We start from the raw sequence: 238,254 nt of genomic DNA on the forward strand, positions 1-238,254 counted from the left end.
CAGGCTGGAGTGCAGTGGTACAATCTGGGCTCGCTGCAACCTCCACCTCCCAGGCTCAAGTGGTCCTCCCATCTCAGCTTCCCCAGTAGCTGGGACCACAGGCACACACCACCGCGTCCATCTAATTTTTGTATTTTTTGTAGAGATAGGGTCTCACCATGTTGCTCAGGATGGTCTCAAACTCCTGAGTTCAAGTGATCCGCCCGCCTTGGCTTCCTGAAGTGCTGGGATTACAGGCGTGACCCACCGCACCCGGCCTTCTAGGGCTTTTTGTTCCTTGCTTGGATGGGGGCCTTGGCTTGCCTGGCGAGATTGACCCTTGTCCCCAGGGACTTCTGCACCATTTACCCTCTCCTCTGGCCTTCGCTGCCCTGGGCCTGGCAGTGTTTAGAGGTCTTCAGGCCGGGCGCGGTGGCTCACGCCTGTAATCCCAGCACTTTGGGAGGCCGAGGCGGGTGGATCACGAGGTCAGGAGATCGAGACCATCCTGGCTAACACGGTGAAACCCCGTCTCTACTAAAAAATACAAAAAAACTAGCCGGGTGCGGTGGCGGGCGCCTGTAGTCCCAGCTACTCGGGAGGCTGAGGCAGGAGAATGGGGTGAACCCAGGAGGCGGAGCTTGCAGTGAGCCGAGATCCGGCCACTGTGCTCCAGCCCGGGCGACAGAGCAAGACTCCGCCTCAAAAAAAAAAAAAAAAAAGAGGTCTTCCAAGCAGTCTGCCCAGTCACTCAGGCGTTCGTTATCTTCATGCACCCTGCACGGTGGAGGTGGGCCCTCGCCTTCCGGGAAACCTTCCTGTGATACGGTCTGTAAGTGCTGATCTTCGTGAAGTTCCTTGAGGTTTCTCATGGGATGCTGGTAGCACTACCACCTGTTGACACCATCTGTGCGATGACTGACGCCCTAACTTTAGTTTTCCATGGAGCACTGAGAGTGCAGATCTCACAGCCCATGATGCACCAGGAAGCCCATTGCTGGAGAAGCCCTGAGTGCTCACTGGCGTCTACTCCGTCCCTTCACATCAGTGAGTGGCACCGTTGCTAGGGGTGGAGATTTTCTTTACCCAGCCTGACTGACATAAAGGGAGCTCGTAATGACTCTCGGAGGGAAAACACCTCCCGGGTGTATTCATAGACAAGACAAGCCAATAAAACGGGGCTTCCCCATTCTGAGGATGTGGCAACGTGTTGCTTATGTTTGGAAATAACTAGACCCATTCACAAAACTCATCTTCCTTTTCTTGTAAATGGAAACCACTTTTTGACTTTCTTTTCTCAATAGTGTTATCTTCAGAAAATCTTTCTGATCTTAAAGGATATGTATACACACATATATTTTTGTTTTGAAAAATTTCAAGCATACACAAAAATAATCTGACGAATACTCATCACCCAGAGTCAGCTATTATCAACATTTGGCCTGTCTTGCTCCGTCTGTCCCTACAGTTTTTGCTTTGTTTTGGTTTGCTGGACCAAATCCTGATATGGTTTGATTTGCTAATACAGGCATACCTCATTTTATTGTACTTTGCCTTATTGTATTTTTCAAATATTGACTTTTTCACTAAATTGAAGTTTTGTGGCAACTCTGCATTGAGCGAGTCTATCGGCGCCATTTTTTCAACAGCCTGTACTTACTTTGTGTCTCTGTGTTAGCATCTTCTAGCAATAAAGTATTTTAAGATTGAGATATGTGCATTTTTTACACACAATGCGATTGCGCACTTAATAGACTATAGTAGACCGGGCACAGTGGTTCACGCCTATAATCCCAGCACTTTGGGAGGCCAAGGCGGGCTGATCACAAGGTCAGGAGTTCGAGACCAGCCAGACCAACATGCTGAAACCCCGTCTCTCCTAAAAATACAAAATTAGCAAGGCGTGGCAGCGTGCGCCTGTAGTCCCAGCTACTCAGGAGGCTGAGGCAGGAGAATCCCTTGAACCTGGGAAGCGGAGTTGCAGTGAGCTGAGATGGAACCACTGCACTCCTGCCAGGGCAATAGAGCAAGACTCTGTCTCAAAATAATAATAATAATAGACCATAGTATAAACATAACTTTTGTTGTTGTTGTTGTTTTGAGACAGAGTTTCACTGTTTCGCCCAGGCTGGAATGTAGTGGTGTGATCTCGAGAGGCTCACTACAACCTCTGCCTCCCGGGTTCAAGGGATTCTCCTGCCTCAGCCTCCTGAGTAGCTGGGACTACAGGCATGCGTCACCACGCCTGGCTAAGTTTTATATTTTTAGTAGAGACGGGGTTTCACCATTTTGGCCAGGTTGGTCTCGAACTCCTGACCTCAGATGATCCACTTGTCTCGGCCTCCCAAAGTGCTAGGATTATAGGCGTGAGCCAATGTGCCCGGCCTAAACGTGACTTTTATATACACTGGGAAACCAAAAAACTTGTGTGACTCACTTTATTACGATACTCACTTTATTGTGATGGTCTGGAACCAAACACAAAGTATCTCCCAGGCATGCCTGTAATTCATGGTGTGGATTTTAAAGTAAAGACTCTTATGACCACAATACCAGTATTGCAGCAAACAAAACTCATAATACCTTAATAGTATCTAACACTCACTTCCTATTCCTACTTCCTCGATTGTCTCAAAAATATCTTTTTACAGCTTGTTGGTTGAAATCAGTGTACAAACAGCATCTACACATGGCTAGTATGTTTCTAAGACTTGTAAAATATGTAATCCATGAGAACATTCACAACTTCCCCATGCCATTCGCTCTCCCATCTTGGGATGGTCTGAGGGTAGCAAGCGTCTTTACAGCCTGCAAACCATGTGTAACTGTGCTCCCACGAACATCCATTTCCTGCCTGGCGGGGAGCAGGCACTGAGACCGTGTGGGTACCACGTGCTGCAGGAAAAGCAGCAGCCCAGGGCCCACAGCCCAGAGTGGCAGGAGATGTGAAGACAAGGGAGGGACAGGCAAAAGTACCAGTGCACGGTGAAGACAAAGGAGGGACGGGCAAAAGTGCCAGTGCACGCAAGAGGCGGCTGCAGGGTGGGGACAGTCCTGGCCCCATAGTTGGGCTGGCCAGGGCCGAGCCTTGACTCGCTGCAGCTTCGAGCCTCTGGCATTCTCCTCTTCCATCAGACGGAGGCAGCCGGCACTCCCATACACTGCTGGGGAGAGTATCCATGGATACAACTTTTTTTTTTTTTTTTTCAGACGGAGTCTTTCTGTCATCCAGCCTGGAGTGCGGTGGCGCGATCTCAGCTCACTGCAACCTCCGCCTCCCAGGCTCGAGAGATTCTCAAGCTGGGATTACAGGCATGCACCACCATGCCTGACTAATTTTTGTATTTTTAGTAGAGACAGAGTTTCACTATGTTGACCAAGCTGGTCTCGAACTCCTGGCCTCAAGTGATCCTCCCACCTCGGCCTCCCAAAGTGCTGGGAGTACAACTTTCTAGAGAGAAATTTGGCAGTATGTATGAAAGACCTTAAAATGTCTATTTTTTGACACATGTTCTAATGGGATAATGAACAACCGGGCAAAAAATATTCAAGATGTTCGCCTGGTGCTGTTTATACTTAGCGAACATTGAAGATAACCCACATCCATCAATAGGGACGGGTTATGTGAAGAATGGAACATGCCCAGGAGGAAATGTCACACAGCCCTGAGACTCAGACACAGGCCGTATTACTAAACAGAAAAAGAGGGCTACAGCAACGCTGTTGTATTGCATAGTCCTCATTGTGTTTTTGTTTTATTTTGAGCAGCTTTATTGAGATAGAATTCACATACATACAATTCACCCACTTAAAGTGTACAAAATAGGGAGTGCTGGTGAGAGGGTACGGTTTTGTTAGAGGGGGAAATGTGTGCTGGAGACCTCAGGTACAGCGTGTGTATACTGGAAAATTGCTAATGCTTTCACCACAAAAACAAAGCAAAACACCACAAACCCCAATAACAATGTGTAGTGATGGAGATGTTGGTTGGTTGGTGGTGGTCATCTCACAATATCTATCTGTACAATAACAATGTGTAGTGATGGAGATGTTGGTTGGTTGGTGTTGGTCATCTCACAATGTCTATCTGTACAATAACGATGTGAAGTGATGGATGTGTTGGTTGGTTGGTGGTGGTCATCTCACAATGTCTATCTGTACAATAACGATGTGAAGTGATGGATGTGTTGGTTGGTTGGTGGTGGTCATCTCACAATGTCTATCTGTACAATAACGATGTGAAGTGATGGATGTGTTGGTTGGTTGGTGGTGGTCATCTCACAATGTCTATCTGTACAATAACGATGTGAAGTGATGGATGTGTTGGTTGGTTGGTGTTGGTCATCTCACAATGTCTATCTGTACAATAACGATGTGTAGTGATGGAGATGTTGGTTGGTTGGTGTTGGTCATCTCACAATATCTATCTGTACAATAACGATGTGTAGTGATGGAGATGTTGGTTGGTTGGTGGTGGTCATCTCACAATGTCTATCTGTACAATAACGATGTGAAGTGATGGAGATGTTGGTTGGTTGGTGGTGGTCATCTCACAATGTCTATCTGTACAATAACGATGTGTAGTGATGGAGATGTTGGTTGGTTGGTGGTGGTCATCTCACAACGTCTATCTGTACAATAACGATGTGTAGTGATGGAGATGTTGGTTGGTTGGGGTTGGTCATCTCACAACGTCTATCTGTACAATAACGATGTGTAGTGATGGAGATGTTGGTTGGTTGGTGGTGGTCATCTCACAATGTCTATCTGTAGCAAAACATCACACTGTACACCACAAATATGCACAATTTTCATTTGTCAATTATGCCACAGTAAAACTGGGGAGAAAATAAAGCATACAATTCAGTGTCATCTAGTATATGACCAGAGTTGTGCAACCATCACCACCATCAATTCCAGAAACATTTTCATCATCCTTCAACCAAAAAAAATTGGGAACCTCTGAATCTGGAGGAAAGGCTTCTTGACCGTGGTGCTCCTGGAAGCGGAAAGGCTGGCCCCTTGCCTGCGAGAAGCAGCGTGGTTTTCCTGTCCTGCCTGCAGAGTGGCGAGTGGCAGGCCTGTAAGCAGGGCCAGGGGAATGCTGTGAGTCCAGGGGGCCGTGGAGGCATGTGCCAGGCCTTTGTCCTGGAGCCCTGACAGGCTGGACAGGACCACACCTACAGAAGTGTAATGAGCTGGACCTCCCCTCCCACCACCAGCTCCTCTCAGGGGTCCCTGGTGCTTCCCCCATCTGCCCAGCCTGCTGAGTTGGGGTCACGGGCCTCCTGACCATGGCACCAGCCTGTCTGGCTAGTCGCTCCTTGGCAGAGAAGTCAGAGCAGGGAGAACAAGAGGCTCTGTGTCCTCTAGGGGTGCAAACTGCCCCACATCACGATCTCAATCAGTGGAGTGAAATGATTTGGACTTTCTCATGAGGCTGCAGATGTTGGTGAGCAAAAATAACTGAAAACAAGCCAGCATCCAGACTCCTAGCCTTCCAGCCTGGCACGTCCAAGTGGTCCCAGTGCAAGGATGGAGTCACAGCAGAGATCCTGATGGCAGGGGCCACTTTCCTGAAAGGGACTCGCCAACCCTGTCTTGGCTCCCACTGACCCTAAACGTAGGCAGGTCACAGTGACTGCCCACGCGGGGGTCCTAGATCCTGACTGTCATGAGACTTCGTGCCAGGTATCTCTGCACCTGCTGCCTGGAAAACCATTTGAGGTGCCACACTGTTCTCTCATTGGCCAACAAGAAGATCCCTGGCCGGGCACCGTCGCTCATGCCTGTAATCCCAGCTCTTTGGGCGGCCAAGGCAGGCAGATCACGAGGTCAGGAGATGAGACCATCCTGGCTAACACAGTGAAACCCCGTCTCTACTAAAACTACAAAAAAATTAGCCGGGTGAGGTGGCGGGCGCCTGTGGTCCCAGCTACTCGGGAGGCTGAGGCAGGAGAATGGCGTGAACCCAGGAGGCGGAGGTTGCAGTGAGCCAAGATGGCGCCACTGCCCTCCAGCCTGGGCGACAGAGTGAAAAAAAAAAGAAAATCCTTGTAGTGTGTGACTGCGGTGCCTCGATGGATCACAGTGATGGACCCCGAGATCCCCACTGAGCACAAGGCTTTCCTGGCCCGTTCCTGCCTTCTCCTCCCGGCTTCTGTCCCCTGACTCTGAGTGTAGCCTGAAGTCCCTCCCAGCACAGGCCTCAAGCCTGTGGAGCAGAGCTCACCCCAAATCAGCTGAAGCCAAAAAGAAAGGAAATGTCCTGTTCCCGAGACTGGGTCCAGGGCTCAGGTCGCTCTTCCTGGTGCCAGCCACCGTGCCTAGGAGTAGAGGGTCACTGGAGCCAGTCTACTCCTGGCTTGATGCTGTGCAACTGGGAGAAAAACTCAAAGTGGTGCAAGTCCAAAGGGGACTTAATTAGTTCACATAACGGAAAAATTCATGGGGCAGGTGCAGGCGCGGCTGGATCCAGGCACTCAGATACTGAAGGCTCCACTTCCCTCCGTCTCTCAGCTCTGCTTTTCTCTGTGCTGCTTTAGGTCAGCTTTCTTTGCCTGGTGGCCCTGGAAGTTCCAGGCTTGTATCCTACTGACTTAGCAACCCCAGTGGACAGCGAGCACCTGTCTCCAAAGGTTCAGAGGAAGGACTGGGATTTCCTTAGGTTGTGCGGGAAATCATGCATCCCTGAGCCAATCTCTGTATGGTCACTACAGGTCTGGGCTTCAGACCCATCGTGGGGTGGGGTGGGGTGGACTGGACATCTCCAAGACAAATCTGAGATGCTGTTAACAGACCAAGGCATGGACGATGGGCTGTAAACACTTTTTTTTTTTTTGAGACGGAGTCTTGCACTGTTGCCCAGGCTGGAGTGCAATGGTGCAATCTCAGCTCACTGCAGCCTCCACCTCCCGTGTTCAAACGGCTCTCCTGCCTCACCATCCTGAGTAGCTGGGATTATAGGTGCCCGCCACCACACTCGGCTAATTTTTTGTATTTTTAGTAGAGACGGGATTTCACTATGTAGGCCAGGCTGGTCTCAAACTCCTGACCTCATGATCCGTCCACCTGAGCCTCCCAAAATGCTGGGATTACAGGCATGAGACACTACGCCAGGCCTTGAGCCACCGCACCCAGCCTATAAAAAACCTTTTGTCCATAACAAATGTGTAAGAGTCTGCCTGGGCCAGGGGGAGGGACGTCAGAGCAGGCAGGGCCAGGCGGAAGGGAAGTGTGTGGGGAGGGGAGCCCCATGGGTTGAAGCAGGAACCTCAGGGGGTGCTGCGGGTGGAGCCCGGGAGCCTAGGGTGTGGGGCCCACAGACAGGGCGGGCTGGGCGGTGCCTCCCCATGCTCTCCGTTGTGGGAGGCTCAGCGGAGGGCCTTAGACAGAAGTGACCTGGAGGAACCTGCACTTTAGGAAGATCCCTGGGGCAGTGGGAGCCTGGGTGAGTGGGAGGCCTCGGGAGAGCACAAACAGGGTCCTAGAGCTGCTGGTGAGGGGAGGGAGGGAAGGAAGTGTGGCGTGCCCCATGGATCCAGCCCTGGAGGGCACCAGGAGCGCTGAGGCTGGCTTTCAGAACAAAGGCAGCAGCAGGCTGGGGAGGTGAGGAACATGGTTGTGCCTGGTTGAATAGGTGCCAGTGGACACCCCATTCTGCAGTGGAGAGGTACATGGGCAGTCGGATAGGTATCTGGGGCTTAAAGAGGGAGCTGGGCTGGAGGCTGGTCAGAGTCGGGGCACCTGGACGGGAAGAGGTGGAGGGTGGGGATAAGGGGAGGATGCAGAGGAACCCAGGCCCGGAGGCCTGATCTGCACTCGGGTGCCTGCTCCTGCTGGCCTGTGACTTTGGGCAAGCCTCCTCATCTCCTGGTGCCTTGATTTCCTCATCTGTAAAATGGGGCTTGGAAAGCCTAACTCCCGGGCAGTCATGAGGACAGAAGAGAACAGGCTCTGCAAACCGCGTGGCACAGCGTGCATGCTCAGAGGACAGTGAGGAAGCCTACAGGCAGGGCAGGGGCCAGGCCAGAGAGGGTCCCAGAGCCACAGCTTAGGGAGGGGTGGGCTGTCCATAGGGAGAGGCGGCTCCTACTGCTTCCCTGTGAGCTAAACTCAAGCGTCCCTGGGGGAGTCCGACGGGTGCGGCCGAAGCTGGGAAGGGCGCTCCATCAGTGGGGGTTCTGCGGCAGGGTCACTGCCAAGAACAGCTGCAAAGCCACCCTTTGCGGCGACATGCGGAGCCTTCATTATTTTCTTCAGAACACACAGCTGGGAAATAAATGATCCCTGGCTGCAAGGATGGGTGTTGGCCAGATGGCCTTTCTGTCACCCCTCCCAGCTGAAAGGGATTTTGGGAAATTGTCTTGTCATCAGAGGAGGAAAAGGAGCTGTGTGCTGGCGGTTTTCGGAGCGCGAGTGAGTCAGACAGTGGCTACAGAGAGTCTCAGACCTTTGGACCAATCCACCCACTGGACAGATGGGAGAGGGGCCCAAGAGGCTTGGCACCTCGTGTGGCTCATCCGGCAGGTCGAGGGTCCTGGAAGTGGCCACCAGCTGGTGCAGACTCTTGCCCTGCAGGTGTGGCTGCACTCCGGGGTCTGGCATGAGCTCCAGCACCCCCTAAACTTGCCCAGGGCCCACTTAGTTAGGGATGCGTCCAGAGGGGCCCAGCGTGTCCTGGGCAGTCGTGGTGTGAGAGGTTTTCTGTGTGTGTCTGCATGTGTGCACACGCAAAGGGCGAGCTGGAGGCCGGGCAGGGGCGATCTCCAGGGCCACGAGCGGTACGTGAGCTCCATTCTCTACGGCAGGGAGAGTGGATGGCACAAGAAACCGCTGCTCCTCTTCCAGGCCTTGGCCCTTGCTGTTTCCCCAGACTGAAGGCTTCCTCCCATCCCACGAGGCTCTTGTACCCGGTCCAGAGAAGCCTTCCTGACTGTCCATTGAAAGCAGCCACCTACAGAGCGAGACTCCGTCTCCAAAAAAAAAAAAAAAAAAAAAAAAAAAAAGAAAGCAATCATCTAATTCAACCTGGCTGCTTGTCTGACGCCCAGACCCTGCCTGGTGCCCCTGGAGTGCCCTTGCAAGCCAAGCCACAGCTTCCATCACCAGGTCTTAGCCAAGCTTCCACCCTGTTTCCGGCTCCTTCTGGGAGGACCCCGGCTGGGTGAGCAGGGCCTTACTAACCTCCCTCCTAGAGGAAGGGACAAGCAGGGCAGGGGGGCCAGGGGCTGCCCCTGGGATCTGAGGAGTGGGGTTGGGCAGAGGCAATCAGGTGACTTACCAGGCCTGACAGGGCAACTGCACATCCCTGACTGCACAGCCTCGTTCCTCTGCTACCAACCACTGAGACGGTGCAAAACTCAGGCCAGGGCTGAGAAGCAGCCGCTCAGGGGGCGCTTCCCCCAGAGAACTCCATTTCTGTGGACTCCCAGGCATGGCCTCCATACCTGGAACCCTCTCATGGCAGGGAACAGGACTGCTCTGAGCCTGCCGGGTTAGGGTTTGGCTCTCTGTTCTGACCCCAAGGCTTTTCATTGCTACCTCTCCCCAGATATGTTGACTCACATGTGAAATGGGAATTATACTCTAGCTTAATAACTTATGAGGATAACATAAGAGAAGGTAACAGGAATGTTCATAAAATTGTATAATAAATTTAAGTATTTTCAAAAAAAAATAGAAACCAAGCAAAAATACTTTTCTGGTTACAATAATAGGATAGTTTAAAAAAAAAAATCTTGGCCGGGCGCGGTGGCTCAAGCCTGTAATCCCAGCACTTTGGGAGGCTGAGACGGGTGGATCACGAGGTCAGGAGATCGAGACCATCCTGGCTAACACGGTAAAACCCCGTCTCTACTAAAAAATATAAAAATCTAGCCGGGTGAGGTGGCGGGCGCCTGTAGTCCCAGCTGCTCGGGAGGCTGAGGCAGGAGAATGGCGTAAACCCGGGAGGCGGAGCTTGCAGTGAGCTGAGATCCGGCCACTGCAGTCCAGCCTGGGCAACAGAGCAAGACTCCGTCTCAAAAAAAAAAAAAAAAAAAAAAAAAAAAAAAAATCTTGGCTGGGGGCAGTGGCTCATGCCTGTAATCCCAGCACTTTGGGAGGCCGAGGTGGGTGGATCACGAGGTCAGGAGATGTAGACCATCCTGGCTAACATGGTGAAACCCCGTCTCTACTAAAAATACAAAATTAGCTGGGTGTGGTGGCGGGTACCTGGTATAGTCCCAGTTACTCAGGAGGCTGAGGCAGGAGAATAACTTGAACCTGGGAGACGGAGTTTGCAGTGAACAGAGATCACGCCATTGTACTCCAGCCTGGGCAACAAGAGCGAAACTCAGTCTCAAAAAAAAAAAAAAAGGAAAAGAGAAAAAACATTATCCTAGAGCAGAAGAGGACATTAGAACTGAAACTGTGGGCCGGGCGCGGTGGCTCACGCCTGTAATCCCAGCACTTTGGGAGGCCGAGGCGGGTGGATCACGATGTCAGGAGATCGAGACCATCCTGGCTAACACAGTGAAACCCCGTCTTTACCAAAAATACAAAAAGTAAGCCAGGCATGGTGGCGGGCGCCTGCAGTCCCAGCTACTTGGGAGACTGAGGGAGCAGAATGGCGTGAACCCGGGAGGCAGAGCTTGCAGTGAGCCGAGATCACACCACTGCGCTCCTGCCTGGGCGACAGAGCAAGACTCCGTCTCTGAAAAAAAAAAAAAAACAAAAGAACTGAAACTGTGTAAGAAGATACATATTAAAACCTGTACGATGCGGGATGCATACACAGTGGTATTCAGAGGGAAGTTCACAGCCTAGAAACATCTTTTAGAAAATATAAAAGAAGAAAACTCCTTGCAAGCAGGGTTTTATTTTATTTTTTTTCTTTTCTGTCTTGTTCACTGATACATGCCAAGTGCCTGGAGCTGAGGAGGCAGAAGAAGTTGAGGAGGACAGAATGGGGCAGGCTCTGTGGTCAGGAGAGGAGGAGGCTGCTGGAAACTCTGAGGACTGAAAACTCAGGGCCTGACTACATAAGGGCCAGTGTGGCTGGTGCCAGCTGGATATGATGAACAGAGAACAAGATCGTCCCCCCAGAACAACCTAGCACTTTCTACATATGGTCACCGCATAATTTACTGTCCAAACCAGGGACTCTGAGAGTAAAGAGGGGTGTTGTTTCTAACTGTGCCAAGACAACAGAAGTAAGCTGGGGCTGTACCCCACAGATCAGTTGTGGGGTCACTCTAGAGAGGGCAGGGGCAGATGGGTGTGACGCATGTGTGCGTGAAACCCTGAACTAATGGAGATAACCAGAAAACTGAAATTGAACTCCATCCTGGTGGAATGGGGCACAAAATTCAAATTAAACTTAGTTGTAGGCTTAGTTATGGTGACTCATGCCTGTAATCTCAGCACACTGGGAGGCCGAGGCAGGAGAATTACTTGAGCCTAGGAGTTTGAGATCAACCTGGGCAACATAGCAAGATCCCATCTCTACAAAAATAAAAAAAAGTGAGCTGGGCATGGTGGCACATGCCTGTAGTCCCAGCTACTTAGGAGACTGAGGCAGGAGAATTGCTTCAGTCAGGAGTTTGAGGTTGCAGTGAGTTATGATTAAGTCACTGCACTCGAGCCTGGGCAACAGAGTGAGACTTTTATCTCTGGAAAAAAAAATAGTTACAGAAAAAAATAAGCAGAGTTACATTTTATATCCTGCAGGATACAGGTGGCACCCTCAAAATAGGTAGTTTGAGAAGATTTTAGTAGAAGATCCTTTGTGAAGGTGTGGACAGGGTGTGGGGAGAACACAGGCAGTACTCTGGTGCTAGTAACAGCAGGGAACCATTACTGTTTCTAGGTCAGAAGGAACCATGGGAGAGAGAAGTTTCTGGAACTCTGAGGCTGAAAGGGCTGTCTGAAGTTTGTCTGACAGAAGCTGTGACCTTCGGCTGTGGGATGCAGGAGGCCCAGAAGGAAGGATTTTCTTCTCTCTCCCTTCAGTCTTCTGCTAAATACCTCCCTTGGGCTGAACCCCACTCGAAGTGAGAGGCATAGAGAACCTTCCATGTGGCCCATAACCAGCCTCCTGGAATACAGAACAGGATGGAGAAAGGCGGAGGGTGGGTGGGGAAGAGTAGATGGAAGAGTGCCAAAACAGCTCACCCCTTTTCTCCTCAGCACCCAGTTTGTTCAGGTAAAACTTTATGTCCCCAAAGAGGGGCACAATTCCTGATAGCTACGGCAGGGGTTGGGCGACTTTTTCCAGAAAGTATCGGATGGTAAATATTGAAGTTTTGTGAGCCATGTCGTCTTTGTTGCAACTCAACTTGGCTGTGGCCTTGGACAGTCCATACGCGAATGAGTGTGGCTGTGTCTCAATAAACCTTTATTTACAACATCAGGTGGCAGAGAAAATTGGGTTCACAGTTTGCTAAACCCTGAGCCGTGGTGTCATTGTGGGGTGGGTTTGGCTCCTTGGTTTGGTCCTACTGGAAACCAAAAATGTTAGCCACCACCCATGTTTTTCACATATGATAGCAGGGAAAAAAAGTGAGTGGTGGCACAGGACAGAAAGAACAGGTTAAAACATGGCTGCCCAAGCCGTTGCTTTGCTGGGAGACCTGGGGTGAAAATCTCACTACAAATACCCAGCCTGGGCAGTGGCAAACAGCTTGACTGCCTGGGCAGGATCTGGAAGGGATGAGACTGGAAATGTGGGGAACAGGTGGCCTGGAGGCAAGTTGTGTGGGTGAGTCACTTGAAGTGGGCATGGCATGATGATATTGGCGGCTTCTGTGAATACCCACCCAAGGGCATCCACAGTGGAGGAAGTCCCCCAAATGCCTACGTTCCTAGGCCTCCAGACTCCTTAGTGTCCCAGGACATTCCAACATTTCGGCCATGTTCCTTCAAAGCTTCCATCAGCCAACCCACAGACCGACAGCATCGCTCCCTCCTCTCCGGCAGGCACGTCAAATCCAGCAGGACCATAGGATGCATCCATGTCAATGACTGTGGGCTGACTGAATCTCACATTTCATCCCCTTGGCCAAATGCGTTGGAATCCATCCTCCCTCCCCCATCCACTCGCCATAGCCTCTGGGCTCCTGATGGTCTGGATTGGCAAGGTCATAGAACTCCTTTGGGGTCCCAGCTCTGTCCTCTGCAGTCAGGGACTCTGCCTCTCTGTCTGGCTGTGGCACGATGTAATTCGCACTGTGAGCACAACGGCTCTGGGCGGGGGCAGGTATGCACAGGCAGAATCACGGAATCACGGAGAGGCTCTTCCGTCGGGGAGGCCAGGTCCCGGGGCTGGAGGACTGCCTCTGTCCAGAGAGACTCAGGGAGTCAGGATTCAGGGTTCTCCGTCTCATTTGTGCCTATCTGACTTGTCCCTCTCCAAGTCTCAGGGTCCCATGTCTTCCTTGTGTGCAAGGGACCCCAGCAACACTGAGCATTCAGTTGTCACCGCAGCTCTGCACCTTTGCAGTCAGGCCCTGGGTGTGGTGTTCAGCCACATCTGCCCTGCTGCCCGGAGATGAAACCACCATCAAGCCTGCAGTGGCGCTTTCCCGTCCTCCCCCGTGTGTGCACCTGGATGTGCTCAGCTGTCAGTTTCTCCCTATTCCTGGGGACACTCTAGCATGGTGCTGCTCAGGCTTTCTGTGGGGAAAGGTCATTTAAAAAAAAGTCTGGCTGGGTGCGGTGGCTCACGCCTGTAATCCCAGCACTTTGGGAGGCCGAGGCAGACTGATCACGAGGTCAGGAGATCAAGACCATCCTGGCTAACACGGTGAAACCCCGTCTCTACTAAAAGTTCAAAAAATTAGCCGGGCCTGGTGGCGGCGCCTATCGTCCCAGCTACTCAGGAGGCTGAGGCAGGAGAATGGTGTGAACCCGGGTGGCAGAGCTTGCAGTGAGCCAAGATCGGGCCACTGCACTCCAGCCTGGGTGACAGAGCAAGACTCCGTCTCAAGAAAAAAAAAAAAAATTCTAGGCTGGGCACAGTGGCTCACATCTGTAATCCCAACACTTTGGGAGGCTGAGGCGGGCAGATCACGAGGTCAGAAGTTTGAGACCAGCCTGGCCAACATGGTGAAACCCCGTCTCTACTAAAAATACAAAAATTAGCCGGGCGTGGTGGCGGTACCTGTAATCCCAGCTACTCCGGAGGCTGAGGTAGGAGAATCGTTTGAACTCAGGAGGCGGAGCTTACAGTGAGCCGAGATTTACGCTGCTGCACTCCAGTCTGGGGAACAGAGTAAGACTCCGTCTCAAAAAAAAAAAAAAAAATGAACTACTAAAAAAATTTTAATACAAGACAGACAAAATATTAGATTGGACATATATAAAATTACTTTTCCATAAATATAACTAGAACAAACAGCATATTAAAAAAATGGTTAAAAATCACAAAAATGATATATTCACTGAAAGTGTACATTAGGTGATTAATATAAATAATCATATTTGTATTAGTAACTTTTTGTTATTTTGCAACTGTAAACAAAAAGTTAGGAGTCCAACAGTGATTCCCATTTCTGGTGACTGTAAGAGATGATGCTATGAGTTTGCTCCTTGCATGTTAACTTCTCTAACCTAGCCTGAATCGGCACAGCACTACCCTCGGGGATAATACACATCTCCGTTTTCCTATTCTTGTTTTAGTAATTTTAATGGTGCAGAAGCCACACAGAAATGTGTTGACAGAAATGACTGCAGAGATTTTAAAGCTAACTCGGCAACCTCAGGAATTCATTTTAAATTTGTATCCAGAATGGAGCAAGTGATGCTGTCTTTTCACAATTCATCTCTCATGCTTCATTGGTAGCCTCTCCAACAATTTATTCCGTAAGTCAGTGTTAAGCTTAAATTATCTTTCAAAGAAAGAAATGGATTCTGTATTGTAAATACTGTGGGGTCACAGTAAAGACTGACCTTAAGACCTCAGAGGTAGTAACACCACAGTCCCGTTGTGTGTGACGAGGGCTGGCCTGCACCGCGGGAGACTCCCTGTGTGAGCCCGACAAAGCCCAAACAGGTCTGTGTGTCACGCAATAAGATGAGAACACTGGTGATGAGAACACTGGTGATGAGAACACTGGTGATGAGGACTGGTGAGGACACTGGCGGTGAGGACACTGGTGGTGAGGACACTGGCGGTGAGGACACTGGCGGTGAGGACACTGGCAATGAGGACACTGGCGGTGAGGACACTGGTGATGAGGACACTGGCGGTGAGCACACTGGGGATGAGGACACTGGCGGTGAGGACACTGGCGGTGAGGACACTGGCGGTGAGGACACTGGCGATGACACTGGCGATGAGGACACTGGCGATGACACTGGTGATGAGGACACTGGCGGTGAGGACACTGGCGGTGAGGACACTGGCGGTGAGGACACTGGCGATGAGGACACTGGCGATGACACTGGTGATGAGGACACTGGCGGTGAGGACACTGGCGGTGAGGACACTGGCGATGAAGACACTGGCGGTGAGGACACTGGCGGTGAGGACACTGGCGATGAGGACACTGGCGATGACACTGGCGGTGAGGACACTGGCGATGAGGACACTGGTGGTGAGGACACTGGCGATGAGCACACTGGCGGTGAGGACACTGGTGGTGAGGACACTGGTGGTGAGGACACTGGTGACGCTCTTCGATGCACTGAGATGTTGCAGCTGTACCAAAATACTACAGATGTTTCCAAACTGAATCAATTTCTGCACTTGCCTCATTTCTGACCAACTTAAGCAGTGGAGGACACTGGCCTGTGAATGGGGCCACGTTTAGAAAAATGATGCTGTCGGGTTGATACTATTCCCTGGGCCGTGGTTGCCATAGCAACTAGGGTGACAGCCACTTGCTGTTCCAAAGGCTTGGCCTCCTTATCTCTTGCTATTACCAGCCATCCTTTGAGTCATCACGATGCCACCGCAGGCCAGATGTCCCATGTCCCATTTCTCTCTGGCAAAGAGGTGTGATCTGTGTGTTCCTCCAATACGCGGGCAAACAAATCCCAGAGACTGTTTTGAGGATCTGTTTCCTGGGGCACATTCAAACATGGTAAGTGGAGGAGAGTTTGGTTTGTGTTAAAGCTTTGTTGAGGTATTACTGATATACAAAAATTGCACACATTCGACATACTCATCTTGGTGAGTTTGAAGATATAAACACACTTGGGATACCATCACAGCCAAGGTACTAAACACATCCATCACCTCTGAAAATTTCCTTGCGTTCTTTTATTTTTATTTTTGTAAGAACCCAACATGAGAGCCACCCTCCTAACATATTTATTTATTTATTTATTTATTGAGAGGGAGTCTCACTCTGTCGCCCAGGCTGGAGTGCAGTGGTGCGATCTCGGCTCACTGTGATCTCCGCCTCCCGGGTTCAAGCGATTCTCCTGCCCCAGCTTCCCGAGTAGCTGGGACTACAGGCACGTGCTACCACACCTGGCTGATTTTTTTGACTAACATGTTTTAAAGAGTATAATTCTGAATCATGAGCTCTGGGCCCTACGTCATAGTGATCTCTAGATCTTACCCATCTTGCATAACAGAACTTTGTAAGCCACTGAGAAACAATTCCCCAGTTTCCGCAGGCCCCAGTCACTGGCAACCACTGTTCTTTTCTCTACTTGTGTGAGTTTGACTATTTTAGACACCTTACGTGAGTGGGATCCGGCAATATCTGTCCTTCTGAGTGGCTTATTTCACTTAGCATAATGCCCTCCGGCTTCATCCGTGTTCTCAGATGTTGCAGATTTTCCTTCTTCGGTGGAGAGTTGAATAGAACACTCTGCCAAGGTGTGGGGAGAGTGCAGAAAAGCCCCAAGGGAGAGTGCAGGGCTCCAGGGCCGTCCCGCCGGGGTTGGGAAGGAGCCACCACCCAGGATCTGTGACCCTTAGCAAAGGAACAAGGCCAGCCCAAGGTGACCCTGCAGGGCCCTCCCTCTCAGGAAGGCCTGCCGGTCCACCCGAGTGTCAGGCTCCCGGGGCGGGTGTGGACTGCATCTGCATGGCACACCAAAGTCGTCTGGCACGCATTTCTTGCACTTCTGAATTCCTGGCTTGAAATTTGGGCCTCCTACAATTTCACGCTGCTTTGATGTAAGGAAGCTTGTGTCTGAACCAGACAGGTATTTACGTGCTGCCCTGTGTCACTCCTTTGCACGGGCCCTGGAGCCCAGCCACAGGAATCTCTCTGAGGCTCAGTGCTTTTTTGGCTCTGTGGATTGAGAAATTCAAGTCAGAGTTAGTGCATGTGACTTATAAACCGTGCAGGGCCAAATCAGTCTGTGACTAAATATTTGTGCACTTCACTTTCTCTCTCAGTGTTTTTTTTTTTTTTTTTTCCTGAGACGGAGTCTGGCTCTGTCGCCCAGGCTGGAGTGCAGTGGCCGGATCTCAGCTCACTGCAAGCTCCGCCTCCCGGGTTTACACCATTCTCCTGCCTCAGCCTCCCGAGTAGCTGGGACTACAGGCGCCCGCCACCTCGCCTGGCTAGTTTTTTGTATTTTTTAGTGGAGACGGGGTTTCACCGTGTTAGCCAGGATGGTCTCAATCTCCTGACCTCGTGATCCGCCCGTCTTGGCCTCCCAAAGTGCTGGGATTACAGGCTTGAGCCACCGCGCCCGGCCTCTCTCTCAGTGTTTAAAACTACCAAACACACTGGGCTCATCACAGGACGGTCTCCACTGTCCTAACGGAAAGCTCACACCAGTTTCAACCATTTCTTCACAGGGGTCAGCCCTGGGTCCCAGCTTGGCTCCTGTGGCTTCCCCCACCCCGAGCCCCCAAGTTCCCTGACACAAGGCAGCCAGCCGCCTTCTTCCAACCTCCCTAGGACAGCAAATGTCTCCCAGACCCCACCTCATCCCATCATGAAAACTCTATCCCCACGCCTCAGTCTGAACTTTGCTGGATTTACAGCACCAACGCCACTCTACGTGTGCTGGTGTCATGCAGGGCTACTCTGGCTGGGCCAGCCAGCGCTTGGGGACATCAGCCTTGAGGGCTGTGCTGTCTAGGTGTGGGCCCTGCAAAGTGGGAGCGATGCTGACCTTAGGGGTATGGGGCGTGGAGTTAAATGGCAGGAGAAGCTCCCTCTGATGCCAGTTTGCCATTGACACCTCCCTGACACTAGCCCTGTTTTATGTTTTAGACTCAGAGGAGGCCACAGACCCAGAAACCTTGGCAGGCAGCAGGACATGGCATTAGACTGGAGTGAGTTTTGTTTTCGTTGAATTAGTGTTCATGATTCCCTTCTCTTTATGGGAAATGAATCTAGTTTTATATTTAACTTAGTGATGTAATGCTGCATTTTAAAATAAGTTTATTTAAATGAAAACAGGGAGACACATTTTTTTTAAAAAATCCAGGTGGTGAGTAAACATAGCAAATGCCGACCACGGCAGGCCTGATGAACGTGGGAGTCAGCTGGGTGGCCGTGTCTTCAGTGCACCCCCCGTGCTGGTTTCCCCACCTACACCCTCACCCCTTGCAGTGGGTGTTAATTTCCAGTGGCTGCCGTAACAAGCTGCTTCAGATGGGTGACTCAGTGGCCACACCCATTTATCTTCGCACTGTTCTGCAAGCCAGAAGTCCCAACTCAAGGCGTCAGTGAGGGCCTAGGGAGAATCCTTCCTTGTTTCCCCATTTCTGGCAGCTCCAGGTGCTCCTTGACTTGTGGATACATAACTTCCGTCGTTACCTCGGTGGTCTGTGAGGTTCTCCCTTCTCCCTGAGTCTCTCCTCTGTGTCTCCTATAAGGACGCATGCTTGCATTTAGGGCCTGCCTGGATCACCCAGGATGCTCTCATCTTGAGATTACTAAATTAGCTACAGCTGCACAGGCTCTTTTTTCAAACAAGGTCACATTCACAGGTTCTGAGACGTGGACGTATCTTTTTTGGGGGTGAGTGGGTCACAATTCAACCCACTCCAAGAGTGTTCTCCGCATGCAGACTTGGACTCCAGGTGTTGTCCGGCGTCTGCTCAGAGCTGCACGCTCAGTGCCCCCCTCCCTCCTGTTCAGTGGCTTCACTGCAGCTGCGCAGAACGGCTGGCCCCTGCGTGTTTCTGCTCCATGCCAGGCTTCTCCCCACTCGGCCTGGAGCTCTCTTTCCGCCCCTCGGATCCTGCAGGCTTCTCCGTCACTGCTTCAGGTCTTTGCTCCCGTGTTACCTTCTCAGGGAGACTTTCCCCAAACACTGAAGACTGTACATCCTGCAGCCCCGACCCGGGGTCGTCACACCTCCCTCCTTCCCGCGCCCGTGGCACACGGTGGGTGCTTATATCTGCCCCCTCACTGGAGCCTCAGCTCTCCCAGGGTGGGACGTTTTGTCCGTTCTATCCACTGCTATAGTCCCAGATGCTAGACCAGTGCCGGGCCCACAGTGGGTGCTCAGTAAGCAATGTCGACTGAGGAATGTGTGGGGCTGGGAAGGAGGGTAGAGGCGGGGGTCAGGGGGTACCTGGCTCCAACCAAGCCCCATGACTCTCAGTGGAGCTTCAAACCCTGGACCTGTGGGGGCTGGCGGGCTGCCAAGTCTGCAAAGGAGAGATCGGTCTGTTTATACAGAGAGATACTTTGGAACGGTTTCTCTGCTCTCTCTTTCAGGTAAAATTCCAAATAACACCACCTGAAACTTATCTTTTTAAATTGCTTTTTTATTGCGTATATATGAAATATATATACACAATATATACACAAAATATATATATACACTATATATACTATATATAATATATACACTATACTGTATATGTAATATATATACACACCATATATGTACTCTCTCTCTCTCTATATATATATATATATTTTTTTTTTTTTTGAGACGGAGTCTCGCTCTGTCGCCCAGGCTGGAGTGAGTGGCGCGATCTCGGCTCACTGCAAGCTCCACCTCCCGGGTTCCCGCCATTCTCCTGCCTCAGCCTCCCGAGTAGCTGGGACTACAGGCGCCGCCACCGCGCCCGGCTAATTTTTTTGCATTTTTAGTAGAGACGGGGTTTCACCGTGTTAGCCGGGATGGTCTCGATCTCCTGACCTCGTGATCCGCCCGCCTCAGCCTCCCAAAGTGCTGGGATTACAGGTGTGAGCCACGGCGCCCGGCCTTATTGTATCTTTTTTAATGGCAGCGTGATGTTTCTGTCCCCAGGGTGGTACCTGTGAGCCGAGGAGGTGGCTCAAGAGCCTTGGAGCCGTCTTGGTGACATGCGGGAAGCTTCCCACCCTGGAAACCGGAAGCCAGTTCTTGCCAAAATGTTGAAGATGAACACAGAGACCAGTTCAAAACTTGGAACTTGTAGGCCCTGAAACAGAGAAGGCCCCGGTCTGAGAACGCTTTGCTTTCTTCCGGTGGAGCCGCCGGCTGGGCCAAGCCCCTCCTTCCCTGGTGGGGAGTCCACGGTCTGGCCCTCACTCCCTCACTCTTACCCCGGAGGAAGAAAAGAAACTTTGTTGAGTGGTTCCAGCACCTGGTCCTTCCAGCTGCAAGCCCGTGCCCCGACCTTAAATGAGCAGGCGCCAGGAAAGGTCCCCCTGCGGGGCGGGAACAAGATACCGACCCCGAGAATGAGCCAGCGGGGAGGGAGATGGATGGGACGGGGCTTCCTACAGGGTGAAGGCCCTGCAGGCTGGCCTGGCCCCTTCCTGCTCATTCTCAGGAACACACCTGACTGCTGCCCCTCCCATTTATCCGGCCCTGAGGGAGCCTGAGGGCCCAGGTGGCTGCAGTCCTCAGATTGTGACTCTGCATAGGTGACTTTGTTTCTGAGCCAGTCTTCTATCTGTAAAATGGGCTAATGCTACCCCAGGTGGTGGTGACAATTCAGTAAGCCGTGGGTACAAGGCACCTGCCTCGACTGGCCCCCCAAGCAACGCCAGAGCCTGACTCCCACCCCATCTCTGCTTATTCCTGTAGACCCGAGTTCAGTCTGACAACCAGAACCCTCAGATGTCTTGGGTAATGAGGGAGTCCAAGCAGCGCTGGTTCTCAGAGCAGTAAGAGGATCTGAGATGTACCCCCAGCCTCCACCCACCCTGGGCCAGGCCTCCACATTCCCCCTTGTCTTCAGCAGGGTGCTGCTTCTGTAGCTGCCTCTCCACTCCAGCCTTGGGGGGTCACCTCTCCCAGTGCCCCCGTGTTACCATAGTGGCCAGAGGAGGGTCCCAGAAAGCCCGGGGGAACCCTGCATTATCCCCATCAAGGCCTCCCGAGGTGCCCTTTCACCTCTCTAAGCCCCGTGTCCTCCTCTGTGAGGACAGAGCTGTGGCCACGGTGACCTGCTGGCACCTTTGTCACTGCTGCCTCCTATCACTTGCCTGCTGAGCCCAGTGCAGGTCCCTTTCTCCTCTGCAAAGATACCACAGCCCCCAAATCTGCACGTCTTCTCAGTTCCCTGCCCAAAGTGTGCGTCTCACAGCCCCTGCCCCTCTTTGCCTTTCCCAGCTGTCTCCTCGGGACCAAGACCGGGGACCCTTTCATGTCCCCCCACCCCCAGCTCTGTTTGCTTTCCTGGCTGGGTGCAGACAGCAGGAGGCCCCCACTGTCTGCTAATGACTTCCAGACATGGTCTGGAGCACAGCCGAGCAGCTGGACCAGTCCGGGGCAGTGGGAGCAGGGCTGGCGGGAGCAGGGCTGGCAGGGCTGGAGGGAGAGACGGGGTCCCTTGGGAGGAAGGAGAAGCTGCAGCAAAGGCCACGTGGTCAGGACACAGCCTGCCGTGAGAAAGATCCAGGTGTGCTTGCTGAAGCTGGGGCTTGTGAGCACCTCCCTGCTGACACCGTCTGGTTCCTGGTGGTCCCCCCATGGGCCCTGCCCTGTCCTTCCTGGCAGCAGTGTCTCTGTAGCTTGTCCCTGCATCCCACCTTGTGTCTCACTCCCCCACGTCTTTGCTTAGGTCGCGCCCTCATAGGAAACACTGTTTCACCCTTCGCCGCTCCGTTAAGGCCTACTCCGGGAAACTCTGGGCCTGAGGTCCTCTGGCCTGCAGGTCCTACCCCTTACTGTGCCTTCCACGGCCTCCTCTCCTGGCGCAGGGCTCCTGTAGGCCAGTTTGGTCCCAGGCTGGGGCCCTCAGCGGGGGTGGGGAGGTGCTCGTGAGTGGAGCCCTCACCTCTGCAGTTTGTGAGGTCGGCCTGTTTTGAACCACAGGGGAGAGGACCGTTTCCCAAAGGAAAACCAGGAGGACGCTGTCAGTACGGAAGGAAGAGCAGAGAGAAAAGCGCTGGGTTCTCCGTGGTAATTGTCAGAGCAGCTGGAACAGGCCTCACCTGAAGTCTCCCCGGGGCTTTTCAGGTACGCGATCGAATACGTGATCGAATACGCGATCGAACACATTCCTTCTGCTATTTAAGTCAGTGTGATGTGATTTTATACCACTGCCATCCCAGAGATTCCTGAGGGACCCTTGCCTCCCAAACGTGGGCCATGGCAGGAAGCAGGGCGTGCAGGAAGCTGGATGAAGCAGAAGCTGTCACTGAGAAGTGAAGGGTAGGGTCAGCACTGCTGGGAAACACCTGGCAAGAGAGAAGAAACTTTCTTGGTGAGGGTCAACGCCACAACTAGAAGGGGGCAGCATCTCTGTGCGGGTGCAGAATGGAATGATCGTCCAACGAAAGGTGTCCGTGCGGCACGTAGGGCTGGGAAGGAGACAGCAGCCGTAGCCACTCAGGCTTCAGTGGAAAGGCGTCTCTGTCTGGTGGTTTTGAACACTGAAAGTAAGACATAGGAAGCTGGAAGAGCACACGTAGGGCAGTCCCCATTCTGCCAGGGCCGAGATTCCTGGCCCCAGCAGATCTGGCTGCAGATGGCCAAGCCTGCTGTCCTGGGCCTCAGGGCTGGACCTACAGTCAACTGTTCCCCTGCTGGGAATGCCAGTCACACCGAAATGAGTCTGGGATTTGGGGAGGGAGGGGCCCACTGCAGAGCTAGAGGCACTGATCTTGGTTCAGAGGCTGACTGGCCAGAATCTGGGCACAGTAGGGTCTTGATTTGAAGACACCTGTGGCCTTTAGGTCCCAAGAAGGTTAGGTTTCCGATGTCTGGGGCAACCCCCTAAAGATGACAGGTGTCTTGGACAGCCTGAGGGTGCCCAAAACGGCATGGCTGATGCTGCATGCATCCTCATGGGGGTTACGTGGCTGGTTACGTGGGCCCCGGCCTCTTGTGCAGCCCTCTTCTTCTCTCCTCGGGTTGGCCCGCAGCAGGCAGTGCGTGCTGGGCAAGTGGCATGTAGTGCAAAAGACTCCACAGAACCATCCTATCCGTGCAGTGGGGTGAGCTGGCGCCTTTGTTACTCTTCCCAGCTGAAAATTATATTCAGGAAATGACAGTAGCTTAAACAAGACAAGTGCATTTGGACCTCATGTAAGTGCAGTCTGGGTTCAGGCAGGCCACAGGCAGGGTGGTGGCTATGTGTCGTCAGGCTCCTTCTACCTTCCTACTCCACCATGCTCAGCAGGTGGCATCCATCCTCAAGGTCCCAAGGCAGCTGCTGGGCCTCCAGCCATCACGTCCAGTGTCTAGATAGAAAGAGGAAGGAGGCCAGGCGCGGTGGCTCACGCCTGTAATCCCAGCACTTTGGGAGGCCAAGGCGGGCGGATCACGAGGTCAGAAGATTGAGACCATCCTGGCTAACACGGTGAAACCCCATCTCTACTAAAATACAAAAAATTAGCCTGGTATGGTGGCGGGCACCTGTAGTCCCAGCTACTTGGGAAGCTGAGGCAGGAAAATTGCTTGAACTGGGTAGGCTGAGGTTGCAGTGAGCTGAGATGGTGCCACTGCACTCCAGCCTGGCGAGAGAGCAAGACTCCGTCTCAAAAAAAAAAAGAAAAAAAAAAAGAAAGAGGAAGGAAAGGTAAGCAAAAATGTGGAAGAGCAGGCTTTCTCAAAAGGCCCCCACAGACTTCCACCTATAACGCATAGGCCACCTCCACATACAAGCCAAGCTGGGATCCAACCCCCATACGTACACCGCCTTTCTGAGGCAGTGGTGTATAATTAGAATTTAATACTTTCATTTTGTTTTTGTTTTTATGATTACATTTGATTTATGGCAAGTTGTTAGAAAATTAAAGCCAGTAATATAAAAAAAAAAAAAAAATTACACACAAACATCATGACCAAATAGGGCTTGTTCCAAAAATAAGAAGTCAGTGGGCCAGGTGGCTCACGCCCGTAATCCCAGCATGGTAGGAGGCCAAGGTGGGCCAGGTGGCTCACGCCTGCAATCCCAGCACGGTAGGAGGCCAAGGTGGGCAGACCGCCTAAGCCCAGGAATTCGAGACCAGCTAGGGAAACATGGCCAGATCCCCTCTCTACAAAAAAGTAAAAAAATCAGTCGGGCTTGGTGGTGCGCGCCTGGAGTCCCAGCTATTCCAGAGAGTGAGCGGCAGGATTGCTTGAACTGGGAAGCTGAAGCTGCTGTGAGCCAAGATTGTGCTCCTGTACTCCAGCCTGGGCCATAGAGTGGGACGTGGTCTCAAAAAATATATAAGAAAATAAAAAATAGGTCGGAAGCGGTGGCTCACGCCTGTAATCCCAGCATTTTTTGGAGGCCAAGGCAGGTGGATCACCTGAGGTCAGGAGTTCGAGACTAGCCTGACCAACATGGTGAAATCCCGTCTCTACTAAAAATACAAAAATTAGCCAGGAATGGTGGCAGGCACCTGTAATCCCTACTACTTGGGAGGCTGAGGCATGAGAATCACTTGAACCCGGGAGGCAGAAGTTGCAGTGAGCCAAGATCATGCCATTGCACTCCAGCCTGGGTAACAAGAGCTAAACTCCGTCAAAAAGAGAGAGAGAAAAAAGAAAAGAGCGGAGGGGCCTGGCATGGTGCATCAGGCCTGTAATCCTAGCACTTTGGGAGGCCGAGGCAGGTGGACCACAAGGTCAGGAGATCGAGACCATCCTGGGTAACACAGTGAAACCCCATTTCTACTAAAAGAAAAATAAAAAAAATTAGCTGGGTGTGGTGGCGGGCGCCTGTAGTCTCAGCTACTCAGGAGAATGTCTTGAACCCGGGAGCGGAGGTTGCAGTGAGCCGAGATCTCACCGCTATACTCCAGCCTGGTGACAGAGCGAGACTCTGTCCCCCACCCCCTGCCCCCCAAAAAAGAGTGGAGGGAGGACGGTGGGGGAGAAGACAGTGGGGGAGAAGACAGTGGGGGAGAAGAGGGTACAGAAGAAGAGGGTCAGGAAGAAGATGATCAGGGGAGGCTGGGGAGACAGAGTGGGGAGAACACGGTAGGGATGAAGATGGTAGGGAAGAAGAAGGTTGGACGGGGTGAGGGAGTCGGGGGAACGATGGTGGAGAGATGAGGTGGAGAAGACGGGGAAGAAGACGGTGGAGGGAGGAAGTGAGGGGAAGGTGGGGAAGAAGGTGGTGCGGAAGACTACAGGGAGTGGAGGTGGAAAGATGACGTTGGGGGAGAACACAGTGAGGAGAAGCCTTTGGGGAGGCAGAGTGGAGAGAAGACGGTGGGGAGGGGCTGGTGGGGTGAGGGGCAGGGAGAAGGCCGCGGGGAAGAAGACGGTGGAGTTGGGGAGAAGATGGTGGGGAGGGAGAGCAGTTGTTGGGCAGAACAGAGTTAGGGGAAGAAGGGGAAGGAAGTGGGAAGGGAAGAAGAAGATGGTGGAGGGAAGAGAAAGGAGAGGCTGAGAAGAGTTTGGGGAGAGGGAGTGAGAGAGGACACTGTGGGGAGAAGATTCTGGGAGAACATGGTGGGGAAAAGTCTTTGGAGAAAGAGAGTAGGAGTTAAGGAGAGGAAATAAGAAGGGAGTGGGGAAAAAGATGATTGGGAGAAAATGCTTAACAAATTAAGTATAGAGGAGCTGTATCAACACAAAAAGGTCATATATAACTAACCCTTAGCAAACATTCTCTACAAAAAATTATAGCTTCTTTTTTTTTTTTCTAAAATCAAGGACAAAAAAAAAGGGGGTGCTCACTCTCATCACTTCTTTTCAACCTAGCAGTGGAATTCCTAGCAGAACAATTAGGCAAGAAAACTGTTAGAACAGATGCACAAATTCAGCAAAGTTGCAGGTACAAAATCAACTTAGAAAAATCCGTAGTGTTTGTACATATCAATAAAGTAGCTGTGTAAATCTTTAAAAATCTCATGTAGAATACCAATAAAAATTTAAATACTTAGGTGTAAATTTAACTCAAATGGCAAAAGGCATGTATATACTAAAAACTAAAAAACACCAATGACTGGCTGGGCAAGGTGGCTCACGCCTGTAATCCCAGCACTTTGGGAGGCCGAGGCAGGCGGATCACAAGGTCAGGAGATTGAGACCATCCTGGCTAACATGGTGAAACCCCGTCTCTACTAAAAATACAAAAAATTAGCTGGGCGAGGTGGCGGTGCCTGTAGTCCCAGCTACTCGGGAGGCTGAGGCAGGAGAATGGCGTGAATCTGGGAGGTGGAGCTTGCAGTGAGCCAAGATCGCACCACTGCACTCCAGCCTGGGTGACAGAGCGAGACCCCATCTCAAAAAAAAAAAAAAAAAAAAAAAAAATTAGCTGGGTGTGATGGCGTGAATCTGTAGTCCCAGCTACTCGGGAGACTGAGGCAGGAGAATCACTTGAACCTGGGAGGTGGAGGTTGCAGTGAGCCGAGCTCTCACCACTGCACTGCAGCCTGGGTGACAGAGAGAGACTCCCTCTAGAAAAAAAAAAAAGAAAAGAAAAGAAAAGAAAAAGAAAAATGAAAGTAAGGAAACCATAGACTGGGGGAAAATATTTATAGAACATATATCTGACAAGGGACTAGTATCTAGACTATTAAAAGGACTCCTACACATCAAAAAGAAAATGGCAAAGCAAATGAAAAAAAAAAACCTTTAGTAATCGGAAAAATACAAATTAAAGTCACAACAGAATATACCACCATATACCTACCAGTGTGGCTAAATTTAGGAGACTGACAATACGAAGTGTCCGTAAAGTCACGGAGCAACTGGAACTCGCATGCATTGCTGGTGGGAGTATAAAATGGTACAACTCGGGCCAGGCACAGTGCTCACGCCTGCAATCCCAGCACTTTGGGAGGCCGAGGCAGGTGGATCACAAGGTCAGGAGTTCAAGAGCAGCCTAGCCAACATGGTAAAACCTCATCTCTACTAAAAATACAAAATTAGCCAGACACAGTGGCAGGCGCCTGTAATCCCAGCTACTCAGGAGGTTGAGGCAGGAGAATTGCTTGAACTCAGAGGGTGGAGGTTGCAGTGAGCCGAGATTGCACCACTGCACTCCAGCCTGGGTGACAGAGTGAGACTCTATCTCAAAAAAAAGACGGTACAACTCTTTTGGAAAAGTGTTTTGTAGTTTCTTGCAAACATATAGCTACTCTGTGGTCCGGCAATCTTACTCTAGGTATTTACCTAACAGAAATGAACCAGGGCTGGGAGAGGTGGCTCACACCTGTAATCCCAGCACTTTGGGAGGCTGAGGAGGGTGGATCACCTGAGTTCAGGAGTTCAAGACCAGCCTGGCTAACATGGTGAAACCCTGTCTCTACTAAAAATACAAAATTAGCTGTATCCCTGTAATCCCAGCTATTCGGGAGGCTGAGGCAGGAGAATTGCTTGAACCTGGGAGGCGGAGGTTGCAGTAAGCCAGGATTGCTCCACTGCACTCCAGCCTGGGTAACAGAGTGAGACTCGGTCTCCGAAAAAAAAAAAAAGAAACCGTAAGTGCACGTGGAGTGGTACAAGAAGGTTCATATGGGATGATTCAATTTATATGAAGTTCAAGAACTGTCAAGACTAATGTATAATGATAGAAATCAGAATAGTAGTTGCCTCTGGGGGAATATGTGTATGGATTGGCTGGTTTGGGGTATAGGAGAGCTTGTTATTTACATTGATTTAGGTTGAAGTTACATGGATATACTCATAGATTAAAATTCACCACCTGTAGGCCAGGCACGGTGGCTCACACCTGTAATCCCAGCACTTTGGTTGGCCAAGGCGGGTGGATCACTTAAGGTCAGGAGACCAGCCTGGCCAATATGGTGAAACCCTGTCTCTACTAAATATACAAGAATTGTCTGGGTGCAGTGGCTCACGCCTGTAATCCCAGCACTTTGGGAGGCTGAGGTGGGCGGATCACGAGGTCAGGAGATCAAGACCATCCTGGCTAACATGGTGAAACCCTGTCTCTATGAAAAATACAAAAAATTAGCTGGGCGTGGTGGTGGCGCCTGTAGTCCCAGCTTCTTGGGAGGTTGAGGCAGAAGAATTGCTTGAACACAAGAGGTGGAAGTTGCAGTGAGCCGAGATCGCACCACTGCACTCCAGCCTGGGTGACAGAGTGAGACTCCATCTCAAAAAGAAAAAACAAGACAAGAAAAGACAAGAAAAGAAAATTCACCACCTGTGTACTTAAGATTTATTCAGGGATCTTGCCGGGCGCGGTGGCTCACGCCTGTAATCCCAGCACTTTGGGAGGCCGAGGCGGGTGGATCACAAGGTCAGGAGATCGAGACCACGGTGAAACCCTGTCTCTACTAAAAATACAAAAAATTAACCAGGCGCAGTGGCGGGTGCCTGTAGTCCCAGCAACTCGGGAGGCTGAGGCAGGAGAATGGCGGGAACCTGGGAGGCGGAGCTTGCAGGGAGCCGAGATCGCACCACTGCACTCCAGCCAGGGGGACAGAGCGAGACTCCGCCTCAGAAAAAAAAAAAAAAAAAAAAAAGATTTATTCAGGGATCAGACACAGTGGCTCATGCCTATAATTCTAGCACTCTGGGATGACAATGCAGGCAGATTGTGTGAGTTCAGGAGTTCAAGGCCAGCCTGGGCAACATGCCAAAACCTTGTCTCTACAAAAAAATACAAAAAATTAGCTGACGTGGTGGCATGCACCTGTAGTCCCAGCTACTTGGGAGGCTGAGGTGAGAGGATGGCGTGAGCCCAGGAGATGGAGGTTGCAGTGAGCCGAGATCCCAGCACTGCACTCCAGCCTGGGCAAGTAGAGCCAGACCTTGTCTCAAAAAAAAAAAAAAAAAAAAAAAAAGAAGATTTGTGCATTTTACTGTTTGTAAACTTTATCTAAAAAATAAAAAAGAAAGAAAGAAATCAAGAGCCAGAGAATAGCTAGAATTCCCTATGCTATCTTTGCAGTAAATGTCTATTTTTTTTTTTTTTTTTGAGACAGTCTCGGTCTGTTGCCCAGGCTGGAGTGCAGTGGCGCGATCTTGGCTCACTGCAGGCTCTGCCTCCCGGGTTCACACCATTCTCCTGCCTCAGCCTCCTGAGAAGCTGGGACTACAGACACGCCCCACCACATCCGGCTAATTTTTTGTATTTTTTTTTTAGTAGAGACGGGGTTTCACCTTGTTGGCCAGGATGGTCTCAATCTCTTGACCTCGTGATCCGCCCGCCTCGGCCTCCCAAAGTGCTGGGATTACAGGCGTGAGCCACCGCGCCTGGTAAATGTCTTCTTTTTTAACATGGCCTGGCTTAGTCTCTGACCCTGGCAGACAAAAGAGCTCGTTCTTGAGGTGTGAGGACCTGTCAGACTTTTTGCCAGGAACCACAGAGTGGCTGTGCCTGCACCAAAAGGGACAGCGTGGTGCCTTTGTGCTGCCGGCTGCCTGCCTGGCCATCTCCTGGGCCTCAGACTCGAGTTCCAGCAGGTCGAAGGAGTCAGGACTCCACTTGGTTGCAAATGGCAGAACCCAGGGGAAAGGAGTAGAACTGGGCTCCCTCCCACTTTCATCGGAAAATTCCAGGGCCCTCTCGCTCCACCCCATCCCTGTGCTGACACCTGCCAGCCGGCCCTTCTCCAACCTGGGCCATGGGAGGGGTCTCCCCAGCCCCCCACTGCTGCCCTGCGTCTAGGTTCATGGCCCTCCCACCCTCTCTCTGAGGCCTCTCTGGCACTCATTCCTTGGGACCCCCTTCCCTGGGCCCTCTGGGCCCTTCTCTGAGAGGCCCATGAGCAGTAAGGGCGGGGTAGGGCCACCAGGGCTGGCCATCCCTACTCTGTCTCTCCGGCCATTTCCTTTTGGGAGCGCCCTGGGGTGGGCTGTCCACAAGTCTGTCCCGGTCCCGCAGAGACGCTGAGCTGCAGTGGGGCAGACAGCTGCTGGGAGGGTCTCTCAGCCTCAGGCCAAAGTCCTTCCCCGACACTCCTGATTGCAAATTACAAACAGCTCTGACCCCATGTCCCAGGAGAAATGGGCGTCCAGAGCAACGGTGTAGGAAGCCAGTGAGTAAGTCAGAGGCTGGCTGAGCCGGGAGGAGGGCTGTGCAGCCCAGGAGGGAGGAAATGACGGTGCTGTGTCAGAGCCTCGTAAACAAGCATGACCTCACACTCGTCCCGCACACACCCCTCTGAGGTCAGGCAGACCCCTCCTGTCCCCTGGGCCCGCTGCACATGGGCCCTGACGCCACAGGGCCTCACTCCTGGGGGTGGGCCTGCAGCTTGCGCAAGGAGCACAGGGACATGGGCGGCTCAGGGAGGACATGCCGGCCCCGCCCCGTGAGCCGTGGATGAGAAGTACTCGACACTTCTGTGTGCCAGGCCCAGGCGTAGGTTCTGGGGACACAGTGGGTGGCCCTTGCCTCCGGGATCCCTGGTGAGGACATGGTCACGTGAACATTTTATCACAATACAGAGCAGCCAGCCGGCAGCAGAGCGGGGCATGTCCAAGGATCCAAGGCACAGGGCACCCAGAAGAAAGGGAAGCTTCTGGGAGGAGAAAATGTGTCCACTGTGTCTTGAAGGAGCATGCCAAAGAAAGATAAGGGAAGGGATTCCAGGCAGGGATACCAAGACAGGCTGTCTGGGAAAGGCCAAGTTCAAAGGCCAAAGGACTGGGGCCCTGGCCGTGCTGACCCATCTGCCCCGGCTTCTGTTTCTCCTCCCAGAGGGGCCCCAGAGCCGCACAGATTCGGTGCAGCTGAGCACTCCACATTCTGGGTCCCCAGTGCCCAAAGATGACAGGTGAGGCCCCACCCTGCCAGCTTTCTGATGGGGACCCCTCCCCCCCAGGGAGGTCCCTGAGGCCACCCGGCTCTGACAGTGAGGAAGGCTCCTTCCTGCCCATCCCTGGCCCACCTGTCCCCCTGTGTCTGTCATTTCCAAGTGCTCACCACTCTGGCTACAAACCCCAGGCCAAGAGGCAGGCTGCCAACCTCTCCCAGGTTGCCTTGGGGGCTCTATTATCCCCACCCTGGGCATGAAGGAGAAAGGTGAGGACCTGGCGGTGTGGCCCCACTCAGGGCGTCTGCAGTCACCCCCTCCCAACCCCCACCCATTCTGCACATGTCCACAGATGGATGGTGGGAGGGGGACTTGCCTTGTGCATGATCAGGGCACGGTTGGGACTTGGTGGAGCCTTGACTGGAGCTGGGGAGGCTTGGGTGCGACCTGGCTCTTCTGACTCCCGTGGGGAGAATCACCATGGTGGCCTGTGCTGGAGAATCAGTAGCCGCTGGGGCTGTGGCCAACTGGGAAAGGAGGAGCTTATCTGCAGGGGTGGGTGCTGCCCAGCACCACCCACCTGTGGCCTTGTGGAACATGTGGCCAGACCACAGAGCCAGCCCCACCCCATCTTTAAAGAGAGGCTGGAGATTCAGGTATTAAGTAAATGCCTTCTGATGTTAAAATGTGGCAACCAGTTCAAAATGTGAGCATGCTCCATGAGGGCCAGTTAACACAAGCCTGTGGGCTGATGTGGCCTCCACTGGCCGTCTGCATCCTCTGCTTTTCACTGAAACATGGCCCCAGTTTACAAATGAGGTTACTGAGGCCCAGAGACCCACAGTGACCACCCACGGGAGGCAGAGCCAGGTGTAGACACCCCCACTCCCTCTGCCTGAGTCGAGCTGCCCCTCTGCGGGCTGGATGGTGGCACCAACCTGGCTGCTCAGTGAACTGCCACCCCTTCTGGGTGAGCCATGCAGAGGATCTCACTGCAGTCCTGCCCCCAATAAACACCTGGGGACACACTTCCAAAGCCCAGGCCCGGGCCTTAGAACAGTTTGCAGGCCCTGAGAACTGATTCCCCTCTGGGCATAGAAGAACAGACCAATGGGGGCCCAGGGTTCCCCAGGCCCAGACACCCCATATGCACAGGCTGAGCCCTTCAAGCTGCTCTTCCCCCTACCAAGCCTCCCTTCCTTGTGGACCCCATCAGAGCTGACGTGCCAACAAGCCAGGACCCACGCCTGGACCTGTCTCAGGGCGGCTGCCACGATTACCTCTCCAGGCCCCACCTGCTGTTCCCGACCTGTCTCAGGGCAGCTGCCACGATCACCTCTCCAGCCTCATCTGCTGTTCCCGACCTGTCTCAGGGCGGCTGCCATGATCACCTCTCCAGGCCTCACCTGCTGTTCCCGACATAGTGGGGAGGGGCTCTGGGGGCTGGAAGGCCAGGCTGCTCCAAGCTGAGCTGGGGCAGTCCCCTTGGAGTGAAGGTGCACATCTTGCCACCTCACCAGAGCATAAAAGATGCTCTGGTGAGCAATTTCACCTCCTCACTCCTTTCTCCTTATCACATCACCATCGCCACAATCCTGATAGCTCATATGCATGCGTCACTCACACACAGTGTGCTATGTACTGCACTAAGCACCTCTACTGCACCCTTCATCCCTCCCTCCCTCCCTCCCTCCCTCCCTCCCTTCTTCCTTCTTTCTTTTTTTTGATGGAGTCTTGCTCTGTCACCCAGGCTGGAGTGCAGTGGCGCCATCTTGGTTCACTGCAACCTCCGCCTCCCAGGTTCAAGTGATTCTCCTCCCTCAGCCTCCTGAGTAACTGGGATTATAGACACACACCACCACGCCGGGCAAATATTTTTGTATTTTTAGTGTAGATGGGGTTTCCCCATGTTGACCTCAGGTGATCTGCCCGCCTCGGCCTCCCAAAGTGCTGGGATTACAGGCGTGAACCACCGCACCCGGCCTCACTGAACTGTTTCACGCATTTCTAGTAACAGTCCTCTGAGATAAGTATTACTATTTTTGTTTTTGTTATACAGACAAGCTGAAATTGCCTGTGGCAATAGTGGGATTCAGAGCAGCACCCACACCAGGAACAGACTTCTCTGTCCTCCAGGTCTGTGCTCTTAGCTGTTACGCGCCCTCCCCTCCGGCCCTAGGTTCAAGTCACACCTGTCACTTTGTTTTATTTGTTTCTTTCTGAGGCGGAGTCTCGCGCTGTCACCCAGGCTGGAGTCAGTGGCGCGATCTCAGCTCACTGCAAGCTCTGCCTCCCGGGTTCATGCCATTCTCCTGCCTCAGCCTCCCGAGTAGCTGGGACTACAGGTGCCCGCCACCTTGACCGGCTAGTTTTTTGTATTTTTAGTAGAGACGGGGTTTCACCGTGTTAGCCAGGATGGTCTCGATCTCCTGACCTTGTGATCCTCCCGCCTCGGCCTCCCAAAGTGCTGGGATTACAGGCGTGAGCCACCGCGCCCGGCCTCTTAGGGTTTTTTGTTCGTTTGTTTTTGAGACGGATTCTCGCTCTTGCCGAGGCTGGAGTGCAGTGGCCGGATCTCAGCTCACTGCAAGCTCTGCCTCCCGGGTTCATGCCATTCTCCTGCCTCAGCCTCCCGAGTAGCTGGGACTACAGGTGCCCGCCACCTTGACCGGCTAGTTTTTTGTATTTTTAGTAGAGACGGGGTTTCACCATGTTAGCCAGGATGGTCTCGATCTCCTGACCTTGTGATCCGCCCGCCTCGGCCTCCCAAAGTGCTAGGATTACAGGCGTGAGCCACCGCGCCCGGCCTCTTAGGGTTTTTTGTTCGTTTGTTTTTGAGACGGATTCTCGCTCTTGCCGAGGCTGGAGTGCAGTGGCCGGATCTCAGCTCACTGCAAGCTCTGCCTCCCGGGTTCATGCCATTCTCCTGCCTCAGCCTCCCGAGTAGCTGGGACTACAGGTGCCCGCCACCTTGACCGGCTAGTTTTTTGTATTTTTAGTAGAGACGGGGTTTCACCATGTTAGCCAGGATGGTCTCGATCTCCTGACCTCGTGATCCGCCCGCCTCAGCCTCCCAAAGTGCTGGGATTACAGGTGTGAGCCACTGCATCCAGCCACACCTGTCACTTTGTGTTCCTGAGCCTCAATTTCCTCATCTGTAAATAGACCAATACTCTTCCTAGCGAGCTTGTTGTGATGCTGTGAGGAAGGGCTTAACACAGCACGTGGGGTTGCTCAACCCTTGTGTGCTTCCATGGGGGCCTGGAGCTAAGATTGACCCTGGGACAACCTTGGGTATGTGGCCCTCCAAATTCGATGCTTTTGGGGATGTCCAGATCGGTGGACATGGCTGAATGGTATCAGTTTGTCAGCACGTCAGGATTTTTTTTTTTTTTTTAGACAGAGCCTCGCGCTGTCATTCAGGCTGGAGTGCAGTGGCACGATCTTGGCTCACTGCAACCTCCGCCTCCCGGGTTCATGCCATTCTCCTACCTCAGCCTCCCGAGTAGCTGGGACTATAGGCGCCCACCACCATGACTGGCTAATTTTTTTTGTATTTTTTTAGTAGAGACAGGGTTTCACCATGTTAGCCAGGATGGTCTTGATCTCCTGACCTCGTGATCCACCTGCCTCGGCCTCCCAAAGTGCTGGGATTACAGGCATGAGCCACCGTGCCCGGCCATCAGGATTGTTTCATGCAAACACCAAGAAAGCAGATGTATCTGGCCTCACCTCAGGGGTCCTGAGTTTTGGTTGCCACAGCAGGAGGAGCCTATGTGCAGAGCCCACTGTGGGAGCCTGGGATCCTTAGACCTGCGTGGGCTTCCCTGGGCAGAGACATTTTTCCTGTGTCCCTCCAGCAATCTGCTGTGGAGAAAAGTGTGTCCCGTGTGACCTCAAGGGAGGAAAGGCTGGCGAGCCTGTGCTGGCCTTTCTGGACTTCCCGGGCGTATCTTTTCACTGTCACCTTGACTTTGTGTCCTTTTCTGTCATAAAGGTTGGCTGTGAATATAGCCTGCTATTGAGTCTTGTGAGCTCTTCTAGTGAAATATCAGACTCGAGGGTGGTCTTGAGACCCCTGAAACAGAGGCTTGTGGGGGCATTTATAAACATCTGCCAGGTGGGTACAGTGGCTTACACCTGAAATCCCAGCACTTTGGGAGGCTGAGGCGGGTGGATTGCTTGAGTCCAGGAGTTTGAGACCAGCCTGGCCAACATGGCAAAACTCTGTCTGTATTAAAAAAGAAAAAAAAAAGAAAGAAAAAGAAAAAGGCCTGGCGTGGTGGCTCACGCCTGTAATCCCAGCACTTTGGGAGGCCAAGGCGGGCGGATCACGAAGTCAGGAGTTTGAGACCAGCCTGGCCAACATGGTGAAACCTCATCTCTATTAAAAATACAAAAATCAGCCAGGTGTGGTGGCGTGTGCCTGTAATCCCAGCTACTTGGGAGGCTGAGACAGGAGAATCACTGGAAATGGAGTTGGACTCTGGGAGGTGGAGGCTGCGTTGAGCCAAGACAGTGCCATTGCACTCCAGCCTGGGCAACAAGAACAAAACTCTGTCAAAAAGAAAGAAAGGAAAAGAGGCCGGGTGCGGTGGCTCACGCCTGTAATCCCAGCACTTTGGGAGGCTGAGGCGGGTGGATCATGAGGTCAGGAGTTTGAGACCAGCCTGGCCAAGATGGTGAAACCTCATCTCTACTAAAAATACCAAAATTCACCGGACGTGGTGGCGAGTGTCTCTAATCCCACCTACTCAGAAGAATTGCTTGAACCCGGGAGGCGGAGGTTTCAGTGAGCTGAGATCGCGCCACTGCCCTCCAGCCTGGGCAACAAGAGTGAGACTCCATCTAAAAAAAAAAAAGAAAGAAAAGAAGTGAAGCAGGGCGGGGCATGATGGGGCGGGGCGGGGCGGGACAGGGCAGAGCGAGGCGAGGCCAAAAAAAAGAAAAAGAGAATAAAGCATCTGCCCATGGCGGGCACAGGGGGTGGCCTCAGCCACGATGTCCAGAGTGACCTGTGGGGCTTCAGCTTGTTCCTGCTTTTCCCATTGATCCTGTCCTCTCTTCTGATCAGGGATGGGTTTTGACCTCCACCCTCAGTTCTGCATTTTGCTTCCCTGAGTTTAGCATTCTTTTCCCATGACTTCTTCAGAGCTGACCTCCCACCAGCACATCCCTGATCAGGGCTGGGCCCGGTCCCTCACTGGGGACACGAGTGAAGAGGCTGACCTCGGCCCAGCAGCTGAGGTCGGTCAATTCCCCAGTCCAGCCTACCCTGAGAGTGGGCAGGTGTGCCCCTCAGACAGGGGTGCGTACCCAGAAGGCTGCCAATTCCGACTGGGCACTCCTCCCTTTGCACGTGCTGAGGTCGGGCCTTCGGAAGCTGCCCCTCTGGCCAGTGCTAAGACAGTGCTTTTCCATCCCGGGAGGTCTGTGTGTCTAGGCTAGTCCTATGGGGCTGAGTGCTGGAAATGGAGTTGGACCCTGGGAGGGGCAGCTTGAAGCCTTGGGAAGAAAGGAAGAAGTGTGGGTCAGACTGAAAGTCGCTGAGTGAAGACTGTATGAACACATGTTGCCCCAGCAGAGGACCACCAGGACCATTCCCTCATGTAAGCTTGGCTGCCACTAAGGAGCGCACCCAGACGAAGGGCTGAGTTGGGAGAGGCCTCTAGGATGTGGGCTCATGCTGGGTGAGCCGAGGAGGGTTTTCAGGAGTGTAAGTGGGTTCTGAACTGGGTGCCATCAGGAAGCAGGGAAGTTTGGTGATTCTTCATATCGTTTACTAAGGAGATGGGAAGAACAAGGGTTAATGTTGTCATTGGGTTGAGAAGCAGTCGTGGGCTGGGTGAAGTGGCTCATGCCTGTAATCCCAGCACTTCAGGAGGCCAAGGTGGGCAGATCACTTGAGGTCAGGAGTTCAACACCAGCCTGGCCAACATGGTGAAACCCCGTCTCTACTAAAAATACAAATTAGCCAGGATTGATAGTACACACCTCTAATCCCAGCTACGCAGGAGGCTGAGGCAGAATCGCTTGAGCCGAGGAGGTGGAGGTTGCAGTGAGCCAAGATTGCGACACTACTCCAGCCTGGGCAACAGACGGAGACTCTTGTCAAAACAAAAAGAAGGCCGAGCACAGTGGCTCACGCCTGTAATCTCAGCACTTCGGGAGGCCAAGGTGGGCAGATCACGAGGTCAGGAGTTCGAGACCAGCCTGGCCAATATGATGAAACCCCGTCTCTACTAATTATACAAAAATTAGCTGGGCATGGTGACACGCACGTATAATCCCAGCTACTCAGGAGGCTGAGGCAGGAGAATCACTTGAACCGGGAGGTGGAGCTTGCAGTGAGCCGAGATTGTGACACTGCACTCCAGCCTGGGCGACAGCGCGAAACTCTGTCAAACAAAACAAAACAGCAATTGTGTCCCAGGGGAGCCAGAGAGGGACTCTTTGGAGTTGGTGTGGTTGTGTGCTTGCCTTGCCCACTTATTGTGATATTATGCAAAAGCGGTTTATATTCATTTGGGAATATTATAGCCCCTGTGGCAGCTTCCAGACCACTTTTCACCTTCTCAATGTGTAATCCAAGTAGCTCCATGTATTCCTGTTCTCTGGGGTCAGCTTCTCCCCCTTCTTTTAATTTTCAAGTGAGAAAATCCAGAATGTTCCCCACTAGCATATCTGTAAGTGTTCCTGGGAAGCAAGGACACATTTTGCAACCTTGATTGTCCCCAGTGAGTCATGCCTCTCGGCATTCACACCCTCGCGTAGTCCTCTCTTCTACAACATGCGCTGAGCCTGTGTTGCCTGCTTTAACCGACAGAATGAGTCAGAAGTGACACGGGGCCAGTTGCAGTCCTAAGCCTTGAGAAGGCCTGGCAGTTTCCACTTTTGCACCCTCGAGAACTGTCAGGTCAGAAGATGTAAGAAGTCTGACTCCCTGCTGGAAAGATGACCCACAAAGGCCCCTGGGAGAGGGAAGACGTCCTGAGACTATGAGGAGGAGAACCAAAGAACTCAACCAACAGCAGGAACCGAAGCTTCAGCTGAGCCACCCCTGGCAATTGGAGCAATCCTAGCCAAAGCACCAAACAGATGAATGAAGACACCACCCTGGGCATTCCAGCCTCAGCAGACATCTCATGGAGCAGAGATGAGCCATCCCGCTGGGCTCTGTCTGGACTTCGGCCTCTCTCAGTCTTCACTGTCCTTTGATGGAGGCGTGGTAACAGTGTTTCGCTGTATCTTAACATTCTTTTAACTCTATCATAAGAAGTGGTGGAAATGCAGTACCTTGCAGCTGGCATTTGGCCTCTGCACAATAAGGAGCAGTGTTTTTTGTTCTGTTTTGTTTTGGTTTGGTTTTTGAGATGGAGTCACATTCTGTCGCCTAGGCTGCAGTTCCATGGTGCAATCTCGGCTCACTGCAACTTCCACCTCCTGGCTCCAAGCAATTCTCCTGCCTCAGTCGCCTGAGTAGCTGGGATTACAGGCGTCCGCCACCACGCCTGGCTAATTTTTGTATTTTTAGTAGAAACAAGGTTTCACCATATTGGCCAGGCTGGTCTCGAACTCCTGACCTCAGGTGATCCGCCTGCCTCAGCCTCCCAGAGTGCTGGGATTACAGGCGTGAGCCGCTGTGCCTGGCCCGGAGCAGTGTGTTTTGTGACAAACGGGGAGCGCCTGCCCGAATTCAGCACAGCACAATCAACCTCCGCTGGTAGCTGCCCTGCAGGAATGAGGATCGCAGCTGCCCAGCTTCCAGCTTGTTAAGGGAGGCCAGCAATCTCAGTGTGCATGTGATTCTCCTAGTTCTAAATGCTGGTGCAAAATGTTTTGAAATACTGGGCTGGGCGCGGTGGCTCACGCCTGTAATCCCAGCACTTTGGGAGGCCGAGGCGGGTGGGTCACGAGGTCAGGAGATCGAGACCATCCTGGCTAACATGGTGAAACCCCGTCTCTACTAAAAAATACAAAAATTTAGCTCAGCGTAGTGGCAGGCACCTGTAGTCCCAGCTACTCGGGAGACTGAGGCAGGAGAATGGCGTGAACCCGGGAGGCGGAGCTTGCAGTGAGCCTGAGATTGTGCCACTGCACTCCAACCTGGGCGACAGAACAAGACTCCCTCTCGAAAAAAAGAAACACTTTGTCGTCCATCCCATGTCCACGGAGGGGACACGCTGTGTCGGCCATCCCACGTCCGTGGAGGGGAAACCCACAGCAAACCCACCTGCAGGTTGATTTTGGCTTGTGATTGATCACTTGGTCCCCTCTCGTCTAGAGCGCATCTTCTCAACACGTAATATTTAAAAGTATTTTCATTTCAGGAAAAACCACACAAGCTTTTCGTACTCCCCGAGGTCGTCTTAGCTATCTCCTGCTGTGTAACAAATGATCCCAAGGCTCGGTGGCTCAACTGGGGAGGGATCTGCTTCCAGGCCCACTCACATGGTTGTTCCAGGCCCACTCACATGGTTGTTGGCAAAACTTACAGACCGTCAGACTGAGAAGCTCAGTTCCTTGCTGGTTGTTGGCCACAGGCCATGCTCAGTTTCTTTGCACATCAGCCTCTCCGCAGGGTAGCTCACAGCATGGCTGCTGGCTTCATCCGAGTGAGCCAGCGAAGTGGGGAAGAGGGGGACAGTGGGTAAGACAGGGACAGTGGGTAAGACCGGGAGCCAGTGAGGTGGAGCCACTGCCTTACAGCCTCATCTCAGAGCCACACCCATGGCTTTTGCCTTGTTCTGTTTTTCTGGGTTTTTTGTTGTTGCTGTTGTTGTTGTTGTTTTGTTTTAATTTTGAGACGGAGTCTTGCTCTGTCGCCCAGGCTGGAGTGCAGTGGCACGATCTCGGCTCACTGCAAGCTCCGCCTCCTGGGTTCACGCCATTCTCCTGCCTCAGCCTCCCAAGTAGCTGGGACTATAGGCACCCGCCACCACGCCCGGCTAATTGTTTTTGGTATTTTTAGTAGAGACGGGGTTTCATTGTGTTAGCCAGGATGGTCTCGATCTCCTGACCTCGTGATCCACCCGCCTCGGACTCCCAAACTGCTGGGATTACAGGTGTGAGCCACCGCGTCCGGCCCTCAGTTACTTCTTTATTGAAATGCAAAATCGACTAATACACATTCCCCAGTGATTAGTGATGCTGAGCATCCTATCATGTGATTGTTCACCACCTGCATGTCTTTGGAAAAATGTCCTTTGCTAATTTTTTTTTTTTGAAGTAGAGTTTCACTCTTGTCGCCCAGGCTGGAGTGCAGTGGCGCGATCTCAGCTCACTGCAACCTCCGCCTCCCGAGTTCAAGTGATTCTTCTGCCTCAGCCTTCTGAGTAGCTGGGATTACAGGCACCCAGCTAATTTTTGTATTTTTAGTAGAGATGGGGTTTTGCCATATTGGCCAGGCTGGTCTCGAATTCCTGACTTCAGGTGATCCACCTGCCTCAGCTTCCCAAAGTGCTGGGATTACAGGCGTGAGCCACCGCGCCCAGCCTGTGTATGAGTTTTATAATCGGTTTCTGTAAGCTGTGAAAATACATGTTCCTCTAAGGGCATCGAGCACATTATGGCAAGTCTTGGATCTGTCTAGAGTCTGTGTTATGAAAATAATTCTTGAATATTCTCACTAAATTAGATTTTAATGGATATTGGCGCCTGGAAGTTACTAGGGAATAATTTAAATAAAGCCAAAGTTGCTCGGGGCCCTTTTGCCAGCCCGACCCTGCAGAGGTGCTCAGTGTGTGTGCTGGCCCTGACGGGGTTAAGGGGGAGGCCAGAAGCATCACCTGGGGACTAGTGGTCAGCGTTATTTCTGCTCACCCAACAGCCATTCCCCTCTCTGGGAAAGGCGCCCTGATTTTCCCGCAGGGGTGCAGCCGTCCCCCACGGGCAGCTCATGCAGTCTGATGGGGCTGAGCCACTCCCTGGACTTTAGGGGTGAGCAGGAAGACCAGGTCTGGTCAATAAGAGCAAGGACCTCCTGGTCTCAGTGATTAGCTCAGGGAGCGCCATGTGGCCTACAGCAAGATACAACACGAGGGGCTTCCCAAGCCACGTGCTTCTCCCCCGAGCCAGCTCTGGCCCATGGAATATGGGCAGAAGGGACTCATGCCACTTTCCGGCCTGCACCTCGTGATATCTCCCAGGTGTGACACTGTCTCCTTTGCCTTTCTGGGATAACCTCGAGACCTGGCACCGAAGATGTTAGGGTCACAAAATGGGAGAAGCCCAGACATGTTAGTCACTACTTGAAGGAGGGCTCCCATCCTCCTGACACTGGACTATGACGTGAGCGGTAACATTTTATAATGTTAAGTCACTGAGATCTCAGGATTTATGTGTTACCATAACAAAGTCTAGCCTACGCTGACAAATATATGAGCCAAACCGAAGCCAGACTAATCGGAGTGGGCCCTAAGGACTTGGGTTTGGAAAGTTTCTCTCTTTTCCCTGAAGTTGCTAAGCCATTAGGATATAAACCTGGAGTGCTGGGGGCCGTCATTTACTGCACATGTGTTTCATTTATTATACGAGCATTTATTGAACCCTTTCTATGCTCTAGGCAGAGGCCTGGACTCACAGGTCACGGCTTCCAAGTGGGGAGGAGCCAGTCTGAGGATGAGGCTAACAGAGAAGAAAGCCAAATCGAGAAGCGGAGCACGGCTTCAGACCCTCGATCCGACCGCACCTGGAACCACCTGCATTCTTCCTTGTAAACTGTTTTGAGACTTGCGTGAAACAAGTCAAAGCTAATTCAAGGATAAAACCAAAATAAAAGCAAGGTCACAGGCCTTGTGTCATCCACAGGGGCTGGTTAGAGGCAGGATGTAGATACTGGCTCAGACAGAACTTTCCAGAACACAGCAAGTGAATGCAATGGTGTGCAGGACGAGGCATGCCCTGGTTCACCGGGATTCAGCTGCAGTGGTGCCCGTACCTTTAGCAAGGGCAGGGGAGAGAAGCGCAGCCCTGGCACCCAACCTAGCACTGTGGTGTCCCCTGACACCCAGGCTCGTCTGTGGGCACCCAGGCCAACCCTGTGATCTGACCGCTCAGGTTGGCTCTACGAGTGCCAACCGCACACCTGACCCCAGGCTTTGCAGGCATGACCAAAAACAAGGCAAAACCAGGAGACAAATGAAAGTCAACTCAGTTGTGTTCAGCACATGTTTATGGGACATCTGCTGTGTTCCATTGTCAGTGCTGCTTTGGAAAACCACCTCCAACACTTTTTACATGTCAAAACCTTTTTTCTCCCTCCCCCCATTCGTCCCTCTCTTCCTTCCTTCTTGCTGCTCAGCAGTAGCTGAACATAACGTCAGCAAGGCCCATGCTGGACAGTGATCATGAAAAGATCAGTGGGACCTAGGGCTTCAGACGCACAGAGGGTGTGCTGTCTGTCATTAAGCTGTTTATAAAATATGTATATACAGGGTCTCACTCTGTTGCCCAGGCTGGAGTCCAGTGGCACAGTAATGGCTCACAGGAGCCTGGAACTCCTGGGCTCAGGTGATTCTCCTGCTTTAACCTCCCAAAAGTAGCCGGCACCACAGGCATGCACCACCATGCCTGGCTAATTTTTATATTTTTTGTAGATACGGGGTTTTGCCATGTTGCCCAGGCTGGTCTCAAACTCCTGGGCTCAAGCAATCCTCCTACCTCAGCCTCCCAAAGTGCTGAGATTATAGGTGTGAGCTATGGCACCCTGCCTTACCAAATATTTTTAGCTCTTCATCCTCTGAACACATGATAGGCTCACACTTCCCAGCCACCGTGTTTGGGTGGGGTTGGACGACTAATGAGTCAGACAAATGAGCTGAAGCATTTAATTGCTTAGGCAAGACCTGCCAAAGCTCTCGGTTTCCCTCTGCCATGGCGACAACTGAAATGACTGTTGAAATGGTGGCTGCTTTTTTAGCCTGAGTCCTGGATAAATAAGACATGGAGCAGAAGCCACGGATGACCTATTGCAAACACGTAACATGAGGAAGAAGTCAAGCTTTGCTACTATACCTTGTTAAGAGTTGAGGGTTCTTTGTTATTGAAGCATGGCTTTGCTTATCCTGACTGATGCACAGATTTGCCAAAGGATGTAACGTTGAGTAACACACACAACGGAGAAGCTTCTGCAGCACAGCTCCACAGCTCTTCCGAGAGCCCCGCTCAGAGGACACCGTGCTCCTCCTTGGCTGAGGTCTTGGTTTCCTGCTCAGGCCCCTGCCTTTACACTTCTGCTCTCACCTCAGATGGAAACGACTTTTCATCAGTCTGTCTGGGGTCTGACTTCTGGACTGAGCTGGCCTGGGCAGGATGCCCTACCAATGGTCTTGCCTCTCTGAAGCTATACTAGCTTCCTGCTGTTGCTGTAACAAACTGCCACAAACTTGGTGTCTTAAAACAACAGAAATTTATTCTCTCACAATTCTGAAGGCCATAAGTCCAAAATCAACGTGCGTCAGCAAGGTGCCTCAAGGTTCTAGAGAATAATCCATTCTTTGCCTCTTCTTTTTTTCTTTTCTTTTCTTTTTTTCTTTTTTTTTTTTTTTTGAGATGGAATCTCACTCTGTTGCCCAGGCTGGAGTGCAGTGGCACAATCTCAGCTCACTGCAACCACCATCTCCTGGGCTCACGTGATTCTCCTGCTTCAGCCTCCTGAGTAGCTGGGACTACAGGCGTCTGCCACCACACCAGGCTAATTTTTGTATTTTTAGTACAGACAGGGTTTCATCATGTTGGCCAGGCTGGTCTTGAACTTTAGACCCACTTCGGCCTCCTAAAGTGTTGGGATTACAGTCATGAGCCACTACACCCAGCCCAGGCTGGTCTTGAACTTCAGACTCACCTCTGCCTCCCAAAGTGTTGGGATTACAGGCGTGAGCCACCACATCCGGCCCATTCTTTGCCTCTTCTAACTTGTGGTGGTTGGGGCTTCCTTGGCTTGTGGCCACATCACTCCAATATCTGCCTGCGTCTTCACACCCCCTTCTCCTCCATGTGTGTATTCCCTTATATGTCTCTGATAAGGGCACTTATTGGATTTGGGGTCTACCTGGACAATCCAGGATGACCTCCTCATTTCATGATCCTTAACTTAATTTCATCTGCAAAGATCCTTTTTTTTTTTTTTTTGACAGAGTTTAGCTCTTGTCACCCAGGCAGGAGTGCAATGGCATGATCTTGGCTCACTGCAACCTCTGCCTCTGGGGTTCAAGTGATTCTCCTGCCTTAGCCTCCTGAGTACTGGGATTACAAGCGCCCACCACCACACCAGGCTAATTTTTGTATTTTTAGTAGAGACAGGGTTTCTCCATATTAGCCAGGCTTGTCTTGAACTCCTGACCTCAGGTGATCCGCCTGCCTTGGCCTCCCAAAGTGCTGGGATTACAGGCGTGAGCCACCAAGCCTGGCCTGCAAAGACCCTTTTTCTAAATAAGATAACATTGACAGGTCTCAGGGATTAGGACATGGACATATCTTTTTGGAAGCTACCACTCAGCCAATATATGTGTCCCCAAGGCCAACTAATGAGGTGGGGGTATGGAACCCTTTGTAAGGGCCCATAGCAATGACTAATGTATTCAATTTTTATATTTCTCAGTTAATGGAATATTTAGGCAATATAAAATAGACAATGAAAAGTAAAATAAAGCCTCAAGTCCCCATTGCTTTGTTGTGTAGGGACCAGCATCTGTGCTGGTTCTCTTCCTTCTACCTGAGCTGATAAGATGTCCGAGGCTGGGATGAGAATGTTCACACCATTTGGGTGCTGCCTTTCCCTCTAAGAGTAATTCATGGGAACTCTCCATCTGTCCAAATAGTCTGCAACTTAAGTCTTCAAAATTTTTCTGACTGCTGAATATGGGGTCACCACTCTTAAGTGTTATTTTATGAGTGTTTAATGATTTTTTTAGAGATTTCTTCTTGGTTTGGATCCATTGCTGGTGAGCTGGTGTGATCTTTTAGGGGTGTTAAAGAAACTTGCTTTGTCATATTACCAGAATTACACTTCTAATTCCTTCTCATTTGGGTAGACTATGTCAGAGGGAAGATCTGGGGCTCAAGGTCTGCTGTTCGGATTCTTTTGTTCCTTGGGGTGCTCCCTTGATGTAGTGCTCTCCCCCTTCCCCTAGGGAAGGCATACTAAAAGGCAAAAAATAGTTTAAAGAGATAGACCAAGTGTCAAACCCACATTCAGAGGTGGCAGGGATGTTGAAATTATGACTGAATTTTAAACAATTATGATTAAATGCTAAGCACTCTTGGACAGGAGTGGTGGCTCACGCCTGTAATCCCAGCACTTTGGGAGGCCAAGGGGGCACGGATCACCTGAGGTCAGGAGTTTGAGACCAGCCTGACCAACATGGCAAAACCCCGTCTCTACTAAATATGCAAAACATTTAGCTAGGTGTGGTGGCGTACGCCTGTAATCCAAGCTACTCAGGAGGCTGAGGCACAAGAATCGCTTGAACCCGGGAGGTGGAGGTTGCAGTGAGCCGAGACCACGCCATTGCACTCCAGCCTGGTGACAGGGAGAGATTCTGTCTTAAAAAAAAAAAATTGCTGAGAACTCTAATGGGAAAAGTAGACTGCACGCAAGAAGAGATGGGCAATGTAAACAGAAAGACAGAATTCTAATAAAGAATAAAAGGAGTGTTAGAGATGGAAGCTATTGTAAAAGGAATGAGGAATGCCTTTGATGGGACCATTAGTAGATTACACATAACTGAGGGAAAAAAATCTCTGAGCTTGTAGATAGGTCGATAAAAACTTCCCAAACAGAAATGCAAGGAGAAAAGAGAACACACACAAAAAAGAAAAAAAAAAATGGAGCCGGGTGCGGTGGCTCACACCTGTAATCCCAACACTTTGGGAGGCCGAGGCAGGCAGATCACGAGGTCAAGAGATCGAGACCATCCTGGCCAACACAGTGCAACCCCATCTCTACCAAAAATACAAAAATTAGCTGGGCGTGGTGGTGCGCGCCTCTAATCCCAGTTACTTGGGAGGCCGAGACTGGAGAACCACTTGAACCCAGGAGGTGGAGGTTGCAGTGAGATCACACCACTGAACTCCAGCCTGGGCAACAGAGCGAGACTCCGAGACTCATCTCAGAAAAAAAGAAAAGGAACATAATATCCAAGAACTGTGGAATAACTATGAAAGTTGTAACATATGCATAAAGGGAACACCAGAAAGGGAAGAAACAAAGAAACAGAAATATTTGAAGCAATAATAACCGAGAATTTTCCCCAATTAATGTCAGACACCAAAACACAGGCAAAGACACTCAGGGAACACCAATCAGGATAAATCCCTCCAAAACCCAAAAACGACCCCTCAGCGTATCACACTCAAACTGTAGAAATCCAAGATAACAACAAGCTTCAAAGAAGCCAGAGGGAGCAAACGCCTCATCTACAAAGCAGCAAAGGTAAGAATCACATCTGACTTCTCAGAAACCACAAAAGCAAGAAGGGTAAAGTGAAATATTTTAAGTGTTAAGGGAAAAAAAAACAACAACCCACCAACTTAAAATTCCATATTCTGTGAAACTATCTTTCAAACGTAAAGGGGAAAGAAACACTTTCTCAGACAAAAAAAAATTGAGAGAGTTTGGTAACAGTAGACTTTTCTTGCAAGAAATGTTAAACAAGTTTTTCAGAGAGAAGATAAAACAAAATCAGATCTACATAAAAAGGGAAGGGTAGTATAGAAGAAATAAGTGAGGGTAAAAGAAAAATTTTTATTTTTCTTATTCTTAATTGATCTAACAGATAACTGTTCCAATAACCACAGCAACAATGTATTCAGTGATTATAGCATATGTATAAATGAAATGAACTACAACAATGATACAAGAGTCAGGAGGGGGGATTAAGAATATTTCATCATTATAAGGTACTTGCACTACCTGTGAAATGGTGTTGAGTTATTCTGAAAGTGAATTTGGATGAGTTGTGAATGCATATTGCAAACTCTAGGATGACCACTGAAACAAAGTTTTTAAAAAAGTATAATTGAGTAGACTGGGTGTGGTGTCTCACGTCTGTAATCCCAGAACTTTGGGAGGCTGAGGCAGGTGGATTGCTTGAGCTCAGGAGTTCGAGAAGAGCCTGGGCAACATAGCAAAACCTTGTTTCTACCTAAAATACAAAAATTAGTCTGGCATGGTGGCCCACACCTGTGGTCTCTGCTACTCAGGAGGCTGAGGTAGGAGAATTGCTGGAGCCCACGAGTTCGAGGGTACAACAAGCCATGATCACGCCACTGCACACCAGCCTGGGTATAATTGATATCTTAAGAAAGAAGGAAAACTGGGATCATATAAAATGCTTAGTAAAAAACACAAATGGCAGAAAAAGAGTAGAAGAAAAGAGGAACAAATAGCAAGAGCCATTAACAGCAAACAGTAACAAATGTGGTAGATATTAATTCAGTTATGTAATCACTTTAAACATCAATGGTCTAAATATACAGATTAAAAGACAGATTGTCAGAGTGGATCAAGAAACAGATCGAACTATATGTTGTCTACAATAAATCTGATTTAAATATATAGACACATGTAGATTAAACATAATGAGATAGAGAAAAATATACCATGCTAACTAATCAAAAGAAAGCTAGATGCTGTTATCAAATGCATTCTTATCTTAGAGACTTGAAAAACAGATAGGAAATAATTAGTAGTTGGCATAGAGTAGTGATAATGATAATGAGTGATGGTACAGAGAAAAGGGAACCCTTGTACATTGTTGGTGGGAATGCAAATGAGTATAACCATCAGAGAACAGTATGGACTTAAAAAATTTAAAATAGAGCTATTATATGACCCAGCAATCCCATTTCTAGATATATATCCAAAGTACATGAAGTCAGTATGTTGAAGAGGTATCTACACTGCCACGCTCATTGCAGCGTTATTCACAAGAGCCAAGATACAGAAACAATCTAAGTGCCATTAATGGATGAATAAATGTGAAACATATGAATTCTGTAAAGAAAATACAACACATACACACATACAGTGGAATATTAATCAGCCATAAAGAGGAAAGAAATCCTGTCATTTGCAACAACGTGAATGAACCTGGAGGACATTGTGCTAAGTGAAATAAGCCAGGTACAGAAAGACAAATATTGCGGCTGGGCACAGTGACTCACGCCTGTAATCCCAGCACTTTGGGAGGTGGAGGCAGGCGGATCACGAGGTCAAGAGATTGAGACCATCCTGGCCAACACGGTGTAACCCTGTCTCTACTGAAAATACAAAAATTAGCTGGGTGCGGTGGCGTGTGCCTGTAGTCTCAGCTACTTGGGAGGCTGAGGCAGGAGAATCACTTGAACCCAGGAGGCGGAGGTTGCAGTAAGCTGAGATCGCGCCACTGCACTCCAGCCTGGCAACAGAGCAAGACTCTGTCTCAAAAAAAAAAAAAAAAGGACAAGTATTGCCAAATATTGCATGATTTCACCCATATGTGGAATCTTAAAAAGTCAAACTCAGAGAAGTAGAGAGTAGAACAGTGGTTGCCAGGGGCTGGGAGCGGGGTAAGTGGGGAAAATATCAAGGGCATAAACTTTCAGTCATAAGTAAGTTCTGAGACTCTAAGGTACAACATAATAGCTATAGTTAATAATACTGTATTGTGGCTGGGTGCGGTGGCTCACGCCTGTAATCCCAGCACTTTGGGAGGCCGAGGTGGGCGGATCATGAGGTCAGGAGATCGAGACCATCCTGGCTAACACTGTGAAACCCCATCTCTACTAAAAATACAAAAAATTAGCCAGGCGTGGTGATGGGAGCCTGTAGTCCCAGCTACTCGGGAGGCTGAGGCAGGAGAATGGCGTGAACCTGGGAGGCAGAGCTTGCAGTGAGCTGAGATCCGGCCACTGCACTCCAGCCTGGGCGACAGAGCGAGACTCCATCTCAAAAAAAAAAAAAACAAAACTGTATTGTATACTTGAAATTTGCGAAAAGAGTAGATATTAAGTGTTCTTGACACACACACACACAAACACACACTCACAAAATAGTAACTATGTGACTACTTGACCCATGTATTATTTAGAAGTGAGTTACTCATGTGAGTAACCATGTGTTAACTAACTTGATTATGGTAATTATCTCACAGTGCATACATATATCAAATCATTACACAGTACGTTTTAAGTGTATACAATCTTTATTTGTCAATTATACGTCAATAAAGCTGGGTGGAGGAGAAACGTGGAGCGGCTATACTAACTTCAGACGGCACAAACCTCAGAGCAAAAAAAACTATCAGGGATAAAAGGGGCCATTCTATAATGATAATGAAGCCAGTTCAGAAGACACAACAACGCTTAATGTGTAACCACAACGCGTAGATAAATCTACTATTGTAGCTGGAGACTTCAACACCCCTCTATCGGAAATAGATCTAGTGGACAGAAAAAAATTAAGGACATAGTTGAACTGAACAGCACATCAAACAACTGGGTATAATTAACGTCTATAGACAACTTTAACCAACAATAGCAGAATATTCTTCCCAAGTTCACGTGGAACGTTCATTAAATAGACTACATTCTGGGCCATAAAACATACCTTAACACACTTAAAAGAATAGAAATCATACAATGTATGCTCCCAGACCACAGTGTAATTTTTTCTTTTTTTTTTTGAGACGGGATCTCGCTCTGTCGCCCAGGCTGGAGTGCAGTGGTGTGATCTTGGCTCACTGCAACCTCCACCTCCTGGGTTCTAGCGATTATCCTGCCTCAGCCTCCCAAGTAGCTGGGACTACAGGCGCACACCACCACGCCCAGCTAATTTTTGTATTTTTAGTAGAGACAGGGTTTCACCATGTTGGCCAGGTTGGTCTCAATCTCTTGACCTCGTGATCCCCCCTCAACCTCCCAAAGTGCTGGGATTACAGGCGTGAGCCACCACACTCGGCCCACGATGTAATTAACCTAGAAATCAATAACAGACAGATAGCCAGAAAATCCCAGAATATATAGAGATTAACTCACTTCTAAATAATACATGAGTCAAAATAGGAATCTCAAGAGAAATTTAGGAATATTTTGAGCTAAATGAAACTAAAATATGCAACTTAACACTTGTGGGATGCAGTGAAAGCAGTACTTAGAGGGAAATTTATGGCATTGTATGCAAATATTAGGAAATAAGAAAGATATGAAATCAATAATCTAAGCTTCTACCACAGGAAAATAGAAAAAGAAGAGCAAATGAAATCCAAGGTGAACATAAGAAAATAAATAATAAGAATTAGAGCAGAAATCAATGAAAGTGAAAATAAGAAATCTGCCAGGTATGGTGGCTCATCCCAGCACTTTGGGAGGCTGAGTCAGGAGGATGGCTTGAGCTCACAAGTTTGAGACCAGCCTAGGCAACACAGCAAAACCTGTCTCTACCAAAAATATAAAAATTAGCCTGTCATGGTGGTGTGTGCCTGTAGTCCCAGCTACTCAGGAAGCTGAGGTGGGAAGATGCTTTGCACCTGGGAAGTAGAGGTTGCAGTGAACCAAGATCACGCCATTGCACTCCAGCCTGCGTGCCAGAGCCAGACCTTGTCTCCAAAAAGAGAGAGAGAGAAAAACAAAACACAACAAAACAAAACAAAAAAAAAACAAGAAAACAGAAAATCAATAGAGAAAATGAACTGGTTCTTTGAGGAGATCAGTAAAATTTATACAGATCTTACCATTAAGGAAAAAAGAAAGAAGACACAAATTACTAATATTAGAAATGAGGCCAGGCACGGGGGCTCACGCCTGGAATCCCAGCACTGTGGGAGGCCAAGGCGGGTGGATCACAAGGTCAGGAGATCAAGACCATCTTGGCTAACATGGTGAAACCCCATCTTTACTAAAAATAAAAAAAATTAGCTGGGCGTGGTGGCAGGTGCCTGTAGTCCCAGTTACTCTGGAAGCTGAGGCAGGAGAATGGCGTGAACCCGGGAGGCAGAGCTTGCAGTGAGCCAAGATCGCACCACTGCACTCCAGCCTGGGCGACAGAGCGAGACTCTGTCTCAAAAAAAAAAAAAAAAAAAGAAAGAAAGAAATGAAAGAGTGGCTGGGCATGGTGGCTCATGCCTGTAATCTCAGCACTTTGGGAGGCCGAGGTTGGGGGATCACCTGAGGTCAGTAGTTTGAGACCAGCCTGGCCAACATGGTGAAATTCTGTCTCTACGAAAAATACAAAAACTAGCTAGGTGTGGTGGACTGTGCCTGTTAATTCCAGCTACCCAGGAGACTGAGGCAGAAGAATAGCTTGAACCCAGGAGGCGGAAGTTGCAGTGAGCCGAGATCACACCACTGCACTCCAGAAATGAAAGAGGGACATCACCATAGTCCCCACAGGCATTAAAAGGATACTACAGGAATACTATAAACAATTCTATGCCCACAAATAGCCTAGATGACATGGACCAATTCCTTGAAAGACACGATCTGCCAAAACTCACACAAGAAAAAACAGACTATCTGAATAGCCCTATATCAGTTAAAGAAATTGATTCACACTTGAACCCAGGAGGCAGAGGCTGCAGTAAGCCGAGATTGCGCCACTGCACTCCACCTGGCAACAGAGCCAGACCATCTCAAAAAAAAAAAGAAGAAAGAAAGAAATTGATTCAATAATTAATAACCTTGCAAAATAGAAAGCACCATGTGAGGCTGAATGTGGTGGCTCACGTCTGTAATCCCAGCACTTTGGGAGGCCAAGGCAGGTGGATCACTTGAGGTCAGGAGTTCGAGACCAGCCTGGCCAACATGGTGAAACCCCATCTCTACTAAAAGTACAAAAATTAGCCAGGTGTGGTAGCACATGCCTGTAGTCCCAGCTACCTGGGAGGCCAAGGCAAGAGCATCTCTTGAAGCTGGGAGGCAGAGGTTTCAGTGAGCCAAGATTGCACCACTGTACTCCAGCCTGGGCGACAGAACAAGACTCCAACTCAAAAAAAAAAAGAAAAAGAGGCCGGGCGCGGTGGCTCAAGCCTGTAATCCCAGCACTTTGGGAGGCCGAGACGGGCGGATCACGAGGTCAGGAGATCGAGACCATCCTGGCTAACCCGGTGAAACTCCGTCTCTACTAAAAAATACAAAAAAAAAACTAGCCAGGCCTGGTGGCGGGGCCTGTAGTCCCAGCTACTCGGGAGGTTGAGGCAGGAGAATGGCGTAAACCCGGGAGGCGGAGCTTGCAGTGAGCTGAGATCCGGCCACTGCACTCCAGCCTGGGCAACAGAGCGAGACTCTGTCTCAAAAAAAAAAAAAGAAAAAGAGAAAAAAAAAAAAAGGACTGTGCTAGATGGGTTCACTGGTGAATTCTACCAAATATTTAGAGAAGAAATTAAAATTCTCTACAATCTCTTCCAGAAGTTAGAAGCAGAGGGAATACTTCTGAACTCACTCTGTGAGGTCAGCATTATCGTAATCCCAAAAGTAGACAAAGGCATTATAAGATAATAAAATGGCAGACCAGTATCTCTCATAAACATGTATGCAAAAATCCTCAAAGAAAAACTAGCAAATAGAATCCCACAACGTCTAAAAAACTTTATGCACATTGACCAAGTATGTGAGACTAATTGAATATTCAAAAACCAATTAATGTAATGTAATTCATTACATCAAAAGACAAAAGAAGAAAAATCATATGATAATCTCAGGAACTGCAATAAAAAGCATCTTCCTCAACTTGATGAAGAACATCTACCAAAAACCTACAGCTAACATCATCCTTATGGTAAGAAGCTACCAGTTTTCCCATTAAGACCAGGATCAAGGGCTGGGCACGTGGCTCATGCCTATAACCCCAACACTTTGGGAAGCCAAGGTGGGTGGATCACCTGAAGCCAGGAGTTTGAGACCAGCGTGGCCAACATGAGGAAAACCTGTCTCTACTAAAAATATAAAAATTAGCCAGTCTAGGTGGTGCACACCTGTAATCCCAGCTACTGAGGCACAAAGCTGAGGCACAAGGATAACTTGAACCCAGGAGGTTGCAGTCAGCCAAGTTCATGCCACTGCACTGCTGCCTGGGCAACAAAGTGAGACCGTCTCTCAAAAAAAAAAAAAAAAAAAAAAAAAAAAGAAAGAAAGAAAGAGAGAAAGAAAAAGACTGGGAACAAGGCAAAGATGTCCCCTCTCACCTTTTCTTTTCAATATCATACTGGAAGTTCTTGTTAATGCAATAAGACAATCACAGGAACTGAAAGGAATATGGATTGGGAAGGAAGATAAAACTATCCTTGTTCACAGATGACATGACTTTCTATGTAGAAAGTCTAAAAGAACCAGCAACAAAAAAACCTCCTGGAAATCATAAGTGATTAGAGCAAGGCTTCAGGATACAAGGCAAATATACAAAAGTTCCTTCCTTATGTGTGAGCAATGAACAAGTGGAATTTGAAAGGAAAAACATACTACTTTAATTAGCACCCAAAAGAGTGTAATACTTAGATATAAATCTAACAAAACATGTACAGGATCTGTATGAGGAAAACTGCGAAACTCTAAGGAAAGAAATAAAAGAACTAAATAAATGGAGAGATATTCCATGTTCATGGATAGAAAGATTCAATACTGTCCAGATGTCAGTTGCCTTAGTCTGTTCAGGCTACTATAACAAAAATAACTTAAACTGGGTATTTTATAAATAGCAAAATTTATTGCTGACAGTTCTGGAAACTGGGAAATCCAAGATCAAGGCACCAGCAGATTTGGTGTTTGGTGAGGGTCTGTTCGTCACAGATGGCACCTTCTCATATGGCAGAATGGGCAAACAAGCCTTATAGAAAGAGCTACAACCTCTTCTATAAGGATATTAATCCCATTCATAAGGGCAGAGCCCTCATGACTTAATCACCGTCCAAAGGCTACACATTTTAGTATGATTGCATTGAGGATTAGGTATCAATATATGAATTTTGTGGGGACACAAACATTTAAACCATAACATCAGTTCTTCTCAACTTGAGCTATAGGTTAAATGCAATCATAATGAAATTCCCAGCAAGTTATTTTGTGAATATCTATGAATTTATTCTAAAGTTTATATAGAGAGGCAAGAAGACCCAGATCCATCAATACAATATTGAAGGAGAAGAATAAAGTTGGAGGACTGACAGTACCAGATTTCACTATTACTTAAAGCTACAGCCATCAAGACAGTATGGTGTTGGTGACAGAACAAACAGATCGATGGAACAGAATAGAGAGCCCAGACAGGAATAGACCCACACAAATACAGTCAACTAATATTTGACAAAGGAGCAAAGGCAATCCTATGGAGCAAAGATAGCCTTCATCAAACGGTGATGGGCATCTATATTAGTTTGTTCTCACACTGCGGAAAGACATACCTGACACTGGGTAATTTATAAAGGAAAGAGATTTAATTGACTCACAGTTCAGCATGGCTGGGGAGGCCTCAGGAAACTTACAATCATGGAGGAAGAGGAAGCAAACACTTCCTTCTTAACATGATGTCAGCAAGAAGTGCCAAGCAAAAGGGGAAAAGTCCCCTTATAAAACCATTAGATCTTGTGAGAACTCACTCATTATCATGAGAACAGCATGACAGTAACCACCCCTATGATTACCTCCTACCGGGTCCCTCCCATAGCACTCGGGGATTATGAGAACTGCAATTCAAGATGAGATCTGGGTGGGGACACAGCCAAACCATATCAGCATCTATGTTGGGGGCAGGGGAAATAATCTAGAGACAATCCTTCCATCCTTCACAGAAATTAACTCAAAATAGGTCACAGTCTTAAATAAAATGCAGAACTATAAAACTCCTAGAAGATAACATAGGAAAAAACCTAGATGACTTTTTAGATGCAAAATACAAAAGGCATGATCTGTGAAGGAAAAAATCGGTAAGCTGGACTTCATTAAAAATAAAAACATGTTCTGAAAAAGACGCTGTCAAAAGAATGAGAAGACAACCCATAGACTGGAAGAAAACATTTGCAAAAGAAAAAATATGTGATAAAGGACTGTTATCCAAAATGCAACAAAAAACTCTGTAAGAGAAAGAACAACCCAATTTTAAAAATGGGCAAAACCAGGCGCGGTGGCTCACACCTGTAATCCCGGCACTTTGGGAGGCTGAGGCAGGCGGATCACGAGGTCAGGAGATCGAGACCATCCTGGCTAACACAGTGAAACACAGTCTCTACTAAAAATACAAAAAATTGGCTGGGCGTGGTGGCGGCGCCTGTAGTCCCAGCTACTCAGGAGGCTGAGGCAGGAGAATGGCGTGAACCCAGGAAGCGGAGCTTGCAGTGAGCCAAGATCGCACCACCACACTCCGGTCTGGGTGACAGAATGAGACTCTGTCTCAAAAAAAAAAAAAAAAGAAAAGAAAAAAATGATGTTAATAGCAGAGGGGTTATGCAGAGGGGTGAGTGGCAATGGTGCAGGGGATATACAGGAATTCTCTGTACTTTCCACTCAGTTTTGCTGTGAGCCTAAAACTTCTCTTTAAAAATAGTCTATTTTTGGCCAGGTGCCGTGGCTTACACCTGTATTCCTAGCACTTTGGGAGGCCGAGGCAGGTGGATCACCTGAGGTCAAGGAGTTCAAGATTAGCCTGGCCAACATGGTGAAACCCCATTGCTACCAAATCAACAAAAATTAGCTGGGCATGATGGTGGGTGCCTGTAATTCCAGCTACTCAGGAGTCTGAGATGGGAGAATCACTTGAACCCGGGAGACAGTGGTTGCAGTGAGCCGAGATGGCGCCACTGTAGTCCAGCCTGGGCGGCTGAGCAAGACTCCATCTCAAACAAACAAAACAAAGTTTATTTTTTAAAAATTATAAGAATTGGGCAGAAAACAGATCCCTAATACCGCTGAGCCAGCCTGAGTCCCCTCTCGCCTTTTGTTTCCCTTTGGTATTGCCTGGCCTAGACCCACAGGCTGCCTGAAACCCAGATGCAAGTGCTGGGTGTGAACAGAAAGACCTCTAAGAGAAGCCCTTGATGCAAAGAGTGGGGACAGAGGCCCGTAGGTATAAGAGAGTGGGGGAAATCTGCTTGCTTCCATCTCTTCCACCCTGCCCTCCAGGTGGTCTCACAGTGTTGCAGCAACAGTAGCTCTGGAAGGTCCCTGAAACTCTGAGGGAGGAAAACCCTTCCTGACTGTGGGCCCAGGAGGATCGGGGAATCCCCACAGCGTTTGATTTCTGTGTTCTCACACCGCCTGGCTCCACAGGCAGATACAGCAGGAGGAAGTACATGACCGAGCAGGAAAACTACAGTCCCAGCACTCTAGTTAGAAACTCAGGAAGTTTGGGGTGGGTGGGGCGACTGGAGGTAAAAAAGTGTTGGAGAGATTGCATAGAGGAAGAAGCTTTAAAAAGTCTATCTGATATGTATATAATTTCGTCTGAACTCTTGCACTCACCTCTTAGCTGGCCATGTGCATGCATGAGTCTGACCCTAAACATCAAATTGATGGCTCTGAGATCTAAACTATAGGGTAGACCACCATTCAGGTCCCAGATTAGCCACTGGGTGCCGCACACACAGGACAAATATAAATACCACTGCGAAGGCTTTGCAAAGTGAACTGAGATTGGAATCACAGTTCTCAGAAGGCAGGTAAGCACTTGGCTGCTAAAATATGGAAACGAAAACTCAACGTTCTCCATTACAGCTATACAAGACTTAGAGTTCCATAATGTGATATTCAAAATGCCCAGGACCCAAGAGTGCTCAATATATGAAGAACTGGGGAAATCTTGACAACTCTCAAGGGAAAAGACAGTCAACAGATGACAACCCAGAGATGACACAGAAGCTGTTAGAAGATTTTAAAGCAATGATCACAGTCATGTTCCGGGAAGTCAGGGCAAATAGCTCTTTGAAAGGAGTGGAAAGATAGACATTTTTAGCAGAGAAATAGAAGATATTAAAAATAACCCATTGGCAATTTTAAAACTTAAAAGAACAATAAGCAGGTCTGATGTGGTGGCTCACACTTGTAATCCCAGTGCTTTGGGAGACCGAAGCGGGAGGATCTCTCAAGGCCAGGAATTTGAGACCAGCCTGGGCAACATAGTAAGACCTCATGTCTACAAAAAATTTAAAAATTAGCCTGACGTGATGGTGTGCACCTGTAGTCCTAGCCACTTGGGAGGCTGAGGTGGGAGGCTCACTCCAGCCCAGGAGTTCAAGGCTGCAGTGAGCTATGATTGGGCCACTGTACTCAGCTTGGGTGACAGAGGAAGACCCTGTCTGTAGTAATAATAATAGACTGGGGAAGAAATTACTGAACTTGGAGATAGAGCAAAGTAAATTACTTACAATGACTGGATGACTACAGAGAAGAACAATGTAGAAAAAAATGAACACAGCCTCAAGCCTGTGAGACATATCAAAGGGCCTAACATTCATGTCATCATAATTCCAAAAGAAAAGGTGAAATAGTGAAAAGGAGTGTGAAAACATTTTTGAAAAAGAATGACTGAAAACTCCCCAAATTTGGCAAAAAAAAAAAAAAAAAAAAAAAAAAAAAAAAAAAAACCCAACCAAAAAAACCCAAAAAACAAAAAAACTACACAGGAACTTACAAATTTAAGAAGCTAAGCAAAACACAAACAGGATAAACTTAAAGAAATCCATGCCCACACACATCATGTACTGAAACTAATGATAAAGAAGTATATCTTTAAAGTAGTCAGAAAAAAAGGACACAGTATAAATATGGAAACATCCATTCAAATAACTGTGGATTTCGCATCAGAAGCCATGGCACACAGAAGAGAATGGAAGACTATTGTTAAACTGTGGAAAGGAAAGAATGGTTCAATATGGAATTTCAGATCTAGTAAAAATATCCTCCAGGAATGAGGTGAAATAAAGACATTCTCAGAGGAAGAGAAACTAAGATAATTTGTCACTGGTACACTAGCTTTCAAATATTTTAGAGGAATTTTTTTTGAGACAGAAGGGGAATTACATAAAAAGGAAAGTTGGAACAGCAGAAATAAAGGAAGAAGAACCCAAACTGTAAATAGGTGGGTAAATACATAGGCTGTTCTTCTATTAGGTTCTTTAAAATACTTTAAAACATGTTTGATGTTAGGCTGGGTGTAGTGGCTCACGCCTGTAATCCCAGCACTTTGGGAGGCTGAGGCAGACAAATCATGAGGTCAGGAGATCGACACCATCCTGGCTAACATGGTGAAACCCCGTCTCTACTAAAAATACAAAAATTAGCTGGGCGTGGTGGCGGGCACCTGTAGTCCCAGCTACTGAGGAGGCTGAAGCAGGAGAATGGCGTGAACCTGGGAGGCGGAGCTTGCAGTGAGCCGAGATCACGCCAATGCACTCCAGTCTGGGCAACAGAGTAAGACTCCGTCTCAAAAAAAAAAGAAAAGAAAAGAAAAAGAAAAAAAACAAAACATGTTTGATGTTAAAAATAAAAAACTGGCCAGGCACGGTACCTCACACCTGTAATCCCAGCACTTTCTGAGGTGGGCGGATCACCTGAGGTCGGGAGTTCAAGACCAGCCTGACAAACATGGAGAAACCCCATCTCTACTAAAAATACAAAATCAGCTGGGCGTGGTGGGCATGCCTGTAATCCCGGTTACTCAGGAGGCTGAGGCAGGAGAATCACTTGAACCTGGGAGGCGGAGGTTGTGGTGAGCCGAGATGGCACCACTGCACTCCAGCCTGGATGACAAGAGAGAAACTCCATCTCACAAAAAAAAAAAATTAAAAAGAAATATGAAAAAATTCTCAAATAACTCAAAAGATGGCATCTTCAGGCTGATAACCACACTATCTTGATCACTGTAACTTTAAAAATTCTGAAATCTGGTATGAGTTAGTCCTTTATTGTTCTCAAAAGTTATCTTGGCTGTTGTCGGTCCTTCGCATTTCCGTAAGAGTTTTAGAATCACCTAGTCAATGCTCACAAAACAGCTTCCTGGGATTGTGACTGAGATCGTACTGAATCTGTAGGTTAACTGTGGTAGCACAAACATATTAGCAATATCTCCCCGTTTATTTAGATATTCTTTAATGTTTCTCAGATATGGTTTGCAGTGTGAATACACAGGCCTTTCACATATTTTCAAAGATTTGTCATATTTTAATGCTATTTTAAATGATATTTATTTTTAACTTCAATATCTCATTTTTCAATCCTGATGTATAGAAATATAATTAATTTTGTATATTTATTTTGAACTCTGCAATCTTGCTAAACCCAGTTATGAATTCTAGTAGGGTTGTTTTTTTTTTTTTTTTTGTAGATTTCATCATAGTTTCTCCATAGGGGATCATGCCATCTGTGAATAAAACCATTGTTTTTTTCTTCTTTCCCAATTTGGATGACTTTTATTTCTTTTTTATGCCTGACTGCACTGGCTAGAGCCTCCAGTACAATCCTGAGTGGAGGTGGTGACAGTGAATATTTTTGCCACATTCCTGGTTGTAGGAAAAGGTATTTAGCCTTTCAGTATTAATATTAGGTTAGCTGGAGGTTTTCCATATGCTCTTTACCAGGTGGAGGAAGTTCCCTAGTTTGCTGAAAGTTGTTTTTATCAGGAGTAGATGTTGGATTTTGTCAAATGCTTTTTCTTTATTGACTGAGGTGATTATATGATTTTTATTTTTTAGTTTCTTCATATGGTGTACTAGTTTCCTATGGTAACAGATTACCACAAACTTGGTCTCTTTAAAACACAAAAATTGATTCCGTCATGGTTATGGAGGCTAGAAATCTGGAATCAAGGTGTCAGCCGTGCCATGCTCACTCAAAGCTCCAGGGAAGAACCTTCCTGCCGTTTCCAGCGTCTGCAGGCCCCAGACCTTCCTTGGGCAGTGGTGACGTCACGCTGGTCTCTGTCTGCCTCCACCTCACACGGCCTTGTTTGTCTCTGTGACCACTTCTCTCCTTACAAGGATACCAGTCACTGGACCCAGGGACCACCCTAAGTTCAGGACAGTTTCATTTAAGATCCTTAACTAATCACATCTAAAAAGACTATTTCCAAATAAGGTCACATTCTGAGGTTCTGGGTGGACATGACTTTTTTTTTTTTTTTTTTTTTTTTTTTTTGGGACATGGCCTCACTCTGTTGTCTAGGCTGAAGGGCAGTGGCACGATCACGTCTCACTGCAGCCTCAAAGACCTGGACTCAGGCAATCCACCTGCCTCAGCCTCCCAGGTAGCCAAGGCCACAGGTGCATGCCACTACACACAGCTAATTTTTTAATTTTTTATAGAGACAGTGTCTTACTATGTTACCCAGGCTTATCTCAAACTCCTGGGCTTAAGCAATCCTCCCACCTCAGCCTCCCAAAGTGCTGGAATTACAGACATGAGCCACTGTGCCCGGCCAATATACAATTTTTTTTTTTTTTTTTTGAGACAGAGTCTCATTCTTACTGCCCAGGCTGGAGTGCAATGGCGCAATCTCTGCCCACCGCAACCTGCACCTCCCGGGTTCAAGCGTTTCTCCTGCCTCAGCCTCCTGAGTAGCTGGGATTACAGGCATGCACTCCCACACCCGGCTAATTTTGTATTTTTAGTAGAGATAGGGTTTCTCCGTGTTGGTCAGGCTGGTCTTGAACTCCCGACCTCGGGTGATCTGCCTGCCTCGTCTCCCAAAGTGCTGGGATTACAGGTGTGAGCCACTGCACCCAGCCAACATACATTTTTGAGGGACATTATTCAACCCACTAAACATGACATATTTTATTGTTTGATTTTTGAATGCTAAGCCAAACTTGTCTTCTTGAGATAAACCCCTATTGCTCATAATGTATTAATCTTTATATATATTGAAGAATGTGATTTGTTAAACTTTTCTTTAAAAAATTCATCTATATTCATTAGAGATTTTAGTCTGTAATTTTCTTTTCTTGTAATATCTTTGGATTATTATTATTATTATTATTTTGAGATGGATTCTCACTCCATCACCCAGGCTGGAGTGCAGTGGCAGTATCTTGGCTCACTGCAAGCTCTGCCTCCTGGGGTCAAGCGATTCTCCTGTCTCAGCCTCCCAAGTAGCTGGGATTACTGGTGCCCACCACCACATCTGGCCTTGTCTTTGGTTTTGATATTAACATAATAGCAGCCTTATAGAAATAGTTGGGAAATATTCTCTTCACTTCAATTTTATGGATTTGAGTAAAATTGTTATTGTTTCTTCTTTAAATGTTTGGTAGAATTCTCCAGTGAAAGCACCAGGGTCTGTAGCTTTCTTTGTGGGTGAGTTTGTAACTACGAATTTAATTTATTTAATAAACAAAGTGCTATTTAAGTAATCTGTTTCTTCTTGAGTCATTTTTAATGTTTGTGGCTTCCAAGGAATTTACAAATTTTATCTAGGCTTTCAAATTTATAGAAAAGATTTCCCCTTCCTTCCTTCCTTCCTTTCTCTCTTTCTTTCTTCTCCTTCTTTCCTTCCTTCTTCCTTTCCTTTCCCTTCTTTTTCTTTTCTTTTCTTTTTTTTGATGGAGTCTCGCTCTGTTGCCCAGGCTGGAGTATAGTGGTGCTATCTCGGCTCACTGCAACCTCCCCTGCCTGGGTTCAAGCAATTCTCCTGTCTCAGCCTCCCAAGTAGCTGGGATTACAGGCACACACCACCATGCCTGGATAATTTTTTTATTTTTAGTAGAGACGGGGTTTTGCCATGTTGCCCAGGCTGGTCTTGAACTCCTGGGCTCAGGCAATCCACCCACTTTGACCTCCAAAAGTGCTAGGATTACAGGTGTGAGCCACTGCATCTGGCCTCTGTTGTTCAATGCCACCCAGGCTGGAGTGCAGTGGTGCAATCATAGCTCACTGCAGCCTCAAACTCCTGGGCTCAAGGGATCCTCCTGCTTTAGCCTCCTGAGTAGCTAGGACTATAGGTGTGCACCAGCATGCTTGGCTAATTTTTAAAATCTTCTTTGTAGAGATAAGATCTTGCTATGTTGCCCAGGCTGGTCTTGAACCCCTGACCTCAAAAGATCCTCCCACCTTCACCTCCAAAGTGTTGGGTTTACAGTTGTGAGCCACCATGCCTGCCCATCACTTTTATTTTTGAAAAATATTTTCACTATTCCAATGTCTTCTCCAGACAAGAAATCTAGTGTCATCCTCATCTTTGTTCCTCTGTATATAAGTTTTTTTTTTGCTGGTTGCTTTCAAGTTTTTCTCTTTATTACTGTTTTTTGTTTGTTTGTTTTGTTTTGAGACGAAGTCTCGCTCTGTCGTCCAGGCTGGAGTGCAGTGGCATGATCTCTGCTCACTGCAAGCTCCGCCTCCCAGGTTCACACCATTCTCCTGCCTCAGCCTCCCAAGTAGCTGGGACTACAGGTGCGCACCACCACGTCCAGCTAATTTTTTGTATTTTCAGTAGAGATGGGGTTTCACCGTGTTAGCCAGGATGGTCTCGATCTCCTGACCTCGTGATCCACCCACCTCGACCTCCCAAAGTGCTGGGATTACAGGCGTGAGCCACTGCACCTGGCCCAGCCTATTACTGGTGTTAAGCATTGTGATTATGATGTGATTTTCTTCTGGTTTCTTTTGCTTGGGCTTTGTTGAGCTTCCTGCATCTGTGGATTTATTTTTAATTAACTTTGGGAAACTTGGGACCATTATTTCTTCAAGTATTTTTTCTGTTCCTTTTCTTCTCTCTCTTCTCCTTTGGTGATTCCAAATTACACATGTATTACGTTGTTTGAAGCCTTCCTACAAATCATTTATGCTCTTTTCATTTCTAAATTTATATTTTTTCTCCTTGTCTTTCAAATTCACTACCCTTTTCCCCCTAAAATGTTTGATCTGCCCTTAATCCCACTCAGTGTATTTTTCATATTAGGCATCATAATTTTCATCTCTGGAAGTTCTGTGTTCATAATTAACGTACTGAATGTTGTAATCTGGGCACAGTAACTGTCTTAATGTTCTTATCTGCTAATTCTAACACATAAATCAGTTCTGGGAAGTCGTGATTTGATGATTCTTCCCATTATGAGTCATGCTTTCTGGCTTCTTTGTATGCCAGGTGATCTTTGACTGGATGCTAGATCCTGTGAATTTTATCTTGTTGGGTGCTGAATATTTCTGTATTCTATAGGAATTCTTGAACTTTGTTCTAAGATGCAGTTAAGTTACTTGGAAACTACTTGATCCTTTCAGGTCTTGCTTTCACTACTTGTTATGCAGGTCCAAAGCAGGGCTGTCTAGGGGTAATTATTCCGTATTATTAAGACAAGACTTCCCTGAACACTGTACCCAATAGCCCGTGAGTGATGAGTTTTTCCTGTAAGCCGGTGAGAACAGTGTTCCCAGCCCTGTTTGAGTTTCAGGCTGTGTCCAGGCTGTGCGCCCTGTCACCCTTCCATGAGGTTCTTGCCCTGGCCGTGGGTAGTTTCCACATGTGATGCGCTCTTGTGCTCTGGTGACTACTCAGGAGGGCCCTGTACAAATCTCCCCAGTTCTCTCTCTGCACAGCTCTCTCCTCCCTGGAATTCTGTCCTGTGACCTTCAGTGGCCTTGTTCTCTCACCCTCAACCACATCTCCTCAACTCAGGGAGGCTGCTGAGTCTGCCTCAGTGTCCTCTTGTGCTCCACGGCCTGGAACCTTCTCAAGGCAAACGAGGATAATTGTAGGGAGCATCTTGTTTGCTTCTCCTGTCAGGGATTACTGTCCCACATTGTCCTGTGTCTTGAAAACCATTGTTTTACAAAATTTTTCCTGGTTTTGTTTATTTGTTGCTGCTGTTTTAGGAAGGAGGGTCAGTCTGGTCCCTGCTTATCGATCTTGGCCAAAAGTGGAACTCCATGCTTTTCGATTTTTTTTTTTTTTTTTTTTTTTGAGACGGAGTCTCGCTCTGTCGTCCAGGCTGGAGTGCAGTGGTGCAATCTCGGCTCACTGCAAGCTCCGCCTCCCGGGTTCACACCATTCTCCTGCCTCAGCCTCCTGAGTAGCTGGGACTACAGCCGCCCGCCACCTCGCCCGGCTAATTTTTTGTATTTTTAGTAGAGACGGGGTTTCACCATGGTCTCCATCTCCTGACCTCGTGATCTGCCCGCCTCGGCCTCCCAAAGTGCTAGGATTACAGGCGTGAGCCACCGCGCCCAGCTGCTTTTTGATTTTAAGACATTATAAAGTTATGGTAATCAAGACAGTGTGGTGCTGGAGAGGTGGCAGACACACAGACGAATTTGAAGGAATAGAAAGTCTAGAAATTGACCCATACAATTACGGCCAATTGATCTTTTAGAAAGGTACAAAGACGATTTGACAAAGAATGGATAATATTTTCAACAATTTTGTTGCAATAATAATGAACCTCAATCCAAACCTCACATTATACAAAAATTAAGTCAAAATGGATCATATATGTAAATATAAAATGAAAACTTAGAAAACTTAAAAAGTGTAGGAGAAAACCTTCATGATCTTAGCTTAGGCAAAGATTTCTTAGATACGATACCAAAAGCATGACCCATAAAAGTAAAACTTAATAGAGCCAGGTGTGGTGGCTCATGTCTGTAATCTCAGCTGGGGCGGGTGGATCACATGAGGTCAGGAGTTCAAGGCCAGCCTGGCCAACACGGTGAAATCCCGTCTCTACTAAAAATACAAAAATTAGCCAGTTGTGGTGGCGGGTGCCTGTAGTCCCAGCTACTTGGGAGGCTGAAGCGGGAGCATTGCTTGAACCAGGGAGGCAGAGGTTGCAGTGAGCCAAGATCGTGCCACTGCACTCCAGCCTGGGCGACAGAGACTCTGTCACAAAGGAAAAAAAAAAAAAAAAAGTAAAACTTGATAAATATGACTTCACCAAACTGGAAACGTTTTGCTCTGCAAATTAAAACCAAAATGAGATACCATCACATACCTTTGAGAATGACTAGAATTAAGCAAACCCTCAAATAAACTCTATCAATATCAAGTGCTGGATACAAAGTACCTGGAACTCACATCCATTGCTGGTGGGAGTGTAAACACGGTGCAGCCACTCTGGGTAAGTTTAGCAGCTTCTTACAGAGTCAAACTTGTGCTTATAGATGACTAGGGAGTCCCACTCTTAGGTGTTTCTGAGAGAAATGAAAACATATATTCACACAAAAATCTTACACAAATATTTACAGCAGCTCAATTCATAATTGCCAAAAAATCAGAAATAACACAAACAAGTGAAGGATAAATAAACTGTGGTTCATTCATAACGTGAAAGACTACTCAGCAATAAGAACAATGAGTTATTGATGCATGCGGTAACATGCATGAATGTCAGAGGCCCTCTGCTGGAGTCAGACTCAATAAGAAGTTATAGGACATACCCAAAAAGATAAATCTATCAGTGGTAACCAGGAGTTAAGTATAGGGGTTGAGTTTTCCTTTTATTTTTTTTGAGACAGAGTCTCACTCCATCGCCCAGGCTAGGGTGCAATGGCACCATCTCGTCTGACTACAACCTCCATCTCCCAGGTTCAAGTGATTCTCATGCCTCTGCCTCCCGAGTAGCTCAGGCTGAAGGCACATGCCACCATGCCCAGCTGAATTTTTGTATTTTTAGTAGACATGGGTTTTACCAGTTGGCCAGGCTGGTCTCAAACTCCTGACTTCAGGTGATCCATCCGCCTCAGCCTCCCAAAGTGCTGGGATTATAGGTGTGAATCACCTCACCCTGTCAAGCGGCTGGGTTTTCTACAAAGGGGTGGCATGAGGGAGTTTCGGGGGGTGGCTAAACTATTTTTTTTTTTTTGAGATGGAGTCTCGCTCTGTCATCAGACTGGAGTGCAGTGGCGCAATCTCGGCTCACTACAACCTCCGCCTCCCGGGTTCAAGCGATTATCCTGCCTCAGCCTCCTGAGTAGCTGGGACTACAGGTGTGTACTACCACACCTGGCTACTTTTGTTTGTTTTTTGAGACGGAGTCTCGCTCTGTCGCCCAGGCTGGAGTGAGTGGCACGATCTCAGCTCACTGCAAGCTCCGCCTCCCGGGTTCACACCATTCTCCTGCCTCAGCCTCCCGAGTAGCTGGGACTACAGGCCCCGCCACCATGCCCGGCTAATTTTTTTGTATTTTCAGTAGAGACGGGGTTTCACCGTGTTAGCCAGGATGGTCTCGATCTCCTGACCTCGTGATCTGCCCGCCTCGGCCTCCCAAAGTGCTGGGACTACAGGCGTGAGCCACCGCGCCCGGCCAATATTTTGTATTCTAGTTGTGATTGTGGCCAGCCTTCTCCGAGGCTAGATGCTGGACACTCTTCTCCAGTTACATAGCCATTCCATAAGTCCTTATTTGGCTCCTGTAATGTGCACAACACTGGGCAGGACACAACACTGGGGAATAAGTCAAACCTGGACGTTGCCAGCTGTGGAGCTCCAGATGTTCCAAATGTGAGCAAGTGGCAAGGCAGGGCACGAGCCCCACAGTCCTCAAGCCAGATGCTCAAAAGCCATGACTCCACGGTCTCCGGCCCAAGATCTGTGCTGCAGAATCCTTGCTGAGCCACTCTCGGTAAGTCCTGTCCAGTTTTATGATTTCTCAACTATGTTGTGTTTAGAAATCAGTCCTGTCACAGTTCTTCTCCCAGGGTGGTGTCTGAGTTCCAGGCGCTCAGAGGTGAGAGGGGCTGGGGAGGGACCCGGATGGAAGGCTAGCGCTGCAGCAGCTCCGCAGGGCCCGGATGGAGGGCTCGCGCTGCAGCAGTTCCCGTAGGGCCCGGATGGAAGGCGCGCGCTGCAGCAGCTCCGCAGGGCCCGGATGGCGGGCTCGCGCTGCAGCAGCTCCGCAGGGCCCGGATGGAAGGGCCCGGATGGCGGGCTCGCGCTGCAGCAGCTCCGCAGGGCCCGGATGGAAGGGCCCGGATGGCGGGCTCGCGCTGCAGCAGCTCCGCAGGGCCCGGATGGAAGGGCCCGGATGGCGGGCTCGCGCTGCAGCAGCTCCGCAGGGCCCGGATGGAAGGGCCCGGATGGCGGGCTCGCGCTGCAGCAGCTCCGCAGGGTCCGGATGGAGGGCTCGCGCTGCAGCAGCTCTGTAGGTGGCTCCCCAGCCTTGGTGCCTCCTGCAGCTGCTGGGATGCCCACACTCCCACCGTCCCGGCCACATCCCACCTCACTGCGCCTCGGGGGTTCCTTCAGCCCGCTTGCCCCGTCTCCCTCATGAGCTCTGGGTGACAGCCCATGTGTCTCTCTAGAGGCTGCACTCAGGTCCACCCTCCTTGGATGGGCCCGGGGATTTGCTGCACTTTAGCCTGTGGTGCTAGACCTGGTCTTCCTAGTGGAGTCCTGGCTCCTGGGGCTACCTGGGAAGATACTCTCTATTCTGGGTCCCTTGAGCCTTTCTGGATCCTGGCCCTGCCTCACCCTCAAGAGGTGGGAGGAGTTAGTTGAAAGCAGGGTCCTTTCTCAGCGGCTCAGACAGGCTCGTCTCAGCTGTACTTGCCCAGCCCTGGGAGGCCCCACACCTGCCCGGGGAACCTGGCTGTCCCAGCATCGTGCCAACCAAAAGCTCACTCTCTCCTTTGGAATTCAACACACCCTGTCTCTTGTACCTAAAAGCTTCTCCTGTAAGAGCGATGGATGATCCAAGCCATGGATCTCTAAGGCCTCCCGGCAAGCACCCAGCTCTGCTCTGTGCCTTCCTCCAGGCGTTTCTCCAGGAAGCACCTTCCTCCAAGGGACGTGAGGATAGAAAGCTTCCTGGACAGGGGATAGGCAGGGAGCAGGAAGTACAGAGAAAGAGATCCACTATTCTGCCAAAGTGGCTTGGGTGTGGGTTTGAATAACACCTTCCCTACTTCCTACCTGTGTGGTCCTGGCAGCTTTCTCTTTTCTTTTCCTTCTCTTTTCTTTTCTTTCTTTTCTCTTCTCTTTTCTTTTCCCCTTCCTTCCTTCCTTCCTTCCTTCCTTCCTTCCTTCCCTCCCTCCCTCCTTTCTTTCCTTTCCTTTCCTTTCCTTTCCCTTCCTTCCTTCCTTCCTTCCTTCCTTCCTTCCTTCCTTCCTTCCTTCCTTCCTTCCTTCCTTCCTTCTCTTTCTGTCTGTCTGTATGTCTGTCTTTCTTGACAGAGTCTCACTCTGTTGCCCACATGGAGTACAGTGCTGTGATCTCGGCTCGCCACAACCTCCGCCTCCCAGATTCAAGCAATTCTTCTGCCTCAGCCTCCCGAGTAGCTGGGACTACAGGCACACGCCACCACGCCTGGCTAATTTTTGTATTTTTAGTAGAGATGGGGTTTCACCATGTTGGCCAGGCTGGTCTCGAACTCCTGACCTCGTGATCAGCCCACCTCGGCCTCCCGAAGTGCTGGGATTACAGGCATGAGCCACCGTGCCCGGCCAAATCCTGGCAGCTTTCTAACCCTCAGCCACTGTTCCCCAGACCGTTGATGGAGAATGCAGGCAGGGCTGGCTCCAGGGCTGCTGGGAGGAGCCAGGGAGAATGTGGGTGACATGCTTAGCACAGGGTGGCACCAGGAGGGGCATGTTACATTGGCAGTCTCAAGTGGTGAGGCCCCATGGGGTGACACACAGCACAGCAAGCACTGGGGAAGTCAGTATGGTGGGGAAATCAGGACAGTGGAAGAGGTGGTGTGGTGGGGAAGGCAGCATGGTGGGGAAATCAGGACTCTGCCAGTTTCCCCCATGCGGTGAGCCTGAGCCCGAGCCTGAGCCTGAGCGAGCTTGTTTTAGACTGGGAGCAGGTGGTGTGGCCGTAACCCTAGGAGCTGCGACACCCGTGATGGGGAGCGTGGTTCTTCCCTCTTGGTGGCCAGGGCCAGACACTGCTCCGGACTCCTAGGTCACCTGAATGCCCCATCTTGCCTCAAACCAGCCCTCTCCGTGGTCCCCCAGTCCCTGTCTTGGCACGCCTGGAAAGCTAGCAGATGAGCTCTTGGACATCATCAGGCCCGTCTGCCATGAGAGGTGGCAGCCTGGGGCCGTGAGGCCATTCCAGGTGCAGCAGAGAAGAAGGACTCCACACCAGAGGGAATGCCCAGGTCTACAACCCACGGGGTCAGAGACCCTTCCATGGAGCCAGGTGACCTTGCCCTGCCCCCAGCATGAGCCTCAGTTTCTTAATCTGTAATACAGAAATAGCAACACATAAGTCATAGGGTCACTGTGCAGATCAAAAGAGATTAGGCGAGCAGATGCCTGCAGCATCATCAGCATCGTTATTGCCCCTGCCCTGATCATGGCGATGACAACAGGATGACAATCATGATGAAGATGATGATGATGGTGGTGATGATGTCACTGAAGTCAATGATGACAAAGGGATTTGATGCGCTGGGGTTGAGCCATAGGGATCCCACCTCCTTACATATGGTTGCCCTGATGGGTACCCCAGGCAGCACAGCCTTGGGACTCTCTGGGGAAAGGGAGGCAAGCAGCCCCCATTGTCTGCTGGAACTGAGCTGCGTGACCAGCTGGGGCCCCATGACCAGGATGGCCTGGGCTCCCTCCTTGGGCTTGTCCAGAGCACCACCAGTCCTGCGTCTGAGCGCCGGAGCACTGCCAGTGCTGTGTCTGAGCACCGATGTGGGGAGGAGGGACTGGGCAGATCATGGGGGCCAGTGGGAGGACCTCTGGCTCTGCATTAGGCAGTCTGGATCAGATCCCTAAAATGACAGGAAACTAATTAAAAATTTTTTTTGTACAATATGTTCATTGACACATTTATAGAGACATTATTTTAAATTAGAATTCTCTACACTTTACTAGATATATTTATATATAAGCGAATAGAAAGGGTGTGCGTGTGGCCTGGATCTGTCTTGAGGCCCCTCCCTCACCTATGCAGTCCTGGAAAGGATCTGAAGCAGCTGCTCACCTGTCCCACCTGGGCTGTGGGGCAGGGCCCCTGCACAGCTACGGGTCCTGGCTGAGCCACTCGCGGTCCATGGAGGCATTGTACCGAGGTAGGCTATTGTTCCTCAAAGACTCCTGGCTCCTGCTCTTATTTTTTCTCTCCCTCCTCCCTCTTCTCCCTCCTGCTCCAGGCATCTATTTCTTTCCTTTTTTTTTTTTTTTTTCTGAGAGAGTCTCGCTCTGTCGCCAGGCTGGAGTGCAGTGGTGCCATCTCGGCTCACTGTAAACTCTGCCTCCCAGGTTCCCGCCATTCTCCTGCCTCAGCCTCCCGAGTAGCTGGGACTACAGGCACCTGCCACCAGGCCCGGCTAATTTTTTTTATTTTTAGTAGAGATGGGGTTTGACTGTGTTAGCCAGGATGGTCTCGATCTCCTGACCTCGTGATCCGCCTGCCTCGGCTTCCCAAAGTGCTGGGATTACAGGCATGGGCACCGTGCACGGTCAATTTTGGTATTTTTAGTAGAGACGGGGTTTCACCATGTTAGCCAGGCTGGTCTCGAACTCCTGAGCTCATGATCCACCCGCCTCAGCCTCCCAAAGTGCCGGGATTACAGGTATGAGCCACCGTGCCCGGCCCTTCCAGGCATCTATTTCTAACCTCGTGCTGTATAACCTTCCCTACCTTGCTCTCCACATTCATTAACCATTCACACGCGCATGGAGTTCTTGTTGGTTTTGTTTTGGGGTATTCTGGTTACTTCTCTGCATCCTGGTTAGAAGTTCACTGTGGAATTCCTCCCAGTGAGTTTGTTCGCATTTAGTCCCTTCTTCCAGGCTGCCTAGTCTTCCATGACATGGCCGTCCCACAAATTACTTGGTTATCCCCTATTGAGGCAATCTCTTTTCTCCATGATTTTCCCACCTCTTGTGTTGCATTAATGGATGGGTGGGGACCTGGGGGTGCTGGAGGGAGCAGGTAGAGTCGTTGGAGAAGTGGCTGTTGATGGCAGTCATGTGTCCAGCAACTTCCATGTGCCCCTCTGTGTTGTTCAATTGTGCACCTCGTGGGTCATCTAGGATGAGCCCAGACCAGGACGCAGCCGAACTGCTGAGTCAGTAGCCCTGACCCCGTGCACTGACTTGTGTGGGTTCCTGTCTTATTATTATTATTTTTTTTGGAGACAGAGTCTCGCTCTGTCGCCCAGGCTGGAGTGCAGTAGCGTGATCTCGGTTCACTGCAACTTCCACCTACCGGGTTCACACCATTCTCCTGTTTCAGCCTTCCGAGTAGCTGGGACTACAGGCTAATTTTTTTTTTTTTTTTTGTATTTTAGTAGAGACAGGGTTTCACCATGTTGCCCAGGCTGGTCTCAAACTCCTGAGCTCAGGCAATCCATCTGCCTCAGACTCCCAAAGTGCTAGGATTACAGGTGTGAGCCACCGTGCCCAGCCCTTATTTGCATTTTTTTTTTTTTTGTGGTTGCTGTGAGGGTAGATGCTTGGAGTGGGAGGATAGAAATGAAGGGGGTGGAGGATGCAGGGGTGCAGGGAACCCCACTTGGGGCTGGTTTCTGGGTCCCTGTGGGGAGAGGCAGAGGCCGAGCCACTGTCTACAAAACATGCTCTGGGTAAAGTGCGTGCTTCCCATGTTTCAGGTACCTAGTGAAGGCACCGGAAATGGAAATGGGGGTTGCAACATGGCACTGGCCCCCACTGGCAGGAGACAAGGGTGCCACACACGTTACATCAGACACATGAAAGATGCTCCTGGAGACCCCTAGAAATGCAGAGAGCTGGGGAGAGAGGAAGTGGGGACCAGGATTTGTTTCCGTCCACAGGAGCCTGGCTTGCTTGCATGGACCGGGTGATGGAAGGCCAAGGGGCAGCCTTTGGAATGGGCAGGAAGGCTTGAGACCAGGGCCGGGCAGAGCAGAAGCCAGACCTGCTGCAGTGGGGGCTGAGAGGTGAGCAGGGGGGCACCATGGGCAGCCACACCAGGGCACGGAGCCGTCTGTCTGTCCTCACTGCCCGTCTTGCAGGGCTCATAGCCCAGGTGGGCTGCCCTAGTTGGGCCTTGCTCCTCTGGGCCTAGGGAGGCCTGGGCACCAGGATGGAAAGTGCCACTAAAACTGAGCATGGGGCATGGCGAGTCCCCCAGATGAGTGGGGTGCTGTGCCCTGAAGCAGGAGGCATTGGCACTTGGGCATCAGCCCTCATGATTATCCCCCCTTTACAGATGGGGATACTGAGGCACAAATGGGGATGTTGCTTGCCTGAGGTTGCTGTCTCAGTTGGGATCCCCAGAAACAGACTCTGAAATGAGGATGTATGTGCAAGTAGTTAACAGGGTGCTGAAAGTAGGTTATTTGGGTGCAAGTTCCCTGGAAACACTGTGGGGGCTTGGGGAAGGGAGGCAGGGAAGCGGGGGGAAGGCCATGAGAATGTGTCGAGTTACCCTGGAGCAACTGAGGCTCTGTCCCCTGGAATCTTGTAGAGAATTGGAGGCTCACACCTCGAGGGGTCCCTCTGAGTGGAAGAAGACGGGGTATTTCCTCACCCACTTCTACCGGGGGCATCCATTCCCCAGCACCCCAGGCCTGGCCTGCCCTGCAGAGAGAGATGAGGAGTGTCGTGTGACCTTAGGGCAGGCCTCGGCTCTGGGTAGGGCGTCCACCACAGTGTCCACACAGCTTCACAGCCAGGGAGGCAGGCCAGGGGCCCAAGTCAGGGCATTTGACCTTTTCCCAAGATCGCATCCTCCTCGCCCTCTCATCAAGGGTTTTGGACAGAGCCCTCTCCAGGAAAGGCTGCAGGAGGCGGCACACTGGCACGCTGCTGGCAGGGTTTCAGTTTGTACTGCTTCTCCGCAGGGCAATTTCGCTGTGAGGAACAGAATGCCCACCCTACATGCTAAACAGCAGCAGTGAGTGGAACAGGATTTCAGTATCAGGCTGCCCAGCTGCCCGGCGATGTGAGTGGAACAGGATTTCAGTATCGGGCTGCTCAGCTGCCCGGCAACGTGCTGAGGACCTGGGCTCTCTTTTCTCTTCTGCTTTTCAGCTGTGTCTGGTTAGTCGGCCTCGCCCTGGCCCTCCAGAGCCCGGGGTCCAGAGCACAAAGCAGGAGCAAAGAGGCCTCTTGGGCGTTTCTCCATCTTTTGAGGGAAGAAAGTTTTCCCCAGGCTCTACCCCCAGCAAAGGCCCTTCCGTCCGCTTGGCCAGGTCTGAGCGTTCTGACGAAGGTGATGGTGCTGCGTTAAGGACGGTAGCACCTCCTCTCCCTCCAGCCTTGACCTTGAGGGGCTTTGGAGCTGGGGGAGTGACCACAGACCAGGCCTGGATGAGCAAGACTTCCGGGGAAGCCAACGGCCAGGCACCACCAGCCCGGGGCAGCCAACGGCCGGGCACCACCAGCCCGGGGCAGCCTCAGGCCCGCACCACCAGCCAGGGGCAGCCTCAGGCCCAGGACTTCAAGGCTCCACAGAACAGGGTTGAATCGTCAGCACACAGCTAGCTGGAGTCTGACCCCCAGGGTCCCAGCTGGTCCCCACCCCCATCAGTCACAGGAAAACCAGAGAGGCCGGGCCGGGTGGCTCACACCTGTAATCCCAGCACTTTGGGGAACCAAGGTGGGAGGATCACTTAAAGCCCAGGAGTTCAAGACCAGCCTAGGCAACATGGCAAGATCCCATTTCTAAACAAAAAATTAAAATAAAATAAACAAAGGCAGGCCAGGGAGAGACTGCCCAGGACGGTGGCCCCAGCCACTGTGCGTAAGGGCCCACTGTGGGCCTGGCCTGGTGCTGGGAGCTACGCACGTGTCTCCTCCTGTATTCTTCCGTGCCTGGATGATAGCCATGACCTGGCTCCCAGAGGCCTGTCTGTGCTGCCTTCCTTCTGTGCCTGGAAGTGTCCCTGAGCTTTGGCAGCTTCCACGTAGCCTCAGAACCACTTTCCATTTGTATTGTTAGATTAGTTTTAAATATCCAAGTAATCCATGAATTCATTTTTCTTACATATATGAACAATTAACTGCCCCCCGCCCCCTGCCCAAATCCTAGGCCCCAGGTAACAGCGGTTTCAGCTTGCTCCCTCTCCTTGCAGGCCTTTCCTGTGTTGACGCCCACCTGCAGCATGGATAAAGAGTTTCTGGCCGGGTGCGGTGGTTCACGCCTGTAATCCCAGCACTTTGGGAGGCTGAGGTGGGTGGGTCACCTGAGGTCAGGAGTTCCAGACCAGACTGGCCAACATGGTGAAACCCCGTCTCTACTAAAAATACAAAAAATTAGCCAAGGGTGGTGGCGGGCGCCTGTAGTCCCAGCTTCTCAGGAAGCTGAGGCAGGAGAATGGTGTGAACCCAGGAGGCAGAGCTTGCCGTGAGCCGAGATCGTGCCACTGCACTCCAGCCTGGTGACAGAGCAAGACTCCGTCTCAAAAAAAAAAAAAAAAAAAAAAGAGTTTCTATTGGCTGGGCATGGTGGCTCACGCCTGTAATCCCAGCACTTCGGGAGGCTGATGCGGGAGGTTCACCTGAGGTCAGGAGTTCCAGACCAGTCTGGCCAACATGGTGAAACCCTGTTTCTACTAAAAATACAAAAATTAGCTGGGTGTGGCGGTGCACACCTGTAATCCCAGCTACTCGGGAAGCTGAGGCAGGAGACTCACTTGAACCCGGGAGGCAGAGGTTGCAGTGAGCCAGGATCACGCCACTGCACTCCAGCCTGGGTGACAAGAGCGAGATTCTGTCTTAAGAAAAAAAAAAAAAAAATTCCTATGAGTATGTCACAAAGCGCACGATGTGTCCACATGGCTCTCTGCCCCTTTGACTTTTTCACTGTTCGCCTGTCTTGCTGAGTGAAACCTCCACCAGTGTGTGGCCCCTGTTGTTCTTTTGATGGCTGCGTGTTCCCCGTGTGAAGAGACAGCTGGTGCTCTCTCCCTCCCGCTGATGATGTGGAGGTTCTGGGTAAGATTCTGCAGCTCCCGTCTGCTGTAGACTGAATGTTTGTCCCCAACCCCGTCAATTCATATATGGAGGCATAAGCCCCAAAGTGAGGGTGTTAGGAGGGCCTCTGTGAGGTTATTAGGTCACAGGATGAAGCCCTCATGAATGGAATTTATTGCCCTTATAAAAGGGGGCCCTTGCCCCTTCTGCCATGGGAGGACACAGCTAGAGAACCAGAAAGCAGGCCCTTGCCAGACACCAAACCTACTGGTGCCCTGACCTTGGATTTCCCAGCCTCCAGAACTGTGAGAAATCACTTTCTTTTTCTTTTTTTGAGACGGAGTCTCGCTCTGTCGCCCAGGCTGGAGTGCAGTGGCGCGATCTCGGCTCACTGCAACCTCCGCCTCCTGGGTTCACGTCATTCTCCTGCCTCAGCCTCCCGAGTAGCTGGGACTACAGGCGCCGCCACCACGCCCAGCTCATTTTTCGTATTTTTAGTAGAGACGGGGTTTCACCGTGTTAGCCAGGATGGTCTCGATCTCCTGAACTCGTGATCTGCCCACCTCAGCCTCCCAAAGTGCTGGGATTACAGGCGTGAGCCACCACGCCCGGCCAAGAAATCAGTTTCTGTTGTTGATAAACCCTCCAATCTGTGACATTTTGCGGTGGCAGAGCCTGAACGAACTAAGACACCTTCCTAGGAGTTAGATGATTCCTCCTCCGTTATTCTGGGCTGCCTGGAAGCTCCGTGGCCACTCACCCTCTACACAGCCTGGTCGTCTCCTGCACTGCCTGGCCCCAGCCCCATCTCCACGCCAGTGTCCCCCACAGCTCCATCTCCAGGTGAGCCTCCCTGGCCACCTCCGAGGGACAGCCCATGGACTCCCGGACTGGCCTCAACGTTGCACAGGGACTCTGAAGAGCAGGGACCGGGGCGAATAAACATCTGCTGAACCAAGGACACTGTTGGTCATGCTCGTGTCTTTGTAGCAGACAGTTCTAAAGGCAGCGTTAGGTGGGCCTGTGTACACACAGACCCCGTCTGGGTTGGCACTACCTGAGGGCAGTCAGCACTGAGGCGGGCCGTGAGCCCACCGCTGCCCGTGCAGACAGGAGGTTGGCTGCAGAAGGGAAGAAACCTGTCTAGCCGTCCCGCCTTCTGCTGGCTCTGTGCCCTGGGCCTGTCAGTACTGGATCCCAGCCTTGCTCTCTTTGCTGGTAAATCAGGGAGCTAACACACAGTCTGCCACGAGGGTGGGATTGAAGAGATGAGGCAGCCCGTGTTATCGGCTGTGATTTCTGTCGTGATCCTATCCATTTTCTTTTTCGCCCTGCTGTTCTGAAGATTAAATATAACAGCCAGGTGCACTGGCTCACGCCTGGAATCCCAGCACTTTAGGAGGCCGAGGCAGGCAGATTACCTGAGGTCAGGAGTTCGAGACCAGCCTGGCCAACGTGGTGAAACCCCCGTCTCCACAAAAAACACAAAACTTAGCTGGGCGTGGTGGCTCATGCCTGTAATCCCAGCTACTCGGGAGGCAAGAGAATCATTTGAACCCAGGAGGGGAAGTTTGCAGTGAGCTGAGATCACGCCATTGCACTCCAGCCTGGGCAACAGCGAGACTCTGTCTAAAATAAACAAATAAAACAAATAAATTAAATAGGTAAATAAAACAGTACAGCACAGCATCAGACACCGAGCCAGCACATTAGAAGGTGCACCATGAACGCCAGCTTCCTTCCTCTTTCCAGATTTATTTTCAACTGGAAAGTCAATGAATAGCGAATGATGGAATCATAGCCCCCCAGAGCACTGAGCTGAGGAGTAGATCCTTGCTGACTGCTGAGCCATAGGCACTGATAAACACCTAGAATGTCAATGGGGACAGGTACCTTGGAGGGGCCGTTGACTGTATCCCCAAGACAGGAGCAGCCAGATGCCCCGTGCCTCCAAAAGGAATGTGTGAGAATGCTCCCAGCCCGCCTCTGAGACTTTCTGCCAAAAAAGCTGAGTGTGAATCCTACGCACTCGCTTTACAGCTGACTTCCAGTTTCAAGGAGGAGGGGGATGGAGGGTGCCAGTAAACGACACTAAAGGCAGCCCAGATTGGGAGGGAGGGTCCCTCTGCGGGACAGCTAAACCAGCTCGTGCCACAAGCCAATGGTGAGAAGGGAGGAGGGGGCGCTCTAGGTTAAAAGATAATTGAGAAGCACAACACCCAAATATGGGTGACCTTTGTTTGGATTCTATTTGAACAAAAGACATGAAAAGAGACTTTATTTTTCAAGCAATGGGGAAGTGCGACTATGGCCAGGGTATTAGATGACATCGAAGACTTCCTGGCCACTAAGTGTCACAATATCATTACAATCGTGCAGGAAAACGTCCGTACGAAGTACACAGGGATAACATGGGATTTGCTTTTTAGGAAGAGCTATGATGGCAGACCAAAAACGTATGGTTATTTGGTGTAACATATCTGTTTGCCAGAGGCCTTCCTATTTGTCTATAGTGTAAGAACATTTTGACAAGCAGTTTTTATTTATAGAAACAAAAATAAAGGTATTTGCAATCCCAAATACTCAGGAGGCTAAGGCAGGAGGTTTACCTGAGTCCAGGAGGTCAAGGCTGCAGGGTGTTATGACTGTGCAACTGCATTCCAGTCTGGGTGACAGAGTGAGACCGTGTCACACACACACAAAAAGCTATTTGCAAAATTTTTGAAAAGTTAATGATAAGAATCAATGAGGCCAGGTGCAGTGGCTCATGTCTGTAATCTCAGGACTTCGAAAAACTGAGGAGTGGTGATCACTTGAGGTCAGGAGTTCAAGACCACCCTGACAGCATTGTGAAACCCCATCTCTACTAAAAATATAAAAATTCGCCAGCATGGTGGCCGCACGCCTGTGATCCCAGCTACTTGGGAGGCTGAGGCAGGAGGATTGTTTGAACCCAGGAGGTGGAGGTTGCTGTGAGCTGAGATCACGTCACTGTACTCCAGCCTGGGTGACGGAGTGAGATTCTGTCTCAGAAAAAAGAAAAGAAAAAGAATCAATGGCAGTAATGCTATAGTAAAACCAGTCTATTCATTTATTCACGGCAAAAGCATACAAGCCTGTGGGAAAATAATTTGGCAATAAGCAGAGAGAACCATACGCATATTCATGTTCTCTAGCTCGAGACTCTGACTGCTGGGAGTTGCCCTAATGAAATAACCCGAAAGAAGGGAAAGCCACTCACAGCAAGGGTGTGGCTCTGGAGTTACGTGCTTTGGCTTGATGGCACTGGAAAGCAAAGTTCCGAGGGCTGTGTCGCAACTTGGAAGCCTGCGCAAGCAGCTGGAAAGGTGCTGTGATTACAGCTGTGTGAAGGCATGTGCGCTGGGGCCTGGCCAGCGGGGAGCCTGGAGAGGTGAGTGTGGTGGCTGGATCGGGAGAGAGGCAGGTCCGCTAGGAAGCAGGGGGCGGGGTCAGGGTGTGTTTGCAAGCTGGCACCGTGCTGCCGTGGCCACGCGTACAACTTCAGTGCAAATGGATTGTGACCTGGAGTGACCCCTGAACACCTGGTGGAAACCCAGCCAGGCTGACACTGGGCAAAGCCGGTTGTCGGGGGCCCTGGGGAGACCCTGTCTTCCCCCCATTCCTCTCTGCCAGTCTTGGGGCCCTGGGCTTGCACACAGGCCGGCTTTCTGCATAGGATAGGGTTATCAGACCCTTTCCTGAAATCGCGGGCGGGAAAGAGGTGAGGTCATGAAGGCAGCGTGGGAGGGAAGAAGGGAAGGGATGCGGCGGGAGAGGGAACACAGCAAAGGAGGTTTACTGGTCCAGGTCCTCTGCATACATCATCTCGCTGCCTCAAAATGTTTGGGGAATGCAGCGCAGTATAAAATATTTCTTCACTTTTCCTTCACTATAGTCTTCTGTAGGTATTACTGTCCTCATTTTACAGACGACAAAGCTGAGGCTCCAAGGGAGTGGTAACTTTACAAAGGTTTACTAAGGTTTTAGGTGTAAAACTGAGATACTAACCCAGATCTGTGTCTCTGGGGCTAGGCTGCCGGGGGAAATCAGCCCAGGTCATCTCTCTCTCTCTCTCTCTCTCTCTCTCTCTCCAGTATCAACTGTGGCTTCTTAGATAGGAAACTGAGGCTGAACACTTACAGGTTTGCGCAAGTCACTGCACCGCCCACTGCCAGCCTCCTCAATTATCGACCCAGGATCTGATGTCAAGCCCCACCCTCAGGGTGCTGGGCCCTCATGTCCCATTTAAGTGTGGCCCTAAAGGCTGACAGAGTTTTCTTTTCCCAACAGGTACATGGTCCATCCCTCCAGGCCCCTTAGAGAGGGACTCAGCGAAGAGACTGAGGGAGATGGGATGTGCCAGGGTTTCCTGCTAGGAGCCTCATCTTTCCACCCCTTCTCTGTTTCCTGTGAGAACACAGTGCTCCTCCCCTCCAGAAGATGAAGGAACAGGGCACCATCCTGGAAGCAAAGGGAGCAGCCCCCGCCAGACCCCAAGTCTGCTGGAGCCTTCATCTTGGACTCCCCAACCTCCAGAGTTCTGAGAAAATAAAGTTCTGTTGTTTACAAATTACCCAGTCCACAGAGTCGTGTTCCAGCAGCATAAGGGACTAAGACACTGTCAACACTTGTTAATTTCTGTTGTCACGCCATCGTGGTGGTTGTAAACTGGTATCACATTGTGATTTTGATTTGCGTTTCCCTGATGATTAGTGATGCTGAGCATCTTTTCACGTGCTTGTCGGCTCTTTGTGTGTCTTCTTTGAATAAATGTCTACTCAAATTCTGTCCATTTTTAAGTTGGGTTGTATGTCTTTATTGTGGTTAGGTTGTAACCGTGCTTTATACGACCAAATGCGGTGGCTCACGCCTGTAGTCCCAGCACTTTGGGAGGCCCAGGCGGGCGGATCTCCTGAGGTTGGGACTTCGAGACCAGCCTGACCAACATGGAAAACCCCATCTCTACTAAAAATACAAAAAAAAAAATTGGCCGGGCGTGCTGGCACATGCCTGTAATCCCAGTTACTCGGGAGGCTGAGGCAGGAGAAGCCCTTGAACCCGAGAGGCAGAGGTTGTGGTAAGCCGAGATCGCACCATCGCACTCCAGCCTGGGCAACAACAGTGAAGCTCCCTCTCAAAATACTACTACTCAAAATACAAAATACTACTACTACTACTACTACTACTACTACTAATAGTAATAATAGTGCTTTATATATTCTGGATAGTAGATTTTTTATCAGATATGTGATTTGCAATTTCTCCCATTCTGAGGGTTGTCTTTTCACATTTTCTCTCTCTCTGTCTCTCTCTCACTCTCACTCTCTCTCCCTCTCTCTCTCTAAGAAACAGGGTCTTGCTGGGCGCGGTGGCTCACGCCTGTAATCCCAGAACTTTGGGAGACCGAGGTGGGCGGATCACAAGGTCAGGAGATTGAGACCATCCTGGCTAACACAGTGAAACCTCATCTCTACTAAAAATACAAAAAATTCGCTGGGCATGGTGGCAGCGCCTGTAGTCCCAGCTACTCGGGAGGCTGAGGCAGGAGAATGGCGTGAACCCGGGAGGTGGAGCTTGCAGTGAGTGCAGATCGTGCCATGCACTCCAGCCTGGGCAACAGAGCGAAACTCCATCCCCCCCGCAAAAAAAGAAACAGGGTCTCATTCTGTCTCCCAGGCTAAAGTGCAATGACATAATCATAGCTCACTACAGCCTCAAACCCCTGGGCTCAAGTGATCCTCCCACTTTAGCCTCCCAAGTAGCTGGGACTATTGGTGTGCACCACCACACCTGGCTAATTTATTATTATTATTATTATTTTTTTTTGAGAAGGAGTCTTGCTCTGTCGACCAGGCTAGAGTGCAGTGGCGTGATCTCAGCTCACTGCAACCTCCACCTCCTGGGTTCAAGCGATTCTTGTGCCTCGGCTTCCCGAGTAACCGGGATTACAGGCACGCATCACCATGCCTGGCTAATTTTTGTATTTTTAGTAGAGATAGAGTTTCACCATGTTGGCCAGGCTGGTCTCAAACTCCTGACTTCAAGTGATCCACCCGCCTCGGCCTTCCAAAAGCGTTGGGATTACAGGCGTGAGCCACCATACCTGGCCGACAGTGTTCTTTGATGCACAAAAGTTTTTAATCTTGATAAAGTATAAATTTATCTATTGTTATTGTCGCATCGCATGTGACTTTGGTGACATCTGAGCACCCATTGCCAAATCCAAGGCATTAAGATTTGCCCCAGTGTTTTCTCTAAGAGTTTTATACCTTTAACTGTTATACTTAGGTCTTTGGTCCCTTTTGATTATAGTGTGAGGAAAGACCTCAGCTTTATTTTTTTGCATTAGGATATCTGGCTAGCCCAGCATCATTTATTGAAGAGATTGTTCTCTGTGAAATGGCTTTGAAATATTATTGGTTGAAGAATTGTTTTTCTGAGTTCCCTTGCTTCAGTAGCAAATATACTAAAAACTGGAATGATACAGAGAAGATTAGGATGGCCCCTGGGCAAGGATGACATGCAAATTTGTGAAGTGTTCATTTTATTAGAAATAAAAATTAAATTACAAATTTTTTAAGGAATTGTTTTTTGGATATACAATTCTTGGTTGACAGTTTTTTTCTTTCATCATTTTAAATATGCCAACCTTCTGGCCTCCACGGTTTCTGACGAGAAATCAGCTGTTAATTTTATTGAGGATCCCTTATATGTGACAAGTTTACTTCTCTTGTGATGCTTTGAAGATTCTCTCTTTTGCTGGATAGGAGTGAAGCAAGACGGCAAAATAGGACTTTACAGTGATTGTCCCGCCACAGAAACATCAATTTGAACAACTATTCATGCTTGAAAATATCTTCACGCGAGCTCAGGAAACCAGGTGAGAGATCGCAGTACCTGGCTGTAGCATAATGAGAAATTATACACTGGCGAGGGTAGGATAGGCGGTTTTAAATTACCCACATCATCCTTCCCCAGCCCCAGGCAGCACAGAATTGAGAGACATGCCATCCTCTGGGGACGAAGAGAGGGAAGTGAACAAAGGACTTTTCCTTAGACCCCAATACCAGGCCCAGCACCAGGAAAACCCCCACATCCCATATTCCAGGCCAGTAATCATGGACTGAGACTCTAAACCCACCCTCAGATCACACCATATACAAAAATTAACTCAAAATGAATTAATGACTTAAATGTAAGTACCAAATTATGAAACTACTAAAAGAAAACGTAGGGGAAAATCTCCATGGCACTGGCCTGGGTAAGGAGTTTTTGAGAAAACCCCCAAAGCATAGGCAACAGAAGCAAAAATAGATAACTGGGATTACATCAAGCTATAAAGTTTCTTTTTTCTTTTTTATTTTTTTGAGACAGGGTCTCACTCTGTTGCCCAGGCTGGAGTGCAGTAGTGTGATCACAGCTCACTGCCACCTTGACCTCCAGGCTCAGGTGATTTTTTAAAATTTACTTTTATTTTTGTATGTATCTAAAATATTTCAAAAGCATATAAAATGTATATTCAGACACACTGTTACATTTCTTCCCTCAGCCTTACTATGACCATACCGTGTAGTTAACCATATAGTATGGTAAATTCACATTTCTTCCCTCAGCCTATGACCATACCGTGTAGTTAACCATATAGTATGGTAAATTCACATTTCTTCCCTCAGCCTATGACCATACCGTGTAGTTAACCATATAGTATGGTAAATTCACATTTCTTCCCTCAGCCTATGACCATACCGTGTAGTTAACCATATAGTATGGCAAATTCACATTTCTTCCCTCAGCCTTACTATGACCATACCATGTAGTTAACCATATAGTATGGTAAATTCACATTTCTTCCCTCAGCCTTACTATGACCATACCGTGTAGTTAACCATATGGTATGGTAAATTCACATTTCTTCCCTCAGCCTTACTATGACCATACCGTGTAGTTAACCATATGGTATGGTAAATTCACATTTCTTCCCTCAGCCTTACTATGACCATACCGTGTAGTTAACCATATAGTATGGTAAATTCACATTTCTTCCCTCAGCCTTACTATGACCATACCGTGTAGTTAACCATATAGTATGGTAAATTCACATTTCTTCCCTCAGCCTTACTATGACCATACCGTGTAGTTAACCATATAGTATGGTAAATTCACATTTCTTCCCTCAGCCTTACTATGACCATACCGTGTAGTTAACCATATAGTATGGTAAATTCACATTTCTTCCCTCAGCCTATGACCATACCATGTAGTTAACCATATAGTATGGTAAATTCTATATTTTTTGTTCTTCCTGGGTGTCTTTTCTTTTTATTATACTTAAGTTCTGGGATACATGTGCAGAACGTGCAGGTTTGTTACACAGGTATACAAGTGCCATGGTGGTTTGCTGTACCCATCAACCCATCATCTACATTAGGTATTTCTTCTAATGTATCCCTTCCCTTGCCCCTCATCCCCAACAGGTCCCAGTGTGTGATGTTCCCCTCCCTGTGCCCATATGTTCTCATGGTTCAACTCCCACTTATGAGTGAGAACATGTCGTGTTGGGTTTTCTGTGTTAGTTTGCTGAGAATGATGGTTTCCAGCTTCATCCATGTCCCTGCAAAGGACACGGACTCATTCTTTTTTATGGCTGCATAGTATTCCATGGTGTATATGTGCCACATTTCTTTTATCCAGTCTATCCTTGATGGGCATTTGGGTTGGTTCCAAGTCTTTGCTATTGTGAACAGTGCTGCAATAAACATATGTGTACATGTGTCTTTATAGCAGAATGATTTATAATCCTTTGGGTATATACCCAGTAATGGGATTGCTGGTCAAATGGTATTTCTAGTTCTAGGTCCTTGAGGAATCGCCATACTGTTTTCCACAATGGTTGAACTAATTTACATTCCCACCAACAGTGTAAAAGCGTTCTTATTTCTCCACATCCTCTCCAGCATCTGTTGTTTCCTGACTTTTTAATGATAGCCATTCTAATTGGTGTGAGACGGTATCTCATTGTGGTTTTGATTTGCACGTCTCTAATGACCGGTGATAATGAACTTTTTTTCAAATGTTTGTTGGTTGCATAAATGTCTTCTTTTGAAAAGTGTCTGTTCATATCCTTTGCCCACTTTTTGATGGTTTTTTTTTTTCCTGTAAATTTGTTTAAGTTCTTTGTAGATTCTGGATATTAGCCCTTTGTCAGATGGATCGATTGCAAAAGTTTTCTCCCATTCTGTAGGTTTGTCTGTTTACTCTGATCATAGCTTCTTTTGCTATGCAGAAGCTCTTTAATTTAATTAGATCCCATTTGTGAATTTTGGCTTTTGCTGCCATTGCTTTTGGTATTTTAGTCATGAAGTCTTTGCCCATGCCTGTGTCCTAAATGGCATTGCCTAGGTTTTCTTCTAGGGTTTTTACAGTTTTAGTTCTTATGCTTAGATCTTTAATCCAGCTTGAGTTAATTTTTGTATAAGGTGTAAGGAAGGTGTCCAGTTTCAGTTTTCTGCATATGACTAGCCAGCTTTCTCAACACCATTTATTAAATAGGGAATCCTTTCCCCATTGCTTGTTTTTGTCAGGTTTGTCAAAGATCAGATGGTTGTAGATGTGTGGTGTTATTTGGGAAGGCTCTGTTCTGTTCCATTGTTCTATATATCTGTTTTGGTGCCAGAACCAAGCTGTTTTGGTTACTGTAGACTTGTAGTATAGTTTAAAGTCAAGATAGTGTGATGCCTCCAGCTTTGTTCTTCTTGCTTAGGATTGTCTTGGCTAAATGGGCTCTTTTTTGGTTCCATATGAAATTTAAAGTAGTTTTTTTCTAATTCTGTGAAGAAGGTCAATGGTAGCTTGATGGGAATAGCATTGAATCTATAAATTACTTTGGGCAGTGTGGCCATTTTCACGATACTGATTCTTCCTATCCATGAGCATGGAATGTTTTTCCATTTGTTTGTGTCCGCTCTTATTTCCTTAAGCAGTGGTTTGTAGTTCTCCTTGAAGAGGTCCTTTGTATCCCTTGTAAGTTGTATTCCTAGATATTTTATTCTCTTCATAGCAATTGTGAATGGGCGTTCACTCATTATTTGGCTCTCTGTCTATTATTGGTGTTTAGGAATGCTTGTGATTTTTGCACATTGATTTTGTATCCTGAGACTTTGCTGAAGTTGCTTATCAGCTTAAGGAGTTTTTGCACTGAGACAATGGGGTTTTCTAAATGTACAATCATGTCATCTGCAAACAGAGATAATTTGGCTTCCTCTCTTCCTATCTGAATACCCTTTATTTCTTGCTCTTGCCTGATTGCCCTGGCCAGAACTTCCAATACTATGTTGAATAGGAGTGGTGAGAGAGGGCATCCTTGTCTTGTGCTTGTTTTCAAAGGGAGTGCTTCCAGTGTTGGCCCATTCAGCATGATATTGGCTGTGGGTTTGTCATAAATAGCTTTCATTATTTTGAGATACATTCCATCAATACCTAGGTTATCGAGTGTTTTTAGCATCAAAGGCTGTTGAATTTTATTGAGGGCCTTTTCTGCATCTATTGAGATAATCATGTGGTTTTTGTCATTGGTTCTGTTTATGTGATGGATTACATTTATTGAATTGCATATGTTGAACCAGCCATCCCAGGGATGAAGCTGACTTGATTGTGGTTAATAAGCTTTTTGATGTGCTGCTGGATTTGGTTTACCAGTATTTATTGAGGATTTTTGCATCAATTTTCATCAGGGATATTGGCCTAAAATTTTTTTGTGTGTGTCTCTGCCAGGTTTTGGTAGCAGGATAATGCTGGCCTCATAAAATGAGTTAGGGAGGATTGCCTCTTTTTCTATTGCTTGGAATAATTTTGGAAGGAATGGTACCAGTTCCTCTTTGTACCTCTGGTAGAATTCGGCTGTGAATCCATCTGGTCCTGGGCTTTTTTTGGTTGGTAGGCTCTTAATTACTGCCTCAATTTCAGAACTTGTTATGGTTCTTTTCGGGGATTGGACTTCTTCCTGGTTTAGTCTTGAGAGGGTGTATGTATCCGGGAATTTATCCATTTCTTCTATCTTTTTTTTTTTTTTTTTTTTTTTTTTTGAGACGGAGTCTGGCTCTGTCGCCCAGGCTGGAGTGCACTGGCTCCATCTCGGCTCACTGCAAGCTCCACCTCCTGGGTTCGCACCATTCTCCTGCCTCAGCCTCCCGTGTAGCTAGGACTACAGGCGCCCGCCAACATGCCCAGCTAATTTTTTGTATTTTTAGTAGAGACAGGGTTTCACTGTGTTAGCCAGGGTGGTCTTGATCTCCTGACCTCGTGATCTGCCCTTCTCAGTCTCCCAAAGTGCTGGGATTACAGGCGTGAGCCACCGCACCCGGCCTTCTTCTAGATTTTCAAGTTTATTTGTGTAGAGGTGTTTATAGTATTATCTGATGGTAGTTTGTATTTCTATGGGGTCAGTGGTGATATCCCCTTTATCATTTTTTTTGTGTCTATTTGATTCTTCTCTTTTCTTCTTTCTTAGTCGGCTCAGGTGATTTTTCCACCACAGCCTCCCAAGTAACTGGGAGGACAGGTGCATGCCATTATGCCCAGCTGAGTTTTGTTTTTTGAATTTCTTTTTGGTACAGACAGAGTTTTGCCATGTTACCCAGGCTGGTCTTGAGCTCCTGGGCTCAAGCAGGCTGCTCACCTCAGCCTCCCAAAGTGCTGGGATTACAGGTGTGAGCCACTGCGCCCAGCTCTAAAACGCTTCTGCACAGCGAGGGAAAAAATCAGCAGAGTGAAGAGACAATCTTCAGAATGAGAGAGAACACTTGCAAACTACTCATCTGCTACAAAGTCGGCATCTAAAATATACAAGGAACTCAAACAGCTCAACAGCAAGACAATAACCCAGTTTTTTAAATGGGCAGAGGACCTGAATAGATATTTCCTAAAAGAAGTAATTTATATATATTCTGGATAGTAGGTTTTTATGAGATATGTGATTTGCAATTTCTTTCTCCCATTTTGTGGGTTGTCTTTTCACTTTCTGTCTTTTTTTTTTTTTTTTTTTTTTTTGATGGAGTCTCACTCTGTCACCCAGGCTGGAGTGCCGTGGCGCAATCTGGGCTCACTGCAACCTCTGCCTCCCAGGTTCAAACGTTTCTCCTCCCTCAGCCTCCCGAGTAGCTGGGATTACAGGCACACGCCACCATGCCCGGCTAATTTTTGTATTTTTAGTAGAGATGGGGTTTCAACGTGTTGGCCAGGCTGATCTTGAACTCCTAGCCTCAGGTGATCCACCTGCCTCAGCCTCCCAAAGTGCTGGGATTACAGGCTTGAGCCACCGCGCCCGGCCAGTATATTGTAATCTTAAAAATGCTAACATAATGGATGTATTCTCACCACAGAAAATCACTGTGAGATTATGCATATGTTAATTATCTAGGTTCAGTCACTCCACAATGTATATATACTTTAGAACATATCTGGTGGAATCTCCAAAAAAGCTACTGAAACTAATAAATGAATTTAGCAAGACTGCAGGATACAACCAGATCAAGGTGATAAAGTCAATTTTATTCCCATATATTAACAATGAATTGCAAATTAACATATTAATTCTCCCCAAATTGATCCATAGATTTAATGCAGTTCCAATTAAAATCCAGTAGGTTTTCTTAAATATAGAAATTGAAAAGTTGTTTCTAAAAGTCACAACATGGCACATGTATACATATGTAACAAACCTGCACATTGTGCACATGTACCCTAGAACTTAAAGTATAATAAAAATAAATAAATAAATACAAATTAAAAATTAAAAATTTTAAAAAGAAAAGAAAATTAAAAGCACCTACGAGAGATTAGAGGCTTCTCAGGAAAAAAGAAAGAAAGAAAAAAAATGAAAATTAAAAGCAACTAGAAGAGCCAAAGTCATTCTGAAAAACATGAACAAAGTTAGAAGGGTAACACTACCTAAATTCAATACTTATCACAAAGCGATATAATCAGACTTGTGTGGGATTGGCATAATAAAGAATTGATTAATGGAAAACAGAGTGCAGAAATAGACGCATATATACTGGGAGAACTAATTTTTGACAAATATTTGAAGGCAACTCATTAAACAACGGACAATCGGGCACTGTTTCTCTTCATACTGAAAAATTATTTAATATTTCTTGTAATGTAGATTTTCTGTTAGTAAATTATTTCAGCTTTTGTTCATTTAAAATATCTTTATTTCACCTTCATTTCTGATGGCATTTTCAATAGATGTGTAATTCTGATTAATAGATTGTTTTTTCTTTCAGAACTTCAAAGGAGCTGTTTCATTTTCTATGAGTTCTGTTATTTCTGGTGAGAATAACACGGTCATTCCTACTGTTGTTTTCCTATATGTACTGCATCCTTTTCTTCTGACTTCTTTCAAGATATTCTATTTTTTTTTTTTTACTCAGCAATTCTACTTTAATGTGGCTGGGGTGTCTGTTCATACTGCTTGGAGTTTACTGAGCTTCTCGGATATATGGATTGCAATTCTTATCAAAATTAGAAAAAATTTGGAACCATTTTTTCAAATATTTTTCTGCCCCGATATATCTCCTTCTAAGGCTCTGATTACATTTGCTTAGAGTGCTTGATATGTCCCTGCAGACCACCAAAGCTCTATTCTTTTTGTATTTCTCTGTGGGCTTTAAATTGGATAGTTTTTATTGACCTGCCTTCAGATTTGCTAATCCTTTCTTTGCACTATTGATTTTCCTAAGTCCATCCTGTGAAGTTTTAATTTCCGATATTGTATCTGTTAGTTCTAGAATTTCTAATTTTTCTTTTTCACACTTTCATGTCTGTGCTGAGTCCCCATCTGTTTACTATTTCTACGCTTTTCTTTAAATCCTTGAATTTCTTGTGACAGCTGGTCAAAAAACATTAGCTGCCAATTCTATAATCTTTGTCATCTTTGGATTTGTTTCTATTAACCCTTTCTTTTTTTCTTCTTTTTGTTTTTTTTTTGTTTTTTTTTTTTTTGAGATGGAGTCTCGCTCTGTCCCCCAGGCTGGAGTACAATGGTGCAATCTCGGCTCACTGCAAGCTCTGCCTCCCAGGTTCAAGCGATTCTCCTGCCTCAGCCTCCTGAGTAGCTGGGATTACAGGTGCATGCCACCACTCCCGGCTAAATTTTGGCTTACTGTTTGGAAAGTTCTCCCGGGCAAAAAGCTAGGATTAATAAGGAACTTAGCACATGTATTTCTCTTCTTTCAAAGTCACATTTCTGCAGTTTTACTCCGTCTATTTTCTACAATATTATTGCTGTCTAAAACACAAAGCTGAATCCAAATCTTGTTTCTCTGTCATGGCTAGAGCTGCAAATCCTCCATCCTATTTTTCTCCATTGTTGAATGTGAATGGAGTGTTAAAGATTACCACACATTTGAGGAAAGCTTCTTATATCAAGTCTAGAGAACAAAACTAACAGGCAAACAAACAAACAAGAGCTTGAATGAGGCAGAAACCACACATGGAAAGAAAGGCTTTAAAAATAAGCCTCTTATGGCCAGGCGCGGTGGCTCATGCCTGTAATACCAGCACCTTGGGAGGCCGAGGCAGGCGGATCACGAGGTCAGGAGATCGAGACCATTCTGGTTAACACAGTGAAATCCCATCTCTATTAAAAATACAAAAATTAGCCGGGCGTAGTGGAAGGCGCCTGTAGTCTCAGCTACTCAGGAGGCCGAGGCAGGAGAATAGCGTGAACCCAGGAGGCAGAGGTTGCCGTGAGCGGAGATCATACCACTGCACTTCAGCCTGGGCAATAGAGCGAGACTCCATTAAAAAAAAAAATCCTCTTATTAATATACCCAGGGAGGTAGTGCATCCATGATTCAAGAACAGAATTTTATATTTTAATAAAAGAGTGAGACCATGTGCGGTGGCTTACACCTGTAATCCCAGCACTTTGGGAGGCAACGCAGGCAGATCATGAGGTCTGAAGTTTGAGACTAGTCTGGCCAACATGGTGAAATCCCATCTCTACTAAAAATACAAAAATTAGCCGGGCGTGGTGGTCCATGCCTGTAATCCCAGCTGCTCAGGAGACTGAGGCATGAGAATCATTTGAAGCTGAGGTGGAGGTTGCAGTGAGCTGAGACTGTACCACTGTACTCCAGTGTGACACAGTAAAACTCGGTCTCTAAATAAGTAGATAAGTAAATAAAAATAAAAGAGTGAGAAACTACAGAGAAAAAAACCTGTTTTTAGAAAATAAATACGTGGGCCAGGTGTGGTGACTCACACCTGTAATCCCAGCACTTTGGGAAGCCAAGTTGGGTGATCATCTGAGGTCAGGAGTGCGAGACTAGCCTGGCCAACATGATGAAACCCCCTGTCTACTAAAAATACAAAAATTAGCTGGGCGTGGTGGTGCATGCCTATAATCCCAGCTGCTCAGGAGGCTGAGGCAAGAGAATCACTTGAACCTGGGAGGTGGAGTTGCAGTGAGCTGAGATCACACCATTGCACTCCAACTCCATCTCAAAAATAAATAAATAAATAAATAAAATACAAAATTAGCTGGGTGTGGTGGCACACATCTGTAGTCTCAGCTACTAGGGAGGCTGAGACAGGAGAACTGCTTGAACCTGGTGAGAGGTGAAGCCAGCTGGACTTCCTGGGTGGAGTGGGGACTTGGAGAACTTTTCTGTCTTACAAGAGTGTTGTAAAATGCACCAATCAGCATTCTGTAGCCAAGATTGTAAAACACACCAATCAGCACTCTGTAGCTAGCAAGAGGATTGTAAAATGCAACAATTAGTGCTCTGTAAAAACGCACGAATCAGCACGCTGTAGCTAGCAAAAGGACTGTAAAATGCACCAATCAGCACTCTGTAAAAACGTACCAATCAGTACTCTGTAGCCAGCAAGAGGATTGTAAAATGTGTCAATCAGCACTCTGTAAAATGCACCAATCAGTGCTCTGTAAAACGCACCAATCAGCAGGATCCTAAAAGTAGCCAATTGCAGCTGGGTGCGGTGGCTCACGCCTGTATTCCCAGCACTTTGGGTGGCTGAGTAGGGCAGATCACGAGGTCAGGAGATTGAGACCATCCTGGCTAACACAGTGAAACCTCCTCTCTACCGAAAATACAAAAAATTAGCCAGGCATGGTGGTGAGCGCCTGTAGTCCCAGCTACTCGGGAGGCTGAGGCAGGAGAATGGCGTGGACCTGGGAGGCGGAGCTTGCAGTGAGCTGAGATCGTGCCACTGCACTCCACCCTGGGTGACAGAGTGACACTCCGTGTCAAAAAAGAAAAGAAAAAAGTAGCCAATCGCAGGGAGGATTGAAAAAAGGGCACTCTGATAGGACAAAAACGGAACATGGGAGGGGACAAATAAGGGAATAAAAGCTGGCCATCCCCCAGCCAGCCCTGGCAACCCTTCAGGTCTCCTTCCACCTCTGGAAGCTTTGTTCTTTCACTCTTCACAATAAACCTTGCTACCACTCACTCTTTGGGTCCATGCCATCTTTAAGAGCTGTAACACTCACCGCGAAGGTCCACCGCTTCATTCTTGAACTCAGCCACACCAGGAACCCACCAGAAGGAACCAACTCCGGACACACCAGGTGGCAGAGGCTGCAATGAGCTGAGACTGTGCCACTGCACTCCAGCCTAGGTGAAACAGCGAAATTCCATCTCAAAAAAAGAAAAGAAAAACATCACAAAAATATAAAGTTCAACAGACAGATGGAAAATATGAGGGGCAGAAAAGATTTTTAAATTGCTAATCCAGCCCAAGAAGTCTAATATCTGAATAACAGGAGTTTCAGAGAAAACAGAGGAGACAGAGATACCAAATAAATAGTCAAGAAACTACCAGAAGCATACGTCTCCAGAATGAAAAAAAAGCACTGCCCAGAACAAGTGCTCTGCACAATTGATGAAAATACACCAACATTAAAGTACATCACTATGAAATGTTAGCACATTGAATGAAAAGCACATATTTTATATGCTCCCAGATAAAAAGGGGGGGGAAATAAAATAGTTTCCATAAAAGAAAGATCAATCAGAATGCTTCAGATGTCTTCACAGCAGCTCTGGAAGGAAGCAAGCATCTTCAGAATTATGGGGAAAAATAACACTTGCAACTTAGATGTATATATCCTGGAAAGCCACCAATCATGTATAAGGGTAGATTAAAGACATTTGCAGACATACAGGTTCTCAAAATAATTATCTCCTATGCTTCTGGTTTCTAGAAGCTACTATAGAATGTGTTAATAATACAGGGGGAAAAAAACAGAAAAGAGGAGTCATAGAGTCCAAGAAAGAGACTCGAGCTCAGGAGTGAGGCAAAGGAGAGGCCCTGAGGGAGGGTGACAGGAGGTGCCTGGGTGAAAGCTAGTACCGAGCACGAGGGTCACCTATCCAGACACGAGCAGAGCAGGAGGCCTCACGAGAGAGTTCAAGAAGTTAAATCTGCAAAGGAAGCTAATGTGTTTTTATGCAACTGAAAGTAGATTTATCTAACCAGGGAAATGTTCGGGGATAAAATTAGTGATAAGTGGCCCGATGCGGTGGCTCACACCTGCAATCCCAGCACTTTGTGAGGCTGAGGCAGGTGGATCTCCTGAGGTCAGGAGTTTGAGACCAGCCTGGCCAACAGGGTGAAACCGTGTCTCTATTAAAAATATAAAAATTAGCCAGGTGTCATGGCGAGTACTGGTAATACCAGCTACTGAGAAGGCTGAGGCAGGAGAATCACTTGAACCCGGGAGGTGGAGGCTGCAGTGAGCCCAGATGGCACCACTGCCCTCCAGCCTGGGCAACAGAGAGAGACTCCATCTCAAAAAAAAAAAAAAAATTAGTGATAAATACAGAGAGAAATAGATGACAGTCATTGCCTCTAGTACAAACAAAAGCTGTTCTAGGACATGGAAAGTAATTACAGTACCACATGGTTCAGCTGTGAATAGCATTTACATATTCACAATGCCATTACAATCTAGCCAAAATGCCATTAAAACTGCATATTCTTGGGAAGATGAGAGATTAAAAGTGGGTGTGGGGGTTAGGGACAGAGAGGGAAGGAAAGAGCCTAATTTTCATCTTGGATTGTGGAAACACAATAAATGCAGCTTAAAATGAAACAATCAAGAACGAGAATAGAAGCTGCTATTTAGAGATATGGAAGTTAATGCCTAAAGAATCAAACAGAAGAACAGGAAATGAAGAGACTGCTGTTCTTGGTATAATTCTTCAACATTTTGTTTTAATTTTTAAGGATTACTTCCAAAGGGTAGGTTCTAAAAAGTGAAAGTATTGGACCAATTATGTACCCTTTTTGTTGTTGCTGTTGTTTTTTGAGACGGAGTCTCGCTCTGTCGTCCATGCTGCAGTGCAGTGGCACAATCTCAGCTCACTGCAAGCTCCACCTCCGGGGTTCACGTCATTCTCCTGCCTCAGCCTCTGGAGTAGCTGGGACTACAGGCGCCCGCCACTATGCCCGGCTAATTTTTTGTATTTTTAGTAGAGATGGGGTTTCACCGTGTTAGCCAGGATGGTCTCGATCTTCTGACCTCGTGATCCACCCGCCTTTGCCTCCCAAAGAGCTGGGATTACAGGCGTGAGACCCCGCGCTCGACATTTTTGTTTGTTTTTAGAGACAGGGTATCACTCTGTCACCTAGATCGGAGTCCAGTGGTGGAATCACAGCTCACTGCACTCTCAAACTCCTGGGCTCAAGCAATCCTCCTGCCTCAGCCTCCCAAATAGGTGGGGCTACAGGCGTGCATCACCATACCTGGCTAATTTTTTTGTACTTTTTTGTAGAGACAGGGTCTCCCTGAGGCAGGGAACCTAAGGCCAATTAGTGCTGACTTCCTAGAATTGAATCAAAATGAAAACCCCAACTTTCCACACCCAAGTAACAAAAGGATCAGAGGCTACTCCCTTTGCAACTGCCTCCACCTTTCTGTGAGGCAGATGAAAAATGGAAAGTGCCTCTGATTGATCCCTTTCTGCAACCAATCAGACTGGTCATGGGCCAGGTCTTCAATTGCATAGGGTAAAACTTTGTAACTTAACTTCAGCCTCTCATTGGTCCCCTCCTGTAACCAATCAGACGTTTGCACAGGGTATAACTCTGTAACTGCACTTCAGCCTGGGTTGCCTTCTGCAATCAGTCAGACTGGTCAGGGGCCACTCCTTCATTTACATAAGGTATAACCAAGTAACCAATGGGAAACCTCTAGAGGGTATTTAAACCCCAGAAAATTCTGTCACCAGGACTCTTGAGCCACTTACTGGAACCCACTCCCACTCTGTGGAGTGTACTTTCGTTTCAATAAATCTGTGCTTAATTCTTTCATTGCTTTGTGCATTTTGTCCAATTTCACGTTGAAAACACCAAGAACCTGGACAACTCGTAGTCAAGACCCTCCACCGGTAACATCACTATATTGCCCAGGCTGGTCTTGAGCCCCTCCTGAAGCAATCCTCCAGCACTGGCCTCCCAAAGTGTTGGGCTTACAGATGGCAGTCACTGCACCCGGCTGGTGTACTGTTTAAACGTTTTTGCCACATTTCAACCTATCCTCCTTTACAGAGTTGTATCAGCTCTGTTCCATGGGTGATCTGCTCTAATTTGGACTTCCATCCTACTTCCTGACTGTTAAATTAGGCTCTAGCCAGGCACTGAGCATCTCTGATACAAAGGCCTGATATTTGACTGTGGGTTGCAGGACCCCAGGGAAGAGAGGGGGCCCTTTCAGAGGCCACCGGGGTAGGTTTCTGGGGAAGGTGACATTAAAACTAGAGCTTAAAGAAGGAAGAGTTTTACACGTGCGGAGGGAAGGGAAGGGCTTTCTGGTAGGAAAGGAGAGAAAACTGTTCTGTGGTTTTGTTTGTTTTTGTTTTGAAATACAGACAAGGTCTCACCTGTTGCCCAGGGCAGAGTGCAGTGGCATTCATAGGTGACAAAGTGCTAGCAGCCCTCACTCTCAGCGCCTCCTCAGCCTCAGCGTCCACTCTGGCAGCGCTTGAGGGGCCCTTCAGCCCGCCACGGCACCGTGGGAGCCCCTCTCTGGAGCCAGCCGGCCGGCACCACCGGCCCAGGGCAGTGAGGGGCTTAGCACCTGGACCAGCAGCTGCGGCGGTTGTGCGGGTCCCCCAGCAGTGCTGGCCTGCCGGCGCTGCACTCAAATTCTCGCGCGGTTTGGCTGCCTCCAGGTGGGGCAGGGTTCAGGACCTGCAGCCCACCATGTCCGAGCTCCTACCCCTGCGGTGTGCTCCCGCGAGGCCTGAGCCTCCCCGATGGGCGCTGCCCCCTGCTCCGTGGCACCCGGTCCCATCCACAGCCCAAGGGCTGAGGAGTGCAGGCAGGGCTGGGGACTGGCGGGCAGCTCCACCTGCAGCCCCAGTACAGAATCCACTGGGTGAAGCCAGCTGGGCTCCTGAACTGGATGGGGACTTGGAGAACTTTTGTATCTAGCCGGAGGATCATATGTGCACCAATCAGCACTCTGTGTCTAGCTAACCTAGTGGAGACTTGGAGGACTAGCACTCTGTGACTCTGTCTCTAGCTCAAGGATTGTAAACGCACCAATCAGCACTCTGTCAAAACGGACCAATCAGCTCTCTGTAAAGTGGATCAATCAGCTCTCTGTAAAATGGACCAATCAGCAGGATGTGGGTGGGGCCAGATAAGGGAATAAAAGCAGGCCGCCCTAGCAAGGAGTGGCAACCTGCTGGGGTCTGCTTACTGCATGTGGTTTTCGCTGTTTGCAGTAAATCTTCCTGCTGCTCACTCTGCGTCCGTGTCATATTTATGAGCTGTAACACTCGTGAAGGTCTGCAGCTTCACTCCTGAAGTTAGTGAGACCATGAAGTCACCAGAAGGAAGAAGCTCCAGACACGTCTGAGCATCAGAAGAAACAAACTCCGGACACACCATCTTTAAGAACTGTGACACCGCGAGGGTACGCGGCTTCATTATTGAAGTCAGCAAGGCCAAGAACCCACCAATTCCGGACACAATGGGACTTCAAGTCCCAACCCCCCACGGGGAAGCTCTTTCCCCTTTCTCCACCATCCCCAGGAGAGAAGCTAGTGGGGCCCTGGGGAAGACATGTGGTCAGTAAAGAGAAGCACCTATGGGAGGCGATGGATGGCCACCAAGCTGGCCCCCAGCAGGAGTCGGTGGTGAAGCACAAGGACGTTCAGCCCCATGCTGTGTCTCAGGCCTGCCTCTCTCATGGGCAGGGAACCGCTGCTTGTGACCTGACTGGATAAGAGATCATAGCGGGGAGACATTCCCTTAGGACTTGGAGCGGCCAAGATGGAGAATCCTGAGGTGAGGCAGGCGAGCCCTGAGCACCTGGGGGAGCAGAGGCCACCTGGGTCTGCAGAGCGGGGGTGGCAGCCACAGCAGACCAGTGACATTGTTCTTCGTTCTCTGCCCCTCTTGCTCCTGGCAGTGAGCTGGGCTTTCACCTCTGCTCTTCTGATGAGGGTGCGGAGGGGATCAGTCCTCCCTGACCCATCCTCAGGTGCTCAGCTCCTTGGTGACGTGGTTTTTGTCCCTTATTCACAGTGGTGTCCTGCACACGCACTGCTGCCCACTCAGGCTGGAGAGAGGCTGTGGGCCTCACCCGTCTGTTCCCCGGACTCACAGGGCCTCAGGGCCAGACCTTCAGAGGAAGGAATTGCTCCGAATGTAAACAGCCCCCAGGAGAGTGATTCTCAGAGGGACCCTAAGCTTGCCAGCAGAGAATGGCCCCCCAGTGGTGCCCAGGCCTCAATAGCACCCAAGTGCCAAGGAACCTTCTGGAAGTCCCAGGTTCCTGGGCCTGGTAATGTGCATCCCCAGCCATCCCCTCCTGCTTTGGGAGAGTGGGATCATGTTTTTCCAGGCGCAGCATCATGGGGAGCCACAGCCACTCTCCGGGAGCCACATAGCCCCTGCTGCCCCAGCGGTGGTTCACCAAGCTCCTGGGCTCCGCAGGCCACGTGGGGGGGGGGGGCCTGCTCAGCCCTGGAGGCTGCATATTCTGAGAGCAGTCTTTTCCCAGGAGCCCAACCATGAGTGTCTGTGGAAACAAAGGACGCTCCAGGTGAGGCTGGGTCTCCCCAGGGAGGGACAGTGGTCAGCTGAACAGTGGTCCCACAGACATCAGTTCTAATCCCTGCAGCATGCAAACCTTGCCTTATATGGCATAAAGGAGCTCTGCAGGTGTGATCAAGGTAAGGATTTTTTTTTTTTTTTTTTTTTTTGAGACGGAGTCTCGCTCTGTCACCCAGGCTGGAGTGCAGTGGTGCAATCTCGGCTCACTGCAAGCTCTGCCTCCCAGGTTCAAGCGATTGTCCTGCCTCAGCCTCCCAAGTAGCTGGGACTACAGCCACCCGCCACCACGCCCTGCTAAATATTTTTTGGTATTTTTAGTAGAGACGGGGTTTCACCGTGTTAGCCAGGATGGTCGATGGTCTTGATCTCCTGACCTCATGATCTGCCTGCCTCAGCCTCCCAAAGTGCTGGGATTACAGGCCCTGCCAGGATTTTTTTGAGATGGAGTCTTACTCCCTTGCCCAGGTTGGAGTGCAGTAGCACGATCTCGGCTCACTGCAAACTCCACCTCCTGGATTCAAGGGATTCTCCAGCTTCACCTTCCCGAGAAGCTGAGATTACAGGCACCACCATGACTGGCCAATTTTTGTATTTTTTAGTAGAGATGGGATTTCACCATGTTGGCCAGTCTGATCTCAAACTCCTGGCCTCAGCCTCCCAAAGTGCTGGGATTACAGGTGTGAGCCACCGCACCTGGCCAAGTTAAGGAACTTGGGATGGAAAGGTTGTCCTGGGTTAGCCAGGTGGGCCCTAAATGTAATCACAAGTGTCCTTATGAGAGGGAGGAAGAGAGACTACACACAGAAGAGAAAGTGGAAGAGAGATTACACAGAAGAGAACTCGATGTGACCAGGGAGGCAGAGACTGGAGGATGTGGCCATAAGCCAAGGAATGCTGGCAGCCCTTAGGAGCTGGCAGAGGCCAGGAGCAGATTCTCCTCTGGAGCCTCCAGAGGGAACCAGCCCTGCTGACACCTTGACTTTACCCCGTACAACTGACTTTAGACTTGTGGCCTCCAGAACTGTAGAGAATAAACTTGTGTTAGCCACCAAGTTGTGGTAACTTGTCGCATCAGCCATGGGGCATCTCCTCCCCGTGGAAGCCGCAGCCTGGTGGAGAGGCTTAGCAGGGCCTGTAGGAGTCATCTGGGGTTTGAGCACAAAGTCAGTAGCCTTGGAAGCTGCTCTTCTCTCTCTACACGGGTTGCAGCCACGTCTGCTCAGTGTGGTTTCAGTTCTCTGACAAGCCAGGGCTTCCCAGCCTGCCCCAGAGCAGGCCTTGCCTGCTGATGCAGCTGGGGCCCCGTCTGCAGCCCAGTCCAGCCCAGCCTGAGGGATTACTGAGAAGTCCAGGTGAGCTGGAGATGTGAGGTGGGGCTCACAGCTGGTGCCCAGCTTCCTCCAGCTCCTCCCACCCAGGCCCATCCTGCTGCTGCACCTTTCAGGGTCTCCACATCTGTCCCTAGACAGACTCTGTCCTTTCTGCAGGAGAGGGTAGAAACAGACCCTCACTGCGGGGTGGTCAGTCCCAGCACAGCCTGGGCAGAGCAGGCTTCGAAGCCTTTGGCAGGATGCTGGGCGCCTGGTGTGAGGACCAGGCCTGCCTCCCCTTATCCTCGTGGGGTCTGGAGGGCAAGATCAGACCTGGGTCTAACCCAGGTCCCACGCCCCCCACCTCACAGGGGTGGGCACGGGTCTGAGGTTGGTTGAACAAATGACTCACGCAGCCCCCGACAAAGCTGGCTTCCTCAGAAAAGTATCAGAGCCCTCCTCCCAGGCCCCCTCCTGTCTCCAGCCCACTCCCAGCTGCAAATCTCAGCATTGGGTGTGAGGTGGAGGCTCTGGGATCTTGACTCTGGAAGACTCCCTGGCCCTTCCCAGCACCTGTCTTCTGTGCCTCAGGTCCCATCAACAACGTGGTCTTGGCTCAGGCCCCCGACTCTCCCTGCCCCTGCCCCATGCATCTCCGAGGCCACCCTCTGTCCACCCTCCTCCACCTGGAGGCCCCCATGGCCTCCTGCTGCTGCACTCCATCAGGACATCATGCTCCAGCCTCAGACTGCTGGGCTCTGAGCCTCGCTGGACTCTACTTGGTGGGGATGGAAACCCAGTGAAAATGGGATCTGAGACAAAGGACCCCATGTGTAGACGCTGGGCATCCCTGGCCAGGGCCCCGTCCCCGACCCCAGGCCTGTGCCTCCCCTGCTCCGCCACCTCCCCCAGCTCAGCTGCAGTTCGTGTTGGCCTCACCCTCGCAGGCCCCAGCACTGCTGACTTCCATGCACCCAGCTCAATAAACCCGAAGAAAACAGTCCCTCCAAAAGTCCCTGAGTGGTGTCTGTCATCCTGGGTTGAACTCGTGCCCACCTCAGCAGTAGGAATTTTGTCAGGGAATGGAATGCTATGGGTCAGCCTTCAGGCCTCGGCCCCAGGCCTGGTGTGGGGCATAGAAAGGGCCATCTCGCTGGAACCCCATCTACTGAGTGGGACAGGAGAGAACCCTAAGGGAGCCGCCATAAGAGGGAGTGGCTACTCACCAAAGATGCCCACATCTGCCGTGTCTCCTGCAGGTGCCCCTAGTGAGAGGTGAAGCCAGCCGGACTTCCTGGGTCGAGTGGGGACTTGGAGAACTTTTCTGTCTTACAAGAGGATTGTAAAATGCACCAATCAGCACTCTGTAGCTAGGATTGTAAAACACACCAATCAGTGCTCTGTGGCTAGCTAGAGGTTTGTAAAATGTGCCAATCAGCACTCTGTAAAAATGCACCAATCAGCGCTTTGTGGCTGGCTAGAGGTTTGTAAAACGGACCAATCAGCACTCTGTAAAATGGACCAATCAGCGCTCTGTAAAATGGACCAATCAGCAGGACTTGGGCAGGGACAAATAAGGAAATAAAAATGCTGGCCACCCACCCCACCCCTGGCCAGTAGCAGCAATTCCCTAGGGCCCCGTTCCATGCTGTGGAAGTTTTGTTTCACTCTTCACAATAAATCTTGCTGTTGCTCAGTCTTTGGGTCTGTGCCACCTTTGAGAGCTGTAACACTTAGTGCGAAGGTCCACAGCTTCATTCTTGAAGTCAATGAGACTAGGGAACTCCGGACACACCACCTTTAAGAGCTTTAACACTCAACACGAAGGTCCACAGCTTCATTCCTGAAGTCAGCGAGACTACGAACCCACCGGAAGGGACAAACTCTGGACACACCTCCCTGCTGCTGACAGGCTGCTCGCCCTGGCACTGGTGCTTCTGGCCACTGAGCGTGCCGTGTGGTCCTCTCTGCCCTAGGGAGCCTGCTGGCCGGCATCTGCCTCAGCCCCAGCATCATGGCCTCAGCCCTTTGTAGGGACCAGACTGATTCCTGCCAGGAAACCCCCCTCACCTTCCCCACCCAGAAACGACAGGGACAGGCAGCAGGGGAGTGAAGACACGTCTGCCACATAACACCCTGGAGAATCGTGTGTCAACCTCTGTAACCTCAGTTTCCTCATCTGCAAACTGACCTGCCTGGGCTAGGGGGAGGCTAAAAGGCCCTGTCCAAACGCGAGCCGGCCCACAGTCCAGGCAGTTGCTGTACGTGGCTGAGTCAAGAGAAGGTGCCTTGGACTGGAGTGTGTCCCCAGTTCAGTAGCTCCAGGCTGGACTTGTCCATGCTAACCCGATGGCCACCTGGTAACGTTCAGCGAGGTTCACGCCCTCCAGGAAAGCTATCAGCACAGGGCACTCTGGGGACTGTGGATTGGGGCTCCGGGGTCAGGGGAGACCTGTCCAAAAGTGGCTCAGGCTAGGAGCTGCAGGTCTGGCAGGCACAGCACCTTCCCCCACGGCTACTGGCTCCCTCTCCCCAGACAACACCCGTCCAGAGCCCTGTGGCTGCGGACAGGCTGCACAGACGCCACTACGCAGAGTCCTCTCTGCCTTGCCTCGTTCCCCAGGCAGAGTAGGGATGCAGCATTTTCCATGGCTGCCCAGTACTCAGCTCAAGCTTCTGTATTCTGAGCTTCAGGCCTAACGCGCTTCCACGGTTCCCAGACCTGTCCCTCAGTCACGCCACAGGCCCGTGTGGTTGTTCCCAGGTACGCCTGCCTGACCCTGTCCAGAAAATGAGCGGTCGAGCGCTCAGCCAGGCTTCCCTTCTGTGCACAGGGAGCAGAGGAGGGGTTCACGGGTTCACGGCAGTCCCCAAGCACTGGGCACTCGGCCAGAAACAAAGGGGAGACCCTAACGCTCAGCAAAGCATGAATCTATAAAAGTCTGAGGCTGGGTGCGGTGGCTCACGTCTGTAATCTCAACACTTTGGGAGGCCAGGAGTCCAAGACCAGCCTGGCCAATATGGCAAACCCCGTCTCTACTAAAAATACAAAAATTAGCTGGGTTTAGTGGCGTGCATCTGTAATCCCAGCTACTTGGGAGGCTGAGGTGGGAGGATAGTTTGAGCCTGCGAGGCAGAGGTTGCAGTGAGCTGAGATTGTGCCACTGCACTCCAGCCTGGGTGACAAGAGCAAGATTCTGTCTCAAAAATAAAATTTTAGAAGTTCTGCAATTCTGCATAAAGATCAACGCTCCTCATTCCTGGGGGCTGGGGTCACCAGGGAGGCTTCCTGGAGGAGGAAGCAGGGCTGAGGAATGGGTGGCAACAGACAGTGTTTGTGGGTGAGGCTATGGTGCTGCTGGGGAGGCAGGTGCGGCAGCTTGGGCTGGGGCTTTCCAGAAGCCAGAAGGCCGGGCGGAGTGGGTTGTTCCTCGTCTTGTCCTCCTGCCCTGGCCACAGCCGGGAAGCCCTGGGCAGGTGCCCGTGGACAGCTAGCACGCTCAGCCTTTGGTGGAGCATTGAGATGAGCTGGGAGGACTAATGGGAGGGAGGAGAGGTGTCCTGGGGCCCCAGGGCGAGGCCCTGCTTTGCACTCAAGATAAGAACCCAGGGCTCTAAGGGGAGGTGGTGAGGAAGGGAGCCGCCCGTCCCGCTGTATTCAAGGAGAGACACATCTGGGGTCAAATTGGAGCTGATGGGGACTGTGTTTTGGTCCTGAGTCAGCCCCAGGAGGTCCCCTCTTCCCCCCGGTCCAGAAGGTCTGAAGCAGGAAGGTGGAAAAACATTTCACATGCTCAGGGAGGAAATGCCTTCACCCCAGTTTACAGATGAGGAAACGGGCTCAGAGCATGGCTAAAGCGTCCCAAGGGCCAGGCAGGCAGGCCAGGGTGCCCAGAGTTGCTGGCTGCTGATTCTGGGCTGGGTGGAGGAGGGGCTGATGGCCCGTGATGGGACAGGGACAGTTGTGATTACTGGCCTGGAGAATGGGGGGCTTGAAAGTCAGGAAGGCCACAGGAGTCGGGACAGAGAAGCCGTGGCTTAAAAGTGTCCCCTAGAGTTCCTGTACTGGCAGCTTAGTCCCCAGTGCAATAGCACTGAGAGGCGGGACCGTTAAGAGGTGATGAGTTGACAGGGCTGGGCCCTCCTGGGTCCATCAATGCCATCATCATGGGAGTAGGTTTGTTATCAAAGTGAGTTCAGTCCCTTCGTGCTCTCTGTGTCTGGAGCACACACACCCCGTCCTTCCACTTACTGCCATAGGATGACACGTCAGCAGGGCCCTCACCAGATGCTGGCCCCTTGAGCTCAGACTTCCTGGCCTCCTGCGCTGCTAGCCTAATACATTTCTCTTCGTTGTAAATTACTCAGTCTGTGATATTCTATGTAGCAACAGAAAACTGACGAAGATGCAAGCCGAAGTGAGGTCAGATGGGAATGGGGCCCAGTGTGAGTCAGGATATGGGCTGGCCCAGGGCGCAGAGGTCAGGAGCAGGACATCGGGGCCAGAGCTCAGGGTTACCTGGACTCTGTCAGAGGCCTCTGGGGTCTGCTGGATCTAGCCTCGCCACGCTGGTGTTTGAGGCCCTCTGCACTCCCATCCTGACCCCTGCTGTCATCCCACAGCCCCCTGCAGCCAGGTTGGTCTCTTTCATCTCCTGTGCACATGCTTCAGTCTCATCTCTCACCCTCGACTCTGCCCAAAATAGTCTGTACTTACAAAGAGCCTGCCCCTCTTTCCAGCTTTATCTCAGGAAGCTTTTCCCAACCCCTTCAGCCCCAGGGACCTGAGAGATTTCTCTGGATTATGGAATGCACTGGCCGGCCACTCAACACCAGAGTGAACATGCGTGTCTGGTCCCGCTGTCCTCACTGCAGGAAGCTGATAGTTGTGGGGAGAGACGGACAGTAACCAGGGCAATGAGCCGATGCATCGCTGCAGCGCAGGTCCCTTGTGGGGGATGGTGCTGAGAATGGAAATGATGCACAAGGCCTCCCTGAGGTGGGGAGGAAGGGAAGGAGCCCACTACGGAGATCTGGGGGCGCACAGGAAGTCCCGGGGCTGAAAAGAGCCGGCCTGGCTGGAGGCAGAAGGTCACGGGGGAGGCTGGTGCCAGAGCCACGGGGAGAGACCCAGGCAGAGCTGGAGAGGTTGTGGCAGCAACATTGTCCTGGTGACAAGTCTGGGCTTTGTTCTGAGAGCAATGGGAAGCCACCGGAGATGCCCACACGGAAGTACGTGGGAGTGGATTAGCATTTTGGGACAGTCCCTCTGACTGCGGTGGTTAGAGGAGATTGTAGAGGTCAGCGCTGGGTCCTGGGACAGCCCTTTGTGTCATCTGATTCAAGATGATGTACTTGGACCAGGGTGGTGGCAGTGGAATGAAGAGAAGTGGATGGATTTGGGGCACAGAATCAATGAGGCTTGGGGATAAGGCTGACCGCCCAGGATTCTGGCAGAAGCGAGCAGGTGTGGTGTGCCGTTCCCTGGCGGGGACGCCTCAGACAGCAACGACTTAGGTTGCAGGAGGAAGGCCAGGAGTGCCGCTGGGGACTGCAAGCCAGTGAAGCACTGTGTGGAGGTGTCAAGTGGACAAGTTGTCACAAGGGCCAGGCAACTCTGAGGAGGGCCCTGGGCAGACCACACTAACCATGGAGTCAAGGAACTGAGCTCACATCCACTCCATCCATATCACTGGCCATCTGGGCACTGTCACTGCTACCCCACTTCCCAGAGAGATTTCATCTGCACTCAGGACTCCAGCCATCACAGGTGTGCCCCCAGCTCCCACTCCTGCACCTCCTGCAAGGCCCTACCCTCCCCTAGCTTCAGGCACATGCCCAGCTCCTCCCAAACACTGCACCTGGTCACCTCAGGCTCCCTCCAACTCTGGAGACTCCAGTGGAACTCAGATACCTCCCCTCCCCACCGCCCCTGGCCTTCTCCTGCTGCTCCTCCTCCTCCATCCTCTGCCATGGGTGATGTCACTGTTGCCCACTCATAACAGCCAGCATCTTAGTTGGTACTCTAGACCAGGGCTTTGCACACTCTAGACCAGGGCTTTTGCACACTTCAAGCCACGTGCAAATCACTTGGAGGTCTTGTTAAAATGCAGGTTCTCATTCAGCAAACCTGGGAGGCCCGAGATTCTGGATTTCTTTCTCGTTTCTTCTCTATTTTTCTCTTCTTTCCTTCCTTTCTTCTTTCTTCCTTGCTTCCTTCCCTCACTTCCTTCCTTCCTTCCCCCCTTCTTTCTTCCTTGCTTCCTTCACTCACTGCCTTCCTTCCTTCCCTGCTCCCTCCCTTCTTCCTCCCTCCCTCCCTCTTTCTTTTTCTCTTTCTTTCTCCTCCCTCTTTCCCTCCCTTCCTTTCTTTTCTTTTAGAGACAGGGTCTCACTGTTACCCAGGCTGAACACAAACTCCTGGGATCAAGTGATCCTCCTGCTTCAGCCTCCTGTGTAGTTGGGGCTACACACTGGATTTTGCATTTGTAAGAAGCCCGGCTACTGCTGCTGCTGGCCCTGAACCACAGTTGGAGGAGTGAGGCTTTTCCAGACCCATCCCTCTCCTCCCCGCCCCACACATCCTGAAAGCTTCTTGAGTCTTCCTCTCCTCCCTTCCTTCTACCACCTGAGCTCAGGTCCCTTCATCTCTGACCTGGACTGTGGCACCTCCTGGCACGCCTTCCTTTGCTTTCTGCTGCTGAGGGGTGTTCCGCGGTAGGAGTCACTTATCCAGTGGCGTTTCCCCGCAGGCTGCAGGGTCCAGGCCTCTCCTCACCGCAGATGCTGTGCATGGATGGGGCTGGAGGATGTGCACAGAAGCGTCATGGAGGGACAGCCAAGATTAAAGCCAGGACGTGGGCTCCATCAGGGGCCATCCTATCAATCCTGGGGGCTCATTCACTCATGGAGGTCCAGTGCCAAAGCCAGGGAGAGCCAAGGGCAAGAACCCATGACTCCAGAGAGCCCCCTTGCCTGGTGCTCTAGATCAGCCTGTCTCAAGAGGCCGGGCACGGTGGTTCATGCCGGTAATCCCAGCACTTGGGAGGCCAAGGTGGGAGGATCATTTGAGGTCAGGCGTTCAAGACCAGCCTCAGCAACACAGCAAGACCCACATCTCTATAAAAAACAGTGGATCATAGATTTTCATAGTGTGGACTAAAACCACTTGCTAAAACACACGTTTTAGTCCCAACCCTGGAAATTCTGATTCTGTGTTCCTGGGGGAGCCATCATTTTAAAAGAAAAAACAACACAAGCAAAAGCTAAGTAGGAGATGCAGACGCCACCCAAGTCTGAGCCTGGCTGCGCTTCCTCACCGATGCTGATGGCACCACCTGGTGGCCATCATGTATATGACACCAGCTTCCTGGAGGGGCGTTCTTGCACTTGGGTAGGGTCGCTGCACACAGCATCTAATCTTCCCAACTCTGCAAGAGATCCTCATCCCCATTTCACTGATGGAGAAGCTGAGACTCAAAGACTAGAGGTGACGTCTCTAAAACCCCACTTGTGGGAAGTGGAAGAGTCTGAACCCTAGCCCTGTTGTCTGTCCTATGGCTTGCAAATCTGGCTGGTAGTCAAAATCATCCAGGGAGCCTTTTTAAACTGGAGGTGAAGCCTTCAGGATCACCCATATGCACGCAGCTCCTTCCCTTCCCACGTGAGGAAAAGCTCGAAATCGCCAACGGCAGGAAGACACTCGCCACCCAGGACAAAGTGTAGGGGGCTGGGGTCTCAGGGAAAAGGCTGGGGCTATGGGGCACCTGAAGCTCAGGGAAGCTTCTGTTTACTAACCAGATATTTCAGCATTTTAACAACCGGTATGTGTGTGTGTGTGTATGACTGTGTGTATATACATACACACACACAAAATCTTACAAGTGTGGGAATAGAATAGGGAATAACAGCAACACAACCTTGGAAAATCTTGGAAGCTGAAACGCAGATACTTTTTTTTTTTTCCTTTGAGACGGAGTTTTTTTGCTCTTGTTGCCCAGGCTGGAGTGCAATGGTGCGATCTCAGCTCAATGCAACCTCCATCTCCCAGGTTCAAGCGATTCTCCTGCCTCAGCCTTCCCAAGTAGCTGGGATTATAGGCGTGCGCCACCAAACCTGGCTAATTTTGTATTTTTAGTAGAGACAGGGTTTCTCCATGTGGGCCAGGCTGGTCTCGAACTCCTGACCTCAGGTGATCCGCCCACCTCGGCCTCCCAAAGTGCTGAGATTACAGGCGTGAGCCACTGCGCCCGGCCGAAAAGCAGAAACTTGAGTGGCAACTGACTTAGCAGTGTGCCTTGGTTGAGCGCCTATGGTTTTCTCAAAATACTGTTCAAATGACAGCAAAGGAATACAGGCCCTATGGGCTCCTAACACAAAGGAGGGGACACTGATAGTTCACCGATAAAGGTTTCTGCAAAGAAGCAGAAAGTGGGTGTATCGTAGCTGGCAGCACCCCCTGGGGTCCTTAAGGCCACCCAGCCAGGGGCAGTTCAGGCGCCCTCCCAGCTGCCTGGTGGGGCCCAGCAGTGCCAGGCTGGCTAAGGCCAGGAGAAGTGTGTCTGCCCAGTACACTCCTGGTCTTGAGGGACAGAGTCAGCACTGTGGTGATGGCTGTCAGTCAACAAGTCCTGCCCCCAATATCCCAGTAGTTTCTTTCACATAAATGCGACCGGAAGCACGAGAGCCACTCGACACTCGAGGAAACACAGTTTCCTGAAAGGAAAAGACCACGAAAAAGAGATCCAAACCATGGCTCCCACAAACGCAAGGAAAATTCTGGGAATGGAAAGGAAATTGCAAAGGGAAACTGAAATTAGAATTACCAGATATTTCAGGTGAGATTGCATATTTTCTCCTCATCTGAAAGATAGCTACAACTTGCTTTTTTCTCTCTCAATGTTGCTTCTGAGATTTCTTCATCAAACACAAATCAAATCAACCAGTGAATCTGCCCTATGTTCCTTTGCATGTATGTACCGCAATTCATCGAATGACATGTGAGGTGATTCCGGGGTCTGAGTTTTCTGGTTTTGTCTGCAATTACAAATGGTGCTTAATAGCACTGTGACCTTGGAAAATTACTTTTTTTTTTTTTTTTTTGAGACAGCGTCTCGCTCTGTCGCCCGGGCTGGAGTGCAGTGGCGCGACCTTGGCTCACTGCAAGCTCCGCCTCCCGGGTTCACACCATTCTCCTGCCTCAGCCTCCCGAGTAGCTGGGACTACAGGCACCGCCACCGCGCCCGGCTAATTTTTTGTATTTTTAGTAGAGATGGGGTTTCACTGTGTTAGCCAGGATAGTCTTGATCTCCTGACCTTGTGATCTGCCCGCCTCGGCCTTCCAAAGTGCTGGGATTACAGGCATAAGCCACCACAACCGGCCCGGAAAATTACTTTTAACTTCACCCAGCTTCTGTTTACAGATGCTTATTTGGAAAATGAGGATAACAGTAGGAGAACCTACCACACAGGTTTGTGATGATTAAATGGATTCATAAATGCAAGCCTTCAGAATAGTGCAGTGGTTCTCAGTTGGGCCTGATTTTACACCCAGAGGACAGCTGGCAATGTCTGGAGACATTTTTGTTGAAATGACTGGTGGAGATGCTACCGGTGTCCAGTGGGGCAGAAGCCAGGGACGCTGCTAAGCCTCCTGCAATGCACAGGACATCCCCCCAGAGAACTGCCCAGCCCAAATGTCAATAGGCCATGGTTGAGAAACCCCGAACAGTGCATGGCACAAAATATGAACTCAACCAATATTCGTTATTTTTTAAGAGCTGCAATGAAAACTATTTTCCTTATCTTCGATGTACAAGTGTGAGAGTCTCACAGAAACTATCACTCCCTTCAAATACTCATGGAACATTTACCAAAATTGTTTTATTCAGCCGTAAAGAACATCTGAGTAAATTCTAAAATGTAGAAATCATATAGAATATTTTCTCACCATGAAGCAATAACTGAGAAATTAACTACCAAGGGGAGCTTCTTCCTGCTCCACCCCACCCTCCCTTCACCTATCCAGAATTCCAAAGCTATCTGGAAGGTTTACAATTTCATAAGTAACTATTTGTTAGAGAAGAAACACAAAGTGAAATATTAATTTATAAAGTAATATAAATAAGAACGTTATATGTTAAGAGCTACTGAGTACAAGGGAAAACTCAGGAAAATAGTCCTATGAAATTTTATAAAATAAAGAAAATTGAAAACAAATCAGCTAAGCACTTACTTTTAGAAAGTAAATGAATAATAAAATAAATACCAAGAGAGTGGGAGGAAATTCATAAAAATAAAAAAGAAATTAATGAAATAGAAAAGTAGGCTGGGCGGGTGGCTCACGCTTGTAATCCTAGCACTTTGGGAGGCCGAAGCAGGCATATCACCTGAGGTCAGAGGTTCAAGACCAGCCTGGCCTACATGGCGAAACGCTGTCTCTACTAAAAATACAAAAATTAGCCAGGCATGGTAACGGGTGCCTGTAATCCAGCTACTTGGGAAGCTGAGGCAGAGAATTGCTTGGACCCGGGAGGAAGAGTTTGCAGTGAGTCGAGATTGTGCTACTGCATTCCAGCTTGGGTGACAGAGTGAGACTCTGTCTCAAAATAATAAATAAATAAATTTAAAACTTAGCTGCGTGTGGTGGTGCACACCTGTAGTCCCAGTGATTCAGGAGGCTGAGGTGGGAGGGCCACTTGAGCCTGGGAGGTCAAGGCTACAGTGAGCCATGACTGCAGCCACTGTACTCCAGTCTGGGTGTGAGCCCCTGAAAAAAAAAGGAAAGAAAGAAAGAAACACAAAAGTAGCATCCATAAATGAGTGCTTTCTAAAATGCCAACAAAATACACCAGCAAAATACTCATGTTAAGGAAAGCTCTGGCTGGGCACGGTGGCGCACACCTGTAATCCTGGCACTTTGGGAGGCTGAGGAGGGAGGATTACTTGAGGCCAGGAGTTCAGGACCAACCTGGCCAACACAGCGAGACCTCGTCTCCATTAAAAAAAAAATTTAAGAGATAAGAATTTTTTAAAGCTAATTAAAAGGATATAGTAACATAGACAAAACTCTGCCAAGTCTAACTTTAAGGGGGAAAAATAAGCAACAGATATGGGTAATGTTAGGAATGAGGAAAGAGATATAACCACAGGTATGCAGGAAATTAAAAACTGTAAGAAAGAACTGTTTAATATGACATATTATCTACAGCCTCTCATCCCCAAAACTCCACGAAAACTACAGTAAAGGAGGGGATGCGCAAAGAAACCCACAAAACAAACTTGGGAGAACAGAGAGGAGGAATGACAATAAAGTTTTGGAAGATGAAAAGTAGGTATTTGAGTCATAACTGACTTAGAGTTCAGACAACGTAAATTAATCCAGAAGAGAGGAAAGCTGAGAAACAGGATGAAAATCTCAAAACCCAGCCCCTGCCCCACAGCGGGGCCCTATAATCCATCAGGATCAGCAAAGCAGCAGTCCTGGCCACCCAGCCCTCACTCCACACACAGTCCTGGCCACCCCAGCCCTCACTCCACACACAGTCCTGGCCACCCCAGCCCTCACTCCACACACAGTCCTGGCCACCCCAGCCCTCACTCCACACACAGTCCTGGACACCCCAGCCCTCACTCCACACACAGTCCTGGCCACCCCAGCCCTCACTCCACACACAGTCTTGGCCACCCCAGCCCTCACTCCACACACAGGCCCTGGCCACCCCAGCCCTCACTCCACACAGTCTTGGCCACCCCAGCCCTCACTCCACACACAGGCCCTGGCCACCCCAGCCCTCACTCCACACACAGGCCCTGGCCACCCCAGCCCTCACTCCACACACAGTCCTGGCCACCCCAGCCCTCACTGCACAGACAGTCCTGGCCACCCCAGCCCTCACTGCACACACAGTCCTGGCCACCCAGCTCTCACTCCACACACCCTAGCACGGTGCCACCTGCCCTCAGCAGCAGCAAAGCCTGGGAGTGTCCCACACCCTGCTTTACCACCAAAGCTCTGGTGGGCTCTGCAGTGGCAGCATCTGCAAAGCCTCATGTGTCCCTGCCCCTACCCAGTGGCGTCTGCCCCTTTTTCCCATGCAAGTCATCTAGCAACACCAGGCCAACCAGCAGGGACCGAAAGGGTACCCCAGTGGCACCAGAACAAAGCACAGGAGACTAACATTGCGAGGGCTCAGAAAACTAAACTGCCATCAGAACTGAAGCCCACAAGTAGACAGAACCTACATGCTAACCCGGGCAACTGCCCGCTGAAACAGAAGACTGAAACAGGATTGAGGATCCCAGATCCCGCACAGTGGCTCAGGCCTGTAGTCCCAGCACTTTAGAAGGCCAAGGTGGGCAGATCATGTGAGCTCAGGAATTTGAGACCAGCTTGGGTCACATAGCAAAAACCCCATCTCTACAAAAAAATACAAAAACAGGCTGGGCATTGTGGCGTGCGCCTGTAGTCCCAGCTACTTGGGAGGCTGAGGTGGGAGAATCCCTTGAGCTTGGGAGGCAAAGGTTGCAGTGAGCCAAGATCATGCCACTGCACTCCAGCCTGGGCAAGAGAGCCAGACCCTGTCTCAAAAACAAAAACGAAAACAAACAAACAAGAAAACGAACAAACAAAAAAACCGGCCATGCGCAGTGGCTCACTCCTGCAATCCCAGCACTTTGGGAGGCCAAGGCGGGTGGATTACAAGGTCAGAAATTCGAGACCAGCCTGGCCAACATGGTGAAACCCTGTCTCTACTCAAGATACAAAAATTAGCTGGGCATGGTGGGGTGCACCTGTATTCCAGCTACTCAGGAGTCTGAGGCAGGAGAATCGCTTGAACCCAGAGGTGGAGGTTGCAGTGAGCCAAGATCGCACCACTGCACTCCAGCCTGGCGACAGTGAGGCTCCGTCTCAAAAAAAAAAAAACGTATTCAAAGAAATCGTGGCTGAAAATTTTTCGTACCTGGCAAAAGACATAAACCTACAGATTCCAAAATTGGGGCGACCACAAAGATATTATTATTTTATTAATTGTTATTACTATATTATTATAGTTTCCAGAAGTTTAGTTATGATGTGTCTTGGCGTGGATTTCTTTGGAGAAAGGATCCCAGAGTGCTGGGATTACAGATGTGAGCCACCATGCCCAGCTGGGTTTTTGTTGTTGTTGTCTGTTTTTGAGATGGATTCTCACCTTGTCGCCCAGGCTGGAGTGCAGTGGTGCGATCTCAGCTCACTGCAATCTCCACCTCCTGCGATTCTCCTTCCTCAGCCTCCTGAGTAACTGAGATTACAGGCGTGTGCCACTATGCCTGGCTAATTTTTTGTATCTTTAGTAGAGACAGGGTTTCAACATGTTGGCCAGGCTGGTCTCGAACTCCTGACCTCGCGATCCACCTGCTTTGGCCTCCCAGAGTGCTGGGATCACAGGCGTGAGCCACCGCACCTGGCCGCTTGTATCTTTTTGAGAGTGGCTCAGCATAATGTTCTTGCAGTTCGTCCCCGTTGCTGCGCGTCTTGATAGCTCCTTTCTCTTTACTTGCTGAGTGTGCTTCACGGTTTGGATGCATCAGTCTGTTTCAGCATTTGTCTGTTGAAAGATATCTGAGTAGTTTCTAGTTTAGGGATATTATGAATGAAACTGCTATAAACATTCATGTACAATTTTCTCCACAAAAATAAGTTTTCATTTCTCTGTGACAAAGGCCAAAGAATATAATTACTGAGTTTTATGGTAACTCCATTCTTAGTTTTGAAAGCAATTGCCAACCTGTTTTCCAGATTGGCTGTATCCTTTTACATTCTCACTGGCAATGTATGAGTTAAACTGTTTCTTTGCATCCTTGCCAGCATTTGGTGTCATCGCTATTGTTTATTTTGGTCATCCTAATAGGTATATAGTGATACCTCATTGTGGTTTTAATTGGTATTTTTCTACTGACTAATGATGCTGAACTTTTTTTTTTTTTGAGACGGAATCTCGCTCTGTTGCCCAGGCTGGAGTGCAGTGGCACGATCTTGGCTCACTGTAAGCTCCACCTTCCGGGTTCACGCCATTCTCCTGCCTCAGCCTCCCAAGTAGCTGGGACTACAGGTGCCCGCCACCACGCCCGGCTAGCTTTTTGTATTTTTAGTAGAGATGGGGTTTCACCAGGTTAGCCAGGATGATCTCCTGACCTTGTGATCCGCCTGCCTTGGCCTCCCAAAGTGCTGGGATTACAGACGTGAACCACTGTGCCCGGCTGATGCTGAATTTCTTTTCTTTATTCTTTTTTTTTTCTTTGAGAGAGTCACCAACCTCCGTCTCCCAGGTTCAAGCAATTCTCCTGTCTCAGCCTCCCAAGTAGCTGGGACTACAGGCGCGTGCCAAAAAAAAAAAATTTTTTTGTGTGTGTTTTTAGTAAAGACGGGGTTCCACCATGTTGGCCAGGATGGTCTCCATCTCTTGACCTCATGATCCGCCTGCCTCGGCCTCCCAAAGTGCTGGGATTACAGGCGTGAGCCACTGTGCCCAGCCAACATCGAAATTTTTTTAGGTGTTTATTTGGCATCTGTATGCCCTCTTTGATGAAATTCCTGTACATACCTTTTGCATATTTTCTGATTAGATTGTTGGTGTTTTTAATGCTGAGGTCTGAGAGTTCTTTATTTATTTGAAATGGAGTCTCGCTCTGTTGCCCAGGCTGGAATGCAGTGGCACGATCTTGGTTCTCTGCAACCTCCGCCTCCTGGGTTCAAGCAATTCTCCCTCCTCAGCCTCCTGAGTAGCTGGGATGATAGGCATGCACCACTATACCTGGCGAATTTTTGTATTTTTAGTAGAGATGGGGTTTCGCCATGTTGGCCAGGCTGGTGTTAAACTCCCGACCTCACGCGATCCGCTCGCCACGGCTTCACAAAGCGTTGGGATTACAGAGTCCTTTATATATTTTAGATACAATTCCTTTGTCAGATATGTGACTTGGAAATATCAACTCCCAGTCTATAATTTGTCTTTTCAGACTCCTAACAGTCTTTCATTGAGCAAAAGTTAATTTTGATGAAGTCCAATTAATTGACGTTTCCTTTTATGGATGGTGCTTCTGGTGTCAAGTCTAAGAACTCTGCCTAGACTGGGTCCTTAAGATTTTCTCCTATTTTTTTTTTTCTAGATGTCCTGTAATTTTACATTTAAGTCCAAGGTCCATTATAAGTTAAAAACTGTAGAAGATGGGAAGATTAGTTCAGGATTTTTTTTGTGGGATTTTTGCAAGATGAATGTATAATTGCTCCAGCACCATCTATCGAAAAGGTGACCCCTTTCTCCATTGAATTACTTTCTCCCTTCATCAAAAATTAATTGAGTAGGCCGGGTGAGGTGGGTTACGCCTGTAATCCGAGCACTTTGGGAGGTTGAGGCAAGACAATTGCTTGAGGCCACGAGTTTGAGACCAGCCTGGCCCACATGGCAAAACTCCATCCCTACTAAAAATACAAATTAGCTGGGCATGGTGGCACGCGCTGGTAGTCCCAGCTACTGCGGCTGGGGAAGGGAGGCTGAGGTGGGAGGATCGCTTGAGCTTCCCCAGAAGGTGGAGGTTGTAGTGAGCCAAGACTGCACTCCAGCCTGGGCAACAGAGTGATATCCTGTCTCAACAACAACAAAAAATGAATTGGGTATATTTGTATAAATCTGTTTCTGGGTTCTCTGCCTCACTGATCAATGTGACGCATCTCTCCTCCAGTACCACACTGTTTTAATTACCGCGGCTAAGAGTAAAGACTTGGCATCTGCAAGAGTGATGACTCCCACTTTATTCTGTTTAAATATTGTTTGGCTATTCTAGAGCCTTGCCTTTCCCATAGAAATTTTGGAACAAGCTTTTATCTATTTAGAAAATCTTGCTGAGATTTTAATAGAAATTTTGGTACACCTATAGACCAATTTTGGGGAGAATTTACGTCTTTACTATGTTAAGTGTTTAGTCTTTCAAATTTTGTTGCTGTTGTTGTTGAGACGAGGTCTCCCTATGTTGCTCAGGCTGGCCTCGAACTCCTGGGCTCAGGCAATCATTCTGCCTTAGCCTCCTGAGTAGCAGGGATACAGGTGCGCACCACCTTGCCCCAAATCTTTGCTTAAGCCCAATAGTTTGGGACCAGCCTGGGCAACATAGCAAGACTTCACCTCTACAAAAAAATAAAAATAGGCTGGGCGCAGTGGCTCATGCCCATAATCCCAGCACTTTGGGAAGCTGAGGCGGGCGGATCATGAGGTCAGCAGTTCGAGACCAGCCTGACCAATATGGTGAAACCCTGTCTTTACTAAAATACAAACATTAGCTGGGAGTGGTGGCATATGCCTGTAGACCCAGCTACTTGGGAGGCTGAGGTGGGAGAATCGCTTGAACCCAGGAGGCAGAGGTTGCAGTGAGCCAAGATCGCACCACTGCGCTCCAGACTGGGCGACAGAGGGAGACTCTGTCTAAAAATAAGTAAATAAAAATATAAAAATAAATTAGGTGGATGTGGTGGTGTACACCTTTAGTCCCAGCTACTTAGGAGGCTGAGGTGGGAAGATCGCTTGAACCTGGGAGGTGGAGGCTGCAGTAAGCCATAATTGCACCACTGCATTCCAGCCAAGGCAACAGAGCGAGACCCTGTCTCAAACAAACAAACAAAAAAAACCGTTATGTTGTTAAACAAATAAAGTTTAATGAAAAAAATAAATGAAAGAAATTTAAAGAGCAATTGACCAGAGCTAGAGATGGGCGGGGGAGGGGTGGGTGTGGCTATAAACGTTGGGGTGATGACACAGGTATCTTTTCTTTCTTTTTGAGGCAGTGTCTCGCTCTGTCACCCAGGCTGGAGTGCAGTGGCGTGATCATGGGTCACTGCAGCCTCAACCTCATGGGCTCAAGTGATTCTCCCACCTCAGCCTCCCGAGTGACTGGAACTGTTGGTGCTACCGCGCTCAGCTAGTCAGCTAGTATTTTTTATAGTGATAGGGTCTCACTGTGATGCCCAGGTTGGTCTTCAACTCCTAGGCTCAAGTGATCCTCCTGTCTCCGCCTCCAAAGTGTTGGAATTACAGGTGTGAGTCACTGTGTCCGGCCCAGGGAAGTATCTTTTTTTTTTGAGATGGAGTCTCGCTCTGTCACCCAGGCTGGAGTGCGGTGGCGCAATCTCGGCTCACTGCAAGCTCCACCTCCTGAGTTCACGTCATTCTCCTGCCTCAGCCTCCCGAGTAGCTGGGATTACAGGCACCCGCCACCATGCCCGGCTAATTTTTTTTTTGTATTTTTACAAATACAAACAATTTGGCCTCCACCAAATTTGTATTTTTAGTAGAGACAGGGTTTCACCGCGTTAGCCAGGATGGTCTCAATCTCCTAACCTTGTGATCCACCCGCCTCGGCCTCCCAAAATGCTGGGATTACAGGCATGAGCCACTGCGCCCGGCCCCAGGGAAGTATCTTGATTGTGGTGGTGGACACCTGAAGCTACATGTAACAAAGTTGCACAGAGAGCCCCTCTCCCCCACACACATGAATGAGTACATGTGTAACTGGTAAAATCTGAATAAACTCTGTGACTTGAACCAATGTCAACTTTCTGGGTTCGAGATTGTATTATAGTGGCCAAGTGCAGTGGTTCATGCCTGTAATCCCAGCACCTTTGGGGGCTGAGGCTGGTGGATCACTTGAGCTCGGGAGTTCAAGACTAGCCTGGGCAACACAGTGAAATCCCACCTATACAAAAAAAAGAAAAACGAAAAGAGGCCGGGCATGGTGGCTCACACTTGTAATCCCAACACTTTGGCAGGCCAAGGCCAGTGGATCACCTAAGGTCAGGAGTTTGAGACCAGTTTGGCCAACATGGTGAAACCCTGTCTGTACTAAAAATACAAAAATTAGCTGGGTGTAGTGGTGTGCGCCTGTAGACCCAGCAACTCAGGAGGTTGAGGCAGGAGAAAGCTTGAACCTGGGAGGCAAACGTTGCAGTGAGCCAAGATCGCGCTACTGCACTCCAGCCCGGGCGGCAGAGCAAGACTTTGTCTCAAAAAGAAAAAAAAAAGAGAGAGAGAGATTGTATTATAGCTATATAAGATGTTAATTTTGAGCGAGGCACACCCTTTTTTCATATATTATCCCATTCTCACACTTTCTCCAAGGGGGTGACCCGAAGGCCTACATCCCAGTATGGCTTCTGTGGTCTAGAGCTTATGAACTAAAAGACTATGATTCGCGTGAGGAATAGAACAGTTGCAGCAAACAAATAAGCAGCGTAACTCAGAAGGCAGGAGGATGGTGGAGTCACAGCGGGGCTGCTCCCTGCCCGTCTGCTTTTCCTCTCCTCAGCAGTCCCTCTGCTCTGGAGGTAGAGTGAGTTTCAGCTCAGCTCATCTGGGAACCCTCTGCCCACTGACTGAAAATGATCTTGTCTCTGCTTTCTAGGTTTATTTTCTTTCATGGTTACGCTGGACTTGGGAATTTCAGCACCTGCTTCCTGCTGGTGTAGGCTTGGGGGGTTGGGCGTTGCCTTTGAGGTTAATTATGTAATTGCAGGCCATATTTGTGGTTTCTTTGGCAATACCTTTCCCTCCTAAACCTAGTAGGCATCTGGTCTGTTCTCAACCTATTAGTTCCATGTGAAAGTACTCATTGCTGTCTGGGTGCGGTGGCTCACGCCTGTAATCCCAGCACTTTGGGAGGCTGAGGTGGGTGAATCACCTGAGGTCGGGAGTTCAAGACCAGCCTAACCAACATGGAGAAACTCTGTCTCTACTAAAAATACAAAATTAGCCGGGGGTGGTGCCGCGCGCCTGTAATACCAGCTACTCCGAAGGCTGAGGCAGGACAATCGCTTGAACCCGGGAGGTGGAGGTTGTGGTGAGCCAAGATCGTACCATTGCACTCCAGCCTGGGTAACAAGAGCGAAACTCCTATGCAACAACAAAAAAGAAAGCACTCATTGCCAAAGATCTTGTCTGGACACAGCTTTTAAACATTAAGACTCAAGTCCTTTACCTATTTGCTTTCGTGTTCTGCTTGTTATCCAGTTTCACAATTTAACGAATCTGAGGCCATTTTTGAAATCATCCGCTTGGTTTAGAAGCCAACACCCTCAGTCCACTTTTGGCCAGCAGGCTCTGTCCGGGTCTCTGCACGGCAGAGCATCAGCCTTGTCTTCCGTCACACATCCACCACTGGATTCTGGTGGCATCAGCCTACAGCTACTGTGCCGTCCCTGCCTCACAAGACGCTCAGGACCCCACCAGCCTTCCTGCAGCTCCCGTTCTTACTCTGACCTCGTGGCCCTCATTCTCATGGTCCCAGATGCCAGCTCCCCGCTCCAGGCAGCAGGGTGGAAGACAGGCTCAGGAGGAGGCGGCGATAGGTGTGGCCTCCCTTGGGTATGGGAAGAGTAGGTTCCACTCATCGGAAGAGGTGTGAACGTGGATACCTGGCGATCAGGTATTTGGACCGTGTCAGAAATGTTTGTCTGTTCAACAAAATTCATGCCCTTTCTTCCACTGTACAGATTTATTGCCGGAAGCAGGTGCTCAGACAGAATTGAGCACGTGATTTCCAGGCTTGTGGAAATCTTCCCAAGTCTTTGCTTTTGGCGGGGAGGTATGACTGGTTTTTGCGAAAGGGCCGGGAGACGAAGTGATGTGGGTGGCTTCGGGCTGAGCTGGTTAGGAAGCACTTCGGCTTTCTTTCTTTTTTTTTTGAGACGGAGTCTCCCCGTCACCCAGGCTGGAGTGCAGTGGTGGGATCTTGGCTTACTCCAAGCTCTGCCTCCTGGGTTTATGCCATTCTTCCCGCCTCAGCCTCTCTAGTAGCTGGGAATACAGGTGCCCGCCACCACGTCCGGCTAATTTCTTTGTATATATAGCAGAGATGGGGTTTCACCGTGTTAGTGAGGATGGTCTCGATCTCCTGACCTCGTGATCCACCTGCCTCGGCCTCCCAAAGTGCTGCGATTTCAGGAGTGAGCCACTGCACCTGGCCCATATTTCAGGATACCCCAACATTTTTTTTTTTTTTGATACGGGTCTCGCTCTGTCACCCAGACTGGAGTGCAGTGGCGCGATCTCAGCTCACTGCAAGCTCTGCCTCCAGGGTTCACGCCATTCTCCTGCCTCAGCCTCCCGAGTAGCTGGGACTACAGGCGCCCGCCACCACGCCAGGCTAATGTTTTGTATTTTTAGTAGAGATGGGGTTTCACCGTGTTAACCAGGATCGTCTCGATCTCCTGACCTCGTGATCCACTCGCCTCGGCCTCCCAAAGTGCTGGGATTACAGGCGTGAGCCACTGCGCCCGGCCCCCAACATTTTTTTAGGGTGATGAAAATGTTTTAGAGCTAGAGAGAGGTGGTGGTTGCACGCCATTGTGAGTGTACTAAATAGTACTGAATAGTATACTTTACAATGGTTCATTTTATTTATTTTTTATTTATTTATTTATTTTTGAGACGGAGTCTAGCTCTGTTGCCCAGGCTGGAGTGCAATGGCCGGATCTCAGCTCACTGCAAGCCCCGCCTCCCGGGTTCACGCCATTCTCCTGCCTCAGCCTCCCGAGTAGCTGGGAGTACAGGCGCCCGCCACCTCGCCCGGCTAATTTTTTTTTGTATTTTAGTAGAGACGGGGTTTCACCGTGTTAGCCAGGATGGTCTCGATCTCCTGAACTCGTGATCCGCCCGTCTCGGCCTCCCAAAGTGCTGGGATTACAGGCTTGAGCCACTGCGCCCGGCCACAATGGTTCATTTTATATAATGTGAATTTCATCTCAAAAAAAGGAACTGGGGGTGGGGAGATCTTCCCACAACTGTGATAGGGTACGGAAGTATCTGGCTGGGGCTTCTACTAGTGATAGACAAGGGGACTGCTCATCCCACTGGGATCTGTTACCTATACTCAAAATGACAGTGCTAAATTTCTTCTCAATTGAGTTCACAGGTCCCTTTGCCTGAATTCTATCCACAGATTCCTTGGTGGTACACAGACCCCAGAGTAAGAATCTCTGCCTTAGGGGATGACAGGACCGTAAGAGGAAGGGATCTGGGTCCCTGAATCACACAGGGGAAGTCACCTGTGGAATCGGAACGCCTCAATGGCTAGCTAGCCCAGAAATAAACTGAGAGTGTAGCAACCCACAGATTTTGTTTGTATCTGTTTATTAGAGCAGCTAGCATTACCCTGAGCCAATAAATTCTCATTTCTGCTTAAATCACTTTAAATCAGTTTCTACTATAGAAACTGAGTGAGTCCTAATAAATTCAGACAGTGGCCTATGAATCAAGTTCTGCATGAAGAAACCTGGAACTCCTGTCCCTGGGCTCCCAGATAAAACCCTGTGGCCCCCTCCATCTCTGGGGGGACCCACATCCTCTGCATCTCTTCAGATTTTTGCCTTCGGCTCCGCTGATGTTCCTCTTGGAGACCCCGCACAGGGGTTCTAGACTAACCCACTGCCTGCAGAGGCAGGGGAGCAGATGTGGGGCCACCGTTCAGTGCACAATACCCCTTTGGGTATCCTTAAGACAAACACCATTCCTCAGCTGGCATGTTGTGGCGTCCTGGGGACAGTCAGGTCAGTTTTGGGAAACTTTGTGTTAACTTTTGGAAGCCTTGTATTAACCTGCCAGGAACAAAAGTCAAGTCACCATGCCCTCAACTTTCCAAGGGCAATATCCATAATAAATGCCTGTCCAGGCCAGGTGCAGTGGTGCACATCTGTAATCCCAGCACTTTGGGAGGCCAAGGCGGGCAAATCATCTGAGGTCAGGAGTTCAAGAGCAGCCTGGCCAACATGGCAAAACCAAAAAACACAAAAAATTTATCTGGGCATGGTAATCCCAGCTACTTGGGAGGCTGAGGTGGGAGAATCGCTTGAACCCAGGCAGCAGAGGTTGCAATGAGCTGAGATTGCACCACTGCACTCCAGCCTGGGTGACAGAGCAAAACTCCATCTAAAATAAATAAATGATAAAAAACAAACAAAAAAGGCCAGGCATGGTGGCTCATGCCTGTGATCCCAGCACTTTGGGAGGCTGAGGCGGGCGGATCACGAGGTCACGGAGATCAAGACCATCCTGGCTAACACGGTGAAACGGTCTCTACTAAAAATACAAAAAATTAGCCGGGCGTGGTGGCGGCGCCTGTAGTCCCAGCTACTCGGGAGGCTGAGGCAGGAGAATGGCGTCAACCTGGGAGGCGGAGCTTGCAGTGAGCCAAGTTCGTGCCACTGCACTCCAGCCTGGGTGACAGAGCGAGACTCTGTCTCAAAAAAAAAAAAAAAAGCCTGTCCTAGGTCAGGCTTCTGCTCTCAGGCCAATACATCATATCCCATAATAAGTAGCAGGGCAACTTAAAATGTTTTTCTCCCAGGGGAGTATCAGTGATTAATCTGCCGGCAGGCGTTGGCATCTTGGGACATCTCCCTGGAACTCCACCCTGGCCAGGCGCTGCAGCCAAACAGACCCACCCTCCAGCCCTCAGGCCCAAGCCCGGTGCTGCCCAACGCCCCCTGCCTCTCACACCACACACCCGACCACCAGAAACTCCTGTGGGGAGTACAATCAATACAATACAGACTGTCTAAACCGCCTAGAGTTTTGTTTGGTTCTTTTTTTTTTCCCCAATTGACAATCGAACCCACTGGTTTAAATTTAGAGGTTAATTCATCTGAAACAGTGTCCAACAGTTGAAGAAAAACATAGAGCGTATTATTTGAAATGTGCTCAACATGCTGTTTAAAAATAAATTTGTCCTATTTCTAGGCCTTTTAGTCACCCATATCAAGCCTCAAGTCAAACAGCCCTAAAGGCTGCCTGTATCTGGAGTTCTCATCACAGGAGTCAGTAAGTGCAACGGGTTTGTTTTTCAAGAGGCCAGCGCATGGTAATCAATTCAAATGCTTGTCTCTGGGGAGTGTGGCTGGAATAGGGATAGGGATGAGATATCCACTTCCTTTTTCATGCCTTTCTGCTTTTTAAGTTTTACTATTTTTTATTTTATTATTTGAGACGGAGTCTCACTCTGTCGCCCAGGCTAGGGTGCAGTGGCCACACGTGGTGGGTCACGCCTGTAATCCCAGCACTTTGGAAGGCCAAGGCAGGCGGATTCTACCGCATTCCAGCCCGGGTGGCAGAGTAAGACCCCATCTCTTAAAAAAACAAAAAGCGTCAGTTTAGTTATGATGCTGTGTTAAAGAATGAGGAAAAAGAAGTTAAGAGAGAGAAAACAAAAAGCAAAACCAGAAACAAAACCAGATGGGCCACCTCTTCCCCTTCCCATCAATTCTCTAAGGTAAGTTTGGGGAGTGCATCTGAGCTCTGCATGGGAAGCCCATCTCCCACATTCTGAGGCCTCAAGGCATCTTCTCAGGTCCACATACTGAGTGTGAGGCCAGGAAGACAGGTGCCCAAGGAAGCAGCAGGCAGGAGGCCTGTGCCATGAAGGTGGACGCTTGGCAGAACGTGGACCGCAGGCCTCTGCCTCTTTCTTCCTTGCTGCTTCTATTCCTCTTTCTTCCAGCAACAGCATCCCTGATTTTCCTGACTACCCCACATCATTTTTTTTTTTTTTTTTTTTGAGAGTTTTGCTCTTGTCGCCCAGGCTGGAGTGCAACGGCGTGATCTTGGCTCACTGCAACCTCTGCCTCCCAGGTTCAACAATTCTCCTGCTTCAGCCTCCCAAGTAGCTGAGATTACAAGCATGTGCTACCACGCCTGGCTAATTTTTGTATTTTTAGTAGAGACAGGGTTTTACCACGTGGGCCAGGCTGATCTCGAACTCCTGGCGTCAAGTGATCTGCCTGCCACAGCCTCCCAAAGTGCTGGGATTACAGGCATGAGCCACTGCACCCAGCCCCCATCAACTCTTTCCACATATGCTCGAGTGCAGCTGAAGACGACCTGCCTCCACAAGTAGGGCCTGTGACTTCTTCCTGACTGGTGTATGACACACCCCAGAACACGGTGTTCGATTCAGAGTTGGAAATGAGTCAGGCCTAGGACCTCTGTTCGACCATTCTGGGGACGTTCTCTTTCCTGCCAGGCTTGAACCTTGAAGGAGCTGGTATCCCCTTTTCTTGAATATGGCACCTGATGATAAAGTCACCATGGAGGTGAACAGAACTGAGTGGCGTTAGCTCCCAGATCAAGCCACACCTGCAGCCAGTGGACTCTTCCTGGTCTTCCAATGCTATCTGAGCCAACTCATTCCTTTGTCTCCCTCTTAAAGCTGTTTGAGTTAGGTTTTCAACCAATTGCGGGCTAATACAATGGACTCAGGGACAAAAGATAATATGGGTAAGATATGATTGGGATCCGAAACTTCATCTACGATACCAAGCCCTATCTAAGGAGAACTGTGGCCTGCAAGCCTCAAGTCCACAGAAGGGGAGACAGATGTCCAGGGTGTGTCCATGTCTCTGGCACTGCATGGCAGTGGGAAATTTTTGTCACCAGTGCTGATCTTTGGCCAGCAAGCCTGCAACCCTAGAGAGGAGGTGTCAGGCTGTTAAGAGCTGAATGGCTCCACAGGACTGTATTTCAGACTCACCAAACAACCTCTGAATGGCTTTGCTTCCCTCTAGAATGTGCTTTCCTACTAGAAGAGGGTTTGTCACACAGCTGTTCAAGTTTTTGTTGCAAATAAACCTTGGGACCTGCTTCATTCATCAGTCTCCTGTGAATTTTGGTTCTTGTGGTCAGTCTGTAATCAACACTGCGTTTCTCTGGGGGCCCTGGCAAATCCAATTGCTGGACTCATATAGTTATGGTGCACACTTGTCTTCATTTGTTTTCTTTTGCCTGTAACAGAATATCTTAAATTGGGTAATTTACATAGAAAAGGAATTTATGTCTTACAGTTCTGGAGGCTGAGAAGTCCAAGGTCAAGGGGCCACATCTGGTGGGGACTTCCTGCTGGTGGGGACTCCCTACAGTCCCAAAGCAGCACAGGGCATCACACAGCAACAGGGCTGGGTGTGCGAAGATGTTAGCTCGGGTCTGTCTCCTCTTCCTACAAAGCCACCAGTTCCTCTCCCATGATAGCCCATTAATTAATCCATGAATGAATTCATTCATTCATGTGGGTTGAACTTTACCTCAGTTAAAGAAAATAGGGTAACCTACCCTTGAGAACATCATCAAAGAAGCTTTGAGGAGTTATTTAGCTTCACATATACATACTGTGAAATTCAAATACTTATTTCCCTTAGACTCTTATTCATGTCAGAGACAGAGAGAAACAGAGTCAGAGACAGAGTTTTAGTTGACTTGAAAAACAGACCTTTATACACTGTTGGTGGAAACATAAACTGGTACAGCCTTTTCAATGAGCCATTTGGCAATATCTACCAAAACCCGGCGCACTTTTTTGTATTTATTGTAGAGATGCGGTTTTGCTATGTTGCTCAGGCTGGCCTCAACCTCCTGAGCGTAAGTGATCTGCCAGCCTGGGAGAGTCCCGATGGCCCGATTACCTCTTAAAGACCCCACCTCCCAATACTGGGCCATCCCCTGAAACCATTCTGCCCTCTAGGCCTCAGAGCCTGTGACAGCAATGGCGGCCTCAAAGACCTCCAAAATGCCCTAGAGGTCTTTCTTCCATTCTTTTTTTTTTTTTTTTTGAGACGAAGTTTCACTCTTGTTGCCCAGGCTGGAGTACAATGGCATGATCTTGGCTCACTGCAACCTCTGCCTTCCGGGTTCAAGCGATTCTCCTGCCTCAGCCTCCCGAGTAGCTGGGATTACAGGCGACTGCCATCATGCCTGACTAATTTTTTGTATTTTTAGTAGAGATGGTGTTTCACTGTGTTGGCCAGGCTGGTCGTGAACTCCTGACCTCAGGGGATCCACCCACCTCGGCCTCCCAAAGTGTTGGGATTACAGGTGTGAGCCACCACACCCGGCTCCGTTCTCTTTGATGATCCTTTTCTCTGTACTTATCTTAGTGAAAGACTATTGGGCCACTCTTGGTTTCTGCTTTTGAACACGCTTTTTCACTCTACATGGCCAGGCTGAGTTTTCCAAATTTGTCTGCTTTGCTTCTCTTTTGATTATTAATTCTGTCTTCATGAGTGCTGGAGGAGACAAATATTCAAACCACAGAACGTTCTCCACCAGTCCCAGGTTGGAATTCCAATGCTCCAGTCATGTTTGAGTGACAGACACCACAGCAACATCAACCACCATGGCCATCACCTAGGTGTCCGTTTTCATTATTCAATCACCCACCTGAGGCCCCCCTCTGAGAGTTAACAGGAATCCTGGACAGAAATACAGTTATAATTAAGCATTGATCAGGTGGCACTTAGACCCACTTCCTTGTAACAGAAAGTCATGTAGCTCCCAGACACTGACCATTGTGCACCCCCGCTGTTACTACAGACGGGATTTCTGACATTAGAGTCCTAAGGCTTTTGTTTAAAAATTACTTAAGCAGCTTGGCACAGTCGTGCACGCCTGTAATCCGAGCACTTTGGGAAGCCGAGGTGGGTAGATTGCTTGAGGGCAGGAGCTGGAGACCAGCCTGGGCAACATGGTGAAATCCCATCTCAACAACAACAACAACAATTAACTGGGTGTGGTGTGTGCCTGCAGTCCCAGCCACTCCAGAGGCTGAGGTGGGAGGATCACCTGAGCCCAAGAAGGTTGAGACTGCAGTGAGCTGTGATCACGCCACTGCACTGCAGTCTGGGTGACAGAGTGAGACCCTGTCTCAAAAATACAGTAAAATAAATAAATATAGGCTGGGTGCAGTGGCTCACGCCTGTAATCCCAGCACTTTGGGAAGCCGAGGCGGGTGAATCACAAAGTCAGGAGTTTGAGGCCAGCCTGGCCAACATAGTGAAACTCCGTCTCTACTTAAAAATACAAAAGTCAGCCGGGTGTGGTGGTGTGCCTCTGTAATCCCAGCTACTTGGGAAACTGAGGCAGGAGAATTGCTTGAACCTGGGAGGCAGAGCTTGCACCAAGCAGAGATTGTGCTACTGCACTCCAGCCTGGGCGACAGAGCAAGACTCTGTCTCAGAGATAAAAATAAAAAAATAAATATAAGTAAATAAATATAAAAGAAGTGCTCAAGCAGATCCTGAATTCCAGTCGAACAGCCGATGCCAACCAGTCTGAAGACCCCCCTAACCCTCATCCAAAGGAACCAAATCAGCATGAGAACACAGCTTCATCCTGCTCTCCTTGACAAACCAACAAGCTCCACTCTGTAGCCCACTCCAAAACCCTTGAAATTCCTAGCCCCAGACTCATCAGGGAGGCAGATGTGGTTTCTCCCTGTCTCCACATCCCGTGGGCCTAGCATTAAAACTGTTCCTGTGCTGCAGCCTGGGGTCTTGGCGCGCTGACTTGCTGTGTACGTCGGATGAGGACCCTATTCTGGTGACGCATCCATCTGTGCAACGCATTTACTGGTCAAATTAGAATTATTTTGGTTGTAAGCTACAGAAGCCAAACTCAAACTAACTTAAGCAAAAAAAAAAAAAGTATTGTATACCTGAAATAGGTTCTGGTATAGGTCACAGGCTAAAGGAAAAAACCACTGAAATCAAACTGTCAGGCCCTTGCTGAGACTCCACATCTTCATCACTGTCTCATCTCTCCACATGGTGGGAAGATGGTGCTGGTTGCCACCAATTCATGCTGTCCTAGCTTCACACATAACAATCCCAGATTGGTCCTGCTTTGGTACTGCCTGGCTGCAGCAGAAACAGGGCCCAGGCCAGGCCAGTGAGAGCCCGCCCTGGGTCTTTGGCCATTAGGAAAGAAGCACCTTCTCTAAGTGGAGAAGCTGGTAGAATCTAAGCCTGCAGGTGTTGGTGGCATCTTTCCCACCTGTGTGAGGCCAGCAGAGAGGAGAGTAGGGTGGAAGGTAGGAGGTGAGATTGATTCTTGATGCCACCTTACAATGCTTGAATGGGTCCACATTCCCTCTTTCAATTCAATTCCCTCTTTCTTGCAAAGAAATACTGAGTTGTGAGTTTTATAACTTGCAACAGGAGGTCTGGCCTAACGTGAGCGGCACTTTGATCTGGATCTGAAAGGTGAGTAGGTGTTTTCCGGGGGTTCTCTTCAGATATGCAGAAAGAACAGGGCACGCACAGCAGAGCCACTATTGTACCCTCCTGGCGGTAGCAAGTCTCCCCAGAGGGCTCCAATAAGTCCACCCCGCCCTGTATGTGTGCGCAGCTCCTCTACAGCTTATGTCCTCTCCTCTTGAATCTGGCTTGGGCTTGTGACTGCTTTAATTAATAGAATATTGAGGAAGTGGCCTTCTTCAGAAGGCCTGGCGGCTTTGCTTTCCTCTTGGAGCCCCTGGTTGCCATGTAAGAAGTGCAGGATCACCTCCGGCTGGAGAGAGGGGCCACACACAAAGGCTGAAGGATGAGACACTGCAGAGGGAGGCCTCGTTAGGGGGCACCAAGGTGCCAGATATTCAACACCCAGCTGCCACCTTTGGCAGAGGCATGCGGCCCCAAGGGCGAGCATCAGAATCACGAGATACAGTAAAACTGTTGCTTTATGCTACCAAGATTTTGTGCAACGAGACCTCCCCACCTCCGTACGATCCTGCCAGTCACGAGGGGATTGCTACCTCTGGGTTTTGTTTGTTTTTTGAGACAGTCTCGCTCTGTCGCCCAGGCTGGAGTGCCATGGCGCAACCTTAGCTCACTGCAACCTCTGCCTCCTGGATTCAAGCAATTCTCACGCCTCAGCCTCCCAAGTAGCTGGGATTACAGGCGCCCGCCACCATACCCAGCTGATTTTTTTTGGGTATTTTTAGTAGAGATGGGGTTTTGCCACGTTGGCCAGGCGGGTCTCGAACTCCTGGCTTCAAGTGATCTGCCTGCCTCAGCCTCCCAAAGTGCTGGGATTACAGGCGCGAGTCCTTGCACCGGGCTGAGAGTAGCTGCCTCTGGCCATACAAATTACAAAAAGGCACCCAGGCTAGAGCACAGATGGCCAGGGCACTCACACAGGGAGGAGAGGCCTTGCAGGGTGTCTGTGCCATTGGCCTCTCAGCCTGGGATGCTCTGTACAACACAGGGCTGCACGACTCCCTGCCTGGGGCGGAAGGAGGTTGTGGAGGGATGGCCACAGGCAGCCTGCTGGTCGGTCTGCATGTGTTCTTCCTGACTCCTGGGCTTTTGCACTGTCATCGTTGCCCAGTGTCCTATGGCCCTAGAGGCCTGGGCTGTCACTACTGATGCCATGGCAGTGCTAAGCAATGACCATCCCAAGGCCATGCTGGGGAGAGGGAGATCATCTTGATCTCTGAACAGCTTTTCCCTCATCCTTTCCTTGCCCTTCCAGCCAGGTCTCCTCCACCCCAGGCAACAGCAACCCATTTCCCACATTCCCAGCTCTCAACAGCCTTCAGTGACGCAGAAGCCTTGGTTTGCTGCTACGGTTGGTTCCTGGAACCTGTCTCACTCCCATTTCTTCAGGGTTGATTTTCCAGGAAGCAGTTAGCAGCCTATCCTACTTTGCCACATAGGTGGGCAGGCAGCTATTCCTTTTCCTTGACGCCATACCCTTCAGCATATACTTCAAATTTTTTTTTTTTGAGATAGAGTTTCGCTCTTGTTGCCCAGGCCTGAGTGCCACGGTGTGATCTCGGCTCACCACAACCTTTGCCTCCCAGGTTCAAGCGACTCTCCTGCCTCAGCCTCCCCAGTAGCTGGGATTACAGGTGCCCGCCACCACACCTGGCTAATTTTTTGTATTTTCAGTAGCGAGGGGGTTTTGCCATGTTGGTCAGACTGTTTTCAAACTCCCGACCTCAGCTGATCTGCCCCCCTCGGCCTGTGCTGGGATTACAGGCGTGAACCACCGCGCCAGACCAATATACCTCCAATATTAAGTCTGTTGAGTGTTCTTCTTGCCCCTAGACTGTGAGCTTACTCAGGGCTGGGTGGGGTCTGATTCATCTCTGTGCCCTGACCATCAGTCAACTAATATTTCCTGATGTAAGCATCATGAATCAGCCCAATCATTTCTCTGCTCACCTTCAACCACCAGAGTTTGCCCCGAACACCTTTCGATCTTGGCGCACAGCAGCTGTTGTCCGTTACTCAGGCTAGGAGCCCAGCACCATACTGTCCATTAATGTACTGGAATGAATTACCATTCATGGACTGAAACGGTATGTTAACTTACTCTTTTTCTGCGTCATTGAGGAAGGAATAACATTCGCCTGCTCACGACTGATTGTCTTGTCTTTAGGCAGATCAAGATACTGGCTCCGGGCAAATACCTGTGTTTCGACGTGAATGACAGGCGAAGGCTTAAGGAAAAGGAAAAGGAGAAAAAAAGGGGAGGAGGATCAAGGAAGAGGGAAGAGAAGAGATAAAAGCGGACAACCCGGCCGGGCGCGGTGGCTCACGCCTGTAATCCCTGCATCTGGGAGGCCGAGGCGGGCGGATCACGAGGTCAGGAGATCGAGACCATCCTGGCTAACACGGTGAAACCCCGTCTCCACTAAAAATACAAAAAAAAATTAGCCGGGCGAGGTGGCAGCGCCTGTAGTCCCAGCTACTCGGGAGGCTGAGGCAGGAGAATGGCGTGAACCCGGGAGGCGGAGCTTGCAGTGAGCCGAGATCGCGCCCCTGCAATGCAGCCTGGGCGACAGAGCGAGACTCCGTCTCAAAAAAAAAAAAAAAAAAAAAAAAAGTGGACCACCCGAGGCAGAAAAAGTAGATGAAAAATGGAGGAGCGCTACAGAGAGGAGAAAACAGAAGTGCCAAGGCAGGAACGGAGCGGGGAGAGCGGGAACAGAAGGAGACCAAGGATGGACGGAAAGAGGACGGGGGAGGCCGGGAGCAGGGCCCGCAGCACGCCGGGCCGGACCACAGTTCCTCAGCGCGGGGGTGAGGGGCGGGGCCTAGGCCGCGGCGGGCCGCAGCGACCCCCGCGCCGAAGGCCGGATGGTTGCGCCCAGCGACGGCGGCCAATGAGCGGCCGGGATGTTGGCGTGCCGGCGGCGGTCCGGGCGCTCGCTGGCTGAGGGACGGCGCCCGCCGCCATGATGCTTGTTTGCTTTCAATGAAAACGAGGGGGGCGCGGAGGAGGAGGCGTCGGCGTCGGTGTCGGCGGCGTCGGCGGCGCGGAGGCGAAGGCAGCGGCGGGCGCAGCGAGGAGGGCGAGGCCGGGGGCCGAGAGGGCGGGAGGGCGTAGTGGCGGCCCGCCGGGGCGGCTGAGGCGGGCGGCTGAAGCGGCGGCTCTCGGAGGGGGAACAAAGAGCAGCGACTGAGGCGGAGAGGAGCGGCGGCGGCGGCGGCGCTGCAGCAGCGGGCGGGACTGGTATGGTGGTTCCACAGGTCAGACCCCGCTGCGCTCACAGGGAGGAGGCGGCGGCAGCGGCGGAGGAAGGCGGCGCACCCCGAGAGGTGAGCGAGGCAGGCCCGAGGCCCGGCCGGGGCGCCGCTTCTCTCTGCGGCCGCGCACGGACCGCCCCGTCGGCCGGCCTCGGTCGCGGCAACTTGAGTTTCGTGGGCGGCGGGCTCGCCGCTCCCCGGCTGGCGGCTGTGGGGGGCCCTCGACGCGCCGCGATCCCGCCCCGCCCCGGGCCGCGCCCCCGAGCCGAGTCCCTGCCGGGGGGCGTTGATTGACGGCGGCGGGCGGAGGGGAGGGGAGGGGCCGGCGCCGGGCTCTGGGGTCCCGGCCGGTCCCGGCTGCCGTCGCCGGAGGAGCGAGTCCGTGTCCCGGGACTCGGGGCCAAGACGGTGGCAACTTCGGAGGAGCGGCTCGGTGGGTGGTTCGCGTGTGGAACTTCGCACTCCGCGGCCGCAGTTACTGTCGAGCGGGAAACCCGCTGCTTACCCCCCCTAAAATGTTCTTAAAATGCAGTTTAACGCAGATTTTTGGGGGAGAGGACGGGGTGGATTACAGGTTAAAGAAGCACTTAGCATGCAGTGAAGAGATTTGTTTTATAGTATTGCTAAGGACTCGGAGATCGCGCTGGTTTCTAGAAGCAGTTTTCTCTGGGAACCCAAATTGCACCCCTCCTTTTTGTTTTTCAACACTAATCGTTATTTTCTTTGGAAACTTCCTTTGACTCTTTACCTCCTTCGCCTTCCGCGAGGAGCCTGCTAACCAACACCTGTAGCCTTCTGTTTTTAACTGTTACTGCCATTGACAACATCGTGAATGGTCATCTCGCTTGACCTTCTTGGATTTGTTGTTACTGTGTTAAGCTGATGTGTTTTAGATAATCTGCTTGAATTTGAGTTCCCATACTTACCTGTTTTCCAGGTGGATTGTCTCATTGTTAGTGCTGAATCTTCTTGCCTACTTGTATCTGGGAATTTAACTTTGAAGAGGAAGAGAGTGAATGTGAATAACTGAAAAAATAAAATAGTGTGTAGTAGCACTTTGTATTTTTTTACAATATACTAGACTTTCCCACTCCAGAACAGATTTGTAGGCTGTAGGAGTAGATGTGGGCCATTGATCAAAAGGGTGGCTTTTTTGGATAATTGCTGTTAAGACATTTATCACAGTCTTTAATTTATTTATTGTTTTTGAGACAGGATCTCACTCTGTCACCCAGGCTGGAGTGCAATGGCACAGTTCTTGGCTCACTGCAGCCTTTGCCTCCTGGGTTCAAGCGATCCTTCTGCCTCACCCTCCTGACTAGCTGGGACTACCGGCAGACACCACCACGGCTGATTTCTAAAGTTTTTGTAGAGTCTTGATTTGTTGCCCAGGCAGGTCTCCAACTCCAGAACTCAAGCGATCTTCCTTCCTTGGCCTCCCAAAGTGCTGCAATTACAGGCATGAGCCAACATGCCTGGCCATCACAGTCTTTAGAATGTTGTGACTTTTAGAGTAAAATTAGAATAAAAATGGCTTAATATCTTTAGATCTGTGATCTACTCCAGGTGTTTTGTTTTAAACAAAATATTTGAACAGCTGCTAATGAGAAAACAGACCTAGAAAGGTGGAGGTGACTTGCCCATGATACTGTAATTACGAGGGGAAGGACTGGGTTTGTGTGCATGTGAGAGCACACGAGTGTGTGACCTCATTGCTAGAGGTTTGTTCTTTTGGGAGGGTAGAGGGTATTTTAATGGTTAGAAGTTATTTCAGGTCACTTCTCAGTAGGTGAACGAGATGCTTAATGAAATGGTCAAAAAAGATTATGTAATTGCCAAGCATGATGGCTCACCATGTAATCCCAGCACTTTGGGAGGCTGAGGAAGGAGGATGGCTTGAGCCCAGGTGTTTGAGACCAGCAAGACCCTGTCTCAGAAAAATATGAAATATTTAAAGCCTGTGATAACTGTCACAACGTAGTGAGACCCTGTCTTGATCAGTTTTTAAAAATGGTGACAAAAGACATAGATATTCTTGTGAGACTGAAGATTTTCTCTGAAAGCCAATCATTAATTTCCATAGTGTCTTGATAGTGGTGATGCAGCCTAGGCAGCTCCTTTTGAATATGCCTGTTCAATTTGTAGGTATTTTCAGGTTTCTTAAATGTTGTTGGCAAAGTAAAACTACAATTATTGGGAAATTTCAAACTGTTTTCTTTTGAGCAGACATAAGGTTGGTTTATAGAATTTGGTCCTAACTACAAATGTGTAAAGGCATTGTAGGAATTTGCCCACTGTACCTGTAGTTTAAAAGTATGCATTTTATGCCAGGTGCGGTGACTCACACCTGTAATCCCAGCACTTTCGGAGGCCGAGATGGGTGTATCACCTGAGGTCAGGAGTTCGAGACCAGCCTGGCCAATACGGTGAAACCCTGTCTCTACTAAAAATACAAAATTAGCCAGGTGTGGTGGCGCATGCCTGTAATCCCAGCTATTCAGTAGGCTGAGGCAGGAGAATTGCTTGAACCCGGGAGGCAGAGATTGCCACTGCACTCCACCCTGGGTGACAAGAGTGAAACTCAGTCTCAAAAAAAAAAAAATGCATTTTGGTTAATGCTTAGACATTCCAGTACCCATATTTGCCTTCTTATATTCTTTAAAGCATAAACCTTTTTCGTGGTGCAACAGAAAAGGATAATATATGTAAGACATACTGAAATAAATGTTAAGGCAGCTCACAGCTATATTCGTTGGGCCATTAGGGGTGAGGGATCAATATGTTCAGCACATTTAGAACCCATTCCCATATGTAAGTAAGGTCCACTGGTTTGGGAAGCTCTGCTTTAAAGCAGTTATCACTTTGGAAAAGTCCTAATAGGCTCAGCTAAAAATGTATGTTTTACTGGGAAAACCAGAGTTGGATTTGTAGATATCTTTATACCCATTACTCAAGGTAGTCATTTTACAACAAAGTGTGATTAATAAAACACTATGTATCTGAAATTAAGAATGGCTGAGGCTGGGTGTGGTGGCTCATGCCTTTAATCCCAGCACTTTGGGGAGGCCAAGACAGGCGGATCACCTGAGGTTAGGAGTTCAAGACTAGCCTGACCAACATGGAGAAACCCTATCTCTACTAAAAATACAAAATTAGCTGGACGTGGTGGCACCTGCCTGTGATCCCAGCTACTCGGGAGGCTGAGGCAGGAGAATTGCTTGAATATGAGAGGCAGAGCCGAGAGCACACCATTGCACTCCAACCTGGGCAAAAAGAGTGAAACTCCGTCTCAAAAAAAAAAAAATTGTGAATAAACTGTAAACATATACTGTATGCATAGCTGGGGTGCATTAGAGTATAATGGAATGTACTGTATTTTGGTACTTGAATAAGTAGCGAGGTTGGGGGTTATTTGATCCAAGATGGGGACTCATTTAGGCTGTCTTCACTTTACCCTTCTCTGGTCTTTATCTCTCCTTCGTCCATTTATATTTTCTTGGTAACTTAAGTTACATGTTAAGGTATGTACTGGTCACAGTGTTTGTTGTTGTTGTTGTTGTTGTTGAGACGGAGTCTCGCTCTGTCGCCCAGGCTGGAGTGCAGTGGCGCCACCTCCACTCACTGCAAGCTCCGCCTCCCAGGTTCAAGCCACTCTCCTGCCTCAGCCTCCCGTATAGCTGGGACTACAGGCGCCCGCCACCGCAACCGGCTAATTTTTCTATTTGTTTAGTAGAGACGGGGTTTCACCGTGTTAGCCAGGATGGTCTCGTCTCCTGACCTTGTGATCCGCCCGTCTCGGCCTCCCAAAGTGCTGGGATTACAGGCGTGAGCCACCGCGCCCGGTCAGTCACAGTGTTTTAACACTGAGAATTCAAAGACAAATAATACTCTGATTTTGCCCTCTCATAGCGTATAGGCTTAATAGGTGCACAGAGTGCTGTGGGAGAACGCAATAGAGAATGGTTAAACTTGCGGAGGGTGTGGGGGCAGTTTACGAAAAATAACACTGAATAGGATTTGCCAAACTGGGGAGAGGGAGTCGTGTTAAACAGAAGAAACTGTGGGTACACTGAGGTGTCAAGTGTTAGGGTAAGACTAGTGATAAGGTGTTATTGGAACAGTGGGCATGACTCGAGATGAGCCTGCAAAGGTGTGTCTGGTCTAGATTTTGAAGGACCATGCTTGCTAAGCTAAAAGTGAAGTTTCTACCTGTATCTTACAGCAGAAGAGAGAGCCAAAATATTTTTAGCAGGGGAGCAAGGTGATTTAGAGATCACTTTGGCATCCCTGTGGAGAATAGAGTGGAAGCCGTACAAGTATATATTTGAGGTATTATGGAGTTAGTGACTTTGGATCTATTTTTTCTTTTGGTTTTTCTTTCTTTTTTTTTTTTTTTTTTTGAGATGAAGGCTCTCTCTGTCACCCAGGCTGGAGTGCAGTGGCATGATCTCGGCCCACTGCAACCTCCGCCTCCTGGGTTCAAGCCATTCTCTTGCCTCAGCCTCCCGAGTAGGTGGGATTACAGGCTCCTGCCACCATGCTGACTAATTTTTTTGTATTTTTAGTAAAGACAGGGTTTCACCATATTGGCCAGGCTGGTTTCAAACTCCTGACCTCAAGTGATCTGCCCGCCTTGGCCTCCCAAAGTGCTAGGATTACAGGCGTGAGCCACCGTGCTCGGCTTGGATCTATTTTTAACTTGGATATGGTGTCTCCTGAGTCTGTGGTCCCTTAAGGGACTTTAGGGCTATGCCCAGTTGCTGTATAATACAGGGTCATTTAAAATCAAAATGTCAGTATGTTTTGGAAGAAGTTAAAAACAGGCAAAGCAATGAAAATCATAAAATAGTACTCATGAAAGTTCAGGTGTTGAGAACACTTGTCTTCTGAGTTAGGCTTAGGCAGGCTATAAACCTTAAGCTGGAAGATTCAACCCTATGCCCAGTTGAAATCAAAGCCACCAAGCTTAAAAAGTTATCAGTATCCTGATGGTTTGCTAGGATATGCATTGTAAACATTTTGTGAAATTTTGGGATGACAGTTTCCTCTTTAGTAAATTATTGGAATAGTGAGACTAACTTAAGGTCTAAGAAGTTCTCATACAACTGTTAATTTATACAGTCAGTTTGCTGTAAAGCAACATACAGGTTCCTAAAAAATCACTCCTTTGCATAATTGTACAGTAGAAATGACTGACAAATGGGGTTGTCAGTGACACATTTAAAAAAGGAAGCTTTATCAGTGACACATTTAAAAAAGGAACCTGGTAAAAATGATAGAACAGTTTTACACGTGTTGAATGGTTAAGAAATATATAGATACTGTAATAAATGTGGCATTTTGCCTTGAAAAGGCCTGGTTTGCTTGTGGAAAGGGATGTCAGAAAGGTTGCTGCTTGTGAGTTACTGTGAAGTGGTAGAAGAATTACCTATAATCAGATGGAAGGTTGTAACACCAGAAGCGAATAGGTGTGGCCCTTAACACGTAGTGAACTGACTTAGCTGGTAGGTGTTTGAAGTGTGTTTCAGGTATTTCTACACAGTTCAGTTCGACTGGGTGCAAACTCTCCTTTCATCTAGTGTTTACGTGACAAAATAGCACATAAATAAACAGGAGGTACGGCTTGTGCTCAAATTGTTCTCTAATTTGTGTTATCAGTTACACTGGAACAAGTTCACCTTTTCCTTTCTTTTTTTTCCCTTTTTCTTTCTTTTCCTTTTCCTTTTCTTTATTGACAGGGTCTCACTCTGTCACCCAAGCTGGAGTGATGATGACTTGCTGCAGCTTTGACCTCCCAGGTTCATGCGAGCCTCCTGAGTACCTGGTATCACAGGTGTGTGCCACCATACCTGGCTGATTTTTCTTATTTTTAGTAGAGATGAGGTCTCTCTACGTTGCCCAGTTTGGTCTCACACTCTTGGGCTCAAGCAGTCCTCCCGCCTTGGCCTCCCAAAGTGCTAGGATTATAGGTGTGAGCTCCTGTACCTGGCCAAATTCACGTTTTGTTTTTCTTTCTTTCTTTTTCTTTTTCTTTTTTTTTTTTTTTGAGACAGAGTCTCGCACTGTGGCCCAGGCTGGAGTGCAGTGGCACCATCTAGGCTCACTGCAAGCCTCACCTCCTGGGTTGACACCGTTCTCCTGCCTCAGCCTCCCTAGTAACTGGGACTACAGGCACCCGCCATCATGCCCAGCTAATTCAAGTTCACGTTTTCAAAGCAAGTTTTATAGTTGATTATACTTGTTTAATACCATTTTTAAATAGTACTAAAACTCAGTTTCAAAAATCCTTGTTGAACAACCTATGTGTCAGGTCCCATGCTACCTTTGTGGGGCTTACAGTCTTTTGTCCCAAGGAGGTTTATAGTGTTGTGGAGAAAGACAAACGAACCAATAGAATACTCATCGGATTATATAGTAATTAAGAAAGCACAAAACATTTTGGGCATGCTAAGGAAAGAGAAACTCATTCTGCTTGGAAAACCCAGGGAGTCATCTCAGAGGTCTTTAAGCTGGGTTTTAAAGGATGAATAGGGATTTGTTAGGTTGAGTAGGACAGGGAGAAGGAACAGCTTGTTGGGAACAACTTGGGCGGTGGAGCATAGGACACAGGGATGAGAGGGACAGGAAGAGTGGTCAGAAACAGCTTGTGAATAGTTGTAGGCTTTTTCATAAAGTGTTGGGATTTCCTGTATAGATAGAAATCCAATGAGAGTTTAGGTGGATATGGGTGAGCAAATGGTTTATGTAACATACTTTTTCAGGAGGCACATAATGAAAATGTAGAAGCTGGATTAAAGGAGTCAGAGTTCATTTACATCCTGTGAGAGCTCAAGTACATCGGCATAGGGGATAGAAAAGCACAGGATACCAGAATTAGGGACAGAGAAGCCATAAGCTATAAAAAAGATAGGAAAGAGTTGAGTATGATTCAGAACTTGTTTAGCTTGGAGAACTGTTGGTATGATTTAACTTGGGAAATAGAAGAACAGATTTGGGGCTGGGCACAGTGGCTCAAGCCTGTAATTCCAGCACTTTGGGAGGCCGAGACAGGCGGATCACGAGGTCAGGAGATCGAGACCATCCTGGCTAACACGGTGAAACCCTGTCTCTACTAAAAAATACAAAAAACTAGCCGGGCAAGGTGGCGGTGCCTATAGTCCCAGCTACTTGGGAGGCTGAGGCAGGAGAATGGCGTAAACCTGGGAGGCGGAGCTTGCAGTGAGCTGAGATCCGGCCACTGCACTCCAGCCTGGGAGACAGAGACTCTGTCTCAAAAAAAAAAAAAAAAAGAAGTACAGATTTGGACAAGGAAAGTAGAATAGTTTGATTTTTGATCCGGTTAAGTTTGACATACCTTCTGGATACTTAGGGGATATGTCTAACGGGTATCTGGACCAGACAGCGGTTGGGGGTTTGATAGATTTGGTCATTGTATAGTTGGCATTGGAAGTTAGGGGATTACTCAGAAGAATGTGTGAACAAATGTTTTTCACCTTTTTGGCAGAGGTAAGATCCCCATTTGAGAATCAGTTAAGAATTATGGACTGTGCTGAACAAAATGAAAGTATGCACATATGCAAGTGTGAAACTTAACTCATGGACCACAAGAGGAGAGGACTAAGGGAACCCTAAGGAACAACTGATATTTTGTTTTGGACAGGACTGAAATGGTTAAAGAGATCGGGGCAGAACAGGAGAGAGTAATGCTGCAGATGCCAAGAGAGGTCATAGTGCCAAGAAAGGGAGTTTTCAGTAGTGATCATTGTGCCTAGGTTTAGGGTGGGATGAGGAGATCTGGAAATGGGTTGATAGGATTTGGCAGGTGGGGGAATGAAAGCAGGGAAAATCTTTATGGGACCAGGGGATATGTAAGTCAGATAGTAGATTCGGCGGAGGAGCAAATGGCAGGTTAAGATGAAGAAGGTTATAGACTACTATTTGGAAAAATTTAAACTAGAAGAGAAGGAAAGAAGGATAATAGTTTAAAGAGGAGACAGGGTCGAGACAAGGTAGGCACCTGTGTTAGTCACCAGCTTTGTTTCCTTAAGTCCAAAACTTAGGAATTAACTTTATAATACATATTGCATGTATGTTTTTCAAACGTTCCCCTGATCTGTTGGTTGAAATGATTGCATTTTTATTTGGTCACACAAAATTGTTTTGCCTGTGGAATTTTGTGTGATTTCAAAAACAATAAATTTTTTTCCTCATTAGAGGTAGAGATTATCTGATGTAAAATCGTAATTACAATTTTCAGCCTTCAGTTACTAGAAGAATAAGATTTGCTTTCCTATGCCTTGTGCTAGGTTTGCACTTATGTTGTGCTCCATTGCCTAAACTTTGGTTAAATATTTGATGCAGTTTTAAGTGTAAAATAGTAGCAAAGAGGAAATCATTAGACACGGTCATTTTCTTTCCAAGTTATTGCTATGAACACATAGAGACTTAATAAAACAAATTAGCCAGTGGCTCTGTATATCCAAATACAGAGCATTACTGGTGATTCTCTGGGTGCATTGAGTGACTGTATATAGTTTTATTAGGCAGATTTTGATTATAGGGAGATAGATGTATTAGCAATCTCTCCTAATTAAAGACCAAACAGCGATGAAGATATGACTTGACTACATTAAATCAAAAATTGTATTACACTCAGCCTTTTGGGAGGCAAGTATTTTTGCTCTGTAAGATTATGTATTGTTGCTAAGTAAACACTTCAGCATCATAAAAGAATGTTTGATGAAGCTAACTGCCATGTTTTAGACCAGTAGTTTCCTTTGTTAATCTAAAATTATGACAATGATAACTATAGTTTATTTGAGACTTAAAAAATTGTCATTTGGTTTTTAGTTTTGTGGAAACTATAGAAACTCAAAAGATACAGGGGTTCGTAACCACTGAAGAAAAAAAATAGTGTTGAATGCCAGTGGTGCAGTGGGCTCTGCTGCTTTACATGTATCTCATTTAATCCTCACACCAAAATTGTGACATAGATATCACCAATTTATAAGTGAGGAAATTTAGGCAATAAGATGATTGTAAGCCCATCATTTCAAGCCAGTACTTGATACAGGTCTGACTCCAGTTTTTTTTTTTTTTTTTTTTTTTTTGAGATGGAGTTTTCACTCTTGTCACCCAGGCTGGAATGCAGTGGAACAATCTCGGCTCACTGCAACCTCTGCCTCCTGGGTTCAAGTGATTCTCCAGCCTCAGGTTCCCGAGTAGCTGGGATTAGAGGTGTGCGCCACCATGCCTGGCTAATTTTTTTTATTTTTAGTAGAGACGGGGGTTTGCCATGTTGGCCAGGCTGGTCTCGAACTCCTGACCTGAAGTGATCTGCCCAATTTGGCACCCCAAAGTGCTGGGATTACAGGTGTGAACTACTGCGCCCGGCCCCAGTTTGTATTCTTACTAACACTGTGCCCTCCTTTTTCTTTTTTTTTTTTTTCTTTTTGAGACAGAGTTTCACTCTGTCACCCAGACTGGAGTGCAGTGGTGTGATCTTAGCTCACTGTAACCTCCGCATCCTGGGTTCAAGCGATTCCCCTGCGTCTGCCTCCCGAGTAGCTGGGACTACAGGTGTGCGCCACCACACCCGGCTAATTTTTTGTGTTTTAGTAGAGACAGAGTTTCACCATGTTGGTCAGGATGGTTTTGATCTCTTGGACCTTGTGGTCTGCCCGCCTCAGCCTCCCAAAGTGCTGGGATTACAGGCATGAGCCACCGCACCTGGCCCCTTTTTCCTCTTAACACACTCTCATGGTTTTATGACTGGATTGGTCCTTTGAGGTTAATTTGATAATACAGGAAGACCCAATTGTTGACCCAAATTTATAACCCTTTACACTTGTAGTTGATCATGTTGACATAATAGAGCTAAGTGGCAGAGTCTGTGTTAATATTTATGATTCTCTTGGTTATGGATCAAAAACTTCCCGAGAGTCCACGTAAGAGTACTTTTCATGCTCATCAAAAATTCAGTTATAAAGCCTTTCATTATTTTGGAAAAGGCAGTCTGTAGTCAAAAAGCGGTGTGTAGCTTTCATGTTTTCTGAAACATTATCAGTGGCCTTAGAGTAAGATTCTAGTGTTAAAGGCTTCTTGATGCTTTGTAAGGTCAACATTTTATGAATAATTTTCTTTCTTAGTTTTAAGGGGAAAAAACTAGTGGATCAAAACTGATTGCTTATACATTACAACCTCCCAAGTCATTGTGTATCTGAATTAGCAGCTAGAATAAATATTGAATGGCTCAAAAGACCAAAATTCCCACTAGATAGTAGTACTTAGAATATTATGGTTCATTGTAAGAGCAGGGGCAGTAAATAGATTTTGGAAAGTCTGGCAAAAGGTAAGAAAAATGCAAAGATTCACGTTGGCATAAATATTACGGTGCTGAAGCAATAAACTAAATGGTGGTTGCTTGTCTCATGGTATGAGAACAGATTTAGGATTGATGACTTCCTCACTGCTTACCTTTTTAATCTTGGTGAGATTTTACTACACAAATCATGGTTTTGACTTAATACCTTACGTTAGTGGGCAGACTTTAAAGGGATTTGCAAAACTGTGAGACAGTGTCAGTGTCACTCTTCTCACTAAATTTTACTTTGTTTTTTAAAATAGTTTTCATTAAAATGCCATTTAACATGTAATAGGTTTATTACTGTTACAGAGTTCATATTTTTAAAGTTCTCAGTTTTAATTTGATTTTTATTGATTATTGATAACTATAACCCACATCAACGAAAGTTCTGAGGTACTAGTTAATTTTTAAGAGTACAAAAGGGCCCTGAGAAGGGTCCTGAGATCTGCTCAGAACACTTTGAGTGTCTTAGTGTGTTGTGGAGGGTTTGGGACTATAAAGTACAGATGAAGAGGGTAATTTGGGAAAGATGATGCATCTGAGACATAAACGAGGGGCTCATGGTCCCAGCAACATAATATTTGGATAATGAACAGAAGATTTTGGTCTTGCAAATGATAAAATTCTTGAGAATGAGGCTGTGGTAGAATAGAAAGACTAGCTTTGGAGTTAGATTGTCCCTGGTTCAAATCCCAGCTCTACAACTCAGTTACTTAGAGTGTGCAGTCTGGGGCAAATTACATAAATTCTGGGTCTCAGTTTCCCCTTCTATAAGATGGAGGTAGAATTTACCTCGTGGGTTGCTGTGAGAATTAAATTGAGGTCATACAGGTAAATTATTGCGTAGTGGTTGAAAGCACAAACTTGAATCAGACTTGGGTTAAAAATAACAGTTGTGCCATTTAGTATCCTCGTGACCTCAGGAAAGTTATTTATTCTCCGGACCTTTTCTCTTTATACAAAGATTATAATAGTGTCTGCTTATAAGAGTACTGACGGTTAGATGAGACAATGCATGTAAAGTGCTGGATAGACCTGGCAGGTAATGAGTGCTCACAGAATAGTGGCTACTCTATGCCTAGTGCAGTGCATGGCAGACAGGTGCCCGACACCCTTTTGCCATTACACCTATCTGTTTAATGTTTGCTCTTATTGTGCCATTGTGTCCCTAAGATAGATTTTATATAGTTTAACCTTTAAGTTTGCCCCCTTACTTCTTACCTCAGGCTATCCCAGAACCAGTATTCTTAGTTCCCTTGGATATTGAAGTCCTTTCTGTTTTCTCTAGATTTTGCCTTTTAGATAATAGTTTTTCTTATTCCTAGTAAGATAGGCACTGCTTTTAAGGCTTTTTTTGCACTCTTAACAAAATGTTTGCTTTTATACTATCATGGTTTCTCCCTTTGAATTCATATAAGCATTACCTGAATATTTGACAAGTTCTGGAGTTATAAAAATATTTAAGATATGTAAGTGGAAGGAGCCTGTGTTACAGAATGTGAGATAAAAAAATACTAAGGCAGGGTTAATGAATATAACAGTAGACATGTTTTCAAGGTTTAGCATAGCTCAGAGCTGGAAACAGTAAACTTCTGTGTTTGGGAGGGATATGGAGGAAGGTTGTGATGGACCTTTTGAAGTTGAATGTCTGAGTTGGCATTTGAAGGATGACTAGGGGCCTTTTGATGTCTGGGGCATTTCAGACCGAAGACATAGCATTGCTAAGGCATGAAAGTTTGTGAAGGGTAAGTGGGAATTAGGGAGATCCCAGATGATACTAAGGAAGTTTACAGAGATCAAGTCAGACTCAACTTACTTGTTTTGTAAATGAGCCTGGGTTTCCTGTTTCCAAGGGTGTTGAGATGAACAAGATATAGTTTTAGGGGCCCAGTGTGGTGGCTCACGCCTGTAATCCCAACATGTTGGGAGGCTCAGGCGGGCAGATCACCTAAGGTCAGAAGTTCGAGACCAGCCTGGCCAACATGGTGAAACCCCGTCTCTACTAAAAATACAAAACAATTAGCCAGGCGTGGTGGTGGGTGCCTGTAATCACAGCTACTCTGGAGACTGAGGCAGGAGAATCACTGGAACTTAGGAGGCGGAGGTTGCGGTGAATTGAGGTCAAGCCACTGCACTCCCACCTGGGCAACGAGAGTGAGACTCTGTTTTAAAAACAAAACAAAACAAAAGATAACAGTTTTAGGAACATGATGTACTTGTATTTCTAGGACTGTCACTTTGGACAGTGTATTTAGTACATTTTTGCACTGCTATAAAGAAATGCTTGAGATTAGGTAATTTTTGAAAAAAGGTTTAATTGGCTTATGGTTCCACAGGCTGTGCAGGAAACGTGGCTGGGGAGGCCTCAGAAAACTTAAAACCATGGAGGAAGGTGAAGGGGAAGCAGGTAGTCTTCACAGGGCCAGAGCTGGAGGAAGTTGGGGCGGAGATGCTACACAGTTTTAAACAACCAGATCTTGCAATAACTCACTTTCTGAGACAGCACCAAAGTGGAAAAGCTACCCCTGTAATCCAGTCACCTCCCACTAGGACCCACCTCCAACGGTGGGAATACAATTTGACATGAAATTTGGGTAGGAACACAGACCCAGACCATATCAGACAGTATCTAGGATGGATGAGAGACGGGGAGAGTGGTGGAAGAAAGAACATGGGTCTGAGACTGAATAGCCCAGGTAAGAGCTTAGGGGATTAAGGCAGAGTGGATGGGAGATTTAGGAAGTAAAATGGGTTAGAGTTGGAGACTGAATATGAAGCCTGTGATTAGGTGAGGAGGGGTCAAGGATATACTCATATTTTTGGCTTGGAAAACTGGGTAGTAAGCATAGGAGAAAGGGCAGGGTTGAAGACCAAGATGATAATTTGTTTTTTTAGTTTGAGACGGAGTCTTGCTCTGTCACCCAGGCTGGATTGCAGTGGCGCAATCTTTGCTCACTGCAACCTCTGCTACCCAGGCTCAAGTGATTTACCTGCCTCAGCCTCCTGAGTGGCTGGGACTACAGGCGCACACCACCATGCCCAGCTAATTTTTGTATTTTTGGTAGAGACGGGATTTCACCATGTTGGCCAGGATGGTTTCGATCTCCTGACCTTGTGATCCACCTGCCTCAGCTTCCCAAAGTGCTGGGATTACAAGTTTGAGCCACCACGCCCAGGCTAGTAAATTTTTTTATGTTTCTATTTTTTCAAGGCAAGGTCTCACGGTCACCCAGGCTAGAGTGCACAGGTGCCATCATGGCTCACTGCACCCTCAATCTCTAGAGCTCAAGCAATCCTTCCACCTCATTCTCCCAAATAGCTGAGACTACGTGTGTGCCAACATGCCAAGCTAATGTATCTTATTTTAATTAATTAATTTTATTTATTTATTTATTTATTTATTTGAGAGGGAGTCTCGATCTGTCGCCCAGGCTGGAGTGCAGTGGCGCGATCTTGGCTCGATGCAACCCCTGCCTCCCGTGTTCAAGCGATTCTCTTGCCTCAGCCTCCCGAGTAGCTGAGACTGCAGGCACGTGCCACCATGCTCGGCTAAGTTTTGTGTTTTTAGTAGAGATGGGGTTTCACCATATTGATCAGGCTGGTCTCAAACTCCTGACCTCGTGATCCACCTGCATCGGCCTCCCAAAGTGCTGTGATTACAGGCTTGAGCCACCATGCCCAGACTATTTTATTTTATTTTAATTTTTTTGAGACGTGGTCTGGTTCTGTCACCCAGGCTGGAATGCAGTGGTGCGATCTCGGCTCACTGCAACCTCTGCCTCCTGGGCTCAAGCCATCCTCCTACCTCAGGCTCCCAAGTAGCTGGAACTGTAGGGGCACGCCACCACACCTGGCTGATTTTGGTATTTTTTCTACAGACCAGGTTTTGCCATGTCACTGGTCTTGAACTCCTGGGCTCAAGTGATCCTCCAGCCTTGGCTTCCCAAAATGCTGGGATCACAACTTGTGAGCCACTATGCCTGATTTTTTTTGTTTTTGCTTTTCTTTTTTTGAGATGGAGTTTCGCTCTTGTTTCCCTGCCTGGAGTGTGATGGCAGATTCTTGTCTCACTGCAACCTCTGCCTCCGGATTCAAGTGATTCTCCTGCCTCAGCCTCCCAAGTAGTTGAGATTACAGGCATGTGTTACCACGGCCAGCTAATTTTTTGTGTGTGTGTTTAGTAGAGACGGGGTTTCATCATGTTGGTCTAACTCCTGACCTCAGGTGATCCACTCGCCTCGGCCTCCCAAGGTGCTGGGATTACAGGCGTGAGCTGCCACACCCAGCCTGATTTTTTACTTTTATGTAGAGACAGGATCTCCCTACACTGCCCAGTCTTGAACTCCTGGGCTCAAGTGATCCTCCTGTCGTGGCTTAGTAAGACTTTTTGATATCTTGGTTTTTTGGGTTTTTTTTTCACTAGCTTCTCTTTGTTAAATTCCTCCTATGCAACTCATATAGTTGGCTTTGGGAGATTATCACAGGGTTCTAATACCAAGATACCTGTCATAGTATCATCACCAGTTTGTAGAAGTAGTGTCAAAATGTGTAGTTATGATTTAAGTTTTGCCTGTTGGACAAGAGTAGTTATGTTTTGCAGAAGCTTTCTGTTGTTGCTGTTTTTTGTTTGTTTGTTTTCCCACAAGGAAAGACTGATGATAGACATTTGCCACTAAGGATAGCTTCTAAATGAGGTTTATCATCTGTAAACTTTTTTTTTTTTAAGAGCTGTCGTTTTACTGTGTTGCCCAGGCTGGAGTGCAGTGGCTGTTCACAGGTGCAGTCATAGCATGCTATAGCCTCAAACTCCTGGACTCACCCTGTCCGCCTGCCTCAGCCTTCCGAGTAGCCAGGCCTTCTATCCGTAAATTTTAACTGGCCAATATGTGAAGGAAACCTGACTAGAAAGAGAAGGAAACAAATGTGATGACATTGGGAGGCAGCAGATTTTGGGTTTGAAGTGAGAGTGGAAGTGCCTTAACTGAATTGAGGCTGTGAGAAAGGCTTATGACTGTAGTCTAATGGAGCCAGGTGGGTTTATTTATACTAGAGGCACATAATTTTAATTTGTAGAATTCAAATAATATACTCGTCAAAAACAGCAGGCGAATATATTAAAGAATGTGGTAGGCCTGCCATCTCAGTCATAATTGTAATTTGAAATTCCAGAGTATGGGTATTAAAAAAATAGCATTTATTAAATTATTGTCTTTATATGATATTTTAAAGGTTCATTATCTAAAAGTTTTTAATGTACCTATAAATGAATTGTCATTTAGATTGTATTCATAGAGGGATTAATTTTTGGGTGAGTGTCTTTTGAGTATGACTTGGGGCTTTTTGTTTTATAATAATGGAAAATAGGACAGTTACCTTTTTTTTTTTTTTTTGGAGACAGAGTCTCACTCTTGTCACCCAGGTTGGAGTGCAGTGGTGCCATCTCAGCTTACTGCAACCTCCACCTCCTGGGTTCAAGCTGTTCTCCTGCCTCAGCCTCCTGAGTAACTGGGACTACAGGCACCTGCCACCATGACCGGCTAATTTTTATGCTTTTAGTAGAGATGGGGTTTCACCATGTTGGCCAGGCTGGTCTCGAACTCCTGACGTCAGGTGATCTGCTTGCCTTGGCCTTCCAAAGTGTTGGAATTACAGGAGTGAGCCACCGCGTCCGGACAGGAAGGTTATTTTTTTGGCATATGTTTGTAATTTGATTTCCTTTCTTTGGATAATTCTTTTTCCATTTTTAAATATAATTAAATTTGGGGGGGGGGCCAGGCACAGTGACTCACGTTTGTAATCCTACCACTTTGGGAGGCTGAGACGGGGAAATCGCTTGAATCCAGGAGTTCAAGACCAGCCTGGGCAACATGGCAAAACCTTGTCTCTACAAAATACAAAAAAAAAAAAGGCCAGACGTGGTGGCTCACGCTTGCAATCCCAGCACTTTGGGAGGCCGAGGCGGGTGGATCACGAGGTCGGAAGATCGAGACCATCCTGGCAAACATGGTGAAACCCCATTTCTACTGAAAATACAAAAAATTAGCCGGGTATGGTGGCGGGCACCTATAGTCCTAGCTGCTGGGGAGGCTGAGGCAGGAGAATCGCTTGAACCTGGGAGGCAGAGGTTGCAGTGAGCCAAGATCACACTACTGCACTCCAGTCTGAGTGACAGAGCAAGACTCTGTCTCAAAAAAAAAAAAAAAAATTAGCTGGGTCTGCACCTGCAGTTCAGCTACTTGGGAGGCTGAGATGGGAGGATCGCTTGAGCCTGAGGAGGTTGAAGCTTCAGTGAGGCATGATTGTGTTACTATGCTCCAGCCTGGGCAACAGAGTGAGACCCTGTATCTGAAAAAAATAAACAATTTTAAAATTAAAATTTTTTTTTTTTTTGCTCAACAAGGTGTCTCTCTGTTGCCCAGGCTGGCCTTGAACTCCTGGGCTCAAGGAATCTTCCCACCTCAGCCTGCTGAGTAACTCGGATTACAGGCGTATGCCACTACTGGCTCCATTTTTGACATATCACTCTTTTCCTTCTTCCCTTTCCACCAAAAGCATAGCTTGGAATTCATTGCTCTTAATCGGTTTAGAAATTTGTAGAGTTTCATTCAGCTCTCTTCTCACTGTAATGTGTGAAAATAATGGACTGTAATAAAGACAGGATCTTTGGAAAGATGAGTTGTATTTTAGTCTTCTGAAAGCTGTGGATTTCAGAATGGTCTTTGAAGAATACTTAGCAAAATTTCGTTTTTGTTTTGTCTAATCTTGCTTTGTGTAAGGCATTCATGGTTCTGGTTTTATGAGAAAACAGCTTGTGAGCAGACCCACTGTGGAGGCTAGGTGGGAAGGATAGGGTAACATTTAACCTGGAATTACGGGTAGAATTTCAGTGTGAAAATGGTATCACTAAATGCTTGGAGATAGGGAAGAGTGGAGCATATCTGAAGGATGGCAGTTTGTCTGCCAGTTGCATCAAAAGATATAGAAGGAAGTATTGGGACAGAAATTTGGAAAGGTAGAATATTTTGAATTCTCGATGAATTTTTCTCAGCAGTAGAGATCTTAAAGGGGAAGAGAAGGGATAATATAGAATCATCATTTTAAGTGGGTGTAGGACCAGAAATCATTCCAGCTAAACATTCAAATTTTGTTATTTTTTTTATTTATTTATTTTTGAGACAGAGTCTCAATCTGTTGTCAGGCTGGAGCACAGTGGCGCAGTCTCGGCTCACTGCAACCTCTGCCTCCCGGGTTCAAGCGATTCTCCTGCCTCAGCCTCCCAAGTAACTGGGATTACAGGCATGCACCACCATGCCCGGCTAATCTTTGTATTTTTTAGTAGAGACGGGATTTCTCCATATTCGTCAGGCTGGTCTCGAACTCCCGACCTCAGGTGATCAGTCCGCCTCAGCCTCCCAAAGTGCTGGGATTACAGGCGTAAGCCACTGCGCCCGGCCATTTATTTATTTATTTATTTGAGACGGAGTCTTGCTCTATCATCCAGGCTGGAGTGCGGTGGCGCAGTCTCAGCTCACTGCAAGCTCTGCCTTCTGGGTTCACGCCATTCTCCTGCCTCAGCCTCCCGAGTAGCTGGGACTACAGACGCTTGCCACCAATGCCCGGCTAATTTTTTTGTATTTTTAGTAGAGACGGCATGTCACCGTGTTAGCTAGGATGGTCTCAATCTCCTGTCCTTGTGCTCCACCCACCTTGGCCTCCCAAAGTGCTGGGATTACAGGCTTGAGCCACCGCACCCGACCATTTATTTATTTTTTGAGACAGGGTCTCTGTCGCTCAAGCTGGAGTGCAGTGGCACAATCAAGGCTCACTGCAGCCTTCTCCCCAGGCTCCAGTAATTTTCCCGCTTTGGCCTCCTGAGTAGCTGGGACCATAGGCATGTCCCACCACACCTGGCTTTTTTTTAATTTTTATTTTTTATTTTTTATTATTATTTTGAAACAGAGTCTTGCTCTGTCGCCCAGGCTGTAGTCAGTGGCACAATCTCGGCTCACTGCAAGCTCCACCTCCCAAGTTCAAGCGATTCTCCTGCCTCAGCCTCCCTACTCTCAGAGTAGCTGGGATACAGGTACGTACCACCATGCCCAGCTAATTTTTGTACTTTAGAGACGGGGTTTCACCATATTGCCCAGGCTGGTCTTGAACTCCTGACCTCGTGATCCACCCGCCTCCACCTCCCAAAGTGCTGGGATTACAGTTATGAGCCACCACGCCTGGCCCTTTTTTTAATTTTTAGTTTTTGTAGAGACAGGGGTTTCCCTGTGTTGCCCAGGCTGGTTTCCTCCCGCCTCGGCCTCCAAATATGCTGGGCTTACAGGTTTGAGCCATACCATATGTCTGAAACTTCTCGATTTTATAGTTGGAAGTCAGCTTCACTATAATCCCAGCACTTTGGGAGGCCTAGGTAGGTGGATCATGAGGTCAGGAGTTCGAGACCAGCCTGGCCAACATGGTGAAACCCCATCTCCACTAAAAGTACAAAAATTAGCCGCGCGTATTGGCGGGCGCCTGTAATCCCAGCTGCTCGGGAGGCTGAGGCAGGAGAATCGCTTGAACCTAGAAGGCAGAGCTTGCAGTGAACCGAGATAGCGCCACTGCACTCCAGCCTGGGTGAAAGAGCGAAACTCCATCTCAAAAAAAAAAAGTCTGCTTCACAAAGAGCTTGTTTTTCTGAATTTTGCAGTGTAATTAGGACTTGGCTTTAGGTAGAATAATCTAAGTGGTATTTAGGTTAGTTGTAATCCTAAAAGCATAAGTACCAATTAGAAGAGGCCATTGTAATGGTTGAGGAAACAAGAATTAAAGTCCTAAATTTGAGTGGTGGTAACAAAAATAAGAGAATGGTAGTGTGAGTGCATGGTTGTGAGGTTTTTGTTGCTTTCTAGTTGCTTAAGCTGTAAGATCATGCATTTATTATTCTTTATTCATAGTACCTGGCAGAGTGCTTGTCACATTGAAGGTGCTCAGTGAATATTTGTTGAATAAATGATTCTGTAAAGAAAACTTCCTTAAGAAAGCATGGTTCCACTGTATTGAATGGCTTTTGGATTTTTTTTCTATGGAAACCTGATTTTGGTCATGAAGGAAAAAATAGAACAGTTCATTAGTGTAATTTGCTAGGTATTACACAAGACATTGGGAGATACAAACTGTTTGGAGGTGACATATGCTGTGGTAAATGTATGGTGTGCATGCAGAGTGGGGAGTACTGAACTTGTTCCCGTGTTGAGGAGGGCTTACAGAGGCTGTAATATGTCGTCTGAGTTCCTGTGAAGAGAAAGTAGGAGTTTAGGATGAAGGTTGTCTTTAGTAGAGATTAGCATGTGTTGAAAGACTTATATTTTAGGCTGGGTGCAGTGGCTCACATCTATAAACCCAGCACTTTAGGAGGCTGAGGCAAGAGGATCCCTTGAGGCCAGGAGTTCAAGACCAGCCTGGGCAATGTAGTGATGCCCCCCCATCTCTACAAAAAACTGGAAAATACTAGCTGTGTGTGGTGGTGCCTGAGCCCAGGAGCCTGTGATTGCACCACTGCACTCTGGCGTAGGTGACAGCGAGACCTTGTGTCAAAAAAAGTCTTAGAACTAGGTTTCCTCTAATTAGGACATTATAGGGTAGCATGTGTCAAAGGGCTGTAGATAAGTGAGAAAATAGCTAAGTTGAGGTAGTAGAGGACTTTGAGGTTTGAACTTCATGTAGGCAGGCAGGCAGGGCCATTTAAAGTTTTAATAGGAGAGTGGCATGAGCAGGTGCATATGAGGAAAGTAATCAATGGCAGTGTGGGGAGGATGTGTAATATTTGAAGTTGAGAAATGAGGAGGGTCTGTATTAACTTCAGTGGAAGTAGATTGGCATGAAGGTTAGTGTCACTGCCTTTTCAGATGTGCCCTAACTTACAGTAGCTCTAAGGAGCCTGATTACTCAAAAAAGGGTCTTTCTGCACATGAGTTTATTTCTTCCTGCTTACCTCCCTTCCTTTCCTCTGTTGCCCTTTGTTTTCTCCTTTATGGTTGGGAAAAGAAGTAAAGCACAAAGAATGGAGAAGAAGAAAATGTGAAAAGCATAGTAAAAGAAAAGAGAGATGTCAAATTCAAGATTAAAAAAAATTTTTTTTCTGAGATCAGGGTCTCACTGTGTTACCCAGGCTGGTGGAGTGCGGTGGCTTGATCTCATCTCACTGCAGCCTCCACTTCTGGGCTCAAGCCATTCTCCCACTTCAGCCTCTCATGTAGCTGGGACTATAGGCACACACCACCACGCCTGGCTAATTTTTGAATAGACGGGATCCTCCATGTTGCCCAGGTTGGTCTTGAACTCCTGGGCTCAAGTGATTGGCCTGCCTAGACCTCCCAAAGAGCTGGGAAAATTCAGGAATATATAAAAATTCAGGAATATATATATATATATATATATATATATATATATATATATATTTTTTTTTTTTTTTTTTTTTTTTTTTTTTTGAGACGGAGTCTTGCTCTGTCGCCAGGCTGGAGTGCAGTGGCACCATCTTGGCTCACTGAAACCTCCGACTCCCTGGTTCAAGCAATTCTCCTGCCTCAGCCTCCGGAGTAGCTGAGACTACAAGCACGTGCCACCACGCCCAGCTAATTTTTGTATTTTTAGTAGAGACGGGGTTTCACCATGTTGGCGAGGATGGTCTCGATCTCCTGACCTTGTGATCCGACTGCCTTGACCTCCCAAAGTGCTGGGATTACAGACGTGAGCTACCACACCCGGCCCCAAAGTGCTGGGAAAATTCAGAATTTTATCTTGTCAACTAAGATTGCCTGTAACTCAGTCTCATTTCCCTTAAAGAAAATCTGGCCCACTAAAATAAATGGTTTAACATCTGAGAGCCTTTTAACAAAAAACCACATTTTTATACCTGGTCAGAATAACATCACGCAAATCATTAATGTAAACATGAACTAGGTATTACATGTCTTCTCTCACTGTCCATAAAATTTTTTTTAGTGCTGGTTTATGGGTCCAACGTAGGGACTGTTCATTGCATCTGAATATATTCCTTAAGTCTCTTCAAATCTAGAATAGTGCTGACACCAGTTTGTTGAAGGCAACAGGCCGGTTTACCTGCAGAAAGTCCCACATTCTCTCATGTCTGATTTCTCCTTTGATGTCATTTGGCCAGTTCCTCTAGTTTTCAAATCAAGGTGTAAACATTACTGACGTGTATTTCATACTGCACCACAGCAAGCAAGAGACCCCAATACCTGGTTCTTCCTCCATAGTGTTGGTAAGACTGGTGAAGGGAGTAACAATTTATTCCTCCATTAAACGTTTTCTACCTTATAATCAGAAAGTAGTCTGTGTAGAATCTGTGTACTGGTGGCTTTTAGCATTTCATTAGTGCCAGTATTCATCTAATGCTTTTAACCCAGTATAATGCTTTTTTTTTTTTTTTTTTCCCTAAGGGTTTCACTCCTTTTGCCCAGGCTGGAGTAGAGTGGCATGATCACTGTCCACTGTTGCCCCTTTCCTGGCTCAGGTGATTCTCCCATCTCAGCCTCCCGAGTAGCTGCGATGTACCACCATGCCCAGCTAATTTTTGTATTTTTACTAGAGACAGGGTTTTGCTGTGTTTCCCAGGCTGATCTTGAACTCGTGGGCTCAAGCTATCTGCTCACCTCAGCCTCCTACAGTGCTGAGATCACAGGCATGAGCCACTGCACCCGGCTGTTTTTATAATCCTTGATTAATGTCGAATAGGAATTATAAAATGATGTCTTAAAAAATTCTTTCATCATTTATTAGCTGTCATTGTTTTGTAAAGTGGAGCTTTTCTTTTCTTTCTTTTTTGGAGACAAGGTCTCTCTCTGTCGCCAGGCCGGAGTGCAGTGGCGCAATCTCGGCTCACTGCAACCTCTGCCTCCCGGGTTCAAGTGATTCTTCTGCCTCAGCCTCCCGAGTAGCTAAGACTACAGGCACGTAGTTCTGTAGAGGGGTACAGGCACCACGCCCAGCTAGTTTTTGTATTTTTAGTGGAGATGGGATTTCACCATGCTGACCAGGCTGGTCTTGATCTCTTGACCTCATGATCTGCCCACCTCGGCCTCCCAAAGTGCTGGGATTACAGGCGCGAGCCACTGCGCCTGGCCAGGTAGGGCTTTTCTTAAACTGGGGCTGTTTGATTACTCTGAATCCAGTTCCTGCTGAGGCGTAACCACTTACATCTTTCTCTTTAGTTACCTATCTCCATATTGTAATAGCTGCCTCAGATAGTGGCTGACTTGCAGTCCATGTCCCATCTCTTCCCCCATCTCCCCGTCTCCCCGTCTCTCCTCCTTGCCTTGATTACTATGGTAGTTTCATCTTTTACATCACTGCCAGCTCTTTTTTTGCAGCACAGAAAGGATTATGTTATCTCTCTTTTGTTTTGGCTTTGTTTATTGAGGTTCTCATAGATTTGTATTGATTCAGTGTGTTTCATTCCATTGTAATTATGATTCTTACTGCTCAAATGGTCATAGTTTGTCCAGTGACAACCCCTTCTAGCTGGCTTCTGTATCGTGTTGACTTGATGACTCCATTAGACTTTAGCTTTTTGGCACTGAAAGATGTCCCAGGCTTGTTTTATACATTTCTTGCCTATCTTTTAATTGACCATTTTACGAAGAACTTTGCTTTCTTGGTATTAGAGCTCGAAATTGAGAATTTAGGAGTGCCATTATTTCAGAGGTAATATTGCTTCTACAACACTTCAGTAGATAGAAATAAATCAAATCATAAGTTTATGTTGATATTCTCAAGCCAGTTTTAGTATCTGTGTGTGTTGGGGCGGGGTGGTGTTGGTGATGGTGGGGGAGAGACAAGGTCTTACTCTGTCACCCAGGCTGGAGTGCAGTGGTGTGATCATAGCTCTCTGTAGACCTGACCTTCCAGGCTCAGGCAGTCCTCCTGCCTCTACAGGCATGTGCCACCACACCTGGGTGATTTCTTTTTAGTTTTTGTAGAGATGAGGGATCTCCCTTTGTTGCTCAGTCTGGTCTCGAACTTCTGGGCTCAAGCAGGCCTCCCGCCTTGGCCTCCCAAAGTGCTGGGATTACTGTTATGAGCCTGGCCAGTGTTTCCATTTAATTTCCTTGATTTATAAATACACCCTTTCTCTGAAAATCTTGGTTCCTTTTAATTTAACTTAATTTAGCTGTTTAAAAAATTTTTTTGTAGAGACGTCTCATCACGTTGCCCAGGCTGATTTTGAACTCCTGGGCTGAAGTGATCTGCCTACCTTGGCCTACCAAAGTTCTGGGATTATAGGCATGAGCCACCTTGTCCAGGTTATCTTGGGTTCCTAAGATGAAGCTAAAATGAGCTACGGAGAGACCAACTTTCCAGAGTTTATTCGAGAATAGCAAGGGATTATAATCAGGGACACGTGCTTTAAGGAATCTTAGGTGCATCCAAAGAGGTTGGGATAAGAGGAAACTTTTAAAGACAAAGAGGAAGTCCAAGTAAGTTGTTTTGAAACAAAGACTGTTGGTTACAAGGGCTTATTGTAGGAGTTGGTGGTGTTTCATTGGTTCATCGGTAGAGACAGCTGTGTCAGGCAGTTGTACAAGCAGGTTATCTGGGACACTGCCATTTTGAGGAATTCCTTGCATAGTAAGGTCTCCATTTGGTTAGAGCTTGACATTAGTCACTCCATTTTGATACTGATAACTTTCGCACTAATGTCATTAACAATGTCGTAATGAGTACTTACTTAGCAAAAGTTTGTGGGTTGTTTGTTTCCTTAGTAATTGCTCATCTGGAAAAAGTCTTTTCACCTGGCCAAGTGTTAGAATATAGAATATTTTTTAGTTCAGGTAAAATTTACATAAAATGCAATGTACATGTAGACCTTAACTGTATAATTTGAGTCTTGATAAATATATATATCCATGTAAACCATGCACCAATTAATATATTGAATATTTCCATCACTGTAGAGGCAAAATGTTCTGATTTTTATCGCCACAAATTCATATAAATGGAATCTCTTGGGTCTCTTATTTAATGTTTGAGATTGATTCGTATTTGTGTGTATCAGTTCATCGATTCATTGTTTTTTATTGTTTAGTAGTATTTAGTGGTGTCAGTATCTTAAAATTTGGTTATCCATTTGCTTTTTTTTTTTTTTTTTCCTGAAAAGGAATCTCGCTCTATTGCCTAGCTGGAGTACAGTGGCTCAATCTTGGCTCACTACAACCTCCGCCTCCTGGGTTCGAGGGATTCTCCTGCCTCAGCCCCCCGAGTAGCTGGACTTATAGGCATGTGCCACCACACCCAGCTAATTTTGTGTTTTTGGTAGAGATGGGGTTTCACCCTGTTGACCAGGCTGGTCTTGAACTCCTGATCTCCAGTAATCTGCCCGCCTCGGCCTCCCAAAGTGCTGGGATTACAGGCGTGAGCCACCACGTCCAGCCTATCCATTTACTATTATTGAACATTTGGGTTTTCAGTTTTTGGCAATTATGAATAAAGCTGTGATGAACAACTGTATTGTCAACCTGAAATAATTGAAATGAGCAGAATCCAGTTTCAAAGAGTTTTTAAATACGAGTTTTAAGTGAAAATCTGGGAATGACTATCTGGGGAATATGGACTCCATAACACTGGGATCTGGGCTTCAAAGTTAAACGTTAAGGGCCTGGGCCGGGCATGGTGGCTCACACCTGTAGTCCCAGCACTTTGAGAGGCCAAAGCGGGCGGATCACGAGGTCAGGAGATCGAGACTATCCTGGCCAACATGGTAAAACCCCCGTCTCTACTAAAAATACAAAAATTAGCCAGGCGTGGTGGCGCCTGCCTGTAGTCCCAGCTACTCAGGAGGCTGGGGCAGGAGAATCACTTGAACCAGGGAGTCAGAGGTTGCAGTGAGCCAAGATTGCGCCACTGTACTCCAGCCTGGCAACAGGGCGTGACTCCATCTCAAAAATAAAATAAAATACATAAAAAATTTAAGGTGCTGCTTGTACAGGCAGGAAACAAAGACATTTAACAGGATTACAATATTTTCTCTGCAAGGCTCGTTTATGAGTTACAACAGTTTAGTTATAGATTGTTTTCTTTTCCATATAACTTGTTTTTAAATTTTTTTTCTTTCGAAGAGTGTGTTTAACATTCCATCTTTTTTTTTTTTTTTTTTTTTTTTTTTTGAGATGGAGTCTCGCTCTGTTGCCCAGGCTGGAGTGCAGTGGCGTAATATCAGCACTGCAACTTTTGCCCCTTGAGTTCAAGCAGTTCTCCTGCTTCAGCCTCCCGAGTAATTGGGACCACAAGCGCATACCACCACGCCCAGCTAATTTTTGTGTTTTTAGTACAGACGGAGTTTCATCGTGTTGCTGGTCACGAACTCCTGAACTCAGACAGTCTGCACGCCTTGGCCTCCTGAAGTGTTCAGATTACAGGTGTGAGACACTGCGCCCTTCCACATTCCATCTTGAATGATGTGGTGGTCATGAAGTCTGTGTGTGAGAGAGGAAAGAGGGAAATTAATCTGTAATGAATATCAGCAGCTAATAGGAAGAGGCACGACATCTTCCCTGGCACTCATTGGTTAGTCATTTACAACAGTTTACAGAACAATGTAGGTAAGAAATAAGGCTAACGTATAATCAGAGAAACAAAAGCTACAGCTTCCTAGGTTCCAGTTGCCTGTTTAAGCGACTCAGGTTTCATAATCACATTCTCTTAAGGCTCAAAATATTTAACAAGTTCCAACAACCTAGATTTTTGAATTACTTATTTTTGCAATATACATATCTTTTGGGGTATGTATATTTTCATTTCTTTTGGGTAAATACTCAAAGGTGTATGTGCTGAGTTACAGATTGAGTAATAATTTTTTTTTAATAATTTCAGGTTTTATTGTAGATCCAAGGGGTACATGTGCAGGTTTGTTACATGGGTATATTGTGTGACATTGAGGTTTGGGACATAAATGATCCCATCACACAGGTAGTCAGTCGATTTTTAGCCCTTACAGTCCTTCCCCTCTCCTTCTAATAGTCCCAGTTTTATTGTTCCCATGTTTATGTCCGTATGTACCCAGTGTTTAGCTCCCGCTTATACAGTATTTGGTTTTCTTTTCCTACATTAATTCACTTAGGATAATGGCCTCCAGCTACATCCATGTTGCTGCAAAGTATATGATTTCTTTCTTTTTTGTGGCCATGTAGTATTCCATGATGTATATGTGCCACATTTTCTTTATCCAGCCCACTGTTGATGGCAGCTAGGTTGATTCCATGTTTTTACTATTGTGAATAGTGCTGCAGTGAATATACCAGTGCATGTACCTTTTTTGTAGAAAGATTTATTTTCCTTTGGGTATAGAACCAGTAATGGAATTGCTGGGTCAAACGGGTGGTTCTGTTTGTTATTTATATCTATCAATCAATCAATTTATCTCTCAAGACAGAGTTTGACTCTTATCACCCAGGCTGGAGTGCAGTGATGTGATCTCAGCTCCCTGCAAACTCCACGTCCTAGGCTCAGACGATCCTCCCACCTCAGCCTCCCAAGTAACTGGGACCATAGGTACTTGCCACCATGCTGGCTAATTTTTGTATGCTTTTTTTTGTAGAGATGGGGTTTTGTGGTCTCGATTTCTAATTTTTGTATTTTTTTTTGTAGAGATGGGGTTTTACCTTGTTGCCCAGGCTGGTCTCCAATTCTTGGCTCAGATGATCCGCCCTCCTCAGCCCCCCAAAATGCTGGGATTATAGGTATGAGCCACTGGGCCTGGTTTAGTTCTATTTTTAGTTCTTTGAGAAATCTCCCAACTGCTTTTCACAATGGCTGAACTAATTACATTCCCACCAACAGTGTATAAGTATTCCCTTTTTTGGGCAGCCTCGCCAGCATCTGTTAGTTTTTGTCTTTTTAGTAATAGCCATTCTGAGTGGTGTGAGATGGTATCTCACTGTGGTTTTGATTTGCATTTTTCTGTTTCGTTATGTTGAGTATTTTTTTGTGTTTGTTGGCAGCTTGTATGTCTTGTTTTTTGAGACAGGGTCTCACTCTTGCCCAGGCTGGAGTGCAGTGATGCTATCTCTGCTCACTGTGGCCTCAACCTCCTGGAGCTCAGGTGATCCTTCCGCCTCACGTCCCAAAGTAGGCTGAGGTGGGAGAGGGCATGGAAGCTCTGCCCCCCTACGCTGTTCCTCACCCTGTATACAACTTCATCTGTCTGTTCATCCGTGTACTTTACCATATCCTTATAACGAACCAGTTAATGTGTTTGCCCATGTTCTGTGAGTCCTTCTAGCAAATTAATCCAACTCCAGGAGGGAGTGTTGGGAACCCAGCCTTATAGCCGGTCATCAGAAGTGTGGGTGATGACCTTACTTGTGTCTGAAGAAGACAGGGACAGTATTGTGGGACTAAGCCCATAATCTCTGTGGGATCTAACTCCGGGTAGATAGTGTCAGGATTGAATTGACCTATAGGACACTCAGTGGGTATATGCTAGAGAATTGCTTGGTGTGTGGGGAAAAACCTTCACACATCTGGTCATAGAAGCATTCGTGTTAAGTGGGAGCGTGGAGGAAAAACGGTTTGCATTTTCTTTCACAGTAGATTCTCAGGCACCCCTATTATTTTCCCCTTAGATGTTCATTTTGAAGGTTAAGTATAGATGGCTTTTTTTTTTTTTTTCTGCGTACTGTGGTTGGTGGGGGTGGGGAGGTTGTGACATATCTGCTGGCTAGGGACTATTAGGATGGGTGGATTTCGGCTCTGGTTTTTATTATTTTGTAACTACCAATCCTTTTCCCAGGGGGAACACTCAAATGTTTGACTGTCCCTCATTTTCACTTGATTCCTGACTGAAAAATAGACCAGAGGCCCTTTCCTAGGTTTCTCTCTTCAGCAGCTATTTCTGTTCACCTCTCTCCTAACCAGAGGAGGCTCAAATATATTTAAGTGCTTTACATGTAACTTCTTCTACTTTACCTTTGTGGATATCTTCATTCCAGTTGGTTTTCTTAACTTTTATTTCTTTTCACTTTACTTCATATTCTGCTAAGTCTCTTATAACCCCTCACTGTGATTCCTATCCCCAGCTCCCCCTAGGCCCCAGCATTTCTGAACGTGTGAAGTAGACTGGATTCCTGAAGGTTTTTTTTCTCCCTCTAGAGTCTGGCAGACATTCAAAGTTTATGGTGTACACGTAGGCCGCTCGTTAAATGTTTCTGGATAGTCTTTTAACGGTTTGTAATTCTTCTTGGCACCACTAACTTTCCGTAGTTAGATGGCCGTAGGTTTTGTATGTTTAAGCTGTTTCATAAACAAATATGAAAGCATATCTTTCTAATGTTTTGTGTTTGAGTGAAGTAATTATTCTAAGATCATGAAAAAGTGCTCTGAGATCTGAAACAAGTAGAGACTTTTGTTTGATTATGCCAGGATCAGTAGCAATGTCTGGCATTTAATTGGTAAGATGTTAACTACTTAGGTGCTATATGCCTGCTGACTCTGACTCTGGCCTAGCTATTAAAAAAAAAAATTCTTTTGTAATTCTCCTTGAAAGTTTTCAGGTGTTTTTTGGAATACTTTTGTTATTTTAGGTAGTAATCTTTGGTGACATACTGTACTTTTTAGAGAGCAAGAACTACTTGTTGATTTCAGAGCCTTGGGAAAGATCCTAAACTGCATGTATTCCTATATCCTTTCCTTTACCTAGTCTTCAGTGCTATACTTTGTCAGACTCCCAGAAAAATGGATTGGGTTTTTCAGCGCCTTGGGACTTAGAATGATGAGTACCTTAAATTTTAAGACTGCCAATCTCAAAATACGAAAAACCAAGAAAGGCAATGGTTGGCTGCCCAGGCAGAAATCAAGACTGTTTGGCACAGGTACAGGGCATGGTTTTCAGATGCCTTAGTCCAGTAACACTTCCTCAAGTGTGGTCAAACTGAACAGTGATTCACACTAAGCTTACATGAGATTGATAAATCAGACTTCTGAACTTTCATCAATAATTCAAATGATTAATAGGACTAAAATACTAATCTCAGCTGGTCAAAGCAATTTCTTACCATTATAAAATTCTATTTGGGAAAGCTGATGAAGATCAGATAGTTACTTTGTAAGTGGAATCTGGTCACAATAGTGCCATTTAGGTGATCTTAAGGGATGCTGTCATCAAGCTCTGGTAGCACAGAACAGAGCATTATATTGATACATGCATGTCATTCAGAAAGAGCACTTTCCTTACCACCTTGTCCTCTAGACAGAATGAACACTTCTTCATGTTTGTTCTTTTGTATTGGGTATTTTGTATCAGTCTAAAAACAGCAGTTATTATATTTCTATATTGAATAAACTAAGGTATAAGACCAGTTTATTTTATCTCACCATTTATATTCTAAAGCAGCTTTTTAGGATTGCTTACTTCCTTCTGTGCTTTGAGTAAATAGTCAAAACCCATTTCTGTGTTTGAAAAGTAGGCTGGGTGCAGTGGCTTATGCCTCTAATCTCAGCACTTTGGGAGGCTGAGGCAGGTGGATCGCATGAGCCCAGGAGTTCGAGACCAGCTTTGGCAACATGGCGAAAATCTATCCCTACAAAAAAACACAAAGATTGGCCTGGCGTGTTGGCGCATGCCTGTAGTCCCAACTACACGGGAGGCTGAGGGGAGGATGGCTTTTGAGCCTGGGAGGTGAAGGCTGCAGTGAGCAGAGATCGCACCATCGCACTCCAGCCTGGGTGACAAAGTAAGACCCTATCTCAAAAAAAAAAAAAAAAAAAAAGTAGGTCTACTTCCTGTCAGCAGGGAGGCGGCATAGCGTAAAGTAGCTTCAGCTTTTAATCAGACTCATTCAGACCTGACTCTGCTGTTTCCCAGCCTGGTAACACCGGGCAAATTGCTTATACTATTTTGAGTTTCTGTTTTCTGGTAAAATGGAGATAATTGCAACTCTGCAGGAAGAACTAGTAAAAAACTAAATCTAAAGAGAGAGGAGGAAAACCAAGAAAACAGATATTCTGGAAGGCAAGCAGTGTGTTTCCAGGAGGGGTGATCATCTATATCAAATACTGATCATAAGCAAAAAGAGGTCAGAGAAATGACCATTGGAAATAAGAATATAAGATCACTGGGTTTCTTCTTTAAAAAAAAAAAAAATTAAAAAGAGTGTTTTTAGAGACAGGGTTGTGCTTTGTTACCCAGACTGTAGTGCAGTGGCATGATTGTGGTTCACTGCAGCTTTGAACTCCTGGGCTCAAGTGATCCTCAGTCTGCAGCATCTCAAAGCCGTTGGTGTTATAGGCATGAGCCATTGTGCCTGGCTACTGGGTTTCTTCTTGATAGTTTTTGATGAAAGGTTGAAAACACTTACTAACTTGAATGGGTTTAACTGGGAAGAGGAGAATAGAAGACAGAGAACATACACAATTCCTGAGGATTGTTTTTGCTATAGAGAGAATGAGAGAAGGGAAGTAGCTGGAGCAAGAAATGAAGTTAAGCCTTTTTTTTTTTTAATAGAGGAAGGAATAGCATGTATATGTGTGCTGAAAGTAAAGATCCAGGAGGGAGGCAGAATGTGACGAGAGGAAGGAAGGGATTGCCAGAGTCCTATCCTTGAATAGGCAGAATGAAGGGGTGGATCGAATTGCACAAATGGCTTACGTGCTAAGGGCAGGGATAGATGGGCATAGGTGGGAGATCTTAGAAAGGGCCCTTCTGACATTCTGTTTCATTGTGAAAATAGAAGTAAGGTCATCAGGCCGGGCACGGTGGCTCACGCCTGTAATCCCAGCACTTTGGGAGGCCGAGGTGGGCGGATCACGAAGTCAGGAGATCGAGACCATCCTGGCTAACACGGTGAAACCCCATCTCTACTATAAATGCAAAAAAATTAGCCGGGCGTGGCAGCGGACGCCTGTAGTCCCAGCTGCTTGGGAGGCTGAGGCAGGAGAATGGCGTAAACCCGGGAGGCGGAGCTTGCAGTAAGCCAACATTGACTGAGCGAGACTCTGTCTCAAAAAAAAAAAAAAAAAAAAAGTAAGGTCATCAGCTGAGAGGGAGGATGGAGGAGCAGGTGTTAAGAGGTTTGAAGACGGAAGACAACTAGGAGAAGGGGATAGACTAGGAATTTACGTATTATTTCTGGGCAGTGTACAGAGTCTGAGGAATAATTGCTGACTGACTCTTTAAACTTCATGGTCATAGGTTTTTCTCCAGCTATGTTTAGCTGCATGGGTATACAGAGTAGGTGAACAATTGTTTAAACCAGGGTTATGATTTATCCAAAAGAATAAAAGCAAGACAAGAACAAGGGCTTTGAGGGAATGTACATGGGAGTGATGTTTTATTTCACCTAAATAGTTTAGAATGTATCTGTAATCGACAAGAATTTTTAAAAATCACATACAATCATAATACTTTTTTTTTTTTTTTGAGACAGGGTTCACTGTCGCCCAGGCTGGAGTGCAGGGGCACAGTCACATGTTACTGCAGCCTCAACCTCCTGGGTTCAAGTGATCCTCCCACCTCAGCCTCCTAAGTTGCTGGGACTATTGGTGTATACCACCATGCTTGGCTAATTTTTAATTTTTTTGATAAATGATGGGGCCCAGGCTGGTGCTGGTCTGGAACTCCTGGGCCCAAGCCTCACAAAAGTGCTGGGATTACAGGCATGAGCCACTGTGCCTGAATCACAATACCTCTTTAATATTAACTAATATTTAGTCTATCTTCAGGTTTCTCTGATTTTCAAAATCAGAAAACCAGATTTGTTCAAGTTGGGACTAAACAAGGTCTGTACATTGCATTTGATTGCTGTGCTTCTTAAGTCATTTATTCCGTATGTTTCTGCTTACTCCTCTTTTTCAGACCATTGATGTGTTCAAGAAATTTGGTCTTTTGTCATCTAGAACTTTTATATTCTGCATCTGACTGGCTGGCTGTATTCTTGTATTATTTTTACTTTAAAAAATTTTAATTGTGGTAAAATTCACAACGTGGTAGTTACTATCATAACCAAGTGTACCGTTTTGTAGTATTAAATATATTCACATGGTTTTGTCCTGTGGTGTTATTTTAAACATGTTCCTCTAGATCCCTTACTTTATGAAAACTAATATCAGATCTAGAGAGGCTTGATTTGATTCAGGTTCAGTTTTTAACTTTGTTGGTGAGGGGTCAAGGACATAGGTGGTTTGTGTGTACTTCTCATAGTGTCTTATTGGGAAGCAAGTAATGTCTGGTTGTCCTAACAATGAGACCAATCATTGGGTTTAGATTTTGTAGCCCAGGGGTCCTCAACCCTGGTACTTGTCCATGTCCTGTTAGGAACCAGGCCGCACAGCAGGAGGTGAGTGGCAGGTGAGCAAGGATTACTGTCCAAGTTCCGCCCCGTCAGATCAGCAGCAGCGTTAGATTCTCACGGGAGCACCAGCCCTTTTGTGAACTGCGCATGCGAGGGATCTAGTCTGTGCGCTCCCCATGGTGCGATCTAACTAATGCATGATGAAACCACCAGCCTCCCCAAATCCATGGAAAAGTGTCTTCCATGAAACTGGTCCATGGTGCCAAAAAGGTTGGGAATCACTGTTGTAGCCTGATCTATCCATTTAAAAATTTTCCATTGATATTTTTTTCCACTTAATGGTTTTATTAACCATTGATGATCATTGCCTAGATCCATCGTTTTCTTAGAGATGGTAAACTATTTTCTAATTACGTAACTCTTTTTGGATTTATTAGCTAGAATTCTGTTAAAAACAGTCACCTAGTTTCTGCCAGAAATGCAGGATAAATGTTTGTGTCTTTTATTATTTGTTTATTTATTTATTTTTCAAGACAAAGTCTTGCTCTGTTGCCCAGGCTGGAGTGCAGTAGCGCGGTCTTGGCTCACCACAAGCTCCGCCTCCTGGGTTCACATCATTCTCCTGCCTCAGCCTCCCAAGTAGCTGGGATTACAGGCACCCGCCACCACGCCCGGCTAATTTTTTTGTGTTTTTGAGTAGAGACGGGGTTTCACCGTGTTAGCCTGGATGGTCTCGATCGCCTGACCTTGAGATCCACCTGCCTTGGCCTCCCAAAGGGCTGGGATTACAGGCATGAGCCACCATGCCCTGCTGATTTTTTTTATTTTCTAATTTCTGGTGACTGAGTTTTTTGATTTTTAGATAAAAGTATGAACTCATGAAGTTCATAATGACTCGGTTGCAGTCATTCTTCTGATGTTCAGATTGTCTCATATTTGGTCAGTGGAAGCTTCTTCAAGCTGGCTCCTGTGTCCCCCACAGCTGCTGCAGCCTTGGTAGCCTCACAGCTTGTTTGTATCTGTCTTGTCCTGCACTTGAAATAATCATTTTCTGCAAGAAGCTCCTAGTTTCTTTCAGTGGGAAATGGTAGAGATTGTAATATGGGTGTCCACTTTTAAAAGGTGTGGGTCGGGCGTGCTGGCTCACTCCTGTAATCCCAGCACTTTGGGAGGCCGAGGCGGGCGGATCATGAGGTCAGGAGTTAGAGATCAGCCCAGCCTATATGGTGAAACCCCATCTCTATTAAAAATACAAAAATGAGCCTGGCATGGTGGTGCGTGCCTATAGTCCCAGCTACTTGGGAGGCTGAGGCAGAAGAATTGCTTGAAGAGGTTGGAGTAAGCCAAGATTGTGCCACCGCACTCCAGCCTGGGTGACAGAGTCAGACTTTGTCTCAAAAAAAAGAGGTGTTGTGGCTTTTGTTTATTTGATTTGTTTAGAATACTGATTGGTTTCTTTTTTTAACAGGCATGCCCAAAGAACAGTACGAGCCCCCTGACCCTCGGAGGATGTATACAATTATGTCTTCTGAGGAAGCAGCAAATGGAAAGAAATCCCATTGGGCAGAGCTTGAAATAAGTGGTAAGACATGGAAGCATGAATTTATGGTATGGAAATTAAGATATGGTAGTAAACTGAGTTTTCTAATGCCAATACAGGAAAGAAACGATTATATTTTACAAATATAATATGTTTATAAATGATTGTATTTTAGTAGCTTATCTTAGAAGTAGGAAGGTTCAATGAAAATATGATTGAGTCAAAGTTCAAAACCCATTCATTGTATATTTTCTCAGTATCAGTGTCCTCTTATAAAATACATAAATGTAAAATAATAACAAGGATGAAATGAAAATAACACATGTTAAATACTAGTGCCTAGTCAAGTATTTGTTCTGGTATTTGATTCTCTGATAAAGTAGGATTGAGCTTTTGCATTAGCAATGATGGATTTCTAGTGGGGTAGGAATGGCTGATCTGTATAGGTTTTGGGGTAGATTTGTTTCTCCTTACTTTCTTCATTGGCTTCTGAGTCTGAGTCACTGAGGATAGCCCTATTCAGAAACACAAAATCTTAGGAGTTTGAAGCGGACCTCAAATTTTCCTTCCCCTTTTAATGCAGTCTGGACATAAAGAAATATATGACCCCTCAGATGTGAAGGATATCCTTTCCCCAGCATCTCTGCCAGTGGGCACACAGCCTCTTTTTAAATATTTTGAAGATGGTGAAGGGACATTACTTCTCAGGGCAACCAGTGCTAGTGAAGTTTGGTGTTACTGTTGGCCTAATATGCTTCCCCTTTCCTTTCAGTTTGTTCTGATTTTTGCCTTCTGAAATAGTACAAAACAAATTTTGTCTTGTTTCTTGTGACTGTCCTTGATTTTTTAAAATTTAATGCAGCAGACATACTGAGCATATGCTGTGTGTAAAACGTTTTACCTGGCGCTGGCCCACGTGCATGAAAGATATATAAAGTCCCTCTTTTTATGGAGCTTATGGCATTAGGGAGTGAGAGGAAGGGACTGCACAAGTATAAATAACAGACAAAACATAACAAATCTAGGTATAAAAGTGCTATGTAACAGTAAGTAAAAAGGAAATAAGGATAGTATCATTCCTCCTTTGTCAGCTCACAATTTCTGGTTAACCTGTTGAGTGAACTGAAATGCCTGCCCTCGCAGACACAGCAGAGGTCAGTACACACATGGGCCTCTCCTGTTTTCCCTCTGATTTCTAGAGTGCTGGACTTTACGAAACCAGGTTCAGCTCAGTAAGTAGGTGTGGTCATGGAGAGTGAGATTTCTCTTCCTCTCTCCTGTCAGATTTGGCTTTCTGTGCCAGGGGAGCCCAAAGAGAAATATGCACTCTCATTTTGTAGTTATTATCAAAGCACAGGCTGTCACCACTCCTAGTTTTCCCTTTTAATTTTTTCAGGATTGGCATTTAACTATATTTACCTCTCCTTTTTTCAGCCCTTATTAGCAGTTTTTGAATTACAGTTCCTTAGCGTGTAAGGAAGTTCCCCCTATCTTACAGCATTAGGATATGCTAGAAAGCACTCAGGTCATTGAGATACATCTCTGAGGCTAAGGAGAGGAGAATCTCCTCCACCTTCTCCTCCTTCCACCAGATACTGTGAACTCCTTGGTGATTGAGTCACTGTTGTCTGCTTACCCTGAACTTTGGGAAGAAGTTCTGGATACACATATAGGGAAAAACTCTCAAACCATGTTTTTCCTTTGCTCTCACACCACCACAATCATCAACACAAAGGAAGACTTCTGTGACCAAAGGTGTGGGTTTCTTTTCCCCACACACCAAGCAGCAGACACCAGTTATGTGCCCTCCAATTCAATTCCAACGCTGTCTACCTGGAGGGAGTGTCACATCCCACAGTTTATGGACTCAGTCCCCAAGACTGCCCTCTCCCCCTTCTATCACCAGTCCCGTGTTTGGGCCTCTAGAACTTGGACCAGCTTCAAGTTTGGGTTCCCACGACCCCCTCTTTGAGTTCAGTTAATTTGCTTCAGTGGTTCACAGAACTCAGAGAAACATCTGCTTACATTTACCAGTTTATTATAAAGGATATTACAAAGGATACAGGTGAAAAGATGCACAAGGCAAGGTGTAGAGGAAAAAGTGCAGTGTCCATGCCCTCCCTGGGCACACCACCCTTCAGGAGGAATCTCCTGCATTCAGCTATCTAGAAGCTCTCTGAACCCTGTTGTTTTGGGTTTTTATGGAGGCTTCATTACATAGGCATGGTTGAAAGCTGTAGAAATGTGATTATTGGACAAGCAAGGCACATCTGCTCAGACTTCTCTTGGGCTCTCTGTGTAGCATTCCTTCCTCTAAGGTATGGGGCAGGACCCTCTCCGGAATGAGGGTCTTCTGACCCCCTAGTGAGATTAGAGTCCTGCCTTGGGCAGGGGAAAGAAGGATAGGAGAAGGTCAGAGAGAGATCCTGTTTCCCGAGGCCTTAAGCACTCCAACATTATAACAAAGATTATGGCAGTTAGGAACCAGGAACCATGGATGAAAACATGAATATATTATACCGTAATACAACATAGGAAGGAAGAGGGGATACTCCTCTAAAGTAACCTTTCTTCATTTATTATTATTATTTAGAGATGAGGTCTTGTAATTCATATTAGTGAATTATTAGAAGGCCAAAAGCCTTGTAATCACCACCGAGGTCAAAAATTAGAACTTTTTCACTTTCCCCCGAACCCTCTCTATATGCCCCAGCCAGTCACAGCCCCCACCCTGCGCCCAAAATTAACCATTATCCTGACTTCTATAGTTGTTACTTTCTTGTCTACAAGGAAGTAGCTTTAGCACCAAATTATGTATACAGGGAAGATACTTGGGGGTGACAAAACAACTACATATTTTAATTGTGGTGGTTATGTAACTATGCATTTGTAAAGGAATCATAAGACAGTAAGAGTGAATTTTATATGTAGATTATACTTTGACATTTTTTTAAAAAGAAATTTTTTTTAAAGATTCAAGGGAGAGTGACAAATAAGCAACATGCAGAGAAATAAGCCTCTGAAGCAAATCAATGCACGTGATCAGAACGAATACTAAAAATGATAATTCAAGGAAACTTTCGTGAATTAAAAAAAAAATCAAACTACCGACTGAAAGAACACACAGTATACCTGAGAATATCAATGTAGAAAAACCGGCCGGGCGCGGTGGCTCAAGCCTGTAATCCCAGCACTTTGGGAGGCCGAGACGGGCGGATCACGAGGTCAGGAGATCGAGACCATCCTGGCTAACACGGTGAAACCCCGTCTCTACTAAAAAATACAAAAAACTAGCCGGGCGCGGTGGCGGGCGCCTGTAGTCCCAACTACTCGGGAGGCTGAGGCAGGAGAATGGTGTGAACCCGGGAGGCGGAGCTTGCAGTGAGCTGAGATCCGGCCACTGCACTCCAGCCTGGGCGGCAGAGCGAGACTCCGTCTCAAAAAAAAAAAAAAAAAAAAAAAGAAAAACCAACACCAGGATATATTCTGATAAAATTACTGAGTTTACGGAAAAAGCATATGTTTTGGGCATCTAGCAAAAACAGCAAGTGACTAGTAAGAAAATCAGAGTGTCATTAGACCTGCAGCAAGGCTTTATGCCATACCAAAAAAATTTTTTGGAGTAACATATTTAAGATACTTTAAGATTGTGTGAGCCGAGGATCTAGAATTCAGCAAAACTGGCTTTGAAATATAAAGGGCACAAACTATTACCAAAATGCAGGAAACATAGGACATACTGTTGCTGTGAACACTTTTTAAAGAATCATCTAGAGGACAAGCTTCTAGACAAAGTGATTGGCGTATGAACTAGTAGGGGGCATTTAATATACAGTGACTTGAAAAACTAAGTCTGAAAATAGGAGTGTATGCAGGTTAAATGGGAAAGCTGATAGTATGTAGTGGGTACGTACTCTGACAATGTAGACCGACCACAGTTATGTAAAGGGGGGCAGGGCGGGTAAATGATACGCACACACAGTTTTATCTGCTCTCAGTAATCATATTGGTGGGATGAAACAAATAAATAAATATTCTATCATCCCATGTCCCTGAAGAACCAGGACTGTCAGTATTAAAGAAGATGCAGATATAATTATAAAAGAGGGGAACTAAAAGCCCTGTTATCCTGAATTTGAATTAAAAGTTCAGTATGTTTTCATAAGATTTTAGCTTATATATTTGATATTTTGTCATACATCATATAAAACTTAAATATATTCATACCTTGTATTTATAAATGCATATGGTTACAAATATATGTCCTAGATCTGTCCATTGAAACCTTAGAAATAATAACTGACTCTAGCTAGAAATATCCCTAGCCCTGGCTAATTTTTATTTTTCATAGAGACGAGGTCTCATTATGTTGCTCAGGCTGGTCTTGAACTCCTGGCCTCAAGCAGTCCTCCCGTGTTGGCCTCCCAAAGTGCTGGGCTTGCAGACATAAGCCAACTCAGCCCAGACTGGCTTCTTTATTTGTTTCATTTCACAGATTTAGGAGGTATAAGTACAGTTTTCTTTTTTATATTTTAACAGTCTGTTTATTATTTATTTATCCCTCCATAGAACCACCACCCACACCAAGGAGATTATTTGGAGTGGATCACCTCCTAGAGCCTGGACTCTGACATCTAAGGCTTCCCACTCCCTAATTTTATGGCTTAGGTGGGGGATATGGTTCAGGCAAAACTGGTGTCTCCTTTTGGATACTGCAGAAGCAGGACCTAAGCATACCCATAAAGGTGGCCACACCCATCAAGAGTTGATTGGCAGGCTGGAAGACAATATTCTCCCAATGAAGGCACTTTTACCTCTATAGGGGGATGGGAATTGGTTCGCTGGGAGTGTTGTTGTTGGGACAGGGAAGAGTTATTTCCATGGAAAACTTACTTGCAGGTTACAGAGAGAAATGAGGGGAGTTTGCCTACACTGGCCATCTGTGGGGCCAGTGGGGGCTGCAGTATATCTTTGCTACTGAAAGAGGAAGGTTGACGTAGTCATTAAAGCCAAAGAGGCCCTTAGCAATTAGGCCCAGTACCCCTGTGATGGTTTTGGAGTGGTTTCCTCTCTCAGCAAGGTCGATAATGGAGGTGATTAGGTAGAGGATCACTGTTAAGAGGGTTTGGAAGAAATTACTCCAGGGCCAATTGATGAATGGTATTTTGGTGTGCAGATCACACATGTAGCTGACAAAATAGCAGCAAGGATCATTTCAGCCACCAACAGGGAGGAATACTCTGGTGTGGAGGCACTTGAAGCAGATCAGGATCACCAGGCACAGTGTAATCTTAGCAAACCTGGAGGATTCCCTTTTGGGTGCACAAGAAGTTGGCCTCAGCAGCGGGGGAGCTGAGAGGCACTCCGAATCCACCATGGCATGGGCTGGAGTCCCTGGGGACGCAGAAGATGTGCTTACTTGTTCATGGGGTCGAGGACACTGCGCACCCAGCCATCTGGCTAGGAAGGGGGCCCCTGGTGCGCAGGGAGTCACAAGTACAGTTTTCTTACCTGGATATATTGTGTAGTGGTGAAGTCTGTCCTTCTAGTGTACTCATTGCTCTAATAGTGAACATTGTACCCAAAAGGTAACTTTTTCACCTTCTTCACCCTCCCGTGTTTTGGAGTCTTGTTTTTCCACTCTGTATGTGCATGTGTACCCATTGTTTAGCTCCCACTTGTAAGAAAGAACGTTGGTATTTGACTGTTTCTGAGTTGTTTTGCTTAGGATAACAGCCTCCAGTTCTCTTCAGGTTGCTGCCCAAGATGTGCTTTCATTCTTTTTTATAGCTGAGTAGTATTCCTTGGTGTATAGATACACTACATTTTGTTTATCCAGTCATCCATTGTTGGACACTTAGGTTGATGCTGTATCTTTGCTACTGTGAATAGTGCTACAGTACATGAGTGCAGGTTATCTTTTTGACGTGATGATTTCTTTCCCTTTGGGTATACCCAGTAGTGGGATTGCTGGATAGAATGGCAGTTCTATTTTTTGTTCTGTGAGAGATCTCCATACAGTTTTCCATACAGGTTGTACTAATTTACATTCCCACCAACAGTGTTTAAGCATTCCTTTTTCTTCACATCCTTGCCAGCATCTGTTGGTTTTGACTTTTTAATAGTAGCCTTTCTGAGTGGTGTAAGATGATATTTCATTGTGGTTTTAATTTGCATTTCTCTGATGATTATTGATGTTGAACATTTTTTTCATCTTTGTTGGCAATTTGTATGTCTTTTGAAAAATATTTCATGTTCTTTGCCCACTTATTATTAGGGTTTTTTTTCATGTTGAGTTTCTTGTAGATTCTGTATATTAACCCCTTGTCAGATGCGTAGTTTGCCAATATTTTCTCTCATTCCCTAGACTGTTAATTATCATTATTTTTGTGGTGCAGAAACTTCTTAATGTAATTAAGTCTCATTTATCTATTTGTTTTGAGATAGTATATCATTGTTCTGTGGCCCAGGCTGGATGGAGTAGTGTAATCTCAAACTTCTGAGCTCTAGTGATCCTCCTGCCTCAGCTTCCCGAGTAGCTAGGTGCACACAACCGTGCCTGGCTTTTTTTTTTTTTTTTTTTTTTTTTGGAAATAGGATCTCACTTTGTCACCCAGGCTGGAGTGCAGTGATGCCATCTCGGCTTCACTGCAGCCTCGACCTCCTGGGTTCAAGCGATCTTCCTGCCTCAGCCCCTCAAGTAGCTGTGATGATTGGGAAGGCGCACGTCATGGTGAGTTCTTCCGTGCTGCTCTGTGGCCTTCTGGCATGCATTGTTTCTTTTTTTTTTTTTTTTTTTTTTTTGAGACAGAGTCTCGCTTAGTCGCCCAGGCTGGAGTGCAGTGGCGCGATCTCGGCTCACTGCAAGCTCCGCCTCCCGGGTTCACGCCATTCTCCTGCCTCAGCCTCCCGAGTAGCTGGGACTACAGGCGCCCGCCGCCTCGCCCGGCTAATTTTTTGCATTTTTAGTAGAGACGGGGTTTCACAGTGTTAGCCAGGATGGTCTCGATCTCCTGACCTTGTGATCCGCCCGCCTCAGCCTCCCAAAGTGCTGGGATTACAGGCGTGAGCCACCGCGCCCGGCCAAGCATGCATTGTTTCTAAGGAAAGGTCATACTTATCCTTGTTTCTTTTATGTATGTTTGTTTTCTGTGGCTGCTTTAAGAGTCTCTCCTCATTACTCATTTTATGCAGTGTGATAATGATGTGTCTTGTAGTTTTGTTTCGTTCTTTCGTTTTTCTTGTGCTGCCTAGGTGTTCTTGAGCTCGTTGGCTCTAGGTTTCTGGTTTAGGCTACCATTTTTTCAAGTAATTTTTTCTGCCTCCCTACCTTCCCTCCTTGGGGAGTACAGTTGCCTGTATTTTAGGCTACTTGAAGTTGTCTTACAGCTAACTAATGCTATGTTTAATTTATTCTTGCCTTTATTTTCTTTTTAAAAAATATTTTAGGCAGTTTTTATTGCCGTTTCTTCAGTTTTACTAATATTTTTATTTGCAGTATCTAATCTGCCATTAATTCCATCTAGTAATAGTATAGTTTTCATCACAAGTTGAGCCATGGATGTTTTTTATATCATTCATGCTGTTACTGAACATTTTCCCTACTTTTTTATGTATATTTAATACAAGTACTTTTTAATGCCCTTATCTGCTGATTCATCTTTTTCATTTCTGGGTTGGTTTTAATTTATTTCTGTCTTCTACTTTGTGTACCTGGTAATGTTTTATGGGACACAGTGTACTGTGCATTTTACCTTCTTTGGTGGCCAGATATTGTATCCCTAGAAGTACTCTTGAGCTTTCTTCTGAGCTACAGTTAGACTATTTGGAAACAGTTTGATTCACTTAAAGCTCACTTTAAAGTAATACTTCCCGGAATACTCTGTGAATAGGTTTCCCATGCCGACTGGTGGAATACAAATTGTTCCTGACCCGCGTGATCCCCAAGGATTGTTCCCTCGGACTGCTTCAGAGTTTTGCTCTTGTCGCCCAGGCTGGAGGGCACTGGTGCAGTCTCGGCTCACTGCAACCTCCGCCTCCCGGTTCAAGTGATTCTCCTGCCTCAGCCTCCTGAGTAGCTGGGAGTACAGGCACCCGCCACCATGCCCAGCTCATATTTTGTATTTTTAGCAGTGACGGGGTTTTACTATGGTGGCCAGGCTTTTCTTGAACTCCTCTCCTCCGGTGATCCGACTGCCTCGGCCTCTCCAAGTGCTGGGATTACAGGCATGAGCTACCGCACCTGGCCCGCTCTGCTGTTTTCAACTTTTCTGCACCCCATCCTTGGTCCCTGGCCTCAGGTTATTTCTCACATGTATTTGCTGATGATTGTGCAGTCGAAGACTCAGGGGCCAGGGCCCCATCCTTTTCAGATCTCCAGAGCTTTGTATCTGTGTAGCTCTCTCCTCTTTGGCCGTCTGTCCTGTGGACTCGAGCCACCTTGGCCTCTCCAGACTCCTAGCTTCATTTCCTCAACTTGTGTATTACATAGACTACCTGCGTTCTGTCCCTTTGCACTACTATCAGGAAAGTTCCAGTAAGCTGGAACTGTGATAACTGCTCACTTTGTGGTTTCCTATCTATTACTCATCACTGTCCTGTGCTGTGTGGTATCTAGTGTCTAAAAAATGATTTTCTAATATGTTTTGTCTGGTTTCTTTGTTGTAGGTAGGAGGATAAATTCAGTTCCTGTTACTCTATCTTATCCAAAAGTTTAGTAAGCCTATCATATATATATTTTTAAAAGACCGTGTCTGATAACTTCAGTATCTGAATCTTCTGGGGGTTCCTTTGGTCTGTAAATTTGTTGAATGCTGGAAATAGTAGAATGTCTTGATGGTATTTTCTTCCTTAGGAGTGAATTTACTTTTGTGTTTCCCAGGCAGTTGTAGAGAGGTAGATGGCCTTAATCTTACTAGGGTTTTGGCAGGACACAATGGCTCATGCCTGTAATTCCAGCACTTTAGGAGGTCTTGGCGGGCAGATCACCTGAGATCAGGAGTTCGAGACCAGCCTGGCCATCACGGTGAAACCCCGTCTCTACTAAAAATACAAAAAATTAGCTGGGCGTGGTGGCAGGCACCTCCCAGCTACTTGGGAGGCTGAGGCAGGAGAATCACTTGAACCTGGGAGGCAGGGGTTACAGTGAGCCAAGATCATGCCATTGCACTCCAGCCTGGGTGACAGAGCGAGACTCCGTCTCAAAAAAAAAATAAAAAAGAAAAAGAAAAAAGTAATAATAATTACAGTTTCATTGAATTTGAATCAGATGTTCAGTGCTTGTGAGGGTTGGCCTATTGCTGGGTCACCTTATTCCATTTGTAGCTCCCAGCTGAAATTCAGTGGGTTTTCTTGTTTGTTTGTTTGTTTGAATCAGAGTCTCTGTCACCCAGACTCCAGTGCAGTGGCGCAATCTTGGCTCACTGCAACCTCTGCCTCCCGGGTTCAAGCAATTCTTCTGACTGAGCCTTCTGAGTGGCTGGGACTACAGACGCCTGTCACCACTCTCGGCAAATTTTTATATTTTTAGTAGAGACAGGGTTTCACTATATTGGCCAGGCTGGTCTCGAACTTCTGACCTTGTGATCCACCCGACTCAGCCTCCCAAGTGTAATCCCAAAGTACTGGGATTACTGGTGTGAGCCACCGCACCCAGCCAACTTGGTGGTTTAAGAGAGTCTTCTTCCCAGCTGTGTAAGATGACTAGTTCTGCTGAGTGCCTCATTCTCTCATTTCCAGCTTTTGGCTCATTGGCTTGCCTCTTAACTGCTGCTTGTGATTCTGTTCCTCTAGAGAGGTAAAGTGGTGGGACATGTCCTCCTATTACCTGTCGGTACTTCCCTTCTCTCCAGGTTCTTTGTCACACCTTTGCTGCCGTTGTAGTTCTCCTGTGCTTTTGAAGTTGTGCTTTTGTGGGGTTTTTTAAAATCTAGTTTTTCTTTCCCTCAGTGGGATGGTTGGTCAACACAAACTACTCTTGTTACAGGAAGCTGAAATCAGACATGAACAAACTTTAAAATACTGCCTGAAGATCTGAAAATACCAAACAACTCTTATGTTTGTTTTGTTTCTATTACATGGGTACGGCACTGTGGTTGCCTGCTCTTGAGGGACACCTGTAGCCCACAACAGCTGTACTTGTCCTAGGCCCTTGAGATGGCAGTGCAGGGCAGAGAAATGTACTAACCAGAGCCACACTCAGGAAGCTTCCAGAAAATACACTTGGGTCTGAACTCCTCGTAGTCACTAAATGATCTTTGAGTCAGATGCCTACAGTCCCCACCTTTGCCTTGGTTTACTTTATGGCATTCTCCAACATTTTGAAGCCTTGAAACAGCGAGAATGTTGGCTCTATTCATACTTATTTTTCCATGAAGGAATGATAGACCATATCTCTCAAATTCTAGATTATGCTCTTCCGAGGTTGTGGTTTGTTGTTTTGTTTTGTTTTTGAGACAGAGTCTCACTCTGTTGCCCAGACTGGAGTGCAGTGGCGCAATCTCTGCTCACTGCAAGCTCCACCTCCCCGTTCACACCATTCTCCTGCCTCAGCCTCCCGAGTAGCTGGGACTACAGGCGCCGCCACCACGCCCGGCTACTTTCTTTTGTATTTTTAATAGAGACAGGGTTTCACTGTGTTAGCCAGGATGGTCTCAATCTCCTGACCTCATGATCCGCCCACCTCGGCCTCCCAAAGTGCTGGGATTACAGGCGTGAGCCATTGCAGCCAGCTGCTTGTTAGTTTTTTTCTATATCTGCAAATGCATAGTTATTTTGATTTCCTGGTAGGTATACTAATTATATCTAGTTCTTTTAGTGTTTGCTGATCACCCGCCTGATTTCAGAACACACAAATTGATTTCTCTTGTCTCTTGGCATTTAGCAATAAAAGGTGCTGGGTATTTTAGAATGAAATAACTTATCGAAACAGGGCTCTTAACATAGGTCAGGATAATCCCAGCCTTCCTCCAGTCACTAAACTGCTTAAAAGTAAATGCAAGTTTTGGGGTACTTATGAGTATGTATAATTTTGTGGTGAAGTTTTGTGGTGAAGAAGTAGATAAGTATCATGAGATTATCAAACGGTGACTTCCTTTTTGTTCATTGACCTCTTCCAGAAAATTAGGATCCTTAATTTCTTGTATTGCATAGTTCCGTGGTAGAGATTTATCTTTCTCCAGTACATTATGTTCTTTTACTTCTGTTACTAATCTTTTAAACTCTGAATTTTTTTTTTTTTTTTGAGACGAAGTCTTGCTCTGTCGCCCAGGCTGGAGTGCAGTGGCGCGATCTCCCCTCACTGCAAGCTCCGCCTCCTGGGTTCACGCCATTCTCCTGCCTCAGCCTCCCAAGTAGCTGGGACTACAGGCGCCTGCCACCATGCCCGGCTAATTTTTTTGTATTTTTAGTAGAGACGGAGTTTCACCGTGTTAGCCAGATGGTCTTCTCGATCTCCTGACCTCGTTATCTGCCTGTCTCAGCCTCCCAAAGTGCTGGGATTACAGGCGTGAGCCACCGCACCCGGCGTAAACTCTGATTTTTTAAATGAAAATGAAATACCACATTTTGAAATTTATTTTTTTTTTCCTTCATTTGTTGTGAACCTATTTCCACATCAGTGTACATAACTATTTCATTCTAAAAGAGAATGGCTAAGGAATATTATATGAATGAAACATAATTAAGTATGCTCTATTAATGATCATTTGTATTTCTCATTTTCCCCAACTACCAACAATATTATTATCTTAGCATACCTGAACAAGTGTTTTCATAAGGTAAATCACAAATTGTGGAATTGATGGGGCAAAGAATACTCAGGTTTAACATTTCAGTAGATATTACCAGACTGGCTTCCAAATAGTTGCATCTTTCCCATAATGAAAGAATGTGTCTGTTTCCCCTTTCGCCTTGTCAGTATTGGATATTAGTCTTTTTAATTTTGCTATCATAAACATTTTTTATTACTGAGTATGAAGATTTGTTTTTAATATGCTTTGGTTTTTTTAGTGGCCTATTCTTACCCGTTGTTCATTTTCCTGTTGATTTCTTCGTCTGTTTGTTTTCTTTTCTCTCATTACACAACTCACAGGAAATCATGAGGGCAGGGACTTGATATTATTTACCATTCTGTCCCCATACCAGCATGGTGGATACTGAAAATTGACTAATGGTTAGCTTCCGAACACGTTGGTGTCTTCCCCATGTAGAAAGAAGTTTTACATTTTAATGAATTCAAACCTGACAACTGTTTTCATGTTTGGATTCTAGAATTTGAGTTATGCTGAGAACTATTCTGTTTCATTTCTTTCCTGGTGTTTTGGTACTTAGAAATTTATTCCAAAATTATGTGTGTGTGTGGTAGAGATCTGAGTTCTCCTCGTCTTCCTGCCTTTACCTCATATAGGATGTATGCTTTTACTTGACTTTTTTCCTTTCCCTTATTCACAGACTTTGTGGTTTTCTTTCTGGCTACCTTCTGCCTTCTTGAAATGTCAGCTTATTTTTCTGGCGGATAGAATTATGATCACCCTCTATGGGAAAATGAGGTATACAAGTTGGCAGACTTTTAAAATGAACCTCCATAAATCCATAGAAGTTGTATGTCTCCATTCAGGAGCTCTGTTTGCTGCTTTAGGCAAACCCTTCCCCTCTCTTGAGTGAAGCAAAGACCCAGAAAACATGGCAGGGAACCAGGCACAGGGGCTCAGCCTGTAGTTCCAGCTACTTGGGAAGCTGAGGCAGGAGGATCATGTGAGCCCAGGAGTTAAAGGCTGCAGTGAGCTATGAGCAAGCACAACACTGCACTCCAGCCTGGGTGACGGAATGAGACCCTGTCTCAAAAAAACAACAAATTGTTTTCTATTAAATGCCTTGTTCATACTGACTGCCAGCTGTGTGTTTTCAGTTTGTGGTGTGCTGTCTCTTCTGTTTACAGCAGAGTAAGGGAAATACCTTCTTGGATTAAGATAGATTTTATTGTGCAGTTTTACTGAAGTACAGCTGACATTCAGAAATTGGCATGCATAAAGTGAATAGTGTGTGTATTTTGACTGTGTACACCTGTGAAACCATCACCACAATCAAGAATGATCGTATTCATTGATCCTGGAAGTTTGTGATCCTTCCTTCCCCACCTCTCCTGTTTCTCCATTCCTTCCCCCATTTCTTTTTTTTTTTTTTTTTTTTAATCTGGCTCTGTCGTCCAGGCTGGAGCGCAGTGGCCGGATCTCAGCTCACTGTAAGCTCCGCCTCCCGGGTTTACGCCATTCTCCTGCCTCAGCCTCCCGAGTAGCTGGGACTACAGGCACCCGCCACCTCGCCCGGCTAGTTTTTTGTATTTTTTAGTAGAGACGGGGTTTCACCATGTTAGCCAGGATGGTCTCCATCTCCTGACCTCGTGATTCGCCCGTCTCGGCCTCCCAAAGTGCTGGGATTACAGGCTTGAGTCACCGCACCCGGCGTCCTTCCCCCATTTCTAAGCAACCGCTGTTCTGCTTTCTATAACCTTAGATTAGTTTGCATTTTGTGGAATTTTTGTATAAATGATGTTTTTTAGTATGTACACATTTTTCTTTTTTTCATGCAAATGGACACCTTGCATTTTTTTGTTGTTGTTTTTGGTGATTTTGTTCTGCTCTTACCCTCTGTACTTACTCAGTAGTTCGTCCATAGTGTTTTGCTGGTCTTTAGTAGTGCATTCTTTTTTATTACTGAATAGTAGTTCATTGTATGGCTATGCCAGCATTTATTTGTTCTCCTGTTGAACACACTTGGGTTGTTTCCAATATTTGACTATTACAAATAAAGCTGCCATGAACATTCCCCTTTGTGTGGGCATGACTTTTATTTCCTAAAAATGGAATTGATCATATGGTAAGCATATGTTTAACTTTCTAAAAAACTGAAACTGGTTTGCAAAGACGTTTTGTTTTATATTCCTACTAGATGTCTTTGATCCATGCCCTCACCAACACAAGTCTTAAATTTAGCCTTTCTTCTGGGTATGTAGTACTATCTCAGAGTGGTTTAAATTTGCATTTCCCTAATGACTCCCAATTTTGAGCATCTTTTTATGTGATTTATATCTGTTTATATCTTCTTTGGTGAAGTATCTGTTAGATCTTTCACTTGGTTTGAAAATTATGTTTTATTTCTTTCTCTCTTTTTTTTAGACAGTCTCGCTCGGCTAAGTTTTGTATTTTTATTAGAGATGGGAGTTTCACCATCTTGGCCAGGCTGGTCTTGAATCACCCTGACCTTCAGTGATCCTCCCGTCTCGGCCACCCAAAGTGCCGGGATTACAGGCGTGAGCCACCGCACCTGGCCCCTGTTTTTCTGTCTCTGTCACTCTTTCTCTTTCTCTCCCTTTTTCTTTCTTTCTCTCTCTCCTTTTCTTTTCTTTCTGTTTTTCTTTTGACACGGGGTCTTGCTCTCTCACCCAGGGTGGAGTACAGTGGCACAGCCTTAGCTCACTGTAACCTTGAACTCCTGGGCTCAAGTGAGCCTCACTCCTCAGCCTCCTGAGTAGCTTGGGACTATGGGTGTGTGCCACCATGTCTGGCTAATTTTAATCTTTTTTTAGAGACTGAAATCAGCCTAGGCAACATAGTGAGACCCAAACTCCTGGCCTCCCGCGATCCTCCCGCCTCGGCATTCCAAAGTGCTAGGATTAAAGGTGTGAGCCACCATGCCCTGCTTTGTTTTCTTAATATTGAGTTTTGAGAGTTTTATATAATAAGCCCTGAAATTAGGTAATGTTAGCCCTATAGCTGTGTTCTTTTTCAACATTGTTTAGATGTTTTCTTTTCTTTTCTTTTTTTTTTGAAACAGAGTCTTATTCTGTCGCCCAGGCTGGAGTGCAGTGGCTCAGTCTCGGCTCACTGCAAGCTCCTCCTCCCTGATTCACCATTCTCCTGCCTCAGCCTCCCAAGTAGCTGGGACTACAGGTGCCCACCACCACGCCCAGCTAATTTTTTGTATTTTAAGTAGAGACAGGGTTTCACTGTGTTAGCCAGAATGGTCTGGATGGTCTCAGTCGCCTGACCTCGTGATCCACCCACCTCGGCTTCCCAAAGTGCTAGGGTTACAGGCGTGAGCCACCGCACCTGGCCTCAACATTGTTTAGATGTTTTCTAAGTCCTTTGAATTTCCATATGAATTTTAGGATCGGTTTACAAATTTCAAACTTGGCATTTTTGGGGGAATTGTGTGTTAACTCTGTAGACCAGTTTGGGGAGAGCTAACCTCTTGATACTGAGTTTTCTCACCTGTGAACTCCATGTATCTCTTCATTTATTTTGGACTTCCTTACTTTCTGTTAGCATTGTTTTGTAGTTTTGACTGTACATTTTTTTGGTCAGATAGTTTTGATGCTGTTGTAAATTGTGTCATTTTAAATTTCAGTTTCTGATTGTTCATTATACAGAAATACACACTTTTTTGGTATATTGACCTTGCTAAATTTTCTTGTTAGTGACATTTTTGTAAATACCATAGGATTAGTTGCATAAATATGTATATAGATACATGGGATTAGTTACATACATATGCTGTTTGTAAATAAAGACAGTTTTACTTCTGCCTTCCAAATCCTTTGTTTTTCTTGCTTTATCGTATTGGCTAGAACCTCCAGTATAACGCTGAATGGGCATAGTGAGAGTGGACATTCTTGCTTTGTTTCTCATGTTAGGAGGAAACCATTAATTCCTTTACCACTAAGCTTTTTGTAGATGTCTTTTAACAGGGTTAAGAAGTTCTATATTTATTTATTTATTTATTATTGTTTTTTTGAGATGGAGTTTCACTCTTGTTGCCCAGGCTAGAGTGCAGTGGCATGATTTCGGCTCACTGCAACCTCCACCTCCCAGGTTCAAGGGATTCCCCTCCCGAGTAATTGGAACTACAGGTGTGCCCCACGACGCCTGGCTAAGTTTTTGTATTTTTAGTAGAGACGGGGTTTCGCTGTGTTGGCCAGGCTGGTCTTGAACTCCTGACCTCAGGTGATTCCCCACACCTCGGCCTCCCACAGTGCTGGGATTACAGGTGTGAGCCACTGTGCCCAGCCAAGAAGTTCTGTTTTTAATTTAGTGCATTCTCTTTTTTTAAAATCAGGAATGGATATTATATTTTCATCAGTCTTTTTTTTTGTTTTTTAAAGTGCATCTATTTAGATGATTCTGAGGCTTTAATTTTTTAGTCTGCTAAGATAATGAAATTTACATTGATTTTGGAATGTTAAACCTTTAATTTCTGAAATAACCTTGGTTGTTATCTTTTCAGTATACTGCTGGATTTGATTTGCTAAGATTTTGTTAAGAATTTTTGCATTTATATTCATAAGGTTTTTTGTGCTTTTCTTGTACTGTTTTTGCCTGGGTGGTATCAGGGTGATACTTCAGAACAATGTGGAAAGTGCCTTCTCATCTTTAGCTTTCTGGACGGAGTTGAGTAGAATCGGCGTTATGTTGTCTTTAAATGTTTGCTGGTGGTTACCAGTGAACCAGTGTGGTTGTAGAATTTTGTGTAGGCAGGTTTTTCAGTATAAATTCAATTTTTGTAATGTATTATTGGTCTATTTAGGTTCCTGTTTCTTTTTTTGAGTGTGGTTTGGTACCCTCTGTGTATGAAATTGTCCATTTCATGTGGTTTGTTGTTATTTATTGGAATAATATTCAAAATATTTTTATAATCTTTTAATAATTTATTAAGGTATAGTTACCTATAGGCGACTTCACCCTTTTTAGTGTATAGTTATAGAAGTTTTGGCAAACCTACAGTTGTGTAACTAGCACTAAAATCAAGATAGAAGCCAGGCCCAGTGGCTCACACCTGTAATCCTACCACTTTGGGAGGCTGAGGCAGACGGATTGCCTGAGCTCAGGAGTTCGAGACCACTCTGGGCAACACAGTAAAACCCTGTCTCTACTAAAATACAAAAGAATTATCCAGGCATAGCAGTGTGCTCCTGTAGTCACAGCTACTCGGGAGGCTGAGGCAGGAGAATTGCTTGAACCCCGGAAGCGGAGGTTACAGTGAGCTGAGATCACATCACTGCAGTCCAGCCTGGGCGACAGAGGAAGACTCTGCCTCCAAAAAAAAAAAAAAAAGAATAGTTCTGTTGTCCCTAGTCCCAACCACTAGGGAGGCTGAGGTGGGAGTGTCACTTAAGCCTATGAGTTCAAGTGCAGCTTGGTCAACATTGTGAGACCTTGTCTGTATTTAAAAAAAAAAAAAAAAAGTTCTGTTGTTTCCCCAAATCTCCAGTGACTGTAGTCAGCCTCCTTCCTTCACCCAGAGCCTCTGATCTTTTTTCTATTCTTATAGTTTTTTTCTTTGTAAGAATACCATATATATGGCACAATAGAATATGTAGCCTTTTACATTTCACAGAAGTTGTATGAGTGAGTAGCTCATTACTCAGTAGCATTTTATTGTCTTCATGTATCATTATGTGTTCCTTTCCCAGTTGAAGAATTTTTTTTGAGTTGTTTACTATTTCTGGAAATCATGAATAAAGCCACTGTAAACATTTGAACAGATTTTTATGACCTGTATCTTTTTAATACTTAAAAATATATAGTGGTTTTGATCTTTCATTCCAGATCATAGTGATTTGTATCTTTTCTCTTTTTCTCCTGATCAGTGTGGCTAGAGGTTTATCAGTTTTACTCTACCTCTCAAAGAACCAGCTTTTGGGTTATTGGATTAGTTGGTTTTCCCTTACATATTTCATTGATCTCTGATCTTAGACTTATCTCCTTTCTTCTGCTTAGTTTGCATTTAAATTTTTTCCCCCTAGTTTGTTAAGATAGAAGCCAAGGTCATTGATTTGAGACTTTACTTCTTTTCTACTGCTTTAGCTACATCCCACAAAATGTGGTGTCTTTTTATGTTTTCATTTTCTTTCAGTTCAAAATACTTCTCATTACTCTTTTGATTGCTTCTGACCAGGGAGTTATTTAATTTCCAATATTTGGGTATTCTCCAGATATCTTTGTTGATTTCTAATTTAATTCCAACATATTTTTGTCAGAAAATGTACTGTTTGATATTTTAATCTTTTCATTTTTCAGCTTGTTTAATGACCCAGCATGTGATTTATCTTGGTAAATATTCTTTGTGTACTTGAAAAGAATGTGTATTCTGGCCTGGCACAGCCGCTCACACCTGTAATCCTGGCACTTTGGGAGGCCGAGGTGGGTGTACCACAAGGTCAGGAGTTCAAGACCAGCCTGGCCAATAATGGTGAAACCCAGTGTCTAGTAAAAATACAAAAATTAGCGGGGCGTAGTTGTGGGCGCCTGTAATGCCAGCTACTCGGGAGGCTGAGGCAGGAGAGTCGCTTGAACTCAGGAGGTGGAGGACGTCGTGAGCCGAGATCACGCCACTGCACAGAGTGAGCCTTTGTCTCAAAAAAAAAAAAAAAAGGGGGGTATCCTACTGTTATTGGGTAGAGTATTATAGAAATATTAATGAGGTCAAGTTTATTGATAGTTTTGTTGAGGTCTTCTATATCCCTTCTGATTTTCTTTCTTGTTAATTGAGAGAAAGGTTATGAAATCTCTGTGGATTTGTCTGTTTCTTCCTGCAGTTCTGTCATGTTTTGCTCATACTTTGTTACTAGTTGCATAAACATTTAGGATTGTATGTCCTTTTGATGAGCTGACTGATTTATCATTATGACTCATCATTATGAAGTGACCTTCTTTCTCCCTGGGAATATTCTTTGCTCTAAAATCTACTTTGCTATTAGTATAGCTGTTTCTTGGGGTTTTTTTTTTTTTTTTTTTTTTTACTAATATTAGCATTATGTATATTTATTCATACTCAGATTCTATTTGTCTTTATATTTGAAGTGGGTTTCTTGCAGGCATTGCAGAATTTGGTCTTTTTTAAAAATGCTGATTGACAGTCCATTTTATGTGGGTTCTTTCAACCATTTTTTTTTTTTTTTTAAGATGGAGTCTTGCTCTGTCGCCCAGGCTGGAGTGCAGTGGCGCAATCTCAGCTCACTGCAGGCTCCGCCTCCCGGGTTCACGCCATTCTCCTGCCTCAGCCTTTCAAGTAGCTGGGACTACAGGCGTCCGCCACCATGCCCGGCTAATTTTTTGTATTTTTAGTAAAGATGGGGTTTCACGGTGTTAGCCAGGATAGTCTCAATCTCCTGATCTCGTGATCCACCAGCCTCAGCCTCCCAAAGTGCTGGGATTACAGGCGTGAGCCACTGCGCCCAGTCCAACCATTTGATTTTAATATGGTTATTCCTATCATTAGATTTAAAATTCCCCATCTTGCTATTTGTTTTTTATTCATATCATTTATTCTTTGTTCTATTTTTTCTTCACTGTCTTGTTTTGAAATAATAAAGCTTCTTTGTTTTTTCTTAACGTCTTGCTTTGAAATAATAGAGCTTTTTAAAAATCATTCCATTTTACCTCCTTTGTTTGGCTTTTTTGGCTGTAACGCTTTATTAGTTAGGGCTCATGGTGTCTCCTGTCAGGTAGATGAGCTGGCAGTGAATCATTTCACCTTTTCTTTACAGGTTGGGTATGTCTTAACTAGAATATCCCTTGGGATCAAAAGTGATTTGGATTTCAGATTTTTTTTTTTAAATTTTTGAATATTTACATGTATGTGTGTAATGAGATATCTTGGGGATGGAACCCAAGTCTAAAACTTGAAATTCATTTATGGTTCATATATACTTTATACATAGCCTGAAGGTAATTTTATCCAATATTTTAAATTTTGTACATGAAACCAAGCTTATCTACATTGAACCATGAGAAAGCAAGGAAGTCTCTATTTCATGTCATTGTTCCAAAAGTTGCAGGTTTTGGAGCATTTTGGATTTTAGAGTAGGGATGCTCAGGCTTTGTCAGAAGTTAATTTGCCTTCATTTTTGGAAGCTATTTTTGGTAGTTTGCTAGGTTGACAGGATTTTTTTTTTCCTTAGAGTACATTAAAGTTTTTACTCCTGGCCGGACGCCGTGGCTCACACCTGTAATCCCAGCACTTTGGGAAGCCAAAGTGGGCAAATCACCTGAGGTCAGGTGCTCGAGACCAGCCTGGCCAACATGGTGAAATCCCGTCTTTCCTAAAAATACAAAACTTAGCTGGGCATGGTGGTGTGGGCCTGTAATCCCAGCTACCCAGGAGGCTGAGGCAGGAGAATCGCTGGAACCTGGGAGGCAGAGGCTGCAGTAAGCTGAGATCCTGCCATTGCACTCCAGCCTGGGCGACAGAGCGAGACTCCGTCAAAAAAAAAAAAAAAAGATTTTGCTCATCTGTCAGTCTCTCTTACTGTTTACAGCTGGGAGTCTGCTGCATTTTATCTTTGCTCCTCCTATATGAAATGTTTTTCCCCTCCTCTGGTGGCTTTTTAGATTTTCTCTTTTAAGCCATTTGATTAAGATGTACATGTAATTTTCTTTTCTGGCTTTTTATGAAAATTTCATATGTTTCATATGTTATGGAGTTGTCTGTCTGTTTTGAGCTGGAGTCTCACTCTGTCGCCCAGACTGGAGTGCAGTGGCGCCAGTTCAGCCCACTGCAACCTCCACCTCCCAGGTTCAAGTGATTCTCCTGCGTCAGTCTCCCTAGAAGCTGGGATTACAGGCGCCCACCAGCATACCTGGCTAATTTTTGTATTTTTACCATGTTGGCCAGGCTGGTCTTGAACTCCTGACTTCAGGTGATCTACCCATCTCAGCCTCCCAAAGTGCTGGGATTACAGGCATGAGCCACTGCATCCTGCCCTCATTGAGCTTTTTGTATCTGTGAGTTTAGAGTTTTCGTCAAACATAGACGTTTTCTGCTGTTTTTTCTCTTGTGTAACAACTTGAGATACAATTCACACATTGTACAGTTCACCCATTTAAAGTGCAAATCTAGTGGGTTTTATATATTCACAGAGTTGTGCCACATTTGCCACAATCAGAACATTTTCATCATCCCAAAAAGGAACCCTGCACCCGTTAGCAGTCCTTCCTCTGACATTGAGGAACAAAGTCTAGCCTCAGTTCCGTGTGAACTTGGGAGTTGCTGCCTCCACAGTCCTTTCAGGTGTTTTTTTCCCTCTGGCTCAGGCAGTTTCTTACATGCATGTGCCGATCAATACTCTGTTGACAACAAGCCAGGGAGTTGGGGGCCCCTTCAGATCTCTGGACTTCTCTCTGTTCTCTTCTCTTCTCTCTAATGTTCTGCCTCTTGATTTCTAATTACCTTGACTTCCCTGGACTCTCTGTCTCTGGAACTCAGGGAGGATCACTATCCTCTACCTGGGATTTCCCTCCTTGGGCTGCTTCCTGTAAGTGCTGTCCAAGGAGTAAGCTGAGACAGTTATAGGGTCTACCTTGTTTGCTTCCCACCCTTCAGGAATGACTCTCCTGCACTGGTTGGTGTCTCATCTTAGAAATTTGCTGATTCGTGTATATTATCTGATATGATAGTTGTCACAGGTGGCATGGTAAATTTAATTCTTGTTACTCTATCTTGGTAAGAAGTCTCAAGGTTGCATTTTCTTCAACCGATAGAAAATTAATCAGTTCTGAAAGATTGGTATGTTTTCGTTACATTTGTTTCATTCTCTCTCAGATTAGATCCTGAACCAGTAAGGAGATTATGGGGAACATTCTTAGATTGTAGAAACCATTGACAATTTATCAAGAAGTACCAAAGTACAGATTTATTGTTGCATTGAAAGATTTTATCATTCTATTCTTAGTCACTGAATCTTATGCCTACTACTATTTGATTAGAAAGGTCTGACTTAATATTTGACGTGTTTCTGGGCAAGTGTTTTTACTTGCTAACACATAATGCAAATGCTGCTTAGCTCTGTGGTTCTTCATGCAGTTATCACTTGGGTACTCTGGTCTTAAAACTCAACTAAGAATACCTTGTGTTCCTTTTTGTTTTTAGGCAACATTCTTGTTTTCTGGAGATAATGAACAGCCTCTGAGATAGTAGAATTTGTGTTATTTTGCATAAGTCCAAACCAGTCATGATGTTCAGATATTGGATTTATCATTACTATAAATTAATCATATTTTCCTCTCATATCTGAGATAATTTTAAAGGATAAATTCTTTTTGTGCTCCAAAGATGCAATCTAAGTAGTGTTGGCACATTAACTTTTTATTTTAACCCGCTAAGTGAGGAGCTTACAACTTAATCATAGCAATGAATTGTTGTAGAATAGGTAAGATTTCCTGTTAACCCCTTCTCACAAGTTTTTTGGATAAAATTTAAGTTACTCATAACAACATCTAAATCTTACTGAATCTACAGAACAAATTGTAGAGAAAACTATATAATCCGTTCCTGTATTTTTTTCTCTTACAGGAAAAGTAAGAAGCTTAAGTGCATCTTTGTGGTCACTGACTCACCTGACAGCTTTGCATTTGAGTGACAATTCCCTGTCCCGAATTCCTTCAGACATTGCCAAGCTTCACAATCTGGTGTATTTGGACCTGTCATCTAATAAAATTCGTAGCTTACCCGCAGAACTCGGAAACATGGTATCACTCAGGTATGCAGATACAACTTAATACATACTAACTATATGACCCCTAAAACAAAATATAGGCCCGACATGGTGGCTCACACCTGTAATCCCAGCATTTTGGGAGGCTGTGGTGGGAGGATCATGAGGTCAGGCGATTGAGACCATTCTGGCCAACATGGTGAAACCCCATCTCTCCTAAAAATACAAAAAATTAGCCAGGCGTGGTGGTGGGCGCCTGTAGTCCCAGCTACTCAGGAGGCTGAGGCAGGAGAATGGCGTGAACCCGGGAGGCGGAGCTTGCAGTGAGCTGAGATCCGGCCACTGCACTCCAGCCTGGGTGACAGCGCAAGACTCCATCTCAAAAAAAAAAAAAAACAAAAAAAACACGTTGTGTTAGGAACCAAAACTATTCATTTAATGGTATTTGAATAAAAGGAAACATAACTATATCCTTTATAACTTTATAGTTTTGTTTTTGGGAAAACTGAATGTCAGCTAATAATAAATTACGTAGATGATTGGCTGAATTTTTTTAATTACTGTATTTTGTGTAATATACTTTATTTTTGAATGAAAAAGTTTGGACAGAGAGGGGCTGGACTGCAAGGCACTTACGGTATCCTACATACTTCCCCATGACAAACGGCACCATACCATCCTTAACACAGGGTCCAGGAAACCATTGCCAATTGGTAAAACCTTTTTTGCCATCCCAGGGCTTGTATGTTTGATAGTAGTAAAGCCTGGACTTGAAAGAGCTAGAATTAATTATTAAATTTGGGGGCGTATAGCATGAAATATGTAGCATTTGGAGTCACATGTGTAAGTTCAGGTTGGAATCTTAACTTTTCCATTTATGAGTTATGTGATCTTGGACAACCTTCTTGACCCAGGATAAGGGATATTTGAGATAATGGGTAAAAAAACATTAGTATGTTGCCTGGCATAGACTGTATTGCAAGAAATGGTAATTGCAGGCTGCATGCGGTGGTTCACATCTGTAATCCCAGTACTTTGTGGGGCTGAGGCAGGCTGATTGCTTAAGCCCAGGTGTTTCAGACCAGTCTTGTCAACATAGTGAAAATCTGGTCTCTAAAAAAAAAAAATCCCCAGATAATTAGCTGGGCGTGCACCTGTAGTCCCTGCTACCCGGGAGGCTGAGGCGCAGGGATGACTTGAGCCCAGGAGGTCAAGGTTGCAGTGAGCAGAGATCATGCCACTGCACTCCTTCCTGGGTGACAGAGCAAGACAGACCCTGTCTCCACCCTCCTGCCCTCTAGAAAAAAAGAAAGAGAAGAAATGCTCATTGCTGTTTTTATTTTGATAGAGATGAGGGTCTCACTGTGTTGCCCAGGCAGGTCTTAAACTCCTAACCTCAAAAGATCCTCCCATCTTGGCCTCCCAGAAAACTGGGATTTCAGGCATGAGCCACTGTGGCTGGCCCATTATTATTATTACTATTTTACTTCTGTTTTATAAGGTAGATAAGATCTAACCAAGTTAAATATAAGGCTAAATTCCAGGTATTACGTTAACCCCAATGGAATAGTTTGTACTATTTCATATTAACTGACTTCTTGACATGGTTCCACTGGCTTTTCTGCTGCCTTCTGCCATTAGCCATGTAGTAAAAAGGAATAGGACTTTTTGAAAGGTCTTTGCCTCTGTTGCTCCTACTCCAGCCTTTTGACTTTTTTTTAGGCTTAATTATTGAGTTTATTCTATGACTGTTTTTAGTCCTCTGAAACAAATTTACTTGAAGGACCTCCTTTTTTTTTTATTGGAGACAGAGGAAGGGCCTCCTTTTTTTTTGGAGATGGAGTTTCACTCTTGTCGCCCAGGCTGGAGTGCAATAGTGTGACCTCAGCTTACTGCAACCTCTGACTCTGGGTTCAAGCATTTCTCCTGCCTCGGCCTTTTGAGTAGCTAGGATTACAGGTGTGTGCCACCATGCCCGGCTAATTTTTGTATTTTTAGTGGAGACAGGGTTTCACCATGTTGACCAGGCTGGTCTCGAACTCATGACCTCAAGTGATCTGCCTGCCTCAGCCTCCCAAAGTGCTGGGATTACAGGCGTGGGCCACTGCGGCCAGCCGAGGGACCTCCTTTTTTCTGTGTGTTGTGTTTGAAAATAAACAGGAGCCAGATATCAGAACTAGCTCTTCTTGTTCAGTTTATAGCCACACAGACCTTCTGGCTTGCTCAGTAACCGAGATTCATTTAAATGTCAAAAACCAAAGATTATAGAAATATATATCCTGCACACTTAAAAATTGACAAATAGGGCTGGGCGCGGTGGCTCACGCCTGTAATCCCAGCACTTTGGGAGGCTGAGGCGGGTGGATCACGAGGTCAGGAGATGGAGACCATCCTGGCTAACATGGTGAAATCCCGTCTCTACTAAAAATACAAAAAATTATTCGGACATGGTGATGGGCACCTGTAGTCCCAGCTACTTGGGAGGCTGAGGCAGGAGAATGGCATGAACCCAGGAGGCGGAGCTTGCAGTGAGGGGAGATCGTGCCACTACACTCCAGCCTGGGCGACAGAGCGAGAGACTGTCTCAAAAAAAAAAAAAAAAAAAAAAAAGACAAACTGCCACTGTATCAGTATTGGGTCTCTGGTGGTTCTTTCCCTGAATGTTCCCCCCTCTCTGCCGCAACCCTTGAAGATTCCTTTGATATTTATATTATGGTTATCTCTGCAAAACAAATTATTAAGAATAATAATGAATAGTTAATACAGCTACCGTTATTTTTTAAATGCAACTTTAGTTAATAGCAATCATAAGCTTAATTGTGCAGCTGTTATAAGCTCTTTTGAGTCATAAATGATTATTTTAGTTCTCTTTTAAGAATTCACATTGTAGGCTAGTTTATCATTTCCACTGTCTTAAACGTGTAGTAGACCCCACGTGTGCTAGACCAGTGATACTCGGTGTGGTCTGTGACCTGGGGCCAGTTTGCAAACTGTCTTGCCGGTCTGCAGTGAGATTAATATAGCAATTGAGTAATTTTATATGTCTGTTAAATCTAATACTTTTTAAAAATTGGGGCTTGTATTTTGTCCTTTTCCCCCATTATTTCATTTTTCTAGTAATTTGTTTCTTGTATTCTCTGGCAGTTTTTTTTTTTTTTTTTTTTTTTTTTTTTTAAACCACATGTAGTTTAAGAAATGCTGTACTGGACATTGAAATATAATGTAACATTTTTTCATTGTTAGGTGCTTATATTCCTAGAAACTATGTTGTTGATTTTAACTGTTAAAGGCTAACATATTTTTCTGACTTCCTGGAATTTTTACATCAACAGGGAGCTCCATTTAAATAACAACCTGTTACGAGTTCTACCTTTTGAGCTGGGAAAACTGTTTCAGTTGCAGACTTTAGGCCTGAAAGGTATGACTTCCATATTTGTACTTCTTATGGTTTGTATATATGTCTTTGAATCTAAAGAAGGCAAGAATCTTTCTGCTAGGGGATTCTTTAAAGACTCATTTTCCCCCAGACTTCATCAGTTTCTTAGCTATATCGCAATGGTTTTATTCTTCTTTGCTCAGCTGTAGACTATCTATCTACTAGTCTTTGTTTTCTTTTTTTTGCTCCGGGCCCAGCCCTTCTTTTCAGACTCTGTTTTAATGAACCCTGTGTTCTGGGGATACTTCCCTGAGGCTGTACTTTCTTTATTTCGTCATGTTATAAACAGCTGTTTTTCTTAGATTCAAATCTCAAAAAAATAGAGCCTCTCATATAGTACAGAAAACAGTAAGTAGAAAATTTTGACCGTTTGAACCTGCTGATGATCAAGATTTAAGCATATTTTTCTTGATTTATGAGGACTTGATTATAGAGCCATAACTGATCCAGCAAGAACTATTAGAAAATAAATATTTTTTAAGCCACCAATATTAAAAGTTATATTTTGACAATACATCAATGCCTGTAAATTTTTTATCATGTTAAGCGGCTCTTCACCAGCCTTAGGTAGGTGTGTCTAGCCTACTGTACAATTGCTTCTTCAAAAAAGTCACTGGATGAAGGCTTCAAGATTTGCAGCCGTAAGCCGGCCTCAGTCGCTCACACCTGTAATCACAACACTTTGGGAGGCTCAGGTGGGCGGGTATCTTGAGGCTGGGAGTTTAAGACCAGCATGAGCCACATGGCAAAACCCCATCTCTACCAACACTACAACAGTCAGCTGGGCATGGTGGTTCCCACCTATAGTACCACCTACTTGGGAGGCTGAGGCATGAGAATTGCTTGAACCTGGGAAGCAGAGGTTGAAGTGAGCTGACAGTGGCACTGCACTCCAGCCTGCGTGACAGAGTGAGACTCTGTCTTTAAAAAAAAAGGATTGCACTCTTAGTTTATTAAAAATAGTTATATAAAAGGTTTTAGTCTTATAAATATTTTATATATCATAAAATAACAGTTTTTAAAAAAATAAAAAATACAAATATATGTTTTAAAATATATGGAAAGTCATACTCAACAAACATCAGCATTGTAAATGGTTTGGGCCGGGCGCGGTGGCTCACGCCTGTAATCCCAGCACTTTGGGAGGCCGAGGCGGGCGGATCACAAGGTCAGGAGATCGAGACCACGGTGAAACCCCGTCTCTACTAAAAATACAAAACATTAGCCGGGCGCGGTTGTGGGCGCCTGTAGTCCCAGCTACTCGGGAGGCTGAGGCAGGAGAATGGCTTGAACCCGGGAGGCGGAGCTTGCAGTGAGCCGAGATCGCGCCACTGCACTCCAGCCTGGGCGACAGAGCGAGACTCCGTCTCAAAAAAAAAAAAAAAAAAAAATGGTTTGGAATGTTTTTTTCTGTGTGGGCTGCACTAGCTAAGGCTCCTAAAAATAAAGGCCAGTGAAATGCAAGATGAAGATGCCCTTTTCTGTTATATTTCCCAGTCTAGCTGTTTCTAAATTTGAAGAACAGAAAAGTACTGTGTGGCAAAGTGTCCATATACTGACTGCCAGAATTAACAGTGAATACTTTATCATTTTTATGTATTTTTTTTTAATGCAAAAGAAATGGAACATTACAAAATGTTGAGACCCTCTTTGTTTTTCCAGTCTTCCTCATGGCAGAGGTATGTTTCTCCAATTCAAGGTTTTCATAATCTTACAGTATATGTTTTACAAACTGTAATTCGTACGCACTAAGGATTTTCACAAACTTTATTTGAAGTTACGGTCACCAGTCACAAATTTGCTTTTCTTTTTTTTTTTTTGAGATGGAGTCTCTGTCACCCAGGCTGGATTGCAGTGGCACAATCTCGGCTCACTGCAACCTCCTCCTCCCAGGTTCAAGCGATTCTTTGCTTCAGCCTCCTGAGTAGCTGAGATTACAGGCACCCACCACCATGCCCAGCTAAGTTTTTGTATTTTTAGCAGAGACGAGGTTTCACCATGTTGACTAGGCTGGTCTCAAACTCCTGACCTCAAGTGATTCACCCTCCTCGGCCTCCCAAATTGCTGGGATTACAGGTGTGAGCCACTGCACCCGGCCGTAAATTTTCATACTGATTTAATGTATATGAGAGCCTCTAAGTGTAAATGCCTGCAGTGGTAGGGGCAGTTCTTTATGCCTCCTTCATTTTTGATGATCCCTTGCTTTTCCGTTTCAGATGCTTTACTTTATCACCTCTAGACGTCTGTGTTTCTTTCTTGGAAGTGTAGTTTCAAAGAGACATTTGTTTATCTCACGCATCCGTAATAGCAGTCTTCTTTTACTGGTTTATACCTCCTTTGGACATATCCTTTTATTTTTCTGAGCTTTTGCAGTTTACGCTTTAATTCTAATGTTGTGTTGGAACATTGGGTGGAATGATCCGTTTTGGGGTAGATCTGCTGCTTTACTTCTTAAAGCAATTGTGTCATCTTTGCCTTCTGAAAACTATCATTGATTTCTCCTGGCATCCGCTTGGAAGAGAGAAAACATATCACTTAGTTCAGAGTCATGTTTGTTTGCTGTTATACGTCATACATCCTTGCAGAACCAAAGTCTTTCTGCCTCATCAATCAGTTCATACCATTTTCTTTGAAGTTGTTGCAGGATGGCTGGCAGCCTTCACCTTTTCCTCTACATTTTTAAATGCTCTTCAAAATTGTGCTACAGTGCTACAGTGAAAGGCAGGACTGTGACCTTAGGTGCCCATTCACTTTTTTTTTTTTTTCTTAAACTGTTTATTTTGAGATACTTGTAGATTCACATGCACTTACAAGAAATAATGCAGAACAATCCTATCCCCTTTACCCAACTCCCTCCAATAGTAGCATCTTTCAAAACTATAGTTTCACATCATCGAACACAGAATAGTCAAGATACAGAATATTTTGTAAAATAGGCCAGACACAGACAAAAACAAACATGATCTCATTTATTTGTGAAGTCTTTAGAAGTCAGACTCATAGAAGTAGCGTGTAGAATGGTTGTTCCCAGAGGCCTGGGGACAGGGGACAGAGTGGAAAGGAGAGAGGTTGGTCAGAGAGTGCGCAGTTTCATTTACACAGGAGTAATAGGTCTGGTGATCTGTTGCATAGCGTAGTGACTGTAGTTAATAATAATTTGTATTTTTAAACAGCTAAAAGAATGGATATTAAATGTTTTCACCACAGAGAAATAAGTATTTGAGGTGATGGATATGTGGATTAGTCTGATTTGATCATTCCACGATGAATAACTGTGTGGAAACACCACACCGTTCCCCATAAACATATACAATTATATGTCCATTTAGAAAAGGATTGTAGAACATTTCTATCACCAGAAGATCCTTTTGTTGCGCTCTTATAGCCATACCTACTTTGTTCCTGCCCCAGCTCACTCCTTCTAAGTTTTGCTCTTTTAAGAATGCTACTGGGCCGGACGCAGTGGCTGACGTCTATAATCCCAGCACTTTGGGAGGCCGAGGCAGGCAGCTCATGAGGTCAGGAGATCGAGACCATCCTGGCCAACATGGTGAAACCCCATCACTACTAAAAATACAAAAACAAAATTAGCCGGGCGTGGTGGCAGGCTCCTGTAGTCCTAGCTACTTGGGAGGCTGAGGGGGGAGAATGGCATGAACCCGGAGGCAGAGGTTGCAGTGAGCCGAGATCGCGCCACTGCACTCCAGCCTGGGCGACAGAGCGAGACTCTGTCTCAAAAAAAAGAATGCCACTGAGTGGAATCATACTGTATGCAGTCTTTTGAGATGGGCTTTTCCACTCAGGTTAATTATTTGGATATTTGTCCTGGTTGCATGTATTGACAATTTGTTCCTTTAAATAGACGAGAGTAGTATTCTATGATAGAAATGTCTCGTGGTTAGTTTAACCATTTACCTGCTGAAGGAAATCTGGATGACTTCTTATTTGGAGCTGTTACAAATAAGAGCTGCTGTGAACATTCAGTGTGCAGGTTATTGTGTGAGTTACTCAGTTCTCTAGGGTAAATGTCCCGGAGGGCAGTGGCTGGGTCATTTGAGGGTTGTGTATTTCATTTTTTAAGAAATTGCTAAATGGTTTTCTGTAGTGTCAGCACTGTTTTACATTCTAACCAGCAGTGCACGGGTGATTGACTTTCTCTGCATCCTCACCAGCATTTGGTGTTGTCACTATTTTTGTGTTAGCCTTTCTGGTAGGTGTGTAGTCATCTCATGGTTTTGATTTACATTTCCCCAATGACTAAAGATATTCAGCATCTTTATAGGTGCTTATTTGTCATCTGTAATGTTTTTCTTCGGTGACATTTCTTCTTGTCATTGTCCGTGTTCTAATTAGATTGTTTGCTTTTTTACTGGGAGTCCTTTATATATTCGAGATACTAGTCGTTGGTGGAATATGTGGTTTGCACATATTTCTCTCAGTATGTAGCTTTTTACAAGGTCATTGCACAGCAAAAGTTTTTAATTTTAATGAAGCCCAGTTTATCAGTTTTTTCTTCTATGGATCCTGATTTTTGTTTCGAGTCTAAGAACTCTGAATAGCTCTAAGTCCCAAAGATTTTTCCCTTAGGTTTTCTTTTAAAAGCTTTGTGGTCTTATGTTTTTCATTTAAGTCTATGATCCATTTTGACTTAAGGTTGAGTTAAAAGATGTGAGGAGTAGCTCAAGGTTCTTTTTGTGTGCGTGTGTGGCCTGTGGATGTCCAGTTGCTCCAGCAGCGTTATTGAAAGATGATCTTACCTCCACTGAATTATTTTGCACCTTTGGCAAAAATCAGTTGAGCATATCTGTGTGAATCTGTTTCTGGATTTTTTTATTCTGTTTCATTGATCTAAGTGTCCATCCTTCCGCCAACATCTGCAGAACCAGTTCTGAAGCCCCAGGAAGGAACTGGCTCTTGGACTCAGCCTCACAACGGTGCAGCTGTGTGTGGCCACAGGGAACACACTCCAGGCTTCTGGGGTCTAGTGACCTGGCACTTTTATCAGGACATGGTCCACAGAGAGGAGAAAAGAAGTGTTCTTTAGTCTCAGAGGCCAAGACAGACGCATGGGAGGAGAGGGAGATGGCAAGGACCTGGATAACTGGAGACGTGATGAGTGGAGAGCCTGGGGCAGGATCCATGCCATGGGAGGAGGGCCCTGTGGAGAGTGAGACCTTGGGCGGTTGGGGCTGGCCGGGCTGGGCCCCCTGCTCCTCACAGTGTGACCTAAAGCCGGCCTGGTAGCCGGTGCTTTCCAGCGTGGCCCAGGAAGGCGCGCCCTCCTTCGGCAGAAGCAACTTTAAAACAAAAAAACTGCTATTGCTTTTTAGATGAAAACAATATGGAGACTTTTATTTCATTGAGTTCTGCTCTTTAGTATTTCCTTCCTTCTTGCATTTGCTCTTTTTTTTTTTCTTCTAGCTTCTTGAGGCGATAGCTTAGATTATTGAATTGAGACTTCTGTCTTTATTTAGACTTTTGTCTTTATGCATTTTCCTCCCAACCCTGCTTTAGAAGCTATGTCCAGCAACAAATTTTGATATTTGTATTTTCGTTTTCACTAGCTCAGTATATTTTATTTGTTTGTTTATTATTTTGGGACGAGGTCTGGCTGTGTTACCCAGGTTGGCTTCCGACTCTTGAGGCCCAAGCAATCCCCCCCACCTCAGCCTCTGAAGTAGGTGGGACTACAAGCACTTTACTCCCAGCTCGGTTATTGATTTTTGATATGATTTCATTGTGGTCAGAAATTGAACATTCTGTATGATTTCAGTTCTTTTTAACTTGTTGAAGTTTGTTTGATGGCCTAGGATATGGTCCATCCTGGCATATGTTTCTTGAGTACTGGAAAAGAATGTGTTTTCTGTTTTTGGATGGAATGTTCTATAAATATCTATTAGCTTCTATATATTAACTGAATGTCTTTTAGGTCGATGGTAGTGGGGTTTTTGTCATGTTCTGTCAGTTGTGGAGAGAGAGGTGTTAAAGTCTCCAACTGTAATTGTAGACTCTGTTTTCCTTTCAGTTCTGTCAGTTTTTGCATAAAAGATTTTGCACTTCTCTTGTTTGGAAGCACACTTAGAATTGCTGTGTCATCTTAAGGGATTGACCCTTTGTTATTACATAATGTGATCTTCTGTCTCTGGCAGTTTTATTTCCTCTGAAGTCCACTTTATCTGGTACTAATATAACCACTCCTGCTTTCCTTTGATCAACTTTTGCATTATATTATGTATCTCTTACCATTCCTTTCCTGCCTCTCTTATTACATTTGAAGTGAGTTTCTGTGGACAGTATATAGTTGGGTCGTATTTTTAAATCCATTCTACCAGTCTTTTAATCGGTATATTTAGACCATTTACATTTAAAGTTAGTTAAGTTAGGGTGTAAGTCTGCCATTTTATTTTTTTGCTTTCTGTTTCTTCATCTTTTGTCTTTTTCTCTTTGCTTCTGCCTGCCTATGGGTTACTTAAACAGTTTTTAGATTCCATTTTGATTCTTCTGTAGTGTTTTTGAGTGTGTCTATTTGTATAGATGTTTCATGGTTCCTCTAGGTATCACACTATATGTGTAACTTACCACAGTTTAAGTGGGTGTTATTTTACCAGTTCAAGGGAAGTATCAAACCTTAACTCTCTTTACATCCTTTTATTCACTTTCATTCACTGCCATTGATAACAGTTCAGAATATTTTCTTTACATAAATTTAGAATCACATTAGTTTTATAATTTTTTTTTTTTTTTGAGACTGTGTCTCGCTCTGTCACCCATGCTGGAGTGCAGTGGCACGATCTCAGCTCACTGCAACCTCTGCCTCCCGGGTTCAGACTATTCTTCTGCCTCAGCCTCCCAAGTAACTGGAATTACAGGCACATGCCACCATACCTAGCTGATTTTTCAATTTTAATAGAGACGAGGTTTCACCATGTTGGTCAGGCTGGTCTCGAACTCCTGACCTCATGATTCACCCACCTCGGCCTCCCAAAGTTCTGGGATTACAGGTGTGAGCCACCGTGTTGGGCCAGAGTTTTTTAAACTGTCAAACATGACTTAGAAAACTTAAGGAAATCTCGTATTTGCCCATGTTTTTTTGTTTACCTATATTGTTTTCTTTCCTAATGTTCCAAAGTCCTTTTTTTATCATTTCCTTTGTATTTAGAGAAATTTTTTTGGTGGTTCCCTTTGGGTAGATCTGCTGGCAACAGATTCTTAGTTTTTTTGTGATCTGAGATTGTCTTTATTTCCCCTTCATTCCTGAAGGATATTTTCACTGGATATAAGATTCTGGGTTTGACAGTTCTTTCAACACTTGAAAAATGTTTTGCAACTTCCTCTGGTCTCCATGACTTATGATGAGAAATCTGTTGTCATTCAGATTTGTTTTTCTCCTGCAGGTAAGGTGTTATTGTTCTCCGGCTGCTTTCAAGATGTTTTTTCTTTGTCTTTAGTTTTCAGAAGTTTAATTATGATGTGTCTTGCTGTGGATTCCTTTGGGTTTTTCCTGTTTAGGGGTTCACTGTGCTTCTTAAATCTGTTGGTTTATATTTATTGCCATATTGTGAGAATCTTCAGCCATTATTTCTTTGAGTACTTTTTCAGCCCTGTCCTTTGTGTCCTCAGCATCCAAGCCTCTGATGACATGAATGTTAGATCCTTTGTTATAGTCCCGCAAGTCCCAGAGACTTTGTTCTTTTTATTGTTGTTGGTCTGTGTTCTGATCAATCAGTCAGTCAGTCAACCAGGAGCTCGGGTCTTGGGCTGGAGTGCAGTGGCACTGTCTTTGGCTCACTGCAGCCTTGACCTCCCAGGCTCAAGCAGCCCTCCCACCTCAGCCTTCCAAGCAGCTGGGGCCACAGGCACGCGCCACCGTGCATGGCTAGTTTGGTTTGTTTGTTTGTAGAGACGGGGTTTTGCCGTGTTAACAAGGCTGGTCTCGAACTCCTGGCCTCACGTGATCCTCCTGCCTCAGCCTCCAAAGTGCTGAGATTACAGGCATGAGCCACCATGCCTAGCCTTCATTTATTTTATTTTCAATTCTAACATTTCCATTTGGTTTTAAATGTTTTATTTGCCTGAACCTTCTTTTTCTTTGCTCAGTCTTCCTGGTTTTTTTTTTTATTATTTGAAGCATGTTTGTAATTTCTCATTGAAGCATTTTTGTCATGATTCCTTTGTCTTGGTTGGGTAATTCTGTTTCTGTCATCTCAGGGTTGGAAGCCGTTTATCGTTTGCATTTGGTATCTTCGTGTATTGGTGTGATTAGCTATTTTCATTTGAAACTGGACTCACTCATATTATGAGACTCTAGATCTCATTAAACTCTTTAGTTTGGTTTTCTTTCCCTAGCACTGCCATGGCGAGGGAACCAGGGCATTGTCTGCTTCCTGCCAGTGAAGGTAGAAGTTCAGGTCCCACTTAGCTTTCCTTGACACCTGGGAGTAGGGACTCCTCGTTACTGCTGGTGGAGGTGGTAGTTTTGGCTCTTCACGCAGTCTCCACAGACACCGCATTGGCGTGTCCTCTTTATTGCAGAGAGATGGTGAAAGTCTTGACTCTACTTGGCCTCCTCTGACACCACCTCAGAGGGAGGAGGGGGAGCTCCATATCACCTCCTTTCTTTCTCTTGCAGCAGAAGTCTGCCAGGCTGTCTACTTGGCTCATGCTGGTGTGGGTAGAGATGGGACCACATTTTTTTCCTTAGTGTTAAGCTTGAGTAGAGTGGTTCTTCTCTAAAACTTTTGTCTTTTTAGGCAGCCCTTCCCCTGGTCCTTGGGCTTTTGTTGGGATTTTTTTGGGTCTGTACCCACTGGTGTTTCCATGTTACTGACTTCTTAGCTGCATGTCTCGAATATCTGAGGCAAAAAGTAAACGTGGGAACTCACCCCCGTGCCATTCGTCAGGTCCTGCAGTCTCTGGCTATTCTGCCTTCTCTCCTTGTTTCAGAGTTTTATGTTTGTTTTACACATAATATACAGTGCTTTTAGGTGTACCTACCAGGATGAATAGGGAAAAGTGTTTTTACTCCATCTACCGTAACTTCTCATTTACTTTTGTTTCTTTCTCAGGACTCAGTATAATGTTTTAATTCCAGAATTTTATTGTTGTTGACTTTATTCATGTATATTGTTTTCTTTTTCCAGGTAGTGAAGAGCAGATTAATTTTCAATTTAAAAGAAGTCCCGGCCGGGTGCAGTGGTTCACGCCTGTAATCCCAGCACTTTGGGGGGCCGAGGTGGGCGGATCACGAGGTCAGGAGATCAGACCATCCTGGCTAACACCGTGAAACCCTGTCTCTACTAAAAATACAAAAAATTAGCCGGGCGTGGTGGCGGCGCCTGTACTCCCAGCTACTCGGGAGGCTGAGGCAGGAGAACGGCGCGAACCTGGGAAGTGGAGCTTGCAGTGAGCCGAGATCGCGCCACTGCCCTCCAGCCTGGGTAGTAGAGCGAGACTCCATCTCAAAAAAAAAAAAAAAATTCCCAAAAGCAAGCAGATGTAGGTGACATCCACCACACCATTGGCCTTCAATGTGCATTTATTAGAGTCATAAGTAGGTCTTTGTATTTGGGGATGCTTTTTAGTTTATAAAGCAAGATCTTACAAGGGGGGATCACATAGGTAGAAGCAGTCACCTGTCAATATTCTTTGCACTAGAAAGTAGTATAAAGACAGCATCGGCCAGGTGCGGTGGCTCACGCCTGTAATCCCAGCACTTTGGGAGGCCAAGACGGGCAGATGAGAAGGTCAGGACGTTGACACCGTCCTGGCTAACACGGTGAAACCCCGTCTCTACTAAAAATACAAAAAAAAAAAAAAATTAGCTGGACATGGTGGCGGGCGCCTGTATTCCCAGCTACTCCGGAGGCTGAGGCAGGAGAATGGCGTGAACCCGGGAGGCGGAGCTTGCAGTGAGCCGAGATCGCACCACTGCACTCCAACCTGGGCGACACAGCGAGATTCCGTCTCAAAAAAAAAAAAAAAAAAACCCAGCATCACTGTAGGTCTGGTTAGAATGAGTTGTTTACCTGATATTGAGAAGTTTTCGGTTGACTTCGTTTTCTCAAGATGTGTTTCACACAGGGTCCTGATAAGCTTCAGGTTGTAGCTGCCTATCTCACAGGATTGTGACTCAGTGAAAACATGAAAAGACTGATGGGTATAAAGAACCACACATGTCAGAGATTGGTGCTCTTGTAATTGTATTCCTGCAAATACCTACTTTGCACTTAGAGCAGCAGATTTTTACTTTTTATAATTCTTAGAATCCTAGAATTTTCAAACTGAAAGAGATCTTAAAGGTAAATGAACTTTGCCATTTTTCCCATCCATGCAACTCAGCTTCTTTGAAGGATACTCCACTGCCTCACAGCACAGGGCGTTTCAAATAGCTAACAGTGTTTGCCAACGTCTTCTATTCTGCCTTGGCCTTTCCTGTTAGATCTTATCTGTCAGTCTTCCTTCTGCTCTTTGAGTCCGATCTTCTATGAGAGAATAGGAAAAAACACTTCCTTTAGGTTGTGATCATTCTTATCTACCATATCCTTTAGTTTGTCTTCATTTGGTATGGTTAAGATCTTTGACCATTTTATCTGCCGCCTTCAAACTGCAGAATTTGTCTGGTTTTCTTAAAATGGCTCTGTGGCATCCAGAATAATACACAACGCTTGTGTAGAATGGATAGGAACTTTGCTCCATGAAACCCTGCACTGTACTGTTGTTATTTGTACTTTTGTTTCTCATGTACATAAGAAACCCTTCTGAGAGGATTTGAGGCTCTTGTAGGTATATGCAAATCATTGTATTTGCTCTCATTTTGGTACAAAGCAGTTATTGAATTTACAGATGGCTCATGGCCCTGGGATTTTTTTCCCGCTCCTTAGTGAGTTAATTCTTAAGCCAAGTCAGCCCCATGTTGTTGCTTTATTCAGTATGACTTTAAAAGATCTAAGTGCAAGTGTATATTTGTCATTAGGATGTTTTGTTGTTAGCTTTGTGACATTGTAGAGTTTTGATTCTCTGATGCATTACGCTGGCTTTCATCCTTCCCTTCACTGTTTCCTCTGCCCACCCACTCCCCCAGTCACCTGGCTGCCCTGTTCCTGTTTTACTCGCTCTTGTTTGTTATGACCGTCTGTGTTATTGAAAATGTTGGCAAGGCAGGTCAGATACAGAGCGCTGCTAGAGCATTTCTGATTGACATCAGCCCATTAATATGTTTTGAATGTGTATATAAAACATGGTATGAATCATTTTTACTCTTATATCAAAAACTGAAAAAACATTTTCTGTAGTTTGACATCTTACTAGTAACTATAACATTGTTATAGATGATCTGATAATTTTGGTACATAATAAAATTTTGAAACATTTTAGTGCTTAGTTTCATTTTACTTTTTTAAAATTATTTCCAGGAAATCCCCTTACCCAGGATATATTGAACCTTTATCAGGAACCAGATGGAACAAGACGGCTGCTGAACTATTTGCTTGATAATTTGTCAGGTACTGCAAAAAGAAGTAAGTGGTTATTTGTTTAAACCTTTTTATTAGGAAGATGTGTAAGAATATTGCTTAATTCTGTATTTTCTATTCAACTAGTTACAACAGAACAACCACCTCCAAGGTCTTGGATTATGTTACAAGAACCAGATAGAACAAGGCCAACTGGTTGGTAGTCTTTTATTTTTTAACTGTTGTTTTTGCTCAGTCTCTATTATAAGCCTAACAGTATTGTCGGCATGCTTAGATTACAGGTAGCATTAAGATAGAATGTTTAAGGTTGATTTGGTTTGGGAGGTAATGAAAAAGAATTCTTGCTCACATGACCTCTATGTATATTACATTGTGCTATATAGAAAGTGTACTATAAAGCAGTGCTTTTCAAATGGGCCGTTTATCCCCCAGAGGGCATTTGGCAATGTCTGGAGACAACTTTGATGGTCATAACCGGGGAGAAGTGCTGCTGGCATCTAGTGGATGGAGGCCAGGGATGCTGCTCAGCATTCTGTAGTACATGGCACAGGCCCCCGCAACAGACTTCACCTAAATGTCAGTAGTGCCACTCTTGTTGAGAAACCCTTCTGTAATGTACTGATGAAATTCACTTAAAATGAATACACCCAAATCTTTCTCTGTTAGAAGTTTCCAAATCCTAGCATGTTCCAAATGGATTTGACACTACCAAGTTATAAGAGAGCTAAACCCTTACTTAAGAGGAAAGTGGAACTAATGACTGCTCATCTCCTTTTAACCTAAATTCTATGAAAATAGTTTGGGAGCTTTCATGGCGCGTGTAACAAAATTTGGTCTATGATACCGTTTTCATTTTGCATGAAATAATAATAGTTGTGCTGTAGAAGAAAATGAGACATGCCTATTAAGGACTACCTATCCAGTTTCCATGTCATACATGAACAATTGGTAGCATGGTAGGAGTATAAAAATGAGGAATGTTAGACTCAGAGACCGAAGGGCTCACAAGCTTAGACTTTTTACTTCCAAACCTCTGTGCCTGCCTCTGTAGCAGGTAGTACATTGTATTCTAACTTGTTCACTTATCTATCCTGCTTGTGATATCCGTCTTTTATTTGTCCCCCATGTGTGGCATATGGTAGCTTTTCAGTGACTATAGATTGAATGAATACAGTCAAACTTAACATTTAAGTGAAAACCATTACTGAAATTAATTATATATTTTTTTTCTGCCACGTGTGTGAATAAGTAAAGTTATCTTTCCTACAGCCTTGTTTTCTGTCATGTGCTATAATGTTCTTTGTGATAAATATGCGACCCGGCAGTTATACGGCTACTGTCCATCATGGGCACTAAACTGGGACTACAGGAAAAAGGCCATTATTCAAGAAATCTTGAGCTGCAATGCTGATATCGTAAGTCTTCAGGTAAGTCAGACAGAAGAGAGTCGACCTAGCATTGATAAAGCAAGGAACAAACTAGGAATACATTACACTGACACATTTGAAGTTTCAGCTTCGGTAGTTCTTCAAGTACTGCTTTTTGCTGTTATCAGTGAATGCTGGGAGTACTGCCTGCCTTTCTTTGCAGTGCTGTGTTGCAAAATAAGCAAATGAGCTAAGCTGGGTTTTATGCATTTGCCATGACCGCTAAATACTCACCTTCCTCCTTCCTCCTTCCTCCAGTGTCCCTGCACTATTTTTGAATTGGGTGGCAAAGTTACTGAAGTTCTGGCATGGTCAAGCTATAACTTTGCATTGCTGACCATGTTACTAGAACAATTAAGGCACCGTGTAAAAAGGACTGACCTGGTGCACGATCATTTTGGGTTCTCAGTCCAGCTGTCATAGTCACTTGCATGATCTTGGACATGTTACTTTCTCCCCATGGGTCTGAAGTTATGATTTGTAAAGTTCTTCGACCTCTGTGATTCTTCTTCCACATCAGTTCTAAGACATAAGGAAATATACATGCATAGAAGTATGTGTCTTTCATTCATTGTTCCTAAATAACAATGAATTGTCCTTGGCACCTGGTACCTGTAAAATGACAAGTAGGTGTTCCAGTTGGTTTCAGATAAAGAGCGTTGAAAAGATGTTACCTTTTTTTTTTTTTTTTTTTCTTTTTCTTTTTTGGTTGGGGAGACAGGTTCTTGCTCTGTCCACCAGGCTGGAGTGGAGTGGCATGATCTTAGCTCACTGCAACCTCCGCCTCCTGGGTTCAAGTAATTCTCTGCCTCCCTAGTAGCTGGGATTACAGGCATGCACCACCACGCCTGGCTAATTTTTATATTTTTAGCAGAGATGGGGTTTCGCCATGTTGGCCAGGCTTGTTCTGGAACTCCTGGCCTCAAGTGATCCGCCCGCCTCAGCCTCCCAAAGTGCTGGGATTACAGACGTGAGCCACCAAGCCTGGTGTGAAAAGATGTTACATTCTTTAATCTTCAGACGAGTCCTTTGAAATTATTGCAAGCTCTCAAACTGTACATGAAAATATGCAGACTAATTTTTTTCTTATGAAATGACTGTGCTGTTTACAATTTTTCAGGAGGTGGAAACGGAACAGTATTACAGTTTTTTTCTGGTAGAACTGAAAGAACGTGGCTATAATGGATTCTTCAGTCCTAAGTCTAGAGCTAGGACAATGTCAGAACAAGAAAGGAAACATGTTGATGGCTGTGCAATATTCTTCAAGACAGAAAAGTAAGTCATCTTATTTTTGAAAAAGAACATTTTCTCAGTATTTGCAGGGTGGGGGCCAAGGGTGTAGAAATGAATTGGCAAATGAGAGAATGAGGCACTATGTTATTACTCAAGAAAATAATACTGTTTGACCTAGGGGATTGTTTGTTTGTTTTTAATCATCAGAAATAACCTTGTTTTGGAGACATGCTTAAAGTACTGCTGTTTCTTCAGGTGTTTACTAGGGTTTAACTCCAATTGTTAATTGAAATACCGGGTACTTAAAATTCCCTCTAGGACGGTACAGGGATTCTTAAACCCATACTTAAGAAAAGAATTGTTTAAAAATTACAAGGTAGAATATTCCAACATAAAACCTAAACAGAAGATTACTACATTTTCTTCAGTTGTAAAAGTATTTCAAGTTGTTATTTGTATCAATAACAGACTGAGAGCAACTTTAAATGGATGTGGGAACCTTGGTGCTAACCGTGGAGGATTTTCCATAATGTGATTTAAGTGCCATCGTATCTGTGAAGGAAGTTTGGGAAGACTACATTTCCCACAAAGCTAACCTCTTGGTATTCCCAACTCTGTGTGTGTTGTGTGTTGTTTTTGTTTTAGATTTACTTTGGTTCAGAAACACACTGTTGAATTTAATCAGCTAGCCATGGCAAATTCTGAGGGGTCTGAAGCTATGCTGAACAGAGTCATGACAAAAGATAACATTGGGGTTGCAGTACTGCTAGAACTTCGGAAGGAATCGATTGAAATGCCGTGTGAGTGCCCTTCACTTCCTGTAAAATTGACTAGCTCTGACTAGAAATCTTCAAAAGAGTAGAAAACAGAAATTTCATTGTGTATTCATGGTCTTGTCTAACACCTGAAGAAACTCAGTGAGAAGTTGTCTTTCCTGAAATGTATCTCTTTTTCTCTACCACAAAACAACATGAGAAAGCATTGCCCGTTAAAGTATTAGAAGCCTTGAAAAGCATTAAGAAACATTTTTTTTGTGTGCTTAAGAATTTTTCATATAAAAAAGAAATGTTGAAGTAAATATAAATTAAAATAACTGCTCAGGGGTAAGAACTCCATACACGTTTATAATTTTTTGGCAGCAAGGATGTCCTGTAAGCTGACTTCTTTTCCTGATCTGTTTAAAATAATCATTTTATTAGCTGGCTGTGGTGGTAGGCGCCTGTAATCCCAGCTACTTGGGAGGCTGAGGGAGAGAATTGCTTGAACCTGGGAGGCAGAGGTTGCAGTGAGCTGAGATTGCCCCACTGCACTCCAGCCTGGGTGACAGAGTGAGACTGCTTCTCAAAAAAATAAATAAAGAAAAATATAAAATAAAATAATTATTTTAAAGGTCTTGAGTTTGGGATAAATGGACCACTTCAAATTGAAAGTATATTTCAAGTGACCATTATGCTGGGAGCTGAAACTTGTGTCCCTTGAGGAACAGTTGGAACTGGAGATATTTAATGTGAAGTATAGAAAAAATGGAAATAGGACTTACATCTAAGAAAACGGGTTTAGATGTAATTTTGTGAGGCTTGATTTAGGACATCCAAACTAAGACCAAAAGTTTCAAGGAGACAGAATTTTAAAAATCAAGCTGTCCCAAATAGGGCTGTTTTTGCACAAGTAGTGAATGCTCTGTGCTGGAAGCATCAGCCCAGGTTTAGGCGTGTATTTCTCAGATTTGTTGTAGGGCACGTTCAGTCATCCGATGGAAATTTTAGGTGTCTTTTCTATTCTGGGACTCTGAGAGATTATTTGCCCAGACGCTGTAAGAATATATGGGCTGATGGGTGGGTTTTGTCTCTTTCTTTGTTTCGTTTTTATCTAATGTAGCTGGAAAGCCACATCTTGGAACAGAAAAACAGCTCATTCTCGTGGCCAATGCGCACATGCATTGGGACCCTGAGTACTCTGATGTGAAGTTGGTGCAGACTATGATGTTCCTCTCAGAAGTGAAGAACATTATTGATAAAGCCTCTCGCAACCTCAAATCCAGTGTTTTGGGAGAATTTGGAACTATTCCACTTGTGTTATGTGCAGATCTTAATTCTTTGCCAGACTCTGGTAAGAAAATAATGTGATTTTATGTAGAATATTTTTTGACATAAAATGATTTAGTAATGTTTTGTTTCTGATCATTCCAAATTAAGTCCAAATAAAAATTCAGTTTGTAATGGCAGCTATGAGCAGGTTTTAAACGTCACGTTGGGGTGGAGGGGCCATTTTGAAGATGAAACGATATTGTGGAAGCTTGAGGAGAAGGATGTTAATCATTTTGAATAAACACATAACCAATAACGTGAAATAACTCTTTAAAGAACGTATGTAGTTCCGTTTTATTACCCCCAAGTCAGAGATAATTATGGTATTGAGACAACCCCTTTGGGATTCCAGCATCTGGTAATATAATCATAGTTTAAATTTGAGTTAAAATTAGGGAATCTCAATTTTGCACGTATTTGTAACTTGATTAGAAAAATACACCTCAAGTAGAAATTGAGCTCCTTTATTTACACACACATCAGTCAAGCGATTTTAACAAAGAGCAAGGATCTTGATTATTAAAATGTAGAATACAGAAAGCCTGATCTGGAATGCTCTTTCCATAGATAGTATGCAATAAACAATAGCCCTTGTAATAACAAACTGTTTCTTCCTTTTCGTGTTTCCACTCATTTGTACACACAGGAATACTTCTCCTTGGACTTGAGTGTATGCGTGAACACACACACATGCGCATTGGGAAACACATTATTGACATCACAATAGATAGAGCCATTAGGAAGAAAGAAAACCCCAGCACGTTGGGGAGCCGAGGTGGGCGGATCACTTGAGGCCAGCAGTTCGAGACCAGGCTGGCCAACATGGTGAAACCCCGTCTCTGCTGGAAATACAAAAATTAGGCAGGCGTGGTGGTGCAGGCCTGTAATCCCAGCTACCCGAAGGTTGAGGCACAAGAATGACTGGAACCCCGGAGGCAGAAGTTGCAGTGAGCCAAGATTGTCCCACTGCACTCCAGCCTGGGTGACAGTGAGACTATCTCCAAAAAAAAAGAAGAAAAGAAAGAAAGAAACTGAGTTAAAATTCGATTTCAGGCCGGGCGCGGTGGCTCACGCCTGTAATCTCAGCACTTTGGGAGGCCGAGACGGGCGGATCACGAGGTCAGAAGATCGAGACCATCCTGGCTAACACAGTGAAACCCCGTCTCTACTAAAAATTCAAAAAATTAGCCAGGCGTGGTGGCGGGCGCCTGTAGTCCCAGCTGCTCGGGAGGCTGAGGCAGGAGAATGGCATGAACCTGGGAGGCGGAGCTTGCAGTGAGCCAAGATCACGCCACTGCACTCCAGCCTGGGAGACAGAGCGAGACTCCGTTTCAAAAAAAAAAAAAAATCGATTTCAGGGAAAATCAAAGCTATCTAAAATCTGTAATTATTTCATTTCATCAGGTTGTCTGGAGATTACTGCTGCTGAAGCAGTTGAGTAGTAGTCTCTGACAATTTCTCTACATGCTTTCTACTTTCTGTGTAGCTACAAAGTATCTGAGGGGTAAAGAGAAAATCTAGTCACACATTAATACCCAAGACCCATTTCAGCATTGAGAAATACGATATTGTAATAGCAGGCAGGTCAGAAAATGTCCAGCCTTGCTAATTTGTGAATAAAATGCAAATGAAAGTTTATTTTCAGAGCCCATCTATGCTTAGTAAATTGGGAAAATACTTGACTAGGGATGTGGACGCTTGCTCTGTAACTAGCTGGTGGTATTCTGTTCCATAGCTGGCAGTATCGTAAAATGGCACATTCAGTCCTAATCTTGGGATTTTATACCAAGTAAATAATTGAGCATAAGCAGGAAGTCTGCATACTAAGATGTTGATTGTGGTGTTATCTTTAATTCTTTGTAAAAAGTGGAAACTACCTGCATTTTACAAAATAAGTAACCATAAATATTATCCACCAGCCCAGTTGCATTGTGCATTAAAGAATGATAATTGGGAAGACACATGTTCATAAAGCAAAGTATAAACTATTCAGTATTCTGTGATTACAGCTGTGTAAAAATAGATTTGGACAAGTCCTGGCAAATGTAAAAGGAAACATTTTGGAACATGGGAGTATGTAGTTTAAAACTTTTTACTATTGCATGATCTTTTAAAATTACTTTTTGTTTATATTATATTTGACAGTAAAAAAAATTGTCTTCATTGTAGGTGTTGTAGAATATTTGAGCACGGGTGGAGTAGAAACAAATCACAAAGACTTTAAGGAGTTGAGGTATAATGAAAGTCTTACCAACTTCAGCTGTCACGGGAAGAATGGAACCACCAATGGAAGGATCACTCATGGTTTCAAGTTAAAGAGTGCCTATGAGAGTGGCCTGATGCCTTACACAAATTACACGTTTGATTTCAAGGTGTGTCTTGAGACTGATAAGTTTTTCAAACCTCTATTTTACTGGCAAGTCTGCTGATGCATCATTATGTCTTTAAAAATGTGGATGTGTGTTCAGACTGGAATGAAGCAATCTTGAATTGATTGACAGCAATATTCTTTGTTTTTGGTTTGAGACAAGGTCTCACTCTGTTACCCAGGCTGGAGTGCAGTGGTACAATGATGGCTCACTGCAGCTTCAACCATGTGGGCTCCAATGATCCTCTCACCTCGGCCTCACCAGTAGCTGGGACTACAGGCGCCTACTACCATGCCTGGCTAATTCTTGTGTTTTTTGTAGAGATGGGGGTCTCACTATGCCCAGGCTGGTCTTGAACTCCTGGCCTGAAATGATTCTTGCACGTCAGCCTCCCAGCGTGCCGGGATTACAGGCGTGAACCACTGTGCTCAGCCAGTAATATTCTTTTATTACCTTCTTTAGAAGTCCACGTGATTGCTGTTATATCCTTACTTTGTAGATATTTATTCTAATATTTTTCAGGATAAGAAGTCAGATGAAATAATCTGTAAAATTCCTGAGTTGACTTTTTCACCTTTTGGGGACAATTATGTTTTTGGTTTTTTTGAGACGGAGTCTTGCTCTGTCGCCCAGGCTGGAGTGCAGTGGCCGGATCTCGGCTTACTGCAAGCTCCGCCTCCCGGGTTCACGCCATTCTCCTGCCTCAGCCTCCCGAGTAGCTGGAACTACGGGCGCCTGCCACCTCGCCCGGCTACTTTTTTGTATTTTTTAGTAGAGACGGGATTTCACCGTGTTAGCCAGGATGGTCTCGATCTCCTGACCTCGTGATCCGCCCGTCTCGACCGCCCAAAGTGCTGGGATTACAGGCGTGAGCCACCGCGCCCGGCCGCAATTATGTTTCTTATATTCTCCTTACTAATAGCTAGATATACAGCACCATAGTAACTAATTTGGGTGACATTTGGGGTAAGACGTTCCGTCTCTTAACATTTTAATTGAAACTAAACTCTTGCATGCCAAAATGTGGTTTATGTTAGCCATTTATAAGTGTTTCTAAGATACATCTTTTTTTACCCCCCAGAGAATCTTACCCTGTTGCCCAGGCTGGAGTGCAGTGGCACGATCTCAGCTCAGTGCAACCTCCACCCAGGTTCAAGTGATTATTATACCTCAGCCTCCCAAGTAGCTGAGATTACAGGCGCCTGCCACCACACCTGGCTAATTTTTGTATTTTTAGTAGAGACGGAGTTTCACCATGTTGGCCAGGCTGGTCTCGAACTCCTGGCCTCATGCGATCCACCCATCTTAGTCTCCCAAAGTGCTGGGATTACAGGCGTGAGCCATCGCCCCTGGTCAGACTATCATCACTTTTTTTTTTTTTTTTTTTTTTTTTTTTTTTGAGACGGAGTCTCGCTCTGTCGCCCAGGCTGGGGTGCAGTGGCCGGGTCTCAGCTCACTGCAAGCTCCGCCTCCCGGGTTCACGCCATTCTCCTGCCTCAGCCTCCCGAGTAGCTGGGACTACAGGCGCCGCCACCTCGCCCGGCTAGTTTTTTGTATTTTTAGTAGAGACGGGGTTTCACCGTGTTAGCCAGGATGGTCTCGATCTCCTGACCTTGTGATCCGCCCGTCTCGGCCTCCCAAAGTGCTGGGATTACAGGCTTGAGCCACTGCGCCCGGCCTATCATCACTTTTAACATTAGCGATTGTTTAGGGCTGTCACTTTCTTGTGTTCAGCTGTCCTTCTTCTAAAAAGAGATGTCTCACTCTGTTGCCTAGGCTGAAGTACAGTAATGTGATTATAACACACTGCAGCCTCGAACTCCTGGGCTCAGGCAACCCTCTTGCCTCAGCTTCCCCACTAACTAGGACTACAGGTGTGCGCCACCATACCCAAATCATTTTTTGGGGTAATTTTTTGTAAAGACGGGGTCTTGCTATATTGCCCAGCCTGATCTTGAACCCCTGGCCTCAAGCAGTCCTCCTGCCTTAGCCTCCCAAAGTGCTGGGATTATAGACGGGAGCTACCGCATCTGACTCAGCTGCCTTTTAAACTACTTGTTGCATTTCTGCTTTCTCAACTCCCAGCTTTCTGTTTCTAAGCTGCTGGAAAAGTAGTCATTTAGATTAGATTGTCAGAGTGTAAATAAGAGTTTAGACAGTATCTCAGGAGCTCTTGCACCTTAGAGCACAGAAAGTAAACCCCTGTTGATCCTCAAGTGCCCCTTCCTTTCAGATTCTTCAGGAGACATTGAAGAGAAGGCATGGGTATAACCAGAGGGTGGGAAAGCTTAGGGTTTTCTTTCTCTTTCTGTTGCTGATACAGAGGCAGGAAGAAGATACTTGACTGTCCTTCAGGACATTTGGCCAAGAGCATGTCGAGGAGAGGAGCAGAACCATCAGATGGGAACAGTTTATTAGATGCCATGGCGGGGTGCTGCTGAGAGAAAAGGGGGTCAGGTAGAGACAGTCCTGCTCTCGTGGAACTGAGGTGTGATGAGAGACAAGTCTCAACCACACAGATGAATAGATAATTACACCTTGAGATGGCCATTAGCAAGGGAAGTGAATCAGTGGTGGGAGGTAGGGTGGCTAAGTAGGTAGGAGCAGGATTCAGGAAGGTCTTTGGAAAGCAGTTGAACTTGACATTGAAAGATTAAGAAGGAATTGACCTCATAACAAGTAGAAGAAAGTGTTCCAGGCAGAATGGTGGCGGGGGAGAGAGAGAGAGAGTGTGTGTGTGTCTGTCCTGGGGCAGGAAAGAGCTGGGTGGAGCACATGTCCGGGGTGTGTGTGTGTCCTGGGGCAGGAAAGAACTTGGTACCTATAGGTTCCCCTCCCATCCTCACCCCTTTCTAACTCCAAAGGCTAGTGCGGCAGCAGGGAAAGTGGCACAAATTAGTCTAGGAAAGAGAAGCAGAGGCTGCATCCTGAAGGGTCTTTTAGGTCTTATTAAAGTTCCAGATAAGAAGAATGCTTCATTCTGCTCGATTTGACATTTTGCAAGGGGACCATTTGGTATATGTAGTACACACCTCATCCTATAAGCTAGTAAGTTTCACTTGTTTTGTTCTGTTCACCAAACATGACAGTAAAGACGTGTCTTGAAAGCACTCAGGATTTTAGGGTTGTCTTATGTGGTGCTTATCTTTTTTTCTGTTGTTTTTCAGGGTATAATCGACTACATTTTCTATTCTAAACCTCAGCTGAACACCTTAGGCATCCTGGGCCCTCTGGACCACCACTGGCTGGTTGAGAATAACATCAGTGGCTGCCCGCACCCCCTCATTCCCTCTGACCACTTCTCACTTTTTGCACAACTGGAGCTCTTACTGCCTTTCCTGCCCCAAGTCAACGGCATCCACCTTCCTGGCAGGAGGTAGTCAAGCACCTTCAGAGGACAGCCTTGATTCACTTGTAAACTTGTGAAAATCTGAACATAGGGGAGTGAGGTATGGCCACTGAGGATTTTTGTTTGCTTAAGAATGATTTGGATTTGCAATCTGATTATTTGATAAGGATATAGTATGAAAGCCAGGTGCTAACAACAGACAAATTCTGAGCCCAATATGCTTTATACTGCTAGACAGGGATTGGTGTGTTTGCACCTATCTTTAATTTGTTATAAGAAATTTTCCTATTTCTTCTATCCAATATAATATTTTCATGCCTTGAAATAGGAAAATGTTTGAACAGCATATTCTCTTTGCACAGAAATCTGTAGCACTACTTTTTTGAGGCCAGTAGTAACATCCAGAGACCATTCTTCCATACTTTACTCCCTCCTTTTTCAGACTTGTTTGTAAAATATAGAATCTGAATTTAGCCTTTATGATTGTATATGATCCACAGAAGACCTGATTTATGAAATTTTGTACTAAAAAAAAAATCATTTGGAAATGATTGTATTGTAAACTAAGGCTAAATTTTTTTTAAAGAAAAAGAACCTGTTTCATGTGTTACAAAGGCCAGCTTGTAAAAGAAGCTGCAACAGACTTTCTCTGCTCGTGGTTTGCACTCTTAGGGTTTTGTTAGCCCTTTTGTACTACTTTATTTTTAAATTGAGAACATGGTTCTTTACATACAAATCTGCTTAAACCTTAGGATGTTTTCAGACCAGAGGCAACTTATTCATGAATTTTTATGAAAACTATCTACCAGGACAGATAAGCTGAACAGTGATGATCTATAGACATTTATGGACTGAATGTAATGGTTGATATATGTACATTCTGATATTTTTAAATCTAACTTTTTTAAGTTAAAAAACTACAGCTGCTTAGGTACAGCTTCTTAACTCTTTTTTGAGACACTTCCTGTCCAATCTCCACTGTGCCTGCCTAAATTTGTTCTCACCAAGCACTGCCTGTGCATGCAGAGAAAATCTGTGCATCCTCTTTTATATTTTTAAAATACTGTTTAACATTTGTGAGAATTTTATGAAAATGCTTTTGTATGAGCTGTGGCTTTTTCCCATTGTGAAGCATTGAATATCACATTTTGGAACATGTTATAGGGTGAGTCCCTGGATCTTTGCTCACCAGATCCAAGCACTGCTTCTCGGTGTCATTGCAGTGTGCTGCTTGTCACCCGGAATACTACTATCATGTGAATTCTTTTTGTTGTCCGTGTATTCCTTAGTCTTTTTGTTATTTTTTTTTAATCCTTTTTTAAGAAGAAGTAATTTTGCATTTATAAAGCAGTATGAATTAGATGTATTTTCAAAACAGGTCCCTAAGACAATTCTTCAGATCATTTTTTAAATGACTAAGTCATTTTAGTGTGTCAACCAAGATAAAAGTTACATCACACGCTCTATTTTGCCCGTAGTGCCATTAGTAGAATAGAGATGAAAACCAGCTTTAACTTTGCAAAGTGAACGTGTACATGGTCTGTTCTCATTTATTAATTCTTCTCTCAAAAGTCAAATGAATTCCGAAGGAGTTTGGTCAAACTGCTTTTGTTTCAACTGCAGGCAGGGGAGCAAAAGGACGCCATGTGAGCATTAGGAAAAAAAAATATTGACTGTTACTAACAATTTTTATATAGAGAATGAGTTGTTTGGGAAATGATTGATTTTTTTTTTTTCCTTTTAGAAAATTCTCCAAAAGGTTTTGATGTTGAATCTTTGTCTTGGACCTGTTTTTTTCCTTTGAGGGTTTTTTGTTTTTTGTTTTTTCTAGGATTTCATTGTGATGTTTTGGTTTTGTTTTTTGCTTTTTGTTTAAGTTGTGCTGACACCAAACACATCCAGTTTATAATCAGAACATTGGAAAGCTCGTATTGATGTAGAACCAGTGCATAACTTTGTATGGGGTTTTGTTATTGGTTTTTTGTAGAGTGTGAATAAAAGGTATGTTTACTCATTTTTCCTGAAACTGTGTTGGTGATGTGCATCATGACAATTTCCAGTGAAGGTGAGCTGGAGCTGGTTGGACTAATGAGGCTGAGGAAGCAGCTTTTCCTACGATCTGCATTATGTAATCACAGGTCCAGAGAGCTTTACGGAAGCGGGAGAGGAGGAGCACTTACTCATTTTGTGTTTGTTAACGGAGGACGTCATCTTTTCATAGATGCTGGAACTAGAGTGCCCTTGTTAGATGCTAAAGGTTTGAGCTTTACACAAAATGTATTCATCTGTATTTGTTACTGTCTACAATATATTTGAATTTGGGGCAGCATATTAAGATATAATGGCCTGTTATGTCTTGAAAATACTTGTTTTGCCTCTTCCAGGCATACTGCATTCTGTGGATCAGTTTGAACAGCTTCTCCACCTTATTTGGACAGTGATAAATTGAACCAAGAGTGTAGATTTACAACTGTAACCTTCAAAAGAGGAAGAAATATTTGGGGTCTGTAGGGAATAAACAGTCACACCAAAATAGACAATGATGCTTTTGTTAAGAAAGGTTTCATGTTTTAGGCATTTTCCGTGTCCTAAATAATTTTCAATAATCTATACTCCCTAAAATGCAATAAAAACTAGTATGTTTTCATGGTGTAGATTTTTTTTCAAAAATTCTGTAACAAATATATTTAATGTGTTGCCATAATGTAATTTCAGTGTTTTTGCTGGATAAATCCATTTTAGAAATGTTTTACAAAAAATTTAGGACATGTTTTCTGTTTTAAAGATCAGAAGTTTGGAGGCACTCAAGTCCTTGTTGCAAATCTCTTGAAGTACAGCTTCACCATATTAATGGTAATTATTTATACTTTGAGAATTTAAATTAATTTATGGCATAATTTAAGCTAAAGTTGTAGAAATGAATTGTTGAGTGCAACTTTAATAGTCCCAAAGATAGGCAGAGAACATCTCCAAAAATGTGGGGGTTTTTTTTGTGTGTGTGTTTTTTTAATATGATTTAGTGACAACCAGGAAAACTTACTTGGGGTTATTAGCACTTTCAAACTTAGGGACATTATTAAATTGGATGGAATGCACTTCTAAATGTTTAAATTAAAATTTCAAAGCTCTTTTGAGATTCAGGTTCTCAATAATAACATTCAAGTTTTAGAGTTTCACTTTGTACTATTTAAATGTATGGAACTAGTTTCCATACTGACTTCTAAGGTTTTGGGGTCATGTATAAGGACTAAAACCAAGCTAGGCAAAACAATTACAGCATTGTTTTTTTAATAAAGCTATCAGAATATCCAGTACAAATGTTGCAGATAATTCCAAGAACTCCTTTAGCAGATGTTCTTCACCATTCATAAACAGTATTTTAAGATGTTCACTTTGCTCTTCTTTTTGGTTACATAAATTTTAGTGACTGGTATGTTGAAGTAGTGTCTAAAATAAAGTATCTAGTCTTTATTCACAGTACATTATATTGTGTAATGCACTGGACTAACTCTTGTTTACCATTCATGTAACAAAACCCAGCACATTATCTGCACTATAAGCTCAAAGAATGTCCCATTCGCCCAGGCAGCTCTTTGATGAGGGTGGTGGGAAACTGAATATACCATATGGACTGGCGGTAACAAGGGCTTGTACTGTTCTTTTCAGTGGAACCTTCTTGGTCAAATTGTAACTAGCTAGTATTATATTTATATACAGGGTCTTTTTTCTTTACCGATGTATTTTCCTACTCATAGCCAACCAATAAATTCAATATCTGTTTCAAATATTTTAGAAGTGTAATTTGTATAGCTGTAGTACTGAGGTTTGAGGAAAAATAGAGGTTAATCAGCAGACCACGTATTTAAAATTCTGAATCATCTGGGACAGGGTTGTAACTCACCCTTCCAAAGGGAAGAATGCAGGGGGACAGGGCCATGATATGGGGAAATGGTGTAAACTAATGTATTTCTTTATTGGCTGTTATTCTGTATAACACTTATATCTTTGCCAAAGTTCAATTTTATATTTAGGCAACTGATGGTCCTTTTGCATTTAGGATTTTCGTTGTTGTTACCTTATACCTCATGATATAAGAAATGGGCTCATGTGTCTTCCGTCTTTTGGAAGGAGGTTGACATATTTTAAATAAATGCTTTTAAATACAGTAGCAAACGTTGTGTTGGGGTTATAATAATTCATTAAATGTTTTACTTGTTGCCTCTATTTTGTTGTCTATGTAAACTTTAAAAACGTGTGACTTCGTAAGTCTTCAGATGTCAGCTTACAATTGAGAAAACATGAGTTCCTTTGCTTTTAGAAACTTCTATAGCAAATGTAAATTTTTATGTACATGTGGGAAAAATTCAAAATCTGGACAGTTTAGATAAAATGAATATTTGCTTTGATCTCCAATTTTTAAAGTAGGCATGTTCTACTTAATCCTTAATACAGTGATGCACATTAGGGGGATATATTCTGAGAAATGCATCCTTAGGTGATTTTGCCATTGTGTGAACATCAGATTGTGTTTACACAAACCTAAATGGTGTAGCCTGTTACATATCTTGGCTTTGTGGCTTAGCCTGTTGCTCCTAGGCTGGAAACCTGTACCGCATGGTCCTGTAGTGAACATTGTAAGCAGTTGTAAGACAATGGTAAAGACAGAGTAGGCCGGGAAACATGGAAAAGACAGAGTAGACTGGGCGCGGCGGCTCACGCCTGTGATCCCAGCACTTTGGGAGGCCAAGACCATCCTGGCTAACTTGGTGAAACCCCGTCTCTACTAAAAAATAATAAAAATTTTAAAAAAGTTAGGCATGGTGGCGGGCGCCTGTAGTCCCAGCTACTCAGGAGACTGACGCAGGAGAATGGCGTGAACCCAGGAGGCAGAACTTGCAGTGAGCTGAGATCAAACCACTGCACTCCAGCCTGGGCGACAAAGTCAAAAAAATGGTATGTCTGAGGCTGGGTGCAGTGGATCATGCCTGTAATCTCATTTTGGGAGGCTGCGGTGGGCGGATCACTGGAGGCCAGGAGTTCAAGACCAGACTGGGCAACATGGTGAAACCCCATCTCTATAAAACAGAAAAATTAGCTGGGCATGGTGGCATGTGCCTGTGGTCACAGCTGCTTAAGAGGCTGAGGTGGGAGAATTGCTTGAGCCCAGGAGGTGGAGGTTTCAGTGAGGAGATTGTGGCACTATACTCCGCCTCAGTGACAAAGTGAGACTCTCAAAAAAAAATCTGAATAGGCAGCTCTGTTATATCTTATGGGCCATCCTCATATATGTGGTCAGTCTTTGACCAAAATGTCATTATGCATGGTGCATGACTATGCAATTTTACCACTATGGTGAGTTTTGGTTCCTCCATATAATTGTCAAAAAATAAGTATAAAAATGTTAATAGGTTGGGTGCAGTAGCTCATGCCTATAATCCCAGCACTTTCAGAGGCCGAGGTGGGCAGATCACTTGAGCCCAGAGGTTCAAGACCAGCCTGGGCAATATGGTAAAACCCCACCTCTACAAAAAACATAAAAATTGGCCGGGCATGGTGGTGCGTGCCTATTGTTCCAGCCACTCGGGAAGCTGAGACAGGAGGATTGCTTGAGCCTGGGAGGCTAAGGTTGCAGTGAGCCCGGATGGCACCACTGCACCCCATGGGTGACAGAGCAAGACCCTGTCTTAAAAAAAACAAGTTAATGAAGTGTGTGCCATGTTACTTGATAAATTCCAGTTAATGTTCTTTAAAGGAACAAGTACCTAAAGAAACATGAACTGAAATATATTTAGAATAAAGTTTTTAGGTTTTAGATAACAATGTTACATACTGAGAGTTTTATTCCCTTTTTAAACTATTATTTAGATATTCAAATTGATTTTAAAATAAGCTTTTACAGGTATTATAAAGATAATTTTAACATAATGAGTGGTTATGTATTAGAAGAAACTTGTAGAAGATAATTTTCTACTAGAATTTTATGAGAATTTGAGAAATGTTTTTGTAAGTAGATTTCCCCTGAATAATATTTTAAATAGATTGTTACATAAATGAGTCTAACCAGCTAGTCTAGCTAGGGGTTGGGAGGACAGCTGGATTGCAAAGTAGCATGAAAACCAGTTTCTGCAGTTTTAGCACATTTAACATTTTTAATCAAATGAACGAGGAGATGTCAGTTTTCTCATTTTCTTTGAATCACAAACTTGAGATCACTCTAACCTCCCCAAAAACTGTTAAAGGAGTTTGGGTCTGTTACAGGAAACTTGGCTGGCTTTGTCAAGCCTGACCTGAAGCCAGCTTCAAGAGCTTTAATTGCTGGATACCTTCCAGCTTACCAGCACAGTGAATCAAAGCTTCCGGGCTTACAGAGTTACCTGGTAGTAAGTTGCCTAAGCTTACTTAAAATGGAGAGATTTGCAATTGTCAGACTCTGTGCTTAGTTTGGAAATAAAGATTTACAGGCATCATCCTTCTAGTTGTTCGTTGACCATAAATCTATTGCACTGGGTGCTGCAGATGCGATAGGTGTGGAGGAAGAAACAGGCCCAGTGGTGTTGTGCAGGGTGCGTTAAAAGGGGAGACGGATACGTGGTGTCAGACTAGTTAGCTGGTTTCTGGTGTGGTCCAGTTGACAGCTAAGCCGAGGCGGGCTTGCAGAGCAGTAAGCCTAGAAAGGAAAGGAAATTTTGAAATATTTAGGAAAGGGAAGTAATAATCTCAATTCCTGCCTCACATGTGGGTGAAAAGACGGATAAATGAGTTTTGTCCAGGCATTGTTGTCATTATGTAAACCCTGACTCAAAATCTATGTCTGCCACCAAGGCCCCCATTTTTCCTTTACCCATCTGACAAAAGTATTTAGTTGAAGAATCTTGTTTCTCAAGCTGGATTTTACTTCATTCCCCATTATCATTTATTCATATTTTAGTCTGCAAGAGAAATCCATGGTGCCGCTACTAAACAGCTTAGTAATTCCAGAAAATGATGAAAGGTAGCATTTGATGCTAAATTAATTCTTTTAGCCTGTTTCCCTTTGACTTTTTGTATTCCTGAAAATAGTTTAAATGTAAAAAGACTGCCTTTCCGAGGTTGCTGGTAAGACCCAGCATTGGAAGATGTGTAGGCAGAGCAGCACACAGCCAGTGAAGGGAGGGAGGGATCCAAGAATCCTCAGCTCTGCCAAACTCCTCTCATGTGCGTTGTTCAGCGTGGTGGCCTCTAGCCATGCGTGGCTTCTGGGCATTTGAAATATGGCTGTTGTGACTGGTACTGAAAAATAGTCCTTTTTGTTAAGCAAAATGATTTTTATAGGATCACATGTTTATAGGATCACATTTATCTTTTAATTGTTGCATTGTTTAAGATAGAGAACCGTTGCATTGCTTGTTTGTATGCCACATAAACACATTGCCAGATGGTATCAAAGAATTGACTTCATTCTAACAGTATTTTACTACTAACCAAAGTAACATTATAGTGTATTTATCTAAATGTTATATGCAGACAGTTACTGTGCCTATGTAAATCCTAATTAGTAGTTAAAGTGAGATGTATGTTCATATTTTTCTAGTTTAAAAAATATACATGAGGCCAGGTGTGGTGGCTCACGCCTGTAATCCCAGCACTTTGGGAGGCCGAGGCAGGCAGCTCATGAGGCCAGGAGATCGAGACCATCCTGCCCAACATGGTGAAACCCCATCTCTACTAAAAATACAAAAATTAGCCAGGCATGGTGGTGTGTGCCTGTAATCCCAGCTACTCGGGAGGCCGAGGCAGGAGAATCACGTGAACCTAAGAGGCAGAGCTTGCAGTGAGCCGATACCACGCCAGTGCCCTCCAGACTGGCAACAGAGGGAGACTCCGTCTCAAATATTTATATATACACACACACACAGAGATATATACATGTGCACACATATATACACACAAATATATATACATAGAAATTATTAAATTTAAAATCAGTGGTGGCTCACGCCTGTAATCCCAGCACTTTGGGAGGCTGAGGTGAGTGGATCTCCTGAGGTCAGCAGTTCAAGACCAGCCTGGCCAACCTGGTGAAACCCCGTCTCTACTAAAAATACAAAATTAGCCGGGCATGCTGGCAGGCACCTGTAATCTCAGCTGCTCGGGAGACGGAGGCAGGAGAATTGCTTGAATCCGGGAGGCGGAGGTTGCGGTGAGCCGGGATCATGCCACTGCACTCCAGCCTGGGCGACAAGAGTGAGACTTTATCTCAAAAAATATAATAATAATAAATAAGTTTAAAGATCATGTCTTTGCTAATTATTATTTGCTGAATTGTGAAGGAGTTTTAGTGATTCATTGTTCTCTTGATTCCAATTTAAGATTCTTTTGCAACAAAAGGAATGCTATCATGTATGCAATAATCTAAAGCAAAATACGTCAGTCTATGGTGCAGATTTTCTCACCAATATCACACTGACAATGAATGAACTAAAGGTGAAGCTCCAAGGAAAGGAAAAGCTTATTTGTGATGTTCACAGACAGGTACAAGAATTTATGTTGAAATTGAAACTTTATAATGCAAATCAAGAATATGAATTTGATGCATTTTCTGACATTTAAAATTTTAATTGTAATTTAACATTTTATAAGTTGCAAAAACTATAAGTAAAATTTGAAGCAAACACTGTTGATGCATTTACTTAGAGTAGCTGCCAAGCATGGTGGCTCACATCTGTAATCCCAGCACTCGGGAAGGTCAAGATAGAAGGACTGCTCGAGGTTGGGAGTTTAAGACCAGCCTGGGCAATACAGGGAGACCCTGTCTCAAAAAAATAAAATTTAGAGTTTTTTAAATTATGCATTACTGCTTTGAATTTGATGTTCATATTCTAGAGTCAACGCAAGAATTCGTGAGTGCTTAGAAACAAATACTTTTGCTACAAAGTTCAATAGATTCCCATAAAACAGAAATAGCAGGTTTGTTGATGTGGGTCCAAAAAATATTTAATGATTTTGGAGATTTGATTCAGTTATAAAACAAGTATATTTGGTACAACTTTGGTATGTGAATCAATTTTTAAGATTCAGCTCTATGATATTTATAGGAGATGCACTTTAGGTGTAAAGGTTACACATAGGCGGAGAGTACAAGGATGGAAGAAGATGTCATGCAAACAGGAACTATAAAAATTGGAGCTATACTAATGTCAGGCAAAATAGACTAGGAAACAAAATGTTCCTAGAGATAAAGAAGGATATCTTCTAATGATAAGCAACAACAAACAACAAAGCCCCAAACTACAGGAAGCAAAAGCTGACAGAATGGAAGGGAGAAATTGACAATTCAGCAATAATAAATGGAAATTTCAGTACCTTTCTCTCAATAGAACAGCTAGGCATTAATCGATGTGAATAGGAAACACCAACTGAACCTGATAGACAAGTAAAACAATACCAGAATATACATTTCTCCCGGGTGTACATGGAATATTCTCTAGGACAGATCATATGCGATGCTATAAAACAAGCCATAATAAGCTCAAAAGGATTGAAATCATACCAAATATATTATCCAATTGAAGTGAAACCAGGGAAGTTTGAAAATACTTTGAAATAAATGAAAAGACAATATACGAAAACATGGGATGCAGTGAAAGCAATACTTAAATTTATAAACACATTTTAAAAGATTTTGGGGCCACGCACAGTGGCTCCCAGCACTTTGGGAGGCCGAGGCAGGCAGATCACGAGGTCAGGAGATCGAGACCATCCTGGCTAACACGGTGAAACCCCATCTCTACTAAAAATACAAAAAAAAAAAAAAAAAACCAGGTGTGGTGACAGGCACCTGTAGTCCCAGCTACTCGGGAGGCTGAGGCAGGAGAATGGTGTGAACCCGGGAGGCCGAGATATCACACCACTGCACTCCATCCTGGGTGACAGAGGAAGACTCCATCTCAAAAACTGAAAAAAGATCTTAAATCTTCTTTTCAACTTAAGACACTGGAAAATGGTAAACCAAACCCAAAGCAAGCAGAAAGAAGTAAGTAATTAGAACTAGAGCAGAAAATCATGAAATAGAGAATAGAAAAACAGTATAGGGCCAGGCGTGGTGGCTCACGCCTATAATCCCAACACTTTGGGAGACCGAGGTGGGCAGATCACGAGGTCAGGAGCTGGAGACCAGCCTGGCCAACATGGTGAAACCCCGTCTCTACTAAAAATAGCAAAATTAGCTGGGTGTGGTGGTGCACGCCTGTAGTCCCAGCTACTCAGGAAGCTAAGGCAGGAGAATTGCTTGAACCCGGGAGGCAGAGGTTGCAGTGAGCCGAGATCGCGCCACTGCACTCCAGCCTGGCGAGAGAGGGAGACTGTCTCAAACAAACAAACTAAACAAAACAAACAAACAAAAAACAATAGAGAATCAAAGACTGATTCTTTGGAAAGATCAGCAAAATTGATGAGCCTTTAAGTAGTCTGAACATAAAAAACTGCTTAAATTACTAAAATCAGGAATGAAAGGGAGACATTACTACCAACCTTTATAGAATAAAAAGGATTACTATGGAATGCTATGGACAATTGTATGCCAATGAATTAGACAATGTAGATGACATGGATAGATTCCTAGAAAGACACTACCAAACCTGACTCAAGAAGAAAAGAAAATCTGAATAGATGTACAGCAATAAAAAGATTGAATTAGTAATGGAAAAAACTACAAAATGAAAAGCATAGGCCCTGATGGCTTCACTGGTGAATGCTATCAAGTATTTAAGTTGATACCAATTCCTCACAAACTTCAAAAAGTAGAAGAAGGAACACTTTTTAACTCATCCTATGAGGTCAGTATTACCCTGATATCAAAACCAGACAAAGATATCTCAAAGAAAACTACATACCAATCACTTAAATATAGATCCAAAAATCCTCAAAAACATACTAGCAAAATAGGATTCAGCAACATATAAAAAAGGATTTTGCACCATGACAAAGTGGGATTTATCCAATTAATGTGATGCATTGTATCAGTAAAATAAAGGACAAAAGCATAGGATCATTGACAAAACTTACTCTCCATTCAAAAACAAAAAACCGAGAACTTCCTCAATCTGAACCTACAGTTGATATTATACTTAATGGTGAAAGACTAAGACTTTCTCCCAAGAAAGCAAGGAATTCATGTTCTTGGATTGGAGGATAATATTAAGATGGCAATATTCCCTAAATTGATCTACAGATTCAATGCAGTCTCTATCAGAATCCCAGCTGACTTTTTGTTTATTGCAGAAATTTACAATCTAATCTTTAAAGACATATGGAAATCCAAGGGACCTCCAAAGTAGCCAAACAGTCTTGAAGAGGGTCAAAGTTGGAGGACTAAAACATCCTGATTTTAAAACTAATTATGAAGCTACAGTAATCAAGACGGTGTGGTTCTAGCATAAGGATAGCATATTGGTCAATAGAATAGAATTTAAATCCCAAGAAATAAGCCCTTACATTTCTGGTCAATTGATCTGTGACAAACTTGCCAAGATATCTCAATAGGGGAACGTGTAGCATCCTCAATGAATAGTGCTGGGACAGCTGAATTCAGGCGTACCTCGGAGATATTGAGGGCTTTGTTTCTGGCCACTGCAGTAAAGCAAGTTGTGAACTTTTTGGTTTCTCAGTGCATGTAAAAGTTATGTTTACACGATAGTGTAGTCTATTCAGTATGCAATAGCATTATGTCTTAAGGAACATGCCTTAATTTTAAAATACTTTATTGCCTACAAATCTGAGCCTTCAGTGAGTGATAATCGTTTTGCTGGTAGAGGATCTTGTCTCAATGTTGATGGCTGCTGACTGATCAGGGTGGTGGTTGCAGAAAGTTGGGGCGGCTGTGGCAACTTCTTAAAATAAGACAATGAAGTTTGCAGCATTGACTCTTCCTTTCACAAAAGATTTCTCTATGTTGCATGCAATGCTGTTTGATAGAATTTTACTCACAGTAGAACTTCTTTCAAAATTGGAGTTAATCCCCTCAAAACTGGCTGCTGCTTTGTCAACTAAGTTTGTGTACTCTTCTAAAAACATCCTATGTGGTCATTTCAGTGAGGTTCGCAGCCTCTTCACTGGGAGGAGATTCCATCTCAATAAACCACTTTCTCTGCTCATCCATAAGGAGTAACTCCTCACTCCACTCCTCACCTGTTCAAGTTTTATCATGCGGTTGCAGCAGTGCAGCCACATCTTCAGTTAGGATTCACTTCTAATTCAAGTTCTCTTGTTATTTCTACCACATCTGCAGTTACTACCTGAAGCCTTGAACCCCTCGGTTATCCATTAGACTGGAATCAGCTTCTTCCAAACTCCTGTTAATGCTGGGGAGTTTTTTTTTTGGGGGGGGGGGACAGGGGCTTGCTTTGTCACCCAGAGAAGGGGTCTCACTCTGTCACCCAGGCTGGAGTGCAGTGGCACAATCACAGCTCGCTTTCTGGGCTCAAGTGACCCTCTCACCTAAGCCTCCCAAGTAGCTGGGACTACAGACGTGCGCCACCACACCCAGCTAATTTTTAAACTATTCTATACAAAGTCTTACCTTGTTGCCCTTGTTCAAGGGTGATCTTGAACTCCTGGGCTCAAGGGATCCTCCTGCCTCGACCTCCCAAAGTGCTGGGATTAGCCACCATGCCAGCCATAAATTTAAAAAAAAAAAAAAAAGCTGGGTACAGTGGCTCACACCTACAGTACCAGCTACTTGGGAGGCTGAGGTGGGAGGATCACCTGAGCCCAGGAGTTCAAGGCTGCGATGAGCTGTGATCGCATCATTACACTCCAGCCTGGGTGACAGTGAGACTCCACGTCTAAAAACATCAGGCATTTACAATTATACTTCCAAGTGTGATCTTGAGCCTTAAGGTTTTACTTACTCTTACATCATCAGCATCTTCTTTTAACTTTGTCAGAAATCTGACTTCAATGACAGTAACTTGATTACACATCTGAGTTGTCACAGAATATGCACAGAAGGGCCTCAGTAGAGCAATGCCGCCAATAAGAGAAGTTTAAAATTATTTTCACAGTTCCTCTTGTCCTTGGGGTGGACCCATCCCAGGGCGTAAATTAAATTACTACATTTTTACATTACTTAGAATAGTTCCTTGGTGGTTAGGCCCCCATTAGAAACCAACTTAAGTTTATTTGTTGTCCTAACTTCCACTTTTAGAGGCTGCTTTAAAGAATTTGCGTTTGGTCTTTTGTGGCAATATAAAATATTTTTCAAATAGTAACCATTTTAAAACATTTTATCCTTGGGCTGGGCGCCATGGTCATGCCTCAGTCCCAGCACTTTGGCCATAGCACTCTTGCCTTTGAGGGGTCGACTTTCGTTGTCTCACACATCCCTGCTGAAGCATATGTACCTTTTCCCCGTGATACACACCCTGCGGCTGGGAGTCGACTGCGGGGGATGCACCACCACAAGTCCACCCGAGACGTGGCTTCTGGTTTTAAGTCCCGATTAAATGTTTATTTATGAGAAACTGAACTTGTCAGACTCTTTCTTCAGCCCCTTAGCTCCCTCGGTCTTTGGGGGCAGGTCTGCATATACCTGCTCACTGACGAACAGTATCTTTGGGACCAGCACGTCCAGGATTACGTTGGTCTCTCCTCCAGGAATCTACAGGAGGAAGGAAGCTAGACGTTGCAGCTGATCTTGGAACTTCAACTGGTATTCGCAGTTTCCCTTTTTTACTAAGCACTTTGCTTTCCCCCTGTCGTTTTCCTGGAAAGATTCCAGGGGTGGAGGGTAGCAGGGCCATCTCGGGATAGTACCACAGCCCACCCACCATCAGTTCCAACAAGCTCTACCATGTTCCCATAATGATTTACCTGGATGTTTTAATCCAGTTAGTTAAGGAATTCTTAGCAGACAACCTGCAAAAAGCCTGGATATATAATACTGGGGGAGGTGGGCCTGGGGTCATGGTGGGGTCAGTGTCCCCATGACCTTGTGATTCTCACTCTTGGTTCACTGTTGTCCAGACCAAAGCCTTCCCCACCCCGTGAAGATTCACAGCCCTGAAGGGCCTTGGGGGCAATGCGTGGATGAGATTTCATGGCATCTGGATCCAGGTGGCTTCTTCCCTGTTGTGGTTTGCTTGTGAACTCATCAAAATGGCCAAACTTTTTATTTTACTGTATTATTTATGTATTTTGAGATGGGGTATCTCTCTGCTGACCAGGCTGGAGTGCAGTGGTGCAATCACAGCTCACTGCAGCCTGACCTCTCTGATTCAAGTGATCCTCCCGCCTCAGCCTCCTGAGTAGCTGGGATTACAGGCACAGGCCACCATGCCCGGATAACTTTGGTATTTTTGTTTTGTTTTGTTTTGTTTTAGACGGAGTCTCACTCTGTCACCAGGCTGGAGTGTAGTGACACGATCTTGTTTTGTTTTGTTTTTTTACACGGAGTTTCACTCTTGTTGCCCAGGCTGGAGTGCAGTGGCGCAATCTCCAGCTCACCGCAACCTCCACCTCCTGGGTTCAAGCAATTCTCCTGCCTCAGTCTCCCGAGCAGCTGGGATTACAGGCATGTGCCACCACGCCCGGCTAATTTTGTATTTTTAGTAGAGATGGGGTTTTCCCATGTTGGTCAGGGTTGGTCTCAAACTCCCAACCTCAGGTGATCCGCCCGCCTCGGCCTCCCAAAGTGCTGGGATTACAGGCGTGAGCCACTGCGCCCAGCTACCATCTTGGCTCACTACAATATCCGCCTCCCAGGTTCAAGCGATTCTTCTGCCTCTACCTCTTGAGTAGCTGGGACTACAGGCTCGAGCCACCATGCCCAGCTAATTTTTGTATTTTTAGTAGAGAGGAGGTTTCATCATTTTGGCTAGGATGGTCTCGATCTCTTGACCTCGTGACCCGCCCTCCTCAGCCTCCCAAAGTGCTGGGATTACACGCATGAGCCACCGCGCCCCCCCAGTTTTTGTATTTTTTGTAGAGACGGAGTTTCCTCATGTTGCCCAGGCCGGTTTCAAACTCCTGGACTCGAGTGATCCACCTGCCTCGGCTTCTCAAAGTACTGGGATTACAGGTGTGTGCCACTGTGCCCAACCAAAAAAATTTTTTTAATCTTGTGTGAATATTCACGATGGTAGAGGGGAGAAGCCCTGCTCAAGCCACCTGGGGCAGAGTCATTTTTCCCGGCAAGGAAGTTTACTGGGAAGCTTCCCCTGAAATGGACGTCGATGTCTGGGTTCCCTGGGCACCTTCCCAGCAGCACTCGGATCAGTGGACAAAAGGTAGTCTGTCTGGTAGAGCAGAAGGAATCAAAGCCGCTAGGTTATGTGAACAAAACCAGCAGAAACCACAGGCAAAACAAGCCCAGCAGCGAATTTCCTGAAGCCCTCATTCCTTCCCCATTTCCGAGGAAGAAATCTACAATTACAGAGGGAAAAAAAATAAAAACTTTCAAATTTTAGCAACAAATGGCTTTGGCGCGTTTGCATTCTCGCCAGTCTTCAAGCAGTAGATAATTTTTATGCTTCTTCAACAGTTACAGTTTACCTCTGATGCTGGCCCCCTCTCGCTGTGCCACCCGCAGACTCTCGCCCCCTCCCTCTCTCCCTCCCTCACAAAATCTGGGACTTGGCACCCTCGGTCCCCCACAGGCATCAGCATTTGGGTGAGAAAATATCAGGCTCAGGCTGCTCTTAACCACGTTTATTGAGAGGGGCCAGGGAAGGGGACGGGACGGTCCGCCCCGCAGTGGGATTTTCAGCCCCCGCGGGTGGGCAGCGTCTTGTCCTCAGGTGCAGCTGCTCCAGTCTCGGCTCAGCCAAACATCGTCAGGACCCCCTGGAAAGCAGAGGCCGAGCTTGAGGGCCCCAACCCTGCCCCCAAGAACTCAGGCTATGCCGGGAGTGGGAGCGGGGCGGGTCCGCTGGCGTCTCCGGGGACGCGCACCCGCGCGGGGCCACCTCCGCCTTCCCCGCCCCTGCAGCTCGGATGCGCCCCACCCGGTTCCCACCGGGAGACCCAGGCTTATCCCAGGGACAGGGCTTGGAGGGCCGGACAGGAAACAGCCGTGACTAGGGCCTGGACACCTCTGGTGCAATTTTGAGGCTGGCCGGGAAGGGACGCGGGTGCAGGAAGCTTCCCGGGGTGCCCACGTTACCAGCAGGGTCTTCAGTGCCCCCATGGCCTCGGGGCCCAGCTCAGCCACACACTTCTGGGAGCCCTCTACGAGGTGGTTCACGGGGATGCCCAGGCTTGCCAGCAGGAGTTTCAGCAGGTTGAGGGTGCCGAGGGGGTTGAGGGTGCCGAGGGGGTTGGCCGCGCCAAGGGGGTCGGCCGCGGTGCCGAGGGGCTTGGCCAGGGTCCCGGCCGCGGCCTCTGTTCCCGACTCCAGCTCAGTGACAGGCTGGGCCACATGCTTGGCCGAACCCACAAAGAAAGCAGCAGCTGCAAGCAAACAGGGAGGGGTCACCGCCTGCGCGCGGGGGTCTCCAGAAGGCGGGCCCAGGACGCGCCCCCGCGGAGGGCGCCCAGGAACCGTCGCGCCCTGCCCGGCTCCCTGACCGCCCTCTCCGTCCTGCGCCGAGGCCTGCCGGGAGCGAGCCCCGGGGGCCTGGGGAGGCGGCCCCGCGCGGACACGCTGCAGGGACACCGGAGTGGCCTGAGGGTGGCGGGAGGACCGGTGAACTCTGTGCAGGCTCCAGGGCGGGCCCCCAAGGAGGGGACACTCGCGCTGCACCTTGCAGGATGAGGGGACGGTGGCCAGACAGGGGACAGACGGCCGTCCCCCAGCCACGGGCGGCCCCTGTCCTGGCTCGAGGCTGGAGAGAGCCCTGAAAGGAGGGAGGCCTAGGGCTGCAGGCGCGGGGAGCGCAGGCGCGGGGCCTGGGACGGGCCGCGGGGTAGCGGAGCCCTCCGGGCGCTGGGTGAGGCCGGAAGGACCCTGGGATCCAGGATCCGCGCAGGCAGGGGCGGGGCACAGCGGGCGCCGAGGCCTCAGGCCCCACCGTGCGGGCCAGGAGCCCAGGGCGCTCACCGGAGCCGCAGGACAGGGCCACGCAGAGCCCCAGGAGGGCGGCGGCGAGCTTCATGGCGCAGGGGCTCGGGGCGCGCTGGGGACCTGCGGATGCCCGGGCCTGGCCACGAGGCTTCATATACCCGGTCCTCGCCCCTCCAGGGCCGGCCTCGCCCATGCTCCGCTCATGGCCGAGCCCTGGCCAACTTCCTGCTGCGGCCGGCGGGCCCTGGGAAGTCAGTGACCCCTTCCCTGCCTGGGGTACTTCCTCTTGGCAGGGGCTGGGACCCAGAGCTGGGCCTTCTGCGAGCAGGCGGGCCTGGCCTTTGTCTCCCCGAGGCCCACCCGGTCCGCACCTTCACTTTGCGGTCTGACCCCATGGGCCTCACTGCAGGGCTGGGCCCTGGTGAGGCGGAGGTTCCCTCGCGCCAGAGCAGGTGCGCGGGCGGCGCAGGTCGGTGATCCCAGACCGTGGCAATGTCAGGCAATGGGGGTCCTCGTGGGCGCCTTCTGGGCTTGGGGAAGCCAAGGTGGAGGCGCCAGAGACGATCAGGCCTCACTCCTGGCCACCTCCCTGGCCGGGCCACAGGCAGCCATCGTGCAAACAGAAAGAGCTGGGGCGTTTTTCTGTCTTCGCAACTAGCCTGGACACTAGTGGATGGGCCTGGTTGGTTCCAGAGTCTCTCTAAATGTCCTCACTTGTCTGTCACTGCAGAAGTGTGACAGATGGAGAGCAAAACACTTTTTGAAAAGTTTTGTAAATGATACATAAATTAATTTACTTTTAGCCCTTTTTTCCCCGTCTATTTTTTGACCCCAGGCATCCAGCATTGAGTGACTCACTTTTTGGTTCATGGCTGATCTCAGCATTCGTTGGTGCAAAGCCTCTCTTATTTTGTAATGCATGGTGAACCGGCTCCTGGGTGGGAAGACCTGACTCTTCAGGCAGTGTCCTGGGATTCCTTTGCCATGGCTGATAGCATGTCTTATCCCTCAGCCACCCGAAGCTACTGCGGCCTCCTCCGCACCTGCAGACAGTTGTGGCTTGCTAACTGTCACAAACAGGTGCACACATTCACATTGTTCTGTTCATTTACACTTGTTTTTTTTTTTTCCGAGACAGAGTCTTGCTCTGTCGCCCAGGCTGGAGTGCAGTGGCGTGATCTCAACTCACTGCAAGCTCCACCTTGCTGCTTCACTCCATTCTCCTGCCTCAGCCTCCCAAGTAGCTGGGACTACAGGCGCTGCCACCACGCCCAGCTAATTTTTTGTGTTTTTAGTAGAGACGGGGTTTCACCGTGTTAGCCAGGATGGTCTTGATCTCCTGACCTCGTGATCCGCCTGCCTTGGCCTCCGAAAGTGCTGGGATTACAGGCGTGTCGCTTACACTTTTTCTTGACTATTTTGTTTGGGGGATTTTTGTATTATAAATCTGGAGTTTGGTTGTGTTGTGTTTTGTTGGTCATCATGGAAGTAATTTTAATGGGAAATACATTTTCTTTTTAAAAAACATTTTGAAATTAATTCCTTTTTGGTGCAGGCAAAGACACTGTCTTGCCATGTTGCCCAGGCTGGTCTCGAACTCCTGAGCTCACACAATCCTCCCACCTCAGACTCCCAAGCAGCTGGGATTAGAGGTAAGAGCCACCACACTCAGCGGATTTTGATTTTGTTTTTTGTTTGTTTGTTGAGACAGAGTCTCACTCTGTCGCCCAGGCTGGAGTGTAGTGATGTGATGTTGGTTCCCTGCAGCCTCCACCTCTCAGGCTCAAGCGCTTCTCCCACCTCCGCCTCCCAAGAAGCTAGGGCTCCAGGTGCGCACCACTATATCCAGCTAATTTTCTTACTTTTTGAAGAGACAAAGTCTCACTATGTTGCCCAGACTGGTCTGGAACTCCTAGCCTCAAGCAATACTCTTGCCTCAACCTCCCAAAGTGCTGGGATTACAGGTGTGAACCACCACGCCTGGCTTGATTTATTTTTATTTTTTGTAGAGATGGGGTCTCGCTATATTGACCAAGCTGGTCTCAAAATCCGGGCCTGAAGCAATCCTCCCGCCTCAGACTCCCAAGGTGCTGCGATTACAGGTGTGAGCCACCCTGCGCAGCCCATCTTCACCATCTTAAGGGTACGTTCCATTAGCATTAAGCAGATTCACAATGTTGTGCAAACGTCACCACAGTCCATTTCCAGAACTCTTTTCCTCCTGTAAAACTGAAACTCTGAGCCCATGAAACAACTCCCCACCCCCCTCCCCCAGCCCCTGGCACCACCATTCTGTTTTCTGTCTCTGAATTTGGCAACGCCCAGCACCTCGTGAGTGGAATCGGGCAGTGTTTGTCTTTTGTGTCTGGCTTATTTCACTTAGCGTGATATCCTCAAGGTTCATTCACGACCTTCAGAGTTTCCTTCCTTTTTAGGGTAGGATACTACTCCGCTGCCTGGCTGTGCCACATTTTCTTCCCGTGTTCGCTTCACCTGTGGGTGGACACATAGGCGCTTGCGTGTTTTAACTGCTGCTGTAACGTGGCCATGAACACGGCTGTACAAATGCCTCTCTGAGACCTTGCTGTTGGCTCTTCTGGGTGGCTCCTGACAGGTAGAATGGCTGGAGCCTGTGGTACTTGCCTGTGTCATTTGGCAAGGATCTGCCATCTCTCCCACAGCAGCGGCACCACGCTGCCTTCCCAGCAACAACGCACAAGGGTCCCAGTGTCTCCACATCCTCATGATGCTTGTTCTTCTCCTGAGCAGGGTCTAGCGCCTTGGCCCAAGCAACCACAGTGGATGCATCTTGGGAGCTGACTTTGGGGCCACCTCTCCCCATGCTGCCTGGGGACCGGAGAACACTGACTGTGGGAAAGACCAGGTGATGCGGAAGCCAAGAGGAGGGGAGGCAGTCATCCGTGGGTCCCCAGCAGCACTTGGGGTCCTGGCCACTCCAGCGGCCCCTTGCACCTGCCTCCAGGGATTCTTTGTCTTCAAAATAGCCTCGCTCCCCCTTCCGGCTCACGGTGCCTGGGGTGGATCTGTTCCCATTTCCCACAAGCCGGCAGGGTGGTGACAGGCCCTCGTTCTCATGTGCCCCAAGGTTTCGGATTCCAAAAATCCATCCCCCAGCTCCCCAGAGAAGTGTGTCCCCGTTTCACCACTGACAGGGCCAAAGGGTGGGCTCTCCTCTCCTGAGCTTCCGTGGTCACCCCAGGCTGGGCCAGCCCCTCACCCCACACTGGCTCTGGGGACCACGCCTGGCGAAGCCTCTGCAGCAGCTGGGGGTCAGGCAGGCCGAGGGTCTGGCCTGTGTCTAGACCTGCACAGCTGGGTCGGCGGCTGCTTCTGTATTCGTTTCCTGAGGCTGCTGTGACAAGTCACCCCATACCTGGTGGCTGAAACCAACACATTTACACCGCTCACAGGTCTGGAGCCCAGAAGTGCGGTGTCACAGTGGTGAATTCGAGGTGTCCGCAGGGCTGGAGGAGCTTTTCCACTCCTGGCGTCTCCCTGCTTATGGGGGCTGCCAGGGCCCCTTGGCTGGTGACTGCGTCACTCCAGTCCCTGCCTCCCTGCTCACATGGCCTCCTCCTCTTGTGTGTGTGTGCGTGTGTTTGAATGTGCATGGGAGTGTGTGTGTGTGTGAATGTGTGAGTGTGCGTGTGTGAGAGATGGACAGTGAATGAGAATGAGAGTGTGCATGTGAAGGGGAGTGAGTGTGAGTGTGAGGGTGTGTTTGTGTGAATGTGTGTACAAGTGTGTGTGAATGTGAGTCTGTGTGGGAGGGAGAGTGTGGGAGGGAGTATAGGTGTGGATATACGTGTGTGTGTTTGAATTGTGTGCAAGTGTGTGTGAATGTGTGTGTGTGAGTATGGGTGGGTGTGAGTGTGAAACCTCTGCCGCCATCGTATGAGTGTGTGTGGTGTTGCATTTAGGGCTCACCTGGGTAATCCAGGACAGTCCTCTCATCTCACTATGATGCCCCCAGTCAGGCTGCTGAGACTGTCCCTGCTGAGCTTAACATTCTGAGGTTCCAGGAGTTGGGGAGTGGATGGGCCCGGGGCCCACCCTGCCCTCTAATCGCTGCCCCTTGAAGGCCAGGCCAGGTGTCAGAGTCCACCCAGCATGGGACGGGGCAGGTGCGCGGCGTCGTCACATCAGCCTGGCCTTCCCTGCCACTCCTGCTCGCAGCCCCTGCGGGCGCAGCTCTGCCGAGACACTGGGAAAGTGCTTGGCACTGTCTGCAGATGACACGGTCAGCCTGTCCTGGGTGGTGTTTGCAGGGCATCTTTTGGGCCAAAACAAACACACACACCTTGCTCGCTCCCACGAAATGCAGGAAGAGCTGGAAGGTAAACAAGCACTTTGCGGTTCTGGGAAAGGGGCCAGATACTGAATTCGAGGCCTACTGAAGGACCTCAGGGCCTTGGAGCAGGGTACTCAGCCCCTGGGTGCTCCTGCTGGGGGAGCCTAGAGGCTCACGGTGCCTCCGCCCGGCCCACACTGTGGCGGTGCTTCTGCGGACACCTGTGGAGGGCTGCCCAGGCGGCAGATGCCCACTCTGGTGCCCCCCTCTCTGATGCCCCCTCTCTCTCTGAGGCCCCCACTCTCTGTGATGCCCCTCTCTGACATCCCTCTTTCTCTGGTGCCCTCTCTTCCTAATGCGTTGAGTACATAAATTATTAAGCAAACTGGGTTGAACTCCGGACACCCATGCCTCTCTGATGTGCTCACCTGGGCAGGTGAGTGCAGCTTCCCCCCAGAGCAGGCATCTTGGTGACTGTTCACTGCTGTAGTTTTCTGGGGCCCCTCCATGCCCACCTCTGCTCTCCTGGGACAGCTGGCTGTCACGTGGTGTCCTGGCGGCTGGGCCCCGGTTAGGTTAGCCCTCCATGCTGTAATGATTTTGGGCTTTGTGAGGAGTCTGCGGTGCTGTTCCAGTGGAAACTGCTCTTCGTTCTATGTCTACGGGCGCTGGACCCCGGCCCCGAGACTCCCCTCCTCACTCCTTCTGAGCAAACTTTCCTACCCGAAGGTGGGGGCCGAGGGGCAGCCCTGGTGTCATCAGCTGGCACCCTGTGTTTCCCGATGGTCCTGGGACCGTTTATCAAGGGACTTGTGGGGGCTCCTGGCCATAGCCTGGTCTTGGCCCCCAGCCCCGGTCAGCACAACCCCCAAGTCCCCCCCGGGGAAGTCCTCCTGGCCAGGGTCACCACAGCGGCCGGCAGCAGACGCCCCTCACGCTGCCCTGAGCAGGCCCCAAGGACAGGCGGCCTGTTCCAGCGGGGACTGCGGGCTTCTCCTGTGCCAGTGGGAAGTGGTTTGGTGGGGAGCAGGCTGGGTGTGGCAATGCCCGGCAGGTGAGGCCAGAGCAGGGAGTGCTGCTGGGCTCTCCCAGGCACCCTGGCTCACCTACTGGGTACACAGAGGCATGGAGCCCTGCCCAGGGTTGCCCCATGAATCCCTGCCAGCACCCCCTGCGCAACCCCCGTCCTCCTTCCTCATAGCTCGGCCCCGTGGGCCCTGGGGTGCTGGGCAGTGTCGTGAGCACATCCTGAGTGCCCCGCTGTGGCACCGTGCCTGGGGTCAATACTGATCTGGCCCTCAACCGCTTCCTTTTCCCCTTCCCTGTCCGGGGCCCTCCCACCCACAGGGCCCCGCTGTGGGGAGGGGGAGCAGGTTCAGGGCATTTGGTGAAAGTGACAGAAAAGCTGACCCACATGGCTTAAGCAAAGACTGAAATTCCAGGAATGGCTCCGCCTTCAGGCAAAGCTTGATCCAGCCTCAAAGGATGTCACCAGGACCTCATACCTCATTCTTCTCTGCCACCTCACAGCTCCCTTTTTTCTATTTTTATTTTTTCGACAGAGCTTTGCTCTGTCACCAGGCTGGAGTGCAGTGGCGCAACCTCGGCTCACTGCAACCTCTGCCCCCCAGGTTCAAGTGTTTCTTCTGCCTCAGCCTCCCAAGTAGCTGGGACTACAGGCGTGTGCCACCATGCCCAGCTAATTTTTGTATTTTTAGTAGAGCCGGAGTTTCATCGCGTTAGGAAGGATGGTCTCGATCTCCTGACCTCATGATCCGCCTGCCTTGACCTTCTAAAGTGCTGGGATTACAGGCGTAAGCCACCGTGCCTGGCCTCTCAGCTCCCATTTTTTAGAGAGTTGTCCTCCTTGGAGTGAGAGGCTGGCAGCCAGCAGTGCCAAACCTCCGATACTAATTTGGGTCCAGGCACACAAGCGCTGGTGCTATCCCCAGGGCCCTCCCGTAAGGCTTTACCCCACTGCGCCAGGGACTGAGCTGCCCACAGCAGCCACAGCAGCCAAGGAAGCACGGTGTCTCATTACGTCTGGCTTCACTGCTGCAGTCTGTTCAGTGAGGAAGGAGGCTGAGGAAGGGGTGCTGGTGGGGATTCATGGGATGACCCTGGGCAGGGCTCCACACCTCTGTGTACCCAGCAGGTGAGCCAGGGAGTCTGGGAGAGCCCAGCAGTACTCCTGCCCTCCCCACCCCAATACCATTCCACCGAGGAAAGCACTCCAGTCCACAGAGCCCCACCGAGTCCAGGGACTGAAGTGGTTTCCTGAATGGAATGGTACTGGGGTGAGAAGGGCATTATCACCCTCATGATTCAGAAGAAACACAGCTCAGAGAACATCAGTGACCTGCCTGCAGTCCCCTGGCAGTCTGAGATGGGTCTGCACGGTGCCCAGGCCACGCTCCTCACACGCCTAGTATCCCCAGGGGGTGGCAAGGCCCTCCCATTGACCTGGAAGGCACAGCGTCCTGTGCTGCCTCCATGTTCCAGGCCTCGGAGCAGCCAGGCAGGGGTGAGAGTTGGGGGATCAGACCCAGGGGAGGTCCCAGCCCAGACTCCAGGCCAAGATCCCACCGTGGCAGAGATGCACTCGCTGCCGTCCCAAAAGCAAGGCCCCGTCCAAGTATTCCCTTCCCTTACTGCTGCCGCTCCGTGGAGACTGGCTGCTGACTTCCAGGTACCTGGTTGTCCCTAGGGGAGGCCATGGCCTTCTCAGGGGAGCTGCCTCCTTCCAGGGCTGGGCAGTCCTGTGTGGCCCTGCTGCCCCAAAGCCAGCTGTGATGGAGCTCCTGGCAGTGCCTCAGCAGCCAGGGAAGGGAGGGACCCTGCGAGCTGCCCGGCTGACTCCACCCCTGTGTCCCACAGAGGGGCAGCCCAGGCTGCCAAGGATGCTGCCCCAGCATGTTCCAAATCCCGTAATCCTCTCTCTCCGTGGCCGCTCTGGGCTCCTCCTCAAGCCCTGGTTCAGCCCCCACACCCTCCAGCCTCCCTGCCCACCGTCAGGTCTAGGCACACGTGGCCGCCCGTGGCTCTGGTGGAAAGTTCAGGAGTTTCTGCTTCCCTCTCTGGATGCGCCCCTGAGGGGAAGGTGGTGTCCTCCCCTCGGCCCAGGAAGGGGAGATTGTCCCCTCTCCCCGCGGTGGCAGCTGCAGCCAGATACTCCTCCAGAGTTGAACAAGGGTGGGGGGAGTGGGGGACGCTTGCTGACCTCAGACACCTCCCAGTTCGCTCTCAGGAGGGACGCATTTCCCCTACGCACACTGCTTTGAGGCTGGGCTCACATTTCTTTTTTTTTTTTCTTTTTTTTCTTTTTTTGAGACGGAGTCTCGCTCTGTCGCCCAGCCCAGGCTGGAGTGCAGGGGCGCGATCTCGGCTCACTGCAAGCTCCACCTCCCGGGTTCCCACCATTCTCCTGCCTCAGCCTCCCGAGTAGCTGGGACTACAGGCGCCCACAACCGCGCCCGGCTAATTTTTTGTATTTTTAGTAGAGACGGGGTTTCACCGTGGTTCACGCCTGTAATCCCAGCACTTTGGGAGGCCGAGGCGGGTGGGCTCACATTTCTTTCTGACAGTCCTGGAAGCTGGGAAGGCCAAGATGAAGGCGCAGGCAGGTCCGGGGTCTGGTGAGGGCCGATTCCTGGTTTCCTGACAGCTGACTTCTCACACGGTGGAAAGGGGGCTAGGGAGCTCCTCCTCTTGTAAGGACACTAATCCCATTCCCAGGGGCTCCACCCTCATGACCTACTCACCTGCCAAGGGCCCCGCCTCCTAACACCATCACACTGGGGGTAGGATTTCAACACGCGCATTTCAGGAGGACACAAACCTTCAGGCACATGGGGAATGGGTGGGAGCATGTGGTGTTAACTGTTGCGTGGGTGGGTGGGCGAGTCAGTGGGGGCCACATGCCCCTGTTCACATCACTTGGTCGGAAGAGGGGCTTTTACCTGGGTGGGTCTCCCCCAGCACCACTGGGGCCTTATGGCTTTTATCACCACAGCCCTGCAAGGCGGCAGTCATGACTGAGAAACCGAGACTCCGAGGGCAGGTGCTGGCTCAGGCTCACCAGCTGCAGGGTGCCACGTCTGATATCCCATCCTCTGCTCCCAGCCCTGAGGAGCCCCCAGAGCCCAGCCTGCCCCAGGCTCTCTGCCCAGTGGCAGAGGAGACCCAGGCCTCATTTGGTGGTTGCCAAAGGCACAAAGGCAGCCCCCTCTCAGTGATGCTGTGGTCCACCCCCCCCGCCGCCGAATCCACATGCAGAGATCGGGGTGGAGATGGCCCCGGGCCCGGGGACTGGCCAGCACCTTGGACACTGTGGCTGATTATCTGGACTAAGCACACAGCTTCAAGAGTCTACCGGAAGCTAGGTATAGTGAGCCCTGTAGTCCCAGCTACTCAGGAGGCCGAGGCGAGAGGATCTCGCTTGAGCACAGGAGATGAAGGCTGCAGAGAGCTATGACTGCACCACTGCACTCCAGCCTGGGTGACAGAGAGAAACTTTGTCTCAAAAACAAAAAACAAAAAACAAAGTCGATTTGGGCCTACTGGGGTGGAGTGGCCTGGGAGTGGTAATGGGGTAGGGATGGGGTGGGGAAATGAGAGGGAGGGGAGCCTGTGTCGGTGCTGGAAGTTGCTTTTTGGATTCCCTCTGCCTAAGCACAATGAGCGTCTAGGGCGGGAGTCCTCCGGGGCAGCCCTCTGGTCTCCTAGCCCGCCAGTACCCCAGCACCCCCTGCAGACCCGGCTGCTGCTCGTGTGCTCCCCCTTCTCTTCCGGGCTCTTCCTCCCATCTGGACCTGGTGCCTCCCAGAACTGAGAAAGCCACAAAGACCCTGGGCTGGAGTCAGGCTCTCCGTCCCCATGACGTCCTCCCAGCCTGCCTGGGACTTTGGCTCCGTCCCCATGACGTCCTCCCAGCCTGCCTGGGACTTTGGCTCAACCCCTCCTCAGCCAAGGACACCCAGGGCCTCAGGTGAGGTGTCAAGGATGCAGGTCCCGGGGCGGCTGGAGAAGACCACTGAGGAAAGGATTTTCCCCAAATATCCGATGTGGGTGTCTGTAGGACTCTGCACTGGATTCAGGCGGCTAATAACGGAGCTCCTCTTCCAGAGGGCCTTCCAGAGCCATCCTCGCACCCCTGGGGCTGCCCCCTGCAGGCCCCGCCAAGCTCCTTCGAGATTCCTCCTTCTCAGAGCAAACATGTCAGTCAAAGACGTCAGCCCATCTCAGAATGCCCCTCCAGCCTTAAAATAAGAAACAGACCCAACACTGGGCTCTCAGGCCCTAGGGCCCTGGTGGCCTCCTGTCCCACCTCCCACTCCCCTCCCTCGCCTGTCCCTCTGGTCTTCCTCCTCACTCTTCTTCACTCCACAGCAGGGCTGTGGCCTTTAAGTTCCAACCCCAGGTCCTAGGACCATGTGTAGCTCTGAGCAGCCACTCAGGAGCTCTGCCTGCT

The 238,254-nt window shown here is 46.8% G+C and overlaps 3 protein-coding genes and 1 non-coding gene across 38 annotated transcripts; 2 read left to right on the top strand and 2 right to left on the bottom strand.

Annotated features, from left to right (window-relative positions):
* The first annotated feature begins 81,155 nt into the window (after nucleotides 1-81,155).
* LOC114679073 (U6 spliceosomal RNA) lies at nucleotides 81,156-81,259 on the top strand. Its single transcript, XR_003730761.1, has one exon. It is a non-coding gene; the product is annotated as a U6 spliceosomal RNA (small nuclear RNA).
* On the bottom strand, nucleotides 81,237-128,923 carry LOC106999066 (uncharacterized). Of its 29 annotated transcripts, none has more exons than XR_013395057.1 (7): nucleotides 128,128-128,923; nucleotides 108,770-108,882; nucleotides 104,770-104,916; nucleotides 99,341-99,484; nucleotides 95,444-95,598; nucleotides 91,226-91,349; nucleotides 81,237-81,610 (listed from the first exon to the last, which is right to left on the bottom strand). XR_013395057.1 is itself a non-coding variant. In XM_077937539.1 (3 exons), the coding sequence occupies exons 1-3, from the start codon at nucleotides 128,292-128,294 to the stop codon at nucleotides 96,579-96,581; spliced, it is 309 nt and encodes a 102-aa protein (XP_077793665.1). In that variant the 5' UTR covers nucleotides 128,295-128,923; the 3' UTR covers nucleotides 96,426-96,578. The 29 variants fall into 29 exon arrangements, 1 of the variants encoding a protein (XP_077793665.1); XR_013395053.1 differs by lacking the exon at nucleotides 104,770-104,916 and adding an exon at nucleotides 106,940-107,150 and having other exon boundaries at nucleotides 91,226-91,373; nucleotides 95,444-95,643; XR_013395059.1 differs by lacking the exon at nucleotides 104,770-104,916 and having other exon boundaries at nucleotides 95,444-95,546; nucleotides 99,341-99,438; nucleotides 128,279-128,923.
* Nucleotides 128,924-129,140: 217 nt separating this feature from the next.
* CNOT6 (CCR4-NOT transcription complex subunit 6) lies at nucleotides 129,141-215,667 on the top strand. 7 transcript variants are annotated; one of them, XM_078004316.1, is made up of 14 exons: nucleotides 156,322-156,358; nucleotides 156,455-156,546; nucleotides 163,562-163,675; nucleotides 185,981-186,167; nucleotides 189,455-189,540; nucleotides 198,699-198,806; nucleotides 200,970-201,074; nucleotides 201,156-201,224; nucleotides 202,299-202,456; nucleotides 203,577-203,731; nucleotides 204,335-204,489; nucleotides 205,568-205,798; nucleotides 207,946-208,148; nucleotides 211,313-215,667. In XM_078004316.1, exons 3-14 carry the CDS (start codon nucleotides 163,564-163,566, stop codon nucleotides 211,523-211,525), a joined length of 1,782 nt encoding a protein of 593 aa, XP_077860442.1. In that variant the 5' UTR covers nucleotides 156,322-156,358; nucleotides 156,455-156,546; nucleotides 163,562-163,563; the 3' UTR covers nucleotides 211,526-215,667.
* Nucleotides 215,668-227,163: 11,496 nt separating this feature from the next.
* SCGB3A1 (secretoglobin family 3A member 1) lies at nucleotides 227,164-228,666 on the bottom strand. Its single transcript, XM_015141595.3, has 3 exons — nucleotides 228,509-228,666; nucleotides 227,633-227,919; nucleotides 227,164-227,313 (listed from the first exon to the last, which is right to left on the bottom strand). The coding sequence occupies exons 1-3, from the start codon at nucleotides 228,663-228,665 to the stop codon at nucleotides 227,290-227,292; spliced, it is 468 nt and encodes a 155-aa protein (XP_014997081.2). The 5' UTR covers nucleotide 228,666; the 3' UTR covers nucleotides 227,164-227,289.
* Nucleotides 228,667-238,254: the final 9,588 nt, after the last annotated feature.

The sequence above is a fragment of the Macaca mulatta genome, chromosome 6, assembly GCF_049350105.2.
Source record: "Macaca mulatta isolate MMU2019108-1 chromosome 6, T2T-MMU8v2.0, whole genome shotgun sequence".
Classification (NCBI taxonomy): Eukaryota; Metazoa; Chordata; class Mammalia; order Primates; family Cercopithecidae; genus Macaca; species Macaca mulatta.

Excerpts from the sequence above, each read along its gene's own strand:
- SCGB3A1 (XM_015141595.3), bottom strand. The coding sequence starts at position 228,665 with ATGGGCGAGGCCGGCCCTGGAGGGGCGAGGACCGGGTATATGAAGCCT. Across the intron at positions 227,920-228,508 it reads GGCCCTGTCCTGCGGCTCCG|CTGCTGCTTTCTTTGTGGGT; the intron begins GTGAGCGCCCTG and ends GTTTGCTTGCAG. Across the intron at positions 227,314-227,632 it reads GGGCACTGAAGACCCTGCTG|GGGGTCCTGACGATGTTTGG; the intron begins GTAACGTGGGCA and ends TCTGCTTTCCAG.
- LOC106999066 (XM_077937539.1), bottom strand. Across the intron at positions 96,770-99,340 it reads GGCAGATGTGGGCATCTTTG|ACACTCATGGTTGGGCTCCT; the intron begins GTGAGTAGCCAC and ends TTGTTTCCACAG.
- CNOT6 (XM_078004315.1), top strand. The coding sequence starts at position 163,564 with ATGCCCAAAGAACAGTACGAGCCCCCTGACCCTCGGAGGATGTATACA. Across the intron at positions 198,807-200,969 it reads CGAGGTGGGCGGATCACGAG|GAAATCCCCTTACCCAGGAT; the intron begins GTCAGGAGATCA and ends AATTATTTCCAG. Across the intron at positions 208,149-211,312 it reads ATTACACGTTTGATTTCAAG|GGTATAATCGACTACATTTT; the intron begins GTGTGTCTTGAG and ends GTTGTTTTTCAG.